Here is a 288,358-nt window from a genome sequence, read left to right as displayed (position 1 = left end):
CCAAGTTTTGTTATTTTAGATTTTTTTTTTTATTCATCTGATAAATACATACACTGGTTTTAGACTAATGTGTTAAAAATCAAAAACAGATGGTTGTCAGTCATTTAGAACCTCCGTGTGTATCCAGGACCCATTATTTAACCCATGGGTTAAATAATCCAAATTCCAGCTTTTCAGCAACTAAGAAGCGTACTTGTTTTAGAAGACTGTTTTATGTTTATGATCCAAAACATTTCAATGAATTCCTTTCAATCATTTAATCAAAGGCAATTTGGGCAATCTGACCCTGATTTTTCTCTATGCAAAACACACGATCTCTAAATTACTTGTTAGCTCCACAATACGCTACTTGTGAAGATGCTGTGAAATTACTCTCAGTTTTCTCTGGGCATCTCAGGCTAATCATCATCTGAATAGGAGCCATCAGTTCAGCATACAGATGATAGACGGTGTGTATGCTGAAGGATAAATTGCCAAGTCAGGGCTGATAAAAATCAAAGTATATTTGCGGGGTGACAGGTAAACTGACAACAAGTCCAGTCTCCTTCTTTTTAAGCTCCTGAGACTACCAAGGCCTCAATAACTGAGAACCTAGGCAGACATCTGATTTGTTTGTGGATGTTTCTTAATATAGTTTATATGTAAATTAGACAAAGGGGAGTTGGGGTTTGTTTGTTTTTTAAATTGTGGACATATGTGATGATCTGTGTCTATTCTTCTCAACATTTGTCAACAGATCCTAATGACTTGGTCTAACCAAAGCCTGACAACATTTATTCCTCTGTGCTGCAGGGCTCCATTGTTCCTTAAAAGCTACTCAAACTCTTAAATGTGACACATAATGGCATTTAGCTAACACTATAAAATGAAACAGACCCTAACAGATGGGGTAGTTGCTGTTGCTAAAGATTGCAGTGCTGCCTTATTTGTCTTTATTGGTTAGCAGTAGAGTTGATAGCCACTCAAAAGCTGAGGGGATTTAGATTTGAAAAACAGGGAAAAATACATTACTGGTTTTGGTCCTTGCTTAGGACTTATTAGAAAATATTTGTTGTTTTTTGTGTAATCCTGTTCTGTACAGTTACCACATGTCACACCCTATCTAAGTGGGATAATTCACGATCTTGTCCTGGGATTATCTCCATAAGGGCATTGCAGTCAAATTCTGCCTGCGTAAAAGGCTAAATACTTTTATATAAAACTCTGTCTTTATGTGCTAAGACATATTTCCAAATGCTTTTCATTGGGCTTCCTTTTTCATGGCTGTCGTGTGGTAGACGTAGATCTATCTATCAGCATCCACCACCATCCGAGACACAGAATCACTCGAGCGTCTGTCTGCCCAGCGTCACTTTGTCTTCCCTTGCATTATAATGCTGTAATTCCACATAAATTGATCTGATCATTGATAATACCATACCCCTTCACCAAGGTTTGATGAATGTGTCTCCTTGCTGAGTGTACAGGCATGTGGAGTGTTGTGATGATGACCTGGCCGATGTCTAAGTGCGGGGGGAGATAAAACTTGACATAAATCAGCTCAACGGGGCGATAACAGCGTGCTCCCACAAATCAACGCAGGAATCTGAGGGTGTCCCTGTGCTCGAGAGGAATTCTGGGAAGTTTGCCAAATCTCGGCCAGACACTGAAAGGGACAACCAGGAGTCAGCGGACTCATTCTTGTCTCTTTCTTGCTCTGTTTATATTCCTTTTCTTTTTGCTTCTGTCTGTATTTGCTTTATTAACTGAAGTTTTTCCAGTTAATAAGATTATTTTAATTGCAGGTGATTATTTTGAATTTGACATCAGCAGTAATGTTTTTGTTTTTTGTTTTTTAAACTGAGGAAAGGTGATACAAGTTATTAGTAAAATGGCTTAGTCTTTTAGGCAGTAACACATCTCAAATATAGAAAACTTTGAGCACTCTGTAAAAGACTGTGTGGACGTTCAGGTTTAGAGGAATCCATTTTGAATTTTCCTGAGCTATTTAGGATTAGTGCTGAGAAAAGGTGAATATGTCTTCATATGGGGACACTGGGTTTATTTTATAGCATAATGCCATCCAGTTACCATTGCTGAACAAAGTATTAAACACTTTCTTCAGCAGAATAAAGTATAAGGTGCAGAAAAGCAAAGCTGTAATGTCCCCGTATGTAGAGTCTCAGGAGGCTTCTCATCATCAGGGGTGCAAGAGACAAATCAGTCAGTTTAGTTACAATGGAGACTTTTGAAAACTATTTTCAGTGATCAAAGTTCATCACTGCATCTATAAATGTAAGACAAAACTGTATATAAAAAAAGAGCAAGATCGAGAAAAGCTGCCGCTGAGATGTGGGATTCAACATTTTTCTGCAGTTAGTCAGCTTAGCTGCTCCGAGATAAACTGCAAAGGAACAGCTAGCTCTCAGTGCTCAGGCCTAAAGTCATCAACCGGTGTGTAAGTACTTACATGGCATCAGTAACTTTGACATCTGCTAAGGCGCGATTCACGCGGAACAATAAATACAGGTTTTGGAGGAAGATATGCTGCCATCAGCAGGATGCCTTTTCTCTAGGAAGGTTTGCTTATTTCCGCAAGACAGTGCCAAACTACATTCTACATACTAAAAGAATTCAGTGATCTGATCTTTCTGCAATCCATAAAATTAAAATGATTTGCAGATTATTGCATTCTGCTTTTGGAAAGTTGTATTTGCAGAATTGACTTATCTTTGTTTCCACTGTATCTTCTAGGTTAGTACTTAATTAATTGTAATATAATGAAATTAAAAGACACACATGAAATTCAGGGGATATCTCATAAACCTAATACATACAAGTAATCATAAACACGAGTGCAATATTTGTCAAGAAAAACGTATTTCTGGAGGGCTGACGTGGTTTAAATCAAACTTGGGCCGTATTTCTATCAAGCAAACAGCATCTGTTTTCAAGTACGCAGAGGCAGAGAGGATGGGAAGGGGGGGCCCTAAAGCACGTAAATGGAAAGATGAAAAGGCTGCAGGGGTGGTGAGGGATGAACATTAAAAACATTAAGAAGAGAGAATTACAGTGGCAGCGAACAAGGTCTTCAAGGGAGTGCTGGGGGAGCTCAGCGAAAGAACAAAGGGAGAGCTTGAGGTATAGCGAAGCCTTCTGCAGATAGGACTCTAGATAAGTATCCGACACATGATCGTAAATCTCAAACCCCTTAGTCTGCAGGCTGAGGTCAGGGTCAGAGAGGAAAAGCCCAAAGAGAAACAGGGGGGGTTGTAACACAGAAAAATAGATTGAAACAATAGCCATAAAAAACACTTTATTCTGAACCAGATGTGATTCAGATACTTTAAGCACAGAGGTGAAACTGGACGTGGCAACATGGAAAACGGCAACAATGATAAGTTCGCGTTCATTTCAAATGAAAATTTACCCGCAGGCTGTCATTAAAACCTGCTGCCTCTCAACAGGCATTCCTCACATTCTGTCTGCGTCGACAGCTCCAGTGAGTCATTTGTGCATCTAAAAACACTAATCACACCTTCAGAAACAGGAATGATGAGTGAGGTCATCCATACTCCTGTGGCGCAAATATTTGTCACAGCTGAACTGTCCAACGGTTGCTAGATACAGATACAGAGGTGGAAAAAATGTTTCTTTTTCTCTCCCTCTTGATTTCCCATCAAGAGAGCAGACCTCTCAATCATTACATCAATTTCTGCTCTATGCACTATTTATCATTGTGATCTATCAATGTATTGTCCATATAGTTTGTCATTACATACATCTGGCTTCATGCAGCAAGATAAAAAAAAATGTCCTTTGTTCATGTGGCAAGTGGCAATTTCAAAGTCATGATGTCCTTGCATAAATACTAAAATAAACTACACAAGCTATATTGCTGTCTCTTTGTGTCAACCCTTTGATAGACTGGTGGCCTGTCGGATGAGTGGTTAAGAAAAATACTTCGGTTTAAGAACTAAAACAACTTTTACGTTTACATTTGTCAAACAGGCGTGGCAAAACATGACACTGACATGTGGACTGGCAGTTATGTTACACAACACCCACAGAGAGCCCACGTGCACAGTCACATAACTGCAGAAAATAATCTGGGTTATTTCATGATCGTATACTCCAATGGATGATGTGCACCTTCTGATATCCCAATAAGTGAAGTCTGCCAAATCAAAAGCATATTTGAAACAGATGATCTGTTGAATAGCATGTGGCTCACAGTTTTTGCACGCCAGGAAGAAAGCTCTTAAGAATGGGTCACATGATAAGAGGGGTTATCGGAACTGTGTCGTCAGAGCCAGAGGCCACAGTCATCATCAGTTTTACAGCCTTCTTACTGACAGACAGATTACCCATGGCAATAGGGGGCTATACTCACGCCAGGCCATTCAGCACTTAAGCTAAAAATCCAAACCAGAAATCAGTGATTTGCAAACCTCATAAATTCTTATTTTATTCACAACAGAACAGAGGAAACGTATAAAATGTTTAAAATGAAACATTTTACTGTTTCATGAGAAATTATGGTTTATTTTTAATCTAATGGCAGTAACACATCTCAAATAAGTTGGGAGAAAGGAACAAAAGACTGAAAAAGTAAGAGAAAAAGCTGAAGGAACATATTAACAGTAATTAGGTTGACTGGCATTGGTTCAGTAACATTATCAGGTATAGAAAGAGCTTCTCAGAAGTAAATATGGGTAGAGGTTCACCAAAAAACTATCTACAATTAATCTACACTGTAAAAAGTCATCTATAGAATCTACCCAATAAATCTGAGGTAACAATTTGCATTGACTTTTTTGGGGTATATTTAGTTCAATATATTGTGTATAAAATAACTTCAATAAAAAGCTATGAAATACTTAATTAAATTGGGTAAAATTTACCCCATATTTATGTATACATTCAACAGCTACTTATTCATTGAAATTAGGTAAAATTATCTCTTGTTTGCTAGTTGGTAATACCTGATAATTAGTAATAAAATTTAATTATTATCAGTTGATAAACATTACCTATTCATATAAGGTAAAATGTACCCCCCCAAAAAAGATATTCAAATGGTTCATCATCTCAATGTTTTTATCCCATAAAAATACAGAATAAAGTGCAACACAACGGCTAATGCAGACAACACTTTCAAAGGCCACTCAGTCCATTTTAAAAGCCAAAAGCACAGAAACTCTACAAGGTTGTTTCTGTGCATGTACGTTATCAAACATATGGATAGATAGAACAGAACACTAACACCAACATTCAATAGTTTCTGTGCTTGCTGTCAGAAGAAAAATTACAGCTCCATCTAGCTATGTCCTCTGGGAACAAGAGGGGAAAGGTGTGTGCATTGCATAAGCTTATTTTTGAGGCAGTGGACCTAGGTCAGTAGTTTCGCCCCGTCTATTTCCAAAAACAGTTTTTGAAAAGTGTCAAATGTGTTCTTCAGCTCCTTCGGATATTCGAGGTTGAGGGCATATATCAGTCCCATCAGCAGTACACATGCCTTTGTTCGGATTCCACATCCCTCCATCACTTGGTTTCCCTCAATCACAATGGACACATCTGATGGATCCTCCTCAGCCATGATGTTGTGGATCACGATCACCTTCATCATATTGTCTGTGTAATCCTCACATTCCTACATGTTAAAAAGAAAGAAACAAAAAGCATGCACACATTTTATTTTATTTAAGATGCTTTTTCAATATATTTCAGTTGATCTAAAGAGGGGAGTGGACAGAAGATGAATGGAGAAGGGGAGAACAGGGGATAGGAGAGGACAGGAGAGAAGAACATTAGGATCCCTTGAGTTAATAAGTAAACTGTTATCAATATGACAAACCTGGCAGTCATGAAAAAGATCTTCTTGTCTTTCCCCGAGGAAGGTAATGAGGCAGCAGATAAGGAGATCCCTTTTCTTCTCAATGCTCTGTGTCTGTAGGGAGATACAATTTAGTGAAAAGACTAAGTCGAGTGATTTACTTACATTAAGACTGAATTACTTAAAAACAAAAACATGGCTGATGCCTCTCTCCAGCTTTCAACAGGTGAGAGGCTGGGTACACCCTGGACAGTCAATCACAAGGAAACATAGAGACAGACAGGATAAACAACCATGCACGCACACACTCAAACCTAAGGACAATTTAGAGAGACCAATTAACCTAACAGCCATGCTTTCTGACTGTGGGAGGAAGCCGGAGTACCCGGGGGGAACCCACACATGCACAGGGAGAACATGCAAACTCCATGCATAAAGACCCTGGGCCGGGATTTGAACCCAGGACCTTCTTGCTACCCACTGCAGCCCTCCATAATTACATATTTGTGAAAAAAGTCAAATAACATAGGTCATTCAAAGTGTCCAGCAGAGGTCTCATCTTGGAACCAGCGGCTCCTCCTTTGGCAGGCATAAGCTGCAAAAGACCTGGTGTGTACTCATCAAGTTTCAGCATGAATGTCTCCACCAAAGAAACTGTGGTGATGTGTCTGAACTCTTCGATGAGCTAAGAAGTAAGGGGACAAAAAAAAAGACATTTCAATTTGTTGACATTTGTTTTTTGGTGGATAGGAATAGTTATCACACATACTCACCTGAGCCTCAGTGAATAATGCTGGCCACCTTTCTTTTAACTCACCCACAGAGGGGCAGAGGCTGACCACTCCAAGTCTTTGGCTAGAGAACGTTTTATTCATTTTATCTGCAATTATATTTGCATTGTTTTTCTTTGTTATTTCATAAATTAATTCCAGCCTCTCTTTCTCCAGTGTCTCTTGGGTTTCTCCAGTAGGATGCGGAGGGAGATAATTAACCTCTGCTTTTTTTTGTTGGCTTTTTTACATTCTTTGATGGCACTGCATCAGCTGGATGCTACCTTTTTAAGGCATTAATTTCAATTTCCAGGTAAGAAAATTTTCGAGATCTTAGCTTGGCACGGTAATTGTGCATCTTGTTTTTTATGCGCTGCTGCCAGCCATATAAGCTGGCAAATGATAATAAGACACGGAAACTTTGAAACCAAGGCTTCAGCCACTGAGAGGATCTGCTGATTGGTTGGGTAAGCAGTGTACGAAAAAATTACTTTTGCAAGGTCTTGCATTGCATCACTGCATCACAGTTTGGTACGGAAGCTGCTCTGCCAGCAGGACATTCAGGACATTTATCTCCAGCGATGCCTCCGTAAAGCACACAGCATCATCAAGGACCACAGCCACCCACAGAGCAGACCACCCAGCACATCAGCTGTTCTCCTTGTTACCATCTGGCAGACGTTACAGGAGCCTGTGTGCTCGGACTACAAGACTCAAAAACAGTTTTTACCACCAAGCCATACGACACCTCAACCACAACACTTAAACACACACAACACAGCACTCAGAAGCTACCTGCAGCTTCACAAGTACTCTGTTTAATCTGCACTGGTCACTCCACTTTATTGTCATTGATATTTATATTTAAAAGTGCAATACTGTAATTTTCTGCTGCTCATTCCTGTGCAATATCCCATCTGCCCTCCCATCACATTTCTTTTCAAGATTTTCTTATTTAATCACTAGTGTACATATATTTATATTTATAGATACATATATATTTAGTCATCTTTTCTCTTTTACCACGTCTCTCTAATATTTTGCTCCTTACTATTTTTCTATTTTCTTTATTATTTTCTTTTATTTTTATTATATTTTCTCCTACTGTATCATGCTGCTGAGTGACTGCTGCTCGTCAAACACATTTTATTGCAATGTTGACCCTGTGCTAACTTGCATATGACAAATAAAACTGAAAAAAAACATTGTTGCTGATTTAACACTGGCATCCATGAAAGGTCTTCCAGTGTTGCGATATGAGTTGTTTGCCTCAGCAAGGATTAGTTGTATGTCTCGGGAAAACTCCGGTACTTGAAATGGCACTGGCCACGCAGCAGGGCGACATGAATCAGGGAGAATGATGGTGTCACTGGAACTTGACGATGCGCAGTCGGACACCTGTGAGGGTGCATCATGATTGGCAGGGCAGATGTCCGTTTCAGTAGTACTTGCAGGATGAGTGCTCACTGAAGCCGAAGAGTTCAATGCAGACGATGATCCTGATTCACATACTGGTTGTAATTCAAGGGTGATTACTGGCTCTTTAAGGATCACTTTAACAGTGGCCTTGTCATACAAGTCAGCAGTTGAGATGACACTGAAAAACTGATTGTCAAAGTCTTTGTCTTGGTATAGCAGTCCAAATTCCCCATGTAGCTGGAAAGTTTCAGTAATTATGGAAACAAGATCTTCCACTGTATTAGGAATTCCTGTTGGAAGTGTCAACTTATGAATGCTGTGTTCTTCTAAAACGACTCTTAACTGGACTGCCATTGTTGTTTGGTTTGTGTTTCCTCAGCTGTAGAGACAGAGAAAGAAAAGAAATTGAGACAGGTTATTAATAGTTGATAAGCTTACATGCATATATTTTCTTCATTATCTTCTGCCAGAGAAATAAAAGCAGAGATTTAGTTCAGTAGAATTTTGAATAAATAATTTTTGATTGTCATTTTAAGAAGAGGGAGATAAGGGCAATGTTTCTTTCAGTTCAGAACGTTTAAGGATTTCTGTCTCTCCTGTGGGCTCTACTTTGAAACTCCTCAGGTGTTCACAGTACCAGCCTCTAAGCAACTTCAGAACAAACACAGGAGTTCTGTGCACAATGACTATTTGATGGATTTCTGCAAAGTCAGGTAGGCCTCCTGTTGAGCCAAACGGCAGCATCATGCCAATATTATAGTCTGTGCCTAAAATGGTTGCTTTATTTGTCATGTTCACAAAGTCTTCCCTGGGGAACTTCCTTGCAAGGGACTCCTTAATGCTGTCTTTTAGAACATCGACTGCCACTTGAGTCTTCTGTGACAATAAAAAAAAAAAAAAAAAAAGTGATTTGATTTGATTTGATTTGATTCTGGGACACTCACAGTGCTGGCCTTTGGTGGTTGTAATCGTGGGTATGATACGCAATCATCGATTGGTGTTTTCTTGCCATTGTCATGAGGATGTTTCTACACCCAGTCTGCCTCACAATCCTTTTAAAGAATCGATGTTTGGCTTCAAATCGCATAGTCCAGAAATGTACAAGTAAACAGTTGTAAGCAAAGGATAGTGCTCGAGAAAGTGATGTTTTGGTCTTAGTTTCTCCTCTGGGAACACTTCTAAATATCTGTTACGGTGTTCTGAGATCTTACTTTGCATGTATCCTATTGTGTGATCTGTGTGGAGAGGAGCCATGACAAGCTCAACAACATCTTTCAGGGTCATCAAAACCTCCCAAGCAGGCTCATCTTCTGGTACTTTGTCACCAATCATGAGTGGTATCATTCTCAACAAACACCAGTTTTTGTGTGCATTACCTTCTACACTTTTTCGCGCTGTGAAATTTGGGGCAATGGGTTGTGGACAGTTTGTTTTGTCACTCCATTTGTAAGGAAAGAAGCGGATGGAACGGTTGAGCTGCTCAAGAGATATGTATTTCTTCCTGATTAACACATCATGACAGAGTGAAATTTCAACAGGTACAATCCCTTCAAGCAAATCATGCAAAGCATCTGGGGGATAACCTGATGTAGCATGAAAGTGACTGAGTCTGTCTGAGATTGGACACTGTCTTTTAACTCCACAGTGGTGAGCTTCTGCAGGATCAGACAGTGCTGCTTTGACATGGATGGCATAGTTGGACTTAGTCCGTAGAGGAAACAGTCCTTCTCCTACTTCATGCTCCTGGATCTGTGACCTTTCGCCAATGCAAAAGCGACAGAAATGTGAAGCTGAAAAGCTTTCAACAATCCCGCCTGTTGAGTGAGCGCCAAGATTGTCAGCGACTACAGCAAGTACAGTGCCCTTGACCACTTTGCCCAGACTTGAAACAAAAATACCATTATCTTCAAAGGACTTCAAATCTTTGAGCAGTGGGTCCAAAACATTTGCATAGCCAAACTGGTTGACATCATTTGCCTTGCATAAAATGGTTAAGTAAATGGAAATCAGTATAGATCTCAAGGTGGCAGGTATGTCTGCAAACACCCAAGACACAGCTGTGACTTTATGCTTCTTGCGGGATGTTCCCAGAGGGTTGCATATCTCAAAGTCATCTATATAAAGGATGAGTGGGAGTTTAAGTTCATCTTCACATAAAAAGCTGTTTTCTCTTAGTAAAGATCCATCATTAAATGATTTGTATTCCGAAGAGACATCAGATGGCCTTTTGTTTTGTAATATTGTGTTTTGAATGTCTCTGTTGTCCACAAGTTGAGATAATAATGGGAGGATTGGTATATACTGAAATGTTTTATTATCTGTACTATCAAGTATGTACTCAACAGGTTCAGTCAATGAGAGATGCTCCTTTCTAAATTGCTCTCTCCTGAACTGACTGCTTAAAGGCCCTTCCACTCTTAAAGCAGCACAGACAGGGCTTAGCCGGCAAAGGTCTTTGACCAGTTCTGAAATCACTGAGTCTTCCAATGTACAGCCATGTTTTCTCAAAGTGCTCAGAATTATTTCTTTAATGACGGGACCAGATGCAGATGCTGTAAGGAAATGAAGTTCCTCTACTAGTTTGTCAATGCATGAATTGGACACATTGAAAATGCTCTCCATTTTCAGGAGGAGTAGCCCCACTTTCTTAGTAATAATTTTGTTTAAGTCCTCATCCTCCTCAAGGACTGAGCCACATTCATTGTCATGGTCAACAATGTCACATTCTTCATCCGGGTTCTTTTGGTATTGATGAAGAACATTAGTCTTGAAATCTTCCAAGGAATGTGGGTTGTGTTTTCTACTCTTGTGGCTGTGGAATGTTGTGTATTTGTTAACCTTATAATCACAATCCTCAAAAACACATGGCACAGTTTCAAACTTTTTTAGATGGCCACCAAGATTTTCAAAAAACTGCCTCTGTCAAAAGAGCATGAATTACAGACAATGCACGTGAATGAAAGGATGTTGCCTGGCTGGGATGACTGTGAATGATGCCTTGACAAATGTGTCCTTAATGCACCCCATGTCTTGACAGTGCAAGGGCAATCTGCATGAAGGCAGGGTATGGAGTGGACTCGACCAAAATGCCCATGTATTAGCCTGACGTGTTTCAGCAGGTCTAATCTTTTTGTGGTTGTGAAGTTGCACAACTTGCATTTCCAGTTCATTTTCCCATAACTGAGGACTTTGGTTAAGATTAACCACATGTGATTTATTTCATTTAGAAACTTGCATACCTATAAAGGATACACCGGGGGTGGGGATGTGGGTGGGTGCATCAGCCCTAGAACTGGTAACAGAGTCGTCTATCAGTGAGTCTCTGCTTGTAAAGGACACATGTGAGGACCTGAAAAAGAGGGCAAATAGTGAGTGTCCACATACACAGATTCTTCATGCAACAAAAATAAGAAAATACATTACACAAAAGAAATTTTCAGATATGTACCTGGTTACAAGTTATTTAGCTAACCTCAAAATTTCTCTGAGTCTCTTTAATAAAGGTAGAAATTAAACATAAGGTGAATATTGTTCTTCAGTTTTTCTTTGCTCTTTGCTCCTCTCCTTCATCGTTCTTTCTTCCTTTCCTATTCCTCAGTCATGTCTGTCCCGTCTGTAACAACTGAAAATAAAATAAAATAAATAATAACAACAAAGGTAGATCAAACGGACCAATATGGCAAGGCCGTGATGATCCATTTGGGAAAGTAAATCCATTGGGTCTCCTTGTTGGTCTTCAGACAACAATTCTGACGGCTAAAGAACCAAATGGGACAGGCAAAAAAAAAGTGAAGTTGACTAAAAGATCTCAGAAAGCAACATCGTGGACATCTAAAGAAACAGCTAAGAAACACTGAACTCTATCAGTCTGGAAACAAAGTAACAGTCTGGTTACAAAGGCATTTCAAGCGCTTTGGGAATCGAACCACGATGAGGGCCTTAATCCAGAAAATGTGAAAAACCTGAAGGCCTCACTAGTCTCATTTAATGTACCCTGAAGCTCAAATGCACCAGGACAATAATGCAAAACACAGCAGCAAGATCATCTCTGAATGGCTCAAAAAACAACATGGAGGTTTTGACCTGGTCAAAGTGCAGACTGCAATCAGATTGAGATGGTTTAGCATGACCTTAAAAACTCAGCCTATGCTGGAAAACCCTCCAAAGTGGCCGAATGAAAACAATTCTGCAAAGAAGAGAGGACCAAATTTCCTCCACAGCGCTGTAACACACTCATCACCAGTTATTGCAAATGCTTGATTGCAGTTCTTGCTAGATGACAAAACCACTTATTAGGTTTAGAAGGAAATTACTTTTTCTACATGAGGTAAAGTTGGAGAGCTGTTTCCCCAAACTAAATGAAATCATCGTTTAAAAAACTACAATCTGTATTTACTCTGAAAATCTGTGTTAACATTTGAAATTGGAAACATTTAAGTGTAACAAACATGTTAAAACATAAGTAATCAGGAAGGGGCATGTATAGGAATTTCTTTTACTTATGTATTAATCACATTATTTTATTGTATGATACCTTGGTGCCACTGGATTTTAACAAGTCTCACACTCATACAGTAAGACAAATGGAGGGGGTGTAGTAAGGAAGTTGGGGGAAGCAGACAACTCCACAGGAAGAGTCTTTTGTCTCTTTGAGGACTCTGGGAAGGTAGCAAGGGAGTGTGAACCTTAAGGTGTGAAACAGCTGTGTACTGCCTTTTGTTCCTGGAGAAGGTATTTAACTGAGAGCCATGCTAGGCTCAGGGAGACTCTGCTGACCGTCTGTCCCGCAGTCATGCAGGGACTTCATCAAGCTTGGTTGTCTGTTCTTTGTGTGTTTGGATTAAAGAATGTTAGCTACCGCTCACCGCTCGTCTGCAGGCTTTATTTAAATGGAAAACTTCCACAACAGGCAAAAAAAAAGCTTTTTGCTAAAAAAAAAAAAAAGATTTAGAGCAGAAGTTTTTTGCACTGCATTTTAAAATCAGAACATATTGCATTTATTTACAATTAAAGACACACAGAGCAGAAAGTGTGTTACTGTTTTACATCCACAGACACACAAGAAAAGAAGCAGGCAACATGAGGTCAAGTTATGGCAATTTTATTTGTGTGTTTCAGTACATGTATTTAGATTAGAGTTTTTAAAAAACAAACAAACGTCCCAAGAAGAAGAATGGGGTGAAAGAAAGGTGGAGAGAGGAGGAAGAAACTATTGATGTCCTCAAACTCGATGCTGCTGGGTCAGTTCTTTCTCAGCAGTCTGCTCCAGAATCCCCTCCTGTCCTCGGCTTGCTTTTCTTTTGCCTTGAGTTCTTTTAAGGTTTTGTTGAGCTGCTCCTCGGCATCTTTAAATTTTTCTTTCAGCTGCTGTTTGGCCAGTTTCACTTTCTGTTTGAGGAGCTCTTTAGCTTCCTTTTTGTGCTTTCGTATTTCTTTAAGTGCGGCTTTGCAGTCTTTCTTGGTCACCGCAGAGCCGGTCGTTTCTTTCTTGAATACCTTCACCTCAATTCTCTCTTCTGCAAGTTCTTCTTGCACTTTCATCAGTTCCTTCTTCATGTTTTGAGTGTAACTCTTACACTCACTCTTTCAAATAGATGCAAGTAAAACACAGCAGAAAATAAATAAAGTCAAAGACTCAGCGGTCCTGTTGCTCTATTTTCACCTGTAAAGCAGGACTGGAGCAGGCGGAGGTTTACCCTGGTGCAGGTGTGCTGCGGTCAGTTGAAGAATCTGTGAGTTTCTCTGTGCGTTTCCCATTACATTGTTGTGCACTCGGTGTTTGCTTGGAAGTTTAGGGGTTTTTTTCGCTGTAAAAAGAAGTTTTCTTCCCACGCACAACGGACGCTAATGTTTTTGTCACTTTTTATGGAATCAAACTCAAAATAAGGTCAGTACTTCCACGCTTTAAACGCTGCACGCTCATACTCTCTCCCACAATCGATATGTGATCCATTGTTGATCTGCACACAGCTGTTGTCACTAACGGCGCACTCGCTTACGTCACCGTCGTGAGACATTCTCGCAAAAAATCACGGTTTTAGTAACGCAGTAACGCAGCGTTCCTACGGGAAAGTAACGGTAATCTAATTACCGTTTTCGCAATAGTAATCCATTACTTTACTCGTTACTTGAAAAAAGTAATCAGATTACAGTAACCCGTTACAAGTAATGCGTTACTGCCCATCTCTGAACATGAGTGAGGAGAAAACTGGAGCAGCCAAGCAGGGAGCTGCAGGTTGATGGTTTAAGTCTCTGTTCAGATGCTGGTGTCTCCTCTCTCTGAGATGTCTGCAAACAGTCCCAGATAAAACAATAAGGATAATAAACAAACACGTGACTAAAATAACAATTATGACTCTGATGTGTTTCATGTGTAGCAGGATGGCCTCTATACAGCAGTCGCTGCAAGCATCCACATCGCCACACTTACTTTTCTTTAAGCAGGCGTGCTGGGGTCCTCCTAAGGAAAGTTTGAAACTTCATTTCCTTCATGCTGGTGAACTTTTTACCAAATATTTTCATCAAAGCTTCTCCATCACTGACAGGGATTGTTTGGATTGTCTGTTACCCAACAGCTCGATAACTAGCCGGGAGCTCGAGGGTCACTAGAATGGCACAACTCCCGGCACATCATTTTCAGATCACCGCTGTCTTTCGCTACTCAGGTTAAACGTAGGTTTACATCCGGCCTACCCGACCTTCTGAGGACCCGGCCCACATAGCCCGCGAAGGCCGGGTCCTCAGGAGGATTCAGCCCATGAATTTGGACACGACCTCAGTGTTCCGATTACCTTACATAAGACTCATGGTTTGGGGGTATATTTTACTGCATTTTTTAATGTAATGTTGTTACTCTTAAGAAAAGGGTATAATAAACCCATTACTTTATAATTCCTTAGCTGAGGGCAATAATAGAGTAAATTTTATATGATTTGCATAGATTATATATACCTCTCTCCAAAATAGCTTTTATCAGTGTACAACTTCACAATAATGTCCCTCAACATGAAACTGTGAAGACTTTAAATATCTCATTAAACATAACACATAATACAAAGTACATAATAATATCAAAAGACTGTCAAGGCTGAAAGTCAATTTTGAATCCCTGTGATCTTTAGGCTCTCAGTTGACACTGCATTAAAAGCAGGGATGTATTTCCAGAAATCACTGTCTGTGAACACGGTTCACCACAAGGTGTCATTCACGAATTTAGGTTTAAGCTAAATTCGAGCAAAGAAGAAGCCATAACCTAGAAACGCACATCTTCTCTTTGTCAAAGTTTTAAAATTAACTGGTCAAAATTTACAGTCCTACCAATTAATTGCTCCTTCCATAATTCCTCTTCTACACCACTGCAATCGGGAAATATAAAATATTTAGGTATTAATGTTTCTCCCAAGCTTGCAGATCTAACTAAATTAAACCATATCCCACTTTTAAAGAAGGTAGAAGATGATCTGGCTAGATGGAAATGTCTACCCATATCACTCATGGGAAGGGTTGCCGCTATAAAAATGATGGTCTTACCAAAAATAAATTATTTATTCTCAATGATCCCAACTAAACCGCCACAAGATTGGTTCAGATCTCTAGATTCATGTATGTCCAAATTCCTTTGGAAAAATAAACCCCCACATTTAAGCTTAAAAACACTACAAAAGACCAAGGATAAAGGAGGACTAGAACTGCCTAACTTTCAGCACTACTTCTTAGCCAACAGGCTTCAGTTTATCTCAGGATGGCTAAAACATACCCTCTTAGATGAACCTTGGCTAGATGTAGAACAAGCACTTTGCAATAATCTAGAGATCTCAGACCTACCATTTATCAGCTCAGACATCCAACGACATGAATGCTTTAAAAGCATCAACATCAGCTCTTTTCTGACAGCATGGTGGGAGTTTCTAAAATTGACGGCGTCTTCATTAATCCCATGCAAACGTACACCTATCTGGAACAACCCTGATATATTACAAAACAATAATATGATAAACTTTTCAGATTGGAGTGATAAAGGAATCAAATATTTAGAACATATACTAGAAGGAACAGAATTTATTTCATTTGACAGACTAGTTACACAATATGGGATCAACAAGAAAAGATTTTTAGAATATCAACAAATTAAATCCATAGTAAAAAAGAAATTTAAACCGGGTCAAGTTGAACTACAAACACCACCAAGTGTGGTTCAATTTCTTACTCTTAAAACCCCCAAATTACTATCCAAAATATACAGAATGCTTTCTAAAACAGATGAATCAATATCACTTCCTATTGCAAAATGGGAAGCGGATTTATCAGTTAACTTAGACCTAAACTTCTGGTCTCAGGTTTGCTTAAAAACCTTTCATCTAATTAGAAATCCCAGTCTTCAATTAATTCAATACAAAATATTACATAGAGTGCACTATACAGGTCATCGGATGTTCAAGATGGGCTTTACGTCTACCAACAACTGCTCACACTGCCAAACCAATTCACCGGACAATTATATCCACGCTCTTTGGTTCTGTCCACCAGTTCAGAAGTTTTGGCGCGAGATATGTGAAGACTTATCGAAGTGTCTGAAATGTAACATTCCAACTTCCCCCTTAGTGTGTTTGTTGGGCAGCTTATGGTTTTCACTGCCCTATGCATAGCCAAGAAAACAGTCCTCATGAACTGGAAAAATAAAAATAATCTTAATTCTAACCAATATAGAAATTATCTATTAGATTACATTAGTCTTGATACAGCCTCTGCCACCACATCAGATCAATTGCTCTGGGCTCCTTTGATCAGCTCCATCACCTAGTGGGGGTGGGGGGTCATAGTTTGGTCCCGCCTTCACTGTTGTGATTGGTGTGGGGGTAGGGACAGGCTTAGGGCGTCGGGGGGTTCCCCGGAGGCATCTTCCTTGGGGGGCTCAACCCGGGGTAACGGTCATGTCCGGTTAGGGGCTCTGTTGGCTCTCAGGTGACTGTTTCCTCGCGGCTGCGTGCAGCGGGGCTAGGGGAGGGTCTGTGCTGATGGACGTGGGTTACTGACCTGGTAGCCTGGCTTCCCCTGGGTGGGTCCGGGATGGGCGTGAGGTTCTGGGGGCGCTCCGTCTCTGGGCTGGGACCCCGACCGGGCCTCGGGGGCTTGGGTCCTGGTTGGTGTGTTGCCGGGGTTGTGGGCGGGTGGGTGCATGGGGGCCCAGCCCTGGAGCAGGGTGCCACCGGTGCATCGAGCCACCTGGGGGGCTCTTCAACTGGTGGGGGAGATTGTCACATCTTGCAGGAGCTTTCCTCTCCTCAGGAGCTCCCTCTGCAGGAGGGGGAGATACAGGAGAGGTGGAGGAAGATCTCAGCCTGGGTGTTTATTGTCTTATGTAGTCTGGAAGATGAGTGGATGGTGGGGTGGGTGCAGTTTCTCTGTGGTGGGGTTGGGTGGACTGTCCCGGGCTCTGTGGGGCCGGGAGGCGCTGCTGCACTGGGCCCCGGTCTGGATGGGCCTGAGCCCCCTTTCCCTGGCGGGTCGCGGAGTATGGGGGTGCCTACTGGGGTCAGCGGGGGAGCTGGCCCCAGGGAGGGGTCACTTGCCCCTCCCTTCCTTCCCTCCCCATCTCCAGCTGCCTCCCTCTTCCCGCTCCACCACAACCACCCACACATGCAGGACCTTGGAGTAGGGGTGTGTCACCAGGGTGCAGAGGAGGCTACCCCCCCCCCCCCCCCCCTCTGTCCCCTTCTGGCTGCCTCTGCCTCAATTTTATCCCACAACTTAGACATTCACATTACTCACACTCTCATTACACATACATATAGGATCTTGGGGGTGGGCACGATACACGGAGTCCAAAGTACCATCAGGGTATACACCCCACCCCTGGCGTCGTTTCCCACCTCTCAATTTTAAATACACGTAGACATTGAGGGCTAGCAGGAGGGACCATGCGCTTACCTGCTGCTCTCTGGCAGGTAGCTCCATGCCCTCCTGGGTTTTAAATGCACCTTAGAACACACATGCATCAACACTACAATGAGCGGGTGGAGGGAGGTTTGGAGTCTTCTCTCACCCACATTCTCTGCGACCTGCTGGAGCGGGGGGGCTAGGAGGAGGAGTTGGCCGTCCGACTGCGGTCTGGATTGTGGGGCCTTCCTGTTGCTGCGGAGTCGGGGCGGTCTGCCTCCCCCCACCGCAGGGAAAAGGGTAACACCACCAGGGTCTGGGTGCAGTTCCCCCCTCCAGGGGCAAGGGTACCTAGACCCGGTTTGTAGAGTACGCTTGGGGAGTGTGATCGTGTGTACAACGTCTCTTTATGTCTGTCTCCACGTTGGTTGAGTGTGGAGTAAGTGCATATGAGAGCATGAGGGTGGGAATGGATGTTTGTATCTGTGTGTGCCTGTATGTCTGTGTCTATATGTCAGGTTGGGTGTCAGGCGCCACCTCTCTGGGGACATCTCAGGCCCTCCAAGGTTTGGAGGGCTATCTCCCCCTACCACCACTTCCCCTGCCAGTGACGGACTCCCTCAGACATCGGTGCGTTGGTGGTTCTTTGTGTCTGGGGATGGGCGTCCAGGTACACACCGGCTCACTCCTTGGCGGCCGCTTATCTGGGCCTGGAGCCTGGGGCTCGCTCGGGCCACTTCGGAGGTGGTATGCCCCCGGCCTCTCGGCCTGGGGCTCGGTCACTCAGGCACGGCTGGCTGCCAGCGGAGCTCACGGGCGCGTCACTGCAACTCCCCCTGGCTTCTGCTCCGCGGCTGCTGAGTGAGCCCTCATCTGGGACTCTCCTCAGCTCTTTCTGGGACAGTGGCGCGGCTGCCCCTCTGTTGGTCTTCCTTGGTCTCTTGTGTTCTGGGGGCCTCTGGATGTCTGGAGTTTTGATCTCCTCCACACCTGCTTCATGCCCTGGAGGACGGGGCTGTGGCCCCCCCACACCCTCTAGCAGATCATTACATGAAGGAACCTTTTAAAAAACAAAAAACAAGTGCGTCCATGCTCACAGGTGTACACACGGGTGATCACACCCACAAACTACACCCTTTTTGGCTCCTACCTCAAAGCACACTGTGTTCTGTTGATCTTATGTGCTGCACAATAATGTTTAATATTTAGTATTTACTGTCATATTCCCATATATCATTGTTATGTTGTTTATTCTATTACTCTTGTTCTCTTCTGCTTGTTTTCTTTTTTCTTTCTCAGCAGGTGATCCAGGTGATTGATATATGCATTTTTTTTCTCTGCCCGTTCTGTTGGTTTATGTTTTTTGCCCTTCTCCCCCGTCCCTCTTCTCAGCTGTTTCTCTTTCCCTCTTTCTTTCTCCCCTTCTTTCCCCCAGTCAAGTCTGTCCCGTATTCAGTAAGTGAAAATAAAATAAACAATAAAAGGTGAATCAAATGGACCATTACGGCAAGGCTGGGATGGTCAATTTGGTAAAGTAAATCCGTTGGGCATCTTTGTTTGCCTTTAGACAACAATTCTGATGGCAAAAGAGCCAAACGGGACAGGCCAAAAAAAAAAAAAAAAGTTTTAAAATAGACTGAGGAAAAGTGTAAAAACAGCGTTAGAGTCAGACAAATCAAAATTTGAAATTCTTATTGGAAAAATATGGATGCTGCATCCTCCAGACTAAAGAGAGGAAGAACCATTAGGTTTGTTATCAATGTTCAAAAGCTTCCATCTCAGATTTTACAGGGATGCACTAGTACCTATGGAATTAGCAGCTTGCAGGTGTCTGCATCTTTTAGAGCAGCATACGTTCCCATCAGAGAAGGCCTTGCATATTTCAGCAAGACAATGCTGAACCGCATCCTGCATCTATTAAAACAGCATGGCTTCATAGGAGAAGAGTCCAAGTGCTGAATTGGAGTCCAGATGTTTCACCAACTGAAAGCGTGTGAGGCATTATGAAATAAAAATAAAAAATAAAAAAAAGCAGCAGCTGGTCTCCTCAGGTCCCGTTCATGGACTGGGATGCTACACAGTGGGAAATATGGCCCTGTCCCAGTGCTTTCAAGAACTGCTGCAGCTATTCAATTCAAATTGATTTAATTTTTTTTTTGATTGTTTTCTTAAAACGGTACACTTTTTCACTTTCAACATTTTATATATTTTAAAATATGTCTTCATGAGATTTGCAAGTTATTGCATGTTTTTTTCTGCTTCTTGTTTTGTTTTGTTTTGGCTTGGTTTTTTATTTTTTTATTTTTTTTATTATTTTTGGACATATTACACAGCATCCCAACTACTTCAGAACTGCGTTTGTAGATGCGTAGACCAAGGTGTTTCTTATAAATATCACATTTTTTTTTTAAAAAAACATATAGAATAATTTAATATAATAATTCAAACTAACTGAATTTTCAATAACTTGAATAAAATTATAATTGCTCTTATTTTTCTCAGGCCGTCGTTTCATACATGGTTATTTACATGCACGTAAATGTAAACATTTTAGTTACACTGTAAAGAAAACTTACAAGAAATCCTTACAAAAATGAATGTTTTGTTCTGGCTCACTGTAAATCAAATTGTGATGCTAAAAATGTGATATGTGGTATCTTTGTTGAACACCTGTTTTTGCTTCCTGTCAACTTCCTGCTTTCAACCAAACTAAACCGAAAACACGCTGACTGGTTCATTCAGCAGCCTAATTAGGACATACATACCTCCTCAAACATATCCTTCAGAGAAGGATAATTAGTAGGGTCAGGAATTTCCTCCTGTTAAATTAGGCTGAAGATGTATGTGCATGTGTTTGACTGTCTTCATCACACACCGCCAGTGACGCATGCTTTCAGGGACCTTTAATACCTGCAGACACTGTGGTAACCATATGTCCTCAGGCTGCTCAGAGAAGTTGTGAAATATGGTTGTTAATATGTTGGTAACAATGATACTGTCTGCGCTCCTGATGCTGCGGGGTCTTGGAGGGTCTGATGTACACGTCTTTGGGAAATTGGTCCGCAGCGGTAAAAACTTGCTCAGCAGCAATGACGGCACATATTCTGTGAGGAAACAGCCGCACCAAGAGGTAAGAAATAATTAGACCCTTAACTTGTTAGTAAATGAGTAAAACATGTTTTGTGAACTGATTTAACATTTCAGAAATTGGTTAAAGTGTGAAAACCTCAAATAATCTTCAATTTCTTGAGCTTAAAAATTTAACCATATGGTAATTTTAGCTGATGTACAAGATTGTTAAATGAATAGCTGAGCAGATTTTAAAAAAGGCAACTCAAATAGATCATCTTGGGCTCTCCAAAATTAGCTTTTGCAGACATTGTTTCACTTTTTTGCAGAAAAATATGGGGTATGAGCATAACCTGTGGTGGCAACTAATGATTGCTTTTGCTGTGAACACAAAAAAATTTTTAATGAATGTGAGAAAAAAATGCCCTTGACCCAGTAGTGAACCAGCAATTGTTTGGCTTGCAAAACTACTGAAACAGTGCATTATGTGCATTATATTTCATCTGATCTCTTGTTTCTAGACTAAAAATAAAATCCACAGGAGCTTAGATCTCGAGAGCTTCAATATACACGTGGCTCCCACCACCAGCAAATTCAGCCTCCCGACCATCGTCAGGTTCTATCCGCCCACTGTCAAACCCCTCCACCAGCACGCCAATATGCCATTGCGCTTTGGGAGACAGAGTCATCCCAGTGATGAAAGGACACCAAACTCCTCTCCCAACCTGCCCCAGAGGTTTGGAAGATCCTGGGTGGCAATTCGAGTGTGTGCAGAGTGCCCGAGCATCAGACGAGCACCGAACCAAGTGCTGTCTCAAAGATTTAAGAGGAATAGTCCCTACTGGAAGCTTCTGAGGACTGTTGCCATTGAACAGTTATTAAACACTGGCTTGCACTGGTAGGTAAATGATGTTCTTAATGGTTTATCTATCTTCAACCTCGGGTGCACTCCTGAGAAGGGATGGGTGTCCCATTGTGCATTTGCAAACAGTGTGCTTTGTTCCTACAGGGCTGAAAACTTTGATTCAACAACTACCTCAGATGAAGAAACAGAGCTGGAAGAAAAAAAGAGTAAATAGTGATTTTTGTCTATAGGGCTCTGTAGGATGTAAATATCAACATTTCTTTATTTTACTGTAAAGACAAGTGCTTAAAGTGAAACATTTGAGGAAAATCTTGTATGTCTCTTTAAATAAAGTTACACATATTGTGATGGAAAGCAAATTTTCATATTTCATACTAAGTCACAGAAATTTTTCTCTTACATCTGACTTGACTTTGCACAGTTGACCTAGCAACGGTCATGAGCAATGTTTAAACCTCAGCCCTGCAATCACAAACTGTTCCGTCCTGATCCAAAGGAGTGTCAGTGGGCTGTGCCATTGGGAATAAAACTGATTTACACAAACATTAATATCCTGTGATGGTGGTCCATTCCTCCAGCTAATGCTGTGATTATCTCAGACATTGTTTAAATTTTTTTTCATCAGTTTTGCTTTTCAGTACTTCTTTGGAAAAATCATTTTATTGTTGAATTTTTTTTTAACCTTGCAGTTAACTATGTTAGCACCCGGCATCCACTGAAACCCTGCCGATACAGGAGCAATTTTACGGCATGTGACCCTGCAGTTCAGTGATAAACCACAAGGGGGAGACAAAAACCCAATCAAAGTGGCCACTGTGATCTTTCTGCTCAGCCTCTAGTTTGAAAATTAATTCACTTTTTTCATAATAATTCCAGTAAATATATATTTAATAAAGAAAATATGCTTCCTTGTCTTCCTATAGTGGCGTGTAAATAAATTCCTCGTGTCCTGGAAACCACCAACTATATATGTACGTACTCTGTCAGTAGTGGGGGTATATCAGGGTAATATGTACTATTTCAATGGCCAAAGAGGTTAGAATACTGGTGATTGGTGCAATATCATGAGATAGTTTTAAAAAAAACCTTCTGACATTTTGTATTCAGTGTTTTGTATATCAGTGGCTAGGTTGATGTGGAGGTTAGCGCTGTCACCTCACTGCAAGAATTCAAACCTTCTCAGGGACTTTGTTGGGTTTTCCTCTGGATTCAGTGTAAGTGTGGGGTTAACTGCTTTCTAAGCTGGTTGTAGATGCAGATGTGAGATAGAAAATACTTTGAGAAAAAGTAAATAAACATAACTTGCAATAGCATTAAAGAAAGTATGGCTATCCCGTAGCCAGTTTTACACCCTTTGCATTAGAGCCTTAGCTGGATAACACAACAAATAAAAAAATCTGTTGGCTGGCCTGGACAGTGTGGTTTTTAACAGATGAAAATGAGGAGCTGTGTTTATAAATCCATTATGGTTGCATAATGGTGACAAATGCATTTTAACCTGCAGATGAACCTTCAAACTGCAAGTGGGGATCACTGTAAAAATAGATTTCATAGAGGTGTTTATCAAAAGGAAAATTTATACTTTGTAAGTCTATCTAACACTTTAAAGAGTTATCTTACAAAACAGAAGGCTTATAGGGAAGGAAGTCCACATTAAAGCAAGGCAGTTGTGTTTCTTTAAAATCTTTATTCAATTAATGTAATTTCTTAAGTTCGAGCAGACAATTGCATTACTGTTAGTATTACAGAGTAAAGCAGGGAAGTTAACACATAAAACATTAAGCACACAGAAAACTCACACACTCCCACTGTTTCCTTAGTACTGTGCATCCTGTACTGCGGGCACTATCACTTTGTTAGATAAAACTCTTTATGTCATCCACCGGTTAAAAATTCATTCACACCTTTCTTGATTCACTGGAATGATTCTGAAAATAGTGATACTGATTTTGTTACTCCAGACTGAGGGAAAATGTGACCACCTTGGTTGTGTTTGGTCTCCCTCTAGTGGCCAATCATTGTACTGAATGAATGTCCTACTGAACCACTGCATAGTCAACCACCCCCATTATAAATTTGAGATCTTACTTTCTGAGCTTCAAACTATCCGGCGCAACGCTGAAGCTGAAGCTAAACACTGAACTTCTGTCCAGAGGTATTTCAGCCACAGTCCAATATCTGCAAGTTTTCCCTTTTGTTTATTAACTGTTCATTTATTTGTTTTTTATGTGTCTTTTTGGAGGATAAATGATGGCATAAATCTTTTCTCACTTTGACTTTTTAGCAAAAGCGAGTCAATCTTCCTGTTAAATAACTATTTTAGTTTTTTTTTTCTTTTAAACTTCTTTTTTTTGTTTTGTTTTTTTTGTTTTTTTACATGTTTTTGTTCCCAGAACATCTTGTTCCACATTTCATAACTTGTGCATTAACAGCCTGGAAGTTGGTGAGTGATTTTTTTGACTCTGGGCTACTGTTACATGTAAATATTTGTGTAGTATATTTCCACTCGCTTCATATGTTACTAGTTTGGGTGTGACTCATTCCAGGTTGCACACTTCGCTTGTGTCTCCTCCCAGCCACTGGTAATGGGGGATGTCAAGAAAGGAAAGAAAGTGTTTGTGCAGAAATGCTCCCAGTGCCGCACAGTGGGAAAGGGGGAGAGCCACAAGGTGGGGCCCAACCTGTGGGGACTGTTTGGAAGGCAGACAGGGCAAGCACCTGGCTACTCCTATACACAGGCCAACATTGATACAGGTACCATTGCTGTGCAGAACTCACCTTGGTTAGACTGACAGATTGATTGATCTCCATGCATCTCAGCTTTGTGAAGCTTTGTGTCTGAGTCTTTTCTATGTGAAAAGATGCAAATCAGATTGGTGGAAAATTAAAGCGGAGTGAATAAGCCAGTGCTAGCTTCTTCTGTGAAAAAGTCAATCATAATCAATCTATCCTCTAAGAACTATTTCTTCATCTTCAGCTGCTCCCTTTAGGGGTCGCTACAGTGAATCATCTGCCTCCATCTCATTCTATCCCTCAGCATCATTTTTCTTTTATGCCATCCCCCTGCATGTCCTCACTACATCCACAAATCTCCTCCGCAGTCTTCATCGTCTTCATATTCAACATCCTGACAGAACAAACCTTCATAATCTTATAAATTTCAGTAGAGCTTTGAATGTGAATTGTAATCTGCATTTTAACTCTTCTGTACTGGAATTTATGGGAGTTTTCCCTTGGAGTGCTCAGTAGTGTGTATATTTCTGCTATAATATTAAGAAAGGATATGTTTCCCATACCTGATGGCCAGAGCAGCAGGCCTGAACAGGTAGCACAGTAGCCAGCATTCTTCTCCGATTCACCGATTTTAATCTCAAAGAATTAATTTAATTATTGTGTTTTCTTTTTTAGATATTGTATGGGATGAAGACACAGAAAATCCAAAAAAGTACATTCCAGGCACCAAGATGATCTTCAGTGGCATCAGAAAGAAAAAAGAGAGAAAGGATATTATAGACTATTTAAAAGAAGCTTATGAGGCGCATAAACTACTGCTGATCGATGCTTGTGTGGAACATTGTTAGAACTTTGTTTTCTGTTAACACATAAGTGTTTTCTGTTTAGATGTATCAATTTGGGCAGGCTTTGTGTAAGAGGTTTTTAATCATCTTTTCAAACCACTGGGTGTTACAGACTTCGATCGTTACAGTGCTGCTCTTTACTTTCACTGAATTCATTTCTGTTTTTGTTTCTGTTCTGTGTTTTTTATGGATAGTATGGTCAACAAATAGATTGCTGTTGTATTTTTAAAAAGATAAGAGAATAAGGAACAATGTAAAGTGCTTAGATTACTTTAACAGGCCTCATTCTTTATACTGAGTTAGCATGCTATTTTACATTTGCCAAACACCATTGACTTTGACCTTGTAGTGTTTAGTTAATCTTATATTAAATTTTTGCATAAAAACACAGCTGGTGTGATTTTTTAAGGTTGCCATTTATTTTCTTGAAGCACTGCTTTGTTTTTAATATGTTTGGCTTCACCACACAGCACTAGGATTCTAGCAGACAAAATTTTAGATTGAGACACTAATAATATATTCATAGAGCATATAGTTTTGAAGGACAAATTACTTTGCACCAACAGCTATCCTGAATCCTCTGGGTTTAAGATTACAGACGGATAAAAGTGAGCGGAGAGAGCAAATGAGTTAAGTTTGTCCAGCAGGTGTCTATCCTCCAGCAGTCCTCTGCTGGCACCTCCATCACACACTGCTCATTATCACTGCACATCCTGATTACTATCAGTGATTTTGCCCTTTTCTCCTTTCTCCTCCCAAACTATGTGGATCAGACAACCACCCCCACAGGCAATTGATGATCAGGATCTATTCCTAAGGAAGTTTACATACTTCACTGGGTGCAGCAAAAAATGAGAGATTTTTTATCAGTTAGTTGTGGTGAGTACGGTGTACCTTACTGGGGGAGCAGCATCAGAGCTAGTGACACCAAATGACTGAATATACTAATCACAAAGGCTGGCTCTGTGATTGACTGCAAATTGGACACTTTTGAAGATGTGGTGGTGAGGAGATCATTGAACTATCTGCTATCCATTATGGAAAATCTTGGCCACCCGCTCCACCACTTACTAGACAGGCACCTGCTCTAACAGATTGCAAGTCTGGTAAAGTGTCTTGCACCAGGCCCTATTTGTCTAGCTGTCTATTTTCCTTTGTAATCTTTGAGCTTGCTTTCACATCTGGCAGGGTGGATGAAGTGCAGCCAGACACGAGTTGCTTACTCGTGTCTGGCATCCAAATAAAAAAAACATCCAAATAAAAGTTTTTATTAACACATAACATATTTCCTGCAGTATCCGAAGCAGCATTGCGTCTTATTTTTCATCTTTATATACAAAATAGTGCAATTTAATCGGACAACCAAAGTGTTAATTGGTAAAAAAGATAAAGATAAAATCCACGTTACAATCAATTATCACCAATAGGCTCGATCAATCAGCTGTTAGTGAAACTTTATTTTATTTTATTTTATTTTATTTTATTTTATTTTATTTTATTTTATTTTATTTTATTTTATTTTATTTTATTTTATTTTATTAAACGGACAAAGGTATCCAGCAGAGGGCGCCATTACTCCAATAAAGAGCTCACCACTGAGGACGCAGAACGTGCCAGGCCAGTGCAGGCACGCGCAAACTTAAATTGCGTTATGCGGCCAGCTGTCCTGAACCCGATCCAGATGACACAACAGTAAATGGTCCCGCGATCCACGCCCGCTGGGAGCTGAACAGCACACCGCCGTGTCTGCTCCACTCAGTGGCTTCTCTCTCTGATGGGCTCTGAGGAGCGCCAAGAGAAAAAACAAACGGTCCTCTGAGCTGCAATTGTGTTGTTATTGACCGGCGGTGAAGAAGCGGGTCGATAAGTGGATCGGATTTATTAGCTCTCCAGATTGGCTACACAAATGTCAGAGGAGCCACAGTACTCGGGACTGCACAGCGCGCATCTCATTTAGACGAAAGGAGCGCCGGACGGCGTGTCTACAACAAGTGCGGCGCAATTTCGAGCTGAAGGTAAAGAGATCGCGCAAATGAAATCCACGGGATGACATTTATTAGTGGTTTAGGGCTGTGGTGTCGTTTCGACAGCATGTACTGTTTAATCAATAGGCTGCGAGAAGAAGAAGTGAGCGCCAGTGACGATGTGATATGGAGTGACACGTGAGCCTTTATCAGCATCTTTATGCAAAGGCACCCTCTTTCTCTCTCTCCCTCCTGTTATTGACCTGCATTGACCGCATGCAGTGTGAGCGTGTTAAAATGGTTTGTGTGAATGAATCTTACTATTGTTGACAAGCAGTGGCCTCCCCTCTGTCTAATTCTGGCACAGAGGGTGGGTAGGTGATGGTGGTAGTGGTGGTGCATGGCTGGAATTACAGCGGTGTTTAAATCTGCTGCAGTGTGGAGCTGCAACAAGTTTATGATGCTATAAGGAGAGAGAGAGAGAGGCTTTAGTGGACTGAAGTGATGAAATAGTGACACCCTCAAGAGGGAATAAGGAAAAGTGACAGGTGCCAACTACTGCAGTAAGCTCAGGGAACAGAAATAGAGTGTACTGTGTGTATAATCGGCTGCCCTGTGTGCGTTTTAGGAAAAGTAATCCAGCAGCATGGACCTGGAGAATATTGCAGTTACCTTTCTCATCCTTCTGTCTCCTGCGTGGGCCTCATCTCATCACTCCTATATGGACGCCATCCTCTCAGCCCGCTCAGGTAAGTCCAGCTTTGCGTGTGTGTGTGTGTGTGTGTGTGCATGTTCCACTCCATTTGATGCGCACTGCTCTCTTTTTTCCTCTCAGGCTTCAGGTTCCTGGCCGAGCCGATGAGGTTTGACCCCTGTTGTCTCATGTCACCTCCTCCACCACCACTCTTCCCTCCTCCACCTCAGCTTTGGAAGAGGGTCAGCCCTGTACGTCTTCACAAACACACCTGTTTCTATACAGCCTCCCCTACCTGCCCGATGTAGGCCACTGACTTAAAAAGAACTTTCTCTCTGATTGTGTGTTTACTGATCGAATGAAGGACAGCAACAGCCTGTTGGAGCCGAGTGTTTTCGGAGGGGAGGTGCAGATAAAACCAAAGCCTGTGATACCAGGATGTCCGCCTGGACCTCCGGGACCTCCAGGTCCGACTGGCCCAGAGGTAAGGCTTTACTTCTAAATAAATAAATAAATAAATAAGCTGCTGCACAAAATCATTCTCTAAAAGCAATTCAGCCCGATTTAGCCACAGAGCATCCACCTGACAGCAAAACCATTCTTAGACAGCAGATGGACATATTGTTAAACAAGCGCAAACCTTTTTAGTATTGATTTTTCTACAAATGTACCATGCTCATTATGGGATATGTGAGATTTATATAAATCTGGTGACATTTTTCAGGGTCATAGTGGATTGCCCGGCATAAGAGGACCAAAGGGAGAGAAGGTGTGTGTGTGTGTGTGTTTTGAGGGTTTTGTTTGAGGGGTGGGGGTGAGTGAATTATGTCTCTAATGCAGTTTTCTGTAAAAGCATTTGTGTTTGTGTGTGTCCTTGTGCTCTTCTCTGCTCTAACGAGCACCCCATCTCCTGCCCCTCCATTTGTCCTCCTCCAGGGAGAAATTGGACGTCCAGGGTTAAAGGTGAGCTGCTCATCCTCTCCTGCACATCTTGTGCTCCTCAACTCTCTCCGGTCCATCTCGTCATCTTGTCCTTGGTGTAATGGGATCAGGATTTTCCCCACTGTCTGCCTCTATTCTCCCCCCTGGATGCATCCTGGAGCTCTGTGATGTGATTTGTCTATTGATGTGCTCAGAATATCCTCTGCAGCTGCTAAATGGGTTCCGCTGCATTAGTCCCAGAAGATGCTCGTCCTGCAGCAAACTTTGATCCCGTTGTCCCCTCACCTTGCTGTTCCTTTTTTCTCCTCTGCTCCGGCTTCCTCTCTCCGTATTTCTTTTTCCTTGGCCTTGCTCCAGTAGCTCTCGTACCAAACTCTAGTCCTGCTGATCCAGCCTCTCCAGCACTCTACTTCTCTACTTTAATCACTCTAAGTGCCTTTGCTCTTCGTGATAAATCACTCCACACACATACACACACACACACACAGCAGGTCCGTAGAGTCTCTACAGGCTGCGGTTTTAATGAAAGGCAGTTAAATGAAAGCACATTGCTTAGCATGGCAGCAGCTCTGCAATGCTTGTCCGGGTGTCACGGAGATGTTCGGCTGTTGTCTATCATGTTTGGCTCTTTTGCCCAGAACCCAGATTGATTAGGCTTTCATTCCCGTCCAGTAATTTGCAGTGCTTCTAGAGCGGAGTCTGAGTTGGAGGTCGGACTCTAAATGAGTTTGCAGCAAAATTCTTCGTGCAGTTTTAGAGTAGACGAGCAGCTTTTTGTGTTCACATCACTTTTACTGAAGCGGGCAGAGAAACTGTTACTGGTATTGATGTTTTTGTAGGGTCGTACTGGAGCTCCAGGCCTGCCAGGCAAACAAGGAATTCCAGGATGGCCTGGCCCACAGGGGCCCAAGGTAAGTGTCATGACTCTTCCTCCAGGCACAGACACATTTTTGGGTGCATTTTGTTTTTTACTCCTGACACCTGAAATACATCTAGTTGTATTTTTTCTCAGGGTGAGAAAGGGGACCCCGGACTCATGGGATTACCAGGACTGAGGGGACCACCTGGAATAAAGGTTAGTGGCATGTTTACAGGACTACCTGTTTGATTCTTATTAAGCTTTCTCTCTCTGATGTACTCTTGTCTCTTACTCTGTCTTTTCAGGGTTTACGTGGTTACAAAGGGGAGAAGGCAAGTTCTGTGTCACATCCTCTAACTAACTGCTCTTACTAAAAAAGTGTCATATCCACATTTTCTCTTTCTCCCCTCGCCCCAATTCTTTTTTATAAGGGAGCTCGAGGCGATCCTGGACCAGTAGGCCTAAAAGGCGATAAGGTTTGATACACTCCCTTTTTTTAAAATTTAAAATTCAAATGATTTCAGACCTTTTTCTTGGTTTGGCTGTTTCAGAGTCCAAATAAATTACTGTTAAGTATTTCATATACATGTTATGATAAAGTCAGTGTTCTCACAACAAGCTCCCATTCTGTCTCTGAACAGGGTTCAATTGGTTTGCCTGGGATGCTTGGACAGAAGGTAAGAGTAATTAAAGACTTAAGAAGATGAAAGATTTGCTTTTTATCCAGTTATTCCTCAATTTTGCTTCTCTCAAAGGGCGAAAAAGGACCAAAGGGAGAGCCAGGAACATCAGGGAAGAGAGGACCGACTGGGCGTCCGGGGAAGAGAGGCAAACAGGTGAAAAAAAGAAACGTTCTTAAAACAGTTTTGGAAAATATAGCCAGTGAAGTGGGGTCTTTTACCTCACACACACACTCACTGATGCTGTTCCCATTGATTAGCACTTTTTTTTTTTTTGCATATTTGCTTTGTAATCTACTTTCTGGTATTTTATAATTTGCACAGGGTATGAAGGGCCAGACTGGGGCCACTGGATTGATGGGCCCTCCCGGACCTCCAGGTCCTACTGGCCACCCTGGGCCACCTGGTCCTCCTGCATCAGGTATAGTAGCTCACAGACATGACCCAATCAGAAGCAGTATCCCACTGGCTGCTTGTGTGTTATCCAAGTTTATTTTTGTAAACTATGTGTTTCTTATAGGTCTCTATCTAGTAGGGGAAAAGGGGGATAAGGGTCTTCCTGGTCCACCGGGTCACTGTAATTGTGAAGGTGCTCTCGGACCAAATAATGCTCCTTTTGGAAGTTACACACAGCGGCGGAGTGGAAATAAAGTCACAGCGGTAAAACCACATCCTGTCACAATACTGTTATTGAGTATTTAAATTGGCATGCTTTCACTGATCAGTGTGTGTGTGTGTGTGTGTGTGTGTGTGTGTGTGTGTGTGTGTGTTTCATATTCACCACAAGATATTTGTGGTAAACAGTGAGGAGGAGATGGACCATCTACAACAAGAGAATGCAATAGCATTCAGGAAGGATCAGAGGATGCTTTATTTTAAAGACAAAGATGGATGGAAGCCCATACAGGTAATTTCAAAGCATTTGCAGCACTGAGCAGCAGCAAGTCAACTGTATGACTATATGTACTGATGAAGGCAACGGTATGAGGCTGAAAGCGCTAGAAGAAAGTGGGGGTTTTTTGTAGATGGTACACAAAAGCTTTCCAGAAAATAAACTGCAACTTTAGCCTCAATGCTTTGATATCTTACATGCAAACCACTAGACTCAGAGGAAGTTGGAGCTTGTTCTTTCAATTTTTCTAGCCCTTCCAGCCATACCAGTCTACTGAGAAAGTCCCAGACAGAGTTGGCGTGTGTGGAGATGGAAAGGTGCAAGCCCAGCACGGAGAGGAGTGTGATGATGGAAACCAGATTGTCACAGATTCTTGCCTCAGTGAGTTCCGTGTTTGCTTTGTTAACTTGCACACCTGCAGAAATAGCCTGTAGAGGTTGAAATCTCATATAATGCAAGATGTCCCATTTTGCTTATGTTTCTTTATCTCTTACAAATATCCAGCTTATGTGAATTTAGCTGAAACTGCTTTTCATTTGTCTAAATTTAAAAAAAAAAAGAGTCTCCAACTATAAAGTAGATTGGTTTTGCTGCTGATGAGGTACCCTGCAGAGCATAACTCCAGTACACCACAGAGTCTGATCCCACATGGCATAGGATGAAAGCTAGTAAGCACTGTGAGACCTTTCCTTGATCTTTCATTAATCTCAACCCCCCTCTTTTTTCTGCTGCCATCCTCTCCCTACTCTCTGCTTCTGTTCAATTAAATTAGCAAGAAAATGCTGTATTGGCATCACTGAAGCAGACTGCAGTGCCAAAGAAATTAGTAATGTCTTCTCTCTCCCTACCCTCCTCTGCCTCCTGCTGCCTCTCACCTCCTTTCCCTTGTGACAGACTGTAAGTGGGCCTACTGTGGAGATGGCTACAGGCACGAAGGAATAGAGGAGTGCGATGGAAAAGACTTTGGTTACCAGACCTGCAAGTCTTATCTCCCTGGGTATGTTCACAGACAGCTCTCAGAACACAAATGTAGAGTCCATTCATTTAGACTTGCTCCAGAGACCAGATAACTCAAGATGAATCCATTAAAGTGTCAAAAACTGCATTTCTAATATGGGACTCTGTGAGGACGGACTATTTGGAGCCATTTTCACATGGCCATTTGAGAAACTGACGTTTTTGGCACACATTCACGTTGATTTCAGTTTTCAATCTCAGATTTTGTACTGTGTTAGCAACTAGTGAGCTAGTTACTGCATCATCTTTTGTCTTCTTGCAGTGTAGTAATCAGTGTTAGGGTGACGTAGTGAAATTTAAACATGTTTTGTGAGCAGCACAGTTTGAAACAGTCCGCTGGCCGGGCCTTTCTACATGGAGTTTGCATGTTCTCTGCAGCTACTCTGGGTCGTCCCACAGTCCAGAGACATGCACGGATTAGGTTAACTGGCAATTCTAAATTGGCCCTGGGTGTGAATGTGATTGTGAACAGTTGCCTGCCTCTCTCTGTTAGCCCTGCAATAGACTGTCCAAGTTGTACACAGCTGGTATATGCTCAAACCCGTGACGTAACACAGTATATCTCATTTCTATATCATAGCAAAAGCACAGTTTGGGGTTTTCAGTGCCGTACTTTATTTAGGCCAGGATTTCTGTGAGTCCTGACTTTAAAAAATATAAAACATAAAATGTTATTAGTGAGCCATAAAGATGCTCACATGCAGATTTTTTGTTTTTTAACATGTTTTTAACTCCTTTTTATGGACTATGATGGCATCATAATTTCTTATATAGTTAAGAACCTTCAGCGGCCTAAAATACACATGTGTGACAAGTTCAGTTGCTCAGCTCTACAGCGAAGAAAGTTCAACATACCCAGATTGTCTGATGTGGATTCACTAAATGCAGCGCTGCTTTAAAAAGGACAAAAGCCAAAAGATTAATTTTGAACCACCTAAACAAAACACAGGGTTAACCCTGAAGTTAAGGATAAGCCAAAATCCTGCTTTGTAAAACAAGCCTCTGTTGGTATAGGAGGAGTTTGCAGACAAAGATACAAACAAATACAGAGAGAGAGTTTTTGTAAGTATAGTAAGTGTTACTGTATGAATATAAGAGCTCATCTAATGGTGGGTCTGCTTTGAGAAATAAGTCAGTATGCTTATCTTCCAAAAATAGTCCACTCACGATAACTGTAAGACAATGCAGCGCATCAATTGCACGTATTACAAACCAGTTTTTGTGTCTCCTGCAGGTCCTTTGGGCATCTCAAATGCACCGACTCATGCCTCATTGATTCTACTGGCTGCAAGTACTTCACCTGAATTCAGAGGTTTGAAAACAGCCTCAGTGGATCTTTGCAAATCCTCTTGATGATCATTGTGATCAAAGGGATTGTACTTCAGATTTCAACTGAAGTCTCACCACTTTAAAAAAAAAAAAAATTAATTAATTAATAAATAAACGACAGACTGAGAAAGAGTAGTTAAGGGAAGCTCTTGTGCCTGTTCTGAGCCACGAAAGGTCACGGGAGGTGTAATCTCTAATTGACCTCAGAAAACAGCTCTTTGCTAGTGTCACTTCATCGGCTGCAGCACTGTTACGGACACTAGAACTGTTGGGAAACATTTTAATGATTTCATGTTTGTATCATACGAAATAGTTGTGTATGACTTGCTGACTGTTAATGCAGAAATAATCTGTGTTATAAAGCACTTTTTAATATGAAAAAGATATAGAGATATATGTACTGTAGTATACAAATCAGGGGTGTGTAAGTGTGTTTATTCCTGTGCAATATATTACAAAAAAAATGCAGTATATTGATGAAGTGCAATGCTGTCATATTGCATGTAAATGTGTTTTTTTAGTGCACGACAGACCGCTTTAACCAATGCTGTAAATATCCAAGCCAAAGTGAGGCCTTTTAGAAATGAATGTCCAAATAACTCAGATGGAAGAGATGGGAAAAAATGAATGTCATCCAAAAAAGGATCATATTTGATTATTGCAGCAGCATGTGGGGGATACATCAAATCATTCATTAAACTGTAATTAGCTGATAATCTGCCTGCATGACTGTACGTTTCATGAAGCACTGTACACTAATAAAGATTCATTCAGATGTTGCCAAAGGAAAGTTGTGAGGGGGATTGTCTGTGGGTGGGGCTGCCGAAAAACGATCAGCCAATCAGAGGAAAACTTCCTGCAGCGACTTGTCTCTGCCACGTAGAGGAACAGCTGCACGTTTTCATGCCGCAGCAAGTCTGTTAGAAACTTTTTAGCTCTTTGTTCAACAGGCTGTTTCTTCTGAAAGCTGACTGTGTCAGCATGCTGCTGGTTGTGCTGAGCTGGCTCTGCTCCTTCATGCTGGTGTCCGTCAGCAGCGGGGGGAAGCTGCCCGAAGCTGAAGTGACGATAGAAGTTCTGCACAGACCTTTCCTCTGTCACCGAAAGTCCAAGTATGGAGACATTCTGCTGGTGCATCATGACGGATACTTTGAGAATGGCACCATGTTTTTCTCCAGGTTTGTTTCATGGCTAACGCGAGGCTTATAACGCTCAAATATGATGATGCAACTCTGTCAAGGAAGCAATGAAGGAGCTGGCTGAAGGAGAGATGCAGTGACGTCACCCTGGTTTCATAAACAGCTTTTATAGATTTAAAACTCTCGAATGTCGATGTTAGCATTTATCTGCAAGGGATACAAAGTTAAATGTTATGTCAAACATGAGGCCCGTGGGCCAAAATAGGCCGGGCAAAGACTCCAATCTGGTCCACTGAACACATGGCTGTAAAACTTTTAACTACTGCCAAAGACTTCCCCCAGGGCCATTCATACCACACCAAAGTTATTAAGTAATAGATAGTCAAATTATATGACAGAAAATTTTCAGTCTTTTCACTAAAATGAGCAAAAACTTTTTTTTTTTTAAATTACATGGTAAGCTACTAGCAACCAGAACTTTTTCTGTAATTTCATGGCCAAAGAGTCATGCTGACTGATTTCTTCCATGAACTACAGCAGAATTTCCTTATCATGTAGAAAAACTGAGTCATACTATTAAAAATTGCTTCTTTTCCTTATACTAAGACATGTGAACGATTCAATGTGTAGTTTAACTTCTTTACACAGACAGAAAGGGGAGTTTCACTGGTGGGCTGGACCAGTGAAGTGGCCTGTATGTGGCCCACGATGTAAAATGAGTTTGACGTCCCTGCTTTAGTGCAAGAGTGTCAAACATTAGGTCCATGGCCAAAAATGGGCCCAGCCAAGACTCCAGTGCGAGCTTTGGAAAATGTGATTAGGATCAATTTTGGACTTTTAACTGTATTTTAAGTTTTAGAGTAAAGACCTTCCCCATGGACAGTTGTATTACACCAAATTAACAGTTTAAAAATAAAATAAAATAATAATAATGTAAATTAATAATATTATTGTAAAGTAGATTTTCTGTGAACTAACAAATTCTTCTGTTTTATAATTACAGGACTGTCTGGGCAATGAGCTAGCAGAACATTTTTTATAATTGTACACATTTCTTTCTTACAATTAATGCCCAAAGAGTCGTGGCAACAGATGTTTTTCATTTACTAGAGAAATATATAACAATATATATCGGATGACGATATAAAAAAGTATGTTTCATTTTACGCTATCGTTTGTTTCGTGGTGTCGCAAAATAAACTGTTTACGGCAATATTTTTTCATTGTTTTGATGATCACTGTAGTGGCTATATTAATTTCTTCAAGTTCTCTCTTTCTCTTATATTTTATATAACCACACTACAGACGGACAAGTGCCTGTTTTTATGCGTTGTGGTTAGCAACAACTACGGTAAAACCATCGCGTGTCCGCTTGTTTATGTTCCACATAAACCTTTCACAATAAAGCTTAAGATCCTGTTGAGACTTTTCAAAATAAACTGAATCACGTGAAAGAGCAGATTATTAACGGATGAGAATTAAAAAGGAGCCGCCAGGTGCTAAAAAATAAACCTTAGGCTCAAATAAATACTCACAAAGAAAACGGCGGCCTTTACAACTTATGTCTAAAAATGTATAGTTTCATGCATCGGTTAAAACACTTGACTCCGGGTAAAGGACGCGCAGCTGGAAACACTTCCCGCAAGACGAGCTGCCCGAGATTCACAGAATTTACAGAAATTGTTACATTTTTGTGATTTATATAGTTATCGGGACGATAGAACTCTTATATCGGGATATGAGATTTTGGTCATATCGCACAGCCCTACCTCTCGTGCATCCAATGCTGACAACAAGCAGCTTTAGTCTTCAGATTGGCTGGACCTCACAAATGTAAGGTTTTGACACTGGGTGGGTGGAAAAATAATATCCCTCTTCTTGAATTAATGAAAAATACTTTATTTATCCCATAAATAATAACATCGACTGCCAGATGACTCTCTGCCAGACAGATATTTTTTTTATGATGCAATAATACAGCTATTTTCTCTTGCTTTAGACTCAGGTGGTAAAAGTGACTCAGGAACACAGACACAAGGCTAACACAGGTCTTCAGAACCTCGCACTGATGCCATCAGGGTCTGCGTCCTTGCTGTAGTGTGTAGTTTCTCCAGCTGTCTTCTAACCAGGCCAGAAGACAAACAAGCAGGGGTGGTTCCTCAGATGTGGGGTGGATGTGGTTTTAATGAAGAATAAGTGGAGAACTCATTGAAGGTGATGAGGGTGTTTACTGAAGGAGGAGGCTGCAGAATGCCCTTCATGCTGCACTCTCCTCAGTTCCTTTTCTCCAGACATGAAGGCGTCTTTTTTTTTTTTTTAACAAGCAGTTCTTTCGGGTCACTGGTGATCAAGGTTTATTGTTCTTAAAGCAGCATACAGTTCCAGCTGGAAAGATAGTGTTCACTTGATATCTTCTGAGATGGAGCTTGTCGATTTGTTAATGTTCTCTCAGTGGGGTTGGCTAGGTCCACAGTCTTTGAAATCACATAGAGCCTGCAGTAGAAAAACTGTCTGATTGGAGCATTCATATCAGCAGGAATCATTATAACTCTGAGAAAAGCATCATAATTTCCTTGACCTTTGATGACACCTCAGACCTTCTCTACATCTCAACTTTTCACTCTTTCGACACCTGTGTTTGTTGACCAGTCGAGTCAGCGGTGACAAGCAGCCAATCTGGTTCACTCTGGGCATCAGAGAAGCAATCAAAGGCTGGGATAAAGGCCTGCAAAACATGTGCTCAGGAGAGAAGAGAAAACTGGTCATACCTCCAGAACTGGCCTATGGGAAGGAAGGAAAAGGTACAGAAGCTTCATCCATATCTAAGAAGTTTCACTGCATGTTTTATGACACGGTCTTCTTGGTGTCTCCAATTCTCACAGTGTGACATTATTATGCACGCATCTTATTATACTTGTCTTTCTTGTTCTTTTTAATTGCTTTCTAGGAATGAATTCATTCAATGTCTCTGAATGAAGGTTTCATTCAGTGACATTAGTCCACTTATTCTCTACGTGGAGCATGTGAACAATACTGTGCTTTTTTTGTCCGGTAAGCACAAACCACTCTAACCCATAACATCTGTCTCTTCTGTTTCTAACTAACCTTTCTAATGCCAACAGATTCACAGCAATAGATTTGCTTTTTATTCCTTTTTACCATCTGTGTTCTTCAACGGAAGAAAACTTCCTGGATGCTTACTGGAAGTTTTGGCAATATTCAATTTCAGTTTGAACTGACATCTCTGCCCATTACCCTCCTGTTCTCTGTATTCAGGTAAGATTCCACCTGAAAGCACGCTTACCTTTATCATCGAGGTGCTACAGATCAGAAATGGACCTAGGTCACATGAGTCCTTTCAGGAAATGGACCTCAACGATGACTGGAAGCTCTCCAAGCATGAGGTGAAGATAACCATTGAAAACACATATGAAGTTACATGGATCGGTTACATATCCCATGTCACTCTAGACTTTACTTTCTGTACAAAGAGGAAAAAGTGTGATTTCTAATTCATTTTATTATGTTTGTACTTAAGTCCCAGTCATCCTGTTCTTTTCATGTCTGCCAGGTGAAAGAGTATCTAAGGAAGGAGTTTGAGCGTCACGGCTACCCTCCCAACGACACTCTACACGAGAACATGGCGGAGGATATCTTTGCCAAAGAGGATGAGAACAAGGACGGTTTTATATCCTCTAGAGAGTTCACTTACAAACACGATGAACTGTGAAGTCCCATGAAGCGCTGGTTTGTGTTTCGTGGTGGAAATCCTTGTCAGAGACTCTTTGAGGTTATTTTTGTCTGTTTCAGTTTTACAGAAGCTTTAAGTCTGTGTTGCGTGACGCTGTGTGTGGTTAAGTTTAGTTGCAGATTGTTTTTTAATTTTGTGATTTGTTTATGAAAATCCTTTTTGGGACCAAAGTTAGATATTTTCACAAGTCTAAATATCTGTGTGAAAACTGTCGTGAAATATCAGGTTAATGTTTTTTGCTCTTTTTTATAAATGTAAATAAATTTTGGGCAAACTTGGGAAGACTGAATTAATGTTGTGACACAATGAAGAATAACTCAAAACCACAGGAGAACTTTACCTGTTGTTTTAATGGGGTTTTTGAGATAACACACATATGTTTACAGCCCTGTTTGTGCAGCTTTGGGATTGTTTGAATGGATCAAGAGCCTCAACTCAAAAAAGGACCACTGTTTAAGGCAGATACATTTATTAGTTGTTTTTTTTTTAAGTAAAGTATCTGTGTAAACTTTTTAGTTGCTTTGGTTTATTTGTTGGTGACAGATCAAACCAACAGGTGGCACTGTCCTCCCATGTGTTAGTGTTGGTTAATACATGAGGGGCAAGAAAATGGTACACCTAGTTACCCAATTGCCGCCTCCAAGGCAAGAGCTGAGACTGAGGTATGTTTGCTTGTCTTTAGCAACGTAGTCACAAAAACTGCCTGCTTGAAAGCAAATTTTACAACTACAAGTGCACAGAGATGATGGTTAACATATTACAAACTGTCAAGAGTCATGTTAGCGATAATTAATGGAAGACCCTGTTCTTCTAGCCTGTGTGTAGAGTCTGAATGGAGCTTATGAGCACAAGCAGGGCGAGTGCTTCTCCTCTCACGCACACAAAACATTCTGTACTTGAAAAGGTCAGAGGTCACATAGTCAGAATAAGACGGGTCCTTGTTTTGATGCTTTGAAAATGCACAACCACACGCACACACACAAATGCACCAAACACAACAACACACACACACAAAGCCTCTATCCATGCAAGTCCATGGCAGTAATGTCAGTTTAACTGTGAGGACTCGTAAGAAGGAGAAGGAATACTGAGATTTGTCCTTTTTTTGTTGCGTGTCACGGTGCTGAGATCATGACTCATCGGAGGTGTGTCCTGATCCCTGGTGGTTTGGGGTTCACTGTAAAAGAACAAGGAGGAAGAAAAACAGCTCAGCAGATGAGACTACAGTGCTGAGAAAAGAAAAGCTGAGGAGTAGTAACTTTGCTTTGTGGCTACCACTGTTTTCTTTGCTGGGGTAGATCCGTGGGAAAGGCTTGAATTCATCGGGTGGGGGTAAGTCTTCTACAGGGTGGAACTGGAACTTTGATTCAAAGTCATCCGCTGGAGTAAAGAAGATGCAGATTAGAAGTTTCTACCCTTTTAAAAAAAAAAAAACAATGTCCTTCTGCTGAGCAGCAAAAAGTAACTTTCAAAGTTTACATAAAAGTTATACATTTGAACAATAAAAATCCTTTTAAAATCTTACCTAAGCTCTGAAGATGTCCATTCCTGAGACTGGATGGGGGCATGGGAGGAGGTGGAGGAGGAGGAATGCGGGTGGACAACTCTGTGGTGGGGGAACGGGCGGGGGGAGCAGGAGGAGGAGCCAGTCGACCCACACCTGTTAATAAGTGGGCATCAGAAGAAAAAGAACATTTAAAATAAAAACAAAAAATATACATTTTATGGAATTTTGATTCAGCCTGGATGACCTCTGATTTCCTGCTTCTAAATATAGAAACTAAGGTTATTGTACTTTGCCGTATAAATCTTAGAAATATAATGTTGAACCGGATGCTTACTCTGAATGGCATTATCTTGGCCTCCAGTAACACTGTGAGGAATCTTGGATTTGTTTTTGACCAGGATATGTCCTTCATTGCGCGTATTAAACAAATACGTAGGACTGCTTAGTTCCATTTATAAAATATCTCTAGAATTAAAAATATCCTGTCTCAGAGTGATGCTGAAAAACTAGTTAATGCATTTAAAACTTCTAGGCTGGACTACTGTAATTCATTATTATCAGGCTGTCCTAAAACTCCCTGAAAAGCCTCCAGCTGAACAAGAGTATTGAAAGCAACAAGAAAGTGAGAGTATATTTCTCCTATACTGGTTTCTCTTTACTGGCTCCCCTGTTACACCCAGAATCAGATTTAAAATCATTCTCCTCACATACAAGGTCTCGAATAATCAGGCCCCATCATATCTTAAATCTCGTCTGAAGACTCACCCTTTCAGTTTGGCTTTTAAACCCAGTATAGAATGGTAATTTCATTTGGATTTCATTGCCTTTTTATATTGTTACTGTTATTTCAACTTGTATTTTATTTTTAGCATTTATGTTTTTATTGTTTTAGTTCTGTTCAGCACTTTGGTCAGTGCTCACTGTTTTTAAAGCGCTTTTTAAATAAAGTTGGCTTGGCTTAAAGACCTCATAATACCGTATCACCCCAACAGAGCACTTCACTCTCAGACTGCGGGCTTACTTGTGGTTTGTTTGGTATTTAAAAGTCGAATGGGAGCGGAAGAGCCTTCAGCTTTCAGACCCTTCGTCTGTGGAACCAGCTTTCAGTTTGGATTCAGGAGACAGACACCCTCTCTACTTTTAAGATTAGGCTTAGAACTTTCCTTTTTGATAAAGCTTTTAGGGCTGGATCAGCAGTCCTAACACCTGTTTTTCTTTCCACTCACAATGTGTTTATACACCCCTCTGCATGTAATCATTAGTTATCATTAATCTCTGGCTCTCTTCCACACCATGTCTTTGTAACGTCCTCCTCCCCTCACTCCCAACTACTCACGGCAGATGGCTGTCCCTCCCTGAGCCTGGTTCTGCCAGAAGTTTCTTCCTTTTGAAAGTGAGTTTTTCCTTCCCACTGTTGCCAGTTGTTCATAAGGGCTCATCTAATTATTGAGATTGTCTCTGTTTTCTCTGTATTATTGTATTGCTCTTTACCTTACAATGTAAAATGCCTGAAGGGAACTGTTGTTGGGATTTGGCGCTATATAAATAAAACTGAATTTAACTGAATTAAATTGCTTTTGAGAAGCTTCGAGTCTGGCCTGTAGACACTGGAGAGGAATAGAGAAAACACTGTGGAAGGATAGACTTCAGAACCTAATCAGCACACCAGCTGTGATATACACTCATTTTTCTGCACAAAGATAAACCGGGTGTCACCAATTTTCCTATTTTCATTTTATGCTGGTTAACTGCCTATAAATGCTTAAGGTTGGTTTTTTACAAGATAAAAACATCTTAAAGTATAACATTGTGTAACAGAGCTTCTTCAGCTAGTAAATATCAACTTTCTACTCTACACTGTGGCATCTATGTATGGGATCAATCATGTAAATGTTCTCAAAAAAGGCTAATAATACTATAATAGGTCTATCTCACCCTGTCAGAACTGTTACCATCAGGTAGACAGTACTGAACAAGTAAAACAAGCAGAAACAGACTGAATAACAGCTTTTATCCCAGTTCTATACAGGCATTAGATGCTGCAATGGCCACACGTGTTTTGTGCAAGAAGGGGTTGTGAGAATGGAGGAAGGCTGCTTTTGACTTTTGTATTTACTTTTATCTCTTATACAGTTTTATGTCGTTTTTATGATGTGAGTGATCTTTGCACTGTTGAGATTGAGGCTAATTATGCTGTACTTGTTGCATGTAATAGTGGCAATAAAGATATTCTAATCTACATGGATGGGTTTAAACCTGTCTTCTTTCTTATGGCAAAAAGGGCTTGACTCCTCTGGTACAAAAAGATACCAGATTCTATTGAACTTTGACCCTCTCCAAAAAATGACGCCACTACTTACCTGATTTATCTCAGTAGACACTTCCTAATGAGTTAATTACCTTAACCATTATGTAATCCACATTTAGAGTAAAGTATGGCTAGGTATGATTTAGGATAAGATATTGTCCCTTGGTCTCTCAGTCAGGTCCTCCACCTCAAACATCATGTCCAGTTTTAAAAAGCACATAGCAATGGTGAAACTGCTCTTGAAGCTTGGGGCTTCACAACAACCCTTCGCTAACCAGTCGGTGAGGTCACAGTAGCTACTTCCATCTTTTACAACTATTATTGGGAACTTTCTTAGGCCACACCCTTAGCTGAACTTGTTTTCTGATCTCTAAAACATTGCTTCAGCGCAATCGTTTTCTTTCAGAATTTCTTTTAATTTTCCTTCTTTTTATATCATCACCATTAATATATCGAGTCAGCTCCATTTACATGACTGAATCATTTCTCGCATAAAGACAGAATTCAAAAGATTTTCCAAAGGCATGAAGCAGTGGTTTAAACTTTTTATCTTTCATACAGACTTTATCCGTTTCAATTATGGAAAAAACATGTAACAGGCAACAGATTTATATTTATAAACACAAGTGGCATTAAAGAAGCATTTTTACATCCTGTTGTCCACCTACCTGCACTCCTGGGTATAGCTGGTGGCCGTCGCGTGGGAGCGTTGCAAGGGTATGAGGGAGGCAGAGAGCGCATTGCTGGGGAAGGCACTGGAGCCACTTTGGGTGGTGGTGGAGGTAGGGTAGACGGGCAGCTTGGAGTAATGGAAGGTGGCAGAGAGGGAGGCGGAGGTGGGGGAGGCGGTCCCAGGGGGCTGTCCCGAAGAACAGGGAACCTTGAAGTTTCAGAGTAGACTGCAGATGAAGGCGGAGAGTAGAAGTACCCCGAAGAATGGTCCCCTGGGATAGTTGACAGAGGCTGGACAGTTGGAGGCGGTGGTGGAGGAGGAGGAGCAGGAGGAGGAGAGGGCTGGGAGACAGATGAGTGTTGCGAGTGCTGAATGGGGAGCCACATGGGCTTGGTAGTCTGGGATGGAGGTGGAGGTGGAGGGCAGGAGGGGAGAGGGGGAGGCTTGTTACCTGGCCGGTCCTGGAAAGCCTGAGGCGGGGGAGGTGGGGGAGGAGCAGAGGGAGGGGCAGGTGGAAGGGGAGTGGAAGGAGGGAAAGGTGGCGGGTGCATGCTGCTGTGAGAGGGGGAGGGAGGAGCAGAGGCCGAGGGGGCGAGTAGGCGGTGGACGGAGGTTTGGATCTCCGCTTTCCTGTCGGGTTCAGGGAAGCTGCTGGAGTCGGCCGATGAAGGAGGGTTCCACAGAGGCTTCAGAGAGACTGATGAGCTCGATCGAGACACTTAAACAGAACAAACACACCCAAGAGGAGCCATTTGAAAGGGAAAAAATGTTATTGTGACTACTGACAAATCATAAATATATCTATGAGCAAGAATATGACATTTTGCACCAACCTCTGGTTTTGCCTGCTAGGTCTCTTTGTCCTGTAGGCCTGAGAGTGGGGAACCCTCCAGCAAATAGCCCACTCAATGATGGCCCCACGGGTGCCATGCCACCCGATGAGGCCTGAGAAGTGCCAGCATTTCCAGATAAATCTCCTGTGCTAGCCTTGGAATCTGGGGAACGCCATGTGCACATGTTAGTAATGAAATAACAGCAGTGCAAAGGCATGAAAGCTTAATAAATCATGTGGTCAATCGCAATATTTGGTCTAATATCATTATAAATGTATTCACTACATAACATTGTATATCTTATAAGCTCATGAGTTTTGTCCCAACAAGAGCTTGTTTTTAGTGCTGGAAAAAACCTAATGAAGCTAACATCAAAAACTCAAACATGTGCAACTTTCACACCACCACACTTACCTAACCTCCCAATATTATTAGCCCCCTGAGAAAATGACCACTGCTGTGCAATGATGTGCTTTAACTTTGTAATGCTCAAAGCTTTTAAAAATCAAGTTAAAACTGAAGCTTCCAATTTACATAAATTGGAAGCTTCAGTGAGGGGCTGAGCTGTCGCTTGATTAAAGCATCATGCCAAAATCAAAAACAAATCAGTTTAGACTTAAGAAAGAATTGCTGATGCTTACAAAACAGGAGATGAATATACAAAGTTATCACCACCATTCCCAGTGTCAAGAAGTCCAGTGAGTGCTATGTATCATTAAAAACTTCAAAGAGAGCCGCACAGTACAGAACAAGTCTGGCAGAGGTAAGAAGCAAAAGATCTCAAAGAATCTGATACTGATGAATGACTGTATTCAGAAACTGTCAGACTGTCTCACGGAAGATATTCACTAGAACCCTGCACAGGAATAGAGTCTGAGGTTACAGAACAAGAAAAACTCAACTTTTGCAAAAGAAACACCTTCAGGCCAGACTGGAGTAGGCCAAGTACAATCTGGAGAAAGATTTTGTAAACTGGAAACATGTCCTTTAGTCAGATGAGATTAAACCAGAGCTCTGCTTACTCTGCTTAAGTTTGGAGAAAGAAGGGAGAGACGTACAACCCAAGAACAGGGTTCCCAAAGTGAAACACTGCGGTGTGGGTATTATGTTGTCGGGACCCTTCAGTGCATCTAGGAATCTCGCCAAGGTGGAAGGAATCATGAAGAAATAAGAATGTGTGAAGATCTTGTAGAAAACCTCAAGCAGTCAGTAGCAAACCTGGAAGAACCTCCAGAAGACCAAAGTCAACATTACTGACTGACTTGAAATCTACTGATAATATGTGGGTTGAACTGAAGACCCTGGTAGTTTTTCTTTTTGTAAAACTATTTTTTGTGCAAAGTCAAATAAGATAAGCATCCAAAAAATAAAACTACAATGTTTAGAAAAGCTATGTTAAAATCCCTTGCTCTGTTTAAAATGACTTGGAAATTAAAAATTTCAGAGGGTCCTAATGATCTTGTCTTCATCTATACACATAAAGGAATTAGTTACTGATTACTTTTTTCAAGTAACTTGACCAACACTGCACACAGCACGCACGCATATCTGTTTCACAGTCTTTAGTGATATTGCACAGGGTGTGTTGAGTGGTGACAGTGCACAGTGTTTTTGCCTTTTCTATTGTGTCAGTGTATATAATACCATCTGTCTGTTCTTCCTGCGTCTTAATCAGCTATAGGGCATTCCTTCCTGAAGCATGCACTGGCCTTGTGAGTTCAAATATAGCACAAAGACACCAAACATCCCCCAGTCTTCTCCCCTTCTTTGTCCTTCACTTTAATATGTCGAGTGTTTCACGAGAACACATCACACTGGCATATTTCAAACTACAGACACACACTATATGAAGCACCCATTCACCTACGAGAGTGGCTGAGTGGGCGCTACTGTGATGTAAGGATGTAACATTTAGAGAAAACAAACTGAGTGTGTCTGTATATGTGCAGGCTATATGTTGTGGGACCTACTATTGACGACGGGGGCGCTGCGGTCGTTGACCTGCGTGACTTTCTTGAGCTTGGTTCCTTTCTGGATGTCTGCCAGCAGGGCATTCCTTCCACCACCTCCTCCTCCTCCGCTAAACTGGACCTTGGGAGGATCTAATGGACACTGAAGAAAAACAGAACAAAAAAGAAGTAAGAGTGGAGAGGATCACTTTTTTGTTTATGCAGACAGACGTTACTGCTGTATCCAGAATCTACTGAGCCATGTCTTTGCCCTGTTCGCTGGCTGCAGCAGCTCATTTAACAAGAGGACACTATGAGCCTGCTGGGGTAACGTAACACTCTTTTGCCACTGACAGCCTGCTGTCTGGGTTGTGTGTGTCTAAGTCAGTGTGTGTGTGTGTATACTAGCTCAATTAATAATGCAAATGAGCTCCAGATGGTCGATGATCAGCAAGAAGAACACAATGAGTGTTTGCAATTGCATAAGAGAGTTGCTGGAAGAATCTTATACCTGTGGCAGGGCAGCACTGGGTGGCGGTGGGGGTGGCGGGGCTGCTGGTGGAGGCGGAGGGGGAGGTGGGGGAACCGGCATGCCTCGGCCTCAAATACCTGGAGAAGACAAAGCGCACTCTATTGCAGGAAACCCTGTATGCAGTGCTTCGAGGTTTTTTATTTGCTCCGCGTCAGAAGAAGCTACTGTGTACTGGGTGCATTCGATGACCTGTCACCCTCTTCCCCTGAACAGGAAGAGCTTTCACCACCATACAGCACAAAACAGGAAACAGCAAAGCGCTCCATCCTCTCCAGAGAAATCTGACACATCTCCTCCTTTTCCCACAATGCCCCATGGCAGATTACTTCAGGCTAGAACAATGGAGAGTGTTGTGTGAACAGTAATGGACCCCTACCCTTTATTCGAGTCAGTGTCCAAAGGCATTTACTGCAGTAACTGTATGGAACTTCATGGAAAAGAAATTAAGGAAAGTCCAGAGGAAACAACAACAGTGTCCCAACACACTGTTCTATTCTTTTATGTTTCAGGTTGTACTGAGTGTAACTGTGCAAAGAAAGCTTTTAAGAGCTACTGGTTCAGTAATCAAAGCCCCGCTAAATGTCCACTACAACAGCGTTCCAGGAAACAGCTTGCGTACAGAGTCATGTCACATGTTTCAGCTTCTACAGCTAGTAAATGGTCCACAGTGACAGTCGCTGACATGTCCACCCACCATCTTGACATCATGCATTTTTGATAAGCTGTCTTCCTCGGCTGACCGGCTGAAAACAGCCTGAGGTTTGTGCACAAACCTCAGGCTGTGGAATTTGCACATGCTCCTCTTTAGCAATTTAATAAAGCACACAACAGAACCTGTTTTTGTTGAACACATCTCTCTTGTCGTCTGGGGGAAGAGAACTAAGCACAATTACTCAAGTACACTATTTCAGTCCAAATTTAAACTTGTGTACTTTATTTGATGGTTTTATTCAGTTACAAGTTCCCCTACACTTTCAATACATTGATCTTCAAATGGCGTAATTAATTTTTGGATTGGTTTGGGAACATTTGCTTACTTCTTATTCCATTTAAAGCCTTGTTGTATTAGACAGGAGAAGCTGGAAACACAACTGTTTTCCGACATCAGGATAGTTTCACTTGTTGGAAATAGTTTTCAAACATGTAAACATATGATGACATCATAATATGGTTCTTTATTGTGGATTAAACAACTAAGCAGCACAGAAAGTATATTGAAATTACCTGAACTGTTAAGCTTTAGTGCCATAAAATGCTTAAGTTATCCAAAGACAAGAGATATTAAAAGCACTGTCAATAAACATAAGTGCACAATAAGTGCTTTTAATTAAGTAATTTTATGGCTACTTGAATATGTTTTTGTAATGGAAGTAACGGATCTGAATCATGCTACTGGTATTCTGTCTGTGTGCAGTTCATGCTTTCCCTCTTTGCAAGTGGCAGGCTGTCCTCCGTTGCTATTTCTATCTTCATAACTGTGTCAAGCAGCCTCAGTGACACTGCCAGTTTAGCTCTCTAAAGGGGGGAAGCTGGACACCGGTCAACTGAGGTCTTCCAGAACAGGTGGGGAAGTAAGTGAGGTGAGTACACCTCTCACAGCAGTTGTTGCTTTTCTTTGTACCTCAAGTATGAGCTTAATCTTCCCCAGAAAGAAGATCTGATATGACAGCTGCTGCAGCCAAAAAAAAGATGGATCACACTTTTTATTTTCTAGTAATTTATTTCCATATTTTATAATCGTTACAAAAATCCCAACCAATTTGTGATACGTCTTCACAAAGAATGGCTGACTTTGCAAACCCAGCCCAAGAATAACAGCCAGGATTAGCACAACACAGTGGTTTTAAGTAATGTCCATGTATGTTTTATTTATTTATATTTTTATATTATTCATTCATTAATTTATTATTATTATTATTCATTCATTATTGCCCATTTTTGTAATGCAAAATGTATCTGAAAGGACATTTAAAAAAGGGTGGGTACACTTGATGCTCCATGCCTGTGCAGGGAGCTCGAATAAATCCAATTCATCTGCTATAAACATTTCTATTTGGACCTGCATTTTTAAACATTTCATTACAAACTTCTGTGAGAATAAAAACATTAAACCGTTACATGCAAAAGTGCACTCGTTAAGAAATCGCCCTACCTTCAGAAAATGTCAGAACTTCACCTGTTTGCAGAGAGAACTTCAGTGTGGTCCGTTAGCGCAGTGCCCTCTGCATAGCGGGACACTTGTGAGAAAGTTTCCAGGTTATATTTAGTCAAATGAGGACACTTCGTATCACACGCCTGGGTTGTGGTGCTCTTGCAGATATCTTAAAAAGTTCCACAAACTTTATTTTGCTTAATTTTTGAGTTTATAGCGGAGACGCTGACGACACTGCAGCACAACAGCCCTGGCTGTTTTCGGTTTATTCTCTTGGGAGCGCAGCGTCGGGGGCGCACAGAGTAAAGCCACACCTCACTGCTCCACAGTCAACGACACAGAGACACACAGAGAGAGAGAGAGAGAAACAGGATCAGTGTCGTTGGCTTCGTCCGTGCTGAAGGAGCCAAAAGACTTTCCCTCTTATTGAGTTACACCAGTGGAAGGAGACAAGCATTGTGTATCCACGACTGTGGGTTCTGACTGCGCGGTAAAGACGTCTGGAGTAAATTCTTTGCCCCCTACAAAACTACAGTTTGTTTTTTCTAAGTATATCTTCCTCCTGTTCATTGCAGTTTGTTGCTGTATGACAGTCTACTGGCGGTACATTATTGCCCCTTGTGTTGAAGATATGGTATTACAAGTCGGTCTTATTCATTTGTGCACGCACAACTTCACACTTACACGTTTAACTGTTGCACTTTAGCAGCTATGAGACAGCCGACAATAAATATGGTGTCATTGTAAAAAGTATATCAATTATAACCTTTGACATGCACTGTGCACACACAGATACACACCTTAAACAGTGACAGAAGAATGCCGCGACACTGGCATACTCCTCCTTTTAACTACCTGTGATTCACACCTGGGCTTAACATCTACTACCTGCTTTATTTAATTAGCTGTAATTCCTTGTGAGTGCTTTTTTTAGACATTGTGATGAGAACACACAAGGTTGTCACTCTCAACACAGCTGCCAAATTTACTGACATGTTTTTAGGTGGGGTGTTTTTTGCTTTACTCCATCTTCAGATTTTCTTATTTATTTCCTTATTTGGTGTTATTGTTGTTGTTATTGATGGGCTTTGCTGTGTTAAAGTTGTTTTTAATGGGGACGAAGAAGCAAACTTTGCACTGCGTGGGTTAATCCATCAACAAATGGGGATTCGTGAAGCACACAGACACACACCAATCAGCTGTAGCAGATGTCAGATTTATTTCTCATATTTTGCCTTCATGTAAAACTATTCAGAGGCCATCCAAAAGCAGAGAAGTCTTAAAAAGAAATTAACATCACTTCCTTGTCCTCATTTCATCTGCCTGGATATTTCAGCAGTGATGGCTTTGCTAAAGGTTTTGTGCAATATGTCAATTTGAATCCTTCATTGAAGTATTTTATGCATTTTGCTGACAAGTTTTGTGCATCTGATTAAGCACTGCTAACAAACCATTTTTTTCTCTCTCTGTTTTCTTCACACACACACACACATAAAGGAACCATTTACACCTTCATAAACACCCTTATAGCCCTTATAAAAAGCACTGTAAAATTATTGTTACACATATCCTTCATTATTAGGTTTATATTATTAGATATTATTTTCTATTAATCTTATTACAGAAAAAATGTAAACATTTTATGAGCAGTTCCTTCCTGAAACACATATGGAGCACTGAAAGGAGAAAGGGCATTCCTGTTTTCTAAGTGTAATATTGCTGACACTGTTTTTTTGGCTTTCTGGCAAAGTGCATCAACAAATGTCTAAAATCATCCTTTTTTTCCAGTATTGGGCTAAAACTTGAATGCTCATCGTCTTCATTATCACCAACATATAAAAAAAGAAGAAAAAAAAGAAAAATCAGCAGAATTCCTGGCATGCTTCATGAGAGTGAAACATCTTCATAGACCTTGATTTCTTCTTCTCCTCCGTCTTCAAGCATCTCTGTAAAGCAGTCTTTGATCGCCCGGCTTTTTACTCCTTGCTGTCACCGTGCGTCCTCTCTCCCAGACGTCACGTTCTCTTTCTCTTTCTGCTCTATTGGAATAGTTGTACGGATCTTCTTCTTTTCTTTGAATCGGCCTGAGCGCGATATATTCATGTTCCTGCGACAAGTCTGCTCATTGAAGACCGAGTCCAGTCGGGAGTCGTCGAAGGTTTCATCGCTGAGCAGGCTGGAGCTGTTGTTGGACACCGGCTGGGAGGCCTTGGAGGCTGCAGGAGAGGATTTTGCCCAAGGGTCAAAGTTCACATCAAAGGCTTGATCCTTGGGGGCCTTTTTCTTTGGCAGGAATGCCTTCCACCATGGGGTCCTCTCTGTCATCTTTGACTAAAGGGATGCAGTGACCTGTAAAGAGGAACGCAACCCATCAATAATTTTTAAGATTTTATCATCTTTTACAGTATTTGTCCTTTAATATAATCCAATTTGAGGGGCCAGTTTGTCATTCTTTTATCATATATATATATATATATATATATATATATATATATATATATATATAGTTGGTTTAGTATTCATGCTGTTCTACAGCCTTATGTCCACTCATAATTACTACAAGTGTAATTTCTGTTTTAATGTCTTAAATTACACTTTACCTAAATGTTTGCCTATCTACATATATTTTAGATGAGTGAGAGGTGTCTTGCCAACTAATCCTATGAATAACCAGTGTAACCATATTTAGCGTCGCTGTAAAACTGGTTTAATGAGTCTGAGAGTAGAAGTGCAAACCCAAACCGAGATTCACAGGCGATCAATACGCAAAAAGGACTCAGAAACACTTATCCTACCTGTGTTGCAAGAGGTGGCGTGGACAGTTAAAACGACCCTAATAAAAGTGTCAGCGTCGGGCTTTTAATCGTGACGAGCTATCTATAAACAACATTCGGTGTCCTCTTCTTTACTGGCGCAACACCTGGAACAGCAGTGACAACAGTCCTTCAAAGGTTCGTAGACGTATCCATCTTACGCACGAGCCAAGTACTGTCTCCTTAAACTTCCCAGCAACAAAACCTTTTCTTTCTTTTATGTTGCTCTTATCAAACAACTCCGCTCTACTCCTCAGCAGTTCTCGATAAAAGAAAACAAATGAAGTGACAGACCAATAAGGAGCGGCTTACACTTAACCAGCAGGTTTCCGCCTCCGAAACTTTGATGAAGAAACACCTGTCCTCCATCCTGATTGGATTGGACCCTTTGCGCTTGTCACGTGAACACGGTTCAGGTGAATACATTGGGATGGTAGGCGGGGCGTGTCGTTGCACGGCAACACGACCCACGGGATCGTACAGCCTCCTCAGTAACAAAAAAAAAAAAGAAAAAAAGAAGAAGATTCCTTTGTCAAAGCGGCCCAACCCTAAGCCAGAGAGCCAAATTACGTTTCAGTGTTTGGACGTCCTGTTTTTTAGGCTCTGGCCTGTCGTGCAAAGGAGAAGAATGAGGTAGTGAAACGTTTATTCAACGAGTTAATAGCGCAATTAATACCCGTCGTGGCTGGATTGCTGCTCGGTAGCGTTCAGTTCAACCGCATGGATTTAAATTATAGCCTGAGTTAAAAATCATTACATTTCAGGTGTCTATTGACGTCATTTTACTGCTCTAAACGTGCGCTAGTGCTGCTGTAAATTCAAATTTAATGGGAACAGTTTGGCTCTCCGCCAGATTCATTCAGTTTCATCCACCGAGGCACTCTCATGTGTTCCTTCCGGGTACATTTGCTTGTCCCTGCATTGTAGTTTGTCTCTGGAGTCTGTCACTAAGGCTCAATGTGTTATAATGTTACAGTTTTATTACTATTTCATTATTATTATTCATTAGAGGCTCAGCCTTTGACTTCACCTGTTATATACATGTATACATACATACACACACACACATACATACATACATACATACATACATACATACATATATATATATATATATATATATATATATATATATATATATATATAAAATGCAGTTTCCAACTGAAAGTGTTTGTTATTAAGGGGGCAAAAAATTCCAACCTACATCACCCTTTAAAAAGAAGTGATTGTCCCCTAACCCTAATAACTGGTTGGACCACCCTTAGCAGCAACAACTGCAATCAAGCATTTGCAATAGCTCGCTTCGAGTCTTTTACAGTACTGTGGAGGACTTTTGGCCCATTCTTCTTTGCAGAATTGTTGTAGCAACATTGGAGGGTTTTTGAGCATGAACCGCCGTTTTGTTTTGGATCGCTGTCCTGCTGCAGAACCCAAATGCGCTTCAGCTTGAGGTCACAAACAGATGTCTGGACATTCTCTTTCAGGATGTTTTGGTAGACAGCAGAATTCATGGTTCCAGTTACAAAATCAAGTCTTGCTGGTCCTAAGGCAGCAAAACAGCCCCAGAAGATCACACTACCACATTTTGATGTTGGTGTGATGTTCCTTTTCTGAAATGCTGTGTTACTTTTACGCCAGATGCAACAGGACTTAAACTGTCCAAATAGTTCAACCTTGTATCGTCAGAATATTTTCCCAGGGTATTTTCTTGGAAGTCATCAAGATGTTTTCTAGCAAAACTGAGATGAACCTTTGTGTTCCTTTTGCTCAGCAGTGGTTAATCGTCTTGGAACTGGGGCCATTTTAGCCCAGTCTCTTTCTTATGGTGGAGTCATGAACGCTTACCTTAACTGAGGCAATTAGGGCCTGCAATTTTTGCACTCATGACTGTGCACAGGTGCCCCGTCCAGCACATATCAGCAGAATGCAAGATGCAAGCTAGGACACTCAAGTGCCTGGGATAGTATACGGGAAGATCTGTGAGGCTAAGACTAGAAGTCTTTCAAGTCCCGATGGGATGAGGACAGCAGTCCTGTCCTGTGGGACTTTGAATTTAAGACTGACAAGGAGGTCCTGGCCAAGAAGCAGAAGACATTAGATGTGATAGATGAAGTACCACAGGCTGGAATAACAACTGGAGCAAAAGTGAAAGGTAAAGTCCAAAGTGGCTGATACGCAGATAGGTAGGCAGATACATAAATGTAAATTCAATGATTTTATTTTTCTATTTTATTTTCAGTATGAACACCAAGATCCAATTTGCCTTTTAACCCTTGCTAATTAGGGAAATTGCATCACCTCTTTGCTGCGCTTATGAAAGCAGTTTCTCTGACCATGGAATCCCACAATGGTTTCTGTGTGGCTTGCTGTCAACAGGGAATACCCAGTCTGAGCTGAGAAACACAGAAACAGAGATAGAAAGAATATCAGGGAATCCTTTCTATCTCCCTCCTCCGAAACACAGGTGAAAGTTGTTGCTATGGCAACGGGAAACTGTTTGCAGTTCCTCTTTGTCTCTCTCTTTCTGTTTCAGTCAGTGTCCTGCATAACTGTGAGACTCCCTCTCCTCCTCTCCCGTCTGGGCCGAAACTCTCTAGAGTTATTTCCTCTTTCCGGTGCGAACAGAAAGCTGGTTGTGTTTGTACTTTGTTGTTCCTGTGCTCAAACAGAGGTAACCGTGAATCCTTAACCGACCATCATTTATGCATTTTCACCCAAGTAAACAATACCATTTTTTACAGTACAATTTTTTTTTGCAACCTTGCACGTAAACATTTTTGTCTTAAATAAACTGATTGATAATGAACTGGCCTTTAAAACAGAAACACGATGCCTTCAAGTGTCATGTTTTGGCATTCCACTTGCTTTCGTGAAGCCATTTCTCACATTTGTGAAGCTGTTTTTTTGCCATTTTTGCCATGTGTGCCATATTTCAACTTAGAACTGCATCACATTATGCTATTATATTATATCTTCTCCCAGTCTTTTCTCCCAGCTTTCTCTCCTATATCGCTTCATCTGTTCTCCTCTCCCCTAATGCTGCAAGCAGCCTTGCTGAGAGTTGATATTTAACTTCAGCCCCACCAGATAAAGAAAGCACCCATGCAGTTATTTTGAGAGGAAGATCTACAAAATAAAGATTAGCTTCCAATCCCAAGAACACTGAACTGATTATTCAGGGTGAAAATACAGAGGAAGAGCATTTGTCCCTTGAAACAGTAAAGCATGTGGAGAATGTGAGTAGAAAACTTGAAGTTGCAACACACTGAAACAATGACCTTTATTGCAGGTGTTCCCTCCATTTGTATCTGTTTCTGTGTGGTTTGACTGTGTGCCATTAGAAACATAATAAATCAACACTTTTTTCTCACAGCCACACAGTCACAAGTATGCAGCAGCCATGCAGAGGAAATGAACACTTTTAGTCACTTTAGGGAGATAATGTTTTAAAATACAAATAATTATTATATATTTGTGCTCTGTCAGGTATAAAAAATCATTTTTAAATGACTTTGAATGGAATTTAATCTAGTAAATGTGTACACTTGGGACTTGAATTTGAGTGCTCTTTTACTTTTTCCACTGGCAGGAAGTCATATATTGTCAGCAACATAGTATAACGTCCTAAACCTATATATAGATGTCATGACTCTTTAGTAGGTTATGACAGATTAAGACACAATGAGTTTACCATTAGGTTACAAGCCCATAAATAAACATTGACTCACATGCACACACAGTTCAACTTACGTGTGCCCATCTGCGCTCGTGTTTCCATACGCGATGACGTTGGTGTGTTTGCATCACACCTTATGCGTATGAGTGAAATTTGATAAACCTGAAAATCTTTTTTGAGTACTGAACAACTGGTTGAACCAAGGTGTGCTAGCCATGGGAAAGAGAGCAGGAAGGCAGCCAGTTAGACTGGTAGAGTCAGATAGAGAAAAAAAAAAGAAAAAGCAGCAGAGGAAGTGAGAGGTTACTGTATCTAAGGATAGTAATGATGTAAACAGAGGTCTGTCTGCAGACAACATGAACCCCTCTGAGCCCTAAAACCACAGGCCACCTCAGTGACAAATTCTGAATCACAGCCTAAAGACTATAGAGGTGAAATACCACTAAGAACTGGACCAACAAAAATAGTAACAGTTGTTTGTTACTTTGGGTGGAGTTTGGATTTGCATTGTATCTTTTTAATTAAACAGTTTGCATTCCTGGGATGTTTTCAGTCAATGTTTTTGGAACTATGAGTAAAGCAGCGAGAAACTCACCATAGCTTCACCTGTGATTGCTGACGTTATGAGAACGTCCAAGAATGCAGAAAGGAATCCAACAGCTCTCGGCCAATTTTCTTTCTATTTAATGTGTTTCTTTTCGTGAATGCAGATACACGCACATGAACCTAGAACTGCACCTACCCATGGTAACTTTGCACTGGCTTTGAAATGGTTGACCTTAATGTACAACACTGCTACATGTCAGATCTTAAAATTGCCTAATTCCAGTTGCCTTTATCTTTAGATCTTTCCATTATTTTTCTGATGATACAATACCTCCTGGCAATGGCTAAACAATCCTGAGATTCATAAATAGCACCAGAGAGTAATCAACAGACCACAATGTATTCTCTCTAAGGTGTTAGTAAAGGTATAAAATGTCACACAATGTTTTCAAACTGCAGTTATTATAACCGATTGTGCAGCCATTAATTCACTGAAGGACAGGCAGTAATGCAATGCACTTGCATTTATACAGTGCTTTAATCTCTTACTCACCACTCAAAGACTTTAGACTACAAGTCATATGTTTTTCACTTTCATACAGTGCTTTATCTACCTCGCATCCATGGCCAGTTTTGAATTGCCAATCAACTGAACGTGTCCAGGACTGTGGGAGCAAGCCAGGAAACCCACGCAGGGACAACATGCAAACTTCGAACCAGGAAACTGCTTGGTGCCAGGCAGCATTGCTAACCAATGACAAAACCAGCATTCGGTTGAATTTCTGACTGATCTACATTATTGTACAAAAGTCTTGAACCAACCAGCATTATCTCTGCTGTGTGGAGTGTGGTCATGTTGGAATCCATTACAATGTGGCTTATATCTGCCAAGGTCTTTACATTTTATTTACTGATTTTTTTGGTGGAAAATTATAATGGAAAGCCTTATAACTTGCAACGTATGATTCATACAAGGGTGGTGTGTCTGTGTCAAGCTGTAGAAAGTAACATAGGATTTCACGTAGGATGGTATTTAAAATACTGTGTCACAGTTGACCTCTGACCTGTCGCTCAGAGTCAAATTGAGCGATTTTAAATGACAATTGGTTTTCAGACTGACAGGAACAGGTTCACACGGGATCATTTTTGAGTACAGTTGATTAATTTTATTACGACTTTGTTATGTAAATTATAGTAAAATGTCCTAACTGTTTAAATTCATAACAATTTGAATACAAATACAATGTATCTGAATAAGTATTTTTTTGGAAAACAAACTGCCAGAAACTTCTTTAACTTGATACATATCACTGTCAAGTGTGTTTAGATGAGTTTCAGCAGGGCAAATAACAAAAGGCTGCACTTTGCACTTGTTTTTACTGCACTACAAACGTGTTTGTTAAGCCACTTAACACTGACCTTTGAACCATTTAAGCATAAAAAGGCACCTAACTCAAGCGATGAATCAGTGTTATGTCTACAGCTTAGCAAAGAACCAGTTTTAAAATGTAACTTCGGGCACTTTGTTATGAGCAGCCTGTAACAAAAACACAGAGTTTGTTTCAGTTTTTTTAGTCAAATCTATGAACAACGCCAAAGAAAACACAGTTTGACAGGCATAAAATTCTGTTTTTGCAACAACAAAGTGATTCCCAAAGAGCTATTAGCTAAAAACTGGGCATAACACCACATGCTGTGTACTGTGTCTTTAGAAAATGCCAGGAAACTGGACAAGTTCAGGCAGAAAAAGAAGTGGCCGGCCTAAAAAAAACTATGTACAGCAGATGAACAGTATCTGAAAGTCATGTCCATAAGAAAGAGGAATAAAACCAGCCAAGATCTAACATAGGACCTGAGAGATCCATCTGACCCTGCAGTTGATCCATCTACTGTTCACTGAAACCTCTTTTAAAAAAAATGGCCTCAGTGGAAGGGTGGATCTCATGAAGCTATTCTTAATGAAGGGAAATGGGAAGAAGAGACTGTCAAATTACACAGTATTGGACTGAAAATCAGTATCAACAGGTGTTATGGAATGATGGATCCAAATCAAATTATTTGTTACAAATCATCATCAATAAGTAGAGGGAAAGAAATGACACCAAGAAATGAGGGGTGGCTGAAGACTTTTGTACTGTATTATACAATCCTTTATCCTCCACATCAAAAAATGTGAAAGCAGTTGTGAAAAAAGCAAAAAGCATGTGGCTGTATTAGTGAAATCATTAAGAAACATTAAACAAACATGAAGGAGACTTTAAAAGAAGGAGCAAGCTGTGTGTCCTGGTCCCAGGCTTTCTAAGTTTTGGGCCTGTTTTGAGTTTTCTTTATCCTGGTATTTTTGATTATCTGTGGCCTAAGGGTTAGTCTTTTATGTTCTGGTTTCATACTTTCTTTAAGTATTATTTATTGGTTTCAGTGTGTTACAGGAATCCCTGGTTATTCCTGCCTAAATGTGTTTCTGTCTCTTGTCTGTGTTTGTTTACCTTTCTGTCTTTGTGTCATGTCTGCCTTTCTTTTCTTGTATTCTGTTCCTTCCTTCTTTTTTTGGGGTTTGTCTCCACTAAGCCTCGTGCCGAGTTTTACTTCCTCCGATGTCAATATGTTAGTGATCCCCAGCTGTGTTCCCACCTGTTTCCCATCCTCTTGTTATCCTGTGTTTGTATATATTTGCCTTGCCCTTGCTTTTTGTCTCATCCTCCTGCCTTGTTGTGTCTTCCCTTGCAGTAATCCTCTTCCATGAAGAGTTGTAGATTTAATTTTTTCATCTTATTATATTGTGCTTAGTTTAAGTTAATAAAGCCACTTTTTAGTTTGTACTTCTAATTTCCGAGTCCTGCATTTACAGTGGGGCAAAAAAGTATTTAGTCAGCCACCGATTGTGCAAGTTCCCCCACCTAAAATGATGACAGAGGTCAGTAATTTGCACCAGAGGTACACTTCAACTGTGAGAGACAGAATGTGAAAAAAAAATAAATCCATGAATCCACATGGTAGGATTTGTAAAGAATTTATTCGTAAATCAGGGTGGAAAATAAGTATTTGGTCAATAACAAAAATACAACTCAATACTTTGTAACATAACCTTTGTTGGCAATAACAGAGGTCAAACGTTTACTATAGGTCTTTACCAGGTTTGCACACACAGTAGCTGGTATTTTGGCCCATTCCTCCATGCAGATCTTCTCGAGAGCAGTGATGTTTTGGGGCTGTCGCCGAGCAACACGGACTTTCAACTCCCGCCACAGATTTTCTATGGGGTTGAGGTCTGGAGACTGGCTAGGCCACTCCAGGACTTTCAAATGCTTCTTACGGAGCCACTCCTTTGTTGCCCGGGCGGTGTGTTTTGGATCATTGTCATGTTGGAAGACCCAGCCTCGTTTCATCTTCAAAGTTCTCACTGATGGAAGGAGGTTTTGGCTCAAAATCTCACGATACATGGCCCCATTCATTCTGTCCTTAACACGGATCAGTCGTCCTGTCCCCTTGGCAGAAAAACAGCCCCATAGCATGATGTTTCCACCCCCATGCTTCACAGTAGGTATGGTGTTCTTGGGATGCAACTCAGTATTCTTCTTCCTCCAAACACGACGAGTTGAGTTTATACCAAAAAGTTCTACTTTGGTTTCATCTGACCACATGACATTCTCCCAATCCTCTGCTGTATCATCCATGTGCTCTCTGGCAAACTTCAGACGGGCCTGGACATGCACTGGCTTCAGCAGCGGAACACTTCTGGCACTGCGGGATTTGATTCCCTGCCGTTGTAGTGTGTTACTGATGGTGACCTTTGTTACTTTGGTCCCAGCTCTCTGCAGGTCATTCACCAGGTCCCCCCGTGTGGTTCTGGGATCTTTGCTCACCGTTCTCATGATCATTTTGACCCCACGGGATGAGATCTTGCGTGGAGCCCCAGATCGAGGGAGATTATCAGTGGTCTTGTATGTCTTCCATTTTCTGATGATTGCTCCCACAGTTGATTTTTTCACACCAAGCTGCTTGCCTATTGTAGATTCACTCTTCCCAGTCTGGTGCAGGTCTACAATACTTTTCCTGGTGTCCTTCGAAAGCTCTTTGGTCTTGGCCATGGCGGAGTTTGGAGTCTGTTTGCGGCTGTGGACAGGTGTCTTTTATAAAGATGATGAGTTCAAACAGGTGCCATTCATACAGGTAACGAGTGGGGGACAGAAAAGCTTACAGAAGACGTTACAGGTCTGTGAGAGCCAGAGATTTTCCTTGTTTGAGGTGACCAAATACTTATTTTCCAAATTCTTTACAAATCCTACCATGTGAATTCATGGATTTTTTTTTTTCACATTCTGTCTCTCACAGTTGAAGTGTACCTCTGGTGCAAATTACTGACCTCTGTCATCATTTTAAGTGGGGGAACTTGCACAATCGGTGGCTGACTAAATACTTTTTTGCCCCACTGTAGGTCCAATTCTTGCCTGCTCCACAGCCAGCCTTGACACTACCACAATTTCACCCTCTGGCGTTGCAATGTTCACTGTTTATGGCCACAAGATGGAGCCAAATTTATTTCTATATTGCCTGTTATCCCTGCATTAATAAGTAAAATTCAACAGAGCAGCCATGTGACAAAAAACTAAAGTGGAGATTGCCCTCATTAATATGGCATTTTGTTAATTTTTGAATTAAAGTATTTAAAGGATTCTATCCATTAAAATGGGCTATATAAACTGTGAGACTGTCTAATACACTATGGCACCTATAACAGAGAAGGCAAAAATCTCCTGCAGAGCTCAACGCTAAACATTAAACTTTGGTGAATAAGTCACTATTAAAATAATGAGACCGTAGCACAAGTGACATCTGATGGATTTACGTTGTGTTTGTGTTTTTTTCTGAGGGAGTACAATTGCTTTTGAACTAAGAATGTGGGTTCTGGTCAGGCGCTGGATGCTATTTGCCAACAGGGGGCGTTACTAGAACAGAAGAAGTCGCCAGCCGCAGTAAAACGACGAAGAAGAAGTCACCTGTCGCGTCATGTCATCATAAGACCACCAAGGTTATTCCGAAGGTACACGAGACAATTATGAAGAGCGTTTGACAGAAGTAAAGTCCTCTCTTATGCCGGTAAGAAGAAAAATATGATTAGTTTGTGTCAAGTAATGAAATGTAACCGGCATTTACTCGGTAGCTAGCTTCAACTAGCCGGCTAACCTCATGATGGAGGCGGTCACACCAAACTCCATTAAAAATAGTCTGATTTTAATACATGGAGGTGTATACTGATCGGAAAAGAAACAAAAGTGGGTGTATAAAATACTCATATGTGATGCTAAGCATAAGGTACAGACTCCGGCTTTGAAAGCTAAATCCAGGTGTTTTCTGCTCTAATCTGACATGAACCCAGGTCGCGATGAGGATCTCCTGTTTACTGTCCGCCACTGCTCGAACCTTCAGTCTGTCGTGTCCTGCAGCCGGTCTGCTCTGCTGTAGGCTGCTGGGCCCCAGCTCTGTCGTGAGGTGAGTTTCCTGAGGGGGCAAAGTAGATTCTGACAACGAAAGAAGTGTATGTTTTTGAGTGGACCCCCATCTCCCCTGTTCTTGTATTACGAGCAACAGAAAATCAGAGCCCATATAGTCTGATTTAAACTATCCACAGGCCTAAATGAAATGAGAAAGAATGTCAGATTATGGCTTTTGTTCTCATTTTTGTCTTCATCTCTTCTTCAAGATCTTGGAGACTACCTCCAGCATTGCTGTTATTTTTAGATCACTTCCTATAAGGGGTAATCCTTACATCAGCCTTGAAATTCATTCTTATATTGCTTCCTATATATTTCTGTTGCGTCCCATTATGATCATTGCACTGTGATTTCACTGTGGCTCTTAAACATTTGCAGAGAGCAAACATCATCATTATTTGGTACCAACTGTCCTGACTTCAATGTGTAGAATCATTGGAGGCGGTGAGTTGGGTCTCTAGCTACAAACAAATAGTTTTCATTTATGTCCATGTGGGAAATAGGAACAGGAATTAATTTCGAGGCTGATATTGTCAACTTGGTTATCCACTTTGCCAAAGTAGACATCAGGTGTAAGGATCACAGTTTTGACATACTGGTGGAGATCCCGCATCCTTTTTAGAGCCAAAGTGCACAAGCAAGGGTGCATAATGGAACTTCTAGGATGTGATTTATATATTTAATGGTCACATTCCTGGAACTTTTCAGTGACACTTTGAGAAATATCCATGTGCCCAATAATGACCGTTCCTTAAATCTCGGTTTTTGAATAAACTGAAAAAACTCAATAAGAATTATATTTTGGCCCCTAGTAAACACAAAAGAGCTTTAGTGACATTAAATATAAAATGTTCCCACAGCTGTGATGGCAGGAGAATGGTTGCTGTGATTTTCTGTGTTACAGGTGCATAACACAGAGTGTACAGAGTGAGACGTGCATAAGGTCCAGACTGATCTCGAGTCTCTGCTTGGATTAAATTATGGGAATAATTACTAAAGATCCTGCTGTTGTGCTAAATGTGTAAATGCATGCAGCTCTCTGGTTACATGTTTCAGTCTGTGGCTTTTCTCAGCATTTGTGAAATGTTTCTGGGTGTAACCCTGATAAAACAGTCATTCATTAACTAATGAAAAATCAAATAGAAGAAGAAAATATGCAGTTCGTTTACCCACCACAAAAAAAATGATATACAAATGTATCAGTAATGCATCCATGTAAACACGTGGAGTAGTCCAAATACTGTAACCTGCAAATAAAATTGAAGCAAAAAATTATATCATTTTATAATGAAAAAATTATGTCTTATTCTGTATTAGCAGGGTGTAGTAATACACACTAATAATCCTGCTGCTTTAAGTAACCCTATAAATCTGCATGCTTTTAATAAACTCACAAGAAAGTCAGCAGTTAACAACAAGCACTACTTCAGCTGCTGTTTTGTTAAACCCAGGCTGCATTCATTACTGGTGACTCTCATTAAGTAGTCTGTGTGCACATCATGGTAGTAGGCAGCGGGTCTGTTGCTAACCGCTGGGAGATGAAGTAGGGGGCACCATAATTCATTGTAGTATTTATATTGCTTCTAATTGTCTGACGGTGCCTAATGTACTTTTTCTTGAATTTAAATAAGTTCTTATGATTGTTATGATCGATGATCATTAGCCTGTTTTGGAGCCCCCTCCAGCACTTGGTGCCCTGTGCACACCACAGTGTGCGAGGTGCTGTGAATGAGCTGCGAAGAGTTAGTGAGAAACTGTGTTTTTGTTTTAGGGTTTTTTGTATTTTTAATGTTGATGAACTGGATCCTTAACTCGATGGTTCCCTGTTGACAGTGAGGGCAAACTCCACTTGCTGCCTATATTTTTTTTTTTTTTTTTTTTTTTCTTGTGTGTGTGTCACATGTGGCTGCTTTCTTGCTCTTCACTGCACGACACAGTATTTTTCATACGAGACAAGTGACCAGACCGTTTCCTTTTCAGTAGAAGAAATATGTCCTCCAAAAGGCAAATGGACCACCTAGAGAGGACCTCGAACAACTACAGACAAAATGTAAGTCTACAGTGTGTAGCTGAGGAATCTGATCTTGATGTCTGTTAACTGTGCCACACTATTATTAACCCACCACTGAACTCTTCTCTGTGTGTCTCTAACTGGGTTTTTGACTTAGACTCTGTATCCAGCACAAGTATGTGGAATTATAAATGAGTCAGAGACGGTAAAAAGACTGAGAATAGCCGTGCATCCAAACTTCACCTTCAAAGCAGGCCAGTGGTGAGTAGACTCTCATTAAGTTTTAAATAAGAGAAGGTACAACTGAAATCAGCAGTTTTCTGAAACTTATGTCTGTGAGAATACTCATATGACAGCTTCAGTCAGTAGTAGAAGATCCCAGAGTGGGATACACTCTAGGAGCACATCAAACACAACTTATAGACAGTTATAGACTGTATTTGAACAGTATTCAGTATTTGAACAGTATTACCAATATGGATCATTCTGTCATATTTAATGGCATGCCAGTATTAAAACTTTTTTTTTAAATACACAATGCTTGGGGTGATTTAGAAATGGTGGCATGACAAAGTTTGTCCGACTGAACATCTCCTACCCAAGTAATTACTACTATCCTATTAACACAGGTTGGCACATTCATAGTAAAAGTCAAGTCAGAGTTCATTCCTATATGCTATATATATATTCCAGTCACTAAATCACCATTCACTATACACTGAAAATCAAATAAAATGAGTAGATAAGAGTGTTTGCATTAGGGCTGGGTATCGTCACTGATTTCTAGAATGGATTTGATTGCAATTCACAAGGCCCCGAATCGATTCGATTCAATTTGAATCGGGGAAATTTTGCCTCAGACAGTCAGAAATATTATAATTCAGATCATGCATCAGTACATTTCCATATTCGTATACCTATAAAAAGAAAGCTGACACTTGCGAGACTTTACCAAAGGTGTGAGCATCACAGCAGATGCCTTTGTGTCAAAGTAGCTGTGGATAAAACACAGAAAAACATGAAGGTGATTTTCCTGGCCTGGGATTTTATAAATATATTGTGCAGTCAATCAAAAACGAAAGAAAACCATTAATCAACATATGAATATTACCTGATGCTGCTGAAGTGAAGCAGAGCAAAGTTACAGATGTTTTATTAGTATTCTTGTTGTGTTTTCTGTGCCTTAATAGCTGCATTTCCAACAATATAAAAGAGATTAGTCATCAGATTAGAAACAAGTATAAAAACATTTAAACATTTTCTGCATCACCAGCTGAATACATAAATACATAAAGGTTATGTGTTCAGCATAAGTTACTGCAGTGATTTAGCCAGATAGAGACCCATTTTTCTGATACAGAAAACTCTGAGTTCAACATGGCTTACGAAGCTATTAATCTGGCCTCGTTGTACACCCGTCTGTTCAGACTTGTAATACATATCCTGACACCGCTGGCTTTGTCGTTCTGTTTATGCAGTAGTGTGGTTTTTCAGACATGCCCATGGCGTTTGCCATATGGGAAGTACACTAAGTGGCATATAATGCATGATGTTTTCTTTCTACAGCACGGCACACAAACAAGAGCGTGTCCTTGTTTTGTTTTATTACACTGTAATTTATGTGTAATTGGGTATAAACAGCATTGTTAGCTCCAACCACGAGTGCTTGGGCCCGTCATTCTATATGCCTGAGGTAAAATGGCCGTATTGTTGTGTAGTGACACTGGGTTGTAATAGCGTCTGTCAATTTAGAAAAACCAAGGACAACAAAAGGCAACAGAGCTGCATCGTTATTGGTGTGACTCGAGAGTGCAGCCTGGTAATGTGGGCAGAGATTTGGCTTTCAGTTGTAAACTGTAGTGCTGTAAAAGAAAAATGCGTCCATTAACACACAAAGGCCTGTTCTCTTTCTAAAGACTTTGGGAATAACTTAATTTAAAATAGTGGATACACTCCCATCTTCTTTGATTTCTAGCTGCAAAAGACAATAAATTACATAGCATGTATTCATAAAGTAATTACAAGTATATTTGGTTTACTACTAAAATTTAAGCTAATAGTTTTTCTGTTTTCTTCATGGTGCCATTAGAAACCCAATACAGTGATAGCACTTAGGTCTTCCTTCATCAGTCATTGTCATGTAGTGCCTATAATCACCACATGGGGGCAGGGTTGTGTCAGATTCATCTTTTCCAAGCACTTCTTACAGAACTTCCAGTAAATTTCAGCTGTAGTCCTCATATTGGTCAATACCATCAACCGGAGGAAGGATCGAAGCCTCTTAATCATTTAAAGCCTTGAGTCAGATGAGGATGACTGAAAATAGACACACGGGGAAGCGTTTATCGTCCTTGATGTTGCTCGTATACTGGCAGCTTTTTGACCGATGCATAACATGAGGAAATGTTTAAGCTAACGTCAAGAGACTCTTCCAATAGCAGGTTGGGAACTTCTTCAATGAGCCAGAGCTTCTTTTTTTTTTTTGGTTCTGTTTTGTTCTCAGTCCTGGTCTGTCAGTCAGTGTTGCCATTGTTAATTAGTGTAGCTTGCACATGCAGTATGTACATGAGCCCATACTGTTGGTGGGCGGTGGTGAGAAATAAAACTGGCAGCCAGTTGCCCTGCGGCGGCTGATAATGAATGTAAATAGATGGAAATTCTCAACTTGCAATGTTTTTTAAGAAAAAAGGGACTGTTTAGTTGTTCATCTCCAGGTGGGAGAGGAGGAAGAGAAGGAGGAGGTGGATGGAACATATGTACATGATTTCACAGCGGATCCATATTTATGATGCCTCTGAGGGTCTCTCTGGTGTAACAGTAGGTCATTGTGTTGGTGGAACATTAGCCCAACTGTTTAGCACTGCATTTTTCCCACTGTGACTACTCTATTGTTCCTACTGATTGACAGATGTGACTATGTGTAAGAAAGAGATGCTTCACTTTGAATAAACTGATCAGCTTTACATCTGGTTCTGTTTTGTTGTCCCTGGTTTCCAAAAGAGGATTTCTGCTGCGTCGATGCACATGGAAACACTCTATAAGCATTTCGACTTTGGCCCTGTTTTTGTTTTTGCTGTTTTATTAACTGTTAGCAAGTAGGCATGTACCAATTTGTGCTACAGTCACCATTCCTGGCCCTTATGATGGCTAGACCCGATCAATTTCCCAAAGTTTGTCTAATATATTACTCTTCTACGCTGGCTAACTGTTCAAAGACATCTTTATATTGTTCCCAAAAATAATAACTAAGTGACAATAAAATCAGTGAAACAATCTATGGATCAAGTTCAAACATCTGCTAATGTAAATAATCAATAAACTGAATGATTAAATGCTGTGTTTTGCTGTTGTGTGTCTGCAGGGTGGATTTCTTTATCCCTGATGTGGAGAAGGTTGGAGGCTTCTCCATGTGCTCCAGCCCAGGTCTGCTGCAGAGGGAGGGAGTTGTTGAACTGGCTGTCAAATATGCCAAACACCCACCAGCCCACTGGGTCCACACTACAGTGAGTACAATAATCACGACCTTTATGGTATCCAGATCTCTGGTTTTGTATGAAAATCAAGAAAACTGAAAGGAATATTATAAAACAGCAGAGGTTCAAAAATCATGAGGCTAAGACCAATAATGGATAAGGTTACATTACATACAGCATTACAATCCACATTACGACATAATCACACAAGTGTTGAATGGAACAAGATAAATGAGCTGATATTTTTAGAATTGTTTGATGTGTGTGTGTTTGCATACACCCTATTATCTGCGAACAACCATTAATTGAGCTCTCTTGTATCTTTCCTTTTGTGTCATTTATTTATTATAATGGTGGATTTAATTTTAAACATGGCTCAAAATGTCACACAGTGAGGTCAGCAAACATGAGTCAGAAATTCAGACTGCTCTAAATGCTCAGTGTCAAACAGTTTCTTTGCTCCCAACTCATGGCTCTTCATGATGTCATCAAGAGCAGATGGAGATAATTTTGTCATCTCAAATAAACACCTCTGACTGTATGTACAGGAGGGTTCCCTTAAACAGAATAGAATAGAGTAGCCTTTTATTGTTATTGTACATGCAATGTTCCCTCTAATTTTTCACGTGTCTGAGCGAACACGCAAACTCCCCGAGCGGTCCCTTGGACCACTGTGAGCGACATCAGACGTGTGCACTGTGGTCACGCCAGCATCAAATCCATCCAAGTTACATGGTTTATTAAAATAATCAAATTACAGCATTTACATTTATGTTAGACTACTTTTAATTAACTGCTTTAGCCCATTTACAATGAAAATTTTTTAAAAATCTAGTCATTGACCTGTGTAGTATGGTAACACTATTGGAAGTAAAAATAACTTGAACTCCAATTTTGAAAACACAACTTTCTTTCTTTTTAAAAAAAGCTTTGACTTGTATTATGAGTCTGTGGTCTGGTTTTACGTGGCCTATCAACACAATTTAAAAACTGGTATAAGTCCACACTTTTTCCGTCAATTGTTCCGTCTGTCCTGCTCACATCTCCAATGGTTGTACACGTTGTCATTAACGTGGCTTCACTCCACATCAGCCACGCCGCTTTGCTAGCTAAAACACCGGTGTCGGCACATAAGGACGCTGTCATAGCTGTCAGCAACGTTGATTAACTGCGTATATACGAATGTGAATCGCATCATTGGCTGGACTATGGGATATGGTGGCATCGTTCTAATCCCATACTGGAGCAGCCAGTTACTTACTGACTAACACTGCAAAACAGAATTGTTAAAGTATTAATTTTAATTTCAATGCAGGTTAGATTTTTTTCTTTTGTGCGCAACACAGATTTTCTGTGCGCAGAGACCGTGCCAGCAGTGCGCAATTGCGCACGTGCGCAGCTTAGAGGGAACATTGTGTACATGTATAACAAAATTGTCGGTGATCTGCACCAACTCTGTTGGAATAAAATATAAATGGTAGACCGCAGGAATAAATGACAAGGGTGACAATTACTTTTTTTAAAACAGGACCAGATAGGTATGGATAGCTTTTTTCCCTTTTAATATATGAAATCAAATTCTAGAGCAAATATATCACAACTGTGTGTGTGTGTGTGTGTGTGTGTGTGTGTGTGTGTGTGTGTGTGTGTGTGTGTGTGTGTGTGTGTGTGTGTGTGTGTGTGTCAAACGCATCATTTTTAAACTCCACTGGTGCCAGTAGTTGTATGAATATTAACAGCGTTTTCTTCCAGCTCTGTCTCCCTTTCTGTAGTCTACATGTTTGTTTGCAGCTTCTTTGTTTGATGATGGGCTCAAAAAAATAGCTTTGAGCTACTATGCTGTGTGTAAATAGGAACGAGCGATGTGTGTTTGAGGGTACTGAGACTTACATCTATCAGCTCTGAGATCACTTTATGATCCTTTTGTTTGATATTGTGTTACAGGGATAGTGTAGGGACCATCACAGCAGATTACGACTGCATGCATTATCATGTGGGCGAGTGGTCATGTGTGCTAAAGCAGATAAAGGCATATTTAGTGCTCTCCTCGACTTCAAAAGGCCTTTTGTAACTTGTAATATCGGCTGCACTCGTACAGCAGCAACATCGATTTGTAGTGCGTATGATCTAAAATTGGCTTTTTACACTTGTTGAGGCTGGTTTTAGATGCAGTTTGTTGTCTCTGAAAATTTTTATTTCAGCTTCTTATCACTGATGGATGCGAGTTAGCTGGCTTTGCAGTTTGTTTCAAACTCCTTCCACTTCTCCGTCTCTCCCTCTTCCTCTCAGTGTACAGTGGGCTCCAGAGTGGCCATGCGTGTCGGCGGGGAATTCTTCTTTGACCCATCGCCATCTGAACCCTCTGTGGATTTGCTGCTGGTGGCTGGAGGTGTAGGGATCAATCCCTTGTATTCAATTATGCTGCACACAGCAGATCTGCTGCGTCTCAATCGAGCTTCAGGTGGCCAGGATTACAACATAGGCTCCGCCCACCTCTGTTACAGTGCCAAGAACACCGAAGAGCTGCTGTTCAAGGTATGCTTTAGAAAATTTCCATGTGTGTAAAATCTATGAGAAGGTTTGTTTGTTTGTTTTTATTATTTTAATAAACTTTTATAAATGTACAACATCCTACCTTCTGTGTTCCCAGAATTCTATCATTGAGGTGTGCCAAGAGTTTCCTGACAAGTTCTCCTGTGACTTCCATGTCACGCAGCAGAGCACAGACGTCGACCTACAACTCCTGCCGTTTGTCAACCGTAAATACTGCACTTTCGCTTTTCTTTGTTTGGATGAGATGATTGAGTAACTGTCACATTCAACCACAGCCTGTCTTGGTTGATTTATGTGTGTCATCATAGGCTAAGTCTCCATGTAGGCGACTGAGATGGGATAGGTGCCGCAGCACCGCGTCTTAATTAATTGATTTGCTTCCCTTGTGTCTCATCAGATGGGAGACTCACAGAGGAGGTGTTGCGGAAACACGTGGACCCACAAAAAACTCTGTGTTACTTGTGTGGACCCCCGCCAATGATTGAATCAATTTCAAAAACCCTCATGGACCTCAGCCTCCCCAAAGATAGGATCTTCTTCGAGAAGTGGTGGTAGGGGGCCTCCTACAGCTCCCAGAAACCAATTCCTGCCTTTTGTTGTCATCAGTGGGGAAGGTGTACATCTGGGAGAATGGAAATCAAGTGAAATGTTCCAGTGATCTGGATTTCAGTATGAATGTTTGTGTAGATGAGGAAACTCATCCTCTGATCCCTGCCACAGCAACCCGTGCTTGATTTGCGATAGACCGCTGGGACCGCCCACGCCTCAGCTAGCAGCTGACACACAAAGACAATAGAGATTATTTATATTTCCTATAGTATAAACCAGCAAGATGAGTGAAATTCCAGTGTCCTGTACATGTGTGCATCTTCAGATCTGTTCACATTTGCAGACACTTCTGCTGCAATGTCAAATCAGGTTTTCAGCGAAAAACTGTGTTAACAAGGGGACCAAGAACCAATGTAGAGGGGAGAGACTAAAGAAATAACAAAAATGAAGACCGCTGGAAAAATCAGCATGTTTGAAGGGTTTTAATTGTGAAACAGAACTCTTCCTTTGGGAAATAAGCTTTTGGTGTTGTTGAAAAGATTGATCTGTAAAATTTAAAATTAGATTACAAAGTTGGACTGTATGAGTGTGAGGAGATATGTTGCTAACTGAAAAATACTCCAATACAAAACAGTTTGTAAAATAACGACTTTTTTTTCACAGTTTCTGCACCGATGAAACGAGCGCTAGGTAAAGTGTAACCAGAGAGATTTGGAAGTGATAGCAGATGGACTTATTGGGTGCTTAAGTTATTTAAAGGAAATGGAGGGATATTTGAAACATTAGCATTGTGTACTTTTATTTTACGCTGTACATTAGCGTTTTAATGACTCTCTTTTAACGCAGTACCTCACCTATTTGATACAATGTAACTTAGAAGTATTACGGTGTTTATATTCAGTGTACTGACACTTTTTATTTAAAGAGCCGCAGGTTTTAGAGTTGCATCAAAGCATTTGTTTTTCACATATTACTCCTCAGCTTTACACCACTGATCATATTTTTAGATTTAAAACTTCACAGGCTCCCACACATTGGCCAGTATCCCCCCCCCCCCCCCGCTTTACTCACTTACGCTGTTACCACATGCATGCGCAGCGCCCATCCCCTATACAGCCTCTTCTTCAGCCACAGGCATTCACATACCCATAAACGGTTTCTCATCACAGGGTAGAGTAAATATCCCATGGTGCCATGTAATGGAACCTCCAGGTGGTCTGCAATTGGCTCGGATCACTGAACATCCCTCAGAGATGGTTGCAAGCTTCCTGTTGTCATCTCTCAGTGGGGGGTTGTGCCGTTGAGACTCAATTTTGAGTTGTTTGTGCATTTCTTCCTCATATGAGGACAGCTGTTTATGATTTTAAAGGAAATAAAGAAAATTGAGTCAAGTCCGCCTGCAAAGACTTTATTGACTCTTTTTTTTTTTTTTTATATGAAGACCTACATGTTACACTACTTATACACAACACAGGTGGTCCAGGAAATGAGTCGTAAATATCTGATTTTTAAATTACACATTTTCTAAGGTCAAGTTTACCCAAATTACAAAAAAAGTAAATTAATCAACAGCCTCTAGTAGTTTCTAGCCCTGTAGACAGTTAATTTGTTTAACACAGGCTTTGTTATCTTTTCCTCTGACAAATTGCAACCAACACCTTATTACAATAATAAAAACAAAACTCAAGACTTCAGTGCACTTCAAATCCCGACCCTTGCTGTTTATCTGAGATTCATACTGATAATGTTGCAGGATAAAGGTTTATAAACCGTTAGTTTTTTCTATATTTCTGCACAAATTAGATCCAAACTGTTACCAGATTTTAACAAAAGTCCTAACTACTGATTAAATTTTTAAAAAAAGATGCTCACTTATTAACTTCATTTAGTTATTGAGGAAAATGATCCATGATTGTATGTCTGTGTGTGGCAAAGGTAGGTGAAATCTGAACCTAAGAATTTTCAGTTTTAATCAGCTAAAACTTGACTGTGTGTGTGCTCTCTGTTTTTATTTATAGAACTATCAAAGTCTATTCTTCATAACTCACATTTAGGGAAGTGAATAATTACCCTTTGTCGCCGTACGTACAAAGGAAGGAAGGAATTTCTAAGGATTTCAGAATAACAATTGTTTACGCTTACCACCCTGAAAAAGGATGCAAACCCACCCACTAGTGTTGCCCTCCCCAGGAGTGGCTGACAAAGAGAAAGGAGTACGAACCCCAAAGAAACCCAGGCTAACTGCTTGGATAATGTTTGTAAGTCTATCATCAGGAGAACACTGAACAATAATGGTGAGCTGCAGAGGAGTGTAAGGCGAAAAGCACTGCTCTCCAAGAACACTGGTGCAATTTACTAAAGATCACATGCACAAGTGAGATTTGTAGCTCAATGAGACTAAAAGAAATTGTCTTTTTGAAAGCACCCCATTGAAGGATAAGAACCTCGTCTGATATGTGAAACCTAGTGTTGGTAGACTTATCGTTTGAAGCTTTTTTTGTGGCATCTAGGCCATAATGGCTTACCAGTGGCCCAGTCATACCAGTAAATGGTCACTTTCCTCAATAGAGAGTGTCACATAATATTTTCTACTTTTCACACTAGACAAATTTGATGACAGATCATGTTGTTACAGAAATATGGAAAAAAAACTAACTTTTTCCTGCACCTGTGAGAATTTAAGCCATCTGATAATTATATATGTGCTATTATTATTCATTCTAAACAAATCCTTCAAAATAGGGTAGATTATTAACAATCATGACCGAGATACGTGAGCAAAAACACACATTTAAGCGCTCACAAACTGGAATCAAAACAACGTATCAAATGATTTAAATACCATCAACATCACTGAGCTGCATCCTTGTTACTCTTCCGCCGTCGCATAAGCGAACACAAACGGATCGATTCAGGCTGTAATGCAGTACTACGCACTTGTTTTTCCTCTTAAATTATACTTTTTTTCATACATATAAAAATACAGTGAGCCCATTGAAATCAAAACTCACAGTCCTATTACAAGAATGTAGTAAAATACAACAGTGTGAAAGAATAATACTTAAGGCTTGGACTGGAGGCTAACTCTAGGTTGTACAGTCTCATTTCATTTAAAGACACATAGCAGCACCAACCCGAAGCAGAAGACTGCACAACACTTTTCCCATTTACAGGAGCTACGACCTCAAAAGGCATTGTGTTAATGCCCTAAACAGAGCAGATAGAAGCGTTAGCAACAGAACGCAATATGAATACAGTGGTTATTTCTGGGCTTGTTCACAAAGAACTAAAAAAAATGCAAGTCAACAAAAAGTTGAAAAGCTTTTTTATAGACTAACCAGCTTTTAGTGCCCTTTGCCCGCTTTGTGCCGAATATGTCAACAAACACCAGAAAAGAGCTGTTGTCTGATCCGCTCTTCCACCCTCGCCGCCTCCTTGGGCCCTGCGTTGGCTTCCTGATAGAAATCTGTCCATCTTACTGACTTCTCCTGCTTGGGCAGTGGGATCTTGTCAATGTCAGTTTCCTCTTCCTGGTCTTCAAGAGAAGCCCTGCTCTTCGACAGGAACAAGAAGTCCTTTTGATGTGGTGCATCCTCTTCCCCTTTATCCCCACCTTGCTGCAGGACTGCTCTTTTGCGCTTTCCGCTGTCCCTGCTCTTCCCTCTTCCTCCCGCCTCCTCTTCCTCCTCCTCCTCCTCCTCTTTTGAGTTTCTTCTTAACCTGTCCATCTCTGTCTCTATCAAAGGGGACCTGGTTTCTCTCTCTTCTAGTAATTCTCCAGTAGCACTTTTCTTTGCCTTGCTGCGACCCCTGAGGTTCAGCATCTGAAATCAAATACATGCGTTTGAGACAGTTTTGTGCTTTGTGTCATGTCTTCTTCTTTCTATCTCTCCAGACACCTGACAAAGTACAACAAAGCCTCTTTTATTGATGCCTTCTTCCTGTACAGTTTTAGGCCAACTATTTGCCTATTATTAGACTTTTCCAGAGTGGATTTATATATTTGCTGTACATCCCATATTTAGAAACATGACTTTTTAATGGCACGTGCCCTAAAGGCACAACAGAAGAAGAGTGACAGGTTTGTTGCGAAGATTGAAGAAGAAGAAAGGGAGACAAACCTTGAAGTCTTTTCTCTTGCGCTGCAAAACGGGTCTCTGAAGAAAAAGAATTTGCTTCGTCGACAAACTCCCGTCACTGCACAAAGACAGAGAGCTGCACTTTTACTACTGTTAACCCGCTACGCTGTAGTGCGAGAAGCGTGCACGCCACTGTATTTACTGAAATCCAGTTTCTGCATGCTGCAGTTTGTAAAAGTGACAGGTTACAAGACAACAGCAGTTCAATGACAGCGTTACTGCTCGCGAGCCCTGGCTGATTTCAAAAGCGGTTTCATGTTGTGATGAGCATATGATCAAGATTTGTCAGATCTTGGACCATCTGTCCTGCATATCTAAGCCACGCTGTCAGTCCTAATCCTAAAAACAATGAGGCAGGCAACATCTTAGGAGAAAGAATCAGTCTACAAAGCGTAGTCCTTGCTGAGTTTAGGTGATACGATTCAGAGCACGTACTGACTCAGTGGATCTGGGTGCATGGTAGGACAGTTGTGTGTTTTTTCTTGGGTACCTGTTTGTCTTGACAATGGGTGTGGGTAGCACGCACATCAGTCTCCATCCATACGGAGCTAAAGACTGAAGCAGTGGGATGTAGTCTGTCTTCACCATAACACCCTGGACAGAGGAAAGAGTGCTAATGTCTCACATATAAAGAATGCAGTCATACATATATGCATGCAAAATGCAAGCAGGTAGGTAATGGCACAAGCTTAAGGCCAAAATGGTTGCTCAAAAGAGCACATTTTATCTAGAGCTTTAAAAGCCTGAAAAACCTCACGTCAACAACTGTCCACTGCTCAACTACGATAGCATCATAAGAAGTGTTTGCAGTTTCCTCAGCAGAGGTCTGGAGGATGAACACGCTATCCACAGATGAAACCCCATTAGCTGGAGAGAAAAAGGGGACAAATTGGAGACAAGAGTTAGATAAACACAAATGGATAAATGGGATTCAAAGAGGAACTAAAAACTAAATCTCTATTCTCCAATCTCTCATTTTTCATCCCCTGTTCCACTCGACTTAAGCCTGCTTATTCCATGGGTGGCTGAACAGTGACTTATGGCATAAGCCGTGGACTTTCTGCACATAACACCATGCATATCATCCATTACTCAACAGTGAAGCATGGATCTACAGCCTGAGCTCAGGCTGTAGATCCATGCATCCATGAAATGCAGTGTCATAGATTTAGTGGGTGAGGAGTTTGTGCTATTGTATTGGTTATGTTAAAGATGGGTGCTTTCCACACCATGAATCTATGCAAGCATATAGTATGAAAGGATTCATTTAGATTAATTACTGAATTGGATAAAAATAAGCCAAAATGACTCCATACTTTCAGTTTTGAAACTAAAATCAAACAAGTGAAAACAATCAATTAAAGACATGAAAGGAGTGGAAGCACAACCTTGGTCTGAAATCTTTTATTTTACGTATGACAGTACATGGAAAAATGGTGTTGCATTGCTATGGTTACAGGACTTACCGTTATCATCTCCGAGATGGAAAAACCCATCAATGAGGTGTGCTCCGCTGTTGAAATGCTGGGTCAAGTGGTCGAGCCAGTGTGCATCAACTCCTGTGATTAGCCCTGCCTCCTTTTGCACTTGCAGTGGCACCCTGAGTGAGTAGAACCTCATAGAGCTGTTCAGCTCTTCTGTGTGGTTGTACAGTGCAAAGAGCTGCATTCCTACAGGACATGCAAACAGGTAAAATTCACAAACGGAGAAACAACCCAACGAGTAAACAAGCAAACAGGATCCTGCGTACTTACTGGCCTGCGCCAGTGGCGAGGTTGCCCCCTTGTCTTCTTCGGAACTCTTTAGCCTGATGTGGTTGTTGTTGTGCGTCGTCACTGTGCTCTGCCCACGTGCACGAGCAGACTTTCTTTCACTGTTACGATCCAGCTCTGGAGAGCTGAGCCAGCTGTCTGAGCTTGAACCACGTCTCTCTCTCTGGTCTGGAAGGCTAAAACGTTTTTCTGTGCATCCACTCAAGTTTCCTTTAGCTCCTGGTACACCACGCTCCTGCGGCCTTGTTGAACCTACTGTTTCTGGAAGGGTCGGACTTAGCCCGTTCCCCTGGGTCTCTGCAGAGCTTTGAACTATGTCTAAACCAGGTTTGACGTGATTTTGAGGTTCATTCGTTGACTCTTTGAAGCTGATCTGTGAGGTAAGAACTTGTTCACTAGACTCTCCTGGGGCGGGGCTAAAGTCTGGTTCTCTTGGGCCCAAAGTGCTGTGCTCCTGTGGATTACATTTAAACTCACAATGATCTAACTCAGAGGAGCACCGATCAGTTTCAGCACCATTTTGACGAGGTTCTGTAGGATCCGTTGGGCTGGTGTTGGCACTGAAGGGGTGTCGATGTATGGGAGAAGGGCTTGAATGTAAGGACGACAGCTCGTCGGGATCCCAATTTCCTAAGAAGCAAGGTCCTCCCCCCGGCTGCTGGAGAAAGCCCACAAACATCACACCTTGCTCTGCTACATCCTGGATCTGCAACGGCAATATATGCACACCCATACGCTCTATTATAACAAAGCTGAGCGATGCATACATATAAAGGATGTCTTTCACTGCACCACAAATAAATTTGCAGTCTTTTTTTTTTTTACTATAGGCAAACAAAGCCTCATTTACACACAAACAAAGGCTGACATACGCAGACTAGATATTCTGCAAAATAACAACCTACCTAATCATCTGCAAAGATCAAATATTCAAATGACAAAAGGACCTCATTATCTCAACGCACCCGTGTGTGGGTCTGTGTATGTGTGCGCATGCTGCTCCCTCCCACGGAGCTCTGGTGGTTAATTGTCAGCTGATATTTGGGCTGACAGTTTTAGACAGACTCGACAGGAGAGAAATCAGATCGCAAACTAACACTGAACAATAATGAGACACATCTTCCCCTATTACCTGCTACTTTTGACACTTCACTCGTCCATACATGCATATCACATTTTTAAAAACACTCGCTATTACCAACACACGCGCAAAGTTTACACACAGATTTATCTGATGAGTATGTCCAGAGGGAGACAGAGTGGGTACCCTAGTGGGGCGAGAAAAAAAAAGTATAAAATTTCAAAACTGAACACACACACACACACACACACACACACACACACGCACACACACACACACACATATATATATATTCCATCAGTCTGCCTGCTCGATGCAGCTCCTGGGTTCTTATCTCGAACTCTCTCTAGCAGCTTGTGATCTGATTGGTTATTCATGTCACGCTGCCGAAGCCTATCATATTATACTCAGTGATGTGCATTTCCATCCAATCAGGTTTTCCTTTGTGCTCTCTGGGTGTTCAAATGCCAATCTATTCAATAGTGCACATTTTCATTTCCCAATGTAGAACTGTTGGAGAATTCATGAGCAGAAAGACTAAAAGTGAGTTTAACAGCTGATAAATGCCAACCATGAGGCTCTGTGTTGGCATGCCATCTTTGGGGCTTACTTCTTTCTGTAGTTTACAATGACACTCTCTTCGTTATGTTCCTTCTCCTTTGGTTTCCTTGTTACGGGTTTAGCAAACAGTGTAATTGGAAACTAGTCAAAATCCAGTGTCTTTTGCTGATTTCTTCTCTTCCATCTTTTTTTTTTTTTAAACTCCCTCTTGGGTCCTACGTATGACATCTGGGCTTGGGTTTTTGTTCAGCTCCTGTCACAACGCGTTGTTAAAATCTCTTCAGCCAGGTGAATTTGCAAGATTTTAAAATGGAAAAGCCCCATTTGAAATGAAGACGATCTGCATGCTAGTACCAAAGGCAGAGCTACCATATGGCACAGACAGGCAATTATAGGCAGTTGCCTGTGGCCATATGAGCAGGGTAATATTTCCTTTACCGTCACAGTCGTGCTGTGCCAACGTGAAACACACAAACACACAGAGAAACAGTGCAACAGGTATGGAGACAGTGAGCGAGGAGGGTAAGTATGGTAAGGCAACCATGAAAGAAGAAGAATTTTAAATATACTTAATGTCTTCCTGTCTTCTTCTGACCAAGCAGGAAACAACCTGTGTGCATTTTTCACAACAAGGCCTTTCCTCCAAATACTTGTAGAAACATGAGGACCAGCATTCTGCACATGCGGCTTCAATAAAGTAACACTGGATGATGTTTTGGGTATACAAGGTGATGAAAGTGACATACTATTTTACATCTATATGACACAGTGAAGCTTGAGCTGCCTACACTTGCAATTGAACTCACCCTCTTGACGTAGCTCTGGATGACTTCTGGGTCAGCGGCCTGATGACCAGCCACACAGACATCCGTCTCCAGACGATTTCTTGCCCATCTCAGTTGGCTTTTCTCTGAACTAAAGGGTGAGAAATAAATTTAAGGTGAGAAATGTATACTTTAGCTAAATTCTGCTCTTGTGAAGTAGAAAATGCCAGAATACGCTGGCTCTCTAATGACATTGTGCTAGACGGTCTCATTTAGTTTTTTATGTCCTGGTCATTATAGCCACAGCATGACAAAGTAGCATTACATAGTAGCATTAGTCTAAAGGAGCCACAGCTATATAGTATCTGGCAGATGTGCTCCTGTTCACAAGCACTCATTGGCTCAAAATGATTGCAGCAGAAACATAATGTCAAATCTGATACAGGGAGAATTTTCCATTTTAGGAGAACACACATTCATCAAAACCACAAAAGACTTATTAGACAGAAGAAGGACTGAATTTCCTTCTGCTCCCGCTGCAAGACACCATCATAAAAGGAGTATTCAGATACGCCTCTTCAGATTTGGATTGAGGTCAGTGGGAAGGCCGTGGTAATATCTTGCGCTCTGAGGCGTGAGCGACATTCTCAGCTAGATTTGAAACAGTAGATCTGTCATATTTTTTTTCCCTTTCATTTTTAGGGTTTTTGATGAAAGGGGATGGTGGTGATGGGGAGATAAAAGGCAGAGTAAAGGGGACGAAAGGGGGGTGACGAGGACAAAGGAAAAGTGGGGGACGGTCATCACTGAAGAAAGCAGATGAAAGGATGGAGAGATGGTTTCTCTCTTTCAGTGTGCCGTTCCCCTCTGGCGAGTGCTGATGATGCAATCAGCCGTCTCCACGGTGACAGGTGCCAGGAAGCAGCAGGACCACTTGGCAGGAGGGGCATCAAAGGAGCAGCTTGGCACCTGTCGGTACACTACAGAGTGTGTGTGTGTGTGTGTGTGTGTGTGTGTGTGTGTGTGTGTGTGTGTGTGTGTGTGTGTGTAAACCATTGCTTGAATTCACACAAGAGGAAGAGAGAAGGCTAGCCAAAAACTGCAGACTAAACAAAGTAATGCCTTTAATTTCATGGTGTATAGATGACAACCAATGGGAGTTTACAAACTATGTAATCAAAGCTCTCTGAATAAAAGACAAAGGAATGATCCTGTCTACATGAGACATCTTTATTCAAATAATTATTTTAAAAAGGTTCTAGTAAGATGATGACTTGTTGGAGAGAGCATGAGCTGTTAAAAGGATCAGATCCTATCCATATATTTTGAAAATGGAAAAACAAATAGTGACAGAAATGGGATGCAATAAACTACCACCATCTAAAAACAATATCCAAAGAGAGAATTTCCTCTTTGTTCAAATACTGGTGGGCTTATAGACTGCAGCTCTGTAGCCATGCTAGTTCCAACATGAGACACGCCATTGTTTTTATGCTAGCACCACTTCCTCATGCTAGCCTGCTAACCATAGACCAGAGGTGTCCCAGGACCAGAATCACCCTGGCAAAGACTCCAGTCCAGCCCACTTGAAGACTTTGGAAAATGTGAACAGTATTTTCACCACTTTAAAGCTTTTCTTAATGATAAAGACCTCCGCCATGGCACTTCATATTACACCAAAGTAATCAAGTAATGGGTAAAAAAAAAAAATTTATGACAGAAGATATCCATTTTTTCCCCACTACAATAGAAATATAACATTTTCACAGTGAAGAAAAAAAAATCTGTCATCAAAAAAAATTGAAATGTAACTTTTTTTTTTCTTATATTACAATATTTGAGAGTGAATTTGTGTAGTTTAACTTCTTCACACTGACAGAAAGAGGAGTTTCACTGGTCCGGCCCACTTAAGATCAGAGTGATCTCTACGTGGCTCAAAGTGTAAAATTAGCTTGATATCCCTGCCATAGACAGTAAAAAGCATGAACATAACTTCCAGGTCAGAAAAATAGAAGCCAATGCAGAAGTGCCTTGAATCTGAAGGCCACTAGATGGGAAAGCTGTGGCTACAAAACCCTTGAGGTGTTCCTCACTCACCTCTCTCAGTAATGATTAAACTCTGGCTCTCTTTCACTGTTTGTCTTTTGGCCTCTCTCTCCCATCATCCCCAACCTGACGCAGCAGATGGCTGCCCTTCCTTGAGCCTGGTTCTGCTGGAGGTTTCTTCCTGTTAAAAGCGAATTTTTCTTTCCCGCTGCCACCAAGTGCTTGCTCATAGGGGGTCATCTGGCTGTTGGGTTTTTTTCTCTGTTATTGTAGAGTCTTTACCCTACAATATAAAGCACCTTAAGGCAACTGTTTTTGTGATTTGGTGCTATATAAATAAAAATGAATTGAACTGAACTGATGACAGTGCTAAACCTTAGTGAATCCCTGAAACATAAATGTTTCTCTAAATTCAGTTGGGCAGATTTTTAGGTAAGTCACAAAATGGGAGAAACATTTTAAACCTCTTATGGTCAGACTAGCCAACCATTATTCTTCTACTGGGAGCAACTGAAGTCATCATAAAATTTAGTACTCCACAAACTATAAAACTGATCTATCCTCTGGGTCTGAAAAGTAATATGCAGCAGTGCCCTAAACTTATTTTGTTTCTAACAGCCAGTACGGGAAACTCTTGTCCAAAGAAGTTTGATCATATAGAAGACCATGGGAAATGTACCAAACGTCTGGTTCAATATTCCTCAATAATAAGGCCTCATCATATCTTATAGACCTCATAGTACCATCGTATCCCAACAGAGCTCTTCAATCTCAGAGCGCAGAGGCATATTTTCAATTTCCAGAAGAAGAGCCTTCAGTTATCAGTTTGGACTCTGAAGACAGCCACCCTATCTACTTTTAAGATTAGGGTCCAAACTTTCATTTTTGATAAAGCTTAAAATTGGGGCTGGATCACATGACACTGAACCCTTACTTAGTTGTGCTGCTTTAGGCTGGCTGAGCATTCCTCCTCCTTTCACCATTGTTCATTGCCAGCTCGTTTTCATGCCACAGTAGCATTTCATAAACTTTTCTCTTCTGTCTCCTAAAGTTTGTGTTTTGTCTGTGCTCCTTTTTTTTTTCCTCGCTCTTTCTCCTCCACCACACAACCAATTGCAGCAGACAGTTCACCCTCCCTGAGCCCAGTTCTGCAGTTTCTTCCTGTTAAAAGAGAGTTCTTCCTTTCTACTCTCACCAAGTGCTTACTCATTGGGGATTGTCTGACTACAGGGGTTCTCTGAATAATATTGTAGTGTCTTTACCTTACAATACAAACAGTCTCAAGACAACTTCCTGTGCCAAAATGGCTAAAAAGCTAGCACAGGCAACTGGAAAAAACAGGAACGTCAACATAGGATAAATGAAAATCAGGAAAACAGACGGAGAACGTTGGGAAAACTTAATATGATGCAAAGATAAAAATGAAACCGAGCCATCAATAAACACATCAACAGGACTACACATATGATGATATATACTCATAAATAATGAACAGTGTTAGGAGAGCTCATGGTTTATATTTGGGTTCATTAACTTCTTTGATGAGACGCTGAAAATGAACTCAGGTTGGAAACATGCAAGAAGTGAAGAAGAACTGGGTTACAGATGAGACAGCTACACGATTTAGTCTCAGTACAGTATATTACATTTATAGTCAAGAGTGAGAGAATTGGGATACAGAGCTAAAGTTAGCCATTTTAAGTGGCTGACTCACCAGCAATTAAAAAAAAAAAGCAGGTGAGGAAGCTTGTGATAATGAGTCTCAATTGGCTTCCATGTCAAAACAATGAAGTCACATAGGTTGGCAGCTTCAAACGAGTGCCTAAATGAGGCTGCAAATTAATCATCTTAATTATCTTAATCAATCTGGAGTGAATAATCTTACAGGTTACAATTTCTTCCCTAAAGCTGGGTACAGTTGCTCATAGGCATAAGCATGTTTAATAGGTTTACCTCGGTGTCTCTCGGACCAGCACGGCCCGGTGGAGCTGGCGCTGGATGTGTGCTTGGCGGGGCCCGCAGGGGTGAACAAAAGGGTGGACGGCAACCAGGACAAAACCCTGTGTGTAGAGCTCCCTGACTTGAACCGGCAGCTCTCTGACCGAGGACAGACAAAGGACTGATGACACCGGCACCTCTGGAGGGAGGAAAATGGGTGAGAGGAAAGGGAGAACAACAAGGTTATACAAGGATAGGGTAATGGGAAATAAGGAGCAGGTTGTAAAAGGTGGCAGAGAATTACATAGGAGTGGATAAAAGCTGAAACAAAGAGGTGGGGGCAGAAAAAAAAACAGAGAGGTGGGGAAAGAGACAAAGGGACAAAGGGTGTGAAGGAACAAAGATGGAGCATGTTTCATTATGATAATTCACACTGAACAACAACACATGGCATCTTCATGCTAAATCTGAAACTAATTACACCGGAACTATTAGCCTCTGTCCTCACTGTCACCAGCACAGTCTGGCTTTTGGAAAACACACACAAGTGTGCAGGGACACACACTGTTATGGATGGACAGATGCTGGAAAGTGCTTATTAGGAACCACATTCGCCCATATTAACAGAGAGTTTAACACATCTTTCCCCCCGACACAGACACACACACACACACACACACACACACATCAAAAGGTTTGACAGACAATGCTATCACATCGCCTGTTTGGGCGTACGGTATTAGCAGCAATCGCTAACACAGAGCTGCTTCTCTTATTACCAAACACAATGGAAAGAAAACCCGTTTACTTCAGTGGAAATGGTTAGCAGAGCTTATCGTATGGAGGCAAATCCACCAGGGAGAGCGCAATGTTTGTGAGAGCGACCCTCTTGAGGTCGGTGCATTGTAGTAAGGCTCTCTGCCTGTTTACAGGCTTTTAAGGAAGCATGCACATGGCTGGGTGTTTGAGCGAAGCCAGGTGTGTGAGAGGGAGGAGGGCGGCAGGGAGGGGAATAAAAAAAAGAGAGAAGACAAGTAAAGAAAACAGCAGACAGAAAGAACGAGTCGGTTAGCAGAGCTGGGTTGGAGAAGGAGGAGAGCAGAGAAAGAGAGCGAGAGATGAGGCTGTCTGTTTGTGCCTGAATGCTTGTCATCCTTCCCCATTCAATCTCATTTGCATGGGTCTGGAGAAGAGAAAATAACCTGAATAAATTAACTAGACACACACACAAAACACACAGACATCCACACATGGAGAGAGAGAGGGAAAGAAAATGTGCAAACCATCTCATTTTCAATTTGTTCCTCATCATCTGGCATGTTCACACATACACACACATACAGACACCCAAGAAGCTGGCAAGTATGTTAGGGATACAAGCACATGAGGACACATTCTCCTGACTCCCATCTCAGTGAAACAATAGGAGAAAGAAAGGGGAAAAAAACTCCCAGAGAAAATCCAACCATCACATCATTTTGGCATAAATGCTTGGAACCACAAGAGCCTTTCATCAGGCAAACACTTAAAAGGGTGTCTGTGGGGACTTATCAAAAGCAGTACAGTGATAATAATAATAACAGCTGGAGACTGGGGTAGGGTGGTGGTGGTGTGGGGGGGGATAACAACGATCCTGTCACCGTAAACAGTCATTAGCCGTCATTAGCCCTGCACGGCTGGCACTCACCCACCAACGAGATGCAGGCGAGGCATCGCAGCTAATGCCGACAGGAATACAGAAAGTTATTAGGGTGTTCTGCAAGTGCTTTAGGCTGGGAAGCGACTTCATTTATACCGTCTGCCACTGTGGGATTTAAAAGGGAGGATGCGATTCTGCTCCAGAATGGGAACGGCTCAGGGCCGAAAAGCCGGCTGGAGTTTTGTGGTGCCAGGGAGGTTAGTGTCAGAAGGGTGAAAGAGTCTGATGGGTGCATCAGTATCAAACTGTCTTTTTTTCTGTGACTTTTGGGGTTTGAAACTAAGAGGGCAAAGTGCACATTTAAGTAAGTATGAGTGTTTTTATCAAAATGTCCATCCACACACTACAACTGCTTAAAAGAGAGACTAATCCAAGGATACATTGTTTCACGGGCACAAGAAGCAACTGTGGGACAGTTCTGTGGATCTTCTATTTTTATCTCAGCTTTGACCACATCATTGCCACACTGGGCTAAAGGCAATGTCTCACTTTTTGACCCATGATTTCACAAGCTACATGTAGAGCGTGAGAGTCATCCCCTTCCTGTAGTTGCCTGAAAGGGCTTATTAATTCCTTGTACAAATCCCAGAATTTCAATGTGTGACTGTAAAGCATATTTTGCAGTGTATGTGTGCCACAGCATCACTGTGCGAGCGAATGCGCGTGTGCGTGCGGGCCATCTTTTTGCCTCTGTTGTCTGAGTGTGTGCGTGCGTTAGGAAGAAAGCGCTTGCGCTAAGCCTGCTAGGTGATGCATGCGGATTACTACTTACAGCCACCCTCAAGGCTTATCCCCCTGCTTGCTGGAGGTTCACGTTTATTTAAATAGCCTTCTAATGACTTGCAGAGGTTTTAGGCGAGAATATGTGCCAAAACAGTGACTATAAAATAATCAACTTCCAGGAGCCTGGAGCTCCCCCGCCGTTTGAGGAATGTAGCTCCAAGTTATGAGAGTTGCCGGTCAGTATCTGAGTTTTGACAATGGAGGAACGATGTCCTCAGTACACACACTTTATGAGAAATGTCTCAGAGAAAGCGTCGGGTTCACAAAAAATGGCTGACAAGTACAAACCAGAGAGAAAAGGTTTTGCTGTGGTGAGAACACAGTGTGGCGCTTAAGGCACATACAGTGCCCATGTACTTGTGATGCTGTGAATTCCAGTCTGGCTCACTTTTGACACATAGCATCTCTCTGCCATCTTTGCTGGCATTCTCTCAAGGCCTTTTGCCAATAAGACTGAAACTGCAAAAAAAAAAAAAGGGATGATTTGAACTACGTCAGGCTGACAAGCTCTCCGTTTTGAAAAATGTTGATATGCTTACCTTGAAAAAAAATGCGTCAGGCAATGTGCAGATGCCACAAGTGATGGATCTGTGGCATGCCAAATGCATCACATGAGATATTCTAATAGCAAGGCCATGTAAGGAAAAATCCGCCATAACGTTGTGGTGTGAGTGTGGTGTGAGTGAAGTACACAAAAAATACACGCAAAACCATTGCAAAAACTGTGCGCATAACTCTGCTCGAAAATAAACTTGCCCACAGGTATGCAAAAGCACCGCAAACAGCTCCAGCTACACACACACACACACAGGGACACACACAGAGCTGAGCATTAGACACATGTTGTAAGTTTTAATGAGCCGAGTGGGTCTCCATCTCTGCAGGGCAGCAGAAAGTCATCAGCAGAGTTCAGCTCCTCGCTGTCTGCTCCAGAGACCAGCGTTAGTCACACAGCATCACACCTAACTTCCTTCCTCACACGTCGGCAGAGTCCTGGCTCCCGCTCACTCGTTCTCACACCTCTAGCTCTCTCTCTCTCGACTTCTCCTCTCTCCTCACTCACAAGCTGCTCGTTCCCCTCCCCGCACCAGACCCAGCGAGCATTCACCACAACTCTTCTTTTTTTTTGTCCTCTGTTCTCTAATAAACCACCATGACTGCACTCTCCACTCTTTTCTACCTGGTTTTCCATTCTTTTCCATTTCTTCTGTTCATTACTGAGCAGATCTTCCACACCAAAGCCGGCCGGGTTTAAATGCCACACCTGGCTGTTAGATTTCATACATTCACGCTGACAATGTCGAGGTAACCGATCAGTGTTACAGCATCGATAATGAAGATCATCGTACCTTTCGCCAAGCCAAGACGATCTGTCAAGCTACAGCAGACCGGTGATTAGAGAGTAATAAGACCGCTGAATAGAAGGAGACATTAGAATGGAGTCACGTGACGAGACGCGCCTTGACAAACCAAATAAATGGCCATGTGTGAACCGCAGGGCAAATGCCCGAAATGTTGAACATATTTCTCCTCATCCTCCTTGGATTAATCACAGGGTTGCCGTGACCCGGAGCTGGGCTTAGTCACATGGAAAACAAATAATATTTTTCTTTTTTATCTCAACCACTGTGAGAGCTCAGAAAACAAAGGCTGACACTGTATCATCAGCAACATTGTTTCTGGTGAGTTTCATCACTCAGCGGTCAAAGGTCAAGTTAGAAATCACACTGTATTCCTCCTCACTCTGAACATTAAGTTCCTCTTCCCGAGAACACAACTTGGTTTAATAAACAGCCATCCAGTCTCCCATATTTCACAGCGGCACCGGGGAAAATATTTGTTTTTCGTTACTGTGGAGGAGTCATCAAGTCACGCTGGCAGGGAAATAATACTATTAATGGAAGCCAAATTGAATTAAAGCACGCATTTGACCGTGGGTTTCCTCAATGACACAGGCTGACATACAGATTCCTCTATCTGCCTCCTACATACACACAAACACATACACGCGCACACACACAAATACAAATAAATCCCTTTGCTGGGAATGAGGTCTCTCAATCTCCACAAACAATCAGATAATCCTCCAGGAATCCTTCAATTCTCTTGGTCTCTCTATCACAAATGGAGAGAGAGGGGCCGGCATATACACTCTCACAGACACACACACACACACACACACACACACACACACACAATCAATTCATAGTAGCTGTGTTTATCCTAAAATAGTCTACCAATCTTAAGCAGCTCAGGTGGCGTCAGTGAGTTTACCATATAAATGACCTGCCTGTCTGTTGAACGATAACACTAACTCTGTTGACTAAGTGCTATGAAGTGTTTTTTTGTGTGTGAATGTAGCACTGTGGATGCTTATATGATCACCGTGTAAGAGTGTGTGTGGTCCTCCTGTATCTATATGTGTGTATGCTGCGGCACATGTGATTAGACAATTTATCTGCTACCGCCTTCAGCAACAAGGAAGACAAGCAATCCTCATGTCTATTGTCTGTTTTGGTCACCACCATTTGGGGTTGCCATATTTCTCTCTGCCAACACTAGAGCCTAACCCACTTGCCAAACATAACAGGGCTGGCTGAAAACGAAGCCGACTGGCAACCGGACCAGTGCCACTTGGCTGTGGCTTTGTGCCTGCTGTCTGTTACACTGTTGCATTTGAAACTCGAACAGAAAAAGGATTTCGGTGAGCTGCTCGCACCTGCTTCTCCTTGTCAGGTGATGAAGTGCACAGCAGAGGGTCTTAGAAACATTAAGCCGTAAGGCAAAGAGGCTTCGACGCAACGGTTTCTCCTTCACACCCCTATTTTTCCCCTCACGCCTTCTCTCCACAGACCACACCGGCATAATGGCAGAATTAGTATTTTTAGAAACCAAATGCCTCTTGAGGATTCTCATCAAATGTTCTAAAGACGCAGTCAGCATACACGCCCACGCATTATCATACACACAATTGTTCATATTTGCAAAACGGTGCAAACAAAAACGCGCATTTCCAAAGGCGGCATGTCGCGCACACTCGTCAGCTTTACTACACTGTCACTGTGAGAGGGAGCAGCAAAGGGATGTTAGAGGGCACTGCTGCAGCACAATAACAGCTGAATCTCAGAATTAGAGGCTTTGAACTCACTGCAACAGGAGCTGCACACAGAAACAACTTCAACTTATAAGCCACTTTCTTCCCTCAAGATACTTAATGTAGGAAAAAAAAGACAAGAGCTGCTGACCTAAACATTTCACTTGACTGTTTAAAGTTAGAATAGCTACTGTGGCTATTTTACGAGTAGTACACACACACATGCGTGCGCACAAATCTGTAACCAGAGTTCAGGATGACAAAGCAAAGGAGAGTTCGACATAAAACAGCAAACTACAGCAAACAACCAGGCTCAGTTTAAAGAATTCCTCCGAATCACTTTGGAATGGCCAAATGTGAAGGCACATTCCTCGGAGCCTCCTCCAGACTGGAACTGGGACAAACAGGAATCAGATCTAAATGAAGCTTGCCTGCTGCATATCAGGGCCAAGATTTATTCTTCTTATTTGAGCTGCGTCTGAAATCTCTATCAGTCATTCATTTAGTCAGTCACTCATTCATTGCTGTCATAACGATTGTTAGCAAGCAGAAGGATTCGGGAACTAAAATTTGTAAAGGCATCTTTAGATTCGCTCTGCCAAGAATCAATTATAAAACCGATCTATCGGTTACAAAGGAAACAAATACTGAGAGAGCTCTTGTTAAAGCCAATAGCTATTAGACTAAGCTGAAACAATATGGAACAGACAGATGATACTGCTAATGGGTGATGACTTAGTTTCTTATTTATGGTTCTGGCACTTAAGAAGGAATAACTCTCATCATCTGTTTTAACTTTTGTTACTGGTTAGCTGGAAAACTGAGTCAAGTATCCTGCAGCTCTTCCTTCCTTCAGTTTTGGCCTCTAGTAACCGTGGACTGTATTTGGCTATTTTAGCTGCTAATTACACACCTATGTTTGCCAGCTACTCACTCACTCGCTTTAACGTCAGTTTGGCACTTGGCAGGAGCTCATAGTCAGGTTGTCAGAGCTTTTTTTTCACCGTAGAAAACAGGATGGCATCAAAACCGTAAAGGCATAGGTCGTATAACTAATATAATGAGCTGAAGGATGCTGATAAAAAGCTCCACACAGCTGATGTGACCAGCGATCTTGCCGTATGTGTTTCAGCGAGATTACGCAGGGCCAGCTTGAGCTCTCAAGAAGAACAAAGAAAACACCTGTACACATAAATGGGGATATGTTTCTGTCTGTTAAACAGAGATGACTGACAGGACGTGGAGCTGCACTTCATACCTTCTTTTCCCAACAGGAAATCCAGGAAGTGGTAGGTGTAGGCCACTCCTACTTTGGTCTCCACCTGAGGACGTCGGAGGGTGGAGTAAATGTTTCCTGGGCTGTGCCTCTCTTCGGTCTTGCGCAACTTTGGGAGCCTACACCCCATATCTCTGTGTGAGGAGAGGAGATGGGTGAGATTAGAAAGCTTGTTCAAAAGATCTGCGATGATAAGAAAAAAAAAACAAAACAGAGAAGCATGGAACAAAGACTTGAGTGGGAGACATGGAATCGATTGAGTTTCTAAATATACAAAATGCATTAGCACTTCCAATAAAGTGTGTGATAGTCACACACAAACCTAAATCCATTTTTTGGGGGGGAGGTAATGTGTGTATCTAAGGTTTGCACGTTCATACCTCACACAGACACGTGTGCTGCTGTAGCGCACTGAAATATGAGAGCGTCAGCCATTACCTGTTTGGTGGGGTGTGATACGGGCATCTCCTAATCAAATAGGGCTGATTGAGAGCGACATGTTTGATCAGAACGAATTAAAGGAGAAATGAGACTGATTTCCTGCCCTGTCAAGCAGAGCGACACGAGACTAGATAGAAAGAGGAGAGGAGAGGGCAACCAAGGTATTAGGCATGTTGTACAGCTAACCAATTTATATGTTGATCCAAAGCTTGCCTTGAAGCACAAAGAAATCCGTGTTCTTTTAATAAATGTAAAAAAAAAATGATGTAAGGACACCAGATTGCCTTGAGAACAGGTGATTGGAAAAACAGCTCGGTGTATGGCTTGAAATTTCTCTGGAAAATGCTATAAATAATTGGGAACAGAAAGTAGAATTACAAAAAGAGGGGGGCAGAGAAAGGGGCTAAATGACAAGAGACTGGGGGGCGTGGCCAAAATCAAGCTAATCAGATGTGACAGGGTTGGCACTCTCCAAACATCTCCACAGATAAGCTTAATATTCCCATCTACCACGGCCCGTAAGAGTCACAAGATGAGGCATCTGCATATCTATGGGTGCGAGTGTGTTCTTGTGAGCGTGTATATGTGTTCCCCAGGGCCAGGTCTATATCTGTATCGCCATATCTGTTCAGGGAGCATGGAGAATGACACAGACGCTCCCATTGGGCCAAGTGCATGGACATTAACTCGGCTAACGATCCCAACAGACTACATTAAGCCTGGTTTGCGCATGCATGCATGCATGTGCGTGTCTATGTGTGTGTGCGTTATGTGGGTTTGGGTGACTTACAGTTTTTATCGTATTGTACATGCATTTTTGAAAGGTTAAAAAGTTGCAAAAAATAAAAAGGGAAGCAGCTTTGTTATATTTTTGTAGGTCATCTGTCTTAAAAGAGTACACTCCGTTATAATAAATTTTGCAAAGAGAACATAATTAAAACTCATCATTCTTTCAATAGAACATGCTGCTTCATAATGAGGACAAATGAGGAGAGATGGAGGGATGATGCTTTGGGGGAAGGACAAGGAGAGAGTCAACAGCATATCTTATCAGATTGTCTCCCTTTTCCTCTTGACCCTTCTTAAACTCCCATAAACCATTAGATCTTCGCTGTCTCCTGTTCTTAATTTGCAGAACGCTCGCTCTTACGTCTTCTGTCCACCACCTTTGATTAGGGCCACTCCGTGCACACTGCTGGCACAATGGCCTTGATTATCCTTACAGTAAACTCTTCATTTTTCTCATTCTTGCTTTTTGTGTCCGTCTGATTGCCAGTCTTGCAACATCCTCTTTCTTGTCACCAGTTCTGACCTCTACATTTGCTTCATCCAACCACATTTCTTTTCTTAACATCTCTCCAGTCATGCCATTTCAGTCCTCACCTTGCCCGACCTCGCTTCTCACTGTGTCCCTCATATCACCGTGTGGACCCCAGGAAGAATAGATACTGCTGTGCTTTAGCTGATGGGAATTCCAATAAACTAAACCTTTGCCGCATCTATTGCCATGTGCCACTTCTAATCCTTTCTGTCTTTACAATATAACATTACAGTGTGCCCTTCCACACCCCCTGTCCTCTAGCCATCCATTCCCTTTGTCTGTTGTCTCACGAGTCTTCTCCCCTGCAGAGCCTACTAAGTCCCGTAAAAGTATTACAGTGTCTCCAGACAGGCAAACAGACAGTCGAGTAGGCCCCGAGTTATGACTGAGTTACAGCATGTACATCCACTCCTAAATATTTTCCCTCCTGGGCTCTACTTTAATACACTCTGTCTGCTGACGGGGGTAAAGGTAGGGTAATGTGGGGATGTTTAGCAGACTTCATCCTGGCTGGTTAGGGAATAGGGATTTAGGTTTGGGAGTAGATGGTAGGATCAAATTTAGGAGGGAGGAGGAAAGATGGGGAGTACAATCATATAGAAAGACAACAGTCTTCCATCACTTCCCTTGGATCTGCTCATCATCCGATTCCAAGTTTTGCCCCACTCCATGCAAAATCTTCAGACACATCACATCCATTCAAAGTCTCACTCCATTCACAAGGCACTATGCAACAGTGGGAAACCATCACCACTTGGGATAACACACTTACCGTTTTGATAGTAACAGCTGATTTAGTTGTTCTTAAATAAATTGTGATTGGTCTTGGTCCTGACTGGCCAACTGCTCTATTCTATTTATTCGACACCTCATTATCCCTTTCGTTGTATTCTGTATCTGTAATTGGACGCAACACTGAAATGAAAAACCTAGGTTGTAGTGCAACAGAAACTCGTCTGAGTTGAAGACTTGAGGCCTTTTTCGCTACACGCGAGGCCTTTTTCTCTACATGTCGACTTCAAACAGAATCTCTCGCTTGCTGTCGCGCAAACACACAGGCAAGAAAAGGCCTTGACAGCAAAAAAACATCCATTAAACGGGTAGAGACAGGAGAGGGAGACAGATAAAAGGAGAGAAGAAGAGAGAGAGGAGAGTGAAGAGGGAGACAGACAGGGAGTAGCAGAGGGCTTCTCATTAGAGAATCTCTTGTAACAGAGAGTTTTGAAATGACAGCAGATTTACGCGAGAGCATAATCCGTCTGCACTATGCCACCGCTCTGCTAACTCCTGTGCCACACGGGAAGGGGTGGGAGGGTGGGGGTGTGGGATGCCCGATTTCCAAGTAGCAATATTCATCGGCAGCAGAGTGAGAGCTAAATGATGGACGCAGGCTGTGGGAATTTCACAGTAAATGCAGATAGAACCACTTGGGAGTCACCACAATGGTGAAAAGCTGAAACTGGCATTTTCTGTCTGATACTGAACACTGTTATTGTTTTAGGTCTAACTCAATAGCATACCTGCATTAGGCCCCTCATAATCTATTGTATTAGTCGCTTTAGCTGAAAACAGTGGCATCTGGTGCGGTCTTCTGCAGCTGTTGCACATCTGCTTCAAGGTTTAATATGTTGTGTGTTCAGAGATGCTCTTCTGCATAACCTGCTTGTAAATAGGGGGGAATATCTGAGTTACTGTTGCCTTCCTGTCAGCTTAAAGTAGTCTGGCCATTGTCCTCTGAAATCTCCCATCAACGAGGCATTTTTCCCCAAGGAACTGCTGCTCACTGGATATTTTCTCTTTCTGGACCATTCTCTGTAAACTCTAGAGACGGTCGTGTGTAACAATCTCATCAGATCAAGACCAGCCCATCTGGCACCAACAACCATGCCAGATACAAAGTCACTTAAATTGCCTTTCTTCCCCATTTTGATGAACCTCCCATACTGAAGTTCATTTTGAACATCTTGACATATCTACATGACTAAATGAACTCTTGTTTTAGCGTTTTATTGTTTAATAAACTAAATAAAAATAAATAAACTAAAAAACAAAACAGATGCATATAAATGTGACACTTCTTGAATGTGTAGGAGTTTTTTTAAACAACCTTATACACAAATACACCCTAAAATCATTTACTGACATTTGACATCTTCCCAAAAATACAATAGAACAAAAGAGGAAATCCTACCTGTGTGCGTGTGTGTGTGTCTATGTGTGTGTGTGTCTGTGTGTGTGTGTTGACTGATCAGGGCAAGTTGCCAATTATTTAAAAGCAATGGAGAATGTCAGAGCTTGGCTGCAATATATTCCAGTATGTGCTGCTACAAAAATAGAGATGTTTCCATCATACACAGAAACATGGATCAGCATATTTACAAGTAAATCATCTGAACTAAAAGGTCAGTCCTCTGACTGCTGGTAAGGCTCAGATTCAGACAGGTTTCTCTCTCTTAGCTCTTTATGCTGTCAGACAGAGCAGACACACCTTATATGGTCATCTCAGGTGCACAGCTCTGGATGTGATCCCCAACCACCAGCCATTCAAATCTTCTGCTTATGAGGGGCAGCCAATCACAAGAAAACTGACTTAAAAGAAGAGGGAGGGATGCACTCTGGGCCAGCGTAAAATAAGCAAGGATTACTCTAAACTGTGACTTTAAGTATATTATTATCAGAGTAATAACATTAATATCTCTTCGCTATTTGCTAGCATAATGAAATACTAACCAAATTCTAATGAAAACCACATGCTTATTTAAACCAAATGATTACAGTAGTCTAATTTACAGTTTCTGGGATAGTAAAAATATAACAGGGGCTTGAAATTGTACCATGCTTGTTACCAGAAGTTAAAGAAGAGTGTTTGCTTATGCTTGCTGCAAAAGGCAGCTTATAGTGCTTGTTATCTTGTGTATCTGTTGCACTAAAGTGATTTATAGCTACAAAGAGGCAAATAAAACAGTCACTGCTAGCTTCTATTTTACTTTATGGGCCAACTTTAAAAGCCACAATTTGCACTATTTGTGAGTGGATGGCATTATAAATAGGTTAGTGTACATGCAGAGTTTTGTTATTAGTTTATCTTATTCCCCTTTAAAATCTATGTATTTGTTGAATTTATATATATTTTATATAAAATATGTTTCAAATATTATTTTTCTATTTTATATGACATATTTTAAGTCCATTGTTCAGTACTTTGGTCAGTGGTTACTGTTTTTAAAACGCTTTATAAATAAAGTTGGCTTGGCTCCCAAAATAGTTTGGAACTCTGACTTAAGTCACGCAGTTTACGCAGTTGTTTAACAGTAAATCAAGGCACTATAATGAAAACTGCATGCTTATTTTAGCTATCTTACATACATGCGTTTGCACAGTATTTCACTGAATTTCAAAATTAGAGGTGACAGACTAAGCCCTGGGGCGACAGCTCACCTCCCACTGGGTGGGGAGCTCCACTCAGATCCTATTCAAGCATGATGGACGCTGATCATCAGGAAAGAGAAGGGGAAAAAATACAATGAGGCAAAAGGAGACAGAGAGAGTGATAAAAGACAGGCAGGGAGCAGAGAGGGAGCATGTCAAGTTGCTAGGAGCGAAGTGTGACTCCCCCTAAGCAACAAAGTAGTCACCTCAAACGGTGTTTAAATGAGGATGCACTGGGAGGATAAAAACAAATTATGACATTGATGTATTGGTCTGTCTCACAGCTTCTCGTACAGCCTATTTTTCTTTTCTTTTCTTTTTTTAAAGCACAGTTTATGAACAAAGGAAGATGGCTTAGACTGGAGCATCAATTTACTAAGCCCCGAGGTTCCTGAATCCATCATACACGGGCCTATTAGACTGGATATCAGAGGAGCGAGAATAACTGGTGACACAGAGAACATCAGGCAGCTCTTAGCACGGCCAGTATGATAAACTGGGTGTCAGTCACCGCTGTTGCTGTACAGTGAGCAGTCATACATACCCGTGTAACTAATCGCTGTCCCGTGCATTTTGTGAGCGCAGCCTAGCTTGAAATTACATGTTTCTGGTTTTCCTTTCCCTCCCCCCCTCTCTGGTGTGTTCAACCCCAACCACACACACACAACACGTGGCTGGCTGGTGGAGCCCGTTAACGGCGGTAGTTTAGTGAACGGGAAATGATACATGACAGGGCGCTTACGCACCAAATCCTTCACGATGTGACGCGCGCGCACACACGCACGTGCGCTTTTCCATCTCCGCTCGGCACATTTAGCTTACTCCGTCACGCTATATCTTGAGTTCACTTCAACCTGTGACAGTGAGCAGAAGGCTTATTCATTTCGTTCCGCCATGAATATAAATGGCACACAACATCACACAAATCAAATGACTGTCTGAACGTCTAAACCAAAAGCATTTCTCTAGCTGTCACCGGTGTTTTATAGTGCAAGGCTCCCAAATCTAAAGTAAAAAAGAACTAAAGAAAGAAGGATTTCTTACTCTTGGAAACGCAACCCCGCCTTTTAAGTTGTTTTGAAAGCTGTACGCTCTAGAAGATAAGTTACTCAACAGTGAGAAAAGTTATATAAACATTATGTGCACTTTAAAAAAAAATGCGCAAACTCCAAACGCCAAGAATCATATATACATTGCTCCCATTACTTTACAGAAATTAAAGAAAACCCTATAGTTGTTTTTACTCACGATCACGCAAGTCCCGGTCTTACGGTGTACTGGAAACCTCCTCACGCTTGAGTCAGTCTACGCGCTTCCCTCTCCTCTCTCTTATTTCTTTGCCGTGTGCGCTCCAGTCACTGCTGCTGGAATGAGACGCACTCACTCTCCTCTCTGACAGCTCCAATAGGTAGAAAACACGAATCCTTCATTTAGAAACAACTGACTTCACTGCAGGCTAGCGATAAAGTCCCTCTTCCTCCCTGCAGCAGCAGCGTGTGGTGGAGACGAGTGAAGGAGAGGGCGGTTTATCTCATCCTCTCTCCTCCTTCCTGTTGTTCCTCACTCGCTGCTCTAGGTTTGGATTCTCTGAAACACTTTAGGAGAAATATGCACCCCTTTAGATGAGGGAGAAAAAAAAGTTACCTCAATGACTACCCCAGGGTAATTTACAGATGTTTTTGCTCCAATAAGTAGTCACAAGTCACATTCTGGGTACTATTGGGGTCATTAGGCTCTGAGACTTTTGTTTTTCCAAGGGCTACCCCCCTTTTAAAATTCATATTTCATAAGAAGCAATCCAGACTTATCCATAATTCAGAAACGTCTGACTGAGGGGGGTGGGTGCGGTTTGGTGGGTGGCCACAGGGCTGAACAGAGCACCCTGGGGAACCCTGTCACACCACCAGACTGTGACAAAAACAAAAAACTGTGACCAGGAGATGATGGGCTTGTTGCCAGGGAAAGACAGGCAATCCAACCCTGACTGAAAACTAGCAGCCACAGACAGGCTTATGAGGCCTGGGAGCAGCAGCTGCAACCGGTATGTTGCCTGTCTGTACCTCCACACAGATCACCAAAGTATGACAAACAGGAAGTTTCAAAATAAGCAAGAGATGGAAAAACATTAACAGCCTCAAATGATAACACATTTCAACTTTTATTTATCAACAAACCCTGAAAAACATGAACAGTAACAACCCTAACAGTGCTGTGCCCAGGCTCTCTGAACAAAACAACACAATCATGTCTGCGCACAGCAACAAGACCTCAGAGGTCAATCTCCATATGTAACTACACAGAACTGGGTCAAAGAAAAGCCGTGATGTACACCACACACCGATGTGCATTTTCAATCACACAAAGCTACTTCTACTATTAAACCTCAAACACATTTTAAGTGCACTTACTGGAAGAAAAATGCCTAAAAACATTTCTCAATTATGACATATCTGTAAAACACTTTGTGTAAACTGCACTAAAATCCCAAAACAAATACAAACTAAACCCTAACAGTGAACCTTGTCTTAAAGAGATGAAATACAGCATATTGTTTTAAATCATGTCCTTCATTTTTTAAGTATGAGTTGATTAATGAGTTAATGTAAACAAAAATTATGCCGTGATTGTCCTCGAGTGTGGAACCACTGGACAAACATTAGACCAATGATGAAGATGAGAAGTAAGTAATAATGATGAGGCGACTGAGATTGGTTTACTGCCTCAACCTACACCCCATGAATCTAAATAAACAACCAAAAAAAAAAAAAAAAAAAAAAAGGAAACAAAAGGAGGGTGGTGCGCTCCAAATTAATGGAATGACCAAGTGCTCTTATGCTATAGTAAACAAGTTAATGAAGATTATTAATCTGAGGAGCATTAGACCAGAACTTGAGTTAGAAGACAAATATGCCAATGCTGAAAAAAACAGATTGAGGTCAAGACATTGTAGTAATATACAAATATATACATATGTACAGAGAGCCCAAGCACAGGATAAAACCCTCCAACCAAACATTTAAAATAATTCCAAAAGTAAATTAAAACTAAAATATAAATAAGCACAAAAGGTGGGCTTAAAAAAGTCGTCCCGTTCTATGTTTGGGATACTTAAAAAGAAAGAAACAAACAAAAAAAAAGTGATCCCATGTGCCAGCTGGTTTGGTGAGGGTGCTTTGCTCTTCCTGTGCTGTCACTGTGATCCATGTGGGTTAAAAGCAGCTGACTGCAGGTCAGCACTACAAATTGTAATTGTGGGATGAGATTAGCTGAAGTGTAAAGATCATGCAGTTTGGTGTTAAAATGGCTCTCAAACGTTTGAGGCATGGAATGAGAGGCGAGGGCATTTGGAAAACAGCCTGAAGAGTTGGGTTACTCCAGATGTCCAGAGTATCAAGGTGTAATCTTGTCTAAATTCTGACTCCCTGAGGCCTGCAGAGAAAGGACAAATAAATAAATCGCAAGTAAGTAAAGTTGTTTTCCCAAATCACACAGACAAACAGAAAAAGTATTTTTAAAAGCGTTGGTCAAACATTTTTGCTTTGTGTGACTTCAATAAAGATGAACAAAGTTCTTAGGAAAATACAACCATTTGCAGTGGTTCTGCTTTACCTGGCATGGTTCTCAGTAGCTGTGGACTACAGCACAGTCAGCATGGTCTGGACTCCACAGTCCACAAAGCTCTGGAAACAAAGTGTAACACAAGAAAAAGAGTTTGGTGGAATAATCCTATAGATGTGCTTCAAAGACATGAACAACTACAAAAACAAGCACAAACAGAAAAGCACTAGATGTGTCATGAATTGTCAAGCCCACAAAATTAACTTTTGTGGAAAAAAGGGAAGGTTAGAGTGCATTGTTGAGCCATTCTTCAGGATGCCAACACAGGCCAGACAACACCATCTAGTGGTGTACATGGACATCACAGTTCTGGACAACAATGACTTTTGTTCCTAGGGGGGCAAACCAAAAACGGAGGGAAAAGAAAAGAAGGGAAAAAACGAAAAAGAAAAAACAAGGTTCATCTGCAATAGTTAACCAATTCTCAAAGAACATCTGTTTAGTCTTTCTTTTTAATGACTTCTATTCTTACTCCTATTCAATGCAGTCACCTGATTGACAGGCCGTGTCCTCTGGTCCGGCGTCCAGGGAGGTGGGGTGTACTGCGTATGAGGGGAGAGGCGTCAGCTGTCAAACAGAGGGCAACAGACAAACCCAGACTCGCTACTATAGGAGGACGGGAGGGTATGTTGGATTGTGGGGTAAGCAGGGCCAGGTGTACTTTAACCAGATTGAACCCCTCATCTCACATGCAGGAGCATATGTGCAATGGCTGCGAGACCCTTTGTGTGGGGGTGTGTGTTTTTGTGTGCGTGTACCTGATAGGCATAGGCATTCTGCGCGTAATTCACTGGCATCTGCGGGATCATGACCCCTCCAAAGTTGGCATAGGAGTATGGCTGCAATCAAAGCCAGTAACAACACATGAAACCACAGCACAGAGTTTGTAGAGCCAAACAACATACCATTTACTGAATAACCGGCCAATTTGGAGATTATTTATAACAAAGCTACTTACAATTGTTGCCTTTTCAATTAAAGTTATACATTATTGTACACTTTGCAACTTTATTCTTTGTGAGGATGAACCAACTGTCTCAGCAAATACATGTTCCATTTTATATTTCAGAAGTATTATCACTGGAGAAAACACAAAACATATACATATATATATACACACACACACACACACACATATACACACACACACACACACACACATATATACACACACACACACACACACACACACACACATATATACACACACACACACACATATATACACACACACACACACACACATATATACACACACACACACACACACATATATACACACACACACACATATATATACACACACACACATATATATACACACACACACATATATATACACACACACACATATATATACACACACACACATATATATATATATACTTAAAAAGAGACTCCAACTAAAAACAAAAACAACATGACAATAAAATTCTAAACATTTTACAAATTACAATGATAAAACTTGAATAGCTCCGTTTGTTAAACTCACATTCATTAAAATAGGTTAACAACTTCACTGAACATCATCGCACTAGTTTCTTGGCATTATTCCATCCATGCATGCTTTTTTTCTCCAGTAATTGCATGGAGTTTCTCAGCTGTGACTGACAAATCACATTGCCCTCATCTTCCACCTGTTTTCCTCCTTTTCTAGTGGTCTGTTGCCGTTTTTCCCAACCACATTTATTTTGATGTAAAAACTTCTTTTTTTTCTCCCCCCACTTGTGCTGTTTCACTGGATACAACAAGTACCATCTCAAATGTTTCAGCCTGCTTTTTACTTTATCCCCCATAAAAACCACCACCAGTCCCAAGGAAACACTATTGTATCAATTTCTACATGGAAATTCTTTTGTTTTTGCTCAAGCAGCCGCCTGACTTGTGTTTTACAATAGCTTTGGCACTTTCTTGATGATCAATCTAAAGGTAACCATGTTTTCTTATCTAAAATTGGTGGTTATGGTAATATGTAGTTTGTGAGCAAGCGCTTATCGATTACAAATGATCAGCATTTAACAACATTCAATAACAATCTGAAGGTAATTTCAGTGTAAGATACCTGATTGTATGGGTTGCCTCCGTTTATGATGGGCGAAGGTTGTGGCACCCCACCTCCCATGGGTGAGCAGCAAGCACAGTAGAAGTACTGGGTGGGATTCACCCAAGGAGCGGGGCCAACCAGACGCGACGGCATCGACCCTGGATGTGGGGTGGGGGGAATCAGTTTGGCATTAACATTATAAACCCTATTTAGTGAAAACAGAACAATAAGTACATGCACTACCCAACAAACAGAATACATACGAGAGACCCTTTCTTTCATGATGGCAGGGCCCAACTTGAGTTTCCGTCCCTTAAAACTGATCTGTTGCTATGGCAAAAATATTTACAGAAAATATATATTATTATTATTATTCCACATTAGACATATGCATAGACACAAAATAGATCCAATGACGGGCTTCTTACCTCAATGACTGACTGAATGTTGACATCTTCACTGAAGTACACAAATCCATAACTAGGAACAAACACACAAAATAAATCAGAATATCCAAATATATCAAAGAAGTAATAACATTCAGTCTGAAATGTAAGTAGATTAATAAACTTCACTAATACTTCTACATGTTCAATAATCTGATCATCACACTCCAAAATTTAACCTCAGTACGTTGAAACAGAAAGTGAAGCAATAGTCATTTCATTACCTCTTCAAAATCTGGGAGCAAAACCCGAATTACTCTGAACAGAAAAAACTTACCCTTTGCAGATTCCTCCACGGTATGTGATAATCTTTACTTCCTTAACAGTACCATATCTTGCAAAGAAGTCCCGGATTTCATTTTCATCCACCTAAAGATTAAAACAAGTGAAGAGAGAAACCAGATTTTTAGCAGACTGGTAACCTGTCCAGGGTGTATCACACCTGACTCCACAGGCTCCTGACAAATCTCTTCGTTTTCATGTGATTTTCAATAGATTTATAAACAAAATTCTTAAGAAAATACCCAGAAAAGTCCTATTATTCCCAGGCCATCTGAGAGATGTAATCTCTCCAGCATGTCCCAGGTCTGTTCTGGGGTCTCCTCCTCCTTTCAAGTAGTGTCTCTACTGTGAGCTGCAGTGCCTGGCTATTGCCACATGTTCTAATTAATACGTTTTAAAAGAACCATGTAGTTTGTTTTTTTTTCTTCTCGAAATGTGTGCGGTTAAAGAAAGCAAATTATTTTTCTTTAAATTTTTGCTCGATATGTTAAACCCCGCCCCAAAAAAGGATTATACACAATTCACCAAATTTAGAGTGGCATGTATGTATAATTTTAAGTGATTTAAATTTTAATTATTAATAATTTTTAATGTCATATTTTAGCTTATATTGGTAAATGGGCTCTAGTAAACAGGATTCACAAATTGTAACATAAAAGAAAAAGAAATTACCTCTTTTACAAGCATCCTTAATAGTCTGCGTTTTTCTACCCTACTCTGTGTTCCACACTATAATCAATCGAGTCCTTTTTAGCCACTGAAAATACATTCGTATCACTGTTTTGTTGCTTTTCTTGCAATTTCTGCTGCCCTATGACCAGCTCTGTCTTGAAATTAACACTTCTAATATTAACTAGTATTAAGCTAAATAAGTAAAGGATATTCAAGAGTTCAAAAAACAACTGCTGCTTCTGCCCTATGAAAGGAGTATTCTGTGTGACTCAAAATGACTTTTTATCAGTAATGAGATATGTTAGCGTAAAGGTCAACAAGTCTTTTACAACAACTTAAAATACTGGCGTTTTTTGGCAAATGTCGGATAATACTTTCTGGCTTGACAGCTTCGGCATTACCTTCATGTCGATCCCGCCAACAAAGAGGGCATTAGGAGTCAATTTGCCCTCAGGTAAGATGTATCCATTTGACAACTTCAAAGAAGATAAGGTCTGGTTAGCGCTTCTGGGCTTGTTGATATCCTTAAAATTTAAAAAAGAAAGAAAACAACAAACAAGCCATTTCAATTCACAAGCTTATATTTCGGGAATATACCTATCTCTACAAGATCGCGAGTGTGCCTAACATGCGTTCGCTACTCGGAACTGCCACCATGTGATGGCTGCTGGCCCAACCACTAAAACCAATTTAAAAGTGCAGACTTATTTAAGTTACAAAACTTTACTGTAGATTTAGCATTAACTACCCTTGTAAAGATCATATAGTGTCTAAGCCTTATTTTTAATGCGATTTCCCGCAAAAAAAAAAAATCAGCTTGTTCAGGCACTGATGCTAGCAGTAGTGCACCGAGGTCTTCGACATATAAATCTTTAAAAAAATAGAAACTACAAAATAATAAAACAGTATGAAAACACAAGTTTGTTTCGTAAGCCATGTAATTTATGTTAACATTACCTTTTTTCCTTTTTTTTAACAGTTATTGTTAAATGTGGCTTAAATGGGCTGTTAGCTAAAGCAAGTGCGCCTTTTTAACTTTAGCAGGCAAGGTCAAGCTATCAACTAGCTAGCTAAGAGAAAGTTAGCACAGTGATGACTGGTGAGCCGCCGTACCAATTAAGAAGTTAACAAGTACAATAACCTGCATCACTAAGACTGTTGTGCTACACTTTCGGGTGCAGAAATTTAACAGTGGAACTTACCATGTCTAAAACCTGACCAGACACACTGAAAGGTACGCCGTCGACCTTGTTCTGCCCGACAACAGTGACCTCCACCCGTGGTGAAACCACGCCCACCCAGTCCACGTGACTAACTAAAGCAGGACGTGAGTAATGTCATTATTTTCATAATTTTGTTAAGTTAAATAGCATGGAATAATGAAATAGCTGCAAATTAAAATCTCTCAATCGTATGTAAACTTATATGAAAAGTTTTGATGACTCACAATTTGACTCGGTGCTGTGTTTTACATATGCAACAGAATTTATGTGAGATATATATATATATATATATATATATATATATATATATATATATATATAGTATTTTGTATTTTGCATGCACTATATGTATTCATCGTTTTATATCAATGTTAATGCTATATCAGAAGTATATTTGATGTGTGGTATATTCTATCATAAGACATTTTGTTCGGATACCGTCCCGAATGAGATCAACGGTGTTTCAGTTTATGGTACATGATGATTATTCTTGATTTAAAGCCTTGACAGAGCAAACGGTAGCCTGAGGTAGAGTGTGTGCAGATATGTGCAATATGTGAGTGGCGGATTAATACGTGCTACAACCGCAGCATTTCCAAGCTACAGGTTACAACAGCTGGACTTTTAAATTGAAAATCTAACCTGGCGCTGCTCAAAAATCTGCCAGTGTTGCCAACTTAGCGACTTTGTCGCTATATTTAGCGAGTTTTCAGACCTCCTTAGCGACTTTTTTTTTTTCTAAAAAGCGACTAGCGACAAATCTGGCGACTTTTTCTGGTGTTGTCGGAGACTTATTTATGACGACTTTTTGCTGTGAAAACGCGTATCGCTCTCAACAAGCAGCGGGTGCTGCCGTGGGCATCTCGCCCGTGCCAGAGTGTTCACAGGTGGAGGATAGTCCTCCCCCAGCTGCAGGAGTTGTTCACACCTATGCGTCCAAACTGCAAATGAATCGCGCATGAGCGAAGCCGCTGCTCCCGCCCTGACCGTTCAATTCTTCTTTTACTGTTATGTTGTTTTGTGGTGCCTATTTCGGGCACTTTTGCCGGTTTTCTGAGAAACCATCCTACTCTGACAAAACGTCCTACCCGTATTATAATTTGACAGTGACTTGCTACTAAACCTAACCCTACCCATAACCTTAAGAAGTATTCCGGATGGGTGAAAGAAAAAGAAGTTAATTCGGCGTTGGTGTAGTGCGCATGCTCCGCGTCTGCGCAGAAACATTGGGCAGGATGTTTTTTCAGGTAGGATGGATTCCCAGAACACCTGTCCAAGCCCGGATAAAGGAGCAGGGTTGGAATTGTGACATTAAAAAAAACAATAATTGCCAAAAGAAAATTAATTTGTAGTTCTAAATACATTCTACATGCATTTAGGACGTTTTCACTGACTTTATGTGACCAATTATGCAAATTAGGCGATGACGTCATTTAGCGACTTTTAGGACAGCCAATAGCGATTTTCCTTACTGAGGAGTTGGCATCACTGAATCCTGCTAGCATAACATTACAAAGACCGAAACGAGGTAACTGACAGCACACCTGCATTTTTCCGGCTTTAGTCTTTAAATCTGACAAGATGTGAATGTGAATTTATATCATTTTTGCTTCTATAGTCACAAGTTCCCATGCTTTTATTTTCCTTTGTAACAGAAAAGCTGAACAAAATGGAAAGGCTGAAAAAAGTAAAAAAAATAAAACTAAAAAATTACTCTGCCACGGGTCGCTGAACTCTACTTGGTTTATAGGGGAGAGAGAAATTGGGTTAAAATATAGGCTTGTCAATGTCCACAGAATATACGTGATGGTTAATGGATAAATTTAACGTTGGCTTCCAGTTTATAAACATTTGGAAGGGAAAACTTTGTCGTGTTGGTTCCAGCAACAAACAAAAGGCTCTGGCCTCTAACTGCATCAGTTCCTTCTTTCTTGCCTATGCATTTATCCTTCTTTAATTTACAGCATGTTTGTAATATTTCTTTTATCAGTTAATCCTAATTGAAAAATAAGCACTGACAGATCAAAACAATTGGTTTATGCAGAATGCAAATTACGGTAATAAAGCTTTAAGTGTGTGTTTAATTGTCTTTGTGTTCCAACCAATGCTTCCTCTAAGCTGCGTGCGTGCGCAATTGCGCACTGCTGGCACGGTCTCTGCGCACAGAAAATCTGCGTTGTGCACAAAAAAAAAATCTAACCTGAATTGAAATTAAAATAAATACGTTAACAATTCTGTTTTGCAGTGTTAGTCAGTAAGTGACTGGCTGCTCCTGTATGGGATGCCACCTTATCCCATAGTCCAGCTAATAATGCGATTCACATTCGTATATACGCAGCTAATCAACGTCGTTGACAGGCTATAGCTGTGTCCCAATTCAGGGTCTGAACGCTTGAAGTACGCGCACTACGCGTACTATGTACGGTGCGTACTATAAGTACGAGAAGTACGGAAGTGAGAGGCTTGTGAAATGGGACGGACTAGCCTTCGTTGGGCTGTTCAGGTTGCCTAGCAACCATGATACTAACCGCGAGAAACGTTTCATACAGCATTGTTTGACATAAATGAAGGAGAAACAATGTTTTGTTGGTCATTCGTTTTTGTCATGACATCATTTTGATTAGTTGAGTATCTGAGGCTGAGACCACGGGACTGTAAAACATGATAGTTGGGCGTCATTTCTGTACTAAACAGTCATTTCAAGATTAGTTACTAAATAACAATTAGCTAATGTTGGTCATGAGACTAAAATCATCTCACTGTGGTAATGTAAATATAATATGTATTGTCAGATTATTATGATATAGATAGATAGATAGATAGATAGATAGATATTACATCACTGAGCTTGAACTCTGGGTCAAAGATTCAAGTTGCAGTTATTTATATTTCCTATCACCTTAAATCTTCACTCAAAGACAAGTATCTTTGACAGTGTATATATAGATTTATTATACATATGAGACAAGTATTGTTCGTTTAATATGTTGGCATTATTACATTTGGCTCAATGCTTACATATATGTGTAAAAAGGAAAATGTACGAGCTGTGAAAACTGTTTCTGATAGAATGAAGAGTAGACTGATATATTAAATATTCCTTTATTGGGTGAGAAAATCAGACCATGTCATAACTGCTTAAAGTCATACAGAATAGATATCAGAGCCTTAAACAGGCTGACTTCTGCTAAATGGGTCAAACTGGGCAGAAAGTCTACAAACACATAACATCCTTATAGAATATGATGTAACACTATAGATCAACTTACCTCAGAATATATAAAGCATATAAACAATTACAGCAATATGATGCAACAAACACAGCAGTGCTACTAATCCAAAATACTCAAAGCTTCATAGAACTGAAACAAACATTTATTTTTAGGTCCATTCTGCTGCTGATACATATTGAACTGAATATTAAACTTGTTTCTGCCTTTCATAGTGTTTCACTTGAAGGCCCTGAGTACTTTCTCCCACACTGAAAACACTGGAATGTAGGGGTGCAACGATACACAAAATTCACGGTTCGGTTCGGTTCGATACTTTGGTGTCACGGTTTGATATTTTTTCGATACAAAAAATGTTCATGCCTTTTTAATTTGTCATTTATTAAAATTATAAATATATATTTTAACTCAAAAGTACAGTTTTTAAATTTAACCCTAACCCTTGTGCGTGTTTTTTATTTTGACAGCAAATGCGCACCTGCGGACCACTTATGTGCAGCCCTGGTTATTTAGCTCATCATATCGCAGCCACAGAAATTCTTTTGTCCATGAAACCATAAAGCTGCACTTTCTTTTTGCCTTATAGTCTGATTTGTCATAACTTCTCCGTTTTGTGGTAAGCTTTTCTTTGGCTGTCACTTCTTCACCCTGACCTGTCTTATTTGGCTCAGCAGAACTGAAATGCTTTTACACGCTCACTCACATAAGCTCAGCGATTCTCTGCGCGATCAACCTCTCACATGTGTAAGCTGCGGGAGATTTCACTTGTCATGTTTGCATAGTAAGCTAACGATTAATAAGACGATGTCAGAGGAATTGGTGCACAAATTATCATCACTAACAGATCAGTGCTGTCGCTCTCTATACACAGTTCGCACGATTGCAAAGTGAAAGCAAAAAAACAAGCGCAAATTCAAACGCGATTTCAATATGTCACATATTGACAGTGGCTCACCGATGCCAATGACATAATTACCCAGCTACATTTCTGAAAGAATGCAAAAGCATTGACATATATTTTTCCTACAATAGCCCGACGGGCAGGGAAGAGAAAGATTTTGGTAGCCCGACTGAAAAAAATCGCTAGCTCCAGGACGTCGGGCTAGCGATATTGCGAGCCCTGTATCTGATTGAGGAATCACTCATCTTTGGAAAAGAGAGTTTATTACAGAGAAATGGCTCTTTCCAAAATAAAAGCTATACTATCCGCTTCTTCTGGGCTATATTCTCAGCAGCATAAGGAGAATCATGTGCTAACAGCTGTCTAAATGACTCGGCTAAAGTTAGTAGCATGCTTGCTTTTTTTTGTCTGCTTCCACTTGTCTTTGCACTAGGATGATGTCGGCGTAAATGTGCAGTCATATTCGTTGTGTTCCCACTAGTGCTTTCAGGTTAATCTCGTTGAAATGACCTTAACGCCACAACACGGCAAATCTCCGTTAACGAGCTACCGCCGATCACTCCGTGCATGGGGCTAGACGGCCAACACGTTAACGAGCTAACTGCGCTAACACACTAGTTCACACCAATGTAATTGAGCATTGCATGGCACATCCAACATACTGTTTTACTTTAGTCCATGACTCGCTTACCTTCAGGGTCATACGTCACATGAAAACCAAAATAATTCCAAACGCCAGATCTGAATGAGGTTCAATTTGCCTGTTGCAAGTAGAGCTTAACTTCTGTCTCGCTAGCTTGCCCTGCGCTCTTCCTTCTGACTATGCTGTCTGTGTTGAGCGCTCAGTGGATCTGCGCTCAACAGTGCAGCCTAGGCGGAGTAGTCGAACACAGATTCACTGAGCGCTCAACACAGACAGCATCGTCAGAAGGAAAATTGATAAAAGAAATTACAAATGTTGTATTGTTCGATACATATGCGTACCGAACCGAAAGCACTGTATCGAACGGTTCAATATCGATACGAATATCGTTGCACCCCTACTGGAATGATAAAATTATTTGAACATTACCTAATGAGACTGATTTAGGACAGACAATTAGTTCTTTTAAACTTTGCTAGCAGTCCTTCACAAACAGGGAACAGTCTGTCTATTCTCTCCATCTGTCAGCTGCTGCTGGCTCTTCCTCTTCTTCCTCACACACTGCTGAGTTTGTCCTGGTGGATCATCAGGGGTGCAAAGCCTCACAGATGATGTGCAGCAGTGGGTCCCTCAGTCTGTCCTCACTCTGGACACTTGCAGTTGTCACACATGGAAATCAAATGTGTGATAAGCTGCAGGATTCAAACACAAGTGTAACTTCTAAATACATGTTCATACTTTTATTACACAATCAGAGAGAAAGAAAAAGAGAGAGATTGCAGGACAGACAGGTGACAGTCTCAGGTGTACACTGTTACAAAACAGCACAAGAGAAGGAGGATTTAGTGTTTGTGTTATTACGAGTGCTAAACAAGAAGAGTTTCCAGATGGTACAGTGGACACATGTGTGACTCCTGTGATTTCAGCTTAACGAGTGAACCGTCAGCTCGTTCAAACACACGTTAAAGTCCGTTTGGCTCGACACCACCGAACAGAGGCAGCGATATAACAAAGCTAACATTAACAGTGCAGTGAATCCTGCTTGTGCCGTGATATTCAGGACTGCAAACTGAGCAGCATCACTGACTTTCAGCTTGTTGTGTTTGTGGATATATGACTGACTTTAATTATCCACAGAATCATCAGCTTCTCTGTAAGATTAAGGTCGACTATTGAACGGCGTATATTTTGAAGTAAAGGCTTTAAAACCAAGTTAGTACAAACATCACTAATGTCACATAACTTTCCCGACATGTGGCCAACAGTAATGATTTAATGTTCTTCGTTATTAAACATTCGCACATAAATAAGTGACATCATATTCAGTACTTACTTTTGACAGTTCACTCTTCGGACGCTGCCGTCTGCCGTATTTTGTGGCAAAATTATCCACACCCACCGCCGCACTATGTATTGTGGGATATATGGGACCGCGAAGCGTGCACCGGACCACGCTTGATATTTGGGGAAATCGACGGCGCATTTGGAGTATGCATTTGAAGTACACTTTGAATTGGGACAGCCGTCGTCGCGTGGCGGTGACGTAATCGCACTCAAGTACTTCAAGCGTGCGGTCTCTTAATTGGGACACAGCGACCTTATGTGTTTTAGCTAGCAAAGCCGCATGGCTGATGTGGAGTGAAGCCACGTTAATGACAATGTGTACAACCATTGGAGATGTGAGCAGGAGAGACGGAACAATTGACGGAAAAAGTGTGGACTTTATACCAGTTTTTAAATTGTGTTGATAGGCCATTTAAAACCAGAGTTATGATAAAAATATCTGCAATGTTTAGTTTTCTTCCTGAAGACTATCCTTGTTTATATTTACTGTGGGAAGAAATGGTAAAAACAGCGTTTTATAAGGAAAACGCTCGAAAGCACTCTCCGCCTGTGAGCAAAAACAAAACCAAAAAAACCCCCACCCTTTCCTATTGGTCGAAAAATGTACCACGTCGACCAATCAAAAAATGATATGGCAACATGGCATTTAGTTGTTTAGGAAGGGGGAAAGTTTTAGGAGTGATGGCGGTGTTTTGAGATGTGAGAGATTTGTGACGTTTAGCACAAATCTTGTGTAGTTAGTGTGTAGTGTAGTCAATAGTTTTGTTGTGTGTGTCAGAACAACGAGGTGACTGCTGAATGTTACAGGTGTTACAGGAGTGATACATCTCCTGTTGTCAGGCCTGCAGGTATCAGGCTGTTGTTGTCCTTTATCTCATAGTGGACAGAAATTGTTTTTTGGAGTGGCACAAATGATTTGTGTGGCATCAAATTTGATGCAGAACAGCTGATTGTTCTGTAAATAGTTTGAAATGTTTATTTTTTTTAAAAAACAAAACACCTTGGCTGCATTTTTAGGTAAACAGCTGCAAGAAACTTTGTTGTTTGCAAAACTCAGTTACTTTTTTTGAAGAACTATATAATTAATTGCCCAACATTGATCATTATTTACTGTATTTTGCAGACAGAGTTACAGGACTCTTTCCCAGACCACCATACTCATAAAAGTCAAAGCTTTATACAAAGAAAAAAAAAGAAAAAAGAAGAAAGTTGTGTTTTCAAAATTGGGGTTCAAGTTATTTTTACTTCCAATAGTGTTAACATACTACACAGGTCATGAACAATTTTTTTTAAAATTTTCATTGTAAGTGGGATAAAGCAGTTAATTAAAAGTAGTCTAACATAAATGTAAATGCTGTAATTTGATTATTTTAATAAACCATGTAACTTGGATGGATTTGATGCTGGCGTGACCACAGTGCACACGTCTGATGTCGCTCACAGTGGTCCAAGGGACCGCTCGGGGAGTTTGCGTGTTCGCTCAGACACGTGAAAAATTAGAGGGAACATTGCATGTACAATAACAATAAAAGGCTACTCTATTCTATTCTGTTTAAGGGAACCCTCCTGTACATACAGTCAGAGGTGTTTATTTGAGATGACAAAATTATCTCCATCTGCTCTTGATGACATCATGAAGAGCCATGAGTTGGGAGCAAAGAAACTGTTTGACACTGAGCATTTAGAGCAGTCTGATGTCTGCTGTTGCTCACAGTGGTACACGGGACCGCTCAGGGAGTTTGTGTGTTTGCTCAGACACATGAAAAATTAGAGGGAACATTGGTTCCAACCCTCACTGTTTTCATCCGATTTACAGATGGATGACGACTCCATTTTTAATACAAGTCAGAAGAGAGAATATTCTGTTCCCCCACCTTTGCCCTTGAGCTGTAACAGCGAACCCTCCGAACTCAATCAAATACGAATAATGTTTACGGTGCCGCATATGAACTAGTGCTTTAGAAAAGTCAGTTAAGTAATTGTCTGGAGTTAGAAGCAAAAATCCTTGTGCCACCTTTTAACCTTTTATTTGAACTCAGATCGTCTTAAGGCACAGCGAATACCAAACCATTCTCCAGATCAAATCATGGACGCTGGCAGTTCCATTTAAAGAGCAGCGTCACTACCGAACCCCCAGTGAGTCCATTGGAAACAACTACAGGCCCTGGGCTAAGGATCTGAAAATTAATCAGCTCCAGCGCAGACGACACACTCTCCATCAATCCTTGGCAAAACCAGCGGGGTCTTGTATCCTTTTGAGCTTGTCTCGCTGTGGGATTAAAAAGGGAAGGCTTTGTAAAGCGATGTGAGACTGCAGTATTCTTTGATTTGCTATCTGATAATTTAGTACTTCTTAAGACTTGCCTGAGAAACTTCACTTCAGCATATATTTTTGATCTTAATGAGGCTTTTAGCACTAACACCACCTGGAAAGAGAAAAGCAATAACCCCAAGGAGCAGGTAATTATACATTTAAGCAAACAAATGACATCAGTAACTTAACTTTAAGGTGTTCTTCTTCGTAAAACACTTGATCTAATTCACTCACCCTTTCATAGGGATGCATCTCCTCATGTATCATTTCAGGTCCAGGTCTAGAAGCTTGCCCAGACCCAGCAGGCGACCTATGAGTCCTGAAGAGCAGCTGGACACAATGCTTGAGCAAGAGAAGATGATCAGGGCCACTCAGGCAGAACCTAATGACACAGACCTGGAAGCAAGTATCACTTAATTTAGTGTGTAATTAGTCAGACGCTGATTTAAACCCCTTTTTTTAAACACATGTATGACCTTGACTTTGCTGTCACAGAGGTAAATATACTACATCAACACTGTTCCCAGCTCAGTGTTGGCCCTCCAGCCCTGCCAGCAGATGATCAACATCGTGCAGCTGCTGTCTCCCAACACTAAGGATAGTAAACCCCTCCAGAGTTGAGTGCTGCCATGGAAGAGGAAGTCAAAAGAGATTATTACTTCAGCTTGAAAAGCGTAGGTACTAAACAGTGATAGTAATCCTTAGTGATTGCACACATCTCCACTGTTAGCATTTGTTCTATAATTAAACAGACAAAAACTAATGATTCTTTCATGATCATTTGACCAGTGAACTACATTCTCATGGACCCATTTGAACGTCATCGATTATCCATATGCAGTGTCCCTCAGCTTTTTCCCCAGGAGGTTTTTTCGTGCAGTGTCCAGGGCAACCAGCTACAGGGATGTTAAGTTGTGGCAAAGACAGCATCTCTTTGCTGTCACTCATATTATGCTCCTACTGCAGGAGGTGTGGCTAAGCAGGTAATGTGTTCTTCCTGTTCACTTAGATTATGCTGTTTTACTTGCAGTGCATGGGATATTTTCAGTGAAGTATTTCACTTGTAAATTGTCATACTGAGCGCACAGGAAACAACCTCATGCCTCCCCCACAGCTAATTCAGCTCAGTTTCTAAGATGTAAAGCTAAAATGTTATGCCAGATACAAAGAGAAACAGCATGAGTATTGTGGTGTGAAGCTGAATTTCTGTACTAGGTTGTATTAATTAACTGACTGAACCAATTAAAAGTGTAACTTTTAAAGTGTGAAATGCAAGTCATTATCTTTGATCTCCTTTCAGCTTTTCTTCCTTGAGGTTTATCAAGCTGGAGGACCTTTTTCTCCTCCAACCTCCCCCTCCTACCATCTGAGTTTGAAGTTTGTCCAGAGACAGTGCCAAAGTACAAGAGACGAACTGATTCAAAAGTGAGTATTGCCAATTTAACAGACTGCCTCAAAACAGGCAGCCTGTCACTGAAACTTGTATGCTAATGTCCACACTTAATAACTGTAGTGTAGCTTTACGCTGGCATAGAGCTGCAGTATGTGCCCAGGCAAATCCAATTGTAGGTGCTGGCTCATGTTTCAACCCTGTCCACTCTGTAAGGCCCATGTCAGACTCCTTTTCAGGGATCGCTTACAGTGCCACCTTTTGGGATTCCATCAATACCTTTGTATGTCTGTTGTATTTCAGGTTAGACCATTTAGCAGTCCTCTGGGATTTCTATCTAGAACACTGAAATATAAGCCATTGTAATCTGTAGAAATTAGCATGTGTATGTTAATTCCTGTATGCATAACTCCTACCTGCATGGTTACCTTACCTTTAAATAATGTGCTCAAAGGAAGAATGTTATCAATAATGTATTTTGCACGTGTTCCTCAAAACACCAATAATGACTGACACAAATAAACAAGTCAGTGGCTTTTACTACATGTGGACTTAGGTTAGACAAAGCATACACTTCCACTCTGTTCTGTGTATTGATGAGCTGTGCCTTTTCCATGTCCAGGCATTCAGAATGGAACCAGCGGTTACAGTTATCACACTGAATCTGTGAACAACAAATACATGAGTTTTCATAAAGACATAAAGTAAATAAGTACATAAATAAAATAATTTGAATCAGAAGCAAATATGTCATCCTAGACAACAAAACTATTTTTAAAACATTGTACCCAGTCAGTGATGGAGGGTCCTGGATTGGGTGGTTTCACTGTTGCACACATAACACAGTTGTCACTGTTGAATACTAATACATGGAAAAATATACATATATGTTAGTGTTCAGCAGTTTGACACGAATAAATAAATGAAACTTAAAGATGTTACACACCTGAGGCCTCAAGTATTGTCTGCGGCAATGTCCTTTGTGCCTGGCCATCTCTTTTTTAGTTGTCAAAATGTAATTTCAGGTTTCTTTGGGAATGCGTCCATTACAAACAAACAAACAAAAATAGAATTAAAGTGAAAATATCAGTACAGCAGGTACAGTTTCTGTTGCATGATAAAAGTTACACACAAAATGATCCTTCTCTTCTTTTTCATGAATCAGACAGACACATGAATGAATCTCAACATGTTTTTGAAGCTGTGTGAGAATGCCCTGTGATCTATATTATGTTACATGAAGTTAAAACACATATGTTCTTTTAAATCTACAAATTGTGCTAATGTCTTTCTCCTTAAGCATTGTCAGGGTATTTTTATTTTTGGAAATTGCTTGTGTCTAGTTTGGAAATACTTGTTTAAATAACTGATAACCATGGATTTTATTACCCTTTCATCTCCAACCATATGTTCAAATATAGAAACAGATGTCCTCCATAAACAGGTGAATGCCCTATTCAGATACTAATCCTTTGTAATTCATGTAAGATGACTGTTTTCTAACAATTCTTTATTCATCTTTAGTGCAGTTTATTAAGCTACAAATTTAAAAAAAAAATTATGTTAGAGGGCAGTCTGTGTCACGCAGTTCGAAAGCACCTTTAGATAAAGGCCCTTGGTCCTGCCACTTTTCTAATGACATCACAGAATACCTAATATTTTGTTATAATAATAAAGACGTAAATAATGCATAATTTCGAGCCCCGGCTTGGACAGTCTCGGTCGTTGTGTCCTTGGGCAAGACACTTCACCCGTTGCCTACTGGTGGTGGTCAGAGGGCCCGGTGGCGCCAGTGTCCGGCAGCCTCGCCTCTGTCAGTGCGCCCCAGGGTGGCTGTGGCTACAATGTAGCTTGCCATCACCAGTGTGTGAATGTGTGCGTGAATGGGTGGATGACTGGATGTGTAAAGCGCTTTGGGGTCCTAAGGGACTAGAAAAGCGCTATATAAATACAGGCCATTTACCATTTACCATAATTACCAGAATCTTTGGGCTACCCGGTCAGACTCTTCCTGCTCCAAAGACTTTCTTGAAGGATCGACCAAATACAGAGAGCTGTCATTGTACTGTGATAGATCTAGTTTTTAAAATTACATAAATTATGAACACTGTTAATGGAAAAAAAAAATTAGTGTAACAAAAATGTTGCTAGTACTAACCAGACTTCCGGTGTATATTTCCAATGTGTACAAATGATACAATGGCTTTGTAGTTGTCAAAGTTCACCTGTGACACATTAGAAATTCATAACAAATCTGCAGAAATACTTTTTCCATTTATTTAAAGACATTACAAAATTTCCAAAATCAGAAATCTCTAATATATGAAATAAAAATTTACCTTGGACAAACTTTGTCTCCTGATGATTTCTATCGCTCCAAAGATCACAAAATAAAATTTTGTGATCTTTTATCTGCCCCAGCTTTAACATTATGCAATAATTTATTTATTTATTTATTTATTTTGCCTATCCCGTTTGGCTCTTTTGCCATCAGAATTGTTGTCTAAAGGCAAAGAAAGATGCCCAACGGATTTACTTTACCAAATTGACCATCCCAGCCTTGCCGTAATGGTCCATTTGATTCACCTTTTATTGTTTATTTTATTTTCACTTACTGAATACGGGACAGACTTGACTGGGGGAAAGAAGGGGAGAAAGAAAGAGGGAAAGAGAAACAGCTGAGAAGAGGGACGGGGGAGAAGGGCAAAAAACAAAAACCAACAGAATGAGCAGAAAAAGAAAAGAAGAAGAAAAAAAAATGCATATATCAATCGCCTGGGTCACCTGCTGAGAAAGAAAAAAGAAAACAAGCAGAAGAGAACAAGAGTAATAGAATAAACAGCATCACAATGATATATGGGAATATGACAGTAAATACTAAATATTAAACATTATTGTGCAGCACATAAGATCAACAGAACACAGTGTGCTTTGAGGTAGGAGCCAAAAAGGGTGTAGTTTGTGGGTGTGATCACCCGTGTGTACACCTGTGAGCATGGACGCGCTTGTTTTTTTAAAAGGTTCCTTCATGTAATAATCTGCTAGAGGGTGTGGGGGGGCCACAGCCCCGTCCTCCAGGGCATGAAGCAGGTATGGAGGAGATCAAAACTCCAGACATCCAGAGGCCCCCAGGACACAAGAGACCAAGGAAGACCAACAGAGGGGCAGCCACGCCACTGTCCCAGAAAGAGCTGAGGAGAGTCCCAGATGAGGGCTCACTCAGCAGCCGCGGAGCAGAAGCCAGGGGGAGTTGCAGTGACGCGCCCGTGAGCTCCGCCGGCAGCCAGCCGTGCCTGAGTGACCGAGCCCCAGGCCGAGAGGCCGGGGGCACCCCACCTCCGAAGTGGCCCGAGCGAGCCCCAGGCTCCAGGCCCCGATAAGCGGCCGCCAAGGAGTGAGCCGGTGTGTACCTGGACGCCCATCCCCGGACACAAAGAACCACCAAGGCACCGATGTCTGAGGGAGTCCGCCACTGGCAGGGGAAGTGGTGGTAGGGGGAGATAGGCCTCCAAACCTTGGAGGGCCTGAGATGTCCCCAGAGAGGTGGCGCCTGACACCCAACCTGACATATAGACACAGACATACAGGCACACACAGATACAAACATCCATTCCCACCCTCATGCTCTCATATGCACTTACTCCACACTCAACCAACGTGGAGACAGACATAAAGAGACGCTGTACACACGATCACACTCCCCAAGCGTACTCTACAAACCGGGTCTAGGTACCCTTGCCCCTGGAGGGGGAACTGCACCCAGACCCAGGTGGTGTTACCCTTTTCCCTGCGGTGGGGAGAGGCAGACCGCCCCGACTCCGCAGCAGCAGGGAGGCCCCACACTCCAGACCGCAGTCGGACGGCCAACTCCTCCTCCTAGCCCCCCCGCTCCAGCAGGTCGCAGAGAATGTGGGTGAGAGAAGACTCCAAACCTCCCTCCACCCGCTCATTGTAATGTTGATGCATGTGTGTTCTAAGGTGCATTTAAAACCCAGGAGGGCATGGAGCTACCTGCCAGAGAGCAGCAGGTAAGCGCATGGTCCCTCCTGCTAGCCCTCAATGTCTAAGTGTATTTAACCTTGAGAGGTGGGCAACGACGTCAGGGGTGAGGTGTACACCCTGATGGTACTTTGGATTCCGTGTATCGTGCCCACCCCCAAGATCCTATATGTATGTGTAATGAGAGTGTGAGTAATGTGAATGTCTAAGTTGTGGGATAAAATTGAGGCAGAGGCAGCCAGAAGGGGACAGGGGGGGGGGGGGGGGGGGGTAGCCTCCTCTGCACCCTGGTGACATACCCCTACTCCAAGGTCCTGCATGTGTGGGTGGTTGTGGTGGAGCGGGAAGAGGGAGGCAGCTGGAGATGGGGAGGGAAGGAAGGGAGGGGCAGGTGACCCCTCCCTGGGGCCAGCTCCCCCGCTGACCCCAGTAGGCACCCCCATACTCCGCGACCCGCCAGGGAAAGGGGGCCCAGGCCCATCCAGACCGGGGCCCAGTGCAGCAGCGCCTCCCGGCCCCACAGAGCCCGGGACAGTCCACCCAACCCCACCACAGAGAAAACTGCACCCACCCCACCATCCACTCATCTTCCAGACTACATAAGACAATAAACACCCAGGCTGAGATCTTCCTCCACCTCTCCTGTATCTCCCCCTCCTGCAGAGGGAGCTCCTGAGGAGAGGAAAGCTCCTGCAAGATGTGACAATCTCCCCCACCAGTTGAAGAGCCCCCCAGGTGGCTCGATGCACCGGCGGCACCCTGCTCCAGGGCTGGGCCCCCATGCACCCACCCGCCCACAACCCCGGCAACACACCAACCAGGACCCAAGCCCCCAAGGCCCGGCCCGGGCCCCAGCCCAGAGACGGAGCGCCCCCAGAACCTCACGCCCATCCCGGACCCACCCAGGGGAAGCCAGGCTACCAGGTCAGTAACCCACGTCCATCAGCACAGACCCTCCCCTAGCCCCGCTGCACGCAGCCGCGAGGAAACAGTCACCTGAGATCCAACAGAGCCCCCAACCGGGCATTACCGCTACCCCGGGTTGAGCCCCCCAAGGAAGATGCCTCCGGGGAACCCCCCGACGCCCTAAGCCTGTCCCTACCCCCACACCAATCACAACAGTGAAGGTGGGACCAAACTATGACCCCCCACCCCCACTAGGTGATGGAGCTGATCAAAGGAGCCCAGAGCAATTGATCTGATGTGGTGGCAGAGGCTGTATCAAGACTAATGTAATCTAATAGATAATTTCTATATTGGTTAGAATTAAGATTATTTTTATTTTTCCAGTTCATGAGGACTGTTTTCTTGGCTATGCATAGGGCAGTGAAAACCATATGGGCGATATTCTTTTCTGAAGTGACATTATCTAAGCTGCCCAACAAACACACTAAGGGGGAAGTTGGAATGTTACATTTCAGACACTTCGATAAGTCTTCACATATCTCGCGCCAAAACTTCTGAACTGGTGGACAGAACCAAAGAGCGTGGATATAATTGTCCGGTGAATTGGTTTGGCAGTGTGAGCAGTTGTTGGTAGACGTAAAGCCCATCTTGAACATCCGATGACCTGTATAGTGCACTCTATGTAATATTTTGTATTGAATTAATTGAAGATTTTGTTTTGTTTTTAATACTAGGAGTACATACATCTCCTACAAGCCAGCTGTGTGGTCTAAGGGACAGGAGCTCACTGTGACATATGATGAAGTCGTTACCTCTAATTTGAGACAGGACCACAAAGACAACTTCTGTTTCATGGTGTTTCCACGAATATGTGAGCTGTGAGTCAACAACAGAATAGTAATTTGTTATGAGTTCAAAAACTCATTCTTCTGAGAACATTCATTGTACCGTAATAGATTACAATGGTTTTAAATGTAATTAAAAAAAAAAAAAAAAAAAGTACATCATGCAACAACAACAAAATATCTCCAGATTTTACATGATTACATAAATAAAGTCCAATAATTGAAATGCGTTTTATTTGTGATGTTAAACAAAATTCAGAAATTCATACTTGTCTCATTTACTCTTGTTCTTGTAAAACACTTTAATGCTGATATATTACACATAATATTTGTGGGGTGTGTTTGATTAGAAATCATAACAGCTGAAAAAAAAAAACATAGTTTGAATCTATTTAATGACTGCTACTTTTTGTGGACTAATTTATCATTTTATTTTACTTTAGCAGTGGATATCATGCGCACTGTTGGGTCATTCTGCAGACATGGGCCTACCAAATGAATAAGCGTCATGCAAGGTAGTTTCCCTGCTTACCGCTACTTGTCCTGTCTTTAATTTGCCATTTTTGGCAAAGAAGACATTGCTCTCTGCTTTGATATTACATCCACCAGTGGCAAATAGTGCCTTTGTAAGTCTGCCCATGTGAGAAAGAGTTCAATTAGCAGCATTCACAATTGCAGCCATTTCGAAGGCACTGAAATCTCCTTTCCAAAATGTGACTGACGCTTTCTTAGCCATGTATGTTGCAGTTTTCTGGCAAACAGCTACTTGTTCCTGGCTTTCATCCTACAAAGATAGACATGTGACAATAATCAGACTCATGTACGATAATAACACACAACGGTAGACATAAAATAAACGTAAAATACCTGGTTTTAGACAATATCATGTTGTTTGAGCTGTTCCTGTTCCAAGGTTTTGACAGGAACCGTGGGAGTCGTGTCTTTCTCTGTTAACAAATAACATTTTTGAATGACTTCTTTTGTTTATTTTATAGAACGACGAAAGGATAATTGTGAGCTTAAAGAATTGAAAGTCCGGCTGTCATTTAATTCTTGAAATTAACGGAACATTAAAACATACCTCAGTTTTCTCTTTTTTCAGTGGCAAGCCTGTCACTAATGGTGACACGTACACACTGTCATGGCTGGCAGACCGTGGGGATGTGGGGAAATCAGGACCCACAATGCAGGACTCTGGTGGAGAAAACAGTGCGTTTATTGACAGTGCTGTGAATATTACACAATAGATCCCCGTGCGCTCCCCTGACTCCCTTGTCGTGTCTTTCTACACCCGAAGTCCGTGCTCTGTATTTTCAGCTCCCGTGTGTCCGCACACCCCGTGCTTGCTGCCCTCTCGTTTCCATGCTCCGCCTGGGGGGGAAATAACAGAGGCAGCTGTCAGGATACACAACTACAGCTTGCATACACTCAAAAGACTTTGCTCAGTAAGACGACTGACATGCCGTCTCACACAACAATCGCACATCAGTAGGAGCTCAATCACACCCTTAAATAGCTCCCCTGACAAGGCTGATCAACTGCAGGTGCGTGGCATCATCTTCAGGTGTGGCCAGCCACCTGGCAGGGCCACACCCACCAGGCCTGAAGGTGCCTGTAGCCCGGCCTACCGGATACAGCCGCACCCACACACAAACACCTGCCTATACATGTAAGCATGGAAACAGGGACAGCAGCATAGCAGCAACCATACATATAAGATATTATACAAGTCCACAACTGCTCACGGACCCTGGGTCACTCAGACTGTGTTTGTCTTTCCATTTCTCCATGCCTGTTGAGTATACAGACATACTTTTAATGCTTACAGATTCCATCACCAGTTGTTTCTGTACATAGGCAAATATTTTCACTGGTTCTGACTATGTTGCTCTATTTGTATAAAATATCATTTTTAGTAACAGGAAATTGTTCATACTTTCTTGATATTTTCATGTTTGCATATTCAAGAAGGAGGGCATCGTGCATTTTTTGATATATGTCAACAAAGTCATCAAGCCGTGTCAGTCTCCTTCTCTGGATACGGATTCTTTTCATATCCTACTGGCTTTTCTCCATGATTCGCTGGCTTCTGTTGTCTTGTGTAAAATGATGTAATGTAATAGTACATAGTGAGTTAAACAATCTATGTATTTCAATTTTATCTACAATTTCTGTTTCTTTTACACTTATTCTTCTCTTCATGATACCTGGTTCTTGGATTGCTGAATGTCACCATGGAGTTAATCAGGATCAGTACCATGACGTCCAAGATCCCCTGAGGAGCATCCAAATACTTCAGAAATATAAGTAACAAACAAAAGCTACTGACTGACAAATCTTTACTGAGTTGTCACTTTTACAGTTATTTATAAATGACAAGTTATAAAAATAATACAAAAAATAAAATGTACCGAGCATCAGTGCTGACCACAAAGTTGCATGTGGTAGAAGGTGATTTACCAGACCTGAAATACATTTCGGCATAAAAGAGGTTTCGTTCACCCTCACAGTCCAGTGTTGCACTGTCAACAATTTCCTGGAAATGGGTCTTCAAGGGGGCGTTCTGAACATCAGTCTGTAAAACTTATATATAATCAGTAATATCACAAAGCAAAAAAAATAAAATAAAATTCTTACTTTCATGCAATGTTAAATTCATTAAAGTATGTACATATGAAAGCATGTTTTCATAATTATTTCATTTTTTTAACAGATTATTGAGTTTTAAAAATACATTGTTATTTTTAATAATATAAAGTAATGAATTGTTATGGGACAGAGACAAATAAACACTTATTACTAATATTACTTTACTAATAAATATAAGTTAACTTTGTAGTCCTCAGCAATCACAGTCTTTTCATCCACATCTAGGGTCCCCCTTTTTTGCATAAGGAGTTTCAGGTTGTTGTAATGCTTTGTTATATTCCTTCCACTACAAGGACTGCGAAACACTACTGCTGCACTATGGACAACCTCATCCATGTCTTTTAAGTTAGCACAACATGCAAGCAGCCCAAATAGATGCATTCCAAGCCTGTAGTTCTCTGGAATGCTGGGGAAAGAAATAAATGGAATCACTGTTAGTAGTACCTTTAAATTAGAAATGTTATATTCTCAAAGAATTATTGATGGAAATGTGCATACTGTTTTTTACAAAGGTCCTTGGCATTTTTCATGACGTGGCTCAAATACCGATGAAGAAAATGGTAAAATGGTAAATGGCCTGTATTTATATAGCGCTTTACTAGTCCCTAAGGACCCCAAAGCGCTTTACATATCCAGTCATCCACCCATTCACGCACACATTCACACACTGGGAATGGGAACGTTGAATGTCTGTGATGAATGTTTGCCAGTGAGCAAGAGAAAGTTCTTCTGCAGCAGATCCTCACAACTTGTTCTGCAGAATGTGATGGAAATGGATCAGAGGAGTACTAGTGATCCATCACACATGAACATGACAGGCCTTTTGTAGGCCCGATTTACAAAAGCTCTCACCAGATCTGTTTGAAAGGCCTGCAAGAAGTATGTTACAGAGGCTGTAATATGGTCACACATGACATATGTAGCAACAGGAAGAGGAGGTGCACCTTTGGATGGGTTTCTGACAACCAATTCATACACATAGTATGGTGGCATTCCAGCACTTTCTTTTCTTACTATAGCATCAAAGTACACAATGTCTTCTTTGCATTGCTGATACAAACTGACAAGGTTTTTTTTGACCACCTATCCAGGATGTACTGTCACAGTTGGGACAGGCTTGAGCAACCCCTTTACCTTATATTGGATAAGCAGCTAAGAAAATGGACAAATTGACACAAATATAATTTGCGGATACAAAAAAGTATCAAATATATTTATATGGTAATACAATTAGAACAATAGAATCGATATATATGATCTAAAAAGAAAGCATTCTCTTACGAAAGAAGGAAAGTCAACATCTGATTGTAAAGAATTAAAAACAGTGTATCTATTAATTACAGTGTCATCAGTTCACTGTGTTTCCGGATTCTTCTTTCTGTCTAATGATGAGCTCCTGGAGATTCTGCCACAGACCAAAGACCCCCTGTGTGTCCAACCCCACCTGAAGAAGTGTTTTAAAGGCATTGCGAAGCTGGAATTTACTGAGGACATGGCGATTACTGGCAAAATATCAACTCTGAAAAGGAGACAGTGCCCTTGACAGAGAAGATTTATCCAGCTCAAGCTAAGGTATACAGCAAAACAGTGTTAGCTAGTAACACAAAAAATGCTATTTTGCATATTTCATATATATAAAAAAATAGATATCTAATTTACATTGTTTCACTTTTTTTTTTTTTTTTTTTGCAGTTTTTCAGTTCACATAGTGCAGAGGCCATATTTTGTTACTTTTTACTGTTATCGCTTTTAGGGTATGGTGGGAAAATGGTTGGTCAGCTGTCCTTTTTTTCACTAGGATATGTGAAAAGAGTGAGGAAATTACTAAGATGGTCAGAGGCACCCCAAAAACTACAGAAGAGATCGTGACTGAGCTTGAAGACAGCAGAGCAAGTCTAAATAAACAGAAAACAGATTGAGGACCACCTTCAAACAAGGTAAGAAATGCAGCTTTACTGTCTGTTTTCCCAGCTTCTTTTTAATGTAAATACCAACAATTCAAACTGACTGCCCTGTCCCCATTTGACTGTTTCAGGGTCTTTAGCGTTAACCAGAGGCTGCAAGATGTGCAGAAAGAGATACTGGCTTTTAAGAAAAAGAAACTGATGAACATGGAGGAAATAAAGAACAATGTGAGAAATCTCACTCAAATCACTACCAACCTGGTGGACGCTGTCACTGAGCTGGAGGTCAGAGAGGCTACATTCTTACTTCCCTTAAAGTACACATGTTATCTTTTCATTTGGTAATGTAGCTTAAATAGTTTTTGTACCTGTTAAAACATAGACCTTTCTTTATCCTGTAAGGCCAGAGGGTGCTGCACGATTGTTGTTGTTCTTCCTCCATACAGCATATCAACAAAGAACAGGCTTTGCTAGATATGGAGCAGACATGATTTCTTCATTCCCTCCTTGCTTATAGAATAAAGCAGCAGCACTACTGTTCATGTTGTTCCAACATTTTGCATGCAAAAATAGTGCCACTGTGACTAATGTGTAATTACATAAACATGAAACTCTGCAGATGGCTCACTCCTGCTGCTTTATAATGGATGCAGGTGTTTTACTTTGATTTTAATATTTGTATTTGAATGCGTACTAGATGTAATAATGGGGCACTGGCACTGCTAAAATTCAAATTCAAACATCTGTGGGATTAGCGTGCACTTCCGTTTAAAAAGCGGTCTGAGTAAGTGATATGCAAGCTCTGTTTCCAACAAGAACAAAATTACTTGACCTGCTTAAGCACAGCCTCAGGCAACGAAATTACAATATATTTATCCTTTTAGTGTATATTTTTCTGAATTTCCATTTTTATGCTCTTCCATGCTAATATTACAGTTATGTACATCTCTAGTCTTGTATTTATTCTTTAAGACATTTATCTGAATTTAGTCGTTAGTAAATTCTACATTAGAAATGCTATGACTATGAGATACAACAAAAGCTCATTTTAAATGCAGTTGTGTTATTCTTACTGATACTTTCCTAAATAGCAATGGGAGGACAAGCTGCAGGACGTATGCAGGACATACTAGATGCCATGTTGAAGTGTCAGGCTATGTGGCTCTACCTTGAGCCCATCTTCAGCTCAGAGGACATCGTTGCCCAGATGCCTGAGGAGGGACGCAAGTTTGCCATTGTGGACAGCTACTGGAACAATATCATGACGGAGGCGGTATAATCCCTATGACACTGTCAAAAGGCGTTTTAGTTTCTGTAATTGGATCTCGTGAATTTTGTTTCGAATTCTGTGTGATAACACTTTCCAGGTTAAGGATACGCGTGTGTTAGTGGCTACGGGCCAGCCCAACATGCTGGAACAGTTGCAGGAGTCCAATGTGCTTCTGGATGACATTCAAAAAGGCCTCAATACCTACCTGGAAAAGAAGAGGCTCTATTTTCCAAGGGCACTATCAGTGGCACTGATAGTACCTTCAGATATTTGATATTTCAGCTATTTTGACTCCCATTTGTAGGCTAAAATACACATTGACAGTCTATGTTTGCTAAATAAAATTTAAAAAAAAATAGAACTAACGTAAAGCAGAAGCATCTACAGTGCTGTAGATGCCTGTAGGAAAATCTTACATTAATACAGAAAAATAAATATGGAAGAGTTACTTAATTAATTTACTAATATTAGAAATACTGTTAAGGATCTTCTCAAGTGGCTGTTTCAGCTTTCTTTGTTCACTGTGTTTCCAGATTCTTCTTTCCGTCTAATGATGAGCTCCTGGAGATTCTTTCACAGACCAGATACCCCCTGTGTGTCCAACCCCACCTGAATAAGTGTTTTGAAGGCATAGCAAAGCTGGAATTTACTGAGGACATGGCGATTACTGGCAAAATATCAACTGACAAGGAGAAGATTTATCCAGCTCAAGCTAAGGTATACAGCAAAACAGTGTTAGCATGTGTTGTGTTACTAACTATTTTACATATTTCATATGCATAAAATAGATTCCTGTTTCATATCTGATTTACATTGTTATACTTTTGCCGTTTTTCACTTCACATAGTGCAGAGGCCATATTTTGTGACTTTTTATTATGATCACTTCTAAGGTTTGCTGGAAAAATGGTTGGTCAGCTGTCCTTTTTTTCACTGGGATATGTAAAATGTATGAGGAAATTACGAAGATGGTCAGAGGCACCCGGAAACTTCAGAAGAGTTGCTGTCTCTTAACCAGTACATTAAAAACACCAGGGATGTGACCATTCACAAGCTGATAGACGAGGTTGATGAGGCAACCAGGCATCTCAGCTTCCTCTTCGATTATGCTACTCTGACTTGTATGCCCATCAAATCTTTTCCTAACAAAATAAATGCTTACTTTACTCTTTATCTTGTTTTTAGGATAAGGAATGCTAATGTATCTGTCTTGAGGTCGCTACCAACTGTCAGATTTAGGCACCATGTGTAATGGGGAAGCTCAGGCACTAGTCGAACACTGCACAATGCCCAGGCGCTCCATGGTCGCAAACTCCTCCCGAGCGACAGACAATTTGGCGGGGTCACGCGTGAACACCAGGTGCCCGACCGTAGTGATATAAATGGTTGCTGCAAGTGGAGAACCCAACGCTCAGAAGTGTTCGGCATGTTTAAAACACAATAAAGTGAGAAGATATGTGAAATAGTTGTTGAAGCTAGGTTAAGAAGATGGGTGATGATCAGCGAGCAGCAGTGCGACTTCATGCCAGATTATTTTTTTGCTTTAAGAGTGTTGATGTAGAAGTATAGAGAAGGTCAGAAGGAGCTGCACTGAGTCTTTGTGGATCTAGAGAAAGCATATGATAGACCCCTCTAAAATATAGAGGGGTTGTAAAATATGATTAAAGAATACTATAACTCCTATCATCCTGATTCAAATATTCAAATAGTGTTTTCAGTTATTTTATCAAGAGTTCAAACTTATCTGAATTTTGTTTCATGTAGATTCCCCGGAAGAAGTGGGTGTTGCAGTGGCCTGGCCAAGTTCTTATTTGTGCCTCTTCTATATATTAGACCAGCCAAGTGTCTGAAGCCATCCAGACCAACCCTCTGCCTGTCAGTCTTTAAAAAAATGTAAAAGTTGAAAAAAAAAATCCAATTATGAAATGATACTGTGTGGGTTTCTTTAAAACTTAAAACTTCTTTTACATTTGTTTTTATTGGTTTCATCTTCCAAAGGCCTATGTGGAGAATTGCAATGCCCAGATTGCTGACATTGTAGACCTGGTGCGTGGGAAGTTCCCTGGAGGGGCAAGGATAACCCTTGGTGCTCTTACTGCGATTGATGTTCATGGTAATTTCTAAATATCAAAAGTATTAGATTTTGTTTTAACATAATATGTTATCTGTGTTTAACCTGTTTTGTTTTTTCTCTCCTAGCTTGAGATGTTGTGGCAAAACTTGCAGAGGACAGTATCTCCTCACTGAATGACTTTGTGTGGATTTTTCAGTTGCGTTACTTTTGGGAGGATGGAGAAGTGATGTTGCGGATGATTACAACCTGCTTGAAATATGGCTATGAATATCTGGGCAGTTCCCCCCGTCTGGTCATCACACAGCTTACTGATCGCTGCTATAGATAACTTTCAGTTGGTTTGGTCACTTATGGTTTTAGCTTGAAGTGCAATGCTATAAAATATAAAAAGAGGACCCAGCCGAAGGCAGAAGGTCGCGGCCGCAGTCGCAGGAGAAGGAGAGAGGGCCTTCGGTCCGTGGGTGGCAGACTATTCCAGGTGGTAGCAAGACGCCAGCTAAAAAGCTTAAGGCATGGAACAGTGGCGAGCGGAGTTTGGAGCTCCTCCCTCGCGGGGTAAGTCCCGTTTGTTAAAATGCATAAAGACATCCCCGGTAAATTAGGAAGGGTGACTGCCGCTGCTTTCCTGTGTCTAGCGGTAACAGAGTGGCAGAGGACACTACATGAGGACACTGTTGGCCTGGCCCCACTGGTGGAGTTCGGCAGACTTTTAGTGGCCTTAAGTGTGGCGGAGACTGATTGGGACCCTTGGGGGCTTCAGCTCGCGGACTGAGGACTGCACTTTTGTTATCCTTAGTTTTATGTCTTTTTTAAAAATTATTCTTTTCCCTGATCAGGGTATCTTTATGCTGTAAATAAAGTATATATTTTTATTAATTATTTTAACCGGGTATTACATGTCTTTCTGTTTCCGTGATCATCCCCTGCTGCTCGTCCCGTTTAGAAGGGTTTCCCTTCTAGCATACACCTGTGACACTAGTGTGTGGTGTTCAATTGATCAGATGGTCTGGACTACAAGGCCATGAGTAAATTCTTAAAAGGACTTGCTCAGTCGGGAGCTTGGGCATGTTTGAATTAATTTAATCGTGTTGAGGTAAAGAATTAGGCCAAATGTGTGTACGAATGCGTGACTGAGATACATTTGTGCCAAATGAGAACCAGTTTACAATTGAAACGAACCCTATTTAAACCTAATATAGTATAAATGCTGTCTTCCTCTAAAATACGCAGTTAGAAGCAGATTCTCCCCCTCGAGCTTACAGGTGGGTCCTGGGGTGTTAGAGGGATCAAAACAACAAGAAGAAATGTACAACCTTGATATGTCAGAGGGAAAGAAGATGGAAAATTTTAAAGTTAAATAGATCACTAAATAGGGAATAGTGTTTGCTCTATTTAGTGTGAACAGCACTTCAGTATTTTTTTTAACAATTTTAGTACGTCTTCATATTGTTATTATACGAACATATTTACATAGAAATGTCTTTACAAGTCTACTCACAATATAGATTTTTGTGTGTCACGGGTGGAAGTGCCCTCTGTGGTGGCTCAGCAGGTTCTCTGTCAGGGACTGGGTCTGTGACCCAGCGTTTTGTATTATTTTTGTATTATTTTCTTATGTTTATATTGTGTTCTATTCATGTGCTGTTCTTAAGTTGAGGGTTAATTAGTTATTTTGTATTTTTTGATTATTTATGAAATAATATTAAGTCTATTATTATTATTATTATTATTATTATTATTACCTTGAATTGCAGTATAGTTTAGGTTCTTTTATGTCTGCTTATGAGACTCTTCGTGTCCCCTGGTGTAAGTCTGTCCCAGTCTTCTGTGTCATGTATTTTCTGTCTCTGTGTTTTCATGTTGCTCATGTCATGTCCACATGTTTCCTGTTTTATTTTGAAAGAGTCTTGTGTTCTTGGTTCCTCATGTTTAGTTTTATTCTCCCTTTTGTAATTATTCTGTTAAGCCCCACGCCCCAGTACCGGGGGCAAAAAGAAGGAGATCACGTTTAATCGGTTATAACACGGGGTCAGAAATAGAAGTCCTGACATGTGTGGTATCCACAGAAACCTCTGAATCTCAGCTAAAATCTCATATAAACCATTTCTACAACCACCAAACACAAGGAAAACAAGCCATGATTAAAAGAGCTGTTACCTAAATGCGCAAAAGTCCGCTAAACAAACAAAACAGAACCAGAAATTCTTCAGAGTTAATGTAACCGGTTTTCTGACAAAACGTCCTACTTTGTCAAAACATCCTACTGTAGCGTAAATTTATAGTCATGTCTATCAATCTGATGAAATTTCACAAATGTTAGCTTTATTTTGATACCATGATTGTATACACAAAGTTTGTAATTGCAGAGAAATACTCAATTAATTTTGGACATTTCATTATCTGTCTTTATCACCATGAACCCTGGTTATGCTGGCAGGGCTGAGCTTCCTGACAACCTAAAGGTACATATCAGACCAGTTAATACAGTTATACAGTTAATACAGGCTAACAACACTGTTAACATAATATAATATAAACAGTAAGGTGAATAAAATATACTGTATGTTGAGCTGGCAGTCTTAGTCTTCCAGGCTCTTTCCATACCGTGGCTATGATGGCGCCAGACTATGGTCTCATTGGTGAAATCTCACTATTCTCTATGGGCTTCATGGGGAAAATATTCCACAAAATGTTTTGGTCTGAAAATTATTTTAAGAAGAAGACTTGTTTGGTAAAAAAAAAAAACAACAACCCTCTAATTCAACCCTTCCTATCTTATTCATAGCCTTTTCCTTTTTTGTTTTCTTTAGGTCACGAGCAGTTGTCCAAGCATTTCACTACATATCGTACTGTGTATGACTGTGTACGTGACAAATAAAATTTGAATTTGAATTTGATTTGAATTTGAATTTGAATTCAAATTTTACTGACAGTTTGGCCCAGAAGATTGTGGCCACCTGTCGTTTGTGCTCTGAGCAGCTGTCTTCTCAGCATCACTACGACTACGGTATGCGAGCTGTGAAATCTGTGCTGACTGCAGCAGGGAACCTAAAGCTGAAATATCCCTAGGAGAATGCAAGCGTGCTGTTGCTTAGAGGGCTGATGGATGTCAACATGGCCAAATGTCTGGCGCAGGATGTGCCACTGTTTCAGGTGTCAGATTTTGTACCACGTCCACTGATAGACTGAGTCTGTTAGCTATAAATCAGGGCATGTTAACATATCATTCTCCTGCTGCTCCCTGCACGGCATCATCTCTGATTTATTTCCTGGAGTTGTCCTTCTAAATCCAGACTATGACCACCTCCTCAAAGCACTCAGTGACAACATTGCAAAGCTTAACCTCCAGCCTGTTCCATGGTTCATTGGCAAAATCATCCAGGTATTGATTCAAATTTATAAATGTTTGCAGAATAAATTTTACTGTATATACAGGTGTATGAGATGATGTTGGTGTGTCATGGCTTCATGATAGTAGGGGATCCTTTAGGAGGAAAGACTTCTGTCTATAAAGTTCTTACTCCTGCACTTGGAGATCTTTACAATGGCAAATATTCACAGTTTATAGTATACACAGTTTTTACTATGATTGCCAGCAAGTTTCTTTGACCGCCACATTTTTGCTTCAGACTGACCCATTGCAAGCTATTGATTAATTAAATGTATTTATGTTATGTTTTTGTTCCTCTGTTTAAATTGTTATGCAAATTATCTCCATTTAGCCAAGTTCATGGATGAATTTGCAGTGAATCTTTGCATCATCAACCCCTAGGCCATGGATCAATTGTATGGTTGCTTCGATCCAGTCAGCCATGATGGTGTCCTGGCCACCTCCTTCAGGGATCATCTCCACCTATCTCCACCTCAGAAGATTGACGGTGGATAATCTTTGATGGTTTGACCTTTTGTCCCAAAGATCCTATCCACTTGGCACAAAGCCTATACAAACTGTATTCCTGCATGATGGGTTAGTAAGAATGACTTCTAATTAATAATTGGTTGGTCAGAATGTATTCATATTTCTCACTGTGTGTGTATGTGTTTGTTTTAACATTTCTGTCAACACCAGATGAAATTTGTGCACCAGAAACCACACAGAATATTGTCAGCCAGCAGATAGCCATGTGGTTGCAGGGTCTTTTCCTATTCACTGTGGTATGGTCTCTTGGTGTTATCATAACTGGAAATAGTTGTAAGAAGTTTGATGTCTTCTACCGCAAACTGATCATGGACATGTATGATGAGCACCCTCGGCCCAAAACCATCAAACTCAAAAAGAATAATATCTTTCCTAAGAGAGGTAATGAAAATGTCTCACACAATCCTGAGAGGGTCTCTGCAAATGGGTCAGGGCAACGGAGGTTTATGAGTGTGTAGCCAAGGTTGTAGCCCCCAAAAAGTAAAGATTGAAGCTGACTGAGAATGAGCTGGTTGTGCAGATGGAAAAGCTGGCTGTGAAAAGAGCTGAGCTAAAAAAAGAAAAGAAAAAAAAGTGCAAGACCATCTACAGAGCCTGAATGATGACTTGTCAGCCATGATTAAAAAGAAGAACGAACTGGAGGACAACATCGAATTGTGTTCTCAGAAACTGATCAAGGCAGAGAAATGAATAGGAGGACTGGGGGGAAGAAGGATAGGTGGACAGAGGCTGCAAGGCAACTAGAAATTAGGTATGTGAAAATACGTATATGATGTGCTCATTTTTACTGTTAGTTCAGATGTATGGTCATGTGTGCCTGAGTTTTAGCATTAATCGGGTTTGTATCATATTTGTCTGTCTTACCTTGGGGCTTTTACTGTAGATTATCGTGTAGAATGCCAGGCACAGTGGCATATTGTATGTAAAGAGAAGAAAATCCCCTGCTCTGAGGACTTTACCCTCACTAACACCCAGAGTAGCCAGGTGGCTTCAGGGCATGGCAAATTGCGAGATTGCCAGTGGACTCGTTCTCCACAGACAATGGCATTGTTGTGTTTAACTCCCGTCGGTATTAACCCCCTGCTTTTGGCCTGGAAGGGAGCTACAAAGACTCTTTTATTATAAATCTGAATCATAAAAGGCTTTAATAAAGTCTGGCTTTGTGTCATTAGGTCTGCTGAAATTTGACCTAGATATGGGGGGCAGTAAGACCCAAACCATCTCCCTTGTTCAAGGGCAGAGACCCATAGCAGCTCGAATGATTGACAAAGCCATCAAGGAGGGAACCTGGGTGGTACTGCAGAACTGTCATCGAGCCACCAGCTGGATGCCCATTTTGGAGCGGCTCTGTGAGGAAACCTTTACTCCAGAGAAGACACACCCAAGCTTTAAGTAGCAGATTCTACATTTTTTTTTATTAATTTATTGCATCAATAACATAAAAAAACTAAATTATACATTTATGCTTTTCCACTCAGGTTATCGTTAACCAGTTACCCATCTGATAAGTTCCCAGTCAATATCCTGCAGAATGGGCTGAAAATGACAAACAAGCCTCCTAAAGGGATTAAAGCCAACCTGTTGCACTCATACCAGAGTCATCCCCATCTCTGACCCGGACTTTTTTGGTGGTTCCAAGAAACAGGTCATTTGGCAGAAGCTCCTGTTCGGCCTAACCTTCTTCCATGCTCCAGATGTTCCTTAATGAATATGAAGAGGTTCCACTGGAGGCCCTTACATACCTTACAGGTGAGAGTCAACATAGCAGTTTACTGAGCAGGTTATCAGTTAACACCAATGAAATGAGCAGCAGCAAATGAGGAAATGTGATTTTTTTTTTTTTATGTGACCTTTTTTGTGACATTGTCATCTGTTAACTCTACACTGTAAGATATCCATAATTTTCAGTGATATTAGATGGAGCATCGATATTATCAGGCCATTATTCCCAAAGTACATACAGTTGCATTTAATAAAAGAACACAATAGCCACAGATTTTATTGTTAACCCAGAGGTGTTATGTGTCACCAGCAGTTTTAAGGGAGGACCCATGGTGCAAGACACTTAACACTTAACATTTATTTAATTAACTTCATGACAAATGATACAGCCATAGAAGTATTTCATCAGACAAAATTATAGTGGTGAGACAGGACTAGATATACCATGAGGGGTGACAGAAAACAAGACAGGTTGAAGCAACTATGGTGGAAAATAAAAAGGTGGGAAACAAAGTACAGCAATTAGACACAAAGAAAGAAAGTTTAAAAGCACAAAAGTAAATGTCACTGAGATGCACACAGAAACAACAAGGGGAGACAAACAACCACAGCTGACATTGAGAAAATGTCAAATATGAGAAGGATAACAATTAAATAAAAGAGGAGCAGCCAAAACTCAAACTCTTAACAAAACATCATGACAGAAGGATTAATTTGTTTTTAATTAGCAAATGTAATATATGTCTGTAATTAAATCTAGATTATCTTGAGCCTTGGAGAACCAGTCTGTCCATGATAGTCCGATCTGATAAAGAGTTGAATACAAAAACAATATATTTATGTATTCCAGACTTATGTAGACTACATTTGAAGCCTGCCAATTTCTGCTGATCCCTGTGTGTTCAGACTTAACAGTAACGCGGAAATCACCAAGGACAATCAAGAGACCAATCAGCTCTTAGAAGGAGTACTGCTGACACTTTGCAGGCAGTTGGGTGGGTGTTACCACCCAACTGCCTGGGTGGTATCATGAGGCTTCATGCTCTTGTCTGTTTGTGTTGTAGGAATTAGTAGATGAGCTTGCAGAGGACATCTTGTCTAAGCTGCCCACAGACTTTGGCATGCAAATGGTGATGGATAAATACCCAGTCAAGTATGAAGAGTCCATGAACACAGTTTTTTTTAACTCAATTTTTATTATAATTTACAACATTGCAACTTGTACTGGTCAATGTTCACAAGTAGGACAGTTACAGGAAAAAACCCCCAACAAAAACAACCAAAAAAAACCAAAAACAAAAACTTTATGTAATATTAAATAACACGTGACAATCTTAGCCATAAATGAACAAAACGAAACAGACCTATGCTAAATTATTGAAACAGTAAAGCATGTATGGGTCGCCAACACTCAGTAAACAATTCTCTCTGAATCCGCAGAGCATATGTTATTTCCTCCATTTGGTAAATTTCTCTTACTTTATCAATCCACATATTATATGAAGGTGGGTCAAGATTCAGCCATTTAATAGTAATACACTTTAGTGCTGCTGTAAGCAAGATTCTTAAGAGATACTTTTTATTGTTTCCCGCTAAACCATTTGGTAATACTCCTAAAATGGCTAGCTGTTGGTCTTTTGTTAATGGTTGTTGGAAAACTGTATTGAGAACTTTAAATATGTCATTCCAAAATGAGCAGATTTTTGGGCATGACCAGGATATATGTGAGTGGGTTCCTAAATAAGTACCACAATTTCACCAGCAGGTGTCAGGATTTGTAGGCTTCATTTTGGCAATTATCTCTGGGGTTCTAAAATATCTCATGACCACCTTCCATTTAAATTCTCTCCACAGCCCAGAATTATGAACGCTGTTTTGAGGCAGGAAGTCATCCGATTTAACAGGTAGCATTAACTTGTGATGCCATGCAGGTAGATGAAGTTGGGAAACAAATGTGTTGTGTTCACTGATCTGTTGAAATTCTTTACAATTCACCCTGAATCGCTCTCCCCTCCTGTCAGACTTACAGATGTGGTATGTGTCACGCTGGTAAAAATCAGAAAAGCTTTGAAGGGCCAAATTGCTATGTCTACTGAACTCAAGAGCATCTTTAACAGCATGCTGGTGGGCAAGGTGCCCGCTATGTGGGCGGCCAAGTCGTACACTTCTTTCAATCATATGCGGAGTTACATGACTGATCTGTTAGCCATGCAGGCTACAGTTTCTACAAGTAAGATTTATGATTGTTGTGAGTCACCTAGACCATGACCATCTTTGGAATATGACTGCCAAAATAAGTGTTGCACATACTAAAGAGTTGAAGGTCAGCAGCATACTATGTGCAGCTTGCTAGGTCTTCAGTTATTGTTCAGATATTCAGAAAAAATGCATGCAGAAAAAGTACAAGCAAAAACACTGAGAATATGTATTATTACTAACGATCTATTGTCCTGCATTTTAGCTGTGACTATTTTTTTATTGTCTGTCATAACAGAATTAGATAGATAACGGCCAACCTACACGTCTTGTGGCTCTCCAGCTTCAGAATTTTGCCAGGAAGTACAAGATCCCCATTGACTACACCAGTTTTGAATTTGAGGCATGTATTTCTATTTCTAACTTCCCTCTGTGTTTTTGGTCATATTCACTCCGATTGATCTAAAGATATTTTATACTTACACCTTTGAGCTGTATTCCAGGTAACTACGGAAGAGTCGCAAATGGATGAAAAGCCAGAGGACGGAGCTTATATCAAAGGTCTGTTCATGGAGGGGGCACGCTGGGACAGGCAGAACATCGGAGAGTCTCTCCCCAAGATTCTGGTTGACTCTTTGCCCAAGCATAAACCAGGAGAAATGGACAAGTTTTGACATGAAAACATATGTATGTATGTCCTCTTTACAAAACCAGTGCCCGCCGGGGGACTTATACACATTTTATGCATCTTAGATGACTTTAGATTTCTCCAACCATTTTAACTTTTACAAATTGAAATATGCAAAACATCATACCAACACAAGAACAGAAAGTTAAAGAAAAATTAAATAAATTAGAAAAAACAAAACAAAAAGATTTTTCTTTCATTTACAAGGGTGGGGGGGGGGGGGGGGGGGGGTTACTTAAATCTTATGTCTACATTAAATAAAACCATTGCAGTATTAAATAAAATTATTACAGTATTAACCCATAGAGATGCAGATGGAGACGTGGGAGATTTCCAAATACGTGGAATACTGTGCCTAGCTCAAAGGGAACAGGAAGCCAAGATCTGTTTCCTGGGGAGATATATTAAGAGGGGTCATTGGAATTCCAAATATGGCAATTAGAGGGGCTAATTTGTGCAAACTTGGACAGAAGAAAAACATGTGGCTTAAATGGCAAGGGGAGGTTTGGCATCTGTCACATTGGTCTAGAATTGAAGGAAAGATTTTAGATAAACAAGATTTTGAAAAATGGACTCTGTTTATTACTTTAAACGGTACAAGCTGTAGCCTAACACATGGTGTACTTGAACGTATTGGGAGATTCACCTTTCCCCACCATGATTCAAAAAGTTCTGATTTTACTTGATGAGTCAGATTCGATCGCCATAAGCGTATGATAGTATGACTTTTTGTTAGGCCTAAGAGCCAGAATTATCTACAAACCCATTTTGAGACATGAAGTCCGAGATTGATTTTGACATAGAGGACTGAGTAAAGATACGAGGTGAGGAGCGGTCTGATGTTGGGTTCATTACACAATTTAGGTCCCCGGCGAGAATTAAACAATGGGTATCAATAAAAGGAAGAGTGCTAAATAGGTTATTTGTAAAATCTGGGTTATTAAAATTTGGAGCATAAATGTTTACTAATAAAATGGGAGTATGAAATACACTACCAGCAAATATAAGAAATCTAGCATTTTTTATACTTTATTATTTTAAAAACTGTAAAATGAACCTTCTTACTAATTAAAATAGCTGCTCTTCTGGCTTTAGAGTTAAAAGCTGAATGAAAGGTCTCCCCAACTGATGAATACTTGAGCTTGAAATGATGTGTATCCTGCAGGAGTGTTTCTTGTAAAAAAAATTACTATATCTGGGTTTAGATCTGAAAATATTTTAGAGCGCTTCACCAGGTTGTTAAGGCCTTTGATGTTCCAAGTAAAAAATCTGACTGAGAAAGACCTTGATGAAGCTTGGATAACAGGGGACATGCAATCAGTTGTTAATGGTAGAAGTGAATAGACCCCCCCCCCCCCCCCCCCCCAAAAAAAACAACCAAAAAAAATTCAACAAAAACAAAGGCCGCCCATTCCTCCCTCTCCTTGCTTGCATTCTGTCCTTCCTCAAACGAAGGAACGGTGCAGACTCCTGACAAACTTGTGCTAACAGCTAAATGGCGCAATAGGAAAATACAAAAACACCTCTAAGTGCTGGGTGAGTCCTGCAGAACTGGACAAGTAGTATAAAAAACACTATTCTCGGGAACCAAGAATGCCTGCGGTGAAAGTACTGTGTTTAAATTAAACCCGTAAGGAACAAACATTTCAAAACCGACCATGAACTTCTTTCTAGTAAAGCCATCAAACTGTCACAAGTGAATGGAGTCATCTTTCTCTTCACCTGTTAACCCACTACACCACACAATCTGCGTAGGAAACATTCAGTCATAAATATCAAAATATAAGAGTGCGCCTTATCAGGCTGAATGAGCGGCAGGATTTATTGAAATCAAACACTAGATGGCAGCAAAGGAAAAGCACTGTTTGTATCATTTTTAACAAAGTGCAACGGGGACTCACAATACTGAATGCCTTTGCACAATGCGTCTTGAGTCAGATACATTTTCTGCAAATAACAAACATTCATGTGTCCATTCATCAGATAACTCTGAAAGGAAACACTAGTGTTGATATATTTCTAGCAAGCAGATTCAAGTTTGTGCAAGCATGACAGCAGGTCATCTATCTCCGCTCAGGCCCAATATGATGCCAAATATCTGCTTCACCAACCATGATTGAAAACTGGCTGAAGTGACAATAATTTTCCCCCATGACAGCAGATTTATGGTCTAATTATGAAATGCTGAAATTCAATATTGGATTCATATTCTCTGCATACGGGATGCCACAAATCACCATTGAATGTTTTCACGAAAGACCCGGCTCATGTATATGGCGTTATTTTTGTGCCACTATTCTGAGCGCACGTAAAAAAGGTTTGCAGGTGCAAGTGTTGCATTTTGAGGAGAAATTTATTTTGAGCGAAGAAAAGCTGAATTTGAGTGAACAAAATTCATTGCTGCATGCAAAAAATGTATATCCGTGTTTGCTATTATCCATATACACACGCACAATAGCAGCCCCTCTCGCTCAGTTTTTGTATTTGCGCTCGCAATGTGTCGCTCACGCTCTCAACATTTCTGCCCGTGCACGCTCAACTCTTTCTGTACACCGTTATATTTGTGCCACAAAACCAGCCAATCACAGACTTGGATGCAAAAAAATCTGATTGGCTGTTTTTGTCTCCAATCAGCTCGAAAGGACGAAATGCAATATCCCAGAATCCATTTCGTCCAAAGCTCAAACGAGGCAGTGGCGGAGGAACACAGAGTGGCGGAGTTTGAAATATTACTCTTTGTGGGACACAAAATAAACTTTTAAGATATTTTCATGTTAGAATGTAGCTGTGTGAACTTCAAATATCTGCTCGATTTATCAAGACATCACATATTTGCATAAGTGCTCCAACGTTTTCGGAGATGCCTGTTACCCACCAGCTGACCGGGTGGGAACTCGGGTTAAACATAATATATAAGGCTGAACTGACAAAAAAATCACCGACTACACCACCAGGTATTATTGGAAAAACCATAAAGCCTTTGAACGAAAACAAACGCTGTTGTGACAGTGATGTACACTGTCTTGTTGGTATATATGTATGATTTGTATCACCTTCATGTTTCCAGCTTTACAGCTGTGGCTCCAGCAAACATCAGCTGATACTAGAAATTAATTTTAAATAAATTCTAACAACAGCTGATCAATTTTGAACGTGCTGCTGTTGTCGTTTAGCGCAACATCCGCTGGTTTCCTGTTTCTGGCGCAAAGTGGGAGATAAACAAACAAGAGAGACGATCAGCTGATCATTGATCAGTTTCATGATTGAAGTAGCAACAGGAGAGGGAGAATGAGGAGAGAAGAGGCAGCTAAGACAGAATAACTCCAGCTTTGTGTCTTTTTTATTCTCGCTGAAGTCTTTTCCCCTCAATACGGATGTATTGTAATTGGTCCAGCCCAGAGTTGATTATTACCAGCTGGCTAATCCACCACCTTTCATTGTTTATACCATTACAAAAACAAACAAACTAACATAAAAATGAAAAATCACCATTGGCCCACCGGGCAAATGCCGGGTAAATGCCCAATGGCCAGTCCAGGTATTCGGTCAGCTGGTGGGTAACAGGCATCTCCAAAAACGTTAGAGCACTTATGCAAATATGTGATGTCTTGATAAATCGAGCAGATATTAGAAGTTTACACAGCACCATTCTCGCATGAAAATATCTTAAAAGTTTATTTTGTGACCCACAAAGAGTAATATTTCAAACTTTGCCACTCTGTGTTCCTCCGCCACTGCCTCGTTTGAGTTTTGGACGAAATGGATTCTGGGATATTGCATTTCGTCATTTCGAGCTGGTTGGAGACGAAAACAGCCAATCAGATTTTTTTTGCATCCAAGTCTGTGATTGGCTGGTTTTGTGGCACAAATATAACGGTGTACAGAACGAGTTGAGCGCGCACGGGCTGAAATGTTGAGAGCGCGAGCGACACATTGCGAGCGAGCGCAAGTGCAAAAACTGAGCGAGAGGGGCTGCTATTGTGTGTGTGGATAATAGCAAACACTGAAATACATTTTTTGCACGCAGCAATGAATTTTGTTCACTCAAATTCAGCTTTTCTTCGCTCAAAATAAATTTCTCCTCAAAATGCAACACTTGCACCTGCAATTTTTTTTTACGTGCGCTCAGAATAGTGGCACAAAAATAACGCCATACATGTAAACCTTTGCAAAGGGATTTGTTTTAGCATTTGAAACCCCAGGGTGTAGTTTCACAAACTCCAACACAATAACTTTAGATCAGGTGGCTGCTGAGTGGTGCTCACTGGCTGTATTTATGTCAGCATTGCTTGATGTTCCCTGTGGTCAGCACTTGTGAGTTTAAACATAAATAATCTGACATCTGAATCCAGCTGCTGCACCATTACCCACCACATTGCCTAGGTCATAAAATATTGCAACCTTAAATGTATGTCTAATACAAATGGAGCTGATGGAGGTGGACGTGTCAAATGCTCCAAACTTAAGTGATGACGCATGTCCAGCAGCTGTGGTCTGCAGTGTGTATATTCTCAAAAATACAGAAGAATCGCAGTGTTTTGGGGAACTCTTGCAGTGAGGCAAAACATTAAGGATTCCAGCTTTGTAAAAGCCGTTATCTCCTCACCACAGGCCTCCTTAAGCTAATGTGTAAATGTCTACCAGAAAGAGCCCCCAGGAGAATAATATGATCGCATCCCTTTAATGAAATGACCAAAGTGAACCGTCAAAGCACAGGCATCTCTTCCTACGCTTGATAGAAGAGTGACACCTTCGTTCAGTCAGAATAAGACTACAGAAATTGTGCTTCAGGTCTATGAGCAACGGCACCCTGGAGTCCACAGTCATTATATTATGTTAATGCAAAGCTGATAAAATGCAAGCCTCTCCTGCTTCTTCAGATAAGCTACTGTTTAATGATTATATATATATATATATATATATATATATATATATATATATATATATATATATATATATATATATATATATATACACACACACACACATATATATATACACATATATATATATAATTAATACTGTATTTTATTACGGTGTTATTACACTGAAAATGGGGAACTGCTGTCTCATTAATCACACAACTGTTTAATTTTTGTAATGTAGCAGTGGCTGTTGCACTGAGCTTGTTTTTGTGCAAGAATGGCAGTGAGTCAACAATTAAAAGGACCAGGGTTTTTTTTTTAAGGTACTTTAGACCAAGTTTGTCCTGCAGAAGCACATAAACAGTGCAGCAAAGGACAGAGTGACATTATATGATCTGGCTACACTTTTCTCTGAGTGTCCTTTTATTCTTAGAAAAAATGGACCTATTTTATTAGGCTTTTCCACTCAGGAAATCATCTTGGCAGCTATCCCTGTAAGTAATGCATCACAGTAAATTGCCCCTGTGTTCTCCAGCATAATCCACAACCTTTCTAATGACTTTTAAAAGGACAATACTTTGTCCTCTGTGTTTTTTAGGACGATACATTTTTGGACATGACACTTTTTTTGCTTTGACATCAAGGCACAAAAGTTACTGGACAACTAACTGACAAACTTTTTCATGGCCAACTGAGACATGTGCCCTCATTATTTTGAGATGGAATCAACTGCATGTCCTTTATCCAAGTGTATTTGATAGTTTTCACTGGACGCTTTTATGAGGTCCAAAGAGATGTTGAAGTAAGTTAGGGAACACATCATTAGGCCGAAAAACCAAAATAAAGCAATCAGAGAGACAGCAAAGACTTTAGCAGTGGTCAAATCGACATTCTGATTCACTTTTAAAAAGACTGAAGACCAAAAGGCCTGAAGGCGACTGAGGCCAGTGCATGATTGCAGAATCATTTCCTCGAATAAGAAAAACAGTTCACACTTCTAACCAAGTAAAGAAAAGTCTCAAGTTGGTAGTTGAATCACTGTCAACTTCAATTAAGCCTCCAATTAAGAGACACCTTTGTGGATGGAAACAGAGACACACAGGTGCAAACCACTGTTTACACTCAAGTGCAAGAATTTCAGATCAGGGTGTAATAGAAAACACCTAAATAAGCCTGTACAGTTCTACAAAAGGAAAAAACAAAATCTTTGGACAGATGAAACCAAGACGAACTTGTACCAGAATGATAGGAAAGAAAAGCATTGAAAAGGAGAGAAACAGCTGACGATCATCATCTGTCAAACATGGTGGAGGCAATGCTATGGCATGCGAATGGGCCATTAGTGTTTATAGATGATGTAACGGCTGATAGAAGCAGCAGGACGAATTGTGAATCATACAAGGCGACACTCTGCTCAGATTCAACCGAATGCTACAAAACTGATCAGACAGTACTTCACAGTGATAGTGGATAACGACCCAAACATAGTGCAAAAACAGCCCAGCGTCAAAGACAGTCACCTGATCTCTACCCAGCAGATCAGCTTGTTAGCTATTAAATACAAAACTGAATGAAAAGACTCAAACAAGCAGCAGCTGAAGGCGACTGCAGTAAAAGCCTGACGTCTCAAGGGAACAAATGCAGCATTTGGTAATGTCTGTGGCTTCTAGACTTCAAGCAGTCATTCACTGCAGAGGATTTTTCATTCAAGTATTAAAAACAATCCTCATAGCATTTTAATATCACTGGTTTCCATTCATCCATAATATGAGTTCTGCCTTTATTCCTAAATCTGGGTGATCAAGAGGATATGCCGCTGCACTTTAAAGTCAAGCTAATGCATTATCAGCCACACGGACAGTTACATAGAGCTGGTACATTAAATCATAACAAGGCTACTGAAAACGGTGGCAACTGTTCAGTAACTGCAGTAACAGGTTTTCCAAAATGGCAAAATGGGAGTTTCTCACAACCCAGAAGTTGTGAATACGCATAAAGCTGATTATTTACAAAAAACAAGTATGAAACAAAAAGCGCATTATGTGAGCCTCGTTTCTTGGGAAGGACGAAAAAAAGCATAAAACCCCCCAAAACAAAAAAACAAAAAAACCCGCCCCCGAGATTATCGACACGTGACGACTTTATTAGCGCGCGCGCGTATCTAGCTTCAAAGGATCAAGTCTGGACACGAAATAAAAACAAATCATAAATAGTTTGCACAATTGTGTGACACAGTGCTCTCATTTAAGATTTAGCACTCCGTGGAGGAGTAAGGGGAGGAGATGGTGGTGGGCGTGGTGGAGAGGTGGGGCGGAGCGGGCCGGCCCAGCTGCATCTAAAATTTCCTGAACACAAGCACACATCCAGCTGTCGGCGAGATGTGAGAGCTGCAGTAGGCGAAGGTCTGAAGGTGTGTCTGTCACTGCTGTCCCTCCTGTCGCCTCGCCCCTCAGCGCGCGAGCGGCTGTGAGAAAAAGAAAGAGAGCACGAGTGAAACAGAGAGAGAGAGAAGTTTCCGCTGTCTTTAGGCGCACGGTCGCCGATCGTTCACGTAACACGATGGCACGGCTGTGTCAGTGTGTATCGCTGTCGCTGTTGGAAGCTCGGCTGCTTTCATGAAAGCTAGGAAAACGGAAAAAACCCCGAAAGTGACACCATGGCAGAATTTGGAGAAAACATGAGCGCCGTCGGTCCACCGGTTGCTGGCTGTAAAGCTGCGTCAGGGGGAACCGGAACGAGCCTGGAGACGCACCGAGGAGAGCCTGTGTCGAACGGCAGCTGCAGCGTGCCAGACGCCGGCAAGAAGGTCCAGAACGATTCCAGCTGCGAGTCTCCGAAGTGGGAGAGCACGGGTCCAGACTCAGCTGCTAAACCAATCCCTCGACGCAGCAGTCTGATCAAGGTAGGCCACCAGTTTCATCAGCAGAAAACGGCTCATCTTCCTTATTGGAGGGGGGGGGATGCAAACTGTTGCAACTCCAGAAAACACCGAAAGCATGTCTCATATAGCGCAACCAGCAGTGCAGAAACGCCACGCTGATACTGTGTTGTTGTTGATTTAAGTGAGAATAAAAGCTCCACCGAGCCGTGCGCAGATGTGGCGACTTATCACCAAAGAATATCTCGCCAACACTACTCGATAGAATCAAGTTGTAATCTGGAAATAAACTGTTACGCTGCATTGTGACACATTCTGTTAACTTCCTGACCGTGTGTGCCAAATAGGCAACAATCAGGCCCCTCATCTCACCTCGTGTGTGCTGCTGGATGAAGGCATGCTGTGCATTAAGATGCACATCAGGCTAGTTCCTGTCACACTGGAGATGATTGTGTGTGTGTGTGTGTGTGTGTCACATATTTAGAGGACAAGTGTTGCCCTTTGGGCCCACGACTTCAAACCAAAACTTGCTCACAGTTCCAAATTTGCTTTGCCATACAGCTTCAAGCAGTGTTACCTAAAGGCATCCTGTCAGTGCAAGACCAGAGTAGGAGCTAATAGGTGAAACCACCTGCTGCAGCCTTTGATTAAAATGGGAAATTACATTCACTCCATCCTCTGTGGCCCACAGTAGACTACAAGACCTCCCACCCCATGTTCAATTAACCGCTCTGCCCACACTTACCTGAGTGTCTACGCGAGCAAACGTTTATTGAATGAAAGCCTCCAGACTTAATCATACCCCCCAATACACCCACACCCACCCCACTGGAACAGCGTTTCAGATATTGCCAGATCAATAACATCTAATTAATGAGTTATCCCCTGAGTTTGTCCTTTTATGGTTTTAGGCCTCCCTCTAGACCCGTGGGAGGTCTCGTATTGATCTCCAGTTGCTACTTGTCTCTAGAGCTGCTGCCTGTAAGGACTTGATTATTTGCACATGCCATCGTCCGAGTACCATTGGCTGTAACTCAGCAAGACAGGATGCCAGCCTGTTGGCCAATTTCCTCACACAGTTCGTTTTGCAATATTGCTATTAAGTCATGAACAGTTGGTTATGACAAGTCACTTTCACTGCACACACACAGGCAAATGTTTCTCACTTCCTCGCCCACACGCAGGCCGGCTCCTGTCTTTCTTCTGTTACCCTGGACGCTGTGGCCAGCTTGACACAAAGCATTAAAAAAAAAAATCTCTTTGCTTCATTGTGGGTCGCAAATGTTGTCCAAATACCTCCTGGCGAGGGCCACACCTGATACACAGCGCCACGTTTGATGTGTGATGTTTAATGGCTCCAGGACATCCCTCTGACCCGCTGCTACAATGGATGGTGATGAAGGACAGCGTGGGAAAGCTCGCTGTACGCATCACATGCCTCCTTTGTGTCAAAGCAAAAAACGATCACGATTCGGTGCTCGCGTTTATAGGTTTCAGAGGGATGCAAAAAAAAAAAAAAAGCGAGGGGTTATGAGTGCATCTGTCAGCACAACAGCACCACACAACACTTGTTTGCTTGACTATGGCAAAACACAGAATTGCTCACAACAGGAGTCTGGGTGGTATGTAGGTAGATAAACAGGAAGCATGACATTCCAGAGCGGTTTTAACAGGAGTCAGGGATTCGTGTCCTGCGTTTGTATGTTCGCAGTAGCTTCGGCTGCAGTATCAGGAGGTCTCGGCAACTGTAATTCCTCAGTGTGGGCTTTATTCCACCTGCAAATCCATTTTTTTTCCTGCCATGCTCTTATGTGCATGATCAGGAGTTTATGCCTGCTTTGAGTTCATCTTGATGTAGATAACATCAGGTAGTCTCCGAGTTTCAAACACCGCACACTTGCACAGACCTGCCTTCTAGTAAAATACAGCTTGGCACAGCTGATATCTGCTTTCCTCTTCACTCATTATTCATGCCAACATAACTTTAGAAAACACCCGGAAAGAGTTGCTGCATGTTTGTGAGAGTGTGTGTGTTTAATATGACACAAGGCGTATGTGTGGATACTGCAGTCCTGTACAAACTGTATATATTCAAAGATTTTTCCTTTTTCTTTTTGTATGAACTGCTTTTCCTCTGCATTTATAAATTATGCAGTGTGTTGTAACACTTACACTTGTCTGAGTAAGTAAAGGAGTCATTTGACATTTTGGATTACTCTTCCTTTCTCGCCAAGCATTATATTAGAAGACAGACAGCACTCGTATATCTATTAAGCCTGAATAATGGTCGTCTCGGCCTTGCGTAAACACTGAAAGCAAAAAGCAACAGCTCCCCAGGTTCCAGGTGTAATTTGTAACAGTCAGGTAGGAGGTTGGTATCGCTTTTGTAGCTTAGCTCTCATAAAGACAACAAATTAGTTCCACCTACCTGATATATTGTGAACCCCCCCCGGTAACATCTGGCTTTATTGCCAGAATCCAAGGTTTCCCAGCAGCATATCGCTTTGTAAATGTCACCTGAAAATGGTTTTTAATGTTGTGGCTGGCTGGTGTATAGAGTGTGTGTATACACATTATTTGTATTTTCTACCGTGGTCACGTTCAGTGGTGTGATCCGGGTGTGTGCCTGGAACGTGCGTGTCACTGCATGTTTTTCAAACTGAGGGGGCAGCATTTGCTGGAGGTGAACACAGCTGGGGAGGATAGCTGATGGAGTGAGAGTGAGCCCCCGAGCACAGTTCACATCAACATCTTTAGTCAGCTTTGTACCGCTTCAGCCTGCATAAGCATGACCCTGCACAGCACGAGGAGGGGATCAAGCTTCCTACTGACTGTGACGGAGCTGCAGGACAGTCTCCCTAATAGCTGACAGCTCATAGCTTTAACCGCTCCACACATGCACTCTAAATTCGTTGCAAAAGGACCCCATATAAGTGCAGCGACAGGTGCTGATGAGTTACGTGAGAAACTCACTTGGCTATGCGCTTGCAGGTGTTGCCCGACTTAGTCGTCAGCAGCCTGTTCTTGGTATTAACGGACCCGCTCTTTCTTCAGTAAATGCGTCTCTGACGTTTGTCAGCTGAAATTGTGGTTATCTCTCTGACAAGGTGACCTTTTTCAAGTCAACCTTTTGCTTGTTTCACTTTGTGTGTGTGTGTGTGTGCGCGCACATGGGACTTCAAAAGGTTCTAAGCGTAAAAGAGCATCTGCTGCTCTTCTTGCCACAAGGGCAGGCGTTCATAGTCAGAGCGAGCAGCTGAGTTACTGCGAAGGCTCGCCACATTTTCCCATACATGGAGCCTCAGACAGAGCTGACCACACGCTGCTTTGTCTGCTCTATTTATCTCCAGTGTCCTGGGCTCTGTTGTGGCCACACATGTGCACCCGACACCCATCACCCCACCCAACATACAGATACCAAGCATGTGAACACGAGATCAGCGTGCGATTAGCCTGCCTTAATGCATGAAGAATTGGCCTGATTAGTGCAGCAATGTGCAACTGTTTAAATCATCAGTTAAGGCAAGAGCGGTTCAGTCTCTTTTGTTGATTGGAAAAAAAAAAACAAAAACAACCAACGTCTCCATATACATGAAAAATATAAACAATCCTTTCATTAGAAAACCAGCTGTTATTCACCCCATTTTAATGTGGTTCTAAATCACATCCTTGGCCCCCCTGGTTGCACGGTGCTCCAGGGTAAAAGACTCTTGGAGGGAAAAAAAATCTATGCTATTAAGAGTCCATAATCCACTGTCAAACAGTCCGGAGGCAGGACCCCTTTCCAATTTTCACTCCTCTATTCTTTTCCTCTCACTTAAACAGCCGTCTTTCATTCTATTTCTGTCTCATTTAACAAATCAAAGGCAACTTCCTTTGATGACCTACATCTTCATCCTGCTAGTATGATGTACCAGCTATGTCATCTCGCAAGCTCATACATGACACAATGCACTCGTTTTTTTTCTTCTTCTTCTGACTAATGAAAACACCGTGCTGCACCGCGTCCTGAACCCTGCGGGAGACCAAGTGCAAATCCTCTGATCGTGTGCACTGACGATATTTAGCAATCAAGCTAGAGAACATCTTTATCTATTTCTCTTTGCACTTATTTTTCAGAAGTTTATCTGCTTCCTCTTTCCTGTGTTAGCTAGAATTTGCTGTAACGTCTCTTGTACTCTGTGTCCTTCCCTAAAAACTGCCTCTAGTGTGCTCTGCCACCCAGTTCCTCCCATTTCTCTCACTCTCCATCTATCTATCCCTGTATTCGTCCATCCATCCATCCCAGATTTCTCCATCTGTTCAGTCAGTGTCGAAATCCTAACAGGGACATCAGTAATCTCGTAGTCTCACGATAATCCGAATCTATCTGCAGTAATCTTTTGTGTAGTTTGAACAATTAAAAACTTGCAGACAAAGCCTCATTTTTGCTTTGGTATTAAATGTCAGTGAATTTGCAGTTTTGGTTCTCGTGACTCTTTTTTTTTTTTAAAAAACTTTTTTTTTTTAATCAGTTGTTTTTGGTTTCAGGAGGAAACTCCAACACTTTCACTGCTTTTAAAGCCCATATGGTACAATAGATATTCACTTCATGCATCTTGCCCATGTGAGCAACCCTACCCTTTTCCTACTTTTCGTGCAGCGTGGAAGGACAACTGCAAATGACTGTTAACGTGTCAATAGTTGAACAATTAAGAAAGACTGTTAGTCTGCATGGCTGGTATTGCAACATTATGAGAGATCAGTTTCTTCATAGTCATGTTCATGACTTGTTGGTCACATTGTTAAACCTAAAAATAACCATATCAAGTAGAAGGGTTTCACACGTTATTTTTTTTTCCGCTCTGTCTCTCTCTATCGTCACTTTACTCAAGTCTTGGTGGAGCCCACAGGAAACTCTCTGTGACGGGCTGACAGGCTTCCTGTTTTGAAGCGCAGTTGGTGGTTTTAGAGGCTCATCTCTGTGTGTGAGAAAAAAAAAGCAGACTGAGACATGCAGTATAGAAGTACAAAGTAAATGGGAAATCTTATACGGGAATGGAGGCAGAACTTGTTTTTTTTGTTTGTTTGTTTGTTTTCCGTGTCCTTGGGTGTTCCAGTCTGATTTAATAGCATGCATGTTCTTTTATTTATTTTTTTTCTTGTAAGAAAAATTGATGTGTTTGCATTTGCATTTTTATTCAGTTGTTTATCCACTTGCGGGGTTAAAATGTGCCCTCCAGTTTTATCTTGCCAAAATAATTTATTTAGCTCCTGACGTCAGTGCTAGGTGGTTTGATGTTTAAGCTCTTTGTCTCTTTCTGTCAGTAATTTATGTCAGAGGATAACAGGGGTGATCAATCACAGCTTTTTGCAAAGCATGGCAAGGATTTAGTTTGTCGCAATCTCGAGTTTTGCTAGTGGTCAAGTGACGTGCAAATGTCAGTAGAGGTAATGATGATGGGTAATATGTGCACTGCAATTGGGTGCAGATCCAACCACAGAGAGACCCTTACTGGTAATGCCACAGACAGGAAGTGATGCACATTGAGGCCATCATAAGTCTCTTGTGCCTGTCAGTGCAGTGCATGACGGCGAAAAGAAATTCGTGAATGATCGGGTGGTCCTCCAAACTGCTGTGCGAAGGTGCATCCATCTCCATTTTTGTTTGCCGTGCCTCATTCTGGGTCACTGGGAACTTTGCCAGTTTTTCCAAATGAATTATTTTAACAAGACAGAATCTTGGTTTGATTTTCAGATTTCCCCCCTGCTGATGCATCTGAGTCTTTCTAACTGAGTTAAATTTAGAGGTGTTGGTGCAACGGTGCACAGGGGTGTGGGATTTTTTACAAGAAAACGAAATCAGAGAGTTTAATTTTTTCTTTTTCATTCTGTAGTTTTCATATTGGAAGGGCATCTCCTCCACACCCCCTCTCGCTCCCTGTATCATCCCTGCAGGCACCAGGGGTATTTTTAGAGCACTCCCTCATTAAAGTGACTCAAAAAAAAAAAAAAAAAAGAGTTATTGTGATTGGAAACACTTTCCTGTCCTAATGAGGCGATTGATTCTGTGAGGATTTGGGATGGTTATGTGCCCTTCTTTCCGTCTGAGGGGAGCGTCTTCGTCCTCTGTTAATTATGCCCACCCCCCTTTATCACGTGTTCATTCATATTCCTCAGATGAAACGCAGCTCCCTCCCCCCCTTCTGCCCTCTCTCTCTTATCTCTTTTTGCCTTTCATGTCCGCTGGGTTTCCTTCATATCAAGTGCCGCCTCTCTCTCCCCTCATAAAAGACACAAGTGCTCTCGAGGTTCATATGAAATCTTATTTGAATGAAACCAGAGTTGTGCAGATGAGTAGGGATTCATCAGCCGCCAATCAATATTCACATATATTTGCTCTGAATGCGAAAACATTATGCTGCTAAGCAGCAATCTGTTAGACTTGTATTTAAAAAGCTTGTATTTAAAAATAAATTAATAAATAAATTAAGGATTGTTTGCTTGTTAGCTATGGACCAACAGAGTGCTGGATTTGATCTTCCTCTTTAATTTGTTCACTGTTTCAAAACAACCCTCGCAAATGTATCACTCTTTCAGACAGGGATATTGCTCTTGTGCACCTCAGCTTCATACCTTAAATTGGTTAATTACTTGGTTAACAGCTAAAAATGGTATGAATTAACGGATTTTGATTTATTTCTTTATTTAGTTTTGGTCTTTTTTGCAGAATTCCAGTTTCCACTTTGAAATGTGAATCATGCAAAGCTAACCTTGTAACCATTACTACATGAACAATTTCCAAACCAAGCCATTTTACCCCCTCCCTTTAACACGACCTTTATGATTGGCTGTCCCTTGCAAACAGAAGGTTTGCTGTGCTAACAGCCAAAGCTTTTTGCCATATTAAGGAGATCAGTTCTAATTGTGGATCATGAGGCATCATCCAAATTAAGAAGCTTTTTTTTTTTGACTTATAGGGAATACTTCCACATGTGATGATTGCACCATTTGGAACTGTGGTCATGTTTATCCACCATAGTGCTGCTGATCATGAGGTAGAGCAGTTCATCCACCAGCAGACGGTGGATCGATTCCCTCGGGTACTCCAGTATTTTGACATGCCCACTATGGTGGGCAAGGTACTGAAGCTATCGGCGTATATGTGTTTGAACAAATGTTCTGGTACAGACAAAAGTGCTTGTGTGAATGTGCATATAAACTGGTGAATGAGGCTTGCAGTAGAAAAGATCTATATAACTTTCAGTCCATTTATCATTTATAACAATATATGTATAAGACATAAATAAGGCAAAGGATAGTAGGTCCACTTTAAGGGCATAAAATATTGATTAAATAAATTAAGGAACAATCACTGACACAATAATCTCTAATTAAAAATTTATGGGTAATTGCAGTGCTATAATGTTCTATTTCTCATCAATTACATTTTGCCTCCTTGCTTCTGAGAGTCACCAGCAGGTTGAGTTTGTGGGTGTTCTCAGTCAGGCTACTCAGCTGTAATTAAGTTATCCTGCTCCTCTTTGGAGCGTCAATTAAGTCTCTGATTTCATTTAATCAGGACTAGTATATCCATTATTGAATATATTTGCCCACATATATGCTCTTATCTGCAAGCATGAGGCTCTTTGCGGGGGCGACATCTGATTGGTCAATAAATCAGATGGATGAGCTGTGATGGTGTGCTCAGATAAACCGATTGGGTCGGCCTGTGTCATTGTGGAGGGGCAGAATTAGAATGCTGGAGCCTGCTGCTTCCGTCTAGTCAGGTGTGATTAATGGTGAAGGGCAAGAACGAGCAAAGGCTTTTAGCCTGGTATCAGGAAGAACAATAACAAATTGGGAGGAGGTGGCTCTATGAGGTAGACCCAATAATCTCATTTAGGTTTGGTTATATAAGCTGATATGTATTTTAATCCTTTGTGATCCATTCAACGCTGAAAAACTGTTGTCATGACTAAGCAAAGAGTACTCTTCAGAGGGATCGCTGTCTGCCTGAGTCATTTTTCTTATTATTATTACACCCCCTTCTTCTCCTCCTCCTCTTTATCTGTCACATCCTTCTTCTCCCCCTCCTTTTCAGGATGGATCACGTGCTGGTCGGGAGAAGAAGAAGACGGTGTCCTTCAGCAGCAGTCTGTCAGAGAAAAAGATCAGCAGTGCTTCTGATTGCATCCACTCGATGGTGGGTCAGCTACCGTGAGAGCCTTTACATAAAATATAAGCTTTACATAGCTGTACATGAAATATATCTAAGGTAGTATCCATGCATCAAGGGTTTCGGGTAGATCAAAGTCTTACTTTCCAACATGGCTGAAGTCGACTGAGCTCTACTCTGAAAGTTAGTGAGTGATTAACCATATCTGGTTTCCAGGTTGAGGGGAGCGAGCTGAAGAAAATCCGACCCAACTCCCGTGTTTATCAGCGATACTATCTCCTTGATGCCGGCCTCCAGGCTCTATGCTGGGAGCCATCCAAGAAGGAGTCAGACAAAGCTCGGATCTCTCTCTCCTCTATACGTGAGGTCGGTGTCCAAGAAAAGGGAAAGACTTTTCTAAATCAGCCCACCATGGATTTGTTTCACGAATGCCTTCTTAAGCCTTTTAAAATGAATTAGCTGTACAAGTTTGTAACCGTTTCCATACGGTGGATAACAGTTCATTTGATTTTATTAAACCTCGCATAATTTCTTCTTCTCTTTTTTTCCTCATCTTCGGGTGTCTCAAACTCCAGGTACGGACAGGTCGTAACACGGAGACCTTCCGCACCAGTGGAGTTTATGACCAGATTTCAGAGGACTGTGCATTCTCCATCATCTATGGAGACATTTATGAAAGCTTGGACCTGGTTGCCAACTCTGCAGAGGTGGCTAACATTTGGGTTATTGGTCTGAGGTAAGACACAGAAAGAAGAAAGAGCAGTTTTACATTGTACACTCATTCTTTAGCTTTTAATCCTTGTGTGTTTTCCACCTCTTAAGCAGCATATGACAGCACAAATATGTGAATAAATAAAAAACCAGCTGTGTGTGAAATTTACATAAAGCATCCTAAGCCTATTGTTTTGTAGTTACTCAGTTTAGTCTGAAGGACTAGTTCAAACATAAATTTAAATGTTTTTCTTCTTATTCTTTGTTCATATTAAAGATGCCTACACTCAATATGCATGTGTAAGTATTCCCTATGAGCCAACATCTTCAGACTATCAACACAGTTTGTTTCCAGCAGTGTTTTCCTGGTGAGGGAGAAGCAAGCTTGTTTCAGACATTGAATGAACTAACAAGGTTTAACAAGATAAAAATGGCTTATTTTGGATTTTAAATCATGCAAAGCTAGTCTATTATAGGTCAAAAGCTATGTGCCCTGTAATTCACACTCATTGTAAGCCAAACGTTTGGTAATAGACAGCTCATCCCTGTAATATTGGCCATCTCTGCAAACAATGTGCATGTTGACGGCCACCATGTTCCATCCATGCTTTAGTCGGGCTGCTTTTATTAATAAAGCCCAACAATCCTCTGGTGGTCTGACTGACGTTACGGTGAACAAGAACTGACGAAGGATTTAATGTGTGATTGAACTGAGATTTTTGTCTTGCAGGGAAGGTTAAGCAGACATAAAGTGTGTTTTTCTTTCATGCCAGTTCACTTTCATATCTTGTCACTTTTCTTTTATCTTGTTCTTTTTTGGTATTGATTGTACTGAGATGAACGGTGGGATTTTGCTCGGTTGCCTTTATTATGTAGTCCTTTTAAGTTTTCTTTTTATAAAAGCTTGTGCCGTCAAACATGGGTGGATTTTAAATTGATTTTACTGCTGCAGTAGTTGTATTTTATATTTCAAGCACTGTGCGAGATGTCTGAAATATAAATTAAAATGGAAATGTTTGTGCTGTAGATTTGATCATTTATACCAAAAATATTGTGTCCTACAATAGCTCAGTCTTTGTCTTTTTTTAAGTGCTTCTACATTTTTCTGTCTTTAGGTATCTGATGCAGTATGGGAAACATACCCTCGACATGCTTGCTAGCAGTCAGAACAGTCTTCGTCTTGGCTGGCTGGAGCAGTTGTTCTCCTCTGCTGCTAACCAGGACACACGGGGAGACGCGACAGAAGGGATTCATTTGGAATTGGCTATAAAGCTAATACAAGGCGTGAACCCCGGGGTGAACAGTGGCAAAGTGGAGCACAGGTTTAAGGAGCTTCAAAGACTCAGAGAGAGGATGTGCGAGCTTACGATAGATAATGGATCTGGACTTGAAGACTACAGCGAAAACAAAAAGCTAACGGCAAGAAATGAGCGGGTCACCAAGCAGGAGTTCGTTGAGGTCTTCCACGACTTTTGCACACGTCCTGAGATCTATTTTCTCCTAGTGCAGTTCTCCAGTAACAAAGAGTTCCTGGACACCAAAGACCTGATGAGGTTCATTGAGGCTGAGCAGGGCATGGCTCAAGTGGGTAACTTAGCTTAATCACACAGAAAATTCAGGACAAATATAATCCTAGTCTATCTAATGTCTGTTTACTCTTCTTGCCCTCTAGGTGAGTGAGGAAACCAGCCTGAAACTCATCCAGGCTCATGAGCCATCGGAGAAGGGGCGGGAGCAGGGATACCTGTCATTGGACGGCTTCACCAGCTACCTCACTTCGGCGGAGTGCCACCTCTTTGACCAAGAGCATAGCATCATATGCCAGGACATGACTCAGCCTTTGTCTCACTATTATATCAACTCGTCCCACAACACCTACCTCATCGAAGACCAGTTTCGAGGCCCCTCGGATATCTCCGGCTACATTCGTGCCCTCAAAATGGGCTGCCGGTGCGTGGAGTTAGATGTTTGGGATGGTGCAGATGAGGAGCCGCTAGTGTGTACTGGCCACAGCCTCTCCCCGCCGCTGTTGCTGCACTGTGTGTTAGAAGCAATCAGAAGGTTTGCCTTCGCAGCATCGGAGTACCCGTTAATTCTGTGTGTTGAAAACCACTGTTCGCTTCGACAGCAGAAAGTGATGTGGCAGCATCTCATGAGGATTTTAGGGGAGAAGCTGTACACAGATCCTCCAGATGAAGAGGCTTCATACCTTCCATCCCCGCATGCCCTAAGACATCGAATACTATTAAAGGGTAAAAAGCTAGTGCCGAGTTCTGATGGGGAAGATGGCGAGGTAAGTGAGGAGGATGAAGGAGCAGAGATGTGCCAGAAGATAAAGGCAGTTAATAGTGGAGGGGCAGCGCCTGGAGGAAGTGAGAAGGACACTGTGCAGAAAATCGTTGTCACGTCTAGTCCTTCGAGCGTTCCCCCCAAACGTTTCCAACTGTTGAAGGAGCTCTCGGACTTAGTAAATCTTTGCCAGTCTGTCACCTTTATTGACTTTCCAACCTCGTCCAAAAGCCAAAAACCTTGGGAGGTGTGCTCTTTTCACGAGTCTTTAGCAGTGCGTCTTGCTAGCGAGAACCCCGGGGACTTTGTCAACCACAACAAGCACTTCTTGTCACGGGTGTACCCCAACCCTATGCGTATTGACTCGAGCAACATGAACCCCCAGGACCTGTGGAAGTGCGGTTGCCAGATAGTGTCAATGAATTTTCAGACAGCAGGACTGATGATGGACCTAAACACAGCCTGGTTCCGGCAGAATGGGAACTGCGGTTACGTTCTGCGTCCGGCCATCATGCGGCAGGAGGTGTCTTACTTCAGCGCTGACACCAGAGACACGGTGCCTGGTGTGTCTCCGCAGCTGCTCCACGTGAAGGTGTGCAGGAATAGTGTGTAGACTGCAGTTTAAGTTTTCTAAAAATTCTCTTATAATGTTTGACATTGCAGTAATAATTATTATTATTAGAACTTTGTCCTTTGAAGTTTTGCCCTCATTCCTTTGGGTAACAATAGAACCCCATAACATGACAGAATGGCATACATTGCATTAAAAAAGCCATCAGTCTAGCAAAGCTTATTTAAACATCTGAACCTTTGGATTAAGTTGGACAGTGCATGCTTCTACGTTTACTTCCAAGCAAAGTCATATAATCTAGCTTAACTAGTTTATTATAAACAAGAAGTTTATAATGACTGAAACAGTTAATGAAATGATCTACCTTTCGCTTGCAGGTCATTAGCGGCCAGAATCTGCCAAAACCCAAAGGTTCTGGGGCTAAAGGGGACGTGGTGGACCCATATGTATATGTGGAGATCCATGGCATCCCAGCCGACTGCACAGAGCGCCGCACTAGGACTGTGAGCCAGAATGGAGACAACCCAATCTTCGATGAGAGCTTTGAGTTCCAGATCAACCTGCCTGAGCTTGCTATGGTTCGCTTTGTGGTGCTGGATGATGACTTTATTGGGGATGAATTCATAGGTCAGTACGCACAAGTTTTATACTTATTTATGAGCCCCACAGCTCCTGTGTAGCAACCATGAAATCAATGCGTATGTGATTTCTCCACCACAACAGGTCAGTATACCATACCTCTGGAGTGCCTCCAGCCTGGTTACCGACATGTACCCCTGCAGTCTCTGACAGGAGAGGAACTCCCACATGCCAAGCTGTTCGTGCACGTGGCCCTTACCAATCGCAGAGGTGGAGGAAAACCTCACAAAAGGGGTCTGTCAGTACGCAAGGCCCGAAAGGGGAGGGACTATACAGCTCTGAGGGACTTGGGAATTCGAGCAGTGGATGAAGTTTTCAAAATGGCTGCTCCTCTGCTGAGAGAAGCCACCGATCTGAGGGGAAACATGCAGGTGAGGAAAACTATTACTGGACACAGCCAGCACAATGTCACCATTTAGTTTGGGATCAGCTTTAGTGTTTTTTGGGCCATTTTCATGGTATTTGGAACTCGAAGTGTAAAACGATATCTGTTCACACTTGCTGAGGAAGAAAACAAGAATAAAGTAAAACGTGTCATTCTACAAAACGAGAACGTGCATATATAGTAAATATACATTACTTGGTGTAATTACGTCTTCCAACAAATTGAGAAGGGGTCGTCTTTCAACATAGAACTGAAAACACAGGAATCAGAATCTTAATAAAATGTCATCCTCTCCCTCCTCATTCCTCACTCCTTCCTCCTCCTAGTCAGGCCTCTAGCACATGAAAACGTACCTAAACATGCTAATTGATTCCCGATATTGTCACGATTAGTTACTGTCAGCAGATTAGACATGCAGCCCTGTCCTCTCTGGATTAGCCAGCTAAACAACAGCTGGTTATACTCTAACATTATGCCAGCTAATGTTAGGCTGTCTCTAATAAACAGTTTGAGTACATATGAGTCAATCATATGAGTGTTTATTCGCTAAGTGTCCAAGTCCATCAATGTTAGAGCCATTGCAGCTTGCAGAGGCAGCAGCTATCAGAGTCTAAGGGTTTGATATCCTCAACAACTCACCTGAATATCGCTGTTATTGTTATTGCAAACTGACAGCCTACACTCACTACGAGTGAACGGTGTCCAGAGTTATTTGTCCTAAAGCAGCCACCATAGCTAGGATTAGGCACATGAATTGAGAGGGGTAAGAAAACAGAAATCAGTTGACATCTAGTGGTAAGATCTTACGCACTGTTGCTGTTGAGAAATGCATCTCCCAGCTGTGGTGGAGGAAACTGACTATACAAAGTAAAGTTGGCTTTTTTTCTGCCGATTTGTAAACTTGTTTATTTTACCTGCAAATTTCTGCATTTTAACCATGGGAATTCCTTAGGACTAAATTGATGTATTTTTCATGAGGAAATTAAATTACAGTTAAAGATTAATAGATATAAGTTGATCCATATTTCACTTCAGTCCCATTTTTATTCTATTTATTTATTTTTCATAGTGCCAAGTAACAACGATAACAGTCGCCTTAAGGCGCTTTATACTGTAAGGTAAAAACCCCAGAGAAAATCCCAACAAACAAGCCGCTATGAGCAAGCACTTGGTGATAGCAGGAAGAAAAAACTCCCTGTTGACAGAAAGAAACCCTTGGAAGAACCAGGCTCAGAGAGAGGCATCTGCCATGATCGGTTGGGGGTGAATGAACGAAGATGGGATAAAAGACACGCTGTGGAAGAGAGTCCGAGAATAATAACTAATAATTAAATGCAAAACGGAGAGTACAAAGCAGTGAGTGAAGAAGACACTGTATATTGATATAAATATATCAACTGACATTGCACTAAAGAAGCTTACATAGGTGATAAACAGAGCTGAAGACTGACGATGCAGAGGGACAAGTGACGAGGTCACCGAAAGAGTTGAATTAATTTTATTATAAGTTGAGTGTTGGATTAATAAACTATCAGCCTCTGTAAACTATTAATAGAGGTTAACCTTAAACCTTGAAACTACGTGGCAGAGTCCCAACATGGTTGAGCTGAAGCAGGTTGGAGACTTGGATGAGGATCTCTGAGTGAACAGGGTGAGGTCGAGATAAATGAAAGACGAGCACTCAGGTTTATATCAGCAGGGACAGAGGCTGATTAGCTCCCAGAAAGCAGGCAAGGAAATTATTAACCCAAATGCCCGGGAATGTGTTGAACTTGCACAGAAGCTTCATTGTCTTTCATTAATGGTCGAATTAACCTTTATGAACCAAGCGGCAGTTTTGTCTGTGGGTCCTTTTGTTACCCTATGCCAAACAGTAATTACATGTTCTGTGAATGTGTATGAGACTGTTGGCCATCCACATCTCTTGATTGCTTCCATTTCACTCTGAACTACTGCCACAGCACAGCAGCAGGAGCGCAATCAAATACAAATAGCTCTGTTGCAGGATTTGGGGTGTAGGGTGTGCATGTGTGTGACAGAGAATGAAACGAAATCAAGTCGCAGACTTGTGTCGCAGAGTGTAGGAGAGATTTCACTAGTTTTCTTGTCTTTTTTTTTCCACGCAATTCAGTGCCTCTGTTTTTTTTGTTTTTTTTTTTCGTCCAATTAGGACAGTGAATAGGAGAAGATCGTGTATTCTTATTTAGCTACTGATTAAACATGTCCTTCCTGCTTTTTTTCTTTCTTTCTTTTAAACAGAACTCAGTAGCAGTGTTCAGGGAGCTGTGTGGGGTGTCGGCTGTGGCTAACCTCATGCAGTGCATACTGGCTCTGAGCTCTAGAGTTTCAGAACCAGAGGGGATGCCTTTACTACTGTTTGACCTGCGGGACCAGTACCCCACCCTGGAGCCCCAGGGGTCTTTGCCTGATGTCCTCCGCCGGGTTGTCTCTACTTATGAGATGGTGAGAAAGGAAGAGACCTGACAGTTAATATTCTGTATGTTTTCGCACCAGATAAAGGGCTCTATGTGACTCATAAATCTGAAATTCATCAAAAGGAAGGAAAGACCAAACAAAGGCAACGTATCAGTCATCCCCCAACCGCTTGGCTTGACAATGAAAGCTCCCCTCCCAAACAAAAGCTTCCTTTTTAGCCAATAGTTTCTGAAACCCGACATGAGCTTTTCATTGTTATGTAGCGGGCAACATCCCCATTTGTTCAAGTCTCATAAACACGCTGGCGACATCCTCACCTTGACCTAAATCTACTTTGTGTTTCCATCCAAAACGAACTGCAGAGTTTCATTCACCAAGTGGTTTAACTGACTGAATTTATGTAACGGCGTCTAAAAATAAATCCAGTCACTGAAGAAGAACTTCCCCCGTGGAAACTAACACAATGAGAGGAGGAAAAAAAAACAAAAAACCAAGCAGGGTCAATTGGTCTGCAAGTTAACTCTTCATTCAGTCAATGAGGCAGGGTGAGTTGGTGTGTTCGAGTGGGTTTTCCTGTGTCGTAACTGAAAGGATGAGTCTTTCTTTCCATCCTCGCTTTTATATAACACTTTCAATAATTTTCCCTTTGGTTTTTGCCGCCATCTTTCAATGCCCTCCATATTTCCTCTATCACTGATTAATCTCTTGCAGTTACTGCGTTCTCTTGGTCCCTCTGGTGTCTCTTTGTGAATGTGGCTGTCCAGCATAAGTGGGTTTTGTACATCTGTGGGCTAGCATTCAGTGGACTGCTTTGCCTGTGTTGCAGTGTTAAAGTGTTGCTGTGGTGAAGAACGCTACGCCTCTGTTTTTTTCTTTCTTTCTTTCTTTTTCCTTCCACCATCTGCCTGCCTGCAACATTATTTCTTGAAATTGATATTTGCTCAAAGTGCACTTGTTCCCGTTTCATATTAGATGTATCCCGGGAATCTCTCGGGCAGGATGATGGACAGTCGGTATGAATTGCAAAGTTAGCAGCGCTATCGGGAGAGTATATGAAATGAGGCTGCGCAAGTGTGAATGAGAAAAAGAGACTTGCTGTCATGGAGAAAAATGAAAGGGTTTCTTCTTATTGAGTCATGATTAATGTTTAGCAGAATGATTTGTAACCCCTTAATTTAACTACAGCTTGTCAATGCTATGCATCTAGCCTCTGCACAGACACAGGCTGTCTATTTGTGAATTAGGATGTAAGCGTGTGTGTGTGCGTGTGTGCGTGCGTGCGTGTGCGTGCGATTAGCCACACTTGTTTCCAGCCGAGCAGATCAGAGTTGAAAAAGCTCCCGCTGTTGCTGAATACTATTTGCATAGATTTGAATGTTGTTCACATAAATGGATTCCACACCTCAATTCTGGTGCCTGCCGAGAGCGGTAAACAACAGAGACATCAAAGTTTGAATGAATGAATCTGCGTGTGTGTGTCTCTGTCTGTTTGTATTGCTGAACGAGATCTGGTCACAGTAATGTTGTGTGGTTAATCCCGTATTTGTTGAATAGCATTCCCCCCCCCCGCACATCGTGAGGGTCAGATCCTGTAAGGGTTTGTGAGAGTTGATCAGGAAGAAGCGACTTGTTTTATCTGTCTTTGTGTTTGTCTTGTGGGGTCATGTTCAAAGAGCTGCCATATTAGTCTGGGGATGACTTTATTTGCATGCACCTGTCAATTTCCAGTCATCCATTAAATGTGGGAACAACACGTTATTATTGTTGTTGTTATTGTTATTACTACATTCTTTAAGTTGAAGTGCACAGTGTGGTATGTACAGACGGTACTGTGCCGAAGTTTTGAGTCAGCCCTCATTTCTTTAAATTTTGCTGGGAAAATGAGAAATATATCTGGCCATGATTATAATGTGCTTGAAAGTCAAAATGTATTATGTCCAACTTTATTCTTTAACACAGTCTGACCTCTCTTAGGTAAGTTTTCCTGTCATTACTTTAAGTAATCTTCAGGAATAGTTCTCCAGGTTTCTTGACACATTCAAAGCTCTTATATGGATGTTGGCTGCCTTCTTGTTTTGTTCTCTGTCAAGATGATCCCACACTGATTCAATAATGTTGAGGTCTGGGGAGGCTAATCCTCGACGGATAGTCTTCCATTATGTGTTTTGTTTGTTTGTTAGTTTTTTTTTAGTTTTTTTTTTTTTTTTTAATCCAGGTATGCTTTTGCTGTATTGGCAGTGTGTTTGGGATGATTGGCAACGGTTTCCTTTTTCAGAATGACAATCAGACTCTTTCCAGACTGTATTGCATGGTGGAGCAATACTTTTGTGTTTATAACTCCATCAGTTTTGACAAGATGTCTAACACCACTTATTGAAATGCAGACCCAAACCATGACTGAGCCTCCGCTGTGTTTTGGCATACCTCAGCCTTTTCTCCCTGTTTCCCTTCTGTAAAAATGGCTTCTTGACAGCCATCCTATCAGAGAACAGCAGATGGGCTGGATTTTTTTTTTTTTTTTCATATTTCTTTAAGCCAGTTCATTGTTTGCCCTCAATTTCTCAAAGTCTCTTAACAGTTTTTAAGGACACACTGCAGAGCATGCTCAGAGAAAAGTTTTTGGCTAATCACTTTTTGGGAATCATCTTGTTGTTGCAAAGATACAAGGTTCATCCCTTGAGTTAGATGCTTAATGCAATAATTCTTGGTCAGTAGATTAAGTAGATGAATTAACAAACGAGCAAACATTCCTCTGAAAATGGATGAAAAAGCATCTAAAATCCAAGAAAATCCGGAGAACTATTATTCAAGAGGACTTGAAAGTCCTTAAAGATCTTAAAGGACTTAAAGATCTGAGTGGTGGCTCAACACTTTTGCACAGTGCTGTGCACTATATTCCTCTTCAGCAGATTAGACACATTTCTTCAAAGTTAAACTCTGTGATTTCCTTCTCCTTCATGCTCTTTAATGTGAATCATGTTGATGCTTCCCTGTCTGCAGATGGTCCAGGCGAGCAGAGCAGTGATGGAGCTCTCAGATGGAATCCACGACAAGATCCTGCATATACAGACAACAGGTGTGTAGGCGTGCGTGCGTTTAAATGAGATTCTCCTATCTAGAGTGCGTGTAATGAGTATAAACCAATCTATCTCCATATTTCTAGCATACTCCCACACAGCCTCTTTAGCAGTGCTATATAGATGGCTGCAGTGGCTGATTACCGTCAGCTCCCTTCCTTTCCTCTCCCACTATATTTTATCTGTCTTATCACCGCTGTTAGACAAGGTTAGATGAGGCTTTATACTGGCTCAGTTTGTGTGTGTATATTTTGGCTGGAGGAGATTTTAAATTGGTGCAACTCCCATCATCCATCACCCATCTGTCTGTTAAGTGAAGGGCATGAAATCTGACCTGCCGATATCATTTCTGTGATCTTTGGCAGAGGTTTGTTTACTTCAGCAGTATCCCTTGGGTCATCTGACTTTAGTTAGCCAGACTGTTGTCATAGAGGCCATAAACAACCCCCTCAAACACATTGCTGCACACAACACATTACGCACATCACGTTCATCACCCTGTTTTAGTGTCTGGCTGTCACCCAGGAAACAGCTTGACTGACATTTAGACATGTTAACCGGTTTGGTGCAAAGGGGGGAAAAAAAAGTGATAAACATTCACAGTATATATGTATGAATCTGAAGGCGGTGAATTTCACAAGCTGCGCTTACAAATGTCTCACTTTTGTTTTCCCTTCTAAAGAACTCTTAGTACACATTAAATATTAAAGCGTCCATGAGCTTTATAAGAATGTTGCAGTTTGAAATGATGCAAAAAATTGTTGGCTTTTCCAATGCCACCCTTGAGCAAAATATGAATAGAAAAAAAAAAACCACACAAGGGAGGACTCCAGTTAAACTCCAAGTCAAATGATATTCGGAGAGAAAGATGATGGTTCAGCTGGGGCCACTCCAGTGGAGAGACAAAGTATTTGACTGAGATGAATGTTGTTTACAACTTTGCAGACTCCTCCACTCTGCTCCCAGACAACTCATCACATCCTCCATTGGACTTTATTTTCTTGTTTTCGGGGCCGCTGCTCGACTCTGCGATCAAACTGCATTTGACATATTCATCTGTTTTTTCGCAGTTACGAGTACAGCGATGGCCACTCTGTGCCGAGAGATCCCTAAAGTGTGTGTTTTCTGCACTCATCTGATAAAGAGCTGCTGCAGAGCCTTAGGTCTGATCTTGTGAGCAAAGCTCTTCCTGTGTACAAAGGAAATCTGGTGATCAAGTGATCCCAAAGGCGGAGGTCCACCTCTAAGCCTGGGAAGAGGGAGTTGGCAGCGAGAAGGCATAAACCAGTCACTTGGGGGGGCACGGGATGATTGGTGACAGAGATACTTGGCTGGAAGATGCATCAGCCGTTACAAAAGCCGTGGGAAGATGAATGGGAGAGATGGATGGCTAGAAGGAATGCTGGGAGGGAGACAAGAACACCAAGGGAGAAGAAAGGAAATCCACTCCAGTTTAAGGGTGTGCTGGGGAGGGGAATTCTCAGCTGTCACTAGTGGTATACATGTATATTAGATGCTTTGTAACTTACATTTTGTTAAGTGTGAAACTATTATAACACCAGCCTCAAAAGCTGTTGCTTTGCTGCTGTTCCTGCTCACGAGCTACACTAGTTTCACTTCTGTCACACCCTGAAGTGCACAGGCAGCGAGGTGAGAAGTTAAACCTCAAAGAAAAAGCGAAAGCAAGATTCTTGTGGGTGTTAATTTTCACATCTGTCAGAGATGATGCTCCATCACTGATTCAAATGCACTGTCAATTTATGCTGCTGTGAACACCTCACATATAATTCTAGTCTCTCTCGGATGTGTGTAAATGGTAAATGGCCTGTATTTGTATAGCGCTTTACTAGTCCCTAAGGACCCCAAAGCGCTTTACACATTCAGTCATCCACCCATTCACACACACATTCACACACTGGTGATGGCAAGCTACATTGTAGCCACAGCTGCCCTGGGCGCAGTGACAGAGGCGAGGCTGCTGGACACCAGTAGGCAACCGGTGAAGTGTCTTAGCCAAGAACACAACCACCGAGACTGTCCAAGCCGGGGCTTGAACCGGCAACCTTCCAATTACGAGATGAACTGCCAACTCTTGAGCCACGATCGCCCCAAATCCAGCAGTAAAATGAATCTGCAAGGCTTGCCTGCTCAAATGAATGGGATTAAAAACTAAATGAAAAATCTAAACAAAGGACAGAAAAAGGTTGACTCTAAGCAGATGCTTGTGTAAAGCCCAGACATGGATCGTTTTTATCTTTTTGTTTTCCATCCCATCTCAGTAATCATCAATCGTCAATAAAACTTCTGCTTGTGAGAAATAACCTTCCTCTCATCTCATCCTGATCCCAGTTTAAGATTTTAAAAGGCACTTTTTTTTCTCTCCTTTCCCTGCATTGATGTTTCTTTGTGTGAAATAATAAGTTCTCAAGACAACAGCATAATCCAGAAGAAAGTTTGATTGGCTCATAGGGAAGCCTGCACACAGTAGTCCTAGCTTTGCGCGTCTTATCACCTGCTCTTCTTGTGTTTCTCCTTTCCGTCTTCAAACTGGACAGGATCATTCGTCCTGGACTTATTCTCTCACTCCTTATTTCTTCTGAGAGGGTGGCGACAGGAGAAACGGGTCAGGAAAAAAAGACTATTGGAGAACAGCAACATTTTTCCTTCTTTGAGGGCCTCTTTAAATTGGTTGTTAGGTAGTAAAATTATCTTAATTGCGGGAGCATAACATTTGGAGGAGTACAGTTTGTTCCTGAGGTCGGTCACAGATGAAAAACGCCATCAAGGGATATAGAGTCATACCCACTTTTTTTTCTAATTTTGGGAGAACTTGTCCGTCATTAACCCCAGATGATCAGCTGCTTTTCCCTCAGGGCGCTGGCCTCTGTGTGACATCTGGAAGTATAGATTTTACACTTCATCAGATGCTCACAGCCCGGTCGTTTCTTGACGAGATCTCTGCTGGAAGTCGGATCATTTCCATCTCAGTTGCTTCACGGTTCAGGCTGAGGACATAAAGTGACGATGACAAATACCTGTCACATGCTGATTGGCTGGCCCTGAAGGCTATTTTATCTCTGGGTCAAGACCCTGTATCTGGGAGTGTTGTTTGCCTGTGTATGCACACACTGAACAATATTGGCTTGAAAAATACCCCCCTCCCCACCCTCGACTTCGCTTGATTTCACAGGGAAATAGACACACAGTCGCACACGCACACTACAGTGGCACGTAGGCTTTGAGTTGCCTAGCAACCACGCAGTAAAGGTTATTATTCAGGCAACTTATGTAGGTGTGTGTGAATGTAGAGCAGTGACAGCGTATGTGTGTGCAGGTGCGTGTCCACGTTTGCAGACGTTTATTGACCGGGAAGAATCATGTGTCAGGGATGGGTGAAATAGACTAGCACCCAATCTGTTCACTCTTCTGCGTGTGTGTGTGGTCCACATTTTGGCATGTCTAACACTCTGGGTTCTTGTTGATAGCTCACACTGATGTGTGCCCCATGTTAACCCACTTCTGGGTTTCCATGGTAACAGTGGGACAGTGGCCCGGAGCGGCCAGAGGAAGCCAGGAACACAACTCATTGCACACAGGCTAACTAGCTGCCGGCCTGACTTCTGTGACGCTGTCTTAATTTCTCTGCGTCTTTCTCTCTCAAGTCTCTCAGACGCCTGGCAGTTTCATTTTGTAATCGGCTATTGTTTATTTGTTTATTTATAAGGAACCCCATTAGCTTCCACAACAGTGGTTGCTAGTCTTCCTGGGGCCCAAGCCATCAAATATCTCCAAATAAAATGTTACAACAATTATATCTACAGTAAAGTTTTACAATACTGAAATGTAAACATGTGAATATTAAAAATTATATAAAAGCAGAAAACCAAAACAAAACACTCAAACAAAATACACAATTTCCATTACAAGTGATATTACCCTCTACAATTTTTACAAATACATTAAAAACTGCCTAAATAGGCTTTTAGGTGATTTTTAAAATTATGAATTGAAGCCAATTCTCTTATTGCCTCAGGCAACTTATTCCACTGAAACGATGCTCTGAATATAACAGAGTTTTTCAAAAAGTTACTTTTAACACGAGGAATTACTAAATTGTGGTTGGTTGAGAATCGTGTGGCATGATTATGAATTTCATCTGGATACTGCAACTGAGCACAAAAAAAGTGTGGTGTGTTTAACAGTATTGTTTTCTTTAAAAATACAAGTAAGCCATAGTATAATTTAGCTTGTACAGAAAGCCAAGAAAGTTTATCATGCATTTTGTCAATACTTGTATAGTATGAACACCTTAACACTAATCTGTTAAGGTGTGTATGATGTGACTTAATTTCCCCCAAAAGTTTGAAGATTACACAGGTACACATCCTCCACCTGTGTCTTCTAGAATTTGGTTTGTTAAAAAAGTACAAAAAAACGTCATCAACTCCAGGCTTAAGAAGCCTGGAAGAAGACTCCAGGCTTGAGAATAATGAAAAATGGCCATCAGTATTTACTGACTGAACAGAGACAGAGTTGGTCAAATAGACCTCCTTAATGCGATCCAAAGGTGAGCGTAGAATCTTCTGGGGCTTAAGCTTATGCAGATGTAATATTGAAACTCACTGATTGACCCAGAGCACAAAGATCATTGGGCAGATATGAACATTGAATGTGGGGACAGCCGAGCAAAGGTGATGTGAGAAGCTAAATATGCAGTACAAGTTAAAATGTAGCTGCAAGTGTCAGAGGGGGGAAAAAAAAAAACCATCAGAGAAAGGCAGGGTGCACTCAAGCAAGCTTGATGTTTAGACTCAGACTTTTACAGTTCTGAATTTGCAGCACACAAAGCAACTGACTGCAGCAGTCACTTTGGAAAGATAAAACCCGGCCAGCAACGTGTGCGAGCTGTGGACCAAAGATTATCTTAACCAAAATTCAGCTACATTCATATAGCACCAAATCACAGCAGCAGTCGCCTCAAGGCGCTTTTATATTGTGAGGTAAAAACCCTCCAGTAATACAGGGAAAACCCCAACAGCCAGACAACCCATTGTGACCAAGCACTTGGTGAAAATAGGAAGAAAAAACTCCCTTTTAACAGGAAGAAACCTCCAGCAGGGCCAGGCTCAGGGAGGGGCAACTATCTGCCATGATCAATATTGTCCCAGCTGGGATAGACTCCAGCCCCTCAATAACCCCCAAATGAATAATAATGAAGGTTTAAAGAAACTGAACGGATGGATGTTTGAAAGGATAGAGCTGGCATCTAATATAAAAGGTCACTACGACATTCAATCGTAGTAATCGTGTAATTCCAGTTTTTTCCTCTTAGTCAGATTGTGAAGCAGGTAAGCTTTAGTACTCGAGACATGCCCAGCACATCCCTAGCATGATTATCTCAGTGTTCCTGGTAGATTTTGCTCCACTCGTTCGCTGTATGACTTAACAAAAAGTGGTGTGATGGGGCATTATTTTATTTTATTTTATTTTTTTTGGGGGGGGGGGGCAAATGATGTGGGGGAAAAAAAGAGCTTGTCTCTGTTTGTAAGCTAAATTATGTATGACATCCTTAGAAAGTCAGAGTAAGGTCAGATGAAATGTTCTCATATTGGACACAGCTCTGTGTGGAAGTAGGAGACCTGAAGGCTACTGCGTCAGTGATAATTATGTTGTTCACTTGGAGGAAAAAAAACAATTTTATTTAACATGATTCATTTTTGTTTTTATTTTCATAATGAGAGTATAGATTGAGGCACGGAAGTAATTTGAAATAAATGCTAACATGCTCACAACAGTGGCACTGTGCAGATGTTTAGCAGGTGTTGTCATGTTAGTATGGCCTGTTAGCCATGTTGATTGCCTTGGAGAAAAGTGCACCATGTTCCTGTAAAGGATGATATACTTCTTTTTTTAATTTTTTTTTAATTAAATTTAAATGTACGAGATTGGACTTAAATGGAAGTCTGATCTGCTGTGGTTCTTTGCTTTTTCGTTCTAGCCATGGAGTTTCATGAAAAACTGCAAAGCCTGGGTACGAAAGAGGGGCTGAAAGGTTCCAAGGTCAGCAGAGCAGTTGAGCGTTTCAGCTGGAACATCACCATCCTTAAGGTCAGTTATACACTCATGCATGCTGAAAAAGCCCAACAGCCAATCGGGGCAGAGTATCAGAACATGTTTCAGCCTCTGGCTGGTTGCTCATACTTTGTTCTTTCAACCTCCCTGCCCTCACCCTTGTTCTTTGTAACCCCTGCCTCCTGATTTTTGTGTTCCCCATCTTTCCTGACACCCAGGGCCAGGCTGACCTGCTGAAACACGCCAAGGCTGAAGTCCTGGAGAACATGAAGCAGGTCCGTGATGCTGCTCTGGCTGGAAACCTCACCAAGGAGAGAGCCGGATTAAGACGGGCAAGCTCCCAAACACGCAGAGGCCACAATGAAAAACTTGCAATGAGTACTAGAGGACAGTCGGCATAGCAAGTAGAAAAAAAAAGAAAAAGAGGGCACCTAGCTGCTGTGAAAAACTCTTTTCACTTCTGTGTGTGTCTGTGTGTGTGTGTGTGTGTGTGAGACACTGTCTTAGTCTCCCAGAGTGGGCAAGCTATCAAAGTGTTTTGTAGGCATTACAGAGAGTAACAGATATTAAGAAAGAGAAACAGGAGAACTGATGAATGCAAGTCTTCAAAACGCAGCCACTGTAAGCTCACCTGTTACTGAACCTTCGAGCCAGAGAAGGCGGTGCACAGCCAAGGGAAGACTAATGAAATGCGAAGCTGCCGAGATGAATGTAGTTACTGAAGCCAAGGTTGAGCGGTTTGTACTGTATTAAACTGTAAATAAGCCAAATGTTTAATGTTCACTTGTTATGTGCAATGTTTTCTGAGGTCAGGGGATGATTGAAACCAGAAGCCAAAACCTTTTTGAAAAAAAATGATGGTGACTTTTACTCCACAGTGATTAAATTCAGATTGGTGTGTAAGACAGCTTGCGTGTGAGTTAAAAGAAACAGTTTGTCAAAGGATGTGTGGATGTTTGAGGTCTTCTGTCGTTACTTGTGGACCAACGCAGTCTCTTCTTGTCTCTCTAGATTTTGATTACCTGTCTTTTGGTCCCCAGTCGCTGCTCTTCACTCAACTTCGATTCAATTAACTTGAGGTCCTTTGTCTTACTAAAAATCCACCACTTTGCCATCTTACTACGGTCTTACATACAGTATTCTATATTTTTGTATTTACATAAAAAAAAAAAAAAAAAAGGCTTGTGCTAATGAACCCGGTGTTACCTACCAAAACGATCAATTCCAGAAGTGTAAATATGTGGTTAGAGGGAACTAATACTGTTATGTTTGTGTTTTAAAACTCTGTACAGTATTTTATTAAGTAATTCTATCCTTTTACTGCAAAGAATATTTTACATAAGTTATTGATCCTGAATGAAAACATTCCAGATACATATTATTGGTGTAGATAAATGAGGCTCGAGCAGTTCTGTAAAAGGTCAGTTCACGATTACCTTCCTCAGCAGCCAGGATGAAAATAAACTAGTTTTAAATGACTTGTGCGCATGCCTCTGTTTTTCTGCAAGACTTGATGGAGCTTTCAGCTATAGTGACGCATGACACAAGCAAGAGGAGTGCTGCGATGACAGCTGGGGAAGCAGACCTGTGATGCTGCTGCGATGAGCAGTGGAAAAAAAACAAAACTAATTACAGCTTCCATATAAAGCTTCGGTGCATCACGGTTGAAAGGTCACAATTAATGACTATTTCCAACCATTACAACATGCACCAATGACCACTTTATTAGGTACACCTTGCAAGCATACTGGCAGCGATTTTGGTTCATTGATATCAGTTTCTGCAGATTTATAAGCTGAACATTCATTATGTGAATCTCCCATTACAATATATCCCAAAGGTGCTCTATTGGATTGAGAGCTGCTGACTGGAGGCCATTTGAGTACATTGAACTCATTGTCATGCTCAAGAAACTAGTTTGATTAGTTTTGTGACATGGCATGTAATCCTTCTGGAAGCATGCCCACACTGTAGTCATAAAGGGATAGCTGTGTCAGCAACAATAGTCAGGTAATAGTCTGGGGTTTAAATGATGCTGAACTGGTACTAAAGGGCTCAAACTGTGCCAAGATCAGCCTCACCATTACATCATCACTAGCCTGAACCATTGATGATAAGAAGGATGAACCAATGCTTTCATGTCACTTATGGCAAATTCTCTCTCTACCATCTTGCAGTAGGAATCATGGCATCAGACCAGGCAACATTTTTCCAATTTTCTACTCTGACTGGAGAACAGAAGTAGCTTCTCTTTCCTTTTCTTAGCTAACAGCATAACAACAATGGTATGGCCTTCTGCTGGTGTAGCCCATCTCCATAACAGTTCAATGTGTCTTGCATTTAAAAATTGCCGTGGTTGTAATAAATAGTCATTTGAGTTGTTGATTTCGAAGCAGTCTGGCTATTCTCCTCTGACGGCTGGTATCAACAATTTTTTTGCCCAAACTGCTGTTAATTGGATATTTCCCCCTTTTTCAGTGTAGAGATGGTTGTGCAGGAAAAATCCCAGCAGCTCAGCAGTTTTTGGAAACACTCAGATCAGCTCATCTGACACAACTGTTCAAACTCAAATCACCTTTCTTGTCCACTCAGAGGCTTGGTTTGAACTCCAGCAGGTCATTTTGACCAACTTTATGAGCCTAAACACATTGAGTTGTTGCTATGTGACTGGCTGATTACATATTTGCATTAACAAGCAGTTGTAAATGTGAACATAGTAAGTGTTTGTACATATAAATGCACATTTTATTTGCATGAGATCCAAGTTTTTACTGTCCTGGACATAATCATCTCTCAGTTTCACTGAAATACAGCAGCAGCATGGGTAAGCCTATAAGTATGGATGGCTTTGCAGTTAAATACGTTATAAACATCCAAAACATCTGTAGCAGCTCCTCGCAACAATGAATAATATCTGGAGATGAAGACCATTATTTAACCAAAACCCCAGAATAGCTTTTAAATAAACCACAAAGACTGATATCTCTGCAAAATTTGCTCAAAGTACACAGCATACGTAATAATACCATTAGCTGCGAATCCATGGTTCAGTTGTTATGCTCCTACTCCATTTAACCACACTTCCTGTCTGCTTTTTACTGCTGCTATCCAATCAGGACAATGTGTTAACTCAAAGTCTTGAGAGCAAGTAATCCAAAGAAGACACTAGAAGTTCAGCGTTTTAGCAAGAGCAATGTAGTTTTATTGGTCTAGAGTTAATTAGGCTGAATAGGCAGCTATAGAGGAACATTCTTTGTGTGCTGCTTTGTGTAATTTTGCCACAGAACACGAGAACAACTTACCTGTAACGTGAGCAAAGATAACAGACACTGAATTGTCCATATTGGAATCAATTTTAAAACAAAGGTAAAGGAGATTTATTCCATAATTTAATCATATACACCAGGGAAATTAAAGCACTAAAGGGTTAAAAATAAAAACAAAACAGTTTTCTTTAAAAGAGTTTTCTTAAATAAAAAAAAAAGAAGAAAAAAAGAAAAAAAAGATCACAGAGTTAGGTTTTGTTTGGCTGAGAAGAATAACGGTCAGAGGCACTGGTTTATGGGGGGGGAGAAAGCTGCCCTCAACAAGTGACAGGACGACACCATCCTTCTTTCCTTCGAGTATCAGGGCAGAGCGCTTCCTCTTTAGAGGCATACACGCAGACAGAACACAGGCAGAGGTGTGGCCAGAGCTCCACATTCACGAGGAACAACAGCTCCACACTCTCAATCATTACAGTAAGAGAAAAGGAGTCCCCTCCTGAAGGTAAACTGCAGTTTCAGGTCCAACTCTTTAGAATCATCTTGTAGTGACAGGGTAAGCAGTTCAATGGCGCCCTCTCTCTGTAGAGCAGGGAACTACAAATCATCATGAGTGACGGATGAGGTTAGATTGTACCCACTAAAAAGGCCCAGCATAATAAGGAGATGAGACAGCATACAGCATCAGCTCAGACAGGACTGAAGTGGCACAGATTAAAGAGAGAGTATCGGGCATTTGTGACACAAGTGTCACAGTCCAGGTGTTCAATTTCTATGTTGAGAGCAGTTTCAGTTTCACCATTGACCTAAAGTCCCCTCACCAATTCCAGGTCACCTTTCTCTGATCAAACCCCGCTGAATGGATATGAACCAGAACGGGTATAGGTGAAGGAATAGGGCGGTGATTTAACACGTTCACAGGTCGTTCGGGTTAACGATGGTAAAGTCAGAGTCCTTGCTGTGGGTGGAGCCTTCATCTGGGCTGGAGGAACCTGAGGTGGTGCCTGCCATTAGGGGATCTTGGAAAGTTCCAGCCGCACCCTCAGGCTCCATCCGCACCATGCCACGCCCCCGTCTGATTTGAGGAGTGCGCTCGGATGCAGACCTTCCTCCAGTTTCGGCGTGTAGGTCTCCGTCCTGGGAAATAAGGATGTAATCGTCCCAGTTTTTGCCCTCCAACCCCAGAGAAGACGCCACCTGCATGCAAGAATCTTTTTTTAAAACTGCATAAATGCCTAAAGTGTGAGATCACGCTTGCCTTGGCCTAAAGCTGAGTGTTTTGAGATAAACTTGCTGTGCTCGGCGGTATCATTCAGAAATGGTATAATTCTTAGGAGAGCAGATTTAGCATGACACACCATAATCCTGGAAAGATACAAAACCACTCTGAACACAGACTTGCAGACATGAAAGGGATTAGGATTTAAAATGAATGAATCCTGGGATCAAAGGGTCAAACAGCAGAACAGACGACGAAACATAATCCTGTATGGAGTGAACGTTAAACTGTATTTGATGCCAATACAGCTGGCAGAGGTACAGAGCAATAATTTACGCAGACAGGAAAAACGCTGACCTGTTGATCAAATGGTGTCATGGCCTGCTCCTCCTCCTTCTCGTCCATGCTCGCGCTCCCTTCCAGCTCGGAGTCCCTGCTCGGCCTGATGTTTGCCTGCTGTTGCTGGCCACTGTGGAGGCTGCTGGTGCTTAGAACAGTTTCACCTGCTGCTGCTGCTGTGGACGTGTAGTGATCGTCAGCAATGGTGATTTCTTCATTCTCCTCAGCTTCCAGCTGGCTCTGGTTGAAGCGCAGCGCTCCCTTTAGGATGTCTTTAATCTGACAGGGAGAAGGAGGCCACAGAGATGAGTTAGTGAATATGATTATAAAAGGGACATCACAAAAATGAATACACACTTATAGCATCTGCTCACACAGTCACCTGTTTGAGTCCAGCCAGTGAGACCAGGACCTCATCCTCTTTCTCGATGTGTTCTTGGAGAATCACTTCCTGGATTTTACCTAGAGGAACAATGAGTGGTCAGGCACTGATCGGCCACAAAAATCGACTATATTACTATCACTATATTACAATTCGAAAACAAACAGTATTATTATAGTCAGTAAATTTTTAGCAAAATTAGAAATTTACAAATTTAAGTTAGACAAAAATATAACCTGCAGCAGACGCTGACGCACGAGTGGAATTAGACTGAATGTTTTTTTTTTAAGCCATGTAACCATGTGTGGCTGAACTTACAGATGTGTGTGTTCATCATCTTAGCACAGTATTTGCTCATGGCCTCCAGGTCGTTGATCTGGCCCTGCAGGAAAGAGACTTGGGCTTCCAGGTCTTCTTCCTGTTGATCCCACAAACACAAACAGAGAAAACTGGAAACTGAAGGAAACCCTACAAAGAAGGGATTATGGTTAAAGCTGTGAGAGAAAATTAAAAAGACTTACCATCTCTTTCTTGCCCATAGTCTTGCTGTGGGAGCGCGAGCGAGTGATGTTAAAGAAGGACTCCTTCTTGGTGGCGGAGAGGGGCGGGGATGAAGTGCTGACATCACTCCCTCTGGATGGGGGAAGAGGCGGGGAGGCGGTGGATTGACCACGGCCACCAGAGAGGCTTTCTATGCTTGTAGAGGAGCTGACCGTCCTCGAGCTTTGGCCTAAGAAGCACAGACAGACATTTTTATTAGTAACACTAGGAAGGTGAAAACCTATGGACGTCACCTTATTTGAATTTACGGGAGAACAACCTGCACAGGAAATAAACATGAAAGAAACTATTGTTCCTTTAAACTCTATGAAGAACCCTATTTATGGAGGCCAAATCTCATAAATATCTGTAATTTAGAAAGATATTAAACAGCTAAGTGCAAGACAAGACTGAAACCTGGACTGTGAAGCTGGAATTGCAGATTTTTCCCCCCGTGCTGAATGAGATGTAGAAATTGTGAATTCATGTATTCATGAATTCACAATCAAAAAAGACATACATTGTGTTTTAAATGATAAATGATTTTTTTCCCCAAGTGCATCTAATAAATAAATAAATAAATAAATAAATAAATAGATAAATAAAAGTGTCTAGTAGTGCTAATGAGTCTGTCTGTTATATTTCCTTTCCTAGAGTTTTTAGCTTTCATGTCATCATCTGTTTTTAGATAATGCAAATCTGCAGCAGTGCGCCTCACCACAGAGCAAAGCAGGAGCTGATTGGAGAGGCGCAGTCCCTGCTGCTCAGAGAATGATGCTCATTAATGCAGCAATTAAATGCAAATGTAAGTAATCAATTAATAACAGACTTTTGCAGTTATTAATTGACTGCAAATCTGTTGGTCTATAATGAGTCATTAGATAAACCATTTCTTTGCATTTTTCTTTGTCACTGCAGACTAAACAGCAAGCTGAGACACACACACACACACACACACACACACACACACACACACACACACACACACACACACACACACACACACACACACACACACACACACACACACACACACACACACACACACACACACACACACACACACGACAAATAGGGGTTTACAGCTACAGTGATGCAACAACAGAAACTTGCTGACAGGTTTTTTGTTCGGTTTTTTAAAGGACACAGTCTTAGCACTACTGATGAGAGATGTCGCAGCTCACTAGTGATGCCTATGCCATCATCTGCACTGATGCAGCGAGCTGTGATCTCCCTCTGGTGGTCACAGTTGAAAATCACATGCAGCACACACTCATGTCTGTTTATGGTAACATTTGGCACACCAACAGCAGGGACAGGTGAGCAAACGGCGTACAACATGCAGGATGCTTAGAAATGGGCTGGCAGTGATGAAAGCACGGACAAATAAGGGCGGGCATGTCACACAAGCAGTTGCCATGACAGCAGTTACCTTGTGTGTCACTGTGAGTCTGGGCTGAGGCCTGAGACACTCCACCTGAAACGCCATCTAACAGACAGGAGAGTCAAAGCCGATGCTGCCATAACCACACAAACCAAAAGGCTGAACAAACTTCAACAACCAGTGTTAAAAAGGGTGTAAGGGTAATTCACCGGGTACATAATACACCAACTAGTAGATGGTAAGAAGGATGTCATCACATCTGTCCTGCCACAAATCTGGAACATTTCCGTTTTGACTACTTGTGCTCACCTTTGCTCAGGTGGACAGGCATGCTTTCAGACTTGAGCAGGCGATAGTGCTGAGTCTGGGCCTGGCCCTGGGTCTGCGTCGGAGCTGACGGATCTGCCAGCAGGTGTGGTAAGATGGGCGTAGGGGCCGAGGCCGGGGAGGTGGACGAGGAGGAGGAAGAGGAGGAGTGTACCTCGCTGTTGATTGGTGAAATAGACGCACCAGACATAGCTGGAGCAATGAGCTTCCTGCCGAAGTTGAGCAGACTGCTGGAGACCTTGTTGATGTTGAGTGGAGCAGCTTTTGTAGAGCCAGAGCTAGAAAGAAAAGGATATGAGACACTTCACCTGATCTCATCTTTACCAGAAGATTTTCCAAACTACTACTTTTAGCATTATTTAACAAATGTTCTACCTTCAAGGTATCCAGAGGTTTATATTTTATAAGATAGAAAAATTAAACCCTGCTTCCAGAAATCTGGGATTAGCCTGAGAAGTCTCAAAGACAAAACAAATGCTATAAAATGGCTCATGAGAGGGGTTTTTTTTGGTGCTCAATTCTTGAATGCAAAACAGTTATCCCAGAATTTAAAACCTGGATTACCCGGCACAATAACATAAATTGACATCTCGTTCTTAATATTAACGACTGCAGATCTTAAGGTAGTTTTAGACCCTATAAAACTTTAATGCTCCGAGTGGAGGTCTGATTTCTAATAGCTCATCTGAGGTTTTTTTTAATGACCGCATTCTTGTCTCATGCACACAAGGGAGCCTACAAACACTGCCTATTTTATATTACTTTTATACAGTTTCACTGACCTAAAGAATGTGCTCATGTGAAAGAACATGTCCGAATAGAAAGCAGGAAATAAAATGACTAATGGCGAGTGGACTTACAAGGTAAGGTTATGCTTTAATAAAACATAAGGATCAGTGCAGGAGCAATTTTAGTATTTTATACATATAGAGACATTTTTAATGTGAATATATAAATAATGATAAATACTGAAAACTGTAGCCATGTTCGAGTCAAATGGACCCATCTGTCATTTATGTGTGAAGGTTCAAAGTTCTGCAAGCTGTCATGGGCGTTATATAGAGCCCAGAATAGAGGGGGGGGGGTAGTTTGAAACAGCAGTCTGAACCTTTGGCTCACTGGGATTACTAGCACATAACTAAACTAAAGCAATTTTTATCAACGGCCACTAATGTAACCCATATTGTATGTGATACAGTTGAGTCCATAATTTTCTGGACAAAGACAAAATTTTCATTTTCTTTGGTCTGAACTTCACCACAGGGTGATGCTCTCAGATAAGATTCAAATAAAAGCAGCATGACTGGTCAGATGGTGCTTTACAATGCAAATGGATAATGATCTAAAGAATACCAAGACAGTCACCTCATCACAACCTAATAACCTTTCAGTTATTAAATACAAAATTAAATGGAGACCCACAAACAAGCAGCGACTGAAGGAGACTGCAGTAAAAACCTGGCAGAGCATCTCAAGGGAGGAAACGCAGCATTTGGTGAGGGTTGGGTTATAAACTTCAGGCAGTCTTTGACTGGAAAGTATTAAAAACATTCCTTATATTTTAAAATATCTTAGTTTGTCCAATTAATTTTGAATTGGAAACATGCATTTTTGTCCTGGATGCATGCATGTATGTATGCATGCCCCATATGTTTATACCCATGTGTGTGCGCAATGTCAGGTCCATTCAAAGACAAGGCTGTGCCTTATTTTACCGTGTCTTGTTCATCAGGTCAGCTCCCTTTGTTTTGTAGTAATCCAGGTTCTGCTGGAAGTGGTAGTTCACAGGTCGCGGGTTGTTCTACAAAAACAATAACTTAAGCTTAAACTGTTATTGTTAACAACTTTAACAAGACAGATTAAAAACCTCTGCTGTGCACAACAAACAAGTAATCTCACAGTAAACAAGTCAACCGAAAATATGTGCACATGCATGACTACATAAATAAGTCAATATATGTTTCTGAGTCAGTACTTATGAGCAACAAACCTCCACCATGCCCCTTCTTGCACTGTTATTAGGGATGAACCCTCCCCAACCACCCTCCAGGTATAAATCTGATGTTGACCTGGTTTGACATGGCTGTTCACCTGGGGGTAACACTGTCATGTCAGATCAACACCTTCCTGAAATTTCATCTCAGGAGAGTGGTGAACAGGAGTTTGGTGGAGTTGTTCAGTATACAGGTCAATGAATTTGGACGAGGAACAAAAGATAATTTAGGTGAGGTGTTCGCTAAGGTCAAAGACTCCGTGCTGATTTAACTTGTTCACACAACAACGTCGAGCTTACATGCAACTAAAACGGTACAACTACAAACGTTCTGCGTGGGAGAAGTAACAGCACAGCAGACCTCTGGTTAAGTGAACAAAAATCAGAAAGACCGCAGGAGGAAAGAAACAAGTGTATGACAGGAAAAGTATGGTCAGGGCTGGGGAAATCTTGGCAAAAATGTATCAGGTCTTTTTTGGATTTCCAAACTAGACCAGAGTTTTGCACTTCACATAGTTTCACATTTACCAAGTGCACAAGTACTTCTGTTTTTACTTTAACTGTCTTGCAGTTGCATCATTGTGCCATTTTAGGATTTTCGTAATCAAACTCAGGACAGGACTTTTACATTGGAAGTTTTTTTCCACTGCATTTATCATCAAAGCTGAGCTCAGGTCCATCCCATTTCCACTGATCATCTGCCACTAGAGTCCACCTGTGGTAAATTCCGTTGATTGGACATGGTGTGGAAAGGCCCACATTTGTCTATATGAGGTCCCATAGTTGACAGTCCATTTCAGAGCACAAACCAAGCCATGAAGTCCAAGTCTGTAGACCTCAGAGACAGGAGTGTATTGAGGCACAGATCTGCGGAAGAGTACAGTTTCTGCAGCAATGAAAGTCACAGTAAGCAGAGTGACCTCCATCCATCCATTCGCTTCCGCTTATCCTTTTCAGGGTCGCGGGGGGCGCTGGAGCCTATCCCAGCTGTCATAGGGCGAGAGGCAGGGTACACCCTGGACAGGTCGCCAGTCTGTGGCAGGGCCAACACACAGGGACAGACAACCATTTGCACTCACATTCACACCTAGTGACAATTTGGATTATCCAATTAACCTATCCCCACAAGCTGCATGTCTTTGGACGTTGGGAGGAAGCCGGAGTACCCGGAGGGAACCCACGCAAACACGGGGAGAACATGCAAACTCCACACAGAAAGACCCCGGCCTGATGGTGGAATTGAACTCAGGACCTTCTTGCTGTGCGGCAACAGTGCTAACCACCGTGCCACCGTGCTGCCATTATATGTAAATTGAAGAAGTTTGGAACCACCAGGTATAACTGGCCGCCCGGCCAATTTGCCACACTCCACTAGTCAAGCCTGTAACAGAGCGGCCATACAGAAGCCTCTCTTCAGTAAAAGGCACGACAGCCCACCTGAAGGCAAAAAGCACCTGAAAGTCTCTCAGACCATGAGAAACAACAAAAAAAAATTCTCTGGCCTAATGAAACCAAGCTTGAACTCTTTGCCCTGAATGCCAAGAGTCATGTCTGGAAGAAACCAGGTACTGTTCATCAGCTGACCAATACTATCCCTACAATGAAGCACTGTGGTGGCAGCATCATGTTATTGGGATGTTTTTCAGGAGCTGGGAGGCTACTCAAGGTCAAGAGGAATGCAGTGATGTACAGAGACATCCTTGATGATATCCTGCTCAAGAGCACTTTAAACCTCAGACTGGCAGGGGAAGGGGGGGTCTCTTTCCTTTGTTAATGTTCCAGCCAGAACCTAGACTTGAACCAACTTAACATTCTGGAGAGATCTGAAAATGGCTGAGGACCAATGCTCCCCACCATGACCTTGAGAGCTTCTGCAATGAAGAATGAGAGAAGCTGTCCAAAAATAAACCACCATTCTAAAAATGACTTGAGCCTGTAATTGCTGCCAACTGTACTTCAGCAAAATATTAAGCAAAGGCTGTGACTGTTTATATACATGTTGTATGTTTGTTTTTAATAAATTTGCAAAAATTGGAAGAAAATGTTTTCCCCTTTGCCATTAGAGGATATTGTGTTTAGGACATTGAGGTGAAAAATTTATTTCATCCATTTTAAATAAGGTTGTAAACATGACAAAATGTGGAACGAGTGAAGTGCTGTTGCAAAGACCATGAAACATGCACTGCTGAGCTGAACATTAACTAACCCAACCATAAACTCTGATATGCAAGGGGTGCTAGTTTAAGATTAATGTGTTTTAATTGTACATTAAACATACAAACATAAACACAGAGGCCTATTTGTTACACACAAAGATTAAAATGCACTTATATTTGTGCTACGACTACTTGTCATTAACTGCAGTGACCGCTTCATTGACTACACCTGCGTTTCCTGTATTTACTGTAAGTGCCCCGACATTAAAATGTAACCTCTCAAGCATGAGAAACTAAAATACTTGCTGCCAATTTTAACTTCACTTTTTACACCCAAGCGCTTTCTGAGAGTACAACAACACCACAAAAAGGTTTTTGGTCCTTGCTAAAAGTGTGTTGCTCGAGGATTTTAGCCCACTGTGCATATGAGTCTTTCACTTCTGCAAAACTTCTACTTCCTCTGTGATGGGGACAAAAGGCAACTTGTTTTGAGTGAGGCATCGCCTTTACAGTAAGTACTTGATAAAAGCTGCTAGAAGAGAGCTTGTTTAACTGTAAGTTTGTTCTGATTTTGATCATGAGTCTCTTTCTCTCTTCCCCATTTTAACCTGTGACCAGTTAGACAGTGAAAGAGACACGTGAGCGCATAACACACATCAGCACTTTTATAGAGACTTACATCACCAACTGTCAATTCTATCAGCAAAACCAACATGTATTATTTTTCTAGTTAAGTACGCTGGTATAATAACTTACTTTGGGATCTCGAAGGAACAGAGCCTTTTGCAGCAGAGAGTTGATGTCTCCTATTGGGGGGTAGTGCATTAGGAGGCCCAGGCATGTCTGGAAGTTGCTAGCAATTACTAAAAAAAGAAAAACAGATTTAAGAAGAATCTTAAAAAACATAAAAATAAAAATCTGGTAACAGCTTGTGCTTTGCTTTAATCAAGTGTGAATCACCAAGAGTGTTTCAAGCTGTAGTCTCACTTCCTTAGTGTTTTCTATTTGACTTATTTGTCACAGACTAGACTCTGCATTCCAAGAAAAACAAAGCTAAACAAAAAGAGTCCACAAAATATCAGAATAAAAAAAAATAAATAAATTAAAAAAAAAAAAGAAAAAAAAAAGAGAAGTTGCAGACTTATTTTCATATATAAAAAAAAAAAGAAAAAAAGTGCGAATGGACAAGCTTCATTAACTGCAGACTGAAATTGCATTGTGTTACATTTTGGCTCATTGGCATAACAGTAGCACTTATACAAGCAGAACTGCAGTCTATGCTATTTATATGAAAAGATCAATTGTAGTCCGAAGTAATATAACTCTGTCTAACTAAATGAGCCGGAGTAATTCACAGTTTTCCACTTATGTATGTCTTACGAAATTACATGCTACAAAGACAACACATGGCATTATTGGATTATTTAAGTAATAAATGGTGCGTACGAGCATCTCGGATATAGAGCAGCATGGCCACAAAGATGTAGTCCACAAGGTCCAGAGTGATACAATCAGCAAAAAGGGCATCCCACACCACCAGCAGGTCCTGAAGAGGAAATTCCCGGCCAAACAGCAGACGAACCCACCGGCTAAAGACACAGAAAAAAAAAAAAAAAAAAAAAAAGCTTTACTGCATTTGTGTCCAGCAGTGGATCAGGAAAAAAAAAAAAAGTCAGACTGCCCAAAGATGTAAATACTGACATCCCGTAGATCTGCGGGGCGATCTCCAGCCGATTGAGATGCATGTGCAGCTCGATATCGTGCTTCTTCACCAGCTGGTCCTGGATGCGGTTGACTTTGGTTACTATGGCAACAGATGGCCCTGCATCCTGGGGTCGAGCGAATGGGATGGTGGTCAGCATTTCTTCTTTACCCTGGGGAAGCAGATTGTTCCATCACAACTGAAACATCTTCATGCAAACATAAATGAGGAAAATCAGCAACAATGAGGAGCTGCAGTATCCTTTTGGGAGGATATGCTATTCTGAGTTTTGTTAAGTTTACTTGCTTTACTTTATTTAATTCAATAAGGTGGAGTTTAATTATTAGATCTTTTGATTCATATTAACAGGATAGGAGGATATCTGGTGACTGGAGGGCATTTGAGTACAGTGAAGTCATTGTCATGGCCATGACATCAGTTTGAGATGGGCTGAGGTCACATGATGTCTTATGCTGCTGGAAGCAGTCGTCAGAAGATCGGCACATTGTGCCCATACTGAGGTAGGTTGTGGACTTTAAGTGATGCTCGCAATGACAGTGGCGCAAAGGCAACAACAAAAAAACAAAACAAAAAAAAAAAACTAATTCCCCACACTAAACTGTTCTTAGATGGTAGGTTAGATTCATGTTTGCAAGTTGTTTACACCAACATGAAAGAGCATAACATCTGAATGTTGCAGCATAAATTGAGACTTGTCGAATCAGGCTACAGTTCCCCTCCCATCAGCTCAAAGCAGTCTGGCCATTCTGTTCTGATGTCTGATGTCAACAAGAAATTATTGCCCAGAGAAATCCTGCTCACTGGGTATTTTCTCTTTTTCAGACTATTCTCTGTAAACTCTAGAGATGGGCATGCGGGAAAATCCCAGCATAGCAGCCGTTTCTGAAACACAGACCAGCCCATTTGGCTGTCACTGAAATCCCCTTTCTTCCTCATTCTGATTCTCCGTTTGAAATTCAGCAGGTCAACTTGACAATGTCTGCAAACCTAATTGCACCAAGTTGTTGCCATGTCATTGGCTGATTAGATATCTGCGACAGTATAAAGTCTTATATTGCAAATTTGTCTCTAAGAGCTTTGAAGAGCCTCTACAGTCTGCTTAATTTGGAGTGGAAAAAGAAAAAAAAACTAATAAAAAAGTTCACAAAACATGAAGTGTTTTAAGTAACAATTTGACTGACAGTCAGTGATAATCATGGTTTCTGTTTGTTCCTGCACTTGTGCCACAAATCGGTTGGGTACATCAAACAGATCCAGCTGCTCGTCTGCATTTCTGACAACGAAGCCTCTCGTCCTATGTTCACTATAGTAATAAAAATGCAATTGCTGCTACCATGGTAACCACCTGAGTGGTCAAATTAACCAGGACTGAGCTCTTCAACATTGTAATTTAGCGTTAATATAATGTCATGTCTTCATGACAGTGCAATCAGCTGGTATTGTGTTACAATCTACAATCAATTTCAGTGTCAAAAGTAGTTTTTCAAATTAGAACAGACCTTCCTCACTTCCCTTTCAAAGCTGGAGAACCACGGCTCTGCTGTCTCCATTAGCTGCGAGAACATGGCACTACAGAGAGAGGCAAAGATAAATGTAGTGAGATTTTTTAAAAGTATAAACATTTCTTATTCTGAACCCTTTTAATCGGCTGATACTTACTAGGCATCGTGCTCGAGGTACACTGGGTCTAACAGACACTTCATCTCCTCACTGAAAAAAGTGAGAATCTTTCAATTTAATCTTTGGACAAATAAATACAAAAAATATGTTGTCATCAGAGAAGCAGGTCTGAAGGTGTTAATGGCTTTTCAGTGAAATGCAAACTGACCTGGGGCTGGCCGTCTCACTGGCATGCTGAAAGGCTTGATGGTCACAGTGCAGCACAAACACTATGGGAGCCAGCAACTCGTGCATCCCCTACAGACAGAAAAGCAGACAGAGGCAGAGAGAATGTAAGATGCATAAAGGCAGAAGGGAGAGGAAACAAATACAGTTCAATTGTGGTCAGTCTTTCTTTAATAGTGATGCACGAGGTTTCTAATCCGTCATGACAGGTTTAATTTAGATATTGTTAGCCACTACTCAGCCATGTGTCACTTCCAGTTTGTAAAAAAGATGCTATGCTGGCCATCTATTCACAGGCTGGCACCTGTTACAGACACTTGTAATGCTTAGGTTACAAAGGCATTTTGTTCTGTGTGAGCTTGTTGAACAAACACACGGGACGATGTTGAATGTTACCTGTTTGTACAGTAACTGCTCATTTTCTCTGGCATAACAGAAGAGAATATCAGTCAGCTTGGTCCTCACATCTTCATCCTGGAAGTATCGGATCTCAGGGAATCTAATCCAAATACAAAAAGAGCAATTTTTTTTTCCTGCCATGTTAATAACAGAAAAATAAAATAAGCAAATAGTAACAGAGATACTTACGTTCTCAACACATCCTGCTTGACCATTCCCTTTAGCTCTTTATCCTGGAAGAACTTATTCCACAAACTCTGGATGTGACAGAAAAAAAAATTACATTCAGAAAATCAAGGGAAGAGATTGTTGTCATTACAATGACAATGTGTGTAAATCTATATGTTAAAAACCAATATGTCATTGACAGTATCAATAATTATTAGAAGGTCACAAAGTGTCAAAGTGTCAGGGTCATATTTTGCACATAACCATGAAACATTTGTGGAGAAAACTCACCCCCTCATCCTGGGACAGTGGGTTGTTCACCACAAGGTCCTGCTGGCCTGCGGCCTTGCGGGGGTTGGTAATGTGCTGTGACAGAAAAAAACAAAACAAAACAAAACAACAATAATGCACAACAATTAGTTACAACCTTTGATGATTTGATAAGTGATCAGTTTTTTCCCTCATGGGCTGCATATTATGCTCTGTGTTTCAGGATATAAGCAGCTATAAATTCTACATATAAATGAGCAGTGAGGTTAATGGAGAACATTTATATCTTAGAACCACACTGGCCACAGATGGGTGCTCTCACCATCTCCTTGATCTTCTCATACTGGGCCCGGAGCTCCTTTGTCTTGTTTATCCACTGCTCTTTATCCTCTGGAAGAACCTCCAGGTACAGCTATAGACATGCAATGCACATATCAGTCCATGCAACAGTTCATCTTTGAGAAATCACTAACATGCAGAAAAATCAGCCCTTTCAGAACTACGCTCGAGGCTGTTATATCCACTGAGGAAAAAGTCTGTAAGCCACCACAACTTCCCTTTTCTGTGACAGGGAATTTGCCAAAGCCCCCTTAATCAAACTCGATAGGACCGCTTGATCCAACTGGCAGTTACCTTCCAGCACACACTCCGAAAGCGGCTGCTCCTCAGCCGCCCATTGATGCCTGCCTGCCGGATCCTGGCCAGGTAATTACTGTTGAGAAACAAGTCGTCCCATTCTTTCCTGCATTGGGGAGGGGGTGGTGGAGGCAAAGCATGAGGGGATTTACCAGCTTCAACTCAACTTGGGCAACTTGTGTCATCAAGCAGTAAACAAACAAGATAAGAAGCTAAGAGAAGTGGGCCACGAGTTCACGATACCACCATGAAGGGATATTAATGGAATAACTCACCTATATGAGAGAAAGGTAGAATGAGACTCCGAAGTGCTGCTGTCAAGAGATCCTCCTACTGAGAACAGACACAGCCACAAGGGGGAGATGTAAACAACAAGTGCTAGGGCGTCAAAGCAGAAATCAATTTGTGTGTGTGCGTGTGTGTGTGTATATATATTTTTTTTTTAGACGAGGCAATGACAGAGCAACAAAAATGCATACTTAGACAATTTTACTGCATCACAATAACCCATCAGTTATTCTTTTACAAGGCACGCAGTAGAGCAAAAAGGGGAGCAGAGAAGGTGATTAAAGGAAGTAAAGTAACATACTCTGTTTCTTCTTTATTGGCCGTAATAAGTCTAATTTGGCCTGCAAGTGAACATGCATTGAAGTTGGAGAGCTGTCTATCAGCATTAGTTACAGGAGTGGATCGCTCCACAGGGACGCTCAGTATGAATATTCATCAGTTCCACAACATGCCAGCCACCAACGTTTTCTTTCAGTCACACGTTAACATAAAAAACACACTCAGCCTGGGGGTGTCGCAAGCCACATCTGTGACTCACACTTCAGTCAGCTCAAAATTTTCTTTTTAATCATCTCCAGAATGAACCTAAACTTATCATCTCCATTGTTGTGAGCCTGTTAGTCCCAAAAGGACTGCAGCATTGGTATATTATGATGTGGGTCTTGGTCCAAGGAAGGGGAAATGGTTACAGGTGTTATCTATAACAGAGGTTTGGAAGTCTTAACTGAAAGTTGACATACTGTTTTCATTCTTGTTGAAACTCTGGAGCGCGTCAAAACCTGTCTCCTGATGATCTTCACTCTGGAGTGGATGGCGGGTCTCAAAATTGGGATGCTGCATGACTGCGACCCAGCTGGACCTGGAGAATGAGGTAGCAGGTAAGAGCAAAAAAGAGAAAGATATAAAGAAGAAAGATAACTGAACACGATCTCCCAAAAAGTCCTGGTGTTAAAGCACAAACTAAACTTATTTCTTTTAACAGGGACACAGAGCTTCAGTTTCAGCTTCAGAACCTGTCCTGACTTTGCCAACTTTTCATGAACATTGTAGCCTCTGACCTCTTTTTATATAACAGTGCTGGCAAATCAGTCCACCGCAATCAGCAAAGTTTCTCCAAGCACACCATTTGATCTCGGTACTTACTGTCACAGCTTTGTGTTTCTCGTCAGTTGAGACTCAGAAGGAAAGGATCGTTTCTGCAAGTAGAGGGAGAAGGACTGATAATAAAGGGGAAATGAAGGACAAAGCTGCTAAAGGGCCAAAAATGACTCAGTGAAATATAATACAGTAGAGCAGAAGTAGGCAGCATTGGAAGAAAATTAAAAGACGTTGGTGAAAGAAATGCTTTGTAGAAACACCCAGCACTAAAGACGTAGACTAAAGTGACTGCAGATGCATTTCATAGTGAAGAATAAATCCAACAATTTATTTCTCAAAAAGTATTTTCATGAAGGAGCGACTTGATCAAAATTTGCTTTTTTGAATTTGATACTGATTTTCAGTGAGTAAAACTACTGAAATATGCTTTATATAGTAAATTAATGTAGTATGTCAGGAAAAAGTCAATGTTTCAAGCAATGCTTAAAAAAAAGAAAAAAAAATAGCAGGGTTGTATTTTTAGTTTTTTTTTTCCCTACACTGTGGCAATCGCACAAAGGGATATGGCATAGTCTCCCTTCAAATGTATTATTTTCAACTTAACATAAAATAAAACACTGACATTGATTACAGTCAGTGAAGAATGGCTGAAATTAACAAGAAGCACTTGAGCTGCCTGATGTTCCACGGTGCTCTTTGTGATACATTGAACATAACTGGTGAAGCTAATGAGGTCATTAAGTAGGCAAATTAATGCATTAATTACTGATGTTTAATGTGAAGAAACTTGTCTTCGCGTGGCTCACGGACAGCAGTGTTTCTGAAACAAAAATCAGCTCTGGCGAGCGGTCAGGACGGGACTTCCGGGGAGCGATCCAAATGCAGGAGGAATGTTGGACGTGGTGCTGAGATTCACAAAGAGACAACCTTCAAGGCGATGATGGATATGACTCTAATTTTAACGGGCACCGTGCCTTCCTCTTTGATCACACCACAAATTAATCTCCGTGTGATAATAATGTAATATTGTTTTTCTCTGTTTTGACTGTAAATTAACGACCAAACATATAATACGAAGAAAACAATTTGAAGAAGTTAGGAGAAACTTTTCCTTTGTTTCCCCCCACCCCCTATGTTCATTTTTCACATAGAAATACATTAATTGATTCATCTTAAAAAGAGAGGATGAATAGAAAGATTTCCCAATGATTTAATGCCATACTGAGTGGTTTACCAGAACAGAAAGATGGATTCATTAAAAATAAATAAATAAATTCCAAGAAAACACAAACAAAAAACCCCACTATTAATATCCCGACCAGGTAAACCGTGAGCCAAGTACTCGCTGCCAACTTCTGAGAGAAGTTTACTTTTTCCGTGAGACATCACAATCTAGGTTAACCAATCCTGCCTTCGTTCTTTATCCGGCTTGGGATTATTCCATGTTTATGAATATGTTTAGCCTAATGCGCAGGCCTACAGAATAGCACGTGCCCACAAAGCATTGTGTTTTCTTTCGATTTAATAATTGTGGAAATAACACAACAAAGGTATTTCTTAAACCAATTAACCATGTGAATGAAACACTGCTTGATAAATTAGCTACACATGCCATCAAAATAGAAATTATTTTATATGCATAATGTATGCGGCTGTTTTCACGGGGAACATCTGTTCTACTCGAAGACTAATGCTCTCCTTAAATCTGTGTGCTCCCCCCCCTCCCTGCTTTCCTAAAAAGGACATTATCCTATCAAATAATCGGCACCAGTCCACAACTATGGGAAAAAACAAACCCCCTCCAGAAGAATGGTGTGAATAGGTGTTTCCAATAATAGCATCTTCTGCTTTCAAAGATTGGCATGAAAGATTTAAAGTCTCCTGAGTGAATACAAATACAAGCGGTAGTCATCTTGCATAGAATATTAATTCATATGATCACTGTGACCAAAATTACTCATGCAAAGTACTTTGAAAATTCTTTTCCCTACAGTCTTGTAGTCACATTCGTCGCTTTGTCTCTTCTTTCCAAAAGTAAAAAGTGACTCTAAACTTTAGAGATCACTCATCCCTACTTGTTCTTTGCATAGGCATATCTTATGTGCGTGTCTCCGCAAGCCTTTCCGAGCGAGTGAAAGATGACGCGGGTGTTCGTCTTGAGGCCTCGCCGTGTTAGCACAGCCTTGCCTGAAGCGACTCTTCTCTTAGCCTTCTGCTGCTTTCATTACTTTTTCCCGGAGTCGAACGTAAAATGACATCCCAACTTTACTACATAATAATCAAGGCAAATTAGCTTCTGCATAATTTAATCCACGGCACCTGGAGACACCTCAATAATTCAAAGCACGAATCTTTCATGAAATAATCAAATCAATACATAATGAAATGCATAAATAAATCAACAGGCAAATAACAGCGAGTCCATCTGTTCGGAGGTAGAAGATCACTTACTGGGAATTGCTAACAAAAGCTTGCAAAGCTAAACTCAAACTGTAGCAGTGACATCATCCTGTGTTAGTTTTGCAGATTTTTTAGGATTTGGCTTCTTTAAGTTCTTACCCAAGATGGGATTTCAAATGAGCTATGCTGATGCCCGGGACTGTGGGAAGCACACTGAAATGATTTCAAAATTAAGCATACAGCCTCACTCTAAACCTCAATCCTTAATAGTCTTCCACAAGGCGTGCAACATAACAGTTCACTTTTCATTTCCCATCACACACATTCGGTCTGAAAGTGAGCTTAAAAACCACAGACTAACACTTCCCATTTGATCTAAGCCAAGAAGCATCACATTTTAAATAGAGCCCACAGTATGCTCAACTATAGGTTCATGATTTTATCTTTGGGGTCTGCTAGAACAGATTTCCACATCTTGGCATGTTTTCATACCATACTGTACACTTCTGCAGAACCTCCTTTTACCAGCTGTGTGAAATGCCTCATTTTAGATGGTCTCTTTACTACCGCCCTCCAGGGAAAGCCTGTCTGCTCTGATAGTTGGGCAACAGCAAAGCAACTGTTCTATGAAGCACATGGGTTGTCTTTCAGAGAGCTGTGCAGTGGTAATGACTCCCCAGAGTTAAACATGTTTAAATTAAAATTAGAACCAGAACAATGAGTGATTCCTGTCCACTTGCCTTTATTACACAGTGCACTATTTGAGCGATGACATTGTGGTTTCCAAAATTACCTCATTTTGGACATGCGTACCAGAGAACGCCAACCAAGAATCCAGCTGAGTTTGCGTTTCAGTGACGGACAATTAAAAAGACAGACGTAACTTCTGAAGGACCTTCAACCTGCATTCAAACTTCAGACCACCAGATGGCGATATCTGTGGTCGCAAAAACACTTTTGGTGCTGTAGAAATCTATGGGAAAACTGCTCTAACTTGATAACAGCCAAACAACGAAGAGCAAATTACTGCAAAAGTGACAGTCTACTGACCACAACCAACCAACCAACCCGGTGATGACATGTTCTGTACGGGCATGGCTCTAAATATGTTTTAAAAACTTTAAGCGCTTATTTCTTAAATGCAGCTTTGCAGACAGTGTTACATCTATGTCAGTTTTTGAGAGCAGGGCTCCTCGGTGTTACACATAAAGTGTTTCATGTAAATTTAAAAAAGAAAAAGAAAAACAGTGAGAGGGAAAACCGTAATCTCAAGAACTCAGAAGTTGATCGATGACCTCATGGTACGCTTTTATATCATCTATGGTTGCAGCATCCAAGCTGCTTTTTTTTTTTTTTTTTTTTTTTTTAAAAGGTTTACACAATTTCTGGTTGTCCCTATAAGACACAAGATCAAAGCTAGCAATGGTAATCAGAGACATATTACTCTTAACACCTTAAACAGATTGCCAGTTTATTGATCTTAGTTAACTGACTTAATAACTACGTTAACTAGTTAACCAAATTAATTAGGTTAATTTATGGGGGAAGAAGCCAGAGTATCTGGAGAAAACCCACAGAGAGATGGGGAGAACATGAAAACTCTATAAAAGTCAAGGCCAGCTGGGGTGGATTCAAACCCAGGACCTTGGTGCTGTGTGGCAACTTCAACATGTAAAGCTGACTCTGCAGACTGATGTCTAATAAATATACTTCATGGAAATCATATATATATATATATATATATATATATATATATATATATATATATATATATATATATATATATATATATATATATATATATATATATATATATATATATATATACACACACACACACACACACACACACACACATATATATATATTTTTTTTTTCCAGGCTAGATAAGCTGGAAACTAAACCCAGATTAGTCAGTTGTATTAAACATTTTGCTGAAGTGCCTGCAGTATTTCCATTTGAAGACATCTGACTGAACTGCAACTACAGTTCTGCTCTCCGCTCAGGGATATGCTTTTTATCATTTCGCATTCAAATTCAGATGTTTTTTTTAAAAGTAGTAATAAACAGTAACAGCTGATCCACAAGAGTCTCAGCAGTTTCATGTGGGGGGAAACTGCTTTTACAGGATGAATATTCAAAGAGGATCCGGCAAACAGCGCTAATAGGAACTGTCAATGGCAGCTTCAGTCAAGACAGCAGCGAAACACCCCAGCTAAACAAACTCACATGCCTCTACTTCAGCACACAGTGAGAGCTCAAGAGCCTTTATGGTCACATGCTCTGCAAGAGACTGAGAACATGTCTGGAACCTTAGCCTTACCAAAATTCCAAGAACTTGTTGGGTCCTGAAAGATTTAATTACCAAAGATAAAATCTGACAGACATCTGTCTGTACTGAAATGGACAACTCGTTAGTAACATGGGGGAAGAGGACATCCACAAAGAGTCGCAAGGTAAATCTAAAAAATGGGCATTTCTAAAGTGCCTTTTCGCTGATAAAAGCTATTCAGATAAAACTAAGGGGACATCTTGCCTGGACTACTCAATGACATTTACATGTAACCTCATATAAAAGATCACAAGTTAAACAAAAATAATAAAAACACCACCAACAACAACAGCTAGGAAGCATTGCACTAAAGGGAACGAAACTCTGAATGCACAGAAACACTCAAGTCAGCAAGTACTGAACATTTCCTCCAATATTATTAGCAGGCGGTGTGTTTAAGTCCCGGGTCTCGCTCCTTTCTAGTCCAAACGGCCTTTCTGCAGTCCACGGTGTCCTACAGAAAGATTCCCACACGGACATTTGTACTGAACTTCATCTTGGCAGTGTGGAGAAGTATGTGTGAAACCACACGAAACTACACAGGCAGGTGGTGTTAGCTGTTACCAAACCTCTGCACTGCCCTGAACTAGTCACTGAATCTTTCACCCATAGTTAGTCCTCCACTTAGCAAACCCACGATTAGCTGTTTTTCCCCACATTTTTTTGACATCGTAACTTACATCAATGACAAGGTCTGTCCAAATTGAAGCAAAACGTACACAGGGTCCGTCTGGGATGCAGCACGAATGAGCTGCCAGGAAGATGATCGAAGCAGAGGGGGCTTAAAAAAGCAAAATAAAACGCCAAACAGCAGCTAAGCTAGCTTGTATCGTCCGTCGGCTAGCAAAGCTAAATATGAACTAAACTTACTCTGGCAGCTGAAGCTCTTCATGTTGATTGAATAAGAGTTGAAACGACAGGAAGCAGGAAGGCTAATATGACATTAGCCTAGCGAGCCAACTCGGGGCCCTGTTATTACTTCCAACACACACACAGCTTCTGCTTTAAACGAGACAAAGTTGCGCCGCACGCTCAGGAACTAGCACCAAAAAGCAATGCGTTAGCAGTTTTTATTCACGTACCTGTTCGGATCACGCAGGAAGCCTCATTCTGCTCACTCGGGCTCCGCTGATTTGTAAACAGTAGCGTGTCAGGCTCACTGGCTGAAGACCAGCTGACTGGTCACGTGACCCCCGGCCTGTGACGTTACTGACTGCCTGCAGGTAGCTGGTTGTTCTAGATTTGTCCAAAAGCTAAGCCTTACTTGTTTGTTAAATGCAAAGTAAGGGGGTCAATATATTTCAGCAAAATTGTGCAATAATGTTTAATAATTATTTATTAAGGCTTTGTGGCATTACTTGTATAAGTTCTTTGTAATATATAGTGAAGTTATGCGTTCATTTCATTTGTGAAGATCTCTAGAAGATAGCAGACAGCAGGCTGCAAAGACAAGGACCCAAACAATTGGCTGCTGGAAGAGGATAAGCAACAACCAGTAAGTTTTAAAAAACAAACAAAGAAACAAAAAACAACCTGACTAAGCAAAGGTTGAACTTTTTATTACTATAACCAGTCTATGAAGAATAAATGCCCAGTAAATGACACCTCTTAGAATTTGATAAGGCTTTAACAACTTCTGATTGAGTTCCAGTAATCTTCATAGCTCTGAATGAAACATGCAAGATATTTCCACCAATAGGAATATCCATAGATGAGTTATGAGAGAGGACTGAGTCTCACAGATTGCACACTTACATGTCACAGATTGTACTTCTTCCCACAGCTCTGCACAGTCTCCCCACAAGGCAGGATTGCAAAAAACAACAACAACAACAGCAAAAAACAAAAAACTGAGACTACTCTAGCTACTTTAGATTGCAAAGATAAATAGACAGAGGAGATTGCAAATTCAGTTACCGATTTATCAGCACAAAGATTATGCCTTTCAGTTCACTTATCTGCATCAGCTAAAACATACTGCTTTGTAAAAGAAAAATATGGGTGGTAAGGCTGTAAAAAAAAAAGAATAATGATCTTAATCTGTAATGGCAACATAGAATGTTGAGGTGGATCACACCACCAAGGAGAAATAAAAAACATCATTGAATGAGGAAGAACACCGAAGGGGCTACACAACGTGATGGCTAATTAAAACAGTTTTATGTAGACTTAATTACAGCAATTTCTGAGGTCAAACAAGTCAAGTTTATCCGTGGAGTGCTTTTAACAAACCGCTTTATCACAAAATGCTTCCAATATACAAAACACAAGATGCACAAAAATATAATTAAATCAAAGCAGCGAGATGGTCACAATGGGGAAAAGCGTAAATCCACCTGGTATGTACAGGTGGAGCCGTTAAGTAACATTGCTGATTCAAATGTGTACACTGGTGGTGGTGCTGTGTTTGTGCATTGATGGGGGGTTAACACAAAGCAGGAATAATGACCATTATCGCTATTACCATCATCATCACAGGCATGGCATTTCAAGAGCACCATTATCATCATTATTATAGCTAATATTACTGATGATGAGGCCTCTTTGTTGGCCCTGACTAAGGTATTGTCATGGAAACAGATGACAGAAAAGAGCATAGCTTTATTGAATTACACTGATGCTATTCTGACCAAATGGGGCTTGAATGCTGCACTGTCTGAGTGGGGTATAGAAGCATCAATGTGAGAAGTCCTGAGGAGCGACAGATGAGAGTCAGGAGCAGAGAGCGGGAGACAGAAACAGAGATGAAAATAGCTCTTCGTGCAGATCAAATAAAAGAGGAGCAAAAAGAGACAGAAGACAGAAAACTCCAGCAGTACTGAGGGTCATGTGATTGCAGGGAGTCACAGATCCACTGGTACAGAGTGAACTGGTGATCAGCACAGAGGAATATTGTCTGATGGCTGGAAACAATGACACCGATTCACCAGCACAGGGACAGTCATACGAGAGAAAATCATTAGTACTAATAACAATAATACAGACAATGGGCATAACAAGGGTTGATTGATTCAGTCTTTAACAGATCTGTTACAACAGGCTTAACATGGTCACCTGATGAATGAGCTTAATCTTTTTATGTATTTATTTTTGCTTCTCTTACTTGATTCGTAGTGTCTTTTAAAGTATTTCATCCTTTCTTCATATCCAGCTCTTCACATTGCTAACATCCCAATGCGGTATTTTAGTAAGTGCAAATGTAATCTAGAGGTAATATGCTACTTAAGATGAATGCAACCCTCTTTTTATTGTCAGAAAGCAGTAATAGCACGGTGGCCTTCCAGCTATCTTAGCCGCTGCAGATTTTATCACATGGGGGCCATAAACCTGGGAAATATGATGTGCCACTTTCTGTTTTACTTTTAATATATCTGATGAAAAGAGCTTGCCAGAGATGATTCTAGATTAACTATTTCCTGCCATTATCAAAAGATAAATCTTGCCTAAATCTTTATTATTGTCACTTAAATTTTGTGAAAATGGTTTTCTTCTGGAAGATGACCATGCTGAAACAGATTAAAGCAACCAAAAATATACTTGTGATATATGGAGCTCCAAGAGTGACAAAATGAATGAATTAAATACACCATTAAATGATTAATTAAATGTGTCAATAATTAATTTAAATTGGAATTAATTAATTAAATAAATAATGATGACACATTTAATTATTTATTTATTTCACATTTTAATTAATTATTGACACATTTAGCTAATTTTAATTGATCTGATCAAGTCAAAACCATTGCTTTGGCCTGGTGGCCATTCTTTTTAGTGGGCGTTTCGCCACACCAGCAACTGGCATGTGGGAAACTAACTGAACTGTACTTTGAAAAAAAAAAAAAAAACCCTGTTTGTGTGTCACCAAATACACTTTTAATATTTTTATTTAGCTGACAATGTAGTGGTTTAATCTTCAGATATCTGGTCAGTTTGTCAAAGAATCAGAATCAGAATCAGAAACTTTATTGTCATTGTCACGAGAACAACGAAATGAAGAATGGTCCCCGATCATTGCATCATCCCTAGCAATATCAAAATATAAATAAAACAATAAAATTCAATAAATAAAATAGATAGAATACTTAAAATACTAATAAGATGTAACAGTAAAACATTCACATACATTCCCACACACATGCTTCAGACCGTGCATAGATTAACACAAGAGTGGCGTGATGGACATTTTTTTGTAGTATTCAGATGTGTTATTGCAGTTGGATAACAGCTGTGTTTGAGTCTATTAGTCCTTGCTCTGATTGCCCTGTACCGTCTGCCTGAGGGCAACAGTTCGAACAGGGAGTGGCCAGGATGTGAGGTGTCTTTTATGATGTTTTGGGCCTTTTTAAAACAGTGGGCATTGTGTAGAACTTCCAGTGTGGGGAGAGGGCAGCCAGTGATCTTTTGGGCGGTGTTAATGATCCCTTGGAGTGCTTTCCTCTGAGCCCCTGTGCAGCTAGTGTACCAGATGCATATGCAGTAAGTTAGAACACTCTCAATGGTGGCTCTGTAGAAGGACACCAGCAGTTTCTGTGTGATGTTATTCCTCCTGAGAATTCTCAGGAAGTACAGTCTCTGTTGGGCCTTTTTCAGCAGCTCGGAGGTGTTCACACTCCAGGAAAGGTTCTCCTCTATATTGACTCCCAGGAAGCGGAAGCTTGCCACCCTTTCTACACAGTCCCCATTTATGAATAGTGGTTGGATCTCTGCCTTTTTCCTTCTGAAATCTATTATGAGTTCTTTGGTTTTTGAAGTGTTGAGGAGGAGGTTATTGGCCTTACACCATGACGTCAGCTGCTCCACCTCGTCTCTGTACGTAGACTCGTCTCCCTTGGAAATGAGCCCCACCACTGTGGTGTCATCTGCAAATTTCACAAAGATGTTGCTGTGGTGGCGAGGAGTGCAGTCGTGTGTGTAGAGAGAGTAGAGCAGTGGACTGAGCACACAGCCCTGGGGTGAGCCAGTGCTGAGACTCAGGGCTGAGGATGTGTGATGGCCAACTCTGACTCTCTGTCTACGGCCCGAGAGGAAGCTGTTGATCCACATGCAGGTGCTGTCTGGAAGCCCTGCATGTGGATCAAAGAGCCTCTTTGCAAAAGTGCTTCGACGATTTCGGAGATGTCCGCCCAGCCCAGTCTCACGGCAAAGTGTGTGATAGACCTGCTTGCATCGCAAATGCTCGAGCTGTTATACCGCCGACAAAGCTCAGGTCCTGGTACACAAATGTCATAACCTCCACTGACTGTGCACCAACTTTATTTACTGAGGTTATATCTATCAGGTCTTTATTTCTTGATGTTCATACGTATCATACTTGTTTTAAGTCGCCAATTCTGAATTATAACTAGCATTAACATATCTTTAAGGAGAGAGCAAATCTGATTAACATCTGATCTTTGTTTTTTTTGTTCAGTAATCAGCATGACCTGTGTATACACGCATAACCTTTATTCAAATAGATAATGTTGGTGTTTCCATCATGTAGTAACTGTACAAAGCTTGTTAGACACTGTGAAGCACAGACTTCACAATGTTCGACTAATATTTTTGTTGTGAATATTAATCATGAGGGTAAACGGGCAGTCCAGCTGCTGCCTCAGAGCCCAGTACACCATGGAGCGAGGTCAGCATATCCAGGATATCTTCAGCTCTCTAAGTTAACCCCGAGTTTCCCAGCTCGGTCACATGAAAGTGGCGGCAGCATCAAACTAATCTAACGGTCATCTACGAATTTAATTCACAGGTCATATCGATATTCTTTTACAGAAAATCATCCTTATTACTGCCAACTATTCCAGAGACGTGAACTCCACAGTATAAAGAACACAAAAATATAGCAGTGCAACACAACACTGCTGTAAAAGAGATCAACGCTTCAGTTTGTTGCAGATCAAAGTGGAAAGAATGTGATTGGCTGAACAGGTGTTATTGCATGTTCTATGTTATCTGCATTTCCATCAGTGTAAGACACTCAGCAGCAGATTAGAATCAAGTATAATAGCATTTATACATTTAATAAATGTATTAATACACGGATGTTCCCGTGACAATGCCAGGCACTGTTTGCGCAGAGATTTTAGTACAGCACGATGCTCATTTAAAACACATTCCTGAGTCTACGTACACATTTGATATGAGGTCAGCAATTAAATGGCCTGTATTTGTATAGCGCTTTTCTAGTCCCTAAGGACCCCAAAGCGCTTTACACAACCTGTCATCCACCCATTCACACACACATTCACACATTTACAGTGTCTGTGTCCCGTGACAAGCTGACCAGGCATGTGAAGACTACTCCACTACATTCGTGGCTAAAACATTAAAAGTGTAGTTGGTGACAGAAAAACAGGGTATTTTAAAACTTTACCTACAGTTTAGAGTACCGGCACCATTGCTGCTTGGGATTTGAAATGCATCGTGGGATTCCAAGCTGCCCCAAGTCCACACTACCACCAGTTCATAGCAATCGATTATCTAGGATCGACCTTACTTTGCATTGTAACCAATCAGGTGTTAGACAAGCTGCAGTGGCAGCAGTAACGCTGTCCCCTGAGTTTGATGGGTGAGGCTGACAGATAAAATTAATTCATGAACAGCCAGAGGTCAGGACTGCTAAAATGAATTAAATAAATACATCAATAAATAATTAATCAAATGTGTCAATAATTAATTAAAATGCAAACAAATAAATAATGAATTAAATATGTCAATAATTAATTAAATGTGTCATCAATATTTAATTAATTAATTAATTCCAATTTTAATTAATTATTGACACATTTAATTAATTATTTAATGGTGTATCTAATTCATTCATTTTGTCACTCTTGGCACTCCATAATGAAAACATGTTAAAAGTTAAACATTTTCCAAATTTCTTTTTTTAAATATACACTATGTTCACAGTCTTTCTTTCAGAGCTAAACTTTAAACACTGCGCACACTTGCAGCCCACTCTATGGGAAGAATAAAATGAGAACTAAACTTTTAAAAGACTTTTAAAATATTGACTGTATATTTTGAGAGATTTACAGATTCAAACATGAATAGAAATTCTATGTGTACACTGTTTCAGAAACCAACTTGTTCATTCGTTAGCATATAATGATAAGCCTGATACTGGACAATCTTGAGATATAGAAATAAACATTGCACCATTTCAAGTACAGACATTTTAGATACCATTCTGATTGGTTATTCGTCCTTTATTTTATTTAGTGGCTCAATAGGTTCTGCAGTTAAACCTGTATTATTCTTTGTAAATTCAAATGTCACTGTTTATGGAGCCTGTCCATCTTTTGGCTGATGTTATTGGCCAGTGTCGGCCTATCAGAGATATATCAGCATTATCATGTAAATTTAGTGATGTGTGACAACACAATACCTTTTTTTTCTTGCAGAACATAATGAAGAAAATTATGCATATGGCAACTTAGAAGTGGTGTCACTACACCTTACAGTAGTCTCAACACTGTTTGGAGCGGAGTGTGTCTCTGTGTTAGGCTGTTAAGTAAAATGCAATGCTGGATAGTTAGTAAACAAAGACCCCACTGATAATCAAATACACTTGATTAACTGATCATCAGCAAATGTGAGCACCTCTATAAAAGCAGAATTTTTTTAGCAGTTTGCCAGTCTGGAGCATTCGTGTGTGTGAGTTAACAAAATGACACATTGTTCCCAGCAAATTTACCCCAAGGTCAGACTGTGCAATGTTCAGAGAAACTGCAGAAAACCCAAGAGCTACGTCTCAGACTCTACAGGCCTCTGTTAGAAGGGAAAAATTGGGGAAAAAAAGACTGAACAAGTATGTCTTGTTTGGAAGGGTTGCCAAGAGAAAGACTCTTCTCTCTAAAAAGCACAGCTTAGCTTTGCAAAGAACAAACCACAAGACTTCTTTGGACTGATGAGACCAAAGTAGAGATGTCTGGCCATAATGCACAGTGCAACACTTGGTGAAAACCAAACTCAGCATATCAGTACAAACAACTTGTACCAACTGTCAAGCATGGTGGAGGAGGGGTGATTATTTGGGCTTACACCTTGTAGCCACTGAGTTGACCACGAATTCCTCTGTATATCAAAGTATTAAAGAGTCGAATGTGAGGCCATCTTTCCTACCACTTAAACTTGGCAAAAATTGCATCTTGCAACATGACAATGATCCCACAACTGCAACAGAATAGCTGAAAAAGGAAATGTGTTGGAATAACCCAGTTAAAGTCCAGACCTCAATAATTGATTAAAATGATGAGGTAGGACCTTAGGAGAGTTGTGCAAAAGTGCAAACTTCAATAAACTCAATCAACATTGTAAACAAGAGTGGGCCAGTACACAAACTTTCTTTGTCACATGTCTGTATATACAGTTTATATATAAAGAATATTGACACTGGCTTTTTTTTTTTTTTTTACCAATTTAATGTCATCATCAGCATCTGTCCCTAGAAAATAACTTCTTCCAAATGATTATACTTGAAGTTTATAAGATGACATATTGTTTAATGTAATCATGTGGCTAGTAACATACTATGGGTGTTACATGATCCCAGTCCTTTCCCAGTAAGTATTTAATTTAAAACGACAACAGGAAACTTGTTATTTAATAAGAGCGAAACGTGAACAGTGAAATTTATGAGGTAAAGAGTAAACGACTCAGACAAAAGCCAAACCACAAAGCACGGTTAGCACAATTAAAACAAAAATGGTGAAGATACACCTAAAAAAAACAAAAGAACAACATGATTGGCAGTGCCACTCTCTTCAAGGCATTTCTGGTATGGCCGTTTTTCAAAAATGTCAGTCAACCAACTACACTTACTCTTTTTAAATAGAGATATGTAATCTGAGGCTCATTGTATTGGTTCCCAGCACTCCACCCAGAAATATAACTATACATGGAAACTATGTACTAAAGTTCAGTCACAGTAAACTGTCTCAAGTGCATCAAGAATCCTCAAATCACAGTACAGCTTTCTATGTAATTACATAACTTAAGTCTCTGGTTATGAAAGCTGTGGTATACACAGTATTTTATTAGTCTTTCCACAGTGTGTAACAATGCAAGCCTATAAACACATAAATACCAACACGCTGTGACTCTGGACTGGAGCAATATTTTAAGTGAGAAGCATTTGCACCGAAGTTGCTATGTTTCAGAGAGGAGAAGCACCCGGTCCTGGGTCTAAATGGTAAGTATGGCTTGTCCAAGCTGCTGTATGTTACTGGATGTATGCGGGTTAAATGTAGCTCTCCTGCTCTTCCTTCATAGGGGGAATAGTTTGAGTGCCAACATCCGATTCTTTTAATACAGTCATCTCACTTGTTTCATTTCTTCCTGTTAAGTTCTCCTCCTTTTGTTCTGTTTCTGTTTTTCCACCTTCTTCCAGTTCCTGTGCAGTCACATTAGCCTGCAAGATGTTTGGGTCTGTGCAGTAATGCTTGTGGTCGCGACTGTGTTTTGGGCTGTAGTCTTGGCTTTGTCCTTGGTCCTGGCTATTGAAGAAGTTGCGAATTATATGTTTAGGTAAGCCCAGCTGGGCAGACAAGGTGTGGACCGCTTCCTCGTCTGGGTTGAGGCCCACGTCCTTGATGAAACTTTGCAGGATACCGAGGGCATCTCTGGACACATTTAACCCCTGACATTGGACCTCCTTGTAACTTTCTACCTCATTATCTGTCTCTGAACAAACCCCAGCCCTACACTGTTCCTCATTCTTCATGTTGGGCCATTTCACAGACAGCTTCTCCTTAACCTTCCCTTTTTTGCCATCTCCCGTGATGTCATCTATGTCTTCCTTCCCTATATTTCCATCCCATACCTGTTCGCTGTTTTCTGCACCTCTGTCCCTCACGGTTCCAGCACAACCCCAGTCCCCACCTAAACTGTCCCTGTTTTCTCTTCCACCCTCAACCCATTCTTTACTGTCCCCTCTCTCACCATTGCTGCTGCCTCTGCCCTGCAAATGTACTCTCAAGTGCTGCCAGGCACCGCCAGCATCAGACTCAGCTGGCGATGCAGCGCAGGGTTGTGTCGGGGAAAGGTGAGGTCCTGTCTCGGGCTGAAGGGGTTGATGGGGTTGTAGATGGTGTTGCTGTGGCATCAAAGAGCTGCGTTGGTACTGATGAGAGAAATTAGAAGTGATTAGAGCAAAAAGGTTGGTATTTAAATTTTTCTAGTTTTGAGTGTGAGCAGTACTATGTTTGACTTTAAATAGTTGTGAATGAAATAAAGTGAAGTCAACAGAGACTGTTTCGCTCAAGAAATGTCACCTTTTATGTTAAAATGAAACTACAACTTAACATGCACACCCATCCATTGTGTTTTGTTTTTGTGTTTTTTTTACCATATCTAATTGAATCTGCAGAGTTTAGACACTGATTTGCTGCTATATGAGCAAAGGCACAGGACACGATGATCTGGGCTGGTGTGAAATCAAGGGTAGTGGAGACCGTTTGATCTTAATCTCCTTAGTGTTCACATGTGAGGTGATCTGCAGTGCAGCCACCCAGAACTGATGTCTGCAAATGCACATCAGGATCTGAATTTGCCCATGTGGTGTTGACTTTTCTTGTCAACACTACATGGGCAATGATGCAATGATATGCTAGGCAGTGGGCTGTATGTTCACAAACAGAAGGGTATGCAACCATTTTATCTTTGAGTTTGTCCTATAATCAAGCCATCAATCCATGCACAAGCAATGGAAGGGAAAGAAAAATAACTAATCAGCCTCACGGATCATTGCTTAATGTGGTAATCATCTTTTTTTTTCTGACATCTCTGGCATTTAGCTGTCATTACTCTGCTGCTTTTCCATTGCACGCCCTAGAGATCTATTGGCATTCAATGTGATGTATTCACTTTCAGATTTCTGATAACTTTTTATCCATAACTTTTTTAAATTACAAAATTAAAGTCAGTACACCTTAGCCTCAAGTGTTTTCTGCCATGTATATAGCTGTTTAAAACTCTAATACATAATAGTTTTCTTCTCAAGCAAGATCTACTGAAGTCAGAGTGTCTGTTGATAATGTTTGTCACTTTTGGAAGTCTTACCAATGTATTGTCATTGCTTAGCAGGGTGAACCTGTCAATGCAGTGCTGTTGTGCAGTCATGTTGCTGCTCTCCTGTTCGTAGATGGCATCTCTTTCATTCTGGGACAGGCTGAGGAACCGGCGGATCATGCACAGATTCTCCCACAGCGTCCGGTTCTCTGGACTGGGTTCCTCCTTCCAACGCAGCAGCTCGCACAACCATCCCTACAGGAAATATGTGCATATGCACAAGGTGGCTACAGTTGCTTAACAACTCTTAAAATATCTTAAAAGCACATTCACTAATAAAGGGCAAGGGAATAAGCAGCCTTACATTCAGTTAGAATTGGTTTCAATGTGTTTAGTCATGTCACTGGAAAAATTTCCAGCACAAAGTGCTGCTGTTTTCTCCCCAACGACACACTTAGATCACACAACGTGACCATATCAATATGACTATGCTGTTATGTTTGACAACCCCTTTCAGGCTGTTTATGTCTATTTTAAAATGCTTACAGTACAGTACAGCAGACTGATAAGATAAAAAAAGGTAATTTAAAGGTTGCAGAACATGAGTAAACTCACACATTAAAAAAGAGGCTAAGCTGGGGTTCAGTTTAAGCCTTGTAGACTGCCAGCAGAAATTTGAAGATGCATGTTTAGCGACAGCATTTGCAGCCTTACATTTAATTAGCTTATGTATGTTGGCACCCTATATACAGTGAAAGGGATTGACCAAAGGGGGAAAAAATGAATTCACAATAACTTTCTCTATACATTGACTCCAAACTGGTTCAGTGTGTTCTCAATATACATACAAATCAAAAAAAAATGTTTTGGATCTGCCAGATAATCTGAAGATTATAGCAAGATTTTCTTATCAGCATGAATTGTTTGTGTATCATGAAGGAAGAAACTTGTGAGTGACAGATTGAGGAACGTAAAGCCAAGCTAGTTTCAGACTCATGAACTGAGGATGATTATGTTTGCAAGCAAGCTGATATGCTCACACGCGCGCGCACACACACACACACACCTGGCTGTAGCCCAACTCTAGCACACAATGCCATCCAGATGCACAGTGCAGATAGAACAGGGAGATGCTGCATGGCTCTGCCTGCCAAACAACCGGGTAATACGGGGGGTGGGGTGGGGGATAAAAGATAGAGAGAGTGCGAGAGAATAAAGGGAAACAGGGGTGGGGGTTAAAGAAAGTAAGGTAAAAAAATGGAGGCCAGTGAAAGAACCTCAGGGGTTTTGGACCACCTGGCTGTACTGGCATGACCGCTGAATGACCTCCAAACATCTTGATGATGAGTAGAAAGAAGAGGGAGTTATATGGGAGAAGAAAGAAAGAAAGAAAAGAAAAAAGAAAGCAAGCAAGAAAGAAGCTAAAAATTGGAGATGTGCTCGAGAGGAAGAGAAAATGAGACAGCTAAAATCCCCCCATTCCATGAAGGGAAATTATCCTCAAAACAAAAGGCAATAACAAGCTTATGGGGCCGCCATAAAAATGAGAACAATAAACACTCAAATCGTGCTTGTGTGTGTGTATTTGTATTAGTGTTGCTGTGTCTCTGTGCGCGCGATCACGTTTTACTTGCATGTGCTCTTACTGTATGTTTGTGTGCACAAGCGAGTGGTGTGTATGTGTGTATGGTGACTATTAAAGCGATAATTTAGGACACAATAGCAGTCTGATGCACTGATGATAGTCCTCTGCAGAGTACAGCTGCTGGTTGATTATCTGGGCTTTCCTCCACACACGGTATCCATCGCTGCTTTAACTGAGGCGATGGAGTCATAAATGAATGCTAAAATTGAGCATTTCATCAAGCGATAGAAACGATTGGGTGGTTTGTATGCTCAGATTTAAACTAACAAGAAGCAAAGTACCTGGCTCTTGGAGGCGGCAACCTTCGCAAACAGCGCCTGAGACACTTTGGCTCTCTTCATCTCATGCTGGATCTCCTCATAGATAGAGGCGCTGACATTGAGAACGCAGCTGTCTGTCCGCAGTCCTCTGTCTGCTGTAACTGGGGACAGTCTTGACTAAAAAGAAGCAAACAAGAAGGAAAACCAGGTTTAAATACAGGCTATGCAAAGTAATGGGCAATAGGAGGACTATGAAACAGATAACAGGCAAAGGTTTTTATGTTTTTTTTATTTGAAAATGCTCCACTTTGAGAGCTAACACAGGCATAGTTGAGCCAAGTGACAGAACTCACACTTGAATATTTCAATGCTGTTTTATGAACAACTTTAACCTTTCACAGCTGGTTTACAAGACTTTTGTTTTCATGTCTTTCAGTCTTTTGCTGGCTGACCTGTGAGGACCTCGGTGGCGTGTTGTTGCAGCTGGGTGTGAATACAGTCAGACTTCTCTCCTTCTCCTCTTGGTATATGCGCTCCCTCTCAGCCTCTGGGAGCTGCAGGAAGCTGTGCATTGCCCGTAGGTTGACCAGCAGAGATTGGGAGGCGTGTTTCGGGTCCTCCTCCTTTCGCAGGATCTCAGAGAGTAGGCCCTGATAAACACACAGAAAAATCAGCGTAAGTTGATACTTGTGATGGATTTTTTTCCTTCTTCTATAAGCGGCTCCCTTTAGGGGTCACCACAGCAGACCATCTTCATCTCACCCTATCCTTAGTATCCTCTTCTGTCACACCAACCTTGTGAATGTCCTCTCCTCAGAGGACTTCCTCTTTTCCTCCTGCCTGGAAGTTCAGTATTCAACATCCTTTGTCCATTATATCCTCTATCCCATCTCTGCACATGTCCAAACCATCTCAGCCTTTCCTCTCTAACTTTGTCTCCAAACTGCTCAACCAGAGCTGTCCCTGTGATGCCACCTCCAGCTCAGCCTCCTGTCTTTTTGCTAGTCTCCAAACCATACATCACAGCAGGTCTCGTGACTATCTAGTAAACCTTCCTTTTCACTCTTCCTGCTATCCTTCTGTCACAACCCTGGCACTCGTCTCCACCAGAGCCATCCTGCCTACACTTCTTCTCACTTTCTTTTTTGCATTTTCCGTTGCTTTGGATTGTTGACCCCAAGTATTTAAACTCATCTACCTCTAAGTCTGCTCCTTGCATGTTCACCTTTCCACCTGTCTCCCTGTCATTCACTCACGTACTCTCTCTTCCTTGAAAAGTGGTCCCATCACACTTCTTCTCCATCCTTGAGGCATCCTCTCATCCTCCAAGATTGTGTTATACAATCTGGTCAAAAAGTCCACTGCCCTCTCTACCGCACATTGTTACCTCCACAGGATTGCCATCTGGCTTCTCAAGTACATGTTAGTAAATGTCCTAGCAGCACATCCTTTCCAGGTCGATCTATATATAGTAATGTATAACATACATGATGTTAGTGGTATAAAAATGGTTTAAGGGACACCAACTTTGCTTTCTTCATTTTATTCAAAACTCACATAATTTAAAACAAGCGGCAACTTAAGATAATATCTCGACCTTCAAGTGAGAAATGGTTAGCGATGATCACCATACAGTGGGGCAAAAAAGTATTTAGTCAGCCACCGATTGTGCAAGTTCCCCCACTTAAAATGATGACAGAGGTCAGTAATTTGCACCAGAGGTACACTTCAACTGTGAGAGACAGAATGTGAAAAAAAATATCCATGAATCCACATGGTAGGATTTGTAAAGAATTTATTCGTAAATTAGGGTGGAAAATAAGTATTTGGTCACCTCAAACAAGGAAAATCTCTGGCTCTCACAGACCTGTAACGTCTTCTGTAAGAAGCTTTTCTGTCCCCCACTCGTTACCTGTATGAATGGCACCTGTTTGAACCCATCATCTGTATAAAAGACACCTGTCCACAGCCTCAAACAGTCAGACTCCAAACTCCGCCATGGCCAAGACCAAAGAGCTCTCGAAGGACACCAGGAAAAGTATTGTAGACCTGCACCAGACTGGGAAGAGTGAATCTATAATAGGCAAGCAGCTTGGTGTGAAAAAATCAACTGTGGGAGCAATCATCAGAAAATGGAAGACATACAAGACCACTGATAATCTCCCTCGATCTGGGGCTCCACGCAAGATCTCATCCCGTGGGGTCAAAATGATCATGAGAACGGTGAGCAAAGATCCCAGAACCACACGGGGGGACCTGGTGAATGACCTGCAGAGAGCTGGGACCAAAGTAACAAAGGTCACCATCAGTAACACACTACAACGGCAGGGAATCAAATCCCGCAGTGCCAGACGTGTTCCGCTGCTGAAGCCAGTGCATGTCCAGGCCCGTCTGAAGTTTGCCAGAGAGCACATGGATGATACAGCAGAGGATTGGGAGAATGTCATGTGGTCAGATGAAACCAAAGTAGAACTTTTTGGTATAAACTCAACTCGTCGTGTTTGGAGGAAGAAGAATACTGAGTTGCATCCCAAGAACACCATACCTACTGTGAAGCATGGGGGTGGAAACATCATGCTATGGGGCTGTTTTTCTGCCAAGGGGACAGGACGACTGATCCGTGTTAAGGACAGAATGAATGGGGCCATGTATCGTGAGATTTTGAGCCAAAACCTCCTTCCATCAGTGAGAACTTTGAAGATGAAACGAGGCTGGGTCTTCCAACATGACAATGATCCAAAACACACCGCCCGGGCAACAAAGGAGTGGCTCCGTAAGAAGCATTTGAAAGTCCTGGAGTGGCCTAGCCAGTCTCCAGACCTCAACCCCATAGAAAATCTGTGGCGGGAGTTGAAAGTCCGTGTTGCTCGGCGACAGCCCCAAAACATCACTGCTCTCGAGAAGATCTGCATGGAGGAATGGGCCAAAATACCAGCTACTGTGTGTGCAAACCTGGTAAAGACCTATAGTAAACGTTTGACCTCTGTTATTGCCAACAAAGGTTATGTTACAAAGTATTGAGTTGTATTTTTGTTATTGACCAAATACTTATTTTCCACCCTGATTTACGAATAAATTCTTTACAAATCCTACCATGTGGATTCATGGATTTCTTTTTCACATTCTGTCTCTCACAGTTGAAGTGTACCTCTGGTGCAAATTACTGACCTCTGTCATCATTTTAGGTGGGGGAACTTGCACAATCGGTGGCTGACTAAATACTTTTTTGCCCCACTGTATATGATAGAAAAAAAGAAACAAGTCTTCACCAGTGCCGTGATGCTGACCTTTATTCTTCTAGAATTACTTATGGATCATTTCTCATTCTTAACGGTAGATAGACATTTTCTGAAAAGGTTTATGCCAGAAGAACTACTGAGTTAAGATAACAATCAGTAATGCTCTTATCAAATATGATAGCAATACTGATGAGCTCATCTAACTCCAAACTGCAACATTTCTTTGAAGCAGAGGAAAAGTAAGCATTCAGTTGTACAGAGGGATGACAGATATTGTAATTCTGCTTTAAAGCTATATGAACTCATAAACCTGAATTCTTTTCCTTCATGTTGAATGTTCAGCTTTCACAAACAAAATGATTCAGGTCAGGTATTAAAAGCTCCAGTCTCTCAGGAACCACAAATGGAAAAGGTCTCATGAAATATTATGTATTCTTTCACTGTCTTCATTTAAAGATGATAAATGTAAAGTTTCTTGTGAAACTAAAGGAATTCAGCAATAGCCTCGTATCCAACTCTGAATCCTATTCAGTGGCATCTTGACAAAACCTTGCAGTTTAGGGTTTCACAGCCAGCTTCTAGTCAGTGCTTAGCATGCTGCTCGCCTGTACATCTAGCATTATTCTGTCTGTATCTGTCTATACAGGGAAGCGTTCAAACACCACATGCAAATTTCAGGGATTCCTTCCCTGAAAGGAAATCAGATTTCACACTGGCAGAGAAATGGCTTTAGAGGAAACAGCCTTCTTATTCAAATAATAGATTGTGGTTGGAGCTGCCCAGCAAACCCTGCCTTCTGAAGAGATGGAGGCTTGATGTGAGTCGTCAAATGACAAATGCTTCCCTCGCTTTTAGATGACGTTTTGGCATCGTGCCCAACTTGTATGGCTGGCACCAGAGCACCTTGGACTTGGCAACAGGGAAACATGGGGGTGGATAATAACTAACTCTGCTTATTGTGATGAAAATGATAATGAAGGTAATAATAATAATAACAACGGGCTTAGCCGGTCCTTTGAGCCCCATTTCTGTGGGCACACTAGTGAATATAAGATGATGGACACAGACAACAAAGCATTTTAGTGTTAGAGAGGAGGCGATAGTAGAGGGAGATATGGATACAAAATGAAGGAGACCAATGGACAAAGTAAGGGAGAGATTAAATATAGATGGATTGACCATGGGGGTTAGAGATTAAATGAATAGAAGGGCTAATGATGAAATGAAAGGTGGTGAGATGGACAGCGAGATATAGAGGTAGAGAGGGAGGCAGCAGTTCTCTGAGGGGTTGTGATTAGTTGGCCCAGCTGCTGCTTCAGTGCTGGCACCGGCTTTGTGCCGCAGAGAGCTGGCACAAACACACACTCACACACGCATACAAACACACATGCACAAGGGGGAGGAGGCACTACGGCAAAGGCCATGCCAGTGTGCCAACCATCTCACACTCACATATTCACAGAACACACTTAGCTTACCAGGGCACGAGCAACCTAATCACCACCAAAGAGTTGAAAACTGCTTTAAAATTCGATTTCAGCATCTTTTATTTTGCTCTCTCCTGCAACCATACCTGGGTCCTGTTAAATGCCACCCGGGCAAAGACGGCTTGGGAGATGCCTGCTCTCTTGAGCTCCTCCCTCACGTTCTGGTAGATGTCAATCGGCACCTCTGATGGTCCAGTGGAAGACGCAGCCAAGGTCTGGTTTTGCAGTCCGGCAGAAGAGCTTCCACCCGGGCCGCACTGCACTTGCTGCAGGGCTTGGGGATCAGGAGCTTTAGAGAAGACCTTGGCAGGAGCCCTCCCTACAGGGGGATGGTTCAGATACTGCTGTGGTGACGATGCCAAACCCTGGCCAGCAAGCATGCGACTAACAGCATACTGCTGGTTTAGAAACTGGGCCATCACCAGCTGCTGGTTGACCATTTGGGAGCTCAGAGGCTGGGTTACCAGCCCAGGAGGGCGCAGACTGAGAGGTGGGCAGTTGGATATGTTGGCAACCGCTCCACGAGGGAAAAGGAGAGTTGAGCTCTGGTCAGCGGGGGTACCAGTGGCTGGCTGGCTGAGGGTCATATGTGAGGACTGGTCAGAACAGTTGTCAATGTCTGGTAAAGGACAAGGAAAGAAGAGGCAGGACTATTTTTTACTCATTGTTCAAGTGCTAATAACATCTCCAAGTCACAGGATGATTTACATTGTGGCAGGAAAAAGTGGGTGAACCCAGGTTTTCTTCAATATCTGGTCACCAGGTCATATATGATCGCAAGTTTAAGTAAAGAAAAACAAAATAAGCTTCTTCAGGTCATCAACTGGCATCTCTGTTAGGTTTAAGCCTAAGTTTAGACTGGACCAGAAGATAGATTTTCTTCATTTGAAGCCATTTTGTAGCTAGTTAAGCATCTTGATGTATCATAATACTCCCTCCACTGTATTCCACCCATGGGATCATGGTTTCACTTTGGAATACAGTCCACTTTTATTGCCCTAAGTAGTGGTTTGTGTTCTCCATAAACAATTTATTGATTAACTGTCTCTCTGGGCTCTGGTTCTTTTATTGTTGTGCATTTTGTATTTTACTGTTTGTCGTACTGGTAAAACCTCATCCCGAATAAAAAAGAAAAGCCAGTTCTGGGAACTTTGGCAGGTTTGGCAGGTGTGTAAGCCTGTCCCTTCATGGTTACATCACAATCATGTACAATACAGTCATGACACTTTGCAGCTGTGTAGCTGACACCAACATCCTGGCCCCAGATGGTAGATGGGTGTTGTCTGGGAACTGATATGATTCCTGTTCAAGATCATCTTTAATTTATAAGTTAAGTTGTTCTAAGACGTACTCCATTCATATTTCAAGGATTAGACTCCATGTTTACTGAGTCCTTGCTTTAAATAGCATTTGTGGTCATCAGCAAAGATATTCAGAGACTTTTTTTTAATCTGTATTGTACATGTTTAGTAGTTGTGACAGGTGGTTTGTGCGGTTTGCACAAACTGGTCTTGGAGACACCTACAATGGTGGGAAACTTTCACTTTATTAAGTACTAATCTAATAGCATGCAATTTCCTACAACACTTCTATCATAAAGTTTGCTTTCATGCAATATTTTCTTTTTTTTTGTTGACATTGTTGAACAGTTAATGATTTTTAAGCTAAGATAAGCTAAGATTTTTTGCATTTGAGGAGCAGAAGCCACTGACATCACCCCACCAACTCAACACTGGACAATCTTATCCAAATCCCTTGAGGAGTACTGGTAATAATTCGGCTGTATGTGTAATATTGAGGTTATAGGTAACTGGCAGTGGTATACTGTGCTGAATTATAATAAAGGGGCACTTTTAAATTGCATGTTTTGGTGGATGCCTGCGAACTTTTGTCACCACAGTAATGTCACAAATGTGCAAAGCGCACCGAACTGTGTTTGTGTGTAACCAAGATCAAAGGTTTACTTTGAAGAATACAACTATTTTTGTAAAAGTTCATAAAATAATTGTATCTGTTCATAGTTATAACTTATTCAACGATTTGGCTATCTCTAAAAACAAATTCATACGGCTTATTTTAAAGGGTTCAACAGCTTTTCCTGCTACTGCACTGTAAAATTTCCCTATAAAATGAAAATGGTGAAGCATTCATCTTTTTATTCAAGTTGCTAAAAGTGTATGACGCCTGTTAGTAGGACAAAGCTCATATAATCAGTATCTAGAGTGTATCAGACATGCTGTAATACTTCACAGGTGTGTTTTGAGTTCTCTCACCCTTGAAGCATTTGGACTTCTTGAAGTGCTTGTACCATCGGCCAAACTCATGACACTTGGCAGCTGAGACATTTGCATAGTAAGTGCTATTTACAATAGACGATATCATACTCTGAAACAGAGGGGAAAAGACAATAGAAATTCATTACATTTTCTGAGCTCCTGCTATGGGCGGCTTGGGTGTCTCAGCTGTTCACACATCTGATATTAATGAACTCAGATCTGTGTTATTAAAAAGACCCCCAGGTAAATAGGATAATAAAGACAGATGAGAGTGTCAGTGTGTGAGCTGTGTGGGTATGCATGCATCCATGCATACATGCGTGTGTGAGTGTGCAGTTAAACAAAACACTACAGGTCATCAGAGACTATGCCTCTGTCTCTCATTCACTCACTCTTACACACACACACACACACACACACACATGGTTTGTCCCTGAAGACTATCCTGTGCAATCTTTACATCTTATTACACCTTTCATCTTCTCATATTTATTTTAATCTGCTTCCCGCAAACAAGAGAGGGGGGTTAAGGTAGTGATAGGAGAGGAAGAGAGATGGGGGAGGAAGGATTTGCTTGTATCAGATTTTAACACGGCAGAGAAGAGAGGAATCTGAGGTAGAGAGAAGACGGTGAACAGTTATCCTCTATCAGACTGTAGCTGTCCTACGCCTCGGGCAAAATAATAGATCGACCAGGTTGATAATTATGAATATTCATAAAAAGGCCTTCCCCAAACACTGCGTGATTAATGACAATTATTTCTGCAGTTGTGTCTGTATTTGCTTAATTAAACACACAAGAATTGAAGATATTACATTTAGATTATCGCTGAATCAGTCCAGAGTGCAGAAAAGGCTAAACAGCAAAGGACTGAAAATCAACAGGATCAAGATAGGCAGCAAGCAGGCAGCATGGCTTTTAAGGAGATAACCATCTCTCTTTATCTGTTTCTCCCTCCTGTGCTCTGCCCCCACACCTTATCTATCTCTGCATCTGGACTTCCTGTCTAACTACTGGACCCTTTGCTTACTCTTTGCCACATGTCAAAGAGGGCACAGAAGATTAAATTGCATGCATGTTAAATGCTAATTTTGAATTTTAGTCAAGTTTAGATTATTATCTCTCTTTTGTATACCTGGGACAGTGGGCACTCCTTGGCCAGTGAGCTCTGGTTCATGTCCTTGAGGAGCTCTTTCAGAGCATTTCTCACCGTCGAGTGACTCCACTGCTCGGCTGGCAAGTCCTCCAATTTAGGACAGCTACACAAAGGTCAAAGAAAAAAAAGAACTAGATGATTTTAGTATATTACTGTTTAAAGGTATATTTAAGCTCAGCAGTGTTTTACTTTGACAACAAAGTGAAACACTACTAGACCTTCCATGATGTAACTTAATGGCATATTTCATTAGAATCTCTCAACATGGTTATTTACTGAAAAAGCTCCGGTCAGAGCCAGAGAAGCTCAGTAGTATCCCTTCAAGAAGACACCAACATGGATTGTTGTCTAAATGCTGAAGCACATGTACTGTCTAATGCAATAAAGAAATCACAAGCACACTTAAGCTCAAGAAGCTTCAGATAACAATAATGATATCAGGTCCGTCTTTATTTGCAGTACACTGTTTTCATAGAATATATATATATAAAAAAAACAATAGGAAAAGTACATTTGGTGTCAAAGTGCTGGTATTGCATATGCTGACTCAGTGTCATTACTAAAACCTATGATTTAACCACTTTAAACTTCATCTGAATGTACATTTGTGCAGCAATGTATAACTCACACAAACAGGACAAAGATATGACCCTGAAGGCAAACATACTGATATGAGTGCTGTCTGCTCTCTACCTGTGCAGCTGAATTTTAAGTGTGATAACGTGGTGAACATCCTGCAGCATGTCTGCCACTGTTGCCTCTGGAGCGTCGGTTACGTAGGACAGAGGCACCGGGTTCCACCTACCCACCTGGATCAGACCTGAACACACGCACATACATAGGTGAAAATAAGAAAGATTTAGAGTTTAAGCTGCGCTTTCTTTGCACTGCAAGTGTTTTTACCTTTTGCCTGTGCTGCAGAACTGTGTGAATATCCCAGTGTCAGCAGGGCCATCTCTATCAGCTGGTTAAACAGCAGATCTCTCTTAACCAACACAAACTCAGCATGCTCTTCTCTCCTCTCTCCTTCCAAAGGGCTTTCCGTGTGCTCCACCACACAGAACACCGGCAGCAGGCTCCCTGCGGTGACAGACATGCATGATGCCATACACCAAACCATTTGGGTAATTAGAAGTAATTCATCAACTTATACAAAGTATTTTTTTATACATGCATTTGCATCAGAACTAGCTGAAATTAAAAAAACACATTTAGGGTTATGAGATAAGCTCAATGAATTTGATAACACAGCTGAGCCATAATCACAGAAGATCCGTGTAAAACTAAAAAAATACATATATGGGTTCAAACCCTAGGCTTCATCTTTTCACCCCATGTACCTCTGCTGTGCCAGCTCTTTCCCTGTGACCTCGCTGTGGTGGGTTTCTGTGCCATGCAGGGGTTTTTGGCCACAGGACTACCTTGTCTGCTCCTCTCCTGGGTCGAGGGTCCCCCCTCATGTTGCTCCACTCGAGCCAGCTTAGCAGGAGGAGGGCGAGGGTCTACAGCAAGATCACAGCCCTCAGCTTTCTTGATTCCATTACACAAGGGATCCATCTGTGGTCTTACACTAATACAGAGATAAAGACGCTTAAACATCAAATACTACACTAGGTAAGCTAATAAAAGTCACTTATACCAGTTCTCCTTAAACTTTTATTGACAAACTTTTTTTTTTATATGTACTCATAGACACCAATTAAATAACTGCAAACTGCTCTAACATTCGCATACATAGTGAACGTCAAGAGAATGTGAGCTGGAAACTGCCACATAAAGTAGCCATAATAAAATATATTTTTAAACACACACACGTGCACGCAAAGGTTTAAATATCCGTCTCAGCATCGGGGATGACCTTCACCCAGATGCCTCTTTGAGGCTAACCACTGAAATCCCTTATAACAAAAAAGATGCAGTGAATGCTACAGCGCAGTTTCCCCACAATAAACTGCCGTCGCCTCCCGGTGCGCCGCTTGTAAGCGCCGCTGATTCGCTTCAATGTTAGCAGCTAAAAAAACAGTCCGACATCTGATTCTGCTGAAGTTTGACTGAGGCGAAACCAACCTGTTTCAGTCTGCACAACGTGCATGCCCGACCCGCTATCGTACATCAGCAGCCCATTCCCGCAGACGGCGTCTGTATCCATATGGTTCTCCCCGCTTCCATAGATCTCTAGTTGGAGAACAGATCCGCTTCTCCCGGCTGTATGTCCCGCGACACGCTCCTGTGCGTCCTATTACTCACAATAACCGTTTACCATCTGAATTTTCTCGTTTTCCCCTTGTGTCAGGAGTAACTATCTCGATCGATCCTCCCTTGTTCCCCGACAGCGCTTTGCTTTCCGATTAAACTAGCCTCAGCACAAGTTGTGAGCGACCTCCCAGCCAGAGCACCGGGGCACGCTGCTTCTGTGGATCAAGCTCCACAAAGAACAATGTGCGCCGAGGAGCTCCTGGAGTATATTTCCTGTCATATATTAGACCACTGACTCAGGGAGAGCAGTTGTTGGTTACACTTCAAAGCGCTGTGCGCACGAGGAGAGAGAGATAGCGAGAGAGAGAGGGTGAGAGAGAGAGAAAGAGAGAGAGAGAGGTGGGGAGGGGGAGACCTCCCTACACAGTCTCTAAAATCCACGGACCCAGCTGCATTAACATATGGTGTAATAATGAATTCACTAGCGCGCTCCGTAAATGTATTAAATGTGACAATTGCGCATAAATCTATTTATTATGTTCTGCCGCATGCTGTGCACGCACTTATTATTGTCTTTAGGGTATTGGAGCTCTCCATGGTAACAAAGTGGAGCAGGGCAAGGTGGAACTGGCTCACTGATATTAACTTTTGAACGCTGATGTTGTCACAAGATTATCTAAGGCTCATTTTTAATATGCAGAAGATCACTTTTTTCTACTACAGGAAGAGCAGGAATGAGCTCTATACTAAATTTACAGTAGTGTAGGGTGTTTATACTACAGCTCATATTATATGTGTAAAGGTTATATTAAGCTAAAGTATACAGTAGTTGGTATATTGCTGTACACTCAGAATGGCTGTTTCGCTGTTTTTAATGACTAAATTTCGTTTTAAAGTGCTTCAAGGGGCTTCACTTCTTCAGTGTACCTCGAAGTGTTGATATGGCTGCATGAGTTATCATTGGAACCAACTTGTCTTCTGCCCTTTTTGCAGCAACCTTAAGCTGCAGCCGAGCGTAAGCATACCTCCCCCATGCGGTCCACTGCAGAGGAGGTGCACTCCATCTCGGAAGCTGAGATCCTCAGACAGTGCTTGAAATCTCTGTGTGGGTATCACAAAGCAGCGGGCGAAGTGTGCGCTCCGTGCGTGCACGAGAGGGAGACAGAAAGAGATGAAGAGTCAGAGATCACTCATGCTGGCAGACAGTCTGTTTTCCACCGGTTCATTATAGGGTGGATGGTGTGCAGTGGAAGTGTATGTTTGGGGAGCGGGAGTGTGCTCTACTACTTTTTGACTAATTAAACAAAGTGAATTAGCTATCTCCCCAGCCAGAACGAGTCATGGCTGGTTACACATCATTCATCGTGACTAATTCACAGAGAGAGATGTCACTCAGCTGGGCGGAAACGAGTGCGTGCGTATATATGTGTGTGTTTGCAGCATTCCCCTTGCACCTCTGGGTATTTTGCTATGTAAGGTTCGCAGCAGTGTGTCATCTACTAGTTTGTGTGTGCACGTGCCTTTAAGTTTTTATATGTTGAAATTTCTTCCCCTCTGTTATTCTCTGCTCTACTATTTCATCACTGGCCTGATACGTCATCAATGAGGCTGCCGTGCTAAATGATAATTAAGACCATTACACGCTCACAGAGCGTGCTAGCAGTGCACCGCACAGCTCCCTCAATCGGAGCCTCATCTCAGGGGACACCCTGCTGCTTACACAGTCGCGTATCTCAGCCAAATTAGGTTAGATTTTCACACCACCTCATTCGCCATAGATGTGATGTGGTTATTATAACCTCATGATGTGGTTAGTGAGGTGGCTGCCGTTACATGGGTGGAGGCAACACGTCAGGGTGTTAAAGGGGAAATGGATTACCGGCACAAAGTATTGCACAGTTTTGTTTCGCCTGCTCCCTGATCTTAAAGCGGACCTATTACGCTTCACATTTTTATTCCGGTACTCCACTAGAGTAGCTTTGTGTGATTCACAGTTCAAAATAATACTCGTTAGTCTTGTACTGCCACTTGGTGCTGTCTGAAAGAAGCAATTTTAGCTCCTCACCCTTTAAGGTCATGCTTATTTTGAGCCAGCTTTCTTCTAATTGGCTGCCCCTTTTAAACGGGAGGTTTGATAGGTGGGGCTCCAATACTCACGGCCAGAGCTGTGTGACGGACATTTCCAAAATATTCACTCTCAGTGACGTCATGCAGACCTAGGATTACAAATACTGACAAGGCATTTAGAGCAGCCTGAAGGCTGAGCTTCTGGCTCATAGGGATTACTTGCGCATACAGTGACCTCAATTTTAGCTCAGATGTTCTGGGTCACATAGAAAGAAAAGCAGTCCTGTTGCTCTCTAAGCAGCCATCGTACCTGTGTATTACAGCGTCCTGTTGTTTTACTTCATCCAGGTTTATCACATGATTACATAACATAAACATTACGTGATTACATCTACATAAATGTAAATAGGTCCTTAATCATTTAGAGAAAAGTCTTCATTATCTTAGCATAGATGAAATCTCTTGTGCTTATCAAAGAAACAATAAATTGGGGGAGTTGCATGTCCAGAATACAATCCCACCCAAAAAGCTTTCTTCATGTGCTTGCTCTAAAGAGTTAAGGGGCCAAAAGGCTACAGACTTCATGCAGCGGGGTGTACTGCTCTTTTCACGAAACATCACATCTCTGAAAACATCAGAGAACTTTTTGCAAAGAGGCCCTATGTGGAAAATTCGACAGCATATTTGAAAATTAATTAATTAATTAATTATTTATTTCCAACATCAATTAATTAGTGAAAGATTTAATAAATTAATTATTTTCTATTTTAATCCATTAATGACAGGTTTATTTATTTATTTTTCCAAATTTTATTAATTAATGACATATTTAATTATTTATTCATTTCCATTTTTAATTAGTTCATGCCGCATTCAATTAATTAATTAATTAATTCAAAGTTCACTGAATTAATAACATAATTAATTCATTATTTATTTCCAATTTTAATTAGTTCCTGACACATTTAACGAATTATTAAAATATGTCACTCTTGGTTCTCTATATTTCTGGGCAGAATTTGATTCGGGGCCCCGCCCCCAGCTAAACTCATCACCAACAGCCTACTTCAGTGCCACCATTATTAACTATATGTTGTCCATGCTTGATCAGTATGCATCTAATAAACCATTATTATGTTTTTCTAGTGTGCTGGAAAGAAATAAAATAAACGAGCAGACAGTGCCCTTTTAAAACAAGTCAATTGTTTTTTTTAAATGTGCAAAAGGGCACAACAAGAGTTTATAATGACCTAAATTTAATTTGTCATTTTTACATGACGAGTGCCACATGACAAATGTAAAACAGACAATATTAAACAAATTAAACAGAAAATAACTAAATAGAGAGCTAGTACTAGATTATTAACTTTAATGCCTGTGGTTTCCATGCAGCATCACCTAAGCTCACTACAACTTGACTGAACCAAAAGCTCTTGTTTAGCTAATGTCACTGTTAGCCAGTCTTAATGATTAACTGCTTATATGTGATTATTCTCAGAAACATACGTTTATCTTCCTTTTTTTTTCCTCTGATTTTTTTCTTTTCTTTTTAGCCCCAGGGGATAAATGATTTTTTAAAACTTACTTGGACACCAATCTTCTTACAAATACTTACACTGTGCATGAGCATGATCCTGGCTCTGACAGTAAAAATGATTATAGCAGTAGCATGAACTTGTACTACTGATATGTCACATGCACAAGAAATACATTTAATCAAACTGTCTTTTGTGACGTTTCAAGCGCTCTTGGGGGCCCCCTGTTGGTGTGGGTTCCCCAGGCACATCTTGCTGACAGACAATTCCTTCAATTCCTATCTTTGTCTAAGGTTTTAAGATGTGGAACAAAAAAAGACAAAGGTGCTGAGGAGGAGGGGTGGGGCTGCCTGATGTCAAAAGCCTAATATAAATATGGTGGGATTAAAGTAGGAGATTTGTACAAGATAAAAGTGATCTTGATAAAAAAGAAGGCTAGCTATGTTATTTAATTCTATGATATACTCCTAGGACACTTGTTTGCTTACAGCAGGATAATGGTCCTATACACAGCTCCAAACTATTACAAAATATACAACAGCAGAAGCAGCTGGCTGTCTTTGTCCAGTGCAGTGGACAAAAAAGGAATATCAAACATAGTTAATGGATCTCAGTGTCACTGAACTATTGTGGAAACAAGCTGACCACATGGCCTGTAAGAAGTGTGAGTGAAAAGCATAACCATATTACCTCCATAAGCTTACATCTAGTGTCAAAGGTCATTCAGGCTCTGATGCTGCAAAATTTGATGAAAAGACAAAACGATTGTTTTACTTTGAAAAAAAAACTTTGCTTATATCTTTGCTTATTTACTATCAATGTTACAATTTATTTGATGAATCTGAGCATAAGCTCTCATGTCATTCTCCAAACTTATGAGCCGTTATGTATTTGGCAGCCGTAATTATCAGTCATAAATTAAGATAGCACTTTAAAAAAATGACAGCTGGGATGGGCTGCATGACCCTAAATTGGATAAGCAGTTAATAAACTGAATGGAGGGAGAAAAAAAAAATATGATCAGACGATAAAATTCAGCATATTGCTAAAAGTTCTATTTTTGAGCTGTTTGTTTTTGACTCTGTTACAAATGACCCGTGTCTAGTTTGGGCCCCTTAAATGTATCAACAGATGTTTGTGTGTTGCTATCTTACATGTCCTTGGAGTAAACAACTAGCTACACTTTGATTGACTGACAATCTTTATTGAATTTTTGTTCACATTAAAAGTTTGATGATATAATGTAGAATTACATGTATGTCAGGGGCAATTCTCTGCACAACCAAATCTTTTTGTGTCTAAAATTCCTGTTTTGAATGCAGGGCTTTCTCTTGCAATGGGTTTGGGCTGTGAGTTCCTGGTAATATTACTTCATTCTTATTCAGCCACTGTCGTTATCATTTGCTCTAATATGAAACATCTTTACCAGAAAAAATCTCTCTGCAAACATATTAGATGGCCATACTATAATCTTATCTCTAACATTGTATCATAGCTTGGCTTTAAGGCAACTGTCTCTCCTCAGGTCTCTCCTGATCTGGGGCGTGCACAGGCTCCTCAGTCTGTTAATGTACCAGCATGGGTATCAAACACTGCCTGAAAAACCATAGCCTTGTGTTAAGGTGGCTTTGTTAAATGTATACAAATCAGAAAGTCTCTGAAAAAAAGGTTTGAATTTAGGAGCCTCCAGGTTTCAGATTAGATTGTGAGCTCAGGATCAGATGCGAGATGCTGCCCTACTTACTTGCTTGATTGAAAAATTGATGGGTTTTGTTTTGTGGGAATAATGGAAACAAAGGACAAGAAAGAAAGGACAAAAGATAGGAAGTGTAAGTACTGGTTAGAAGAGGGCAGGTGTGATGTGTCATGTGACATTTCTGTAATTGCCTGTATCATTAGATCCCGTGCAGTGTTGATTGTGAGTGAGGACACCAGTATTGATCTGTGGAAACGGGGCTTTGTACATATTTCATGTAAAATAGCCTGTTGCAAAGGTGTGTGTGTTTCTTTCATTAGGTGTGCCTGCACCGCGCATAGCAAAAAACGTGAAGTTGAAATGCTAGCATTGTGTTGCTTTAATGCCGCAAGGGAATCTTCAGTATAAATGCATGACTGTACATTATACAGACACAAGGTCAGATCTGATTAGGGTCCAACTGTTTATACCAAAATAACACAGAGAGACTCAGAGCTGGAGCTGAGATTACTGTAAAGCAGTACAAATGCATATAGGCGTAATGATCTTCATTACAGTTATTATTATTGTGCACTATTCAAACATCTTAAATTCACTTGTAATTGGTGCATATTAATGGGTTCGTGTACATTTTTAAACCAACATCACCATCCAGCTGAGGGATTAATAAAACGTAACTTTGCCGCCCCCTAGCGGTGCTATCTGACTTAGGGAACGGTGGCTGGAAGAAATCTATCCATTGCACCAAATTTTGACAAGAGTTGTCTAATGTTTTCTGCGACACAAATACACATTGCCCCCCTACCTCCACGTGTCAGGATGTCCACAGACATTCTGAAATGCCATTTCAGGTGTAATGAATAATGTAAACAAAGCCTCGGTCTCAGTAATCAATAACAATGACCCAGTGTGCAGCACTCCGGCACTGACACGTCCAAATGAGAGCCATTTAAAACGTTACACCTGAGCTGAGAAAATATCTGCTGTAAGAGAGGTTTATTTATGTCACCTCATGCAGTAGATTAATAATAAAGTTAGGTGTAAAGTTGCCGTGTTTGCAAGCATTAAAAACAATTTGGACAGATGGGAGGTGGTGTGGAGGGAAATACATTTTTTTTTCTCCCTTTGGGGTAAGGTAAATGTTATAAAAAAGCATGGTGATAGCTCTGCAAATAAACTATTTTTCTTTAATATCCCAAATATTTTTTCTCTAGTGCCTTAAGTGTTGTCACAGCTACAGTGATTGACTGATAATTACGCGGAAGCTTAATTGGCTCTAATCTTTGGAGGTTTAATAACATTTCTGGTGAGGTAACGCTGGAATCCACAGCGACTCACTTTGGCTCGACTGTCACTTTGCTATGAACTTAACTGTGAGGCGCACACACACATGCACGCAAGATGTGTATTTGGTGCAGTGATTAGGATTAAACGATGCATTAAGCATTTAATTACTCAGGTGGAGCATCGCAGTGTGTTGGCTGTCTGTTTTAATTTTATTAGCTGACACATTTATGGAAGAAGCTCTGTGTGCTTAACTACTTGGCTCTGGCTCACCTCGGGGACATGACTCACATATTTCTTTATGTGGATCCTGAATGCATTTGTTTGAATGCGTGTACAGTTCGTGAGCTTGTTTGAAGGCACAGAGGAGACATATGATTCACATTTCGATGGGCCTGGGAGCGCCTGATGACTACATGTTTTCCACATGACATAAACACTAAAACAGCTGCTTCACTTTTGGGAAAGAGCTGAGTAGGAGGCACTGTTTTTGACTTTTGCTGTTTAGGCCCATGCTGTAGCACTGTAGGTAATGGGACTGACCTAGAATGGAGTTTAGTTATGGCTTTTGTTGAACATGTGTGTATTTGTGGGTTCATGAACTTACAAGATAGGTTTCAAGATATTTCCTAGAGGTATCTTGTACTTGCAGCATGAACCTTGAAATTGAAAACTTGGATGTAGTCCTATTTCTTGATTTACGTACTGGAGAAAATAAGGATTTGCAAATTGGGATTTTATTACACGAGGCAGTTTCTTAAACGTCTCTTACTGTTAGCCAATATCTCAGTAACTCTGCTCCTTAGGAGCACCTTGAGCTTATGCTGAAATAAATTGCTTTTTATACTGAATGTTTCCTGTTGAGGAAAGGTTTGCATTTTAGAAGATATTATCATGTGGAAAAGAAGCACATCATGAGAAAAATTACTATTTGAACAATATCCAAACAAGTGAAGCATTTGAAGATCTTTTATTTATTTATTTTCTTTTTTTCTTGAGCTTCAGAAAGTATTTACAGGTGTCCTACTCCCATCCATCATCCATCCATCCTCTTCCACTTATCCTTATCAGGGTTTCCGCAGGACGAGGGAGGGGCGCAACAACAAGCAGTGTGGTGGTTTGTAAGGACAACAGCATTTCCATCAAGTTCCCCTGATCACTAGAGTCAAAACATCAGAGCACAGAGTGGTGATGAGAACCCGCACGAACCCAGAAACCACAAGTGCCCACAGCCAACAGAAAAGACCAAGCGCAGCAGCACAGAATGACTTCGCGTTATCATCTTTTAAACAGTATATAACAGTACATGGATTTAAGAAAAAAGGCAGATTTTAATTAGAAAAGTTATTAATGATGTGGAAAAAGTACAAATTTTACTACTTTAGAACCATAAAATTAGGAATTAGGCTTGCAGATTAAGTACCAATAAATAGAAACTTGTAGGGAAAGTGGAAACTGTCTAATTTAGTCCTCTGCCAGTTCTGGAGCTGTCTTACTTCTGAAGTGTGCCGTGTCATCAGGGTCTAAGAAGCTCTCTCAGGTCTTTAGAAAAAGGTTGAGGATGTTTATGAGTCTGGTAGTCTGTGGAAAAAAGAACATCAAATCATTCCACTGCAAGAAAATCATCTACAAGCGGCAGTGATTTCTAATGACTGCCAGTTTCTCCGTGACCTACCGCTCCAGAAAATTCAGCCTAAGAACAAAACTGTTTAATGCACAAAGAAATCTCCAGGATCTGTCGCTAATGTTGTTGTCAAAACCAAATCTGAGCTGCATGGGAGTCGTATCAGGAAAAAGCATTTGCTATCTATAAAGAACATTAGAGCAAAGGTACACGTTACTACTGAACATACCAACGTTTTTTTTTTTTTTTTGAATAACACATCCTGGATCAGTGAATAAGAGATATCACTGTTTGGCCACAATAACAACAGACATATTTGCTGCAGACCAAAAACAGCTTTTCCAGAGAAGAGCCTCATATCAGCTGGGAAACATGACGGTGGAAATGTTTAGTTTGAGGCTTTCTTGTTGCCTCAGGAGCTGAGCAGTGTGCAGCTATTGATTCAACTATAAATTGTGTATCATATCAAAGAATTTGAAGCAGAATCAGAAGTGGGCCTCTCTACAACATAAGCACAGGAGGAAATTTACTAAAGAGTGCCTCAGAAAGACTAAAGAGTATAGTCTATGTTTGAATCCTATTAAAATAAATGTTAAATGGACTCGTACTTAATAGCAGGTGTTACTACAAGCCTTATTCCCCCCAATCACACACAGATAGATTCATACTAGTGCTTTTTTCCATGCCTAGGAAGCAAATGTCTGACTTCCTGTTGGTAGATGACTCACTATACCTCCTGACCACGGCCATGTTAAGCAATCATATAAACATATAAATGAAAACCCCAAACATCTTGCAACAGAAGGATATTTTGTAATTTCTGCTGCCCTCTTGGTTATAGTCTCTCTTAGAAAAGAGATTTTTATCTCAATGAAGCTTTTAGCTGATAAATGAGTGATACACTAAGGAGTGGTCCACTGTAGCCACAAAAAGGATGCTTGTCCAGATCCCTCAAAAACAAAATACAAACAAACAAACATTTTCATGGGATGTTGCTTTTGAAATATTCGACCGTACTGTTATGACATTGATAAAACTGAGTCTTGCCGTTACAGCTTCTTCAATGTCATTTTCATTGTACGTCTCACTAAACGGTTTAAGTGATTTTTTTAGACAAAGACATAGACTTCATTGACATTGGGGAAATTTACACATTACAGCAGCACAAGGGTCAACAAGACAAAGGGAATGAGAAATATATGAGAAAAAAATAGAAAAATAAGTACCTAAGAAAAAATAGTGGACAAATAATAAAAGCCTCAAAACTCTACCGGTATTTTCTACTATTTACAAATGGTTACTATATACAGTAAATACACTCTGATTATTTTTTTCATATGTACATAAAGTGCAGTGTGAGTAATGTTATATACACATATCTATATAAGAAACTGTAACTAGTTAACGAGCATTTATGTGCTGCACATTTACAGGCTTTATGGAGATCTGTATCTTAGCATCCACAGGATGGCGATGTAGCACAGCGGATCCGAGCTGCGCAGCGCTGTTGTGCAGCTCATGGCAGACTTCAGCCCATCTTTCCGTGCCTTCCATGCAGGCCGTACCTTGATCCTACCACCAGATGTCGCTAAAAACAGTGCGGACACGCTTCCAACACAACGACGTGAATGAGTCGTGCACCTACTTAAGTGACTTATTTGCAGTCTGCACAACTGATGTAGTTTATTGGCTTTATTTTAACACCGCGGCGTCCTTAAGCAGAGCACATGAGCAACGGCATAAGAGAAATTCACGACTCACTTGAGTGACGCGCTAAGTGGGAGGAAACTAATTAAAAAGCTGTAAATCAAAATTTCAATAAAAGTTCAGGAGTCAGCTGTTTTTCTCTGTTGTGATGTCACCGTGTCTCCACGCCGAGAAACTGTCAGATTTGCGGCTTTAATCACAGCTGTTAAGAATGCTCGTCTCTCACCGCTGCACGCTGTGGATAGATGATCGTTGGCTCCAACCGACATAATAATGGAATCGCTGACAGGGAGTGTCACCCTGTCCCTCGCTGTTACCTGAGCAGCACCTGTGGTCTCCCTCTTCTCCTGTCCTTAACACACGCAACAGACGCACGGGTGAGCGCATCACGTGCGCTCCCCACCAACTAGGAGCTTTTGCGTTGTGCTGAGTTGACTGGATAGCTGCTCGGTCATATAGCCATCAGCACCTTCGATGGGAGCACCTCAAGCGTTTGGACGACTTGCACCATCTCTTCAGTAACTTTGATGGGGAATTCGACATTAAGCAGGGAAAATGCCTGTGATGAAGGGATTACTAGCGCCGCAGAACACGTTTCTGGACACTATAGCCACTCGGTTTGATGGCACTCGTAAGTTTGCTTTTTAATCTCCATATATTTTAAATCATTGACTCATTTAAGGATGTGTAATAGTTTGCGATTTAAGTTCCTTTCCCCCCTCTTCTTTATTTTTGGCCGGCTGGGATTCTCCAGAGAATAAGCTTGCAGGCTGATCCAAAACGCCCAACACCTGTAATAGAGAGAATAGGGAGTTGTCAGCGCCTTTCAGTATGATTGCATGCTTGCTGTCCTCGATACAGATAGCGACATTAGATCACCAGGTATTTCACATTTCTTTCTATTTCTTTTTTCCTTGTCCAAAGAGAGACTTCACTAAAGTTCAAGGTAATCCAAAATTGTTTCCAGTATCAAAAGCAGACAGCGCTGAGGCTTTCAGCACCACAGACAGCGACAAAGGTCCACTCCCAGTTTACAGTAGGGGAGACCGGGGATAGTTGTAACGTGGGTTAGTTGTAACACTTCCAATTTCTCCAATCAGGGCTACGTTTCAAATGATGTGACTCATCCTGTGCATGTCCAATTCAGTTCTGCTATCACATGTGAAAAATCAGCACATTTTGTCAAACACAGACAATTTAACATGAAAAAAAGTAATTTGTATGCCAAAAAGTAAGTTTTTCTACTTTATTTCAATGTTTAATAGCATTATCTGCTTTGCAGTTAAACTCATCAAATTTAAATTATGTTATTTGTATGTCTATGGGGATATATTCTGTGTAAGTCTTTAGTGCTAATGTTTTAGCCGTTGGCTGTAATGTTAGCTAGTTCATGGCTATAGGAGTCTGGGTCAGTTGTAACAGCAACAGTCTGGGTTAGTTGTAACAATAATGCAGATGTTACAACTTACCACACTATTACTTTAACTTATATTAAACAAGTTGGGGCAACGACATCAGCAGAGAGAGGTTCACTGGTCACTTTTGTATATGCGGTTAATGCCATTGGCAACACAATTCCTCCACTGTTTGTGTTCCCACACATACACATTCTCACACTGTGTCAGAGATGGACCAGTAGGAAGTACTGGTAGTGGAAATAAATCAGGATAGGTGCAAGAAACAGATTTCCTCATCTTTCTGAAGCACTTTGCAAACCACACCAAGGTAAGCCATGATAAAAAATAATGGAATTGCGATGCTGGTGAACAACTACATTTTTTCAGCTTCATTGTTATGTTCAAAATTGGTGCAAGAGTTGTAGGTTATAATGCCCACTGAGCCAATGAGGCCAAACTCAAGGAAGACCAATCAAAATTAATGAAATATTCAGTTGCAGAAAATTTCATAATTTGTCTTTTTTGGGGGGTTGGAATATGTTCAAAAGCTAGATTTCTGCATTCTGTCACACACACACACACACACACACACAGCTACATAAATGGCTCTAAGTGCATTCATGTGTTGAATAAACAAAGATTACATGTTAATGTTTCGTTAGTACCCTTATTTCATTGTGTTACATTTCACCCCAGGATATGTTACAACTAACCCAGACTATGGGGTTAATTGTAACATTTCACTCTTTGTGTTTGAGACCATACCATGCAATGGGTAATTGTGCTGCAGAGAAAATAGCTGCACTATTTAATAGCAGAGACATGTAAATACTTTGCATTACATTTTGAATCCACTACCTTAAACGAGCTCCAATTTACAGACAGAAATGTCAAAAATGTTACAACTATCCCCGGTCTCCCCTACAGCTTCTCGCCAGGCATTTGGGCAGCATGCACACAACTTGCAACCAGTGTTAATATTTGTGTTTTTGAAAGAAAAAAACACACAGCCCAACTTTCTGTGGCTTTCCACTCTTTTATCTTTACAGTGAAGTTAACCTTTATTATCTGGCTAAGTCCTGCAGACGCCGACTGCAGTCGTTCCTCCCGCCGGTCTGAAAGCAGCGGTCACATTTATCAAACTTAATTGGTCGACGGCGACATTACAGCAAGTCCTTCCCCAGGCGAAGCCCACACAGACGTTTCTTCAACTTTACTCTGAACTCTCTCTCAATAATAACCACGAGGATTCCTAAACACCAAGCACCGTATTTCATAACTATCTCGTGTTTCTCTTTGAGAATTCTTTTTTATTTTATTTTTTTCCAGGAATCATCAGCTGCTCAAATAGAATCAATGCACTGCTCTGCTCTCATTTTCCATTCAGCTTTGTTTCAGCTCTGTTGCTGTTTGTTTTGGGCAACTACTCATGTCCTTAGGCGTGGATTATTATGGACTTTGTGGCTGAATTTTACCGTCTTTGCTCTTTAATACAAATCGTTATATCGTAAAGTAAACAGGAATGAACAAAGGCAATGCTGTATATTGACCATTTTCTTTAAAAACACACACACGAACAGTAGCTTTTTGTGTGATTGGTGATTCAAATTTAAATTTACTAGAAATTGTCATGACAACCTGTCAAAAACTCACTTCTGTCTGTTCTCTCTGTGCCAGTACTTGCCACATTTTATTACATCATAGTGCTTCCTACATTTAGGGCTGATTCAAGCTCCAGTTTAATATATTAGCTCATTGGTATGTGTGCTCCCTGGGATGTTCTACCTTTCCTGTAGCTTGTTCACTTGGAGAATAGCAATAATAACCAGAAACATTTATCATTATTTCTGTCCAAATATCTGCTGGTTGACGACCAGTAAAGGCACACGATGACAATAACTATTAAGCTGCCTTGGCAGGAGGGCTGTCCTAACTAGGGGAATTGGGGTTGTACTGTACCTGTAGCACAAGCAGTTTGTCAAGCTCCCGAGAATGAACTGCTGTCCTTGAGTTGGTGAAGTAAAGGAAATTAATGTTGGATTTCAACTGCAAGACGGGGCAGACTGGAGGTAGCAGAGCCTGACGGGACAAATTAGCTATGATGGCCTGGCCAAGAGCAAATATAAGGGAAGAGGTAGTTTCGCTGCTATGCGATCTCCTATCACATCAACCAAATCCAAGAGCAGGTCAGACCTTTAAACGGTGATAAATGGCTGAAAGCAATAGTGGAAAACTCTTTAAGTTGATCTGATTTGTTCTTGGAGAAATATTTTTACATTTAGTGGTGGTCATTTAAATCAATTTAACTTTTTTCCTGGACAGTAACATTAACTTCTATATTCCAACCAACTGTTATCTGAATTAACTGAATTTGCCCTTTCACAACCAGAGTCTATAGAGAACTGAAAACACTCAGAATTAATTCTATTAACAAATCAAATCAAATCAAATCAAATCACTTTTATTGTCACATCACATGTGCAGGCACACTGGCACAGCACATGCGAGTGAAATTCTTGTGTGCGAGCCCCACAAGCAACAGAGATGTGCAAACACAACAACACAAACGAGCAAAATACAAGAATGGCCAACCTGAAACTAATAAATATATGTACAATATATAATAGTGTATGCATTTCTGGATGTGTATACTAAATATTTTCCTACGTGTGTGTGTGTGTGTGTGTGTGTGTGTGTGTGTGTGTGTGTGTGTGTGTGTGTGTGTATACACATTTTTACAAATTAAATAGTAAAAAAAAATAAAATAATAATAATAATAATAAAATATATAAAATATACAGAGTTGAATATGTGCAAAACAAGTGGCATTTATATACAGTGTGGAGTGCATAATGTTGAAGTTCCAGTAGTGAAGCTGAGGTGTCTATGACGTGTTCAGCAGTCTGATGGCCTGATGGAAAAAGCTGTCTCTCAGTCTGCTGGTACGGGACCGGATGCTGCAGAACCTCCTTCCTGATGGAAGCAGTCTGAACAGTTTATGGCTGGGGTGACTGGAGTCCTTGATGATCCTCCCCGCTTTCCTCAGGCACCGCTTCCTGTAGATGTCTTGGAGGGAGGGAAGCTCACCTCCAATTATCCGTTCAGAGCACCGCACTACTCGCTGGAGAGCTTTGCAGTTGTAGGCGGTGCTGTTGCCATACCAGGTGGTGATGCATCCAGTGAGGATGCTCTCAATGGCACAGTGATAGAAGGTCCTGAGGATGCGGGGGCTCATGCCGAATCTTTTCAGTCTCCTGAAAAAGAAGAGGCGCTGCTGCACCTTCTTCACTGTTTTGTTTGTGTGTACTGACCACGTAAGATCCTCAGCCAGATGTACACCAAGGAACCTGAAGCTGCTCACTCTCTCCACAGCAGCGCCGTTGATGGTGATGGGGGTGTGTACTTCTCTGCACCTCCGGAAGTCCACTATCAACTCCTTTGTCTTTGCGACGTTGAGGGTGAGATGGTTGTCTTGACACCAGTGGGTCAGGGCGCTGACCTCCTCCCTGTAAGCCGTCTCATCACCGTTGGTGATAAGACCCACCACTGTAGTGTCGTCCGCAAACTTCACAATGATGTTGGAGCTGTTAGTGGCTGTGCAGTCGTAGGTGTAGAGTGAGTACAGGAGAGGGCTCAGTACACACCCCTGTGGAGCACCAGTGTTCAGTGTGATGGGGGATGAGGTGATGCTGCCCAGTCTGACCACCTGGCGTCTGTCAGACAGGAAGCTAAGGATCCAGCTGCAGAGCTTTGAGAGCTTTGAGAGCTTTTTAACAGCTTTGAGAAAACAGGTAATGCCTGTTCAGATGAGCTGTTCAAACGGGGATATGAAATGTTAAATTCAGATTACTCTAAATGCTTCATTCCAGACAATGTTTTCCTCTCTTAGCCTGTATGATGTCACTGAGAGGAGTGACATAAAATACTATCACAGGGGCAAAGCTTTGGCTGTGAAGAAGCCCCACCCACCTGCCGTTGAACTCTTCTGTTTGCAAGAGGCAGCCAGTCAGAAAAAGTTTGGCTTAAATTGTAAAGGCAGGGAAAACAAAGACAGAGTATAAGATAAATAAGGATTATTATGAACCATGAATCATGCAAAGCTACTCTTGTGTGTTCCAGGAATAAAAATGTGCAGGTAGAAATGAGCATAATGTGTTTACTGAAAGTATTTAAAGCATTTTATTACATTTGGTTGAAATTGGTTCACTTCTTACTATGGTAACTCACATTATTACCTTCTCTGCAGCAGGTTATGCTCTAGGTTAGAGATCAACAGGTATGAAGTCACTGTCTAGTGATCCTGTAGCTTGGGAGGTATGGTACAGGTCAGGTCATGTACTGATTAGTAGGTTGGCGGTTTGACAACTGACTGCTCCAGCCCGCATGCCAAATATCCTTCAGCAAGATACTAACCCCAAGTTTCTCTCTGATGTTTCCATCAGAGTGTGAATGTAAGATACAATCCACTTCAGCATTATAAAAGCTGCTTGTGTTAATGGGTGAAGGAGGCATGGTGTATAAAGCCCTTTGAGTGCTCAGATAGAGTAGAAAGGTGCTATATAAGAACCAGTCCATTTACCAGTTCTTTGTAAATAGCGTCATCCATTCCTGGAAGATCGCTTGAAACTCTGTGCACGGACAGCAGGATGGTCTAGATTTTTTAATAGCATCTAAAGTCTTTGTGTTTCTTAGATGAGCATCAGTAATTAAAACACATTCTTAGACACAACTTTATTCCATGTTTTTTTTCTTGTTGGCTACAATCTTCCAAAGTTTTAGTTTTTATGAGCATTAATAAATGATCCTAACAATAATAAATGATACTAACAAGTCTGTTAACTTACACAGTCAGCATTTTTCTTGGCTTTCTTTTCTGGCTTCAGATAGGCTAAACTTTATTAGTAGCTCTTCTGCAGTCTTGCTGACCAAATCATTCACAGCGCTCACACATTCATACACTTTTAATACTGAACTACTATACAGTGCTTTCTCTCTCACACTCACACACACTCGCAGCTTTGTCTGCATGTGTTGCTTTCAGTCTGCACTATTTTTTTTAACATGTTTATATTTTTATAACGGTTTTATTTTTATTTGTAAAAATCAGCCTATGTGCTGCCAGTACACTTCTCCGTGTTTGTGATTGGCCAGATGTTGCCACTCCTTTCAGATGAACATGCTGGGGAAACCCTGGGTTACGTTAGCAAGTTGATCACCAGTTAGACTAAATGTATCCAGATAATGGAAAGATATCCCTCGATATGATCGATATGATTTGGCATAAGATTAATTTTTATTATTTTAGTTATCTTAACTACATTTATCTAAACAGCAGTCACTTAATATATCAATGCTAATGGTAAGGCGGCCTCATCATCAAAAACACAATACTTGCTGCCTTGGCTCTGCAATCTAATGCTGGCCCTCCTTTCGTAAGGAGACCATATTGGGGTGTCCTGCTTCCAAGTTAAGCAGAAGGTCTGGTTGCCTCACAGAGTGTCGCCTTCTTCCCGTGCAGCACTGTTCTTCCAGATTGCTATTTCCTAGCTCTCAGCACAGACTAGTTCCACCTCCACTAGGCACGTAATTACTGTCACGAGCGCTGGTGCCAAGACTTGAAACAGCTGTGTGTTGAGTTGGAACACAACGCCAGTCGTAATGTTTAAGCGTGCATGTGAATGAAAACGAGAGAGAAGGAGAGAGAAGGAGAGAGAGCATGTGTTTAAAAGGAAACAAAGGGAGACCGGAGATCAAGAAGAAGCAGGAGAGTATGCTACATTTTCTGCATTTGGCTGCTTTGTGTCACTGAACTGCCCATGGTGTAGTTCCTGCTCAACTGCCTTTGAACGTGAGGGAAGTAAAACAGAAGTTTCCTCCCTGCTGATTAACGTTCCTTAACGCAGCACACCTAATTACGTGCTTAAGAAGTGGCTGAGGGATCCATATTGTGATTACTACTCGCTGCAAGGTGAATGTTAAAAGAGCCTACTGGAGTTTCTTACACAATAAAGGAAGCTGCCTCCAGTGAGCTGAGTTTATACTGTTGGTGTCTCTACGGCTTTGTCTCAACAGCAACCCCGTGACCTGCAAGAAGACAGAGGAAGCTAATTACCGAGTATAAAAGACCACAGACCGCACACTGACGCACATACAGTACGTTTGAGGAAGGTTTATTAAAGCGAGGAAAGCCTGGACTGTGTGCTGGCATTAACCAAGATTGTATATGTCATATAGTAACAGAAACAAGAGCGAGACTTTAACTTCTCTTAACAGATGCTTATTAATAGATGCAAACTTGTGGAAAAGCCAGCTCCGATATTGTCCTCGGTCAGAGAACGGCTGTGAAAGAAATAATGAGCGCAGTTATGAGACTGTGAGGGAGTAATCAATCATCATTGACTGTTGTGCTGCAGGGTGCAGAGGGGCCCTCACTTATTTGGCAGTGGATTGCCACTACTGTTCCAATTTTCTCCAAAGCCCACTTAATATTGAGACTCTTACATTTCAGGGCAAACAAAACAAAAAGTAATGGTGCTGTGCTGCACGCTCGGGAGCTCTAAAAAATCCATCATGTTAAAGAGACAGCTGCCTGTTCACACATCCACCAGAAACAAAGCTTTCATTTAAAGTCTTGTTTGTGACCATGCGATGCGTCTGTAACTAGGTCTGTTATTCACTTTCTTAGCTTAATTCTAGCAGAAAACAGCTAAAGTAAAGATTATTGTGTTTACCCACACAGGGTTTGGTGTGCACACTTAAACGCAGGATCCATTAGTTATATTCTAAAATATCCTCTCTCTGATCTGAAGGTGGAATAAGGCCATTCAGACCAGGGTGGAGTTTCTAAACTTCCTGGGTATGTCTAGTGTTTTGGGGAGGTGGGGAAACATCGTTACAGCACAGTATCTCGATATTTTGCGTAGCAATATTGTATCAATACAGGTAAACCAAATAAATTAACGCCATCCTGAGATAACGTTAGTTGAGCGAACTTATAAAATCCATCCAACAGCCGACACACACACACACACACACACACACACACACACACACACACACAAAGCAAACTGATGGCTCAGTCACATAAGTAAAAATAGGAATTGCAACTTGTGCTGGCTAAGTGTTTGCCCAGAGTGCTGCAACTACTTATGAAGGTAAAGCACTTGCACCCCTCTGCAAACAGTCACTGTCTGACTGCAATCACTCTCAGAGAGATTGTCATCTGATTTATGAATGTAGACATACCAACATGTTGCCATCAGTCTGAGTGAGTCTTTGTCAATGAGCACAACTTGAGGGGACTCGGCTCTAACGTCTGATCTAACGTCACAGAAAAGTGGGAAAACCTTTTGTTATTGGATAAAAGAGATACTGATAAAGTTTGACTTTGAGGACATAATTAGCTTTTTAAAAAAATGTGATGGATTGCAATATATGTTATTGCAACAGTCAGCATATTGCAAAATATTAAAAGTTGCGACAATATTGCATCGTGAGTGAACTATTGTGATAATATGGTTTCTAGCACGGGACCTAATTTTGGATTACTCCCAGTAAAGCCTCTTCTGTCCCCTTCCAGCTGTGCCTTTGCAGTGCGTCAAAACACAAATCCTTCCACTTAATTTTTATTTAAAGGAAGTGGACAAATTCACAGGGACTAGAGTGTGTGATGACTGATAATTGTGTTGGTGTGACACCATGTCCCATGCCATAGTTCAGGTCATTTCTGCGGAACATTCTTCATCAGGTGCCTGAGCATGTTGCCATAGAAATCTGCATTGATGGTTTGAATTTTTGGTGACTTATCCAGTAAATGATAAAAAACCATACTTAACAAATCCCTAGCACGGTCGTGACCAGAGACCCAGCTCATCACAAGCAACAATCCTCCAAACAAAAGTTATGCAAGTTTAAAACAGAAGTATTTTGATGACTTTGCATGTCTGTGTTGAAATTACAGAAGAGAGCCGCTGTGCTAGAAGCAGTTCAGAGGTGCACGAGTGGCTGATTTTGAAAGGCAGATTGACAAGATTTTAAAAGAGATGCAGGTTTTGTATCAGCTGCTAGACAACCTGGTTAACCTGTATTATCCCAAACAAGCTGTTTCCTACAACACAGCCAGCTGCATGCTAAAAGCAATGAGATAGAGTGCATCTATCTCCATACTCACTGTAAACCAACTGTGAAAAATCTAAATCTCAGTGTCACATTAATAGCAACCCAGCACTATCCACTGGCTTTAATAAGGCTTTGATAAAGTATTCAGTTAAAAAGACACAGCCACCCTCATCAGTACAGACTTAGCTGGGAAATGCTGTCCTCGCTGTAAGGTCACTGGACTTGATTATTACCGTGAGCTTAAAGGAGCGTGAGCCTCTCGTCTGTTCCACCAAACTTCTGGGACTTCTGAGAGCCTCCCCATCACCGTGGACGTTCTGCCTTGTTAAACCTCCTAATTAGCGAGATTCCTCTCCTAATCACCATCCCTAATGGACTGTCCAGAACGATCGACAAACTGGGTTTCACTAGAGGAAGCCTGGGCCAAGTCGGCCATTTTTAGACTCAATTAACTGCGTGAGATTTTGTGAGACGGGGAGGAAAGTTTTTCTTTGTTTTGGGTTTTTTATGCATTTGGAAGAAGAGGGGGAAATAGACAATGGAGCGTGAAAAAGACACTGGCTGAGACAGACATGGAAGGAACAGCAGGTGTGCGACCTGCAAATTACAGGAATGTAATGCACAGTGTAATGTTTCATTTGGTGAGAGCTCTGGGGATTGTATGATAAAGGGGCACAGAGGTGATTAAGGCTGTGGATTTGTGTAATGATTTTCCTCCTTCAGTTACAGGGTGTGAGAGGATTACCACTGTTAGAATGGGTGCGAGAGTATGTGCATGCATATACTGTATGAATGTGTACAGAATGCTCCCACTAATAACCGAGACACAGTTTGTTGATACAGCACAGAAACTTAATCTCATTATCCCATACAATGACTGACTCGACTTTTAAGACAAACTGTACATGTGTAACCTTGGTTGCCATGGTGTGTGTCAGTGGTTACTGTGGCAACTGTAGAGTGACTTTCTTTTTGGTTATGTAACTGCTGCTCTAGCAGCATTTTCAGAGGCCCACATGAATTTCGTCAAAAAGGTGGTGAGGTCTTTTCCATCCATCTCCCCACTTCCTGACCAATTTTTACCACACTCCATCTCCATCTTTCATCATTCCGCCTCTCACAGCTCCATCTCACTTTCAACTTTCCAAATCACCCCCTCACCTTGTGCCCCTCTAACACCCTCATCTGTCTGCCACAGTGTATTTCTCAACCTCCCCTTCTAGTCCCCTTATCTGTCCACATCCCCCTTCTCTCTCATTCTCTCATCATATTTGCCATCCATCTTTTCTTCTCCCTGCTGTGCAGTGCTGTCCGATTCTACTTCCCTACTTTCTCTCTTCCCTCTCTCTTCCCTCTCGCTGACTCTCCACTGCTTCCTCATGCTCTGTTCCCCATCATAGGAATTGTTGTCGTGACTTAAATAGCTCTGGGGTTGCTTGCAGTGACGGCACAAGGCTGACAACGAGCTGCTCCCGGTGTGTGTGTATGTTTAAAATCCCCAAAACTGGGACAAAACAGTGTGCGGACAAGGTAGCAAAAACACACACTCACCTCTTCTCAAATATACCATCTGTTTAAGGCAGGGGTGCGCAATTCATTTTCCCAAGGGGCTACACGAGAAACTGGGACTGTTGTGGAGGATTGCACCAACAAACTGAACTGATGGTAAGGGCTAATACTGCAATTAGGCAATGGAACACTGGAACAGTCAACATTTTTTCACTATTTTATCAGCATTCACATTTTTCCAGCTAGCCACAGTCTATCCAAGCATGCAGTCACCTCCACAAAGAAATCACTCCCTGTCATAGACCTTTTCACTGAGGGCATTGCTGCCAGTTCCGCCGTAATCTCAAAAGTTTTAGTTAGTCCACAAACAAAGATGTGCATTACAGATATCACAGCTCTCATCCAGAGCCAAGTGTAAAAAGTCAAACTGGATCAGTTTATTTTTCAAATGAAGCTCCAGATTTCCCTCAGTGTTCCCAATCTGTCTTGTTAGGTTTCACCAACAGAGGCGTGCATTCCACCAAACAGTCTTTGATCCCCATCAGAGAGTGGCTTAATGTCACAAAGCTGCTCCATCCCTGGTTGAGCAAAGCGTGGTCAAAAGCTTCTTATACTTTTCACCTTTGAAAGCTAATTTCCCATTGTCTACACACCTTTGGTCAGGTACAACCAAAGGACTGAAACAGATCTGTGAGCTGTATAATGCCAGGGGCTGGTTTAAGAATTGGTGGTGAAAGACTTCACTTTCAGCTTTGCCTCATCTGACCCATCAAAAAATACATTGATCAACTGTAGTAAACCCAACCTGTTTTCTCTTTGCTTATACCAATGCTTTCACAGTCCCGAGGTCATCTGTTGTTTAACTTTTGGATTCCTGTGACCATTATTATTAAAGTCCTGCTGAACTTTGGTTTTGTGATATTTTAAAATTCAGACTCATTTTTGTTCTTGTGTTGTTTTGTGACATATTGAACTTCGGTTGCTGTTTTGATTTTATTTTTCTGCTTCCCCAGCGTTTCCATGTTGCGTTCCTTCGATCTCATTTATGTGTTTGTGTCCTTCACCCCGACTGTTTAGTGTCCAAATGTCGTCTGTCTTTTAATATTTCCCTGTTTTACTTTGTAGAATAATTTGTGGTGTCTGTGGTGTCTCCTTCTACTTTTCCTTTGTGCTAACTATTTTCACCTACTGTTGATGTCTTCCTTTAGTCTTCCAAGTAAATATAGCCCTCTGGTTCTTCATTTCCCTGTCAGATTGTCTGCTATTTATTTTGGACTTTCCTTTCTCTGCTTTGTTTTACTTTGTCTGCCTTTGTGTTCTGGATTTGGGTCTCGTCTCCACCACAAATCTTGACAAAATCGACCAACATGATCATTTGACATGGAGCTCCTATAGTGTAAAGCCATGTTTTAAAGCCCCACAGTGTTAAGAATTTAAGTTTCCTTATCCGCTGCTGGTTTATGTTCTCTTTGTTTAAGTTTGTTTATGTTTAAGCCCATAAAACAACTCCGTGTACATGAGACATGCTAGTGCCTCTGTGAGGCTATGCATATTGAATGAAAATGCAAACATGATTGCTGAGATATTTAATATGGACCAGAGTTCAACCAATCCAGTGACCAACCAGAATTTCTATTCCAAGAGCCACACTCCTATGTTCACTAAAACCTGTTTATTAAGGTGAGGAAAACAGTCGTTATTTGCATAATTACAAAGAGCACTTTTCCGTAAAATTTATACCACTGGTTATTTTGTGTGTTTGTCTAAATTCTGTATGTGAGTAAATAGCAAACCAGTTGAAAACAGTCTTTTTAGTATTTTGGTTTTACTATTTACACTAGAAAGTTTAATTGATCACAAATCATTTGCAAATCTTTTGCTCACCACCTTCACTTAACTTTAATTACATAAGTAGTCTCTGTAACCACATGTGTCTTGCTTCTTCTTGCACTTTTTGTTCTTTTCCTGACCTCTTTCCTCTTCTGCCTTCCTGCTCTATCTTTCTTTGTCACTGCCTTTTCTCCTCCCTCTATCCTCTGTGTACCTGTGGGGTTTCACCAGCAGCTGTCATGCAGCAATGTGAGCATGAGGCAAAATGATCTATTGGCTTCCACACTGGAGCAATTAGCCAAAAGAAAATTTAAATGGAGAACACAGAACAACTTGAGGTTATGAAGAGGGTACGACAGAAGGTAAAAGATGCAGAGAAGAAGTAAGAAGGAAAGATGATTGAATTTTAGTTTAGCAGAGATTCAGGGTGCAGAGGAAAGATAAAGTAAACTTAGATAGTTTGTACTTTTTTAGAGGCAGTAAAGAAGGTGGACATGTGCAGAAATGCAGGGAATAAGCAGATTGGGGTAAGAGGAAGGTGTGATGGAATTCCAAGGCTGGAGAGGAGATGAAGAGTAATTAGGTAGAGAGAGCCAAAAATGGTAGGAGGGACATCATGAAGAGTTGGAGGGCAGAGGAAGGAGAGAGCAAAGGTTGATAGTGGAGTAAAGTTGGAGTGATTGAGAAAGTGGAGGAGCAAGAAAAGGAAGTAAAAGTCTGAAATTTAGGAGGGTAAGAAAAGTATAAAGAAATTTAGTTGAAAAAACAGATTTATTTCATTATTTATTATTTTTTAAAGGTTGAAATTAGTTTTGTGGTGATTACAAACAAGTGTCCAGTTATTACAGTAGTAGATGCAAAATCTATTTGACTGTTTCCAAGTGTAGAATTTGTGATGTTCTTTCTTTTTTGAATTCTTGGTGATAATTAGTCTCTATTTTAATGTTCATGGGCTACTGCTCTTCCTTTTTCAAATGTTTGTTTTACTAATTGTATTACCATGATTATTTTTTGTGAAACATCTTGTAACATGTCTGTGAAGGTTCTCAGTCATCCAGGTCATCGTAGTCAAAGGAGCTTGCAAAGAAAAGCGTCTGGACTTCTTTAAGTTGCTTGAAGACGTTTCACCTCTCATCCGAGAAGCTTCTTCAGTTCTAAGGTCAAATGGTGGAGAGTCCCAGATATAAACCTAGTGGGAGTAACCCCCCACAGAGGGACAAAAGGACCCCCTGATGATCCTCTAATCGCCTGAGCCAAGGTGTGAAACTGGGCGTGGGTCCCAATCAGCCAGAGTTTCAGGTGAGCTCATTGTGAAACCTGGCCCCACCTTATCATGCGAATTCCTGAGGTCAGCTAGCCCAGGATGTGAGTGGGCGTTAAGGCGTCTGGGAAGGGATCTCAAAACTGGATTATAGATGGCAGAGAGTTGGTGTCGTAAACCACCGCCTCTGTTCAAAGATGGTCGCTCACAGTGGACATAAATGGCTTCTTTCACTCCTCTTTCAAACCATCTGTCCTCTCTGTCCAAAATGTGAACATTGGCATCCTCGAAAGAGTGTCCTTTATCCTTAAGATGCAGATGGACTGCTGAGTCTTGTCCTGTGGAGGTGGCTCTTCTGTGTTGTGCCATGCGCTTGTGAAGTGGCTGTTTGGTCTCTCCAATGTAGAGGTCTGAGCATTCCTCGCTGCACTGCACAGCATACACCACATTGTTAAGTTTGTGTTTTGGCGTTTTGTCTTTCGGGTGAACCAGTTTCTGTCTGAGCGTGTTGCTGGGTCTGAAATACACTGGGATGTCATGCTTGGAGAAAACTCTCCTGAGTTTCTCTGATACACCGGCTACATAGGGGATGACAATGTTGTTGCGTCTGTCCTTCTTATCCTCCCTCGCTGGTGTCTGGTCTTCTTTTCTGTGCCTCTTTGCTGACTTTAAAGTCAGCACTCACATCCTGGGCCAGCTGACCTCAGGAATTCGCATGATAAGGTGGGGCCAGGTTTCACAATGAGCTCACCTGAAACTCTGGCTGATTGGGACCCACGCCCAGTTTCACACCTTGGCTCAGGCGATTAGAGGATCATCAGGGGGTCCTTTTGTCCCTCTGTGGGGGGTTACTCCCACTAGGTTTATATCTGGGACTCTCCACCATTTGACCTTAGAACTGAAGAAGCTTCTCGGATGAGAGGTGAAACGTCTTCAAGCAACTTAAAGAAGTCCAGACGCTTTTCTTTGCAAGCTCCTTTGACAACATCTTGTAACATTTTTTTGAAATGCACTATATAAATAAAGTTTCTAATAACCACAACAAAAACAACAAAAATAATAATATTTAGTAGTGGTGGTCGTACTAATGGTAGCACACTTTCATGTAAAGCACTCTATACACTGTACTTAATTACATTACACACAAATTCAAGTGTAAAAGTTAAAAACTGTGACTAAAGCTGTTCTCTTAGCTCCTGCATTTTTGCAAATATTTACAACTGCTGGACCCTCTCACCACACATCTATCTTCTACACAAAAACATGATGATCTAGTTGTTTGTTTGACCTTCCCTTTTTCTAGTGTATCCATTATAATAAGTAAAATTTTATTTCTATAGCACCTTTAAAGATAAACATCACACAAATGCTTCACAACAAAATGCCAGAGGATAAAAACAAAGGTTAAAAAGTCTAAAAATATGACTTTTTAGTTGTTTAGTCCATGGATTTCAAGCTTACAGGGAGATTTCCAGAGTCTGGGGCGCACTGTTGCAAAAGCTCTTGAGACTTAAAATCGATATATAACTGAATGTCATCTGCATAGCAGTGATAACAGATGTCCTTAAAGGTGCTCGCAGTGTGCTGAAGAAAGAGCAGAAATAACTGAAATAACCAAAATAATAAGGGCCCCTAAAATGAACCTTGTGGCACATCATAGGTAAGCAAAGTAAAAGAGGACTGGTACTAAACACTGGTACTAAAAGGCAGCCAGGGAAAAGAATGGTTCAGATAGATGTGATGCAAACCACTCTAAAGCAGCAGACCCAGCAATAAATAATAATTGATGACTAAGAAGTGTGCAGCTATATGCACTTACAACTTGGACCATTATGGGTAGCTTATTGGGCCACTTCTTATAGCCTAACTTGTTGGTATGACTGCTCTTATGTGTTCAAAATAGCAAGTGTAAGTTTGAAGTATGTGTTCTGAGACACAATTATAAGGTGTTTTTAGTCCAGGTCCTTTCTATAGATAACCCAATAGGTTAGGTTAGGTGCATGTCAGAAGTCAGACACAGTCAGACCAGAAATTAACTGGTCGTTAACCTACTAGTTGCATACTGCAAAGCACATGTGAAGTTCAGTTGCACCCATGGAAAAATAGCCCAGGTGATTTTCTGGTGAATTCACAGTGATGAGTGAGTGTCATGTGTCCTGCTTCTCGAACACCAGGCAGCTGCCTAGACAAAACCAAATAGAGAATTTCCAGTAGTGAGAATTTGTCTGAAGCTATTCCCTGCTGTGAGCTGCATGTGAGAAGAAAACTTCATTGCCCTGACCTGATTTTGTTGTGCGAAAGCAACTATAGGCTAAATATAGTTCTTAACATATTGAATTTAACACAGGGCATGAAAGGAGAGTAGAGTTTAATGTACATGCTTAGCTTAATGTTTGCTTTGTTCTAGAGTATGTTCATATTATGTGTTTGATCCTGAGGGGAGGGGAGACAAGGTCATGCCAGGTAAAACAAGTTACCTAAGATGACCTTGTCTCCCCACCATGTGACGCAGTACAAGTATACTGTATGTGCAGACAATATATTGCATACCTGTCAATTCTAAGCAAACAAATTAATCTGCTGTCAAACACAGTAGAGTTTTTTGTCAACACCAACCTCCTGTGCTCTGAGAGCTGCCACGAGATAGCCTTTCCTCAGGACTCACGAGTCTCAATCTCCAACAGTCTTGACTGCCTCCCTTTTTCATACCCTCAGCCTCAGGGGCCTCACGCCTGACAGCCAGTCCCAGTGCTAAGACCCACTCTGACCATCTGTCTGGGCCATTCAGGCCAAATACTGCTGCTGACGTAGACACGTTCATATGTGTTTTTCTTTTTCACATATTGGGATCACTGTCAATTAGACTTTTCTGTATGCTAATGAATCCAAAACATTGTTACATTTTGTTTTCCTAGTCATGCTTACCACAGCTCTTGGTAAAAAACCAAAACATTTCAATTTTTCTGTCAATGCAAATGAATTATGCAAGTTTTTGTAAATTACTTGTTTTCCTGTATTGGTATTCAAATAGCCAGAAAGTATTTTAAGACAGATTAAAGAATAGATTATACTCTGTTTTGGACACAGACGACTAGAGACATGATGGTCATATAGTCATTGCTATTATTCTTTGAACTCTTTATTCTTTGAATTTACATCAAACAGACCCAAGCAGACTTGTGGACTTGGAAAGGCTAAAGACTATTTTTGTTTTTATTGGTTATTACAGTTCAAATTGCCACCAAAACTACACTCACCAGCTACTTCATTAGGTACATCTATTCAACTACTTGGAAAGTTCACATATCTAATCAGCCAATCACACAGCAGCAACTCAGTGTATTTAGGCATGGTAAAGAGAACCTGCTGGAGTTCAAACCAAGAATTAGAATGAGGAAGAAAGTTGATTTATGCAACTTTCAACGTGGGATTGTGCTTTGTAGCACATTCGATCAGAACTTGGCATAAACACCATTAAACCGTGGGTAAAACCTAGTACTAGTAAGGTGTAGCTAATAAAGAGGCTAGTGAGTGTCCAAAACAGTTTCCTGTTACTGTTCTGTTTTCCCACATCTTAGCCAATATTAAACAATAAGTAATAGCAATGATGGAAATAGTACTAAAGCTTTAATAAGCAAGTGTGTTTCTGTTATTAAATAACCTAAAAGCATCGGGTATAATGACATTTATATTTTTTTTATAGTGAGCACTGTCAGAGTGCTGAAGCAACTATTGATTTCTTGATGGGATTCGAGAAAAGGAACAAGCTGCTCGTTCCTCTTGTGTCACATACAAGATTTTTGTTCCCTGTAGTTGAATTCCCAGTTCAGATCTAAGGTGTCTGCTTTCAACAAACCCTGACATAAAACATAAAACTATTAATTACCTGGAATGAAGAAAAAAAAGATTTACTGATGCAGAAAATTGATTTTTGCAATGAAACATAATTGAACAAGTCACTTTGCAGGATGTGTCAGCCAGTGATTATAAACAAGCTCGTGTCACTTTGTGGGTTTGTGTTTGGTGTATCGAGTAAAGTGCTTGCAGCTCATTTATTTGCTCTGATTATACAAATGTCTCAAAATTTGTGTGGGTTCTGTATAATTTCTCAATACCAAATGAAGCCATGCATGTATCTGTATTCTTACTTCATCGTGTAATTCATGGACAAGGATTTGCTGGTTTGACTGCTTATCAAATTACAGCAGTGGACACGCAAATACATAGACCTATAGACACTCACACACTATAGAAACCGTCAAAGCAGCATAGTCAACTGTCGTGTATAATGGGCATTGTACTGTAAACAGTAGCTGTCTGTCAGCACAGCTCAGCATCATTCTGCACAATCCTGCCACTGTGGGTGTTTGTTTGCACACATGGGTGTATGTTTGTGTGCCTTAATAGATGGATTCAGGTAGAAACAGCTGGTCCACTTCAACTGGGTATTTAGAGTTAGACACAAATGGGCTAATTAATTGTGATAGACTTCAGCACAGTGATTCTTTTTTTCACTGTCATCACGTCACGTCTCCCTTAGTGATCCCCTTCTCCAGATTTTTCTCTCACTCTTTACCAAAATTTCTCCTGAGCCCATGGCCTATCTTTAACACGACTCTCACTAAGAGTATTACAAATGAGAAATCAGTGTTTATTAAAGCCAGGGACTTTCAAGGAGTTTCATAGGCATATTTCTTTCTACACAGAAATCACTAATTTATTTAGTTAAATAACCTTTATTTTACCCACACAGGCCTTTATGTGTCTAAGCTAAAAAAACAACAAAACAAAACCCCCATCCTATCAGAATTAGTTTTTCTGTGTTAAAATATCACTGCAGTGGCTAAGTGAGAGCAAGTCATTGAAACAGCTAGAGAGGCACTCCTTGACCAGTTGAAAACGATTCCATTTATACTGTTTGAAGTTTCAGAAGTTGGTGGTGATAAAAGCATTTTGGTGTCCCAGTGCTGGCAGTACAGTTTCCACAGATGAGCAGGCCAAATTTCTGTTCATAATGTTCAGCTTTCCAGAAAAAAAGAAATGATGATAGCTAGTTTCTCATTTCAATATGGATGAGATGGCAGTGTGCAATATGAAAGATGTCTCATATTAGGCATTTGGGCCGGTAAAAATAATAATAAATTGACACCCATTTGCGGTTTTCCTTCTGGCTTTCTGAAGCATGCTGGCATCTGTTAGCAAATTTGGGGTTTGTACACAGACTGTATAAAAAAGACAGCCATACCCACCGTGATGTCATCCACTGGCTTCTGGGCTGCACATTCTGACATCCTTGATGTTAGTGTCTTGACCATTTCCATGTTAGCTTTGGAAACTATGTGGACAAAAGTATGAAGCCACACCTCTTAATTTTTCAGATCAGGTGCAATCGGCCTTTGCAAGCTTTCATTCTAAAGAGCTCACTGAATTTGAGCATGATACTGTAATAGGATGCCAGTGTTGACACTTTGTGTGTGAAATTTGATTATTTGTCAAATTTGTTCCATGTTAACTGTAAGCTGTGTTGTTTTTAAGAATCAGCAACTCTGCCACATAAAATTACAGTGTGGATTCGCTGAGTTCTGAGGTGCATAGTGCATAAAGGTCTGCAACGCTAAGTAACTGCAGAGATCCAAACCTCCTCTGCCATTAACATCAGCACAGAGACTGTGCACTGGAAGCTTCATGGCATGAGTTTCGATGGCCAAACGATTCCTGTAGCCATAAAATGTAGAAGGCCAAGTACTTTTGTCCATATAGCACATAGATGAGAGGATAGAGCACCAAATTATCAGCTAATGCTACCAACCATGGCTAGTAAGCTGCACCCATAAACTGTACTAGTGTACATAGATATCTGCTAAACAGTGCAAAGTAACAGACTCATCAAAGAGCAGAATTTCATTCACAAAAAAACTGAAGCACAAATTTCCTTGTCAGTCATTTTTCAGATAATTCCATTAAAATACTTCAGGAGGCCCCCAAAGGTACAAGCAGTTTTAGAAATAAATTAATTGTCAGGACCCAAAGCAGTCAGTGCAACCACACCCCTAATTATAGGCTTTAACCAAATGGATGAGTTATTTAAAACAAAAAAAGTTCACTAAATTGTACTGTTGTTATAAAACGGGGAAGAATAAAGGCCAAACTGCTTTTTGTACCAGCCTGTAAACATGCTTTTAATACTCTTGAATTCGTCGTAGGAATCTGTTGGGACAGACTCGCCTTTGGAATGAGCTTCAAGTGGCCATTAGAGACACTTTTGCATTGGCCTCATTTTTCAGCAATAAAGGCTGTCTCTTAGTTTCCTTAGTGCTTTGGTTCATCAATGGGTTTTTTTCAGACATACAGAACTACTGTTTTCTGTGAAAATGCTCTTAAAACCAATTGTACACTACTACCCAAGCACCAAGGTAAAGAGGAGAAAAAGAAGAAATGTTAGTAACAATGGTGAATTTAGATGGTGTATTTTTTTGGTTGCTAGGAGATTGGTTCTGGGACCTGAAGGGCCTCTTGAAGCAGCAAAATAAAGAAGAATTAAAATGAAATTTGCTCTTAGAGTTCTGTTTTATATCTGTTTTCGGTCACTGGCCAAATGTAACAGTTTACTCCTTTTCTTTGGAAAGGAGCTATGAATTGAACTAAGCTATCCTGAGCTCTCCATTTATTTCTCCTTTTTAGCAGAAACCTCATAAAAGGCATTCATTATTTCCAGGTAAATAGAAAAAAAGAAACAAAACAAAATTCTACCATAACCTTGATAATAGTCTTTTCTATCTTTTCTTTCTCTTGCAGACAGCAACTTCATCCTGGCCAATGCTCAGGTGTCGAAGGGGTTTCCCATTGTGTACTGCTCCGATGGCTTCTGTGAGCTCACAGGCTTCTCTCGGGCAGAGGTCATGCAGAAGAGCTGCGCCTGTAAGTTCCTGTATGGTCCTGAGACAAGCGAAAGCATCATCCTCAGCATCGACGAGGCTTTGGAGGAGCGCAAAGAGTTTAAGGATGAGATCATGTTCTACAAAAAGACAGGTCAGTCAAATGTCACTTTCCTAGCTGTAGTATTTGAGTTGCGTGCTCAATTATTGTTGGCTCCCTTCATTTATCATTTGTTTTCAGCTCATGCCGAGTCGCTTCACAACGCAGTGCAGAGTCTGAGCCTTTATTTACCATTTGCCAATTAGGTTGTGGAATCATAGATGGTAGGCAGGCTCAGAAAGCTATTAGATACTGCACCATGGGGTACTTTGTCTTTCAGATTTCCACGAATGGATGGCAGTTGTGTGTGGCTATTTCTGAGGAAGGTCAATTTAACCTGGCGTAGATGGGCCAGTCGATAGATGAAGCAATGGCAGAAGGCATGGATGTATTACTTCTTTTATTGAGCCATTCTCATTAAATGGTGATTAAACAAAGCCACCAGTCGGGAATGTCCTACAGTTATTATTGAATTCTGAGACATATTAAACTTTAATAGCTGTCTGCTAGTGACTCCTTAACCCCGTCTCCTTCAATTAAACCGAGACCAGAAACTAGCTGTGGTGCAGTATGGTTCGGTGTGTGATTCGCTGATTAGCGAGCCGGCCAATGAACAAAATGGAGTCAAAATAATGAGATCGTCAGGGTGCCAGCAGATACACACTTGCTGTGATACAAGCTGAGATGGTGCTATGTACCCCTGCATTTAAGAGTTTTTGTTATTTCTTATTGTTTGGGGTTTTTTTTTTTAACAGATCCAGTTGTGAATCTACAAAATAATTAGAAAAACACGTTTCTACCCAGACAGCCAAATGTTGTATTTTTTAGTGAATACCTCAGCAGTTCCTCTGTCACAATCCAGGAGGAAAGTTATTCATTTTATCAGTTTAGTGTCTCTCTTTCACTTCACAATAGGGCTCATTCGTGAGTTTCCAACTGAGCCTTCAACATGACACATTTGATAAAGTCTGTGGAAACAAAAGAAATCTGTTCTTGTGCAACTGGGCAAAGTCTCTTCCTTGATAATCTGACTGGATTGCTTTATTTTTCACTTTCGGTTGTGGAGATTTCTGTTTTGTTTTGTCCAAACAGATCAGTGGTGAGCAATGAACCTGCCTCGACATTATTTTCTGTTGACACGGAGATGGAGCCTGCAACAGCTGCTAGAACCGCAAGTTCCAGCAGCTGTTAATGTTTTTAAATCGATCAAATGAGCTTGTCACTTTACGAGCTGTTGTTTCTAAACATTGATTCAAACAAACAGTGTTGGTTCAATGTCTCTAAAGCTGCCATCAATTTACACAGCACTGGGCTCAGCCAGTCTATACTGTAGATGAGGTTACAGCTGAGAGGACCATCATATTACTTTCAATTCAATTCAGTTCCTTTTTTTTTTTCTAGTGCCAATTCATGACAACTCCTCAAGACACTATATTGAAAGATAAAGACCCAACAATAGTAGAAAGAAATGGTACGGCTCTGTGAGCAAGGACTTGGTGACAGTGGGAAGGAAAAACTCATTTTTAACAGGAAGAAACCGCGAGTAGAACCAGACTCCACCAACACTGGTTGGGTGTGAGAGGAAAGACAGAAAAATATTATAAATAACCAAATTATTGGATGCTAAATCATTATTTTCCATCTTGGTTTTACCGCACACATTTCTTCATCTCCAGAAGAGTAAAAGTCAGCAGTAGAAGTCCAACTTCTCCTTTGACTGATGTTGTACTACCTACATGTTCTGTCACATCTCGAGTCCTGCCCAGAAGGTTATTGTAGTTGGTTAAAAGTAAACTAAAGACTAAAACGAGGTTTGAAAAAAGATTTTAATTAACCAAAAAGAGCTTTTTTTTCTACTTGCTTCCACTAGCTTCCACTTAGGATATGAGTGGAATATTCACCAGTGATGCTCCACCAGTCACAAAAATCTTAAAAACCTGGACAGCTGCAGGAGCCCAAAAGGATATCGACTCAAAACTCACAACATTCATCAAATTCACATCAAAATCAATTAGGCAATACACAGCAGAATCAACCACAGAGGAGATTCTAAAGGCTTCCCGTGTAGATGGGTTGCTAATATAAAAGTCCAATTAGTATCTAGTCATGGGGTAATTGATGTTCCTGCACCCGTGCGTTTGGCAATAAGTAGAACTCAGGTGTGACTGCCTTACTACCTGCTTTGTTTTTTTTTTCACTGCTGTTTATAATAAAGTTTGCATGCACATGCAACATATTTACTGCACTTTAGTGCACGCCTAATAGAGGATGTTCAAAACACACAAATCTGTCTGATATTGCAGAGGACTTAGAAATTGAGAGATCTGCAAACACCATTGTGTGAACTGATCAAAAGCTGTTTGTGATTACGCTGTTTTGACAGCAGCTGTGAAGATGATTTGCCATGCTGCATGCTCTCTCAAAACGAGTAAAACAGAGATGGTGATTCGTGCACATGTCAGATTTTTTAGCATGTTTGCATGTGTTTATTTTTGATTGGCTTTTAAAGCAAATTCAGCAGGTCGTGCAGGGTATACACAGCTTTGCTAATAGCATCACAGATGTGATTTTCTACCCGCATCTTTGTTGTCTTTGCCACCATCTCCTTTTCTTTTCACTCAGCCCTTTTGTTACATTTCATCTCTCTCTCTTTCTCTCATGGCAATGCCATTTGTTTCAGTCCCGGTCTTATTACCATCTCCACATTGTTCTTTTGGCACCGCTTTTTCTATGTCTCTGTTCCTTATCTTGCTGCTTCCTCCCCTGCCTCAGCCTTTTTGTGTTGCCTCATCCCTCTCGTTTTCGTCTGTCACAGCAGCGTCCCGAAAGTAAACGCGGCTGATTGACTCAGTTTGTCCTCCGTCTGTCTGCCTGAGAAAAGCCAACGCTGCATGATCGCAATCAAGAAGGCTCTTTCTCTCACTGTGTACTTGATAGTGCTGCCTTGTCTTGCAGGCAGACAGATATTCGCACGTACACACGGGGAGACGAAAAATACTGAGATTTAGTTATCATGAGGTGAGGGGGATTTAGTGAGTGGGAGAGATGGGAGGGAACTCCATGGGAAATCCCTCTTGATCAACAACTCATTTCTAATTACTGAGCAGAAAAGCAGTAAAGGTAGAGCAAAGATCTCTACTGTCACAGTGACATTGTGTGCTAAAAAAAGACGAATCCTTTTAAAGAACTAAAATGTTCACCTACCTACCTAGATTAGGTTTATTTAAATATTGTCCTTATTATTTACTGCCAGCCATGCACAATCCCCCAGCTTGATGTGGATTAGGTATAATTTGATGTGATTAAATAATTAACATAAAGAAGACTTCCAGACGGTCCTTAAGGAACACAAACTCGCTTTTAGATACAGCCCTGACTTGATCACTTTTTAAGCTGATGGAGTAAACTCATAAGCAGACAACTGCACATATGCAGATCCAGAGGACACGAAACACGATTTAGTTTCATTTCAAATTTTCAGTCCATCCAAGCCCAATATTTGCTCTTTTTCTCAATCTGCTGTAGTCTCATCAAAATTCTGTGAAAAACATCTGTCCCTTAGCTACTGAATGCTCCACTGTGCTCACTAGCATGCTCCTAATTGTTTGCTGTTCGGTGCTCGGCAGGCAGCGTACAGTGGCTTTTAATGAGAGCTGTAAAAACAGTCCCAAAGTTTTGATCTGTGGAACCAAAACAATGAACTAAAAAGAAATGTTCCACAAAGTTGAGGCAGACGGCAGGCTGGAGATAATTCCACAGTATGCATTTTGTTAACTTTTTGGCTCATCTACAGTACATACAAAAGGATACAATGTGGTCTACTTGTATTTTCTGGATGCACAAATCTGTCTCCTATGACACTTTCCTTTGGTAAATCAATCGTTTAACAAGTGCACAATAACCACAACGAGCACACTCATTCTGATCAGAAACACTGCCCACAATACTGACCTGTAGTCTCTTTGACAAGGAATCTATTTAGCAGGAGATGGGACCTCAGAGATGGGTTCATCTCTTGCTGTGCCTGGAGAAAAGTGGCTTGATCTATTTAAAGTCTCTGCTTCCCCCGAGGGGCATCCAGCTGTAGACAGGCTCACTAATAAGTCTAAATCTTTGGAACTGTTGCTTTTGCATAAACACACCGGTATACGCACAAACTGTAAATCTTGTGTGTGTTTTCCCCTTTCAGCTGTGTTGTTCTGGTGCCTGCTGGACATTGTGCCAATTAAGAACGAAAAAGGCGACGTGGTGCTCTTTCTGGCTTCATTTAAGGACATCACTGACACTAAAGTCAAAGCCATCCAAGAAGACAAGAGGGAAGGTCTGTATGTGCATTTATGTACAGGAAGTTATGTCCTCTAAAGAGAGGTGACCAGAATCCCCAAATATTTAATCTTCATTTTGCATGTGGATTTTTATAATGTAAGCAGCCACAGCTTATCCATCGGATTCAATAGTTAAACTGGTGTTTCATGATGTAGACAAAAACAATCCCCTTAAGCTGTTGCATAAAATATGTGTTGAAGCTGAGTGTATTTGATCTCTCCAATGGAAAGTAGTAAGGTCCCCTTATACTGTTATTCATCTTTCTTTACTGCATACTGTACAAGTTAGGTTTGTGGGGCAAAAGGTTGTAGTGCAAACTAAAGACCAAGAGTTAATATAACATCCATCCATCCATTCAATTCAGCGTCAGGGAGCTAGAGCCTATCCCAGCGGTCAAATTATAATTGCAAGTTTACCACAGAGAACGCACACAAGCATGAGGAAGAACATACAAACCCTAAAAAGGTCCCACATGTCCAGTGGATTCAAATACAAGACCTTGCTGTGAGGCAACAGTGCTAACCACTGTATCAGTCCCTGTCTTTAAATAAATTATGTATAAAGCCTTTACTTGCATTTCAAGACAATAGATCGGTTTTTGTTTTTATTTTTTTAATCTAAAACCAGTCTTTGTTCAGGTGCTTTGGTCAGGATTAGCATGTTCTGTCTGATAGGGAATTTAAAAATGAACTTCAATCAATGTTTCCAGCTTTTGTGATTTTCATCAATACATAAAGAAGCTAAGCTAAAGCCAGAGTCAATGTGTGTGAATCTATGTGCTTGTGAAGTAAGCAAACTCACGTTTCTCATCTCAGACCTTCCTCTTCTGGATTTGCCTAATTACTCTGTAAATAAGGCGGAACTGGAAGCAGAAAGCAAAGTTATTTTTGCCCATATAATGAAATGCTTTTCATAGAAAAGGAAAGAGGCTGATGCTGCATGCCTCTGACACAGACAAACAGCACAGTATAATGGGTTTGAGACCCACTATTAATCATGTGTGTCTTCCTGTGAACTAAGGCAAATGGTAAATGGACTGGTTCTTACATAGTGCTTTTCTACTAGACCTGAGCACTCAAAGTGCTTTATAAAAATTGTCTGATTCACCCATTCATATAAGCACTTTTTTCTATGGTTAATGGCTCTCCAACAGTCACACCCATTCACACTCCCATGGATGATTTGGAGATCAACTTAGGCCATCTAGTATTTTTACCAAAGGATATTTGGCATGCAGACTGGATCGAACCACTGATCTTCTGTTTAGTGATGACCTGAACTTTATGCTTTAACCAAAAACCCAAACAGCCACTACATAAAGATATGACACAACATAGAAGAGCGAGCTCGACAGGACAACACTGTACAAGTGCACCTAAAGGGTAAAGGTCACTCTTCTTTCTTCCGTTCACAAGCACCTTACCCAAATCACAAATCATGTGTCAAGTAACCTCATTAGGTTAGATGATAGGGTGGGGCAAGGTCTGACAGTGGTTTCACCCAAAACCTCCGGTGGTAATGACCCACACCTTTTTTCACACCTTATTTCATGATTAATATTGGTCAACAACCACTTCTCGAGGGACAACTCACCAGGGTTTAAATACGTGGGACCCTCCACCTTTTGCTTTTAGAGCTGAAGAAGCCTCTTGAATGAGAGGTGAAGAGTCTTCAAAAACTTTCAAGCTTAAGACGAGACTCTTGCGTATCTTGTCGATCTCCTGTCATTCCTTTGTTTGTTCTCTTCTTTTATGACAAACATTTTCACCTTTGGCAAAACGGCTTCTCACCTCTACTTGACTTTTTGCATCCTTGAGTACTTTTTTCACAACTGCATCCCTCCATGAGTTTCTCATCTATTCCATCTGATTTTACAATCTGTCCACGGCTTCCCCTACTTATGCACAACATCCACCCCTCCCTACCTGTGTGCCCCCTCTACCCACACAAGAATGGCTTTAAAAGTGGAGGGAAATTCATTAGATCTAAAAATAAGAATGTCTCTGCCTCTGTGCTCCTGCCGTGTCGCGTCCCCCAAGGCTGCACCGTGTTATGGATGAGCCCTGTCTTTTCTCCTTGTCTGTGGTCCACACGCGCACACACCCACAACACACACCAGAGAACTCATATACTTTCCAAAGGACACTCAGAAGCAGTTATCACTTCTATTCTGCAGCTTTGTTATCGTTGTTATCCCCTTTCAAGCCAATCTAGCCTTAGTCCTTTCCTGTGGGTGCGCAGCGGTGAGAATGAGGCCCAGAACCCAGCAGCAATAAAGTGCCTTCTCCCATTACCCAACTCCTCAGTCTGAACACATCACTCCTGCACTATCCTGCACTATCTACTTTATCTGCTACACACAGTCCCACACCAGTAGCAATTTACCACAGAAAATATACCTTACTGAACTGCCTCTTTGCCCCAGTGGCGACTTATCAAAGCTGAAAATTGCACTGTTTTGTTCGAGATGGTACTTACACAATAAGACATTATCAGTCAACGGGTTTGTCCAGTACAGCGGATGAAAGCATAATAAATGTTTTTTGACCAAACAAAAGGCCAAAGGACTGTAAATATCATTCACTATCTTTGCATTTCTGATCAAATAACACAGTTTGCTTAGAAATGAATTATTCCCACTGCTGCATATTCATGTTTTCCTATTCAAGGCAGAATATTATGTATTTCATCAAGTATAATGGCTGGTTCAGTCATCAGTTAACCTTGGGGGGTAAAGTGTTGTAGAGCGGTGTGTACTAATTTTTCCCTGTGTGCATTTCCAGAGCGACGGCGCGGCAGGGTGAAAACAGGCTCTCCTTTCAGCTCGGCTCGTCTGCGGAGCAGTACCGTACTTTATCACATCTCTGGGCACCTACACAGCAGAGAGAAGAGCAAGATTAAACTCAACAAGGTATCATCATATCATCAGCCTCTTCAAACAATGGGACAGGATGCACTGTGATGAAGGATTCATTTAAAAAGTGGATGGGGACAGATTGTGCAATTTGGGAATTAAGAAGATAACTGCTGTTAGTGAAGCACAATGGACACACTCAAGGGCTAGGAGCAAATATCTCTCACAAACAGTGAATTTACAACAATATGAATAGTTTGAGTAATTTCATTCCTGTATTAATAATGTGATTATTTATTTAACAAAAAATCAAGTCAAATGCAAAAGCAGTGTGGTAAAAAGAGGGTCTAATGTACTTGATTAACTGAATATTAGCAAGTGTGAGCACCTCTATGAAAGAAGAGGTTCTGGCAGTTTGTTGGTCTGCAGAATTCAGGTGTGTGTTGCATAATGCCAAGAAGGAAAGTCATCAGCAATGATCTTAGAGAAATTGTTGCTGCCTATGAGGCCGTTTCTAAACCATCTGAAGTCCATCATTCTACAGTGAAATAGATTCACAAGTAGAAAATATTCAAGACAATTGCCAGCATGATGTCCCATCACATCCACCCCGAGGTCAGACTGTGCAATGCTCAGAGTATTGCAAAAAGTCCAAGAGCTACATCTCAAAGTCTACATGTTAAAGTTAAAGACAATAGGAATAAGACAGAACAATGACAGCGTGTGTGGAAGAGCTGTCAGAAGAAACCCTCTTCTCACTAAACTGAACACTGCAGAAACAATGTGCTTTGGACAGATGAGACCAAAGCAGAGATATTTGGCAATAATGTGCAACACCACACTCGGTGAAAGCCAAACTCATACCAACCTTTAGCACGGTGATGGGGGGTAAAGACTAAGAAATTCAGCTACAGGAGCTGGATACTTTGGAGACCATGAACCCCTCTGTATACCAAAATATTTCAGAGTCATAAATGAGGACATTAGCAGTCAAACAGCTAACATTTGGCCCAAATTGGGACATGCAACAGGATGTTGAACAGAATTTCTGAAAAGAAAATTATCAAAGTGCTACAATGGCCCAGTACATCAACCTGATTGAAAGTTGGAACATTATGAGAGCTGTGCATTAATAAATCCTGTCAAACCTTCATGACCTGAATAATTAAAAGAAGGCGTGCTTTCTTTTTCGCTTGACTGTAGGTGGAAATAGGTGGATAAACTGGCTTTTTCCCCCTTATATTGTCCCATCCAGAATGTGTTTGGCGACCTACCTGCTCTGCCCGAGTATAAGGTAGCAGATGCCAAGAAATCCAAATTCATCTTACTACACTACAGCACATTCAAAGCAGGATGGGACTGGTTGATTCTGCTCGCCACGTTCTACGTTGCCGTGACGGTGCCCTATAACGTGTGCTTCATCGGTAACGATGACGACCTGACCCGCAGCACAACCGTCAGTGACATTGCCGTGGAGATATTGTTCATCATAGGTCGGTTGCTGTCTTAAAACTGTTTTATTGTCACTTGTAAATAATTGAGTCTTCATAATAAGCACCAAGCCTGTGTGTGTCTTTTTTCTTCAACTGCCAGACATCGTTTTCAATTTTCGTACCACTTATGTCAGCAAGTCAGGCCAGGTGGTCTTCGATGCACGACAGATATGCATCCACTACCTGACCACGTGGTTTATCATCGACTTGGTGGCCGCGTTGCCCTTTGACCTGCTCTACGCCGTGAAAGTCAGCGTGGTGAGTAGCAACTGGCTCGATGCCTAACACCGCAACATAATTTGGTTTCCAGAGCTCTTTCAGTGTCTCTTTGGGATATTAATTACGTGCACTGAGCAAGCACTGACAAAACTATCACATCTGCATCATTAAAACTTTTTTTTCTGTTGCTTTAGTAAAATACATATCCCCCTAAAGAACAATTGAGAGGAGGAAGAAACAGAGATCTGGAGCAATTAGGTAGACTGTGTTGTCTTGTCCCCGGATGAATGATGTCACTGAGTCGAAGCATTGCACTTTAGGGAGGTTTTGATTGGTTGCTTATAGAACTTTTCGTTCTCTGGTCTCTAATTTAGAGAATGGGATGCTTTGACTGTGCTGAATATCACTGTTTGCTCACTCAGCTGCTGTAGAGTGGATCAAAAGCTCAATACGGAGTACTGGATGGATGCACACAAGCATCCAGTCTCAAATAGGTGCGTGTTTGACTAAATGCTCAGAACAGAACAGGTATTAAAGAGCAGGAAGAAAGTGTACAGATCTGTGTTATGAAAGGAGACGGTTAATAGAAGAATTCGGCCGCTGTTTGAAAAAAATCAGCAAAATGAAAAAAAATATTTACTTTCAAGGTAAGGAGGGAGGGAAAGGATGCGAGTAGTAAAAGGCTGCTGCAGGCAGTGGTACCGGTTTGATACAAGACTCTATTAATGGAAATACCACATGCTCAGTAGGCCAGGATTTGTGTGTAGGGGTACCAGGCCATGAGTTCCTCCATTTCCCCGCTGGGATCAGCAGGAATGGCTAGTAATTGAGGAACGTTCTGCGTGAAGTCTCCTGTAAGGACAGGAGCATTCATGCTGATGTCCCTTTTGAGAACAGAAGCCATCTTTCACCGAAATGAGCCATGGGGCCTCAGCGGTGTTCCTCTCTTTTGTTTCCCTGTTGTTTTTGTCATATGTCTCAGTCATTTCTGTTTTTAGTGTGTTTCGCATTCTATCTTGTGACTTTTCTGTTGTTTTGTGTCACTTGCACTTTCTTGCTCTTTTTCATAGTCTCTATAATGCTCTCATTTTCCATGATCATTGCTCTGTGTATTATAAAATGCAGATAATGTTTGTACATATTTCACAAGTTTAGGAAACAGAAGGGGACAGAGGGAAAAGTATAGAATTAAGCAAAAGCAAGTCTATGATTCTGGGTGCTGTAATTTGTATGTATATATTGGGTGTCTATACACTGGTTATCGCTGAAAGTGTATATATGAAAAGGTTTCTGTGCATCATTTTGTTACCCGCAGATTGTCACAAAAACACATAATTTTACCCAAATTTTATAGCTGAATGCACAAAAAATGCAAAACATAACAGAGTTGGCAGACATAAAATAGTATTTTTGCACCAACAAAGTGATTCCCAAAGAAATGTGAACTTAAAACTGGAAGCGTATCTCGATATTGTCTGGAGTAAGTCATTAAAGCAGAGTGATCAAAAAACAAAAATAAAAATAACGATAAACAGTATTTGAAAGTTGTTTTCTTAAGGAAAAGGGGAAAATTTCAGCAAAGACCTGACACAGGACCTAAGAGATGCATCTGGTTCTTCAGCTGATCCAGCTACTGTTCACTGAAGCTTCATGAGAAATTGTGCCAGTGAAAGGGTGGCTGTCAGGAAGCCATTTTTAATGAAGGGAAACAGGTATGGTATTCAAAATTAAATTAAGAACTGGCCTGAAAATTAGTGGTAACAGGAGTGATGAATCCAATTTTGAAATTTTTGGTTCAAAAAGTCAATATGTACAGATGAGGTCAGGAGAGATGTATAACAGCAAGTGTCTACAGCCATCTGTAAAACATGGTGGAGGCTCTGTCATGGGTTTGGGCTGCATTTCAATCAGCAGTGTTGGAGAGCTTATCAACACTGATGAAATTATGAACACAGAAAAGTACCATCACATTTTGATCCTCTACACAGAGTTTCATTGGGAGCAGCTTCATTTTTCAGCATGACTGATTTTTGATATATATAGATTATATTATCATTTATGCTTGCACTTGTTTCACTGCATCGCACCTATTTTGCATTTTCCTACAAAATTAAAAAGATATGAGGGGTAGCTCAAGACTTTAGCACAATGCTGTACTCTTACTGTGAGGGAATAAAGGAACAGAAGAAATATGTAATTAAATAATATAAAAAAAACCCACTGTTTATATGAACAGCAAGCTCCAGGCAGGTTACCAATACTCACCGATTAGTCCTTTTCCTTGGATATATTCCTTTTTATTGGGTGTTTTCAATACTCTTCCCTTTTTCTCTGTACTTTGGACCAGACCTCTATTTATCATCTCCAGTTGGTCCAAAATGCAGCTGTTCATCTGCTGACTAGTTCAAAACAGAAGGAGCGTATAACCCAGAGTTGGCCTCTCTACACTGGTTTCCTGTTCCTTACAGGATCCAATTTAAAACTTTACTCTTTCAGAGCCTTCTCTGTGACAGGTCCCAGACTCTGGAATAGTCTGCCTCTAAATATTAGATCTGCACAAACACTCGAACATTTTAAATCTTTACCGAAAACACATTTTTATCCACTGGCTTTTAGCACATGTTGGCCTGAACATTTTTTGTTTTAACAGCCCCATTAACATCATTGTTGTGCATTTTACTTATTTTAGTTGCCTTTTAGTTTACAAAGCACTGTCCAGCATGAGCTGTTGTAAATGTGCTTTATAAATAAACTTGACCTTGACCTTGAAATTTTGTGTGCATTTCCATGCACAACTGTACATTTTAGTTCCCACAGAAATTTTGCTTTTATCTGCTTGACTGAAATATTTTTTCAAGAAAATAACACAGGAGGTCCAAAAACGTGTCCTGAGCGGAAATTTGAATAGCATTTCTTCACTTGAAAATGTTTACCACCAATGTACATTTCATTCACTTCTTACTTCTTTCTTAAATGAAAAGTGTGCTGAGATTATCTGGCTTTTTACTGATATGAACATTTTTTTCAGCAGTACATAGTTGATGCAAACAGAAACCTCCGCTTGATTTAGCTGCTGTGAGTAGGTCTCCTGGGTCTGTATGGCTGGATGCCCTGTTGGCATTAGGGAACAATGTTATTCATGCTTATTGGGCCGATACCGTGGCATTAATAAAATAAATAAATAAATAAACATGCATGACTGGCCATGCTGTTGTGATAGGCATGCAGGGCTAAAGGCGTGGCTACAGGGGGAGAAATAATGAGCATTTCTGCAACCTTATGGTCTCACGCGCACAAAAAGCAGAAGTAAGCAATCAGGCTGCAAAGCATATATATTTCACACCTGATAAGCAGAGGAAATGAAAATGTGAATGGCAGGGGTGAGATGGAAGTGACAGGAGGAAAAGTTAAAGGAAAAAGTAGCAGGTGGTGCACATATGCATTGCTGGCTACATTATATTGCTTACCACTCATGGCGCTGGAGAGAACGGGACGTGGCGCAGCCTGCTCGCTCCATAGGTGGGATGTGGGGTGGTGATAGATAGTGGAGGGGAGATGGTGCCTCTCCCCTGGGCTCAGTAGGAGGCTTCATTACGCCTCGTGCTGCACCAGCTCTCTATTTCTCACGGCGATAGGACAAGCTACCATAAAACTGGAGACATGTGCAGGAGAAGCTCTGATAAGGACAGTCCACATATCTCCTCCTCTTAGCTTTGTTCAAGCACTGTAATTCCCTCCTTTACCTCCTTGTCCCCTCACATGCACCCATGTACACACAAACAACCCTTGATATATTCTAGTTATTACTACATGAAATAGTTATACGGTGCCCTGCTGATAATCAGCACAGAGCCTGAGAAAATATCTGAGTCTGCACATCAAATGTAACCCAGGGGCCAGAGAAACAAATTGTCCCAAAGAAAAGACACTCTTTATTACATATGTTAAATAATGCATGTGCTGTGGACACAGATGTTGGACATCCATCCACACAGATTTTGTGTTGTTATGGTGTGGTTAGCTTTGCATACAATGTGTGGATTATATGCAGCGGTGTGTCAGCACATGGTACTCTAATGGACCCTGGTTTAGCTTCTCTGTCTGCATAAGCTTAGCATTCAGAGATGTACCCTGACAACACCACACCACAGTCAATGCATTGCACATCTATGCAAGGTTAAAGTGACCGTCTAGACGTGAGACTGACCTATGCAATACTGAGAAATGTTTTATCTACAATTGGCAGTTTATGCTTTTTCTTTGACATTTTCCTTGAAGTCTTGATTGCGCTGACTAGTCAGCGACTTTTCTGGGTGCATGACAGAGGCTGTTTGTAGTGTGACAGACTGATTAATCTCACTGTACTAATCTGGCCACCTTTGATGGGCCCCATCTTCAATGCATAGGGTTCCTCACTCTGACTCTCTATAATTTCCCAGCCTCTACAGTTTTAAAGACAAACCCTCTGGGTCCGGTACCACATACTTTGGGGCTAGCTTTGCAATGTTTGCAATGTGATGTTTGTTATCTTGCCTTGAATGTTTAGTTGAGACATTAAACACTGTGCACAGAATATATCATGTTACCTGGGTCGTGCAAGGCCTAACTAGCATGACCTCTTTGGTCCCAGTGTTCCTGCACACTATTTTTATCATTCTAATGTGTCACTCTTCTCTTGATGCTTTGTTCCATTTGCTCAGCATAGAGGACCCTAAGGTGCTGCTGGAAGCACTTGCAGGAGACCATTTTTATCAGCAGTGTTGGTGATTTGGCCCCGTTATACACAGCTGACGCAGAATTCCTTTTCTTTAGGGAGGTTTATCTAATCACTGTGTTTTGTTTTCTCTTAGATGGCCTAAACTACTTCAGTGACTAATTGCTACTGCACAGAGAAATCCAAAACCAAGTCCTTATTTTTTTTAAATATAGTGACGTGATCTTGAGATCTCCTGTTTTTCTTCTCCTTAAATTGATATGAACAGGATCATAATCCCTTTTAAGGACATTTCTTGATTAGAATATCACAGCTGAATGATTTATTGTATTTATTTATTTATTTATTTTTGTGGAAGTGAAGATAACTGTCTGGATGCTTTGACTACACCCTATCTTTATATACAGTATTTTTTTGGCCTACTTTCCCACCCAATTTTCCCTGCTTCCTCTCCTCGCTACACAAATACACATGTAACATGTATCACATGTCCTCTTTGTCCTACATCTTTCTTAATAATACCTGGTGTGTACATCTCCTGTGGGGAAAGATGACAGCAAGTCCCAAATGATAGACTGTTCGCGCAGTTTGCCTGAGGAGCAGGTGCAAGTCAGAGGAGGGCTCAGAAGACATGGGCCAAAATTTAAGTGGTTACAGAATGAAGGAAAACAGAAAAGGCATAAAAAGTCCAGAGAAGCAAACTCGGCTGAAGGTGGGAATTTTAAGTTAAGACACAAAACCAACACACAGGCTGATTTCTCTTGCATTCAAGGTTATCAGCAAATCTTGATACAGATCACATTATAGAGTCAGAGAGCAACTGAGTAACTAATGCTTCTTTTTTCCTATAATTAGTGCTGCATGTGCACAAAAGTGGCTTAATCAAATATTATTAACATAGTCGGTGGCTATTATTTGATATGCCTCCCATAAATATCATAGTGGGGAGCTTCTTAACACCAGTTGGCTGGTTAATTTGAGAAAACTGAAAATACATTTAATGTTTTAGTTCTTCGACACTTCTTTTTATATCTCTTGAGAAGAATTTGTTGGTTAGACTACTGTTAATAACTGACAATCATTTAAAGTTCATGCTGGCTTTGAAATTTAGTACAGAATGTCAGTTTTATGTGTTTTTTTAAACTCTTTGATAATAAGAACCATTTTAAAGAAGATTCAATGTATCCTTGTCCATATAATTAAAAATACATCTGTCAATCCAAAATGTGAATTCCACTTCACTTTAATGTGAAAGTTCTTAACAGTAAAACTTGTATGTAACCAGTTACTTCATTATCTACAAATAGATTCACCTTGGTTTATTGTTTACCTACAGGTGTCAGTGGTGCACCTGTTGAAGACAGTGCGTTTAATTCGACTGCTGAGGCTGCTCCAAAAGATGGACCGCTACTCGCAGCACAGCACTGTGGTTCTGACCCTGCTGATGTCCATGTTTGCCCTTCTGGCTCACTGGATGGCCTGCATCTGGTACATCATCGGCAAGAAGGAAATGGAGGACAACACGAACAACTGGGATATTGGTCAGTGGCGGGGGAAATCTTAACCGCAAATCTTCAAACTCTTCTTCTTCTTTGAGCTGCTTCCTTTAGGGTTTGCCACAGTGGATCATCTGCTTCCTACCATCACTACCATCTTGTAAACCTTCTCTTTCACTCTTGCTGCTATCCTTCTGTCACGAATTCCTCCTGACACTCTTCACCCTCTCTATTCTGCCTGCACTCTCTTCTTCACCTCTCACGTGTACTGTCCGTTGTGTTGGATGGTTCACCCCATTTATTTTACCTCTGCTCCTTGCACCTTCACCTTTCCACTTGTTTCCGTCTCATTCACACACACGTAGTTCCTGTTTTTCATTCCTCTTCTCTCCAGAGGATACCTCCATATTTTTTATCCATCTGCTCCCTGCTCTCACTGCTGATCTCAGTGTCGTCACAACATCCTAGTCCAAGGAGACTCCTGCCTGACCTCATCTGTCCCCTTGCAAACAAGAAAAGGATCAGAGCAGATCACCGATGGAATCTCACTTCCATCTTAAAGCCATCTGTCATTCCTACCTCGACACTGTCTATCTGTCCTCATACATGTCCTGCACCACCCTAACATACTTCTCTGCCGCTTCTGACTTCCTCTTGCAGTACCAGAGCTCCTCCTTTGGCACCATATCATATGCTTTCTCTAGATTCACAAAGACACAGTGCCACTTTTTTCGACCTTTTCTATACTTCTCCATCAACAGTCTCACATAAAACATTGCATCTGTAGTGTTCTTCCTTCGAAGCGCCTTTGAAATCCTATGATGTCAAAACAAACAACGACTTGTAACCGAGACCTTTTTTTTCAGCATAGCACCGGTGCTACTGGGCACTTTGCCAGTATCAGTTGTAGCATCTTCAGGCGCTGTTGGTGCTTGGATTAGTAATGTAATACAATCTTCCCACCCCCTATCATTCGCAGGAAGACATTGAATGTGCTGATTCACCACAAATGTTGCTAGAATATCACAGAGAACCAGACAAAGAAAGAAAAAGATTTGTTGCTGTGTTTTGTACCAAAAATTAATTGAATTCATTATATTGTAGCCATGTGAAAATAAATTAATTAATAAGTCTCAGAGCTACTCACCACTGTGGTAACAGTGTACATGTAATGTGATGTGTGCCTGCAGAGATTTGTTATCAACTTTGTTACAGGATGCTAATGGAAAACTGACTCCGGTGACATCAAATGCTGGGACAAAATGTGGGGCTAAAAAAACAGCCTCAGTTTCTGTTCTAGCTGAAGGAGTCATTATCTAGTTTTGTCAGACTCAGTATAAAAGAAACGTTGAGCTTCTATGGGCCAAAATCTGTGCAATAAACAGACTCATACAAAGGCTATAATAAAGGCTAGTATAATAAAAGACACAGACAGACAGACTAGACTGTATCCCTAAAGGCCAAAAACATTAACTCGTTTAAAATTGGCCCTTTCAGCTTGACCTTCATGTTGACCTCTGGACTGCTTCCAGTGCTAGCTGCAATTGATAGATTGTTCTCCGGAGAGTCCTGTTCAGTGCACCTGCAAATTGTGCATCTATGCTGCATGTAGGGTCTACTCCACTGTGTCAGAACGGTTAGCCTTTAACTATTATTATGGAGAAGTGGACAAATTCAAAGAGAGTGAAATATGCTTAATTGGATTTGTGGTGAGTAAAGATTGTGCTGTTCTGGCTCATGAATGTTCTCCCTGTGACAACACTGGACATCCCCAAAACTCAGCAACTTCAAAGTCATGTTCATTTTTATGCTTCACACCTGATGCACTACCTGCAGGCTCGCTGGCTGCAGGTTTTGGGTTTTTTTTTTGGTTTAAAAAAAAAAAAAAAAAAAGCTTTCATCACCAATAGTGTAGAGGTGCACAAGAAGACAAACTTGAACAGGACAGAAGTCATATTTAAATTTCTGAAGTGCCGTTAAAACCAGAGATACAGGGTTTTTTCTGCAAGTGAGATCTTATATTTACCTGTATATGCATTTGTCATCAGGGTCTTCATATAGGATTTTAAGCCTTTACGGTAGAGCCGTAAAAAAAGGTGGGTGCAACAACTGCATCACTTATGTGTGTGTGCATTGTAAAATCAGTGCAAAATGTGTTAATTCTTCTCATACCGAAACACAAGGCTTCCCCTTTAGTCCTCAGGTCACTTATGTATAACGAGGCCTGTTGGGCTGATTTTTGGTTAGCATCGATAAGCTGTGCTGTTCACAATTACCTTGTTCTTGCATCTTCATAACTGGATCCCGGTCAATATCCAGTGGGTCATGAGAACAATGCAGATTTCTTTTCACCAATTACTGCATAGGATTTCATGATAACCAGTAAAAATGAAGGCTGGTAATTTTGTGGAAATTTTGTTACAAGTCGAGTTGAATTTTTATATTAACTGCTGTTATGAAATTGAAACAAATTTAACGTTTCTGTCTGACCATCCGTTTGCTGTTTACACTATATTAAAACAGGATGGCTCCATGAACTGGGAAAGCGTCTGGAGTCGCCGTACTATCCCACAGGAGGTGTTAATGGTTCTGGCAGTGGTCCCTCCATCCGAAGCGTCTACATCTCTTCACTCTACTTCACACTCAGCAGTCTCACCAGCGTGGGCTTCGGCAATGTGTCAGCCAACACTGACGCTGAGAAGATCTTCTCCGTTTGTGTCATGCTTATAGGAGGTACACGAACAAACGATCAGTCGTGAGATATCGTCACATTAACTTGAGTGCACACGTGTTTTGGAAATGATGGAAATGCTTACATTTATCATGAGATCAGATTGAGACAACAGTGTGTGGAATTATACTTACCTGTACAAATGACCCTTACCTGAAATCGGATACGCAGTGAAGCAGGATAGACGGATGGATGGAACATCAACAAAATCTGATCCTGGTCCATCATTTGTTTCACTGTAAGCTGTTATATTTCACTGGCAGACAACTGCAGGAAGGTCTGATCCGGTTTAAACTGGCTTGTTACACTACATTTGTGTTTTGGGGATGAGGAGAGGTCACCGTGGTGGGGGTTTTCCCTGTGGACACTCCCAATTCTGGTTCAGCTAAATGCTAAATGTCCCTGGCTGCCTGGGGCAGTAGCAGTAGCTGTCACAGACACACCACACAAACATGTGCTTACACAAACACACACACACGCTATCCCTGTTGGGTTTACACGAAATAAAAACTTGAACCAAGCACCTGTTCATATTTATATGGAAACATAGGCCAAACTGGATGGGTGGAATTGAATTAAATCATTTTATTCCATCATTCAATGCAAACATGAATAACAATATGACTAAATGACCTTACAACAGTGTAAAACATAAAATGTAATTAGTTTTCAGTGGTGAAGCTTAAAGCTCAGTTTTCTTTCATTAATAGCTCATGCCACAATCAGTAATCGCTGTCACAGCAGTCCCACTTTCCCGTCTTGCAGCATGCGACACAGCTGCAGCACCGCTGAAAAGTGGATGAGCTTAGGTGAACAGGACAGGTATCTGTCATCCCAATCAAATATGACCCTGCCAGACCTAATCCTGATGTTCCTGTGTTCTAGGAGTAGAGCTGCAGGATATGCATGTGTATATTTAGTTGATTTGATGTTTATTTGATCATAGAAATCAAGTGGAGGCAGAACTGTTGTATTCCTGCCTTATTCCTGTTGCTTATTTAATATTTTAGAAATATGACAGAGTTCCTGTTTCTAGATGTTTCTCTCTGACCTGCTTTGAGCAACTTATGATCTGAGTCCAATTCCATGTTTTTCTACTGTTATTGTGCTGCACTTGTAACACTTGTGCTGATGTTTCTCTTTGGTTTACTGTGAGATACAAAACCAGTCTAGAAAAGAGTTTAGTCAGGTTTCCTATTTTTGTTCCCTGTCTTGACAATTCACTGTCAGCACATTTTTCACTGTATGTCATCCATGCTTACTGTCCACTTCATTAACTCTCCTTCTTCATCTCTTCTTACCTGCAGCACTGATGCACGCTTTGGTGTTTGGTAATGTGACAGCCATTATCCAGAGGATGTACTCACGCTGGTCTCTGTACCACACCAAAACCAAAGATCTCAAGGACTTCATACGTGTCCATCATCTGCCGCAGAGCCTCAAGCAGCGAATGCTGGAGTACTTTCAAACAACCTGGTCGGTCAACAATGGCATCGACTGTAACGAGGTATGAAAGGAAGACGACCTGATTGGTTTTTGCTAAACTGAAATTGGAAGTGTCTTTGCATTGACGATATCCCAACATCAGCATCAAATACAGTAATTACTTCAGTTGGTATTAACCCTTTCCCTACTTGGTCTGTTCACTTGTACTTTAAATGTCCAACAGCACAGCCCACAGGGACCGATAACTCATTTGAAAGTTCACATACTCCTTACATGTCAGCCACATTTAGGCTCACGGTAGAGGTGAAAATACAATCAATGGTACTATGATTACCCACAGTGAATGCAGGTGTGTTTAGCCCTGAGCACTGACTCACAGGGAGAAGAAGACATGACTTTTTTGTCTATGCATGATGATATTTAGAGGACAAGCTCTCGGCCTTCAGTTTCAAAAATGATGATTCGAGGCTGGTTTTCAAAACCAGATTTTGTTTTTGTTGAAGACAACATCAGGTGAAAGGAAACGTGCAAACAGATCTAAGTGTGCAAATGTGGCTTCAGGACCATGTAGAGAAAACACACAGTAAGACAGGGTGAACAACACCTCTGCTTGATAAGCTCAGGGAAACGGAGGCAACCAGTCAGCAGTATAGTAGCAACTCGTCCCTCTAGGCTGTGAATGCCTGCAAGACAGCTGTCAGAAAACAGAGCAGGGAGTGGAGGGAGTGATGATGATGAAACCCAGACAAATGAATTATAGATGGGCCTGTTGATTAAAGTAAGCCTGGCTCTGATGACTCATTGATCAGCTGTGATGCTGCTGAGCTGCAGATCTTTGTCCCGCTGAGGGGATGGACAGATAGATGATGTGCAAATGACAGCGTTTCTCCAAATTCTCACCTTATATTGTCTGTGTTGCAGCCACAGGTGTTGCATTGGTTGGTAATGGTGTATAAAGGTAATTATTACTACATAATGATAGTAATAATAATATCTTTTAACTTTAGGTACATGTGTTTTTTTTTCTTACAATTACAAGTGTCATGCTGCTCACATCCTTCTCTGATTTCTATTCCCCCCCCCATCTCTACAGCTGCTGAAGGACTTCCCAGATGAGCTGCGATCTGACATCACCATGCACCTTAACAAGGAGATCCTGGAGCTGTCGCTGTTTGCCTCTGCCAGTCGCGGCTGCCTGCGCTCCCTGTCACTGCACATCAAGACCTCTTTCTGTGCTCCAGGAGAGTACCTCCTTCGACAGGGTGACGCTCTCCAGGCCATCTTCTTTGTCTGCTCAGGATCCATGGAAGTGCTGAAAGATGGCATGGTGCTGGCCATTCTGGGTATGATAAAAGGGAGAAGGAAGGGGCTCGGGGGTGGGAAGACGGAAGGAAAACAGATCTTTTCTAATTTTAACAAGGAAACAGCAAGCTTAATAACGAAGCTCTGCGTGGCTCTTTGTGTAAAAGCCCATCCTGAAAATAGGCTAATTGTTTTGAATTTGAAGGATTACATTGTCCTAGAGGCTATTGTGCATTTTCAGTGAATTATTATTAAGCTCTTGTTAAAAAGTCAACTCACTGGCCTCAGCAGAGATTCCTCTGAAGTTATTATCACGCTGATGCTGCAGATTTGTCGACTGCATATCCATGATGTGAATCTTCCAACACATTGCAAAAGGTGCTCTATTGGATTGAGATCTAGTGGTTGTGTAGTCCATTTAAGTACACTGAACTTATTGTCATGTTCAAGAAACCAGTTTGTGATGATTTGAGCTTTGTGGCATGGTGTGTTATCCTGCTGGAAGCATCCATCAGATAATGGTGCAGGGTCATAGGTCAGCAACAATATTCAGGCTGTGGTTAAGCTCAGTTAGGCAACAATGCTCATTTGGTTGTAACAATTTACACAAACAAGGTGGGATGGATCCGTGCATATTTAAAAATTCATTCGAATTTTGCAGCAGAAATTGAGAATCGTCAGACCAGGCAACATTGTAGCCTAAGTATCCTGTTCTTGTGCCACCTGGTGTGGTCTTCTGCAGCAGTAGCACATCTGTTGTACATTCTTCTGCAGCCTTCCAATCAGCTAGAAGCATGTCTTGGGGGTTCCTTTTTGTCTGTATTAGATTGTGCAGTGAAGATGAGACAACAAGCCTTGGATCTGAGTCAGACCCGGGATACAGCATTTAGCCCTCCAGCACATGCAGCATATTGCCTGCTCAACTTGGAAGCCAAACAGGCACCCTGAACTGCCATTGACTGGACATTTTCTCCTTTTCTGACCATTCTCTGATAACCCTAGAGATTGTCGTGTGGGAAAGTCCCAGTAGATCAGCAGTGTTTGAAATTCTCAAACCAGCCAACGGCCAACAACAATGGCATGTTTGAAGTCTCCTATATCACCTTTCTTTCTCATTCTGACAATCATTTTGAACTTGGGCAGGTCGCCTTGACCATGTCTACAGGCCTATATTGATGGAGCTGGATGGATGAAGCTGCCGTGTGATTGGCTGATTAGATATTTGAGTTAAAGAGCGGTTGAAAATGTACCAAATGCAGTGACCAGTGAGTGTAAATGCCATTTTTGAGCAATCTCCTTTTGCAGTAGGCAAAGAAGGACTTGTCAATTTGTGCACATAATATGAAGGAGCTGCATTCTTCTTTAAGCTGGGCTGCATGTTTTAGTGATGTCTTGAAGCCCATAGAGGATGAGCGGAGCTGACTGGCAGGTGATGAAAGAGACATTCAACCTTTGCCGATTGTTTTATATCATATACCAGTGATCCATTCGATCCATAATTGTCCAATTCCATCCAGGCTAAACTATTGCAATCCAGTTATGTCCAGCTGAGCATTCATCATATCTTTTCCACAGAAGTGTAATTCAGTCTTCTGTCAGCTTTAATCTGTGCTGTCCAGTTGAGTCTAGCACATTTAATCAGTCCAATTCACAGAGTTAGGTCATTTTAGTTTCTTCTAGTCTTGATCGTTTTAATGCTGCTCATCCCAGTTCCTCGTTGCTTGCTGAAGTAGGTCTCTATGTGACACCCCAGGCCAAATTCATTTGCTTTTTCACTTTCAGTTTTAAATCGATATTTGATTTGCTAAAGCAGCAGCTAATTACAGCATCTGAAGCCAGAACTGACTCCTGTGTTTTCTACAACAGAAACAGAAACAAAAACAGTCTATTTCAGTAGGTGGATCCCCCCGATTCAGCAATTCCAAAGGAAGCCGCGTGCTAAAATAGAAACGGGCTTCTCATTTTTTTTTTTTTTTTTTTTTTTTTTTTTTTTTTTTACAACTTTATTTATAGTTTTCCAACAAAACAGTCCAGAATTTCTTACAAAAGTTGCGAACCCTACCCCCCACCCCCATCCAGGTGGCATCCCCACAACCAGGAAGCACAATACACACAACACAAAAAAAAAAAAAAAAAAAAAAAAAAGGGGAGAAACACTCAAACCAATCTGTGACAGTCATTATAGCACCAACAGCCGGACCCCGGCACATGAGAGAAGAAACAAAGAAGAAAAAGGGAATAAAGAAATCCCAACAGTCAAAGTACGGGCATTGAGGAGACTATGGACAGCAGTCCGAGAAGAGAGCAAGAGCATAAATTACCAACAAGTAAAGAACAATAAATCAGGCAAAAGACAGACTCTTGACATGAGTTATGAACCGTGACCAGGTTTTGTCATATTTACTCTCCAAGCCGCGCACGGTATACCTAATTTTTTCCAGAGCTAATCCCAACATCACCTCTCTAATCCAATGGACGTAGGAAGGAGGGTTCGACGCCTTCCAGCTCAGCAGTATCAGACGGCGGGCATGCAACGAGGCAAAGGCTATTGCGTTTTTGTGGAGGGGAGAGAGTCTCAGCTCTTCCCGAGGTACACCGAAGATAGCTATCAAAGAGTCAGGCCGCAGTGTTTCACCCGATATAGCTGACAGTGATTGAAAAATTGATGTCCAGAAACCATACAGGGAGGGACATGACCAAAACATGTGCCCCAAAGAAACAGGAGAGTAATCACATCTAGGACAATTCGGTGCAACATCAGGGTACAGTTTAGACAGTCTGTCATTAGAATAGTGGAGCCTGTGGACGACCTTAAATTGAATCAGGCCATGTCTAATACAGAGAGAAGACGTATGTATACGCTGTATGGCTTTCTTCCAGATGTCTTCTGACATGAGTTCTCCAACCTCCCCTTCCCACGCCGCCTTAGGTTTGTCCCATGTATGAGGGCAGCTTTCAAGAATCAATGCATAAATCTTCGATATTGCTCTTTTAGTGGGCTGACTCACATTAAGAACTAGATACAGTAGGTCCTTAGAGGGCAGAGACGGGTACCCTGGGAGAAATTTAGAGGCAAAACTCCGAGCCTGAAGGTATCTGAAGTAGTGAGACTTTGGTAAGTTATGGTCTTCACACAAATATTTAAATGAGACAAAGCCATCCTCAGTGAAGAGATCTTGAAAGAAAACCAGACCGTTTCTGTGCCAGACTGCAAATGAATGATCTATTTGAGATGGTGTAAAAAGATGGTTGAACATTATCGGAGAAAAGCTACAAGTATTTGTCAAGTTAAAATGTTTCCTGAATTGACCCCAGATCTTAATTGAATTTTGAACCACCAAATTGGAGTTCAGCCCAGATGCTTTGACATTCAGTGGGAGAGGGGCAGTTAAGATCGAAATCGGAGAGATTGGGAGTGTAGCTCTCAGTTCCATATCTGCCCAGACTGGACCCTCCCCATCCGCAAACATGGTTATCCAATATGTCAGCTTGACAATGTTAGCAGCCCAATAATAGAATAAGAAATTAGGTAAGCCCAAACCACCATCAGCTTTAGCTCTCTCCAGGCTCGCTCTCCTTATGCGTGCAGGTTTTTTGTTCCATATGAACAAAGAGACAAAGCGATCCAGCTGGGCAAAATAGGATTTGGGGAGAAAGATGGGGATCATTTGGAATAGATAAAGAAACCTGGGCATTACAGTCATCTTCACCACATTTATCCGTCCTGCCAGCGAAAGTGGAAGTTTTGACCACCTACCCAGATCAGATTTAGTACTGTCCAGAATAGACCTGTAGTTATACTGGAAAATAGTCTTAATCGAGCCAGCTATTTCCAGTCCCAAATATGTGAATTTGTCATTTTCAATTTTAAAAGGCAAATCGTCATAAGTGGTCTGTTTTGCCAGATTGTTCAATGGAAACAGTAAAGATTTTGATAAATTAACCTTATACCCCGATATGTTGCTGAACTCCCGCAGCCAGCGGAAAAGGTGGGGCATACTCCCAATTGGGTCTGATATCTGCAAAAGGAGATCATCAGCATAAAGCAGAGTTTTATGAGTTACCTCACCCCTGGATATACCTTTAATCCTCTCATCAGATCTGATAGCAATTGCCAGCGGTTCGATCGCAATGTCAAACAGGAAGGGTGACAGGCAACAGCCCTGCCTCGTCCCCCTGTAGAGCGAAAAATATTCCGAAATCAGACCATTTGTCCTGACTGCAGCCATAGGCGTTGAATATAGGACTTTAATCCATCTACAAAAAGTAGGTCCCATGCCAAATTTCTCCAGAACTGTGAAAAGGTAGGACCATTCGATTCTATCAAACGCCTTTTCAGCGTCAAGGCTCAGAATAACTTCCGGTTGTATTGTCGAATGGGGGGAGAATACCACATTAAACAGTCGTCTCACATTAAAAAATGACTGCCGTCCGGGAATGAAGCCCGTTTGGTCCTCATTAATAATGGTGGAAATAATAGGGTCCAACCGTAGTGCAAGAGTTTTGGTTAAAATCTTATAGTCACAGCACAAAAGACTTATTGGCCTGTATGAGCTACACTGTACAGGATCTTTATCTTTCTTTAGTAAGACTGAGATCGTGGCCTGGGTAAGCGTCTGCGGCAGATTGCCAGTAGCAAAAGATTCAGCATAAACTGATTCTAAAATAGGTGTGAGCTTCGAAGAGAATTCCTTGTAAAACTCCATGGGGAAACCGTCCGGACCTGGCGACCTTCCAGTCTGAGATAATTTAATAGCGTTCGTTATCTCTTCAATCGACAACGGCTGTTCCAAAGGCGACTGAGCGTCCGGAGAGAGCTTGGGAAGATCCAGCGAGTCAAGAAACGAGTAGATCTCGGATGAATTACTGCCCACCTCTGATTGATATAGGGTAGAGTAAAAATATTTGAACTGGTCATTAATGACTCGGGGGTCGTGAGATATCGAATCAGCACCTATTTCAATTCCCGAAATCACGCGCTCAGCTGACCGCTGTTTGAGCTGAAGTGCAAGGAGCCTCCCCGCTTTATCTCCATGCTCATAATATACCTGCCTGGATTTAAAAATATTTCTTTCGGCTCTCCATGTCATAAGCGTGTCAAATTCAGTTTGCAACAGTAATTTCTCCTTAAAAAGATCTGGCGTAGGTGAAAGAGCGTAACGCCTATCCATATCCGCAATCTTGTCAGCCAGTTCTTTAAGTTGTTTAGAGCGCTCCTTGTCTCTGTGTGCCACATAAGAAATAACTTGGCCCCTAATATAGGCTTTCATAGACTCCCACAAGACTCCCCTCGACACATCCTGGGTGTCATTAATTTCTAGAAAGAAGTCAATCTGATTGCTGAGAAACGTTTTAAAGCGTTCACATAAAAGTAGTAGGGGGTCTAGCCGCCACGTTCGTTGGGGCGCTACATTACCTGGAAAAACCAGACCCATCTGCACAGGGCTATGATCTGACAACACTATACTGTGGTATTTGGTGCTGGAAATTAAGGGAAGTAGCTGGTTATCGACAATGAAGTAATCAATCCTGGAGTAACTATGATGTACAGGGGAAAAAAAGGAAAATTGCTTCGTAGATGGGTTTGTTGCACGCCAAGGGTCTGATAAGCCGTAAGAACGAAGTAGGGAATTAATAGCCACTGCTGCTGACGAGAGGGTGTTGCTCGACCTTACGCTTGATCGGTCCAGCTGGGGAGAAAGGACACAATTAAAGTCTCCACCTAGAATTAGTTTATAGGAGACAAGGTCTGGGAGAGTCGAAAAAAAATTAAGAAAGAACTGTGCGTTGTCCCAGTTAGGTCCATAAATATTAGCCAGTATTAGTGGTGTGTTAAACAGCTTGCCCACTACAACAACATATCTGCCATTAGGATCTGATATCACTTCAGAGTGTTCAAATGGAACCCCCTTCCTAATTAAGATTGCTGTTCCCCTGGCTTTGTAGTTAAAACGTGAATGATATATTTGTCCAATCCACTTACAACCTAATCTTTTTTGGGAGTTAGTATTTAAGTGTGTCTCCTGTAGAAACATCACGTCAGGTTTGAGCGATTTCAAATGACTAAATACCTTGCTTCTTTTAACCAAATTATTCAGCCCTTTGACGTTCCAGCTAATGAATGAGACCGATTTCTGTTGATTATTCACATTATCCAGAGTCATAGTGCCACAATCGATAATAGACTGATCCTGCACGTTGGTTATATCTCAGTGTTTCAGTGCCTGTTTGAGCCACAACATAAACCACAGATAAACCCAAAGCAAAACTAACAAAAACAAACAGATAAACATAGATAAACCTCTCACCATCCTGGACCCCTGGGCTGGTCTTCCACAAACCTGAGACTGCCCTGAAAACACTCCTCTCTCTCCTGGGCATATAACACGTTTACACTAGCTTAAACTCTTACATGAACTCAGCAAAGACAGAACAAAGTATAATAGGACCCTTGACTCAGCATCATTATTGCCGCATGCATGTCGGCACCCATCCACTTACAGGCCGGTACGGCTCTGAACACTCACGGTTGGAAAATAATCCCACAAGAAAGGGGTAAAACCCAATAAAAATAATGACACTGGTGATAAGAAAAAGGGGATTAATTAATCAGAATACATCAAAAAGCAAAATAAAAGCACTGTTGGGGTTATGGTGTCGGGCTGGAACTAAGACCAATGAGGATACCGAAGATATTCTGAACTAAAATATACCCCAGGCCACATGACATCCACAGAAATCCCCAACATCTTATAGCTATACCTTGTCCAATCATAAAGGGCATCCAACCGTAGCGTGGCGACGTTCACCAGTCAATGCACAGCCTGTGCAGACTACCTCAATGGTAGCACGCAGCGTGTGATACTTGTTGTGGTCCGTGAATTAACTGTCACTCTCCCTCCGTCTCCCGTGGGCGCAGATTGGTCTCGACGTAGTGCCTTGCCTTGATCGGGTCTTCGAAAGACATCTGTTCGCCAGCCGGGGTCGTGATTTTCAATGTAGCTGGATACAGGAGACCATATTTCACTCCCGTACACCGGCGAAGCAGTCTTCTCACCTCGGTAAAGGCCGACCTCTTCTTTCTTACGGTGGCCGAGTAATCTGGGTAGATGTAGAAACGCTTCCCATTACGGGTAATGGGACCTGCCCCCATGGCCTTTCGAAGAACATCCACTTTCTCCTGAAAATAGTGGAACTTGACGATTATCGGTCTCGGGGCATCTCCATCCTTTGGCCTCGGCTGCAGGCTCCTATGCGCCCGATCGAGCGTCGGCGTATAGTCGAGGGCGAGCGCTTCCTTCAACAATTCAGCCACGGCTTTCTCCGGTCGAATATTTCCGAATCCCTCTTCCACTCCAATTAGTCTACAGTTATCACGACGTTGCCGGGACTCCAAATCATCGGCCTTGTCTGCCAACCGGACGACTTGGGCAGATAGCGCATCAACTTTAGCTTCCAGTGCTACAACACGGTTAGCCTGGCCATTAGCTTCCTCCTCAAGATCATCAGTGCGGGTCGAGAGCGTGGCGTTTTCTTTCTGCATGTCTTCGATAGCCTTCGCAAACTCTGCGCGCACACTCAGGACCTCTGACCTTAAATCACCCGCCAAGTCGTCTATTTTCTTGTGTAGTTCACCTGCAGCTGCCATCACAGACGAGTCGATCTTGGCTAGCACATTCTGCTCCGTTTGCTTTATGGCAGCCATGATTGTGTCGAGATCCGGCCCGGCCCCCACCCCCGCGGCCGGATCCGCACCAGGCAAGTCCGAGGCATCAGGCCCCGGCTTCTGTTTGAGCGATTTAGGCATGTTGAACAGCTTTAGACTACAAAATACAACTGATTCGAAAGATTAGGCACTTGTGAGACGGGTTCGCGCCGGGATGTACTAGAAGGGGAGCGGGAAAATTACGCAAATGGTCAGTCTAAGCAGAGCTCGCAAAAACACGTCTTCACATGTCGCTGCTCTCTCCCCTCCCCGAAACGGGCTTCTCATTAACGGTTCCACAACGTGCTCAAAAGCTGCGAGTCAGCTTGAACCGAGAAAAAATATCGCTGTCTTTGTTCATGAAATTACAATAATTATTTAAAAAGGACTGTTTTGTTTATACAGCAGAAGTCTTGGTGAAATACAAATGAAAGAAAAAGTAAATGAAAAAGGTTAAAATAAAGCATAAAGGAAAATAAAGCTTGATAAAGATAAAAGCCATCACAGCCAGTAGTGTCTCCTGAGAAGAACAAATTAGATAAAACAGAGAAACGTGTGCTGCAGACGTTTCATATTTATGAAGTTGCATTTCACTTTAGCAAAGTCTCTTTGTCCTTATTATTCATTTTTATTATGCATTTGCCTGATTAAAAACATCTCACGTATTGCAAGTATCAAATGGTCATCTTAAACTGGCAGATCCCAATCAAAAGGCTCTGTGCAACATGTCAAACTGCGAGGGCCTCTCTATAGAATCGGTAGTCTTAATAAGAGTTTGTTAGACATTTTTTGTTTTTGTTTGGGGGGTTTTTGTTACTTGAGAATAGATCATATTTATTTAGTTTCTTAAGAAATGGTTGTTCTTGTGCGACCTTAAACATGCAACACTGAACAAACCATATTAAGCTTGTAATCCATGTATAATAGATTTGTTACTATGAAGAAGCAGTTAAGTACATTTTTGAGGGAAAGCACTTAGTTAATGAGCTTGCAGTTGTAAAACACAGCCATGCAGAATAAATCATTATGCTTTCCAATGACTTATAAAGCGATAGTGAGCAACTAATATTCATGGGAACTTAAATATAAAGTGCAAATCTGCTCTCTCTCCACCCACATGTCTTGTCTGTATCTTCATTGCCACTATTAATACCAAAGCTGAATAACAGGGTAGAATGATAGAATGATAAAAGAACAAAAGAGTCACAAAATCTGCTCCTAAAACGACTTTAACACATTAAACATGGTTATAAAGGTAATCATTCAACTTCTTCAGTGCTCAATACTTAATACTCAATACGTAATGGACTATTTTTTTAAGTAAGATTTAAAAAAAAAAACTCCAGTATGTTCAGCTTAGAGATGAAGAATTTTCTGAAAGTTCATAAAATGATGCCCATCTTTGTGTGCAGAACAAATCGAGATGTAGACTCACTCGAGCTGTATCTGCAAGCATGCACATCTGCTGTGCGATGCAACCTCTTGCCCTAAGTGACCATACTGGCTTTTGCTTTCTGACCTTCATGACACAGGAATACACTCTATCTGTCACAAGTGCGTGTGACAGAGAATAGAAGACAGCCAGATGGTTCAAGAAACTCCATCTGTCATGGTTTTTTCCTCTTTTGGCATTGTTATCTTTGTGTGTGTATCTAGTTGTTTGTAGAAACAACACCTGCATGCCTTTTCTCCTGTTAAAAAAGAGGGAAAAAAAGGTTTCTGTGTTTTCCTGTTTGTGTGTATCGAGTAGGCGGAATTGTTTTCTGCTGTTTTCTGCTGAATGGCATGTGTTTGTGTGCGTGTGTGTGTGGGTGGGTGCATATGTGTATGTAGGCTTGACAGGCGGAGAGCGTTGTCTCTGTGCTTGTGTGCTGAAGGTCAGGCTAACTTCGAGTGTCTGAAGAAAAAAAAAAGGTTCTCTCTCTCTCTCAGCATGTGTCTCTCGTCTCTCTCTATCACCCCCTTCCTTGCCACACAGCGAGTCCATAGCCACAGCTCAGTACCACATAACAGACAGAAGACCAAAAACAGGAAGAGTGAGAGGATGAGGAGAAACTTTGGGAAGATGGAGAGAACGTGTGCTGAAAGAGGGAGGGCAAAAAAGGAAGCAGAAGAGTGTAAAACAAGAGGAATCAAATGAGATGAAGTAAATGAAAACGGATGGGGCTTAAGATGAGAGAAAGTGATGAGAAAAGAAAAAAGGAAAGAGAAGAAGAAGAAGTGATGAGAGTAAAAGTGAGCCAAGCTGAGGTCCAGATTGGTGAGTGAAGGGAGAAAGGAAGGAACATAAGGAAGAAGGAATCAAAAGTTAACAAGACAGAAAGATAAGCAGAAAGAAAAATGAAAAGAAAAGGAAAAATGAATAAAAAGAAAGAAAACACAAAATGGAGAAGACAGAGAAACTCAGAAAGAAGTAAAACATGGCAGATAAAAAGGTTAGAAGGCAAACAGGAGATGGAGGCAAAGGGGAAGCATCTAGTGAGCTGAAAAGGAAGAGGAGAATTTAAAAAAGGAAGATGGGGATGACAGGAATGAAAGAAACCTAGAAAGAGACAGATACAAAAAAGATAAGAAAGACAGCAAAGAAGAAAGAAAGAAGTAAATAGGAAGACAAAAAAGCAAATTAAAAACCAGAATGATGCAACAAAAGCTAAAATGTTAAGAATAAAATGGAAGTTTGGGAAACACAAAGTAGCAGACGAATAGCGGACAGGAAACACAAAGCAGGAAACAAGAAGTGAAACAAAGAAGCAAGAAAAGAAAAAGAGGAAATGGAGGAGAAGGAAGATGATGGAAAAGAAAGAAAAGTCAGTGACAAAGGGTTTTGATATAGCTGAACCAGTTGGATCTCTAAAAACAGAGGGAGCGAATGAAAGAGGAGAGGAATAATAACCGGGGTGAGAAGGAGTGGGTTGAGAAAGCGACAGAGAAGGAGAACATGAACAGTCATGACTGCCACTCCATCAGCTGTGGTGTAATTTAGCCGCGTTCACACCACGAAATGACCATAATGAATAATTTATCTCTGCTTAAGGGATATTAACTCTAAAGGGGCACTTATCTTCATCCTGTATGGAGAGGAACAGCTGTCACAGCCACTTCACCCAAACTGTAAAACTGACTAAAAGCAGTGGAAGTGATTTATAAATAATAATTATAGACCAAAACAACGCTGCAATATTCTGTTTATTCTCTCTCTCATTAAGCTTGTTTCCTATTTGGTATTACTTGGTCATTAGTGTTTAGCTTTTTAAACAGTATTACTTGAAGCTTTCCCGTTAATAGAGTGCTCAGTTTTTGGTCTTGCAGATGCATTTGCAGTTGCCTCTTTATGCTCTTCATACTTTAACATCTAAGAAGTCAGTGGCAAACGTTAATTAGCAAAAGACGTTTGGGTAATAAACAAATAAAGAATTTCAGGCTGCCTTTCTTTTTTAGATAGAGGTGGAGTTTGGTGGTATGTGGCTCTGTCATGGTATAGCAGCCTCAAGGCTCCAGGTACACAGTTGAACAGGTGGAAATTACAACACACATGACATCGATTAAGTCAGACACCACGTGAGAAGGAGAAGCTGAGGTGGAGGTGGGTTCCAAAGAAGCTTGCAGAGGCAGCAGCAATTATATGTAGTCCAAGGTTCCTTAGTAGTGCACCCTTAATAAAATTTACTATGAGGATTTGTAAAAGTGTGTTAGCTGAGCTATCACCTTTGGGGGCTTGCAGTGAGATCAGCTGTTTTCAGCTTTACCAAGCTGAGTGTGTCTTCCTTCCCTGCCTTAACCAACACTGTGCTCAGTACTTAGTGTAATAATAGAAGACATACAGTCTATAATAGTGACAAAGTTACTAATTAGAATTCAGAAGAAGTTATATTCTGAGTCTTGAATAAATGAATAATCCTCTTAATGTCTAAGCATTACTCTGCTCCAGGACCTCTCCACCCTCCAAGCTTATAAACTTTTCAGTTATCGCTGATGTGTCCCGATGCGTCTGCAGAAAAGATTACTGAGTCTGTGCCTCTAACACCCTTTACCACAGTGTACATTATGCTGTCACCTCTTTTTCTGACCATCTCACTCTCTCTCTGCCTGAGCAGGTAAAGGTGACCTGATCGGAGCAAACCTGTCCTTGGATAACCGGGTAATAAAAACCAATGCAGATGTGAAAGCCCTGACCTACTGTGACCTGCAGTGTATCAACCTGAAAGGACTCTATGAGGTGTTGGACCTCTATCCTGAGTACTCTCACCACTTCGTCCAGGACATCCAGCAGGACCTCACGTACAACCTGAGAGAGGGACACGAGGCACACGTGAGTCCATCCAAGTATTGGTGTATTGATTCCACATATAATTGGCTAACTTATAAAGCGAGGGAAATTAGTACAAACAGTTTGTAATCTTCGTGGTAGTTTCATTTTAAAGGAGAGAGTTACATCATTTACAGTTACATCATCAACAATAGCTCTCAGTCTGGAGCTTCTTAAAGCTTATCTCATGAGATTATTTTACATTGTGGAAAGCATATCCAAGCAAAATAAATGAGGAAAGTTACAAATTTAGCACGGGATCAAATCATGTTTTCCTTGGAAGGAGATTTAAACTGATTTTTAACTATACATCCCCCATGGACCGTTTTTTGATTGTGATGCCAAAAGAAGGAACTATGAAAAGAAAGAAAGATGTGAGAAGACATGCGTTAGGTGCTAATTTTGCTAAAGCAATAGCAATGAAATAATAAACTAAATAAGCAAAATAAATTTGGGGATCCCAAAGCCAAACACCAAATCAAATCTTTCATTTGTTTTAATTATCTCCATACACCCTTAATAGATCCTGATTTTTTAATATTTTTTAATTAACGATGCCTGGGTATTACCCACAGCAGTGCAAGAGAAGCAATTAATGTGCTCTCGCCAATTTCTCGGTGAAATGAATCACGATACTGTACTAATGTGTGAGAATGACTGATGAGTTTAGAGACGGCAAAGCAAGAAGGGTCTGGAAACTTTAAAATTACAGAGAGAGAGAGCTAGCTGAGCCGACTTGGAGAAGCTGAACTGCTGTAATTACAGTCAGGTGTTTTTGTCTCGCCTGCCCAAACGCCGCTGGCCCACTTACACGCGCACACACATCATTAACACACACACACCCGCACTCACTCGGACTGCATGCCGCAGGGCTTTTAGGTGAGGCTAATGTGCAGAGGGGCAGCCCAAATCTCAGGGCTCAATAGACTTTAAATGAAGACAGGAGATGGAGGGGTGTTTTGCGGCTGAAATGTTGAGATTGCTTTTTTTTTTTGGTCTTACTATCCTGCATTTACCACTACAGTACTACTATATCAAGGTCATTAGGGTATTTGTCATTATCATCTATTCTATTCTTATACTGGCTTTAGAAAATAATTTACTGTATAACCTTGTGAACTGACTCACCTGTAAATTAAAAGCAAGAAAAGAAAGATGGCAGCTTAATTGCTCTTATCTGCAGTTCATTTACTGTGTTTCCTCTTTGGCTTTCTTCCAGGTTAAGGCCAGACTGTCCACAACAGCTCTAGAGACGCAGGTACCCAAATTCTCACTCTCACAAGCAGAAGCTAAACAGCTTTTAGACAGGTGCCATTAATTTAAAAGACTTGTCCGATCAGTTCATGTTGTTTGTTAACAGCCATCACCGAATTTTTCATCAGCTCTCACTAAGAAATTTGATGCTTCTGCACTCTGAAAACTTTGTTGGGTGACTCAGCGGAAGGCTTCAGTCACCGATAATGGGCACAATCATTGTTTGAGACTTGATGAAGGACGAAATAGATCACTTCTGCACAAAATTAGTTGCAGTCATTAGATCATGGCGGCACCAGAATAGAAGGCGATAAGATGCTCTATATACTGTCAAGCTGTTCCAATATTTTACAGAAGAGTCTATCTCTCTCGATGAGACATTAATCTCACGCTAGTGGTATTTTTGTCAGAGGAAGATGGTTCAGTAGGCGACTGTGGTCTTTACTTCTGCTATTATCAGGCTGAGACCTCATCTTGTAGCTGAAGGCTCATTGCAGACCACTAATGATAGACGCAGCTCTCTGTGTTCAATGAGACAGGTGTCAGGTGTTGCATTTACTGTTCTGCAGGACACATCTGCAACCTAAACTGTTGATCTGACCTTTTATCCAACTGAGTGGGCAACTCATTGCACTTACAAGTCATTAGTACATTTTGTTTACTTAAAAAAAATAAAGAACCATTTTATTAACTTTGCAGAGGAAAAAGTGAAATGGCCATGATGAGCCACAGATGAGCCAAAGTGATTTTAGATTTTAATTTAATTTTGCTTTTTTTTCAGTCAGAGGTGAAGAGGAACGGGCGAGTGGTTCAGGGCTATCCACCTATCACAGAGGCACAGGAGGAACATGAGGAAGATGCGGAGCTGGAGGAGCTGGAGGAGCAAGAGGAGCAAGAGGCCGTGACCGTATCTTTGTTATCACAGCAGAAACGAGCAGTGAACCTCAGGGGGGCTGGTGAGAAGTCTCCAATGTGCGGACCCAGCCAGAAGAGCGTGGCACAAAACTCTAGCAGGTCTCGGAGGAAGATCCAGGAAATTACTCTCAACACTTTAGATCCTTCCAATCTCAGCCCCAGGTGAGTTTGTTCTCCACTGATTGGTCTTACTTCCTGTCTAGGCCTGTTTCCCTGTGAATCCAAGCTATGCCTATTTTTATATTTCTTTGGAAGAGTGCATATGCCGCAAACTAGAAATGACTCAAAAGTGTCATCAGTGACAAACAGTATGTGTATTTACTAAACCCTGTGACAGACTAATGGAAGTCTAATCCTCTTAATTTCTATTATGTGATCTATCAGTGAGTGTATACAGAAAAGGTTTCACACCCTGAAACGTGCAGTTTTTACAGAAACTGCAAAATGGAAGAAATATATCTCGGACTCCAACGACCTCAGTCAGCATATTAAATGTTACATTTATAATATACATGACAGCACAATCAGAAAACGACTAAATAAGTATGGCTTGTTTGGAAAGACAGCACAAAGAAAGCCTCTTCTTTCTAAAGAGAACATGGCAGCACAGGTTAGGTTTGCAGAGTTGCATCTGAGCACAATGTCCTTTTGACAGATGAGACCAAAGTGAAGCTATTTGGCTATACAGCAACATGTTTGGTAAAATCCAAAAACAGCATATGAGCAGAATCACAGGTCATTTGGTTGTTTTGCAACCACATGACCTGGATGCCTTGCAGTCACTGAGCTGACCATGAACACCTTTGTAAACCAAAGTATTCTAGAGTCAAATATGAGGTTATTTGTCCAGCAGCTAAAGCTACAACAGACCCCTACGATCCTCTAAGATCATGTGGCAGGAACGTAAAGGAGCTGTGCATACATGACACCTCTATGAACTGAAGCAACATTGTAAAGCAGAGTGGGACAAAATTCCTCCACAATGCTATGAGTTATTGATAAAGTCATACAGAAAACCTTCACTGCAAGTTACTGCTGCTAAAAGTGGTTCTGTAAGCTATTGAATCATGGGAGGCATTTCGTTTCTCACAGCACTGAATAGAGTCGTGTTAAAACTTTCTCTAATGACACACACATGAATGAATCAATATGGAAAGGAGGAACCAACTGCATTAATTAATTCCTGATGAGAGACCTCCATGCACTTTCACTCATGTACATGGAAAGCAGAAGTCAGGGAACAGCAGCAAGATCCCAGAACGAACAGAGCAAACATCAGAAGACGTGGTATTAGTTAAGTCAGACATTATATATAAAGAAAGACTGAGGTGAAGGTGGGTTGCAAAGTGGCTTGCATCTTCACAGCAACTGTGGACAGGCTGGAGAAGCTTAAGTAGGAATCACATGACTCATTTGCCAGTTGAATGTGTGGAAGTGAAGCAGATGAACGTGGGTTCATATCATACTCACATTCACCCTTTGTCCAACACACACTATTGTATGACATGTGTTGGACAAAGGGTTAAATAGAGGGTTTAAAATGTATTATAAGAGACATTTCTGTATTTTTAAAGATGTAACCCCATTTCCAGTCTTTATGCTCATCATGGTTTAGACTGGATCATTTTAATTTAGCCAACATAATAAACTGAATGGGATGAATATTTGTCAGTGACATAGAGTATAAATCAAACAAGCTGGTTATTCGTATATAACTTATATAACTATCTTATATAGAAATAAAAATAACTGGCTAAATACACAAAATCTGTTGTAATATATATAGAATTCAGCTACATATTTTTTAAATTGCCGTTTATATTCACAAATATGCTTCACATTGAATTAAATACTGTGTTGATGTTAAAACTATGAATTTCAAATATATGGAAAATTTCGGTTTGTTTTTAAACACATAATCTTGTATTTCTGGCCTAAAATATTTTAGGGAATAGCACCATAATGCAATAACCAAAATGTGTACATTGTGTAGTGTTATTGCACAATAATATAATAATATCTCTCTGCAGGATAGTGGATGGTACTGAAGACAGTCAGGGGACAGAGAGCTCCCTGGCCTTCTCCTTCTCTAACCAAGGCCATCCTGTCAGTGAACCAACCAGTGCCTCAGCACCAACCACAGGTATTCTCTTCATGTAGCGCAACTCACAGACATGAACCTATGTCATTTACTGTCCCAGATGCAAAAACACTTTGTAGACAGAGTGCTTAATGGCTGTATAATGGCTGTAGTGCAATCAACTGTGGGGTGTATATTGGTCCTTGATTGAAGGGAATTATACATTTCTTATTTGTTACAGATATGCTGCGCATAAGCACAGCCGAATTAGCAGCTAAAGCGGAGGAGACCAGAGGACAACTGCGACACCTCGATCAACAGGTGGGATCTTGCGTGCGTTTATAGGGACCTCGTCTCCTTTTGGATTACAAAAAGCAAGTTCACACAATATTAAATGATTCGATTTTAAGTTAAAAAATTAGTTTATGGTAAGAGCAAGAATTAAGAGGAGTTTGTTATCTTAGATTAAGTTTAATGCTCTCATAGAAACATGACTGTGGTGAGACAGAGAGTGATAGAGATAGAGAGACAGGGCTCAAGTAAGCACAAACCATATGGCTGTATCAGCATGTCAGCCACAAGACAGATGAAAGGACTGAGGGAAGTAATGAAGCAAAAACGACAAACAAATAAGCATTTTAAACCCTATTAGTTCGTTTCGTTTACTTAATCTTTCTCTATTTGTATTTTTTCACATTAACATACAGTTGAAATGCTGAAGATTTTAGTCATATTTTTATTTTTAATTCTCGTGGTGCTCTGTCAAACTTAAAATGTCCACACATACACGCAAACAGACTGCCGTGCTGTTTCCTATGGTTTTGATTGGCGGGCGGCTAAATTGACATTAGACCCCTTGGCAGGTGAGGAGGAGTGTTTGCCTCCTCCTGTTAAGCCTTGGTGTGTATCATATGGGATGACTGAGGTAGAGAGAAAAGAGAAAGAGATAACCTGTAAAAAAATAGACAAATAAATGAGATCCTCTGGACTTTTTTTTTTTTTTTTTTTTGCTGTTGTTGCTAGTAGAAACATGATGTGTGTAAAGCATGAGTAATGAAAGAAATCTATAAAAGAGAGGAAAGACAATGGCACAGCCTTTTCACAGTTATGCACACTGGCTCTGTGCCTCCTCTGTCTCTGTGGGTGACCGGTGGTTAACAGGAAGGACCTCAGCATGGTCTTGTAGGCTGTTAATCCACACTTGGATCCATTCAAAGCGATCACCATAGGAGATGAAAAGGGCCGTTTGATTTGAACCCTATCAGCTCCCCATGCAAACGTACACTAGTCCAACAAAAGCACGACAAAGGAGACAAAAAAATCATTTATAGGCAAAAAGAAATTACATTTATTTTAAGCTATGCTAGCACTGGCTGATTTATTCAGCATTAGTGAGATACCCAATTTTGTCATTTTTAATCAAAATCAGAAGAGGTTCCTGTTGAGATGATAATCCAAGGGGGTAATTTTCACTTCTTGTTTCTGCCTTTATTCAAAGGAGTCACTACCACTGAATAACAAAGCTCGAACTTTATTTTTTCAAAATTCAGTAAGGCCATCTGAGCCAAAGGCTTACAAGGTTAACATCATTCAGACCTATACCACATTCTCACCATGTTAACTCCAGATTTTTCTTCATGCTGCTATAAGACATACTTCTTGCTCTTTGGCCTCTTACACTTGCCCTGCGACTTGGCGCCATGACAGGACCGTTTATTTATCCAGTGGGAGAAATTCAAATTCAAATGAGGCCTAGCATGGTGACCTCTGTACTACGCCAAGGAAATCATCATGTGCATAGGAGAGCAGGAGCAATGGGAGCATTACCTGAACAGCTTGAGTAATTAGATGCATAATTACTAAAAGAGGCTGCTAGAAAGACATGAAACAACACAATAGGCATGCCTGCTCATCAGTAGCGACCCACTTTTGAACACAATGAACAATAAGAAACAAAGAAAAAGTCAGGTACTTGAAACTAAGGCATGAATACAGCAGAAGTTTTAAGCAGATGATAGAATTAAATCAGTCTGTCATATAAGAGAAATTTAAATAATCCTGTCTTAAATTAAACTAAAATGAGTACATATCAATCATATGTATGTCATGCAATAAGCTAAACAGTAAGCAAAGGGAAGCACTGTGAATTTATTCACTGCATGATCTCCCAGGCGGCATAGAGAGCAATCAGGATTTTAGTATTCATGCAATTTCCTGCTGTTGTTTAATATGTTGGATTACTATATTTATGCACTGCAGCACTACAGCTCAACACTTTTAAAACACTCATGGATAAGTAAACATCAGCTTTGTTTGGTCTAACTATGCTCTTACTGACTTTGAGGGTACCTGTCGCTGCATCGCTGCTGTTTCTCTAACCCGTCTATCTCTGACGTGGGCGTACTAGAATCACGTTGACAGCGTGTCAGATTGGACTGGACCGCCACTCTTGGCTTTTCTATTTTTATCAGAGTCAGAGTTTAGACCCGGCCACATGTGAGAGGGAGAGATTGAAAAAGGGGGGATGTTTTTCTATGGTAAAAGCAAAAGTAGGATTTTGGTCAGGGTTTCGTGATGCTGATCAAAGTTTAACAACCTCAATGCTGTAAGACGCTAAAAATCCTGCCTAAAAACGACTGAGCCAGGTAATCACTTTGGACAACATTCGCCTAGGCGGCAACATAACAATGTGAGCTGAGAGAGGAAATGGAAGTTCCCAGCCTGATTAGGTCTGTCGTGATCACAATATACTTGAGTGCTCATCCTCATCACCTCTTGACATATTCATGCAGCGACCAGAGCAATTCCCACCTGGAGTTGTGTGTCCCGCTGGGGGCTGATGTGCATCCAGTTGCGCTGGCGTGCATGATTGGCCTGATGAATGGTCATGAGTGCTTTGACTGGCAGAAGCAGATGGCACACTGGCAGCACTTCATAGTCGTGCCTTCTGTGGACACGCCACGTGCAGAGAGCTACTAATCAGCAACCCCCCTCATCAGTGTAATGACCAATTATAGCAGCTTGAAGTTACATGCAAAACGGCAGGCACGAAATAGATATTTGACCTGGAAGGGCTGACCTGAAAAAAACAAATTCATAATCTGTGGCTTTTTGTTGATTAGCAGTGTCTCCTCACAAGTTTGTGTCATATATTCAGAAAAATCAATTTGATGGTAATGACTGGAATGTGAGAGTTATAGTCAAATTTGTTAAGCAAAATATAGCAAATGCAGTCTTGTAGATTGTAGCTATAAACCTCCAGAACTGCAAAATGAAGCCCACGTTCAAGTTCTAAAAACTGCAGTTCCTCCAGTGGCCACTTGAGGCTGGATCTGAATCAGTCCCCATAAACTGAAATGGCCAACCTTACTGGTTTGCAGTCTAGTAAAAGTTTTGGGGTTATGTGTCTAACCCTTCTTTCCTTCATTATAATTCTACATGGATTTGCTGAACTGGGCCTCCACATGGTTCTGGTGCTGTTTGTGCTTTTGGAGCATATTAATGGAATAATTTGGCTTGCTTTGTTGTATGTGAAGGTTCTCAGTGATCCAAGTCATCATAGTCTAAGGAGTTTAGAAAGAAAAGCATCTTTCCACGCTCCTTAGACTACGCCGTACACTTTGGGAGGAACACCTTTCAATTGCTGAGGGAGTATGAAAGTAATCAAGGAAATTAGCGGATTATAGGAACCATCTCCGCTTGGTTTATTGCGCCGCCTGTAGAGGAAGTTAGTTCTTCTGTTTTCCCTAAAATATCTTCATATTATAAAAAAAAAGAAGTGCAATTTCAACAGAATGTCTCAGTCTTTCTTCGTGATATATGTGTAAAATTACAGAAAAGGTTCTGGTAGCTCAGCGCCCAGACAGACATAACATTTTTGTTGATTGATGAAAATGTTCTTTTTTCTATTTAAAATAGAATTTCTATAATAGACAGTGGAAAAATAGTAATTTTCATGTCATTATCTGTCACTTAACTACTTTGGTGGAGTGTGAATAGCTGCTCCAAAAACTTATGTCCTCCTTCATATTTTCCAAAGCTGACCCAGGCCTTAAATTTGACACTCATCCTCTAGACAATAAAGCCAGTATTGCTGTTAGATGGACAACATTAGTGGCATATTTTTTTTATAACACAGCCAAAAAGCATTGTCTAAAGTCAGCCGTAACAATTTTCAGCCATGTTCTGATTTCGTGGAGCAGAGAGTGTGATCTGTATTCAGCAGCCTGAGGAATTTTGGTACCCTGGTGGGAGGTGTGCAGTTTGTTTGGTATGCAGTACTTTTTCACAGCTCACTGTGGATCCTCGTTATTGCACTACTTTCCTGCAAAGTCTAACAAAACGATCCACTGACAAAAACAACTTAAATGGTTGTCTAATTGTAGTCGGCGCACTAACCGCTGGGACAAACAAACCAAGCCAACCTTTTTTTTCCCTTTTTTTTTTTTTTACATTTGAATGCCTTTAGTGTGAACCAGTAGCAGCAGTAGGACTGTTAAAAATGAACATACAGTGGGAAGGGTGGGATAAAGATGCACTTTATTGTGTACATTTTCTATAAATATGCATATGAATCTAGGACGGTAGCTGCAGATTCCAGTAAAAGCTACCACACAGGGACTTAAAATAAATTTCAAGCTTGCTTCCGCAAAAACAAAAACAAAAAAAACATTGTAACCCATATGACACCAACACAATATTTTTTTTATTTTCAATACTTGTGGAGTGCTTTGGATGATGTATACCAGCCATAGTTACAGGCAGATTATCTCTTGATTCTTGTTTGTTTCTGCAGGTGAGCACCCTTCGGAGAGAAGTGGCCGACCTGGGGCAGGTCATGAAGAGAATGGCTCAACTCATGGAGACCCTCATGACGTCAGTGCCACAACCTGCAGTAGTCTGCCCCACACATTACTCCCCAGCACGCCACACATACCTACACCATTCCCCCTCCCGTCAGACTTTCCCTTCACCATTCCCCTCTCAGACTGCCACAGTGTGGACAGAAACACCCATGTCGTTACCTTCCTCCCCCCTCATCATGTCCCAGCAGCATAGCACATTGTGCCACTCCCTCATACACAAAACCCAAGACCTCCTTTTGGGGGACATAGGTATTCCCAGCTCAACTCCATCTCCAACTGCCAGCTCATTGGCCCTTCAAGTGCAGCCATCCTCTGTGATCTCAGAGCCACACATGCCTTTGTCGCACCTCAGCTCTCCAGAGTTTCCCCACTGCAGAGGCAGGGCTTCTAGCTCCATTAGGCCAGGTGCACACAGTCCACCTCCGCAGGACGGAGGACATGAGGGTCTTATTCAGAGCTCTGGTGGTTCTCCTCAAACTGGACTCGGGGATGTCAACCACAACCCAACCAAGGATTTGTAGCAGACCTTAATCACAAATGTCTTGGAGTCTGCAGGACTTTCTCAAGAACACTTTTTGGGATATTTTCCTAAACTCAAGCTAAGACTGATAAACTGGGGTCCCCTCTACCACTGGAAAATGTTTACAGGGACACAACTCAGATGTTTTTCTTCTTTTTGTTTAAAGGCACGTGTTTCAAATCCCCATTGCATGAAAACAAGTACAGAAGGTTTAGGTGTGTTAGCTTTAACTTATAGAAACTACGTGTTGTTAGAGGCTTGGGTCGGTTGTGGAGCTCTGGTCTTTCTGGTCCGTAGCGGCAACTATCAGCTTACCTCCAGTACCTTCCCCCACAGCAAGCCTGTGCCATAATGTAGGATGGAGGAGAAAAAGAAGATTTTTTTTTTTTTTTTTTTGCTTTTGACTGAAAATGGTTTCATGCTGGAGGAGGAGAAAGCACTGGGAGTGCTGGGTTTAGAACAAGCGGTGAGGGTGTGTTGTGGAGGGCAACCCTCTCTTTTAACCCCTTTTTCCTTGCTCATTCAACCAGTGTCAGATGCTCTGGATTTCATGGAACAGTGACTGGTTGGACTTGGAGCACAGAACGGCGTGAGTAGAGAGATGGGAAGTATTGTGCTCTTCACCGCTGGCCCTCGGGAAAGTGTGGGAGGTGGGGGTGGAAGAAGACAGTTAAGGAGGTGGTGGTAGGGTATGGTGTGCCTCAGGCACCACAGCCCCTGCTGTTGTCTGTCACTAAGAGCACAGGGACTTTCTTTCTCCCTCTCCGTTTCCCCTTTCCAGTGTTTCTCTCCATACACCTCTCTCTCTTTCTCCTTCCTTCCTTTCTCTCTCTCTCTGCATGCCTATCCGAGCCTTTTGAGTAGTGCCTGTAGACAAACATTAACATGCTGCATGTCACCCTGTGGAAATCCAGCTTGCCATTTATCTATCTATTTAAAGGAAACACAGTTCAGTCTTTAATAGCTGAACCTGGCATTTTACTGATGCATATTTATTGGATGTGGGCTTAGTTAAAAAAAAATCTGATTAATTTAGCACAAGATAGTCGCCCATGTTGTGAAAAGGCCTGGAGCAAATATTACCGATGCTAAATTGGTTTATGATCCGCAATGTAGACTTTTTCTCCAGGGTCATCAATCCTGAGATCCACTTTCTCAACTGCTCAGAAAGAAGGCAATATCCTCACATAAAAGCACAATAAGGACATAAAGACGCTTTTATATTTCTATGAATGTATCGATACTAAAGCTGTATTTTTTTACCTCAGAAATTGCACGAGTGTGGGATGGCAGTAAATGATGCTACTGTATATAAAAAAGTTATGGCAGTGCTGTTTGCTGGTATCAGCTGATGCAATCCTAAACCAGGAAAAGGTCATAACTCTCATCCCGACAGATCTACTGTTCTCTTTTGGATTCATGTAGGTTTGACTCTGCTTCTCTGCAAATGGAATGTACTGTAATCAAACTTTTATCCCTAACATTTTGATATTTATTAGATAAAAAAAATGTTATGCTAATAAACAGCAATTATGACTGTTACCTACTATGTTTTTTGTTGTTTTTTTTGTTTAGTAAAACATTCAAGAACTGAAAAGAGGTTATTCAAGGGCACAACATCCAAGGAGCTACAATTTCCTGTGCAAAAGTGTTGAGCCACTCCTCATTTCTATTTTCCTTACAAGGAGCCATACTTGTATCTTCAGAAATTTTGTTATCATAATTTGCTTACATTTTTCAAGTTGATTCTGTAAAAAATGATGAGGAAAAATAGTTTGACAGGAATGAAATAGTATTTTTGCACCAACAAGATGATTCGCTAAGAACAAACTGTCCCGTTTGGCTCTTTTGCCATCAGAATTGTTGTCTAAAGGCAAAGAAAGATGCCCAACGGATTTACTTTACCAAACTGACCATCCCAGCCTTGCCGTAATGGTCCATTTGATTCACCTTTTATTGTTTATTTTATTTTCACTTACTGAATACGGGACAGACTTGACTGGGGGAAAGAAGGGGAGAAAGAAAGAGGGAAAGAGAAACAGCTGAGAAGAGGGACGGGGAAGAAGGGCAAAAGACAAAAACCAACAGAATGGGCAGAGAAAAAAAATGCATATATCAATCACCTGGATCACCTGCTGAGAAAGAAAAAAGAAAGCAAGCAGAAGAGAACAAGAGTAATAGAATAAACAACATCACAATGATATATGGGAATATGACAGTAAATACTAAATATTAAACATTATTGTGCAGCACATAAGATCAACAGAACACAGTGTGCTTTGAGGTAGGAGCCAAAAAGGGTGTAGTTTGTGGGTGTGATCACCCGTGTGTACACCTGTGAGCATGGACGCGCTTGTTTTTTAAAAGGTTCCTTCATGTAATAATCTGCTAGAGGGTGTGGGGGGGCCACAGCCCCGTCCTCCAGGGCATGAAGCAGGTGTGGAGGAGATCAAAACTCCAGACATCCAGAGGCCCCCAGAACACAAGAGACCAAGGAAGACCAACAGAGGGGCAGCTGCGCCACTGTCCCGGAAAGAGCTGAGGAGAGTCCCAGATGAGGGCTCACTCAGCAGCCGCGGAGCAGAAGCCAGGGGGAGTTGCAGTGACGCGCCCGTGAGCTCCGCCGGCAGCCAGCTGCGCCTGAGTGACCGAGCCCCAGGCCGAGAGGCCG

General features: G+C 41.2%; 13 protein-coding genes and 2 pseudogenes across 22 annotated transcripts; 8 read left to right on the top strand and 7 right to left on the bottom strand.

The window, feature by feature from the left end:
* Window positions 1-5,299: 5,299 nt before the first annotated feature.
* Window positions 5,300-6,690, bottom strand: LOC146549514 (uncharacterized; annotated as a pseudogene).
* A 14,155-nt stretch (window positions 6,691-20,845) lies between these two features.
* On the top strand, window positions 20,846-22,028 carry npvf (neuropeptide VF precursor). The gene is made up of 3 exons (XM_085262257.1): window positions 20,846-21,010; window positions 21,471-21,847; window positions 21,959-22,028. Exons 1-3 carry the CDS (start codon window positions 20,846-20,848, stop codon window positions 22,026-22,028), a joined length of 612 nt encoding a protein of 203 aa, XP_085118383.1.
* Window positions 22,029-23,883: 1,855 nt separating this feature from the next.
* LOC146549512 (cytochrome c iso-1/iso-2-like) lies at window positions 23,884-25,447 on the top strand. The gene is made up of 2 exons (XM_085261774.1): window positions 23,884-24,568; window positions 25,223-25,447. The coding sequence occupies exons 1-2, from the start codon at window positions 24,400-24,402 to the stop codon at window positions 25,393-25,395; spliced, it is 342 nt and encodes a 113-aa protein (XP_085117900.1). The 5' UTR covers window positions 23,884-24,399; the 3' UTR covers window positions 25,396-25,447.
* Window positions 25,448-26,835: 1,388 nt separating this feature from the next.
* LOC146549511 (uncharacterized) lies at window positions 26,836-34,485 on the top strand. Of its 2 annotated transcripts, none has more exons than XM_085262751.1 (18): window positions 26,836-27,407; window positions 27,985-28,105; window positions 28,192-28,292; window positions 28,415-28,534; window positions 28,775-28,819; window positions 28,987-29,013; window positions 29,832-29,903; window positions 30,005-30,067; window positions 30,157-30,183; window positions 30,283-30,327; window positions 30,493-30,528; window positions 30,607-30,687; window positions 30,856-30,952; window positions 31,052-31,191; window positions 31,319-31,438; window positions 31,675-31,804; window positions 32,318-32,420; window positions 33,675-34,485. In XM_085262751.1, the coding sequence occupies exons 2-18, from the start codon at window positions 28,003-28,005 to the stop codon at window positions 33,742-33,744; spliced, it is 1,380 nt and encodes a 459-aa protein (XP_085118877.1). In that variant the 5' UTR covers window positions 26,836-27,407; window positions 27,985-28,002; the 3' UTR covers window positions 33,745-34,485. The 2 variants fall into 2 exon arrangements, with proteins under 2 accessions (XP_085118877.1, XP_085118876.1); XM_085262750.1 differs by having other exon boundaries at window positions 26,839-27,407; window positions 28,192-28,301.
* A 165-nt stretch (window positions 34,486-34,650) lies between these two features.
* On the top strand, window positions 34,651-38,937 carry LOC146549510 (peptidyl-prolyl cis-trans isomerase FKBP14-like). The gene is made up of 4 exons (XM_085262764.1): window positions 34,651-34,947; window positions 37,558-37,709; window positions 38,185-38,312; window positions 38,480-38,937. Exons 1-4 carry the CDS (start codon window positions 34,751-34,753, stop codon window positions 38,636-38,638), a joined length of 636 nt encoding a protein of 211 aa, XP_085118890.1. The 5' UTR covers window positions 34,651-34,750; the 3' UTR covers window positions 38,639-38,937.
* A 53-nt stretch (window positions 38,938-38,990) lies between these two features.
* Window positions 38,991-49,071, bottom strand: wipf3 (WAS/WASL interacting protein family member 3). Of its 2 annotated transcripts, none has more exons than XM_085262763.1 (8): window positions 48,614-49,071; window positions 46,441-46,538; window positions 45,951-46,092; window positions 43,981-44,142; window positions 43,143-43,865; window positions 40,185-40,319; window positions 39,938-40,039; window positions 38,991-39,836 (listed from the first exon to the last, which is right to left on the bottom strand). In XM_085262763.1, the coding sequence occupies exons 2-8, from the start codon at window positions 46,519-46,521 to the stop codon at window positions 39,796-39,798; spliced, it is 1,386 nt and encodes a 461-aa protein (XP_085118889.1). In that variant the 5' UTR covers window positions 46,522-46,538; window positions 48,614-49,071; the 3' UTR covers window positions 38,991-39,795. The 2 variants fall into 2 exon arrangements, with proteins under 2 accessions (XP_085118889.1, XP_085118888.1); XM_085262762.1 differs by having other exon boundaries at window positions 39,935-40,039; window positions 48,614-49,066.
* Window positions 49,072-49,813: 742 nt separating this feature from the next.
* LOC146549508 (proline-rich protein 15-like) lies at window positions 49,814-51,730 on the bottom strand. The gene is made up of 2 exons (XM_085262188.1): window positions 51,409-51,730; window positions 49,814-50,962 (listed from the first exon to the last, which is right to left on the bottom strand). Exon 2 carries the CDS (start codon window positions 50,936-50,938, stop codon window positions 50,603-50,605), a length of 336 nt encoding a protein of 111 aa, XP_085118314.1. The 5' UTR covers window positions 50,939-50,962; window positions 51,409-51,730; the 3' UTR covers window positions 49,814-50,602.
* Window positions 51,731-60,529: 8,799 nt separating this feature from the next.
* On the top strand, window positions 60,530-71,117 carry oxnad1 (oxidoreductase NAD-binding domain containing 1). 3 transcript variants are annotated; one of them, XM_085262186.1, is made up of 8 exons: window positions 60,530-60,745; window positions 61,026-61,138; window positions 63,124-63,190; window positions 63,309-63,412; window positions 66,513-66,654; window positions 68,914-69,159; window positions 69,275-69,383; window positions 69,575-71,117. In XM_085262186.1, exons 1-8 carry the CDS (start codon window positions 60,740-60,742, stop codon window positions 69,730-69,732), a joined length of 945 nt encoding a protein of 314 aa, XP_085118312.1. In that variant the 5' UTR covers window positions 60,530-60,739; the 3' UTR covers window positions 69,733-71,117. The 3 variants fall into 3 exon arrangements, with proteins under 3 accessions (XP_085118312.1, XP_085118311.1, XP_085118313.1); XM_085262185.1 differs by having other exon boundaries at window positions 60,547-60,745; window positions 63,121-63,190; XM_085262187.1 differs by having other exon boundaries at window positions 60,569-60,689; window positions 63,121-63,190.
* Window positions 71,107-95,624, bottom strand: rftn1a (raftlin, lipid raft linker 1a). The gene is made up of 10 exons (XM_085262184.1): window positions 95,319-95,624; window positions 88,862-89,013; window positions 82,043-82,226; window positions 78,086-78,194; window positions 75,620-76,343; window positions 75,332-75,535; window positions 74,623-74,732; window positions 74,356-74,459; window positions 73,848-73,923; window positions 71,107-73,550 (listed from the first exon to the last, which is right to left on the bottom strand). The coding sequence occupies exons 2-10, from the start codon at window positions 89,007-89,009 to the stop codon at window positions 73,104-73,106; spliced, it is 2,106 nt and encodes a 701-aa protein (XP_085118310.1). The 5' UTR covers window positions 89,010-89,013; window positions 95,319-95,624; the 3' UTR covers window positions 71,107-73,103.
* Window positions 95,625-96,215: 591 nt separating this feature from the next.
* dazl (deleted in azoospermia-like) lies at window positions 96,216-102,442 on the bottom strand. The gene is made up of 10 exons (XM_085262746.1): window positions 102,335-102,442; window positions 101,534-101,656; window positions 100,456-100,547; window positions 100,161-100,212; window positions 99,996-100,062; window positions 99,751-99,890; window positions 98,447-98,527; window positions 98,180-98,230; window positions 97,680-97,750; window positions 96,216-97,499 (listed from the first exon to the last, which is right to left on the bottom strand). Exons 1-9 carry the CDS (start codon window positions 102,335-102,337, stop codon window positions 97,706-97,708), a joined length of 654 nt encoding a protein of 217 aa, XP_085118872.1. The 5' UTR covers window positions 102,338-102,442; the 3' UTR covers window positions 96,216-97,499; window positions 97,680-97,705.
* Window positions 102,443-104,024: 1,582 nt separating this feature from the next.
* Window positions 104,025-134,417, top strand: LOC146549504 (dynein axonemal heavy chain 3-like; annotated as a pseudogene).
* A 7,167-nt stretch (window positions 134,418-141,584) lies between these two features.
* On the top strand, window positions 141,585-167,904 carry LOC146549503 (inactive phospholipase C-like protein 2). Its single transcript, XM_085263169.1, has 12 exons — window positions 141,585-142,115; window positions 150,175-150,276; window positions 150,466-150,615; window positions 150,825-150,985; window positions 152,076-152,544; window positions 152,633-153,841; window positions 154,198-154,447; window positions 154,544-154,830; window positions 157,104-157,307; window positions 160,281-160,356; window positions 166,356-166,465; window positions 166,648-167,904. Exons 1-12 carry the CDS (start codon window positions 141,870-141,872, stop codon window positions 166,828-166,830), a joined length of 3,447 nt encoding a protein of 1,148 aa, XP_085119295.1. The 5' UTR covers window positions 141,585-141,869; the 3' UTR covers window positions 166,831-167,904.
* Window positions 167,905-169,605: 1,701 nt separating this feature from the next.
* tbc1d5 (TBC1 domain family, member 5) lies at window positions 169,606-190,388 on the bottom strand. Of its 5 annotated transcripts, none has more exons than XM_085263175.1 (23): window positions 190,274-190,388; window positions 184,505-184,557; window positions 184,102-184,220; window positions 183,349-183,403; window positions 183,071-183,179; window positions 182,760-182,849; window positions 182,459-182,533; window positions 182,189-182,256; window positions 181,997-182,099; window positions 181,584-181,672; window positions 181,415-181,465; window positions 181,255-181,324; window positions 179,734-179,906; window positions 179,479-179,621; window positions 178,789-178,895; window positions 175,599-175,684; window positions 173,866-174,161; window positions 173,605-173,661; window positions 172,154-172,362; window positions 171,951-172,050; window positions 171,633-171,712; window positions 171,269-171,529; window positions 169,606-170,889 (listed from the first exon to the last, which is right to left on the bottom strand). In XM_085263175.1, the coding sequence occupies exons 3-23, from the start codon at window positions 184,199-184,201 to the stop codon at window positions 170,608-170,610; spliced, it is 2,604 nt and encodes an 867-aa protein (XP_085119301.1). In that variant the 5' UTR covers window positions 184,202-184,220; window positions 184,505-184,557; window positions 190,274-190,388; the 3' UTR covers window positions 169,606-170,607. The 5 variants fall into 5 exon arrangements, with proteins under 5 accessions (XP_085119301.1, XP_085119298.1, XP_085119300.1 ...); XM_085263172.1 differs by having other exon boundaries at window positions 183,349-183,406; window positions 190,274-190,387; XM_085263174.1 differs by lacking the exon at window positions 190,274-190,388 and adding an exon at window positions 190,062-190,213 and having other exon boundaries at window positions 183,349-183,406.
* Window positions 190,389-197,403: 7,015 nt separating this feature from the next.
* Window positions 197,404-212,737, bottom strand: satb1a (SATB homeobox 1a). Of its 2 annotated transcripts, XM_085263171.1 has the most exons (11): window positions 212,330-212,737; window positions 211,603-211,832; window positions 211,166-211,342; window positions 210,956-211,082; window positions 210,242-210,365; window positions 209,103-209,214; window positions 206,916-207,448; window positions 202,556-202,753; window positions 202,125-202,280; window positions 200,250-200,453; window positions 197,405-199,311 (listed from the first exon to the last, which is right to left on the bottom strand). In XM_085263171.1, the coding sequence occupies exons 2-11, from the start codon at window positions 211,817-211,819 to the stop codon at window positions 198,430-198,432; spliced, it is 2,730 nt and encodes a 909-aa protein (XP_085119297.1). In that variant the 5' UTR covers window positions 211,820-211,832; window positions 212,330-212,737; the 3' UTR covers window positions 197,405-198,429. The 2 variants fall into 2 exon arrangements, with proteins under 2 accessions (XP_085119296.1, XP_085119297.1); XM_085263170.1 differs by lacking the exon at window positions 212,330-212,737 and having other exon boundaries at window positions 197,404-199,311; window positions 211,603-211,843.
* Window positions 212,738-222,926: 10,189 nt separating this feature from the next.
* Window positions 222,927-287,207, top strand: kcnh8 (potassium voltage-gated channel, subfamily H (eag-related), member 8). Its single transcript, XM_085262215.1, has 16 exons — window positions 222,927-223,002; window positions 243,282-243,515; window positions 247,651-247,782; window positions 250,571-250,698; window positions 251,897-252,134; window positions 252,235-252,392; window positions 258,404-258,608; window positions 261,087-261,296; window positions 262,602-262,801; window positions 263,834-264,083; window positions 275,842-276,056; window positions 277,273-277,311; window positions 278,089-278,384; window positions 280,253-280,365; window positions 280,544-280,623; window positions 285,098-287,207. The coding sequence occupies exons 1-16, from the start codon at window positions 222,927-222,929 to the stop codon at window positions 285,686-285,688; spliced, it is 3,165 nt and encodes a 1,054-aa protein (XP_085118341.1). The 3' UTR covers window positions 285,689-287,207.
* Window positions 287,208-288,358: the final 1,151 nt, after the last annotated feature.

The sequence above is a fragment of the Mchenga conophoros genome, linkage group LG22 (genome assembly GCF_057382185.1).
Source record: "Mchenga conophoros isolate Kocher_MC1m ecotype Shallow Benthic linkage group LG22, M_conophoros_male_GT1.1, whole genome shotgun sequence".
In the NCBI taxonomy this organism is placed as follows: domain Eukaryota; kingdom Metazoa; phylum Chordata; class Actinopteri; order Cichliformes; family Cichlidae; genus Mchenga; species Mchenga conophoros.
The sequence above is the reverse complement of the archived record's forward strand: the minus strand, read 5'-3'. Positions and strand labels throughout refer to the sequence as shown.

Coding starts and splice junctions, on each gene's coding strand:
- satb1a (XM_085263171.1), bottom strand. CDS start 211,819: ATGGATCCCTTGTGTAATGGAATCAAGAAAGCTGAGGGCTGTGATCTT. Junction 209,215..210,241: donor AGGAGTGCCCACTGTCCCAG/GTATACAAAAGA, acceptor CCTCTGTTTCAG/AGTATGATATCGTCTATTGT. Junction 199,312..200,249: donor TAAGCAATGACAATACATTG/GTAAGACTTCCA, acceptor TTCTCTCATCAG/TACCAACGCAGCTCTTTGAT.
- LOC146549510 (XM_085262764.1), top strand. CDS start 34,751: ATGCTGCTGGTTGTGCTGAGCTGGCTCTGCTCCTTCATGCTGGTGTCC. Junction 34,948..37,557: donor GGCACCATGTTTTTCTCCAG/GTTTGTTTCATG, acceptor TTTGTTGACCAG/TCGAGTCAGCGGTGACAAGC. Junction 38,313..38,479: donor GGAAGCTCTCCAAGCATGAG/GTGAAGATAACC, acceptor CATGTCTGCCAG/GTGAAAGAGTATCTAAGGAA.
- LOC146549508 (XM_085262188.1), bottom strand. CDS start 50,938: ATGACAGAGAGGACCCCATGGTGGAAGGCATTCCTGCCAAAGAAAAAG.
- rftn1a (XM_085262184.1), bottom strand. CDS start 89,009: ATGGGGTGTAGGCTCCCAAAGTTGCGCAAGACCGAAGAGAGGCACAGC. Junction 78,195..82,042: donor CTGGTCCGAGAGACACCGAG/GTAAACCTATTA, acceptor CTCACCCTTTAG/TTCAGAGAAAAGCCAACTGA. Junction 75,536..75,619: donor CTCGCCACTGGCGCAGGCCA/GTAAGTACGCAG, acceptor CATGTCCTGTAG/GAATGCAGCTCTTTGCACTG.
- LOC146549512 (XM_085261774.1), top strand. CDS start 24,400: ATGGGGGATGTCAAGAAAGGAAAGAAAGTGTTTGTGCAGAAATGCTCC. Junction 24,569..25,222: donor ACAGGCCAACATTGATACAG/GTACCATTGCTG, acceptor TTTCTTTTTTAG/ATATTGTATGGGATGAAGAC.
- LOC146549503 (XM_085263169.1), top strand. CDS start 141,870: ATGGCAGAATTTGGAGAAAACATGAGCGCCGTCGGTCCACCGGTTGCT. Junction 150,616..150,824: donor CTCTCTCCTCTATACGTGAG/GTCGGTGTCCAA, acceptor CTCAAACTCCAG/GTACGGACAGGTCGTAACAC. Junction 154,448..154,543: donor TATTGGGGATGAATTCATAG/GTCAGTACGCAC, acceptor CCACCACAACAG/GTCAGTATACCATACCTCTG.
- dazl (XM_085262746.1), bottom strand. Junction 98,528..99,750: donor GAGGCAACCCATACAATCAG/GTATCTTACACT, acceptor CTTTGATTGCAG/CCATACTCCTATGCCAACTT. Junction 97,751..98,179: donor GGACACGGCCTGTCAATCAG/GTGACTGCATTG, acceptor CTTTGTTTCCAG/AGCTTTGTGGACTGTGGAGT.
- wipf3 (XM_085262762.1), bottom strand. CDS start 46,521: ATGCCGGTTCCCCCACCTCCCCCTCCGCCTCCACCAGCAGCCCCGCCA. Junction 43,866..43,980: donor CCTAGCAGGCAAAACCAGAG/GTTGGTGCAAAA, acceptor GTTCTGTTTAAG/TGTCTCGATCGAGCTCATCA. Junction 40,040..40,184: donor TGGACATCTTCAGAGCTTAG/GTAAGATTTTAA, acceptor TCTTTACTCCAG/CGGATGACTTTGAATCAAAG.
- tbc1d5 (XM_085263172.1), bottom strand. CDS start 184,201: ATGCAGCATCCCAATTTTGAGACCCGCCATCCACTCCAGAGTGAAGAT. Junction 182,100..182,188: donor AAGCAGGATGTGTTGAGAAC/GTAAGTATCTCT, acceptor TATTTGGATTAG/ATTCCCTGAGATCCGATACT. Junction 181,325..181,414: donor TACCTCGAGCACGATGCCTA/GTAAGTATCAGC, acceptor CTCTCTCTGTAG/TGCCATGTTCTCGCAGCTAA.
- kcnh8 (XM_085262215.1), top strand. CDS start 222,927: ATGCCTGTGATGAAGGGATTACTAGCGCCGCAGAACACGTTTCTGGAC. Junction 223,003..243,281: donor CACTCGGTTTGATGGCACTC/GTAAGTTTGCTT, acceptor TTTCTCTTGCAG/ACAGCAACTTCATCCTGGCC. Junction 280,366..280,543: donor TGCCTCAGCACCAACCACAG/GTATTCTCTTCA, acceptor TATTTGTTACAG/ATATGCTGCGCATAAGCACA.
- oxnad1 (XM_085262185.1), top strand. Junction 63,191..63,308: donor CGAACAACTACAGACAAAAT/GTAAGTCTACAG, acceptor TTTTTGACTTAG/ACTCTGTATCCAGCACAAGT. Junction 66,655..68,913: donor CCCACTGGGTCCACACTACA/GTGAGTACAATA, acceptor TCTTCCTCTCAG/TGTACAGTGGGCTCCAGAGT.
- npvf (XM_085262257.1), top strand. CDS start 20,846: ATGGTTGTTAATATGTTGGTAACAATGATACTGTCTGCGCTCCTGATG. Junction 21,011..21,470: donor GGAAACAGCCGCACCAAGAG/GTAAGAAATAAT, acceptor TCTTGTTTCTAG/ACTAAAAATAAAATCCACAG. Junction 21,848..21,958: donor TTAAACACTGGCTTGCACTG/GTAGGTAAATGA, acceptor TTGTTCCTACAG/GGCTGAAAACTTTGATTCAA.
- LOC146549511 (XM_085262750.1), top strand. CDS start 28,003: ATGGACCTGGAGAATATTGCAGTTACCTTTCTCATCCTTCTGTCTCCT. Junction 28,820..28,986: donor GAGGACCAAAGGGAGAGAAG/GTGTGTGTGTGT, acceptor GTCCTCCTCCAG/GGAGAAATTGGACGTCCAGG. Junction 32,421..33,674: donor TGCAAGTCTTATCTCCCTGG/GTATGTTCACAG, acceptor TGTCTCCTGCAG/GTCCTTTGGGCATCTCAAAT.